Consider the following 288358-nt stretch of genomic DNA (forward strand, 5'->3'; position numbering starts at 1 on the left):
CGCCGTTGAGTCTTTTTCCTAACTGTCTGCAGAGGTTCCGTAATCCCCTTATCCTCTTCAAGACTGGTTGCATCCTCTTTATTCCGAGTTGCACAGCTCCGGTCTATGAACTCCTCCCCTTTCTTAATTTGGGTCAGGGTAATAATCCTCTCTTCTAAGACCCTAATTCTTTGCTCCAAAAATCTTACCAGCTTACACTTGGGGCAGATGTAGTCCATCTTGTCTTCAGGGAGGAAGGCAATCATATCACACTCACTGCAGATGATGGGATGGGTGTCCTGGAGGTCCATTGAAACTTGTAGGCAGTGCAACTACTAGGGAAATATAATCTACTGAGTCTAATTGCTAGGCCAAGAACCCCAGGCTAAGAGCCACAGGCCAAGCTAGTGTCTCTGGCAAGGAGCAGCCCTTTTTAATCCTACCAGTAATCACCCAGCAATTACCTCACTCAGCACGACAATAGCCTCACCTGGTCAGCAGCAGCAGCAGCAGCAGCAGCAGCAGCAGCACTCCCCAGCAGCTTTCTCCACGTGCTCTCAGTTGTCTGAGCTCTCCTAGTTCTATTAGATTTGTCAGCCATGTTTGATGTGGTTGATCATGAACTGTTAGCTCACTGCCTTGCTGGGATTGGGATACGGTGCACAGCGTTAAGCTGGATACGCTCCTTTCACCTTAACCAGACCCAGAGGGTAGCAGTGGGAGCAGTAAGTTCTCGCACTCCTACAGACTCACTTGCGGAGTCCCTCAGGGTGCAGTCCTCTCCCCAACGTTATTCAACATCTTTATGCGCCCTCAGGCCCAGCTGGTACGTGATTTTGGGCTGAGTTGTCATCAGTTTGCAGATGACACCCAGCTCTATCTCCTCATGGAGATAGAACAGAGAACAAAACCTGTTTAACGGGCTCCTCCCTGGAACCATTTGCCGTATGTTTGAAAGCAGTGATTGAATGGCTTGAGCAGAGCCGCCAGAAACTCAACCCCTCCAAGACGGAGGTCCTGTGGCTGGGAGGTAGGGGGAGGCGTATCAGGAAGCGCAACTACTATTCCTGGCAGGAACGCAACTCACAACCGCGCCCCAGGTCAAGAATTTAGGTGTGACCATTGATGCCATTGATGCCCCCTAACTATGGAGGCCCAGGTCAAGAAGGCATTTTACCATCTTCACCAAGCTCGGCTGCTAACACCCTACCTGTCTCCTGAACACCTGGCCACGGTGATCCATGCGACGGTCACCTCCAGAATAGATTTCTATAACTTGCTCTATGTGGGCCTGCCCTTGTCCGTGACCTGGAGATTCCAGCTTGAACAGAATGCAGCTGCTGGGGTCCTCATTAGAACACCATGGAGGATCCATATCCACCCTGTCCTGAAGCAGCTGCACTGGTTGCCAGTTGTTGTCCGGATCTGGTTTAAGGTTCTGTTTTTAACTTTTAAGGCCTTACGTTTGTTGGGACCCGCATACCTATCACCCTATGCACAAAGAATAGCAAAGTTGTTTAAATACATTTATTTGGAATCACAAAAAGCCTAGGGTGGCATTTAAAACCCTCCAAGATTATAAGAACATAGAGGGCATGGGAGTTCCCAATATAAAGTTGTAGTATCATATGTCTGTATTAGCTTGGATCATAGACTGGATTACAAATCCTAACAGAAGATAATTGATATTTAAGAAGTATGGAGAAGAAGGCTTACATAATCTCTTATGACCTGCAGTCAAAAGCAAGATGAACCTTCTATGAAGGAGCTTAATAAAAAATATGGTTAAGATAGTAAAGGACAGACTGAGCCTGTGCTTATCAATATTGTCTATTTAAATAAATTGCCGCAGGGGTAGTTTATTAAAATATCAAGATTTAATTCTCAGTAATGGCCAGCTTAAAAGCTGGGATCAGCTAAAACAAGAAGGAAAAAGTATCGATTGCTTCAGTTATATGCAAATAACCACAAGGCTGATATCTGAGCTGAAAAATATGGAGAGACTGCCTGGACACATGACTGAATTTGAAACTATAATTATACAGGAGAAGCCTTACATAACAAGGTCAAATTTGTAAGCTTTTGTTAAAATTAGAAAGTGAAAATAAGCAAGTTAAAAATTGTATGATTAAGTGGATGCAGAACTTTGATCACAATATCTTACATGATAAATGGAAACAGTTGTGGGGTAAAAACATAAGGCTTACAAAATGTCAGTTGCTAAGAGGAAATTGGTATAAAATGTTTCATACATGGTATGTAACCCCTAAAGGAATTAGCAGGATGACTAGTCAGTAAGATGGGAAGTATTGAAAATGTTATGACACTATTGGTTCCTTCTATCATATGTGATCTTTGAATGATCAAGTTAAAACATTTTGGATAAAAATGCATAGCTTGATGAGAAAAAATGTTAAAAATTAAGTTTCCTTTATATTCTAGATATATGTTAAGCTTTTCCTCTGATAACCTACCGCTTAACTGCTAGAAGATTTTTCTTCCAAGCTATGACCATGGTAAGACTTTTAATAGCACAGAAACAGAAACACCAAGACCTACCTGAAATAAATATATGGTTGGATAAGATGGGAGAACTTGCTACAATGGCTAAACTGACAACCCTGGTAAGCCAAAGACACCTGGTAGAATTCTATGATTGCTGGAACTATTATTTAAAGTATTTGAATTAGCTGTTCTGATGATTAATAATTCAGATAATTGCCAGGGAGAAGGATATTCTGTTTTATGTAACCAATCTTCTCTTTCTAACTCTGTTTTTTTATATTTCAATAAAACAAAAATATTACCAAAAGAAAGGGGGTGCTTGAGTCAGGCCTATCCTAGACCTCTGGGGAGTCAACAAACATTTGAACATTCCTTTAAATGGTTGATATTTATAGAAGATATCTCCCTCCCCCCATTGTCAAAGAATGCTGGTTTGCTATTCTAGACTTAAAAAACATGGCAGGTTGCATCAGTATGCAGTGATGCTATTTGCTTTGGCCACTGCCCCAAGATTCATCACAAAATTTTTTCAGTGATTGTAGCTTACTTAAACTTTAAGAGTTATTCAACCTAACTTAGACAACTGGTTGCTCATTGGGGGATCAAAGTCACAACTCATACCACATATAGCCTTGACAATAAACACCTTAGAATGGTTGTGGGCTGTCATGAATTTCCATAAGTCTATTGTAGTCCCCAATCGAGATGTAGAATTCATGGGAACGAGACTAAATTCTGTGTCACACAGAGCATAACTCCCAATGGGTATAACTAGGTCAATAAAAAATGGTTGTTGATACTTTCTCACACAAGATTCCAAACTGCTGTGATTTGCCTGTTGGAGGTGGTAAAAGGGGAAAATTCTTATCACAGCATTCACATGTTAAGTTTTTTCCTTAAGAATACTTCCTTGTTTAACCGTTCCTAGGGTCATTGTTTCACTATGACCATTTATGCACTGGGAACTTAAATGCCCCAGCTCCTGTGCAGGAGCACAAATCAGGGGCGGACAACACTCACCAGGCCAAATGCTCCCCCATGTGGGTGGAGGAAGAGGTGGGACAACCTGCCATGACTTAAACTCCAGCCTGCAGCTCGGCATGAAACCTCCAGTGCATAAACGGTCTATATGAAACTTGAATGTTGTCCTTTGGGCTTTATTTAGGTTTTTCTTTGAACCAATAGCCATGTGTCTTCTCTAAGAGTTAACTTCTTTGAAATCATCTTTTTAGTTGGCATCACATCAACTAGGAAGATAAAGTGCACTGTATTTTTCATAACAACAAAGTAGTGTTGCATACAGATCCATTCTTTATTTCTTAGACAAGCATCCTCAGAAGATGGAGTGGTATTGTCTGGATGCTAAGAGGGCTTTGAGTTTTTACTTAGATAGGTCTAAGTCATCTGAAAGACTGACTCCACATTCGATTTCTTTCTGGTAGCCTTCATGAAGATAAAGAGTATTCACATCAGCGTTTCCCAACCAGGGTTATGTGTAACCCCAGAGTTATGTCAGCACCCCAAAGGAATTATGTGGGTTGGGAGGGATTTTAATACACGCACACATATTAAAGTACCTGAGATGGTTTTCACCTCATTTTGGCAGGACAGCTTGCCCCCTCCCAAAATGGCTAATCATGGCCTTGGAGGGAGTGGGAAGGGGAAGGCCCCTAACCATACAAACCTTTGCTGGCTGAGGCTCCTGTATCATGATTGACCTGTTCATGGCAGCTGGAATCCAGCACGGTGAGTCTTCTTAGGGTTGTTTTGGGGTTTTTTGTCTGGGTGGTTGGAGGGGAGAAGAGGACCTACCCTGGCCTCAGGCTCAGCACACTGGATCAGGCCATCAGGCCCCTTCAGGGGTTGGCAGTGGGTGAGAATGGGACCTAACTCCTACCCATCACTGTGGCCTTGCATTCCATTCCCAACAGCAGGCTGAGCAGGCTCCCATTCTCCAGCCGGATTAGTCCTCTTGGGGTTGGATGGGTTATTTTGGTTATGTTTTTTTAAACTCTGGTTGGATGGGTAAGTTGTCCAGAGACAGGGTGGCATGTCTCTTCCAGGAGTGTAGCAGGGAGACATGGTTAGCTGACATTACTTCAGGGTTACCTCAAAGCCTGCAAACATATTGGGGGGTTACTCCACAGTCAAAAGTTTGAAAAAGGCTGTTCTATATCCACCATGAGTGGGTGGGACAGAAGTTGTATATGGTTAGCATATTAGTCCATAAGTATTGCCCCTCCTAGGTGTACTACTATGCTATCATCTAGAGCAGCGATCCTCAACCCCTGGTACTGGGCTGCAAAAGCCTCGGCATTGGGCGGCCGGCGGCCGTGCCTGCCTCTCACCCCCCCGTGCAGCTATAAGCTTTCCGGGCCGCGAACGAAGCGGTTGCCAAAGCGGCCGCTTCGCTTGTGGCCCGGCGAGCTTCTCGCTGCGGGGGGGAAGGCAGGCGTGGCTACCGGCATGCCGGCGGGCACAGGCTTGGAGCTGCTGTGCATGTGCGTTTGCATGGAGCAGCCGCACACGTTTGCGTCCCGGCAGCGCAAACATGCATGCGCAGCGGCGCACAAATGCACATGTGTAGAGCTGCCGCACGTGCGTGTTTGCGCCCCGCTGGGGGTGCAAACACACACATGTGGCAGCTCTGCGCATGCGCTTTTGCGTGGTGCTTCCGCACATGCGCGGAGCCCGGGCCACCCTCTCCCTTCACCCCGGGTCCCCAGCCTTTAAAAAGTTGGGGGCCGCTGATCTAGAGGAATGGCAATCTCTTCAGCCTACACATACCTCCTTTTCAAGATATCTTATTTAAGTCAGCCTCTTGAAGGTCCGTTCACTTCTTCACCAGGCACTATAGAATAGATAGATTAGCCTTGGCTGAAGCAACCATTGGAGGGGAGGGTCCTACTGCATGCGATCTGAGACTAAAAGCTGAGGTCTTCCCCCTCCCTTGGGCACACTGCTTGTCTATGTCCTGGAAGACAGTCCTACTCCAGACCTTTGGAGAATGGAAGATTTATCTCATTTACTATGAATTTTCCTTCTTGGTGGTGGGGCAGTCTTCTCATACCCAAGGGATTCTCTCCCCGCTCCCTTGGAACATGACTCTTAGAATCAGTTCAGTATTATTTTTTCCATTCCTTTATTTTCCTAGTGAAGTTCTTTCTGAGAGAGTGTGCTGATTTATGTTCAGTCATTTGGTTTTAGGTGATTGTTCTTCCTCCTGTCAACCATTAGTTGAATTACTTTTAATATTCCTTCTAATATTTATTCCACCTTGAAACCCTGAAAAACATTACTCCTAACAGGAGATGATTATTTTGATTATTTTCCATTGTCCCGAAACAACTTGAGTGCTCTTTGCATTTTTAATTTCCCTGCAGGAATATTTATCTGGTTGTTCTTTTCAAGTCGTACCCCTTCCTTCTTTCATTTGTTATAGTTCCTTCTGATACACAGTTATCACACCATTTCTTCGAAATATGATAATTTAATCTACTTTCGTTTAATTGCTTATGCCTTCCTTATCTAATAGGGTCCTTGCCTTCCTTTCTTCCCAAATATACTTATCCTATCCCAGCACTCTTAACTGGAAGTGTCCAGGCAGCTTTATTACAAGCTGCCTTGCTACTTCAACAATTGAGTTCTCAGATTTTGCTGGACAGATGCTCTTTTCTGTCTTATGCTCCTGTGAAGATGGAAGCAGCCCCCACCTCCAGTCTCCATGCACGTGTTCTTCCCAAACAATGTCCAGTGCTGCGTGGCAAGCTGCTTTTGGACCTTTGCCATGTGGATCAGTTGTTCAAAGAAACAAAATCCCTCTGCAAGTCCTTTGTAGGAGCCTGAATGGACATCTCTCTATCCATCTTTATTTATTTTATTAACAGCCAACTTGAGTGCTCTTTGCAAACTGCCTCACAGCAGTTTACAACCCTTTCCAGCTGCTGGACCAGCTGCATGAGTCCTGCATAGCCTTCTGCATGCCCAACCACCTGGTGCTCACCACTGCTATCAGGGTGGATCTGTGTGTCCAGCCAGCTGGAATCACTGCTGCTAGCAGGGTGATTCTCAGAGCAGTAGTGCAGGATTGCTCTGTTGCTGTTCCATCTGCGGCTGGCTCAGGTCCATCCAGGGCTTGCCATTGCGATCGATGCTCTGCTGCCTGGGCCACTCCTAGAGAAGTCTACAGCCGTGTTGTATTTCTTGCCCAGCCCCCCCCCCCCCAATCCTGTTGAAGACACTGGCTGAGAGGCACTCCCAGGGACATCTTCCACATGGAGGATTTGCCCAGCCATTATGCCGTGCTGTTTTTTGCTGATAGCTGTCCTGATTTTTTTCCACAACTGCATGGGGAGTCTTTGACCTGCCTCACCCCCCTGTCTTGCCCCAGATTTTTGTACCATATGAGGTAGCCAATGGACAAGATTTCCCACCATTTTTCTTTTAAACTTGTCAAACATTGTCACATGATGTAAACTCCCAATCACCTTCCAATCATCTTTTCACATTTGAGTGCCCTCCTCCTAGCCTGAAATTTTAATTTTTAAAATAATTTACCACAATTGTGTTATAACCTAAACCCATAACAACAAAAAGGGGATTTTAAAAAGTGGGCTGCTTTGCATTCTGGCGGGAGCAGATGATGTTGAATCATTGCGGGAGGGTCTTGGCACAGCAAGGTCAAAGTCGGAGCTGCCCAGACAATGTGATACATTCCACATGATTTTTGATAGTATGTCCACAGAAATCACACTTCTTTGCATCATAAGGAAAAAATCTCATTAGTAGGAATACACGTTATATTTCAATCTTTGTGTAAATTCTCATGCCTCTCAATCATGTAACTTCTTGTGTAATTTCCATCTGCATTTGCTGAAAGATATAGTTCACAATTCACAGCAAGCACAGTATAAAATAAGAGTAGACCTGATCTGGGTAAACCAAGCTAGCACAATTTCATTAAATCTTAAAAGCTAAGCAGGGTTTGCCCTAGTTAGTACTTGGATGGGAGGCCACCAATGAAGTCCAGGGTTGCTCTGCAGAGGTAGGCCATGACAAACCACCTCTGAACATTTCTTGCCTTGGAAACCTTATGGGGTCATCATAAGTCAGAATGGAGTTGAAAAGAAAAAAAGTCTAAGATAGAGAGTGAGAGGTGTTGCATATGGAACTTTCTTGTTCCTTACCCTCATTAACAGGCTTTTGATCTGGGAACAGCAACACTGGAGAGAAATCTTTAGGTCACCCTGGAATATATGAACAAATTCATGGTAAGCAACATATGAATGTGAATGGATAGTTAGAATTGCCACAGTTTGTTTCAGATGCTTCTTTGTTCTGCTTCAGGACACACACTAGATGAAAACAGTTTAATATCTGGACTACATTGGATAAGATTTCTGCACTCTTTCAGAGATAAGTCAATAATAATAAAGGAAGTAATTGTAAAATATGTTTCCCCATCTTACTTTCTCTCTTCAAAAACACTTCAACACTATCAAACATTCTAAAATTACTTTTTATTACTCTAAAATATTTACTGCTACAGTGCTTTTTCAATATTTATAGAAGACAGTCTTTCATCATCACGATTTTTATGAAGCACTGTTGTCCATTGAAACCACATTTGTATCCCCCAAACTAAATCTGAGCACTGTAAATATGTTCTTTGACTTTAAAATGAAAATTTAGTCATTTCTAAATTCAGTCACTACAACAAGGATGGGATTCACAAATGTCTGTGCACCTTGAAACTACGGCTGGTCCAATAAAAGATTTCATTTGACCAGATTTTGTTCCATGACATTATTACTTGAGCTGACTTTTACAGACCCTATTATGGTGTTTCCATGGTTAATAAAAAGAAAGAGAAAATACAGGTGTGTGCATATACCTAGAAGGATCTCATCATTCCTTGCTAAAACTGCCAGCAAAATGAGCCAAACTGTCAAAAGCTCTTTCCTTTGAACAAAGAAAAGTTACAAGTTGAAGCCCTAGCAGTGACCTCCACAGAGGAAGTATGTTTTTTGCTTGTGTATTAATGTGATTCAACTCATTAAAATCTACACATTGGCTTCTCATCAAAGCAGCTATCTGCAAAAAACCCACTTGCTAGCTTCCCTTGAACTGAAGATTAATGCAAAAAAGCAATGCCTAAGATTTTACAGAATACGCAGCACATTTTGGAATTCACACCTCCTAGATTTTTTTTTATCGTAGCGTCTTTGTATTGTGTGTCCCACATCCAGCAAGTGAAACAGAAAGAAATTGTCCGTCCCTGTTCAGTGAAAGTTAGAGCTGCAGGCTCTAATAATTCAGTGGTGTGATTAGGGTATTCAGGTGTTCACAGCAAACAAAAAAGTTAAAGACACTAGTTGCTATATCATAATTTCAGATAAATGACAAATTGCTAGAAATGGTGAAACTGTAAGGTCTCTTACTGTTATATATATATATATATCCATCCATAGCTATATGGTATTTAAATCTGCAGTTGAGAAAAATCTCGCCCACCTGCAGCAATAAAATAAGGGAATAAAATGTCCAGGTCTATTGCTCAAGATTATGCCTGCAATATTAAATATTGTTAGGATTAATTTTTGTGATTCGTGGGCTAGTCCTTTATTCATTTTTATAAAAAATCCTCCATCCTTTCCTGCTTAGGGACTTGCTGGCTACAACAGTTAGGAAGGGAACCAAGGAGGAGATGGGTGAAGACACAGGATGGAAGTCACATTTTCAATCTCTGATTGACGATTTGGCAGTTCAGCTGACTTGTATGGACTAATATATACTTAACATTTGAATGTATGGGAACACAAATAAAATAGGTTACTTAGTGGGGATGAAGAACAGGTGATGAATCTTTGTTTTCACATATCTTATATGGCAGAGCCAAAGAAATTACAAAGCACAAGTTCTCCCCCCATGTGAGAAAAATGTTTATCCTTTGCAAACAACATGTTGTTTATATATAACAGGAGTCCCCAACCTTTTGGAGTCAATGGGCAACTTTGGAATTTTGGCACAGTGTGTAGCATGTATTTTGGCCAGCTTGGTGTAGTGCTTAAGAGCGGCAGCTTCTAATCTGGGAAGCCAGGTTTGATTCCCCATTCCCTCACATGCATCCAGCTGGGTGACCTTGAGCTTGTCACAGCACTGATAGAGCTGTTCATGACTAAGCAGTAATACCAGGGCTCTCTCAACCTCATAGGGTATCTGTTGTGAGGAGAGGAAGGGAAGATCATTGTAAGCCACTTTGAGACTTCTGGTAGAGAAAAGCAGCATATAAAAACCAACTTTTCTTCTAGGTGCAGCCACAAAAATGGCTGCCACCTAATGGTTGCTGCAGGAGTCAGTGTTGGCTACAAAGTAGATCCTGAAGCTTACCTTCAATTACACAGTGAAGATCCTTGTGCTGTGATGACATCTTAAAATTTCTGTGCAGCCAATCAAATCTCCAGTGGTAGATCAGAAGTCTTACTACGCAAAAACCCCACCTGATCCTCCAGTAGTAAATCAGAAGTCTTATTGGGCAAAAACACCACCTGGTCCTGCCTACTTTCTAAACATACTTATTGGTCACCAGGAAAGGTGTTGGTGGGTGCCATTATGTTAACAGGCACCATGTTGGGAACCCCTGGTGCAGAAGATCAATATATGCACAAGAACCCATAGAAAGGAGAACAGTAATGGAGTACTCCAGTCCATTCCTTTCATGCCTGTAAAATAGTTACCAAATTGTTTTAATAAAGAATTTAAGTGGTACACAAGAAGCATTGACAAACATTTCTCTTGAACCTATGAACTAATTTGTTCTGGTCTGAAAACAACACAATAACTTATGACATATCTGCAATTTCTGAATTTTTGTATAGGAATTGTAAAAAACAGTATCAGTTTCAAAACACAGCTACAAATAGGGAGAAAGGATTAAATCTGTGATGATGTTCTCTGGTGTTAGACCTGCAGAAATTAACAGCAGCTGTTCAAAACCCATGAGAGAACTGCCTGGTCAATGGTGATTCTTGGAAAAGGAAAGTAAAACAATTCCAAGTAAGAGGTGAATAACTGACTTTTCTCAGCTCTGTCACATTTAGGGTTCAATTAGATCCCTGGGTAATAAAGTCCAAGAAGTGTGTTCCTGTGGCGCTTGCATCATTGGAGGGGCAAATAATCCTGCAGATCTGAATGAAATCTCTGTGTTGTGTGTGTTCTGTTTGGTGAAGTTTGTTAAAATCCAGTGAACGATTGTCAGAGCAAAACCACATCTGAATCCCTAATGTACAATCAGAGTATTGAAAACATGTTATTAAAATTTCCTTAAAATTAAGGTTTTGTCATTTCTAATTTCAGTCACTATAATTCATGTTTTAAAAGTAGTAATAAGATGCTGTTTTCAAGTAAAAATTTCAGTAAGCGTAATTAAATGTACACTTCTTGTAGTGCTGGTATTTGTTTGTAGAGGGCGCCAGCCAACTTTCCAGATCTTCCATGCACTTTAGACAGAGTACTGAACCTGGAGATGTTTCAACTCGGCAAGACTTCAATCCCACAAGTAGTTTTTTTGAATGGAAAGATAAAACAGAGAAGCAATTACTAATGTTTAAATATTTTAACACTTAAGGAACTACTAGTGTCAATAATAATATAGAGATTTACTGCTGTGAATATGTTGGTTCCTAACTAGAGCTGTATTCTGGTAACTGTGGAAGATGAGATTCATAATGTGTTAAAAATTGAGATGACAGTTAATGAAATTCTGGACTTGCTAAATCAACAGTAAACTTCCCTAAATTGCAGTTATTCTACCTGGGACTGTACACAAATGTATTATAAGCTTTGAGAATACTATAGAGTAAAGGTTTTTTCTAGCAGGAATCTGATCTAAGCAACATTAAAATAGAAACTGCCAGCAATGATTTTTGATGGATTGCAACCTGTGTATACTGACTGCTTTTTTTCTTATAGGTTTCACGAGTTACTCTTCTGTTGGAGAAAGCAAATTATTTATGAAACAAACACATATGTAGATTGGAATTCTGGTTGGATCTTGACTCACAAATTAGCCAGTTGCATGAAGAAGCACATGTCTGCATCTAAAATTGCATTTATGTTGGCATTCAATGCTTCTCTGCAAGCAATTTACAACCTATTTACTATAACGTGATCATCTAAGTCAGTAGAATTCCACCAGTGTTGGTAGTCAGAAAAGACTCCATCTTCTCACTATATATAAATCAGTTAGTTCTGCAGGTTTCTAATCAGTGTACATACAACAATAATGAAAAACGCTACTCAATGTTGATCAGCTTTGAAAATCCATTGTTAATTAACAGCATTCCATTCTTATCTAGTTTTCAACATTTCAATTGAAATAAATGACATAAAATACATTGTTAAACTCCTTCATCAGTCATTGTAGAAAAATAGAAGTGTGTGGGACATTTTTAGTACAAAATTTCGGTGAAGCTTCCCCACAGAAAGCACTGGAAGCTTCGGGTTTTTAAGCATATGTTACAAAAATGAGATTCCATAAACTTTACATAGGATGCTTCATAACTAATAACTAAGACAATTCAAGAGGCATCTTAATCTTTGTGCTCTACTCACAAAGTTATAGCTTATACATGCACGTGTCAAGGTGACACGGTTTACTTTTCTGTGCCAAAGGGCAAAAAAAGTTTTACAGGTTCTTCAAATCCTGTATTCACCTGACAAGCTTTTAAACATTTGAAAGAGTTTGAAATCTAGCCATGATGGATTATCAAAAGACGACCCCCCAACACACGAGCAACGAACTGATTGCCTCAAAGAAGGCAATTCTTTTTTTCTTTTGTTGTTTGCTTTCTCCTGCATTCTTGTTTAGCAGAGTAGGCTGACACAGCCTTGTTGGAATTCCCCATCATTCTTATTTTACTTTTCTAACCTGTTCTTCTTCCCCACTCTTTTATAAGGCTGCTTCTGATATATTTTAGTGCACTACTATGATATTTGAGATATCTCCCACAGCCAACAACTCTATGATTGCTGTGAAGGTGGGGAGGAAATAGCTTCCAACCCAAAAGCATTTCTCCTCAGCCATCATGTCAAGAAGTATTTAAGACAAACAACATATAATTCTCCTTACACTCTCAACTCTTCACCACAATGTGGTCTGAGACTATAGCTTTCTCAATCCCTACTAGGTCTAGCATGGAAGTCTTAGATGTACACCAACCTTCAGGGCTACAGTCTGCACATAACAAAGTGCAACAATTGTTGACATGATCACAGACAAGCTGTATTAGCATGTTACATATTCCAATACTGTGACATCATACAGGGGGCATCCTATTAATCATTGACATTATCTATTGGTATTAATTTGTTTCAATAGTAGAAATGAATTTAAGTACCAGTTCTATATCGTCTTGATAAAATGTGTGAACCAGGGTGGGTTATGCATTCACAATTTTTAATCATCAGATCACTGACGCTCTTAAATCTCCTCTTTTTAAAATGCATGTTTTGTCATTTTTTGCCTACCATAGTAGATCAAAGTTATGGACTTTGCACTTGAGAGAGCTTTCCTCAAATGGGAGAGTACTTCATCCATTGTTCTTGGAGCTCATTGGTAGGCTATGGTCAACAGCCATGTCACTTGACAAACACATGCTGCTGGCAGAGCCTCATGGGGAGTCATGGTTTTCCGTTCAGCCATTGGTGTAAAACAGCTCAGGGGAGGAGACAGAAAGCACAGTTTATATACGCCAGAAACAGCGTCCCTGGAAGCAGCTTACAGGAAAGAATCGTAGCATGACAAGTTTACAATACTGCGAGGAAACAACGCAGAAAATGCCATGAAAGGTGAGTCTAATGCATAATCAAAAATACTCTGATGGCTTTTCTGTGGCAAAACCACCGCCACATGCAGAATCAAAAAATGAAACATCTTTTTTGCAGACTTTGAGAGTTTTTCTGTGGTGCATAACCGACCCTGGTATGCAAAGACACAGACAGATACAGTATTTGGAGAAGTGCCAAAGTAGCAAACACCACATGGAAGTCCTTGCTCTGTAAAAGTGATCATGAAATATTTCCCAAAATTTAGGAAATATGGGTTTTAGCTCTTTTCTATCTGGATCAATTGAGCAACATCTCAGTTTAGAAATGAGCATAGCATCTAGGAGCTGCAAGCTAAAGATATACAATTTTAATTCCATTAAGAATTAAATAACTGGAAACTATTCAGCGACAAAAAAAAATCAGCACACTGATGTGAAATTCACATGAAAGATCTATCACAGTGCAAAACTTTTACCTGCCTGCTAAATTTCTCCTGAGTTAGTTAATTTAGAGCATTGTTTTATATATTTGCATATAAAAATAATTTAAATTGTTTCAATGAATCTTTTATTTCTGTGCTGGGCAGACAACAACACACAATTAAGGCTGTCATTCTATGTTTACATTTGAGGGAAACATCTTGCTTAGCTGGAATGGGCTTTTGCACTAAGACTTATGGCAACAGATTTTTATTTATTCACTTGGCTTTGTTCTGCCAACCTCACACTGTCTGAATAGTAATTCATTCTAGACATGGATTGTTAGCAGATTCATTAGGTCTAGTTCATGATTAATGCTTTCAATTTGGGCAGGACTACCTTTATTCTACTGGAAGCTAAAATAACACAGTGTTGGCCTCCCTTGAGGGCTCTTGGGTATCCTTAACAAAAGTCACCTAGTTTGTTCCTAATATTCATTACTTCAGAAAATAAGTTAGAAAATTGGTGAATACAAAATTTCTCTACCAGTATATTTCAATGATCCCAGCTTCTGTGTTAATATGGCAAGTTAGTGCAATGCACTATTACAGCATCAACAGACATAATCAATAGGCGATGTTTCATTATAGCACTATGCAGAAGTAATTAAGCAACACAGAATGATGTTAGATGGCTCAACAAAAGCGTGCAGCAGTAGCAATGTGTGAATGATGTTTAAATTATTATTATTATTAATAATATAATATATGGCATATTACAGAAGAGATCTTCCTTACCCGATACATAAAAAGAATAGTTCTCTTTTAATACACTTACAAAATGACATTTGAAGCAGTCCTCTGCACATGTTAAAGGAAAATGTAATGACAGGTGTATGTGATATATGTCTTATAGGTATGATCCCCTAAAGCATTGCTGTCTGGCCCTGATTAGATGTATGGCACTGGGAAAACAGTTTCATTGCTAATTGCTACAGTTTTGCACATATTTTATGAGATAATTTCATAGGGCCATGAAAATTGATTGAAAGAAATACAGTGGGTGCTACTCTGATACTATCAGTACATTATACATGTTGCATACTAGTTTGCGATGGGAATGCTAGATTGGTTCTTGACAGTTTTTCTTATCAGTAAACAACAGTTTGTGTTTGTCCATTAAATTAATATATAAACTGAGATTGTCTTTATAAAGAATCAGTTATTTTATTCAGGGCCATTCACTGCTCTTTGGTAACTTGATGGAGGGACTGGAAATTTGTAATGGTAACATCAGGCAAATGTACATGATCACTGAAGATACCATGGGATAAAAAGAAACATCATAAAGATGTATGAATATTTTCTGAAGTGCCTCAAAGGCTGGTCCGAGCAATAAAGGTGCAATTCGTAGCATGTATACGGCTTAACATTCTTTACAGAGCAAACTTCCTTGGATAAATGACACATTTCCCCAGTAAATGGTTCAGCCTCAAATATATACACTGGTGGCAGAATGAATAGGAAGCTGTACAGATATTGCCCACTGGCAGTTACCATTGGGTAAATGTGACATTGGAAAGCACTTAAGGCACTACTCATTTTAAGTAAAGATGGCAGAATGAGACAAGTTATGCTCACTGACATCACAGAAGCAACATGTGTGCAAGGATGACATGCTGGTATCTCCTGAGAGATGCCGACCTATAGATTACTGGAGGGTGCAGATCTTTGGGGGAATACGTATGAAGTACCTATTATAATTAATTCCATTGAAGAACTTCAGCTTAAATTCAATTTTTCCCTCTCAACTAGAACATCAGTTGACCTATGTATAACATTCAAAGAATCTCATGGCTTATATTGGTTATAGATATCAAACTACACAGTTTTCTAAAACAAACAATGGTTTTGAAAACCAAAATTGTTTCCCAAGGTATTGCACTTAAAGAATAATAGCCCATCACAAACGTCTTTTATGGACAATGCCATACAAGACTAGAATCTTTCACAAGTTCTAACTTTACTGTCCAGATAACCATGCATGGTTTTACCATACCATAATACAAAGGACAGGATCATTTTGTAAACAGTTTCACAGTTTATCAGGAATCATGTTTCAATTGCTCTGTCCTTTCTCCCCAGGCTTATGGCTTTTTAGAGTCAGCGAAATCATCGCTTAAAAAAAAAGTGAGGTACTCTAAATAGCTGCGAGCCTGGTACCATGAGAAGAATGGCATGCATTAATCGGTCAGGATGCCAAACAAACTCTAATAAATTTCTGGTATGAGAATAGAAATGCCTTCTCAAAGGTAGGTTTTCTTTTTTGCATCCCATTTCCTAGAATTATATGACTAAACCTACATTAGTTACACACATATGTACATTATTTAGAAGTCCTTTACTACAGTACCTTTGTACATGCTGGATTCATTACTAAACTGAAAGAGAAATTATATAAGGCATATGTACAACATCACACTGAATTGCAGATCTTCCTGCTTGCCTTGAGTTTTAAAGCTGCAATGCCCATTTACTGCAGGCATCTCATTCAGTTTATGAAACTGTTTTCAAATATATAAAAAACAAGTTAAAGCTCAGGACATGAGTGAACAATACTTACAGTTGTTCCATTGTTTTTTGGCCCAGGTTAATAAGTGTTTGTCCTATACTTTGAAAAACAAAAAGCCAAACAAACCTACAACCTACATATGAGAATACTGATGTCTCCAGTTAAAAAATAGGACAGTTATAAGAGATTACATTGAAAAATAAGGGATATTGCAGCTTTAATCCAAATCCAAATCTTTGCTTATCTTATGGGCAGGAAATTTCACACCTTAAATGTTTCTCCTCTTTTAAAGAGAGATTTATGGATCTCTTACTGATCATAGGTTTTAAACTTTGGATTCATTCTCTAAGTTGGCTACATCTCCATTCCTTTCTGTTTGTTCTTCAGGATTCTTGGCCTCCTCTTCAGTATCTGTTTCAGCATGCTGGTCTAACTGGCTGGACACAGACCAAGTTAGTGGTAATTCTGCTCTACTGGCCATCTCTGCCAGTTCTTTGGCACTATAGGATGGTGTGTTGGTTTCATATGTTTCATGAAAGTTATTGTAATCAACTTCATAAAATCCATCCTCTAGTGTGAGAACAGGGGTAAACCGATAACCCCACAGGATCTCACTTGTAACGTAAGAACTTCGAGCTTGGCATGTCATTCCTGTGAAGAAAGAAAGAAAATTAGAAGCATTGAAAGCGCCTAATGATGTTTCATATCATTACTGATTATAAATAGGTATGGTTGACAGGCACACTGTCCTAAACAAGTAAAAATATTGCTATATCAAACACCTTTCACTGTGCAAATATTAACACTCAGTATGCAATTTAGCAGGCCAACTGGGTTTTATCCTTCCCTTTTTGTGTTTTAACGATATCTCAGAACTCTACTAACTGCATTTTATTCCTCAGTGCATTTCAATTGGAACATTTGAGGACAATTTGTTAACATTTTGATTTATTACAGTATTAGTGTCATTAATTAATTTGGACAATAACCCAATACTTCTGAAATGACAAATGTATTTATTTTTGTATTTATATATTGTTTAGACTTATTGCCCACCACTCCCAAATTAGCTTGTGGTGGGTTACAACTGTCCATATTAAAAGCCCCATTAAAACAATTCTGGATATCCATCTATGTACAATAAACAGTCTGCAACCCCCCCCCCCCCAAAAAAAAATCTAGTACAGGAGTGGGAGGAGGGAGAGTAGATAACATAGTGAATGCTTACTCTCTTAACACTGGGGGCCCCACCAGATCTTCCTCACTATGCCACCATCAACCATAGACCTGGGAGAAGAGCTCCATTTTGCAGGTACTGCGGAACGTCAAAAGCTTCTGCAAGGTCCCCAGCTCATCTGGGAGCTCATTCCACAAGGTAGGGGCTAGGACCAAGAAGGCCCTGGTCCTGGTTGAGGCCAGGCGTGCCTCCCTGGGGCCGGGAATGACCAAAAGATTAGCGCCCACAGAGCATAAAGCTCTGCAGGGGGCATAGGGCAAAAGGTGATCCCTCAGATATGTAGGACCCAGACAGCGGAGGGCCTTAAAGGTCAAAACCAGAACCTTGAACCAGATCCAGGCAGCAACTGGCAACCAATGTTGCTGCCTCAGCACAGGCTGGACATGGGCTCTCCAAGATGTCCCTGTGAGGACTCTAGCAGCTGTATTCTGCACCAGCTGCAATTTCCAGATCAAGGCCAAGGGAAGGCCTGCATACAGCGAATTATAGAAATCTATTCTGGAGGTGACTGTCGCATGTATCACTGTGGCCAAGTGTTCAGATGATAGGTAGGGCGCTAGTAGCCATGCCTGGTGAAGATGGGAAAATGCCTTCTTGACCTGCAGCTGTAAAGTCAGTGAGGTGTCAATGGTCACTCCCAAGTTCCTGGCTATGGGCGCAGTCGTAAGTTGCGTCCCAACGAGGGTGGGTAAGAGTGCTTCCTGACCCAACCTGCTGCTACTCAGCAACAGGACCTCCGTCTTGGAAAGGCTGAGTTTCAGGCAACTTTGCTCTATCCATCCAGCAACAGCTTCCAAACATCTGGTGAATGGTTCTGGGGGGAGTCCAGATGGCTGTCTATGAGGAGATAGAGCTAGGTGTCATCAGCATATTGATGATAACCCAACTCAAAGCTCTGCCAGAGGGCATAAAAACCGCCCTGAGCCTTCGGGGAGGGCGGTATATAAATCTAAATAAATAAATAAAAATAAATAAATAAGGGCACATGAAGATGTTAAAAAGCATGGAGGAGAGAACTGCACCCTGCGGGACTCCACAAGGGAGTCAATAAGAGCGCAACAACTCATCCCCCACCACAACCCTCTGTGTCCAGTTATGGGGGGAAAAAGTGTATCCAGTCAAGGGCTGTGCCCTGTATCCCCATCCTGGTGAGGCAGTTGACCAGCAGTTCATGGTCGACCATATCGAAAGCACCTGACAGATTTAATAGAACAAGCAAGGCCAACCTGCCCCGATCCAGCTGATGACAGAGATCAAGGAGACCAATACCATCTCCACCCCGTGGCCAGGATGGAAGCCAGACTGGTATGGGTCGAGCGCCAAAGTTTCCTCCAGGAATACCAGGAGCTGGTCCACTGTGGCCCTTTCAACCACCTTACCCAGGAACAACAAATGTGACACTGGGTGGTAGCTGGCCAGGTCCCGCGAGTCCAGAGATCGTTTCTTAATGAGAGGGCATACCACTGCCTCCTTTAGCAGTTCAGGGAACTCCCCAGTAACCATGGGGAGATTGACGATATCCCTGAGCTGACCTATCCGCTGGCCACCACCTTTGAGGTGCCAAGATAGGCAGGGATCAAGGAAGCAAGTGGTAGTCCTAACCGATCCCAGCAACTTGTCCACTTCAGGTAAAGAGAGCCGTCTGAAGCCATCTAACAGTACCTCCAAAGGTGGCCAACAGGTGGCCTCCAGTTCATTTACTATCACCCGTTCATTTACTGTATCAATGCTGCCATTCCAATTTTACTTTACATTGCAGGCACACATGGACACATGAAGCTGCTTTATACTGAGTCAGACCACTGATCTACTTTAATTGGCAGCAGCTCTCCTGGGTCTCAAGCAGGAGTCTTTCACATGGCCTACTATCTGATCCTCTTAACAGGATGTGCTGGGATTGAACCCAGGACCTTCTGCCTAACATTGTCAATCAGATGCTCTACGACATGGTCACTTCTTAGAAAAGATTCTACCCAGTTTACCTTACTAGAAAAGGTTCTGTCAAGTTTTCAAAATCCAGATTAGCATTCCAGTACCTAATGAAGGTCAGTTTTGTGCTAATGAGATCAAACATTTATTTCCCAGTCTATAGTGCACGTTCTCAGTGACTATTGACAATCACCCTGGAAGTAATCCATTTGAATGTATAGTGAATTAGATTAGATGGTACCTTTCATTAGACTGTAGTCATTAGACTGTTGGACTAGAATTTGGGATACTCAGGTTAAAATCTCTAGTCTTCCATGGAAGCTTGCTTGAGCCATTTACACACACAAACAGCCTAACCTACTGTAATGGACAGGCTAGGTTGTGCCTTTCCCTATGAGTGACCAATGGGAACTGAGAGAATGTTAAAGGAGAGAACTGAAAAACAGCAGTTTAACAGTTGGAAGTGAGGGAGCTGGGGCGGGTAAAAAGGTATGCTTGACAGATTGAAGCTTGGGGAACAGCAGCTGAAAACAATGGGAGGAAATGTCCATTTGTAACAAAAGATCCCAAATACTGGGACAGGGAAAGAGTCCAAAAGTTCAAGGGAAAAGAAACATTGTAACCTCTACCTTACTTTCCTCACTGTTAGGCTCCAACTATAAATAAAAATTAACCACTTGCTCGTTTAACTCTGAGGGCTGTGTGTCTCAGAGAAAGAAACACACACAAACACACGTGCATACACCAGTAAAGATCTCAGTTGTGTGTGTGTGAGGGGGCTGAGCACTGTGTAAGTGGAGCAGGGCACCACACCTACTTCAGAGGGTTGTTGTGAGGATACGATGAAGAAAGAACAATGTTCTCCTCAAGATCAGCTGCTTGGCGGGGTATTGAAATGCTTTCCCCACAGACCCAAGTCAGCCATGACCTGGCTTAAGTGCTGCTTCCCAAAGCAGGTGGGGGAGCTGGTGCGAGGTGCTACATTCTTCTGCATGCTGATGTCACACAGAAAAGATGTTATCATGCTAGAGGATACTGTGTCTTACACCTGGTCCCCACAGCCACTGCTTTAAGAGATGAGTCATTGCCAATACAGCTTTCCTTTTATAGAGAGAGAATTATTGTTTCTTTTTTGAAAGCTGCTTTAACAGCATTTTTCCAGGACTGTGGGACATAAGTGGAAATATTCCCTGGTGCATCAATTTCCATATTATAGACATACACATGGGAATCTACAAGTACATCACTTTCCCCTGTATTTCTCCTCACTCATTATTTCCTCTATTCTTCCTCCTGTACCTTTTCCACAAGGGGAATTCTGCCCAGGCTGGCACTTGTCTGGCTGCGGGGCTAATCCCCATTCCAGATAACACCAGCATCAGCCCAGGCCTGGGCTGGGTTACTGGCTACCAATGAGGGCTTCCATTTTTAAAGCTAAAAGCAATTCTTATAATTTTGAGGGTTTTAAAATAGTTCATGTTTCTACAAACCTGGGGCAGTTTTCAGGTTTGTAGAAAGATCTGTCTTGTCTGTTCAGAGTTCCAGTCACCGAATTTAAGTATCCTCAGATCTGCCTGAATTTGCTGTTAGAATATACAAGTGAGGACCAGTCAGGACTTATGGAAGATATATCTAATTTCCCCAGCCTTTTCTATTTCCTCTTTCTCTTCCCATCTCCCAAAATCTCTCCCCTTCACCTGCTTCCTTCTCTGCTTCCCAACTAACTGTAACATATACATATTTTCCCCTTTGTCTTCAGCTTTCCTCTCCTCTCAGGAGACTACACAGGAAAACTATGGCCCAGTTGTATGGTGTGTCTACTAGGCCAGGCCTACTTCCATGGTAGGGAACTCAAGGACTTGTGGGTAGCCTCCTCCCTTCCCTGTACCATTTCCTCTCCCCTCTCCTTGTTTCATTCTCTCCTCCTCTGCCATTCATCGCCTACCTTTTATTAGCCTTTCATTTTCAGCTGTATTTCTTATTCGATTTAGTTTAATTATCCTCCACCTTCCTCCACAGTGAGACCAAAGCAAAACTGTCTTGCCTGTATATTCTCATAGGGCAGAATTAATGCTGGTTGGGAAGGCTGAAGTCTTGGAGGACATACTACTGGGCTCAGTATTATTGCTGAAGAAGGAAGAGTGCAGCTATAAAAGTAGAAGAAGTGAAAGAAGGCTTGGACCTCCATCTGAATGGGGGGAGGAAGAAAAATGCTAGTAAGGATGAGTTTAGTTCACCATCTGTCTATTTATTTAATGTTGTAAGGGGTGTTTTGTGGGGTTTTACTGTATTTTTACCATTTTTATCTTATGTAAACCACCGCAAGACCACTGGAAGAACAGCGGTATAAAAATCAAAATATAAATAAATAAAATAAATAAAAGGGCTAATTTTCAGTTTTGTCAAGCCTGGAAAATGAGCCTCTAGCTTGAGCTGGCTGAAGTAACATCACTTCAGCTGCTATAATGCATTCTGCGTGGGCCTGCCTTTGAAATATATTTGTAGACTCCCATTGATATGGAATGCATCAGCTTGGTTATTATCAGGACCTAAATGGAACATGCATATTACCCCTATACTACAGTCACTCCATTGGCTGCCCATCAGCTACCAGGTTCATTTCAAGGTACTGGCTATCACATACAAAGCCCTACATGGTCTTGGGCCCTCGTATTTACATGTCCTTGGACCTTCATATATGCAAGAATGCCCCATCCCCTATGCTTCACCACAATTTAACTCCTCTGAGCAGGGCCTTTTGTAGGTGCTAACCTGCAAATGGGCAAAAGCCACAGACACCTGCACATATGCATTCTCTGTTGTGATCCCACCTTTGGAGTGGCCTGCCTGAGAAAGTCAGGAAGACTTCTGTACCACTGTGATTCCACAAATGACATCAAATAGAACTGTTCAGGATGATATTTCTAAAAAGATAATAGGGCTATATTTATTTTATTTTATATTTACATTTTATTTCACTTTTCCACCTGATCAAAGCCCGTAAGGCAGTGAACATCAAAACATTTGAACAATTAAAAACAACAAAATCTATAAATTGGAAGTTTCAAAAATGTACTTATAAAAGGAAAGGAACTGTGGACTATACTATTATGTATAGAACATATTGTTTGCTATATGTTTTATTTTGCTTTCACTGCATTATTTTCTGCTGATATAATACAATTTTTCTCCATTGTATCTGTATTCTGAATCATGCCTAATATATACTATGCTTGTTCCAGACCACTGTAATTCTAATTCTAGTACCTTGGCTATTGGCTATCTTCATCCTATTGATTGCAATGTGTAATCTCAGTGAGAAACATGGACTATATATGTAGGAAATGAATTATTAATGACCTTCTCAAATTAGTTTTGAGAAGTGGAAAGCTGGCAGTATGTAGTGGGTGGAAAGAATTCTAGGTTGTGTTGTGTTTGTCATATTAGTTAGGGTGTGTGACAGGACTTCAGAATGCCCCCCCCAAATCTGTTTTGGTTTGTTTCTTGTAAAACATATAATTTTCTCAAGTGCAATCTAAGCGTAACTATTGTGTGTATGTTTAAAATCATATTTATGATGATAGCTACCTTAAAGTTTTAGACATTCTTGGCCAAAATGGAGCAGATCACAACCCAATGGCAAACACTGTTCTTAATAACAACACAAGCAATTACTCCATTTCTTTTTCTGGTGTTTTTATTACAGTTGCCAAAGCACAGTTAATTTGGGGTGTGTTGATATAAAGTTGGCATATTTGACACGAGGCTGAACTTGTCTATTTTTCATTATCCTGACATTATCTTGCCCCTGCTATCTAAAAATAATAGAAAGTTTTAATCAATTCATTGGTGTGATTAATTGATTAAAACATACTTTGATTAAAAATTCCTCACTGTGATTTTAAACAAGGCATTTCATACACTATTTATTTATTTATTTATTTATTTATTCGTATTTTTATACCGCCCTCCCCGAAGGCTCAGAGTGGTTTACATATAACTGAAACGATACATGAAACCATACATATAATAACATATTATTAACTGGTATAACCGGGTAACAGTATAACATTATAACATATAATGAGGAGAAATTGCCAGTTATTTTTATAGAAAGATCCCAATCTCTTAAATTTTGAATATTAGTGAAATTTCTATTGTTGGTATCTTTTCTTCTTAACAGAATAATTATGAATATTCCACGAAAACATGTCCACACAGTTAATAACTAGTGGGTACTCATATGTAGGTTAGTGGCAGAGGTTTTCGCTTATGTATCTGATTATGCCTCATATTGGTGTTTGATCTGAGCTCATGGATTGTATGCAGCAATTCAGGATCCCTTATTAGATAATTAGACACAAAAGATTATGAGGTTATTGATTTCCACTTAAGTTTGGCCAAAATAGTTCAAAATTCTTTGAACTTTATCACAAAGATCACTTTAGTCTCTTCTACTGTTTAATGAAACGGGTGGATTATCATAAAATGAAAATTATCTTTGTCATATGAAGGGAGAAGAAGAGAATTTAACTGTCAGCAGTGAGTAGACAATTAGCAGACTTCAGAGAGACAGTGGGACAGTTAAGACATTATTGCAGGAGAATAAGTGGGAAATGATGGATAGATCAAACTCTAATACACTTATGGTGAAACTGAACAACAAATTAGAATGAGATGCTTATGTGCAATGAGCTGAGATGAACCATCAACAGAGTTATGAACATGACTTTTTGGGGGAATACAGTTTTCTGTACTTTTGCTTGTAAAGATAAACATTCAATATAGTGTACTTCCAAGAAGATTGTAAGCTATCACAATTCCACAGGGCCTGCAAGATAAAAAGTTCCACAGGGCCTCTTCCACCAGGCATTCAGTTGAGGCCAGGCTAGGAAGATCAAGTCACTCCCTATACAGGCCCTATGTGCCGGGCATCTGGGCAGGAGTTACCCCCCTAGGGTGGTGTTGTGTGGTAGCTGTTGGGCATGGATAGGTTTGTGTGGGGGGAGGATATAGATTGGATTTTGCTGCCAATATCTGTATCTTGTATTTTATGTGGGTTTTTATGATTTTACTATAAACCGCCGTGAGCCAGCAGGGTCCAGCTCTCTTGCCTAAAATTTATTAGCAACTGTTGTAAATTATTGCTTTTATAATAGCATCTCAGGTACATGGACTTAGAGAGAGTTTTGAAACAAAGCATAGCTTATTCCCCTTCCTCCTTTCCTCCCTCCAGAGTTATTGCCTGGAATGTAGCTTGATTTAAGATGTCAATGTGGTATCTCCCTGTGGCTGGTTCCCGAGCTTTGCAAGGTTGCACACTATCTTTGTTAATTGCTTATGGGGAGTACCTGTGACCCTGAAATGGGAGGAGGGTGATTGTGTGAGCAGGTAATGTAACAATCTGGATTTTTCTATTAGAGTTCTGGAATTGGTCTCAGGAGACTACCTGACCTTCTTGAGCTGTAGGGTTACATTTGGGCCTGGATAAGTGAATTTAGAGGCTAGTTGGAATTTCATTTGCCTCACATCTTTGTACAAGATAGCTGTACAAAGAAGTTTTAAACTGAGGCTTGCTTTTTTGCATGTAACTAAGGAGAAGACCATCTGGAAACAGATAGTAAAGATAGCTTTTATTATTTTTCTGGGCTGTATTGTCTTTGATTCTGTGTTGCATGAAACTGAAATATTTCTGACGTGTTCTTCTAAACGTATATAATAAACATTAATTTTACCAAAGCATCTGGTTATTTGCAAACACCACCCCTTGGAACTCGGGAAGCCTGGCCCCATTGACAAGAGCACATAGAGCATGTTACTAGGAAACCACATGTAAAGAAAAGTTATGGTTTCTTTTTGACCAATTTCATAGCAATAAAGTAAGCTGTACAATTTTAAGTTCAAGCTATAGGCACCCCCGGTTATTTTTGTCTAGAAATCAATACCATTCGGGGCTTCGGAAAGATGGCACTGTAGCAGACCATATCTTATGGTCTCTCAGACCTAACTGAGGGGCAGGGGCAGCAACTCCTGTCAGACTTGAGCGAGGTGCGCAAACCTTGCTCGTGGTCGCCCCGGGAGCCGGGAACGGCACCCAGAGGGTCCTACAGATCCGTGGAGAACAATTTCTCCGGATCTCCGCAGTTTGTGTCAGAGGCCCGGACAGTAGCCAGCCGTTAGCCAAAACTGAAAGTGAATCTTTAAGCTTGAGACGACCAGCTGTATGAAACTCTGCATCTCTCCTGCCGACTCTCTCCACCTCTCGACTGACAAAAGGAACGGAACGGAATCATTAGCATAAAGACTGTGAGTTTCTCTGTCTGCTCTATTACTTCAAAGCTAGGCATTAGCCCAACACCCCCTCCCTCCCCCCTCATCTAACCAATTTGCATGGAAATGCTCTTCACAGACGGGAGGGAAATTAGCGAAATTCACTGGGCAGAACAGAGAGAAGGAAAAGCTTAAATCCTTACCGACAGAGAAAGCGGCAGGGATTGTTTACAATTCACGGAGATCGCTTGGTTGATAACTACCAGGCTTCTCAACTCTCGCGAGACGCCTGTTTGGGATTTGCGGTGGATCTACGCAGTGGAGTTAACGAAGATTGCAATGGAGGAAGGACCCATATTAGACGTCTAACCTGCGCCTGTCTGAGTGGATTATAATTTGCCGATTCTGCTTTTTTCTTTTTTTTTCCCTCTCTCCTGGTGGCTTTTTATTTTTTCTTTTTTTTTTGGGGGGGGGGACATTTTCTATATACACTCCTATTGATATTTTTATAGCCCTGGCCCCCCCTCACCTTTTGTAACACTTTTTGGCTTTTGTTCTGAGACAAAGCTCCTGCTTATTTGTGGTTATTATTTCTACAACGGCTCTTCTTTTTTTTAAAAAAAAAAAATTTCAACACCCCTCTACAAGTTATTTTTGGAGCTATAGCTGATTCTGGAAGGACATATCTTTCTATCCCCCCTTATCCCCCCCCCTTTCCTCCTATGCTTTTTTGTTGTTTTGTTCTGTTATCTGCAGGATCTAAAGAGAGAGTCAGCCCCACCAACCAGGTTGGAAGAAATCAACAATCTAGACCTATTATATTGACATAAAAAATTAGTATTGCACAGATAATAGATTAACAGAGAGTGTGAATGTTCAGGTTGTTATTCTGTTAGAGTATTGGTTCAATGATTACTGTAAGGTGATAAAGCAAGCACCTAAAGTTGAAGAAGTAATAGCAACATATATTAATCTATAACTCTGTATTTAAAACTCTAATTACTGTACTGGCATTGTGAAAGCGGTCATAAAGTCAAACTATAGTGTTGGTTTTGAGCAAAACAAAACAAAAAAAATTTTTTTTGATGACAGACAGATTAAGACCTCGCCCAAAGCAAATCAGATCCCCTAAATCAGAAGTCACTATAACCAATTTTTGGAAGAGGAAAAAGGAGATGGCTGAAGCAAGAAAGGAGGCAGAAGCAGAAAAAAAAAAGAAACAGATTGGGGGAACAGAAGCAGAAGAGAAGGAAAGTGATATTGAAAACCTAACCAATGCACAGATGTACCGCCTATTATGTAAGGCTAATTCAGAAATACTAGAAGCAGTTAAAAAGGTTGATAAGGAGGTGCAAGACATTAAGAAAGAACTTTCAGACAGAATTGATGGTCTGGAGAAAGTAGTAGGCAAAAACATAAACCAGCTGGCAACACACCAAGCGAGAATCCAACGCGTGGAAGATAATCAGCAGGAGCGGGAAAAAGTAGCAGATGACAAGTTTGAAGTCCTGGAAGTAGAATCTAAAGCCAGGAACGTGAAATTTAAAGGCGTATCGGAAGAATTTTGGAAAACAGACCTGAGGAAGGAAATTACCGAAAGCCTTGAAGAGTACCTGGAGGAGGAAGAAATCCGGATTGACAAAGTATATAGAGTATACTCAAAGGCTGCCGTACGCAAGAAACAACCAAGAGATATTCTTGTAAGTTTTGATAGCAAAGTAGTAAGAAATAACTTGTTCCAAAAGCATCGGGAGACGCCATTGAAATTGGCAGGCCAAGAAATACAAATCTTTCAAGATCTGCCAGCAGACACACTACGGAAAAGAGCACAATTTCATTTTTTGAGACAGATCCTAATTGCCAAAGAGATAAGATACTTTTGGAGAATCCCATTCGCCCTGGAAGTGATATTACCATCGGGAAGAAAAACTATCCGAACGCTCCAACAGGCTCAAGAGCTTGCTGACAGCTTATCTCAAGGCACTTCAGGGGCAGGATCACCTAGGACCTCCCCAACAAGAGCGGAAACTACGCGTCGATTAGTTCAACTCTGTGACGATAGATCATCCTACCTAACACAAGCAACGGGAACACAAGCCACCCCTTCTCAAGCAGAACAAGGAGCAACCGCCCCAACACGGAAAAATGGAGAAGCTAAAGGTGCTATCCGTAAACGCTAATGGCTTGAATTCACCGGCCAAACGCACCAAATTCTTCAATCAACTGAAAAAATTGAGAGCAGATATCTACTGTATACAGGAAACACATGTGAGGAAAAAAAATCTAAATATATTGTCAACAAGAAAACTAGGAAGAGAATTTGCAGCCTCTGCCACAGTGAAAAAAAGAGGGGTGATTACTTACATTGCAAACCCCAACATTAAGGTTGAGCAGAAAATCCAAGATAATGACGGCCGATTTTTGACACTTGAAATACAACTACCAGATGGTCAGAAATATACATTGACAAACATATATGCTCCCAACAATGCGAAGGATAAGTTTTTTGAAGAATTCTTTCAGAAGCACACAGAAACTATTACTGAACAGTGGATCATAATCGGAGACTTTAATGCGGTAATGAACCCATCGCTGGACAAATCACATAACCGACAGGGAGCACATTTTCCGAAATCGGCCAAACGCAATATCCATCTCAATTCATTAATAGATCTCTGGAGAGAACTCCACCCCAAAAGCAAACAGTATACCTTCTATTCCTCTCGACACTCCTCATATTCCAGAATAGACCAATGCTGGTGCTCAAAATCGTTATTACCAAAAGTGACAAATATGGAAATTCTCCCCAACACCTTTGCAGATCATAACCCAATATGGGCAGAATTTTCCTTCTGCAGAGCTGGTATGCGAAGATGGAGAATGAATGAATACATCCTAGAAGACAAAGAGAATTTGAATCTGTGCGAAGCTGACTTAAAAGAATTTTTCAAACTTAACTGCACAAAAGAGATTCCATTATCCACGGTCTGGGATACGAGTAAAGCGTATATAAGAGGAAGATTGATAAGCCTGAACACCGCCAAAAGGAAAAAGAAAGAAAAAGAGCTGAACGAAATTGTCTGGTCAATCAGACAATTAGAAATCCAGCACCAAGCCCATCTGTCTAAGAAGACAGCCAAACAAATAACGCTCTTAAGACTAAAAAGAGATGCATTGGAAACCGAAGATATGAGGAAAAAACTGGATTGGATAAAACAAAAGAATTTTGAACATGCTGACAAACCTGGAAGATGGCTGGCATATAAACTAAAAAGAAATCATAACAAAAGTGTTATATCCAGCCTTAAATATGGAGACAACCACTTTCGTACAGATCAGGAAATACAACAATGTCTCTCAAACTTTTTCCAAAAGCTATACCAAACAGACGAAGAAACCATACCTGACAGCATGGAATATCTTGGAGGTACCCCATCCTTAACCTTCACAGATGAGCAACGAAAGATATTAAATCAGAGATTCTCAGCTCAGGAACTGGCCGAAGCGGTAACAGCTATGAAATTAAATAAGGCCCCAGGCCCAGATGGACTCTCCGCAACTTATTATAAGAAATTAAATCACATATTACTACCAGTCCTGACACAGATGGTGAATGAGGTAGTGGACAATTCTGGAAAATCACTCCCCAAATCGTGGCAGCAAGCGTCGATAACACTCATACATAAAGAAGGTATGGACTCACTATCACCAAATGCTTATAGACCAATATCACTACTTAATGTGGACTACAAAATTTTTGCAAAGGCTTTAGCAGAAAGACTGAAGAAATGCCTTAATGAAATCATCCATCCAGACCAAACAGGATTCATGCCCAAAAGGTACATGAAAAACAACGTCAGATTTGTCCTTAATGCAATGGAGGTGGTCCGCACTAAAGGAATTCAAGCGGCTTTTGTGTTTTTGGACGCTGAAAAAGCTTTTGACAAGGTGCAATGGAAGTTCCTACTGGCCACGCTTACCCAACTAAAATGTGGGGACAATTTTTGGAACCTAATCAAGCATGTATACTCAAAACAAGAGGCAAGAATCTTGGTTAATGGAATGTTAACTAAAGACCCTATTCAAATTGGGAAGGGAACTAGACAAGGATGCCCGCTATCCCCCCTACTATTTAACCTGGTATTGGAGTCACTAGCTCGTAAAATTCGAGCAAACGCAAAGCTCTCGGGACTTATGATTGCGGGAGAAGAATTTAAACTTAAAAGCTATGCTGATGATGTTGTTTGTGTATTAACCAATCCAAGCACCACTTTAGAATTGTTGTTTGAAGAGATAAACACCTTTGGGAAACACTCTGGATACAAGATAAATCTCTCTAAAACCAAGATTATGCTATTTGGCATATCAGACTTGAACATAGAGATAGTCAAAAGGGCACTAAGGTGTGAGATCAACCCTAAAAAGGTCAAATATCTAGGAGTACAAATTGGAAATCGCTCTGATACCTTGTTTGCTAACAACTACGGGGAGCTCTGGTCACAAATCCAACAGGACATTAAGAAGTGGAACAGCCTGAACCTTTCGTGGTCAGCAAGAATGGCCACAGTAAAAATGTCAATATTACCAAAATTTAACTTCCTCTTTCAAACTCTGCCAATAGATATTAATGACTCTGTGGTAAATAAATGGCAGTCTGAAATAAATAAGTTCATTTGGAACTATAAGAGGCCAAGAATTGCCTTTAGAATTCTACAAGATGACAAGAAGAGAGGGGGACAGGGCGTTCCAAATCTAAAATTATACCTACATGCGGCAACACTGACAGCAGTGGCAGACTGGATAATTGATCCAATGACAAGAGATTTGGTGTTGGAAAAGGCAGATAGTAAGCAAAGCTTCCATGAAATGCTCTGGCCCTCTTTGAAAACAAAAGGAAAGGAAAAACCCAAGGTCAGCTTTTGGACAAGATCCCTACTAAAGATCTGGAATAAATACAAAATAAGACTTTGCTCCTCATCATATTTACTGAAATCGCCAATAGAGGCGTATTTTTCCAGACAACAGCAAAGAAGAATAACATGCCCAATGTACAAGGACTTGTTAACGAGAACAGGTGAGCTCAAGAGTCTGCAAGAATTAAACAAAGAAGGTTATGAGCTACGATGGATGGAGTATAACCAACTGAAAGCCAGACTAAAAACAGACTTTGAGATTCGAGTGGACAAAAACTCACCTCTTAGTGATTTTGAAAACATGTTATTGCTCAAAAAACCACACCTACAGGGCCAGATCTATAAACTTCTTTTGAAATACGAGACTGAGTCAGAACAAGTAAAGAATTGTATGATTAAATGGATGCAAAACCTGGGCTCCATAATTGGTATGGAGGAATGGGAGCGAGTTTGGACCAAAATTCCTAAACAAACTAACAGCCAAATTTTAAGGGAAAATTGGTATAAGATGTTTTATAGATGGTATATTACTCCAAAGGTCATTGCAAAAATCTCAGATAGGTTTGATAATAAATGTTGGAAATGTCATAAAGCAGTAGGTTCTTTTTATCACATGTGGTGGAATTGTGAAAAAGCAAAAAAGTATTGGGTTAAAATACATATGGTGTTACAGGAAATATTTAAAATGCGATACCCAATGAAGCCTGAATCTATGCTGCTAAGCTTCCACCCAAGTGCTTTACCTACTTCTTCTAGAATCTTCTTCTTCCATGCAACTACGGCGGCACGGTTGGTGTGGGCGAAGCACTGGAAGGCGACTGAGACTCCAACTATTTCTACATGGCTTGATAAATTAGCGGACTTAGCAAAAATGGCAAGACTCACCAACATGGTTAAGAAGAGATCTCCGAAAGAATATGATGAACAGTGGAGTGATTATTTGGACTTTCTTAAGAAAGACAGCAGTAACTGTTAGAGTAGGACCAATATGTAATGGGAACTGACTATATATCTCTTGAGATAATATCAGACTACATCAAGTATGATATACGTGTATTGATGACACTTATCAGCTGGTCGCTTTCTCTGTTTTTTACTTTTCTGTTTTTGTTTTTTGCTTTTCTGTAAATGCTTTTTATAAGAACAAATAACAATAAAAACTGAATTAAAAAAAAAAAAGAAATCAATACCATTCTGCTGAAGGCTTTGAACATTTGTAGACTCTGAAACCATTGATCATGACATGTTGATGTGAGTTCATCACATTTCTAGTAAAGTTGTAAAGGACAACTTTCATCTTCCCGTGAACTTCTCTGGGAGGTCTAAAAGGAGCCCCGTCTGTTTTTCTTCCATACATGACTACTGGAGCATAGTGGCATATAAGGTTAAGGACTAAAGTCACAGAACAATTTTTATACTGTAATCTTGGTGCATGTTCATTGTTGGGCCATAACTGGGGATAGGAATGATGCTAACTTGCGCTGCTGGTGGATATAATCACTAAAAGTGCAGCAGTCTGCAAGTTAATTTTGTGGATGTGGAGTGCTTTTGGATCAACTATTGTATCTTGAAGTTGGTGAGGAGCACTATTGCCAATTCCAATTGGTGAGAAGACATTGCCCCTTTAAACAGATTTCCATAATTTGTCCTTTCATAGACTTCAAGGCCTAAGCTACTGTAATGTGTTGCCTATTGAACTGCCAATGAGCTTTGAGGGCTGCCCAGTGTGGTGGCCTGCATCAAGATAGAGTTGGGTCACTGTGGAACTCTTCTCTCCTGAAATCCATAAAAAGGAAAATCAGGGGATTTTATAAAGGTGAAGGTAAAGGTATCCCCTGTGCAAGCACCGAGTCATGTCTGACCCTTGGGGTGACGCCCTCTAGCGTCTCAATACAGACTCAATTGGCAGACTCAATACAGGGTGGTTTGCCATTCCCTTCCCTAGTCACTACCATTTTACCCCCCAGCTTGAAACTCAACACCAAGAAAACAAAGATCATGGCATCCGGCCCTCTCAATTCCTGGCAAATAGATGGGGAAGAAATGGAGGTAGTGACAGATTTTATTTTCCCGAACTCCAAGATCACTGCAGATGGGGACTGCAGCAAAGAAATTAAAAGACGCTTGCTCCTGCGGAGGAAAGCTATGGCAAATCTAGATAGCATCCTAAAAAGCAGAGACCCTGCCAACAAAAGTGCGTTTAGTCAAGGCTATGGTATTCCCAGTTGCAATGTATGGCTGCGAAAGTTGGACCATAAGGAAGGCCGAGCATCAAAGAATTGAGGCATTTGAACTCTGGTGCTGGAGAAGATTCTTGCGAGTCCCTTGGACTGCAAGGTGAACAAACCGGTCAGTCCTAGAGGAGATCAGCCCTGCCTGCTCCTTAGAAGGCCAGATCCTGAAGATGAAACTCAAATACTTTGGCCACCTCATGAGAAGGAAGGACTCCCTGGAGAAGAGCCTAATGCTGGGAGCGATTGAGGGCAAAAGAAGAAGGGGACGACAGAGAATGAGGTGGCTGGATGGAGTCACTGAAGCAGTCGGTGCAAACTTAAATGGACTCTGGGGAATGGTAGAGGACAGGAAGGCCTGGAGGATCATTGTCCATGGGGTCGCGATGGGTTGGACACGACTTCGCACCTAACAACAACAAAATGCCTATTTAATTAACATCCAAGAATTTTTTATAATGGGAATGCAGACTCTACATATGTATATGTAGCTTTCTGTAGCTATAGATTGTCACACACAGTAGGAACATTTATGTGAGTCTATAAGTAAATGAGAAGCTTGTCCTCAGGAATGTGTGTAGGGACACACAGACACACATGTGGAGAGGGCTTCTTCATGCCTGTGTGCTAATCTGTGCAACACCCACACGTTGTTTCAAGTATGTGGAATTTAACGACTTTAAAATTGTTCATTTTCAGTTATCATGGAAATAGATAAGTTTTCTAAACCAAGAGAGGAGACAGTGTCATTGAAGTTGAGCCAGTTATGTGGGTGTAAGATGATTAATGTGGATGTGATGTAGGAGGAAAAGGAATACTATACTTTAAAAATGGATTGTATTTAACAAATTTAATATTCTCTTCTAGAAAGAGTGTTTTTATTAGAAAGGTATCATCAACAATAAATCTCAAGCTTAATTCATTTTCATGCTATTGTCTGGGAACCTTAGAGAAAATAAAAATGGTAGCCAACAGTTACCAAATCAGGATGAAAACAATGTTGACATTGACACTTGCTCTGCAAAACTGCAAATCTGTGGAGAGACTGTATAGCTGTATAGATATCTCAAAATGTATAGATAAGAGCCACATAGGGGGGAAAATGGCTGTTTCTTCATTATAGATGACAGTGTACTAGCCATCTTCCCTATATGCTATACTGATCAGATTGATAAAAAATCCGAGGATTTTTTTATCACAATTAGTGTTGTTGGGCAAATATTTCTCTATAATTTAAAATGTTGTTTTCTTCAATATATTTTTTATTAAGCTTTACTTTAAAGGATTTTCAGTGTTGACAGAAACCTTGGAGGTATGTATTTTCTAAAATCAGAGCAACTCTGTCTTATATTTGAGGAAATTTCTGTTTTTAAAAATTATTTTGCCAGAATTTTTAGTGGGTGTTTTGGTTCCTTTATATGAAAGATTATTTTTGATTTTTCATAATTTTGGAGATATTCTTAAAAATTAGTTCCAAACATAAAATATTTTTTCCAAACGAGAGAAATAAAAATACAAGATACATATAGTAATTAAAGATGATAAAATTCTGAACCGGATGACTTTCATGTCATCTTTCCTAAAAGCCTTTTCTCTATTGAAATGAGATTGTGTTCCAGCTTTGGGTAATATGCATTTCAGATTTACAGGGATCGGAGTGGTGTAAATGCTAGAACTCAAGAAACTGTATGGGATTAAATTATGTTTTAAATGGAAATACTTTTAATTATTTTTTTTTATTTGGACAAACTTAAATGAGCAGTAGCCAGCAGTCAGGCCTGGGTGATTCATGCAAGTCACGGGGTAACAAATTGTCTTGCAGGTGCTGCTGGTCCCAGTTTCCATGAGTCATCCCTCAAAAGCCATAACAGCCTGGAAAGTCCCTGCTTTTTATTGACAGAAACCAAGTGTGAAGGATAGCAATACTGTTGGATCTGCCTAGCAATGGTCCCTGAGGACATTTATTTCTCAATGCTTCAGGTACTACTTCTGTCATTTTGGACGTTTTAAAAAGCAACCTTGTGTTCCAACTGTGCTGCAGTGACTGGCCATGGGACATCTGCAGCTCTGCTAGTCGCCTCCCTAAGGGGATAAGTATGCAGTGGCCAAATAGGAAAAAAGGTTACCCAAAAGTGTTGCAAGGCTCTGCTGTCACAGCATGGTGATCCCATGGCAGCATTCAATGTTGGTATTGTGATGTGGGAGCAGCATGACAGATAGGGTGGGCAGAACCAATGGGAGACATGAGTTGAGGAGGCCAAGCCAAATGTCTAGGGGCAGGTCTCAGAAACAATGCTCCTCCTCTGTTGCATACCCCCTTTAAAGAGACTAACTCCCATTTCAAGCCATTGCCATCTGTCAGTGGGTGGTGAGGAATCACCTGTCAGTCCCACAACCACCCCATAGTGGTACATGTGGAAGAATGGGCCTGCTGTGGCTTGCAGACCCTATTCTACCATACCCACTCCAAGGTTTTTCTACCACCTGGGCCAATTCTGCACAGGCAGAAAATGATGGGACAGTGTCAGTATGGACTTGGAGCTGATCCCTGTGTCCACATAACATCACCGCCAGGCCACCACCCTCCTGAGCCAGGAGGCCTATACTAAGGGACGCAGATTCTTCCACATTCCCTTTTGGCACTGTGAAGGTCAACAGGGCCTATCCCACAGCAGGCCTGGCTCCTCCCCACCCTGCAGAGACTGGCTGGGGGCAACAAATGCCCTGGACAGCTTTATGGTGCTTCACAGCACCACAGGGCAGGAAGGTGGGATTCCCCCTGCTGCCACCACACGAAATGAAGTCTTTGCTTTCCCTTTGCTCTCTCTCAGTGTCTCCCCCCTACAGGTGCTCATCCAGCAGTACTTGGTGTTCTGTCTATGTCATGTTTGCCACTATGTATGCATACATGCACTTGCTCTGTATGGCAGGGAGCTGTCAGGATTCCTTGTTACATGCTATACCTCTGGACTTCTGGGGTGAACCACTTGTAGGGTAGGAGAGCATGGCTAGAGCAGAGCAGTGTGTTGGGGTCCCATGGGCCTGGCTGCAGCTTTGTGAATGAAAGTGAATTTGAAGTTACCAAGGCTGTCAATGGGTACAACTGCCATTTTTGCAGATGAAACTTTGCGCCTGTGTGGGAGGCATTCTCACTCTGAAAATACTCTGCAAGATGCCTAACTGCCACCATGCTCTCTGGAATGAACTAAATTTCTACCAGTAGCAGGGGTTTTGCCATTGCTCTGCTGGAGTACGGCTGTGGCACTCTTGTTCTGGTTGGACTCAGCAGCAGAGTGACTGGTGACTTGCACCAGCATAAGCAGCCCTTACTCTGGCATAGCTACAAATTATACAATGGCATAGGGGTCAGTTACCTGCTTGTTGACTCCCTCAGGATTGCTCTGTTAATCCCCCAATAAAATTTCTTAGATTTCAGATCTAGGGCTTTCTAAGGCACACAGATCTATCTTGTCTGTCTATGGGCCAGGTTTCTGGATTTAAGTATCCACAAATGGAGCAATGTTGAGAACTAAATATACTGATCAGATTGTTTGGAGATGGCACTTCCCCCTTTTCAGAATCCTTTTGCATCAACTGTTTCTTACTGTAGTATTTAGTTTTAAGATAACCTTGTGTCAATATTGAAATCACTGAAGCATTCTACTGCTATGTATATATTATGCCATTTTCTTCACTTCTCATCAATTCTCAAATATTTTCAATAAAATATCTATTTTTGCAATATTTTGCTATTTCAGTTTTAAAAACATAATTAGGCCATTTTGAAGTCACAGTTCAACACAAGACATGCAATAGAATGAAATATGTATAGGTGATGTTTCTAAGTATGTCCCAGAATTTAGCAGAATCTTAATTATGCAGGCTTGCATCACAAGATGCACAATGGATTATAACACCAACACTGAAAATTTAAGATCAGGCCTGAAATATCAAGCTCTCAAGCCTAAACACTGTTGTAGTTTCACCAGATTATACTTTCTACCATGATGACCATGGCACAAAAGCAGAATAAATCAATACCTGAAAACATATTTAATGTGTATAGAACTACAGAATTCAACTTTTCTTGTTATAGACTTTGGGTTATCTTTAGGAAGGCAGTTTAGGAGCAGGTGTTTCATGTCTGACTCTGATTATGAGGAATAAATGTAATTATATATTAGCTGGGAGTCAAAGGACAATAGTAGATCTGTCATCAGGGCTTTAGTGAAGAACTGGGCCAGTTTTGGAAAACAGTAATCTGATAGCCTAATTTATTATCTAAATAACATTCTATGTGCATAGTTTCCTGCTTTTCAAACACATTTTCCACAGCTGGGGAGCATGTTGTTTATGCAGCCATAAACCCGTCAACAAATACTACTCTTCAGCTGCTCATCTATCAGAACCATAAAATAAATTACAAATTTAGATGAATAACTATAAAGAAGTAAACATATCAATACAGTATCTGTCTAGAATTTCCAGCAGGTTCATGTTCATGCAAACACCTTCTTTAAACAGTGGAAATCCAGTTCAAGATCACTGGATTTGCTGAAAGACAGGTGCAAGGGCCATAAACTCATGACTCACATGGACCCGGTAACTTTATAATGGAGGTGAAAGGATGAATAGACACCACTAAGTAGGTGTAAAGTATGAACTAGGTAGGTATATAACTGAGCTGATGGGTTGTGGAGTCTCCCAAGAGCTAATATGAGGTTGGCATGTGATTTCATATTGACAGAAAGAATAACTGCTAAACAAAAGGTGAAAGAAGCATCTAGATTCTGTTTACAAAACTCTCTCTCTGGTTTCTGATCAACCCCTTGAATATGTAACTACCTAAGGATAAATAATTATGTCAATAAAACCTACATAAGCAGCACACATCGCACTTTGCTAGGTGTATGATTCAAGTTGTATATCTGAATTTAACAAATGAACTTTCAAACAGGAGTATTATGGCAACATATTAAGTAGGGAGCAGTGCTTGGTTATATCTTTCATTGAGTAGAAACTTGGTGGGCTGCCCAACTTGCTAGTTTCTTAGGCCAGGCATCCCCTCTGACACACTTTTTGGCTGTGAGCCTTTATGCAGTGAAATACATTATGTAAAACTGCATTTTTTCAAAGGAAGCAAGTAAACCCCAATTAACTCAGAACTAGGCAGTATGGATATATCTAGCTCTACTTGGAGATAACCGGCAGGGTGGGTGGGTGTTTCCTTGTATGTATAACCAATAGGTTCTATTTGGTATTCCACAGATGCACAGGAATGAGCTGCTGGTCTCTTTACTCTGCTTTGTGTGTATTTTTAAAAATTGGACCACAGGCTATCCAAATTGTAAACCCATTCTTACACGTTTTTCCCAATGTTTATTGTGGCCTTAAGCCTGTAAGAGACCAAACAAGGAACTCTTTTCCTATTGTCATTCTAATTGGTTGCAATGATCAAAACCACCTCTGAATGCTACATTTAACCATTTCTTTTATGTTTTTATTTTTTTCTCGCATTCTGAAAGCAACATGCAGTCACAATATAGCTGTTTTTATGAACTATGCATGTTCTGCCTTGATACGTTTAAAGTATTTTTGGAGGACTTATCCTTTTGTAAACACACCTGAGCTTTGCCATTGCTATATTGTGCTCTGCCTTTATGAATTTTTAATGAAGAGCACTTCTTTTGTATCCAGTGCCTGGTAAGGTTTCTGATCAGGAAAACAGTTTACAGTGGCCCTATTTTGGCATTTCTGTCCATCAACATGTTATGGATTGACCAATTCTAGTTTCAGTTCATGCTTATGAATGTGTGCATTTCTCAGAAACAATCAGCAGGTTGCACTCCTAATCCAAACTAACATGTTTGGTATGGGAATGGAAAGTTAGATCACTTTGTCATCAGGATGTCAAGGAATATCAAGACATATAATCTTTTGTGGGCCTGTAGACAACTTCCTCACTTTATTGCTTTCTGTTATCTTGAGGTTAATTGTATTCATCTAGTCCATATTCCTTGTTTTAAAACAGGACTACCTACTTGTTGGTCCCCTTCTCAAACATCAGCCAACATAATCCAGATGGCAGTGTTCTCCAAGCAAAAAGACAGCATGTGTACTGAAAACAGTTCAATAGCCACATTAGATTGTGTTGTTTCATTGGTCCACCTAGTTGAATAGCTTCCTTTAAAACCAGCAGTGTCTATCCAGAGTGTTTAGTCAGAAACTGTCCCTAGTCTCACTACTTCAGATAATTTGACTGGCAGATGCTGAAGATTACTGAACCTTGGACTATCTTAAACCATGAAATAAATACTTAAATGTGACAATTTCAGAAATTATGGCATTCTATATCAAAACATTAAAACTTATTGAATTAACATGAGCACATGATTAAATAGAACATGTTTAAATTCTAAAATCAATAACATTGTGTATTCCTGTAGAAATATTTTCTGACTTTTGTGATTAAAAAAAAGAGAAAGGAATTGTTTTCCACTGGCAAAACATCAATAATAATTTAGCACAACAGTTTTCAAAAGTATGAGACAGACTTCCCCAGAAAGTGCAGTCACCAATAGATGCTCAATCAGTTTCCGACTCTCTCCTATAAAGTGTACTTACCTGGCAATAGTATCCTGTTGTACTGTGTGTACTTTAGGAAGACATTTCTATAAATCTATATTTTCCACTATCCTATTTTTCACTATCCTCCAAGTCTCTCTGCTCAGATACTTCAAAACAAATTGCAGAGTGCCATTTAAAACATATTCCCTCTCATCTAGGCATGTGCACTTCAGGCCTCCTTCACTGAAAAACTTCCAATGCATGGCTGCTTCAGGGAAAGATTGCCCCAAGGCAGTCCGAAGTGCCAAATCCCATTGCCAAAGGAAACCGAAGTGGGCATTCCAAGGTGCGCTTTGGGGCTCTCCAAGGCACTTCAGATGCGACCATTAATCTTTTAAAGGAAAGAAGGGGACACCCCTCCCTCTCTCCCTCCCTCCCTCTCTCCCTTGAGAGGATGATGACATGCCTGTCAGCCCTCTCCCCTCCCTTGCCCTCTGCATGGCTCACCTGGTGGCCACACTCCACTCCAGCGTGCAGTGCGCCTCAACAATCCGCCCAATGGAGGTCCTGGGCCTGGCAATGCACTTGCAGAATTGCACAAGACCTGTCCATGCCCACCCCCACCGGCCAGGCAAGAACTGCGGCTGCCGCCATGGCCGTCTCCCCCCACTCTCTTCGCCTCAGCTGTGTTGCTCTTTAATGGGTTCCAAAGTGCCACCTTGGAGATCTCTGAGGCTTTGGAGTTCTCCCAGGTGGCCAAAGTGGCTTCCTTCAAAGCTGAGGTGGCCTGAAGTGGCTTCCTCTGATGCCAAGGCAGTCCGGATTTTTAGGTAAGTGCACAACCCTACTCTCATGTCCTTGGTCTGTTTGCATTCCTTCCCAAATCACAATGGATATCCTAAGATTAACCTTCTGCATCTTATGTTTGGAAGTTCTGGATTTGGTGGGAGCTACTGAGACAAAATTTGAGGCCCTTCTGGTTTAGTACTTCATACTTGAACTATATTTGTACTCATTAAATTTTGCTTCTATAATAACAATCTCTTTTTAAAAATAAAACGTTTAGATTATAGAAAAAGTAAAAATGAGAAAATTACCTGTTGCCTCCACCATTCCTTCTAGGATTACTACTATTTCTAATTCCTCTTTAGGCAGCTGGGCTTTAGAAATCTCCCAGAAAGGACTCTGTTGGTTTATTTCATGGCTGATAATCAGTGGTGAAACCAAAAAAAGACGATCATCCCCTGTGTAATAACCTACATTGATATCTGTCTGGTTAAGTGGTATAAATTCCCCCTCCTTTGTCTGTTTAGACTTGATCAACTTGGCTCGTATTGATGCCTCCACAATGTGTGAATTCCTGAGGTCTCCAACTCGGAACATCAGACACAGCTTTCCATCACGCATTGAAATGACAGCATTAGTAGAAAATACCAGAGTTTCTGCCCTCTTCTTGGGCTGGGATATTTTCACAAACATGCAGCCAACCATAAAGGCATTAACAATAGATCCTAAGACAGACTGTACTAGAAGCAGAATAATTCCTTCAGGACACTTGTCTGTGATGACCCGGTAACCATATCCTATGGTGGTTTCTGTCTCTATGGAGAATAAAAAGGCTGAAACAAATCCATTAAGGTTACTGACACATGGGGTCCATTTCAAATCCCCTATATGTTCCATATCTCCTCGGATGTAAGCAATTAGCCACCAGATGAATCCAAAGAACAGCCAGGTCACAGTATAAACCATGACAAAAATCAAAAGGTTGAATCTCCACTTGAGGTCCACCAAAGTAGTGAAGATATCAGTCAGATAACGATAAGTCTCTCTTACGTTTCCATGGTGGACATTGCATTTTCCATCTTTCCTCACATACCTCTGGATTTTTCTCTTGGTATATTCTTTACTTAACTGCTTTGGCAGATCTTCTCTGGCTTGTTTGGGCAACTTTGGTGGATGAATTGTAACAGGGCTCTCCACATCCTGCTCCATTGAGTCTCCCTCCAGCACATGAGCTGATATTAAAGAAAACAATAGCATAAATATGGACATGCTTGCAGAAGATTGATTAAAGCACCACCTTTAATAGCTGCTGTCAACAGCACGGAACAATAAATGTCATTCTCAATCAAGTTCATGCATTAATAACAAACAATTGGATCCAATGAGCTTTTCCACTAGTGATGAACTCCCCTACAACTATCAAAAAGGCTATAATATATCATGGGACCTACACAGACAAAAGCCATCTGGGATGGTAGCTAAACTAAGAAAGGGCATTGAATGAGAAAAATCTGATTGAATTGAACATCAAACTTTTTAGGTCCTTTCATGCATGTAAATTTGCTTATCGATAGAATAAATTCATCTTGGCTACATTAACACTTGCACTATATAGAATATTTTCAAATATATCAATGTTGTCTCGTTTTTCTTTTACAAATGAGTGCTATTACTTATGAGCCTGCTGAATATAACCACTGCATGAATGAGCAAAAAGGGACTGATGACTCTAAGAAAACCAGAGAGAGGATGTCAAAGCCATTTTTGATTCTACTCATTAGAATTTCTAATTAAAAATAGCATTTCATTTTAAATTAACATTCCCTCTGAGCCTTGTAAGTGGAATAAATCTATATACTAAAACTGTATATTAGCAGTAATTAATACGACTTTCAATATAAACTAATGTTTCGATTTGATAGTTAATTAATGTAATGAACACAATGCTTTAGGTTTTGGAACCAGCTTCAATGTTTATCAACATGACAGAGATGGATCTGTATATCCGTAACACAATTTCCAACATGGAGAGATCCCATCCTTTTAAAATTATTGAACTGTAACATCTCATTTGGGCCTATGCATTCATGTGCCATTGACTATCACTGGGTAGATATATAGCTTGGACTTCTCTGCCTATGTGTGACCAAGCAAAACCTCTTTCTCTCTCCTGTTTCTAGTCTTGTGGGCCAATCTTGCAGCAAGTACAAGCAAAGCATTTGTCTCTAATCAGTTCAGATCAGGAGTAATGCCTATCACAGGGTAGGGGGGAGCCTGAGCCTTGGCTGCTAGTCCCCGCCAGCCTGGCCTTGTTTGTCAGTAGTTACAATGAAAGAGATTGCATAGCAAACGTAGCTCCAGAAAACTTGGCTTGTGCATATGCAGAATTAAGAAAGTCCTCCTAAAGCCATTGTGAATGACAGAAATGTAAATTGCGACAATCCTAATTTGCACAGTATCTGCTAACTGCTCTAGTTGGATAAAGCTCCTGACAAGCATGTATCTGCTGAGATTCACTGTCCTCTTTCTGCCACTCCTGGTGCCTGGTGACCTGAAACTTGATAGGGAGGCACAAGAATGGTGGCTCAGTTGGAAAGTTTTCAGGTGTTAAAATACTAAAATGTGTTGCAGTTTAGTTGGTTGTATTAACTAAAGTAGGGACATGATTTTGCCAGCTTTTGATCAGTGATTATTTTAGTACACAGCCTTTATGCTAGTTCCAGAGTTGCAGCGTAATTCTGGATTGTACCTCAGTTACATAATTTCCCTCCATCAGATTTCACTCCAGATAAACATTGATGATTTATCTAGTAAAAACATCTTGAGTTCCTTGACTGTTGAGAAGTTGAGGGGCCAGCAATACAGCATTTACTTTCCTTTGATGAGAAAGCATACTGATGTCAAATGTTGTAATGGTTATTCACTAGTAAATCAGAGCACATGGTGAGCAACCACTAAGCCAGTATCAGATTATTTCAATGGTTGTACACCTTCAGCCTACTCACAGTATTCTTATTCTGCCTGTGCCCAAATTGAACTCTGCAAAAGCTCCTTCTAATCCTCTCTCTCCCCCCCCTCCCTGAAACACTGAAGGGCTTTGCATTCTGAAGGCTAGAGCCATCAAAGATAGTTCAAGCTTTCTTGTTAATTCTCTTCACATCAAGTTTGTCAGGGAAAATCACAGTGATTGGCTCATTCATGATAGCCAGACTCAGAACATCATTCCATCAAATGAAGGATAAATCCTCAGATGACTTTTAGCTAGCCCACAGTTCATTCTGGAAAAGAAGATTGGTGGGGTATCAAAATTAAGAATATACAAGGTAATTCATGCAAAGCAGTTATCTCTTCTGATCAAACTCTTCAACCACTTGCCCTCAATTTCTCATCACCCATAAATGCTTTCCCCTCTTAAAAATGATCAGAATAAGCAGTTTCCATTTAGCCCACTGTAGTCTCCATTCTTTACTCAAATCAGCTCCCCCAGTTTTTAAAGAATGTTCTGGTTGCAGGTACTGAAGCCTGGGCAGGGCCAGAGGCATTCCTGGCAGAGTGGGGAAGCATGGAAGATCCCGTTGGCATGTGGCTGCAAGCTAGCAGCAGCTGAATTCTATCTGGGCTGAGCATGCTCTCTTCTCCTTGCAGATACTTAACCTGGGTAGTACCAAAGGAACAAGCTACAGGGCAAAAACTAAAGGCCCTTTGCTGTTAGTGGTTGGCTGGCTGCCTGCAGCAGGGAGTTCAGTGGACCAGGACTATCTTAGGTATGTTTGTGTTTTCTTATTTTTCTTCTTCTTTGCTTAAACAGTTGGCAATTTGGAATTTTCTGAAAGTCTCTTTGGGTGCCTTTTGAAGAGAAAAGCAAGGTAGAAATGCTTCTCTAAACAAACAAATAATTTCAGCATACCTGTACCCTTTCTTGGTGCTCTCAAACAAAATAAAAAAATTCTTCCACCTGGACATATTTCCCCATTCCCCTAGTGTTTAGCAGAGTTTCTAAGATCCATGAAGTTTTGATGAGGGTATGAATAAGAACAAGAAACCCACTTTTGCCGTTAACTTTAAAAGGCTGTGCGTTCTCTCTCTCTCTCAGCACATTTAGCAACCACAGTCTTTTGCTGATATAACACCTTTCCTTCTTATTCCTCAGCTCTCTGCTACAGGGGAATTAACAACATTCTTAGTTCTGATCTCAGTGCCTCCCAAACCAACATTTCTTCATATTGGATAAATGATCCTCTGTCAGCTCATGTGAATATCTGTCTTTCCTCTTCAAATGATAAAATGGGCCAACCTTTCCAAGGCATTCTTCCAAATGAATCTTTTGCCATCATCAGTTAATCTGAGTTAATATTTCTTCTAGTTAAGGGATTCTAATGAGTTTCAAATACTATGCACATTATTTCTTATTTATCTCAACACAATTTTAGTTATGTTTCACATCCAAAACAATTATCTTTTATAAAGGTTAATTCACAACAAAACTGTACCTTCCTTTCTTGCATTGGACACAGATTATACCTCCAAAGTATAACTTCCTGATGTTTTGCAGTTGGCTTTATCAAGGGAAATGTGAGGTATACCTATAGTTACTTATAGTTAGCATATAATGTAGGTGGCTGGCAAATCACCAGAAGGAGGCTGTTTCAAATTCTGGAGGCCACTACAGAAAAGGCCCTCCCTCATGTCACTGCCATATGCAACTCTTAAACTGTTTCCACATGACAAACTTGGCCTGCCTCGCCACTTATTTCAGATTGGGCCAAGTTTCCGCTTCCTGATGATGTTGGGATTGGTCCATGGCAGTGGGACACCATGGCTTGATGGGACTCGGGCTCTTAGTTGCCCTGTGGCAAGGGAATGTAGAGAAATCCGCATTCCCTATTTTGCCCTGGGCTTCAATGGGGTACATGTCAGGCCTAGGCCATGTATCTGCAGAAAATCCAGGCCATCTTCAGTTGTGGCATTGCTCCTACCCTTTACCCCCCAAGCGTTACTTCGATTATCTACCCTTAAAAAAACAACAACAAAAAGAAGCAAATCAGATCACATAAGGATAGATTCAAATGAGTAGCCGTGTTGGTCTGAAGTAGCACAATAAAATCAGAGTCCAGTAGCACCTTTAATACCAACAACGATTTAATCATTGATTAAATCTTTGTTGGTCTTAAAGGTGCTACTGGATTCAGATCACATTACAACACAATTCCGAGGTAACAAAATAGCAACCACCCATGTTTGGTTTTCATGAGATCTGGGACAGCCTGCATTTGTGTTTGTTTGTGTGTGTGTGTGTGTGTGGGGGGGTGGGGGTGGGGTTGGGGGTGGCATGATAAAACAGCCCATTTTTTAACCATCTTGTGTGTTGTAAAAGTTTTACATTACATGGCAATCCTGGTAATATTTTTTTAAAAGCATTTCAGACTTGGAGGGTGTGGCGCTCAAATGGTGCTGGAAGGTGATTGGGGACTTCTTGCTATGTCACAATGATTGATGATGTAAACAAACAGTGGGAAGTTTCCACTTCCTGTCCACCGGCTACCTCATGCAATAGCAAAAATCCAGGGCAAACTGGTAACAGCAGGCCAAATGCTACCATGTGTGGTTGTGGAAAGATTCGAGATAACTTGCTCTGGACCAAAAACCAGGCACCAGTGCAGCACAACGCCTTCTATATGGTAATGGTCTGTGAGTTGCAGACTGCAAGGAAACTCTCTCCTCTTAGTTCTCAGGAAGATCTGTATGGGAAAAGGCACTCCTTCAAATAACCAGGTCCTGATAACCTCTCTCAGCAGTTTCATATAGATGTTAAAGAGCATAGGAGACAGAACTGACCTCCAGGGAGCTCCACATGAAAGCTACCAGGGGATTGAGTAAAAGTCACCCATAGCTACTTTCTGGAGCTTACCTCGGAGATAGGACAGGAACCACTATAGTCCCAGTCCTCAAAGCCACTCCAGCAAGATACCATAGTTGACCATATCAAAAGCCGCTCAAAGACTGAGGAGAATCAACAGGCTCACATTGCCCCTCTAACAATACAGGTCATCCGTCACAAAGACTGAGGCAGTTTCCAAGTGCAACTTGGGAAAATTGTTGGAGATTTAGGGGGTGGAAACTGAGGAAGTTGGAATTCAAGGAAGGAGCTCAGGAAGTATATGATGACATACAGTTCTCCCTTCAAACTGCCATTTCTGATCCCTATTGTATGGGGATCAGTTACAATGTATTTAATAATAAATACATTTATATTCCACCTTCATCCTTGAACTAAAAGTGGGTTACAAAGAATAAAAGTCCCCATAAAAACCCCATCCTAAAACAGCATTTCCCAAGACGATCCCTTCTATCTCCCGCAGTCCTCTAACAAGGGGTATGCTAGATCTAATAGTGAAGCCTGAGGGGGGGGGGGGGCATTGATCTTATGGACCAGGCCTCAACTATATACCAGGCAGAAGAGCTGTGTTTTACAGGTCCCACAGAACTTTGCCAAATTTATCAGGGCCCTCAGCTCTTCTGGGAGATCATTTCAAGAGGTCGGGCCAAGACTGAAAAGGACCTGGTCCAGGTCAAGGCCAGGCATATCTCTTTGGGGCCAGGGATCACCAACGGATTAGTACCTGCAGAGCAAAATGCCCTGTGGGGGGCATAAGCAGACAAACAGTCCCTCAGATAGGCTGGGCCCAAGCTACAAATGGCATTAAAGTTCAAAACAAAGACCTTGAACTTGATCCGGGCCAGAACTGGTAACCAGTACAGCTGCCTCAGTACTGGCTGGATATGGGTCCTCCAAGATGAATCAGTGAGGACCCTAACTGCTGCAGTCTGCACCAGCTGGAGTTTCCGGGTCAAAGACAAGAGTATGCCAGTGTAGAGTGAGTTACAGAAGTCCAGCCTAGAGGTGACCGTCCCATGGATCGCTGTGGCCAGGCAGTCCAGTGGCAGGGTGCCAGAAGCCTCACTTGGCAAAAGTGGCAAAATGCCATGCATACTACCCCTGTAACCTGTGCCTCCATCGTAAGGGAGGCATCTAGGATCACTCCCAAATTCCTTGCCATGGGTGAGATGTTAAGAGAATTCCAGTCCTAGCCTGGAGGTTAGTATGCCTACTCCATAGAAGCCACCTAGATAACTTATGGGAAGCTCACAAATAGCCAGCCATGGTATAGGGCATTTGTACTTATTGGCATCTAGCAATTGTAATCAAAAACCTTCTGACCCTGAACATGGGAGTTCCAATTTGCCATCTGGGCTACAGTATTCAGTAGCTTTATCACATGGCTGTAGCCATTTCTGTAAATTAATTATGCACTGTATGAAAAAAAACATTTGGTTACCTTGAACCTCTTACCCGTTAGCTTTTTAAGATTATCTCAAGTACTAATACTAGAATCTTCACTTCATTCATGAATCTCAAAGGCACTACTACCCCCAACCCACTCAGTTCTTGTCTGATTTTTTAAAAAAACTCAAATGCTTTTACCTCTACTTGGAAAGTTGAGCTACCCTTTCCTGGGACCTTCTACAGTTTTAATAATATTCTTTCTGAGATAGGACAAATGAAATATCTATCCTACCAGCATCTCATTTGAAAGAGAAGAGAAACAGAGGGTGAATAATGGGTTAATAGATTCTCCCAACCTTTGCTTTTCTGCTTCTTCTTGCCCCCTCCTTAAGTGGCTGGAACATATTATCATTATCTGTAAAGTTTAAAAAGTAGGCAGGAAGAGGAGGGCTTGAAACATGTGCAGCCTCTTAAATATGAGGGGGCTACCTGGCCCCTTCTTCCCCATCCCCTCATCAGTGTAAGGGCTGGCCAGTTGCACCTGGGGCCCTGGCCAACTGCGCCCTCGATGGGCTTCTGGCAGCTGAGCGAGCACTCATTCTCTTTCTGGCCTTGCTCACCATGTCTGCAATGGTGGCCTCAGGTAAGTCCTTATCTGTACAACCTTATCTGCACATTTTAAAAAGTAAGCCTAATCTATGAAATTATTGTACTTTTCAGGAGAACTTTCAAAGTAATCCCATGGTACTTCTCCCTTTCCATCTTCAAATTGGAATATTATATGGTTATCGCTAAATAAGTTTATATGTCATTGTTCATGTTTCGTATTTGATATATTTATAAATGCTAAGCATGACATAAGAGCCTCTTGTGGCGCAGAGTGGTAATGCAGCCAACATGCTGTTTGAAGCTCTGCCCATGAGGCTGGGAGTTCAATTCCAGCAGCCAGCTCAAGGTTGACTCAGCCTTCCATCCTTCCGAGGTCGGTAAAATGAGTACCCAGCTTGCTGGGGGGTAAACGGTAATGACTGGGGAAGGCACTGGCAAACCACCCTGTATTGAGTCTGCCATGAAAACGCTAGAGGGCGTCACCTCAAGGGTCAGATATGACCTGGTGCTTGCACAGGGGATACCTTTACCTTTACCTTTTAAGCATGGCATATAAACTTATTTAGTCACCGAGTAATAGGCTATATTTAGTGACCATTTTCCCCTTCTGCAGGGGCACCAAAATTGCCAACAAGTATCCTAGAAACATCCTTCCCCCCCCCTTCCTCCTCCTCAGCTTTATAAGTCACCTATTGGAGAATAGGAACCCACACTCTGAGAACCATGGCTTTAATGTATCCCCATGCCAGAAAATCTATATCTGATGAAGGTCTGCTGATCATGCAGCTGTGGAAGGTGTGGAGTTTTGGCAGGAGAAAAATAGCAAGACTAAACAGAACTGGAAGCAAACCACAAGAAAGAAAACTCTCTCAATCTAGTCATGGAATGTTTTTTTTTCTAGCAACAATTGGCTTGCGATTCAGCATCAGCATTTGCCTCCAGTTGAGGAAAAAGTCAGCAGCTTTTAATGCATTTCATTCTCAAGTGCATAAGGGAACCTTCATTGGTCTCAGCTGGATATGAAGGGAACAGTGGAAGACCTATCAGCTGTGAAACCAGAGATGAGAAAATTTCAAGCTGACAATGGCATCAAAAGAAAGAATTTATTCCTCCTAGATACTTCAAAGCAAGCTCCTAGGTAGATGGCTTGCTTTCGAAATTCTTCATTGGTGACTCTGTATTTACATTGTTTTTTCTTTGACTTCCAAACAATTGTGTTATTACAATGTAACTTGAGGAACCAGTGGCTGCTGCCTAATTTGTAGGTGGACCAGTTTGAAGGTGGTGGCCACTAGTTTCCTGAGTAATATTGGTGATAATACAATTGTGTACTAGATATTTGTAGACTCATACTATTGGGTTTTTGAACTTGGAATTCAAAGAAAAAACAATGTAAATGCAGAGTCACTGATAAAGAATTTCGAAAGCAAGTAATCTACCTAGGAGCTTGTTTTGAAGAATCTAGGGGAAATAAATTCTTTCTTCTGATGCCATCGTCAATTTGAATTTTTCTCGTCTCTCCGGATATGTGGGGAAAGGAGACATGCACTGCACTTTCTTTGTATCCAGTGTTGGAAGCTGCCTCTGGGGAGTCCATACCGTCCAACAGAACATGTTTAATGCGAATGGTATCTGTTACCTCATCATGCACAGAGACTGCTAATGCATACTGCATATGTATATGAGTTTGCTTCATTTCTATGTACATGGACAAGAGAGTGTGTTGTGAAGGTATAATTTGCCAGTCCACAGATGCCATGAAAATATACTGTTCTTCGCAAGGTTCCAAATACAATGATGATGCCTGAGATGCTGTTTTGTATTTACTTTGGTATTTGGATATAAAGTAATAGAAACTCAGAATGAAAAAAACAACAACTTCCTGCATCAATGTATTGTTGCGGATACATAATATAGTAATGCAACAGCCAGTCTGTATAATTAGAAAAGCTACAGCGCACACACTTCCTTGGATTCTACCATTTTACAATGTAGCTGATAATCTGTCCATACTTACCGCTATTTAAAAATATGACATCTCACACCTGAGTTAGATGTGACATGGTTCTCTTTCACAGTTGGTTTGTCCCTAATATGAAAACAAAAAAAATCTAGTGACAAGTGGATTCTCACCCATTATGTGAAAACACATTCCACATCATGGGTGAAGCCTGCTCCTGCCGCCACTGCCCATCTTCTGTGCCCAACACTGCCCCTGGCCCCTTGTTCCTGACAGGAAGCCAGGAGGAAACTGGGGCCCTCGGCTATGGAGGAGGCTGAGACAGCTGGAAAACAAAGGGGCACAGCGGTGGCTACGCAGGGCTGCCACTGAGCTCTGCTCACGCTGCCACTGCCCAGCACCACTGCCTGGCACCACTCTCATGCAACAAGTGAAGACCCGTCAGCCGTGATACAGTAGAAGAAAAAAGTCTCAAGCTGGTGATGGCGAAGTGATTTAATGTTCAAACCAAATTCACAATATTCAAAACAATTTCAAAACAGATTCCCAGGTATATGTCCGTTTTTGATTTCTTCATCAGTGAATTCTAAATCTCAATATTGTAATAACCAAATCCTCTAATGTTTTTTGATTGTTGAACATAACTAAGTCCCTATAATATCTTGAGTGTGTAATTCAATCCCAAACTGGTCACATAAATTTACATTTGTAGGGGTCTACTAATATTAACTTCAGTACATGTGATTCCTCTATAGCAGTGACCCCTTAGGCAGAGGCCAGGCACAAGGAGAGGATAAATGGGTGAGGCAGTTGGGGGCGGCGGCAGCAGCAGCAGCACAGCGAGCAGGGCTCAGCGCTAGTCCAGGCCAGCTGCCATCTCTGCCGCCCATCTTCTACCCTGCTCGGTCCTCGGCTGTCGCTGCTTCAGCTGCCCATCCTGTGGCTGTCTCCTTTGATACCTATAGTGCACTCCCTCATTCCCCTGCCTGTCTGTCATGGGTGGGGGCAGGACAAACGGACATTACGTCCATTATCATTTCCATTACAGGGAGCATACCAGTAGATGTATTTCCATATCCTTCTGATATAGTCATGAGAGTATAAGTTTTCATCATGGACCATAAGAGGTCAAATTCCTACTTAACTATGAAACATCTTGAGCTATGTTTAGGCCAACTACTATGTCTCAGTCTAGGCTCCCTCACAGAGTTGGGGTTTGGGGGGAGGATAAAGAGGTTAGCCCCCTCATATATGTCATCTTTAGCTTACTAGAGGACAGGTAGGTCCTGTTTGATTAATACTAATAAAAACATAATAAATATACTTAAGCCTAGAAACAGTCCAGGACAACAAGTGGTGCCAAACTCCTGCAAAAAAATTGAAAAGAAATTAAGACAACCCTTATCTTAAAAAAAATAGCCTACTTTCCCAGGAGTGATTTAACCTTTTCCAAACTTGGCGAATAGATAGGCTTTAGAATAATCCTCATTTTATATTGATGCATGATTTTCCCACTTTCTTAGCCTATATGTCTTAAAATTATCCAGCACAACTCAGCAGGAACACAAATAATTCAAAGATCTTGCAGCCTTATGAATTCTAGATGCAAGAGACGAGTTTTCTTTAAAAAAAATCTCTATACTTTGGTTGGGATAAAACAAAATGTAGAAAAAAATGTATGTACTGGATGATTAGTTCCCTGTCCCAAAGTGAGAGGATGTAAATGAAGAATCCTGCGTCTTTTACAGGCAATTACAGACAATAGAAACCATTTCACATATTCAGCTCAAAATGTTTTTATTCCAGTTGTTTCCCTTTGCTTGCCTGAGTACTAAGGAAAAATCTATATCTGTAGAATTAGTCTACAAATTGAGTACTAAGTATGCATCTACAATCCTGAAAAAAGACATTACATTACTCTCTAGGAATGGCCTTTTTGGGGAATGCTGTTCTGGGATTTTGTCAAGATCGCATATTTCTGTAGTATAAAATGTGAGCTATCAGGAAGAAGAAACCAAGTCTAGCCTTCTCTCTGATGTGCTATTTTTCTTCTGTGTTATATTGGAAGAGCCCTCAGCTATACCTCTACTCACAATTAGGGCCAAAGAGAAACAATAGGAGGCAGATCATTTATTATGTTTATATACCGCCCTCCCCGGAGGCTCAGGGCAGTTTACATAGGAACAAAGAACAATACATAAAACATCATGCTTTGCACATGGTGCCATCTGCTCTGGGGACAGTAGTAGTAGTTTATGATCAGGAAAAAATAACTACTTTGGATGTATTCTTAAATGAATCCAGCCATTTGTGGAGTGACTTTAGAGAGCAGGGGTGGATTGGGATGTTACAAATTAAGCAGTGCCACAGAAATCATGCAGCTTAACCCTAGGGGGGGAAGGGCAGCAGTAATGACTCACTCTATGCAGGCCTGCTTCTGGGCTTGACCCGGAAATTACAGCTGGTCCAAAATGCAGCTGTTAGGATCCTTACTGGAACACCTTGGAAGGCCCATATCTAGCCAGTGCTGAGGCAGCTGCATTAAATTACCAGTCCTGTTCCAGATCTGGTTAAAGGTTTGGTTTTGACCTTTAAGGTCATACACGGTCTGGGCCCCGTATATTTGAGGGACCGCCTGTTGCTCTGTGCCCCCCGCAGGGCTTTACACTTTGTGGGTGTGAATCTTTTGATCATTCCTGGCCCCAGGGAAGTGCACCTGGCCCCAACCTGATGGAATGAGCTCCCGGAGGAGCTGCGGGCCCAGCGGGAGCTTCCAGCATTCTGCAGGGCCTGCAAAATGGAGCTATTCTGCCCGTTCTACAGATGAGGCCAGGTAGATCAGGGCCCCTCCTATAGATGTGGCAGTAGCGAATTCTATCTGCGCCCTCTTCCCCCCCCCCAGATGACATTAGAGTATTGTTAGAGGTGTTTCTGCCGAGTCTTATGGTTTTATGTAAAAAATCTGTTTTTATCTGGTTTAAGGGGATTTTACTGGGATTTTAACAGAGGATTGTAACCTGCCACAAGCCTTCGGGGAGTGGCGGGCAATAAATTGAATGAATAAATAAATAATGCCACCAATTGGTAGCTTCTGTGGTGCTGCCTACACTTCTGGGACTTGCTTTGGCTTGCTCTCGGCCACTGAGCACCCTCTAGGGCAGCAGCTCACCTGGAACATCCCTAGTAAATTCTGCCTCTGTCAAGGAAAGTCCTGTTGAAGACACTAACTGAAAATGGAAACCAGTATTTGCATAACTGGATTTTTGTGTAAAATGTGCATACCATTAAATCACTTCTGACCTAAGGCAATCCTATGAGTTAATGACAGCCAAAAAGTCCTGTATTTGCTCAGGTCATCTAAACCAGTGGTCCCCAACATTTTTATCACCGGGGACTGGTCAATGCTTGACAATTTTACTGAGGCCCAGGGGGGGGTAGTCTTTTGCCGAGGGATGTTGCCGCCACCTGAGCCCCTGCTTTACTTGGTTTCCCGCTGGCACCCCTGACTTTCCACTGCCCGCTGGGGGGCACTGCGCAGTGCCACTCCGAGGGGGAGCCCCAGCCATGGCGGCTGCTGGAGAGCACCAAAGGTGAGTCAGCGGCATAGTGGCAGGGCAGCCCCCAAGGCAGCAGCTGATGAGGAGGCCCGGTACCGACTGATCCACGGACCGGTCCCTGGCCCGGTGGTTGGGGACCACTGATCTAAACTGATAACACACACAGACTGAAATGTGTATGTGATTGTAATGTATCTTTTCAATACCTACAATGTGTATCAATGTTGAAATGGAATAATTTATTCTTATATCTAGTTGACTCAGCCTTTCTCTAGTTGTCTCAGGGCAGGTAACATCAAAGCTGAAAAAACAAACTAATAACAAATTACATACATCCAATAAAACATCAATCAGTTGTAATTTCTAAGATACAAAATCGTAAAAATGAAAAAAATAAGAGGAAAAATAGATATACTGTGGCTGTCTACTTTGTCAAACTTTCATTTTATCCAAGCAAAGGTTGGATAAAGGTTGATGCCAAAGAATAGCATTTAAAGAGAATATTGGGCACTAAAACACCAAGCAAATGCAATCTGCCACTGGACTGTCCCTTTACAAAGACCAAAAGTGTGTGTGTGTGTGGGGGGGGGGGAAGGCTATGAAGATGGGAGCAGATGGTACTCTCAGCTAAGTGACATTTGGCACATCTTGGTTACTTCAATATATTTACCCTTGATGTCTGCTGTGTGTGTGCGCGCGTGTGTGTGTGTATCCCTCTTCCAAGTTCTGCAAACAACATCTGGCAAGCCATTAATATAACAGCTGACTGTTATAAATTTCTATTAGCTGTAACTGACTTTAACATTACATGGTTGACCTGATATTGGGCAATCAGACTCTTAATCGTATTCACATGGAATTTTAAAACGAGTTCCTGACATAGTAATACTCCAGGTAAATGAGCAAGCTTCTGCATTTAATCTGCATGATCAGTTGTTATATTATTGCTATGCTTGACTACTTTCCTTTTGAATTCCCTTCTTTTTAATTGCCCTTATTGTTTGTTCATACACCTAGGGTTGCCAGGATCTTCCTGGCAGGGCTCCCATGCCAGACATGGCTAAAAACTCAACAGGACTGTTTATGCACTGGAGGTTTCATGCCAGGCTGCAGGCTGGAGTTTTAGTTGTGGCAGGTTGCCCCACATCTTCCTGCACTCACAGGAAGCATTTGGCCTGGTGCACCTCATCCGCCCCCAATTTGTACTCCTGTACAGGAGCTGGGGCAGAGACGTTCCCAGTGTGTAAACGGTCCAGGTAAAGGTTTTCCTGTCATTGTAACTATAGGCGACTTTCCTTGCTCTAGCCTAGCCATAACCCTGATAATGAGCAAAAATGGGGCTCTGCTGTCTTGTGAAACTGGTGGACTTTGTCTTTGAGATGACCCAGCAAAACAATCATGCAGTTCTTTTAAAATTCAGTCTAAATTTTTAAAAAAACATTCACACTGACTTTTCTGTCTTTAAGCAAAGACAAAGATGCTTTCCAAAAATATTGAGGTCAGTGGCAAATATAATCCATTTTAGTGGGGTTTTGCCTGTATAGTATTTTAATGTACTATTTCTTCAGTTTAGTGGTTCATCTTCTGAGGAGAGAGATCATTCTACTAGAGGTGTGTGTAAGATGGAAGGAGAGAGAAAATCCTATGTGATCTACTTTGGACTCTCCATACCAGAATGAAACTGGAGATTTATCCTGTCCCCTTAAAAACAATTATGTTGCTTTCCCTGGCCAGTTTTTCCACCCACACATTCTTTGATATGCTGTAGGGGGAAAGACTGCTGCATGGAGGATAAGGTTATGTTACTTGATCTTCTGTGGAATAGGCAGAAAACAATTGATCTTATAATTTGTGCAGCGTGCTTACTTACATAGCTTAGAGAAAAGGGATGAGGCCAAAACACACTAATAATTTTATATAATACACATCGGCACACACATGAACCTGCCTGAGACTGAATCAGAAATAAAAAATAAAGCCAGTGAAGTAAAATGTATTTTATTATTAAAATAAAAATTTTGAGAATTTTGACCAAGTAATTATATATATATTTATATATTTATATATATATTTATATATATATTTATATGTTTATATATATCCTCCTTGGCATTATTTTTAATCACTTAGTGACTAGTATAGCCCTTTTATTTTGTCCTTTCTGTTAAATCAGACCATTAGTTCACCAAGATCAGTATCATCTAGCAGTCACTTTCCAGGGTCTCAGAGAGAGCTCTTTAATATCGCCTACTACTTGATCCATTTAACTGGATATGCTGGGGATTGAACATGGGACCTTTTGCATGCCAAGCAGATGCTTTGTCACTGAGTTACAGTCCCTCCCCTATATATATATATATATATATATTTAAGATCTCATACTGCCTGGTCCTTTTAACTGGAGATACTGGGGATTGAACCTAGGACCTTCTGTGTGCAAAACATAGGTTTTTCCACCAGGCCATAGCCCTCCACTTTTAGATGAGGAATATTTTAAACTCAAAATATTTCATTTCTGAACTGTACAAATAACCCCTTAAAGCCTTTCCAAAGGCTTGCCTTTCATTTCATATTGCTGTAACCAATCAACTGCTTCAAAAAATTAGGTCAAATGTAAATAAAAGATGGAAAATGAGATAAAGTAAGAATATTGTATGATCCTTGGGATTCTATTTATATGCAGGATTGTGAGGAAAATTATTCTTTGAGAGACTCATCTTGAAAAGAATTCACTTGATTTTCTTCAAGGTCAACAACAACAATAATTAACTGCCTTGAACAAAGTCAAGTGAAATGTTTTTAAGATCAGCAGTGAAGGTTGACACCTTCCATAGAAAGAGTATACAGATATCTTGTATATAAGCAAGTTAACTGAAATAAGTAGACATACGTATTTAGGATACTCTTTCACTGAAAATTAGTCGTGGTCAATATTATTATTAGGAATGGCGTATTACATAGTCCATTGTCTTAATTAACTAACATATGAAATTGGTTCAGTGGTCTTGGATCTAATCATAGCAACATATATTTTATCTTGTAATTCTGTAAGGCATATCTATTTTACTGCAGATTGGGGTTATTGCTGTCCTGAGTCTGAATGTATTTTTGAACCACATTGCTAACATGGTTAAGATAGCAAATGCTCATGAGACTGAGGCTGTAAAACTTCCAGTCCTCTTGAGCAGCAGTCCCCAAACCCCGGTCCGGGGACCAGTATCGGTCCGTTGATCAGTCGGAACTAGGCTGAAGCTCCTCCTCGTCCTCCTCCCTGGCTGCTGCCTCGGGGGCTGCCCTGCCACTCTGCCGCCGGCTCTCCTTTGGTGCTCTCCAGCGGCTGCCATCTCTGGGGTTCCCCCTTGGCATGGCACTGTGCAGCTGCTGCTGGCAGTGCCCCCCAGTGGGCGGCGGGAAGTCAGGGGCGCCAGTGGGAAAGCAAGCGGAGCAGGGGCTCAGGCGGCAGCAACGTCCCTCGGCAAAAGACTACCCCCCCGGGCCTTAGCAAAATTGTCAAGCGTTGACCGCTCCCTGGTAATAAAAAGATTGGGGACCACTGCTCTTGAGGACAACTAAACCCCTGTCTAGGTTATCTTAAGGATACGCCAGCGTAACATTGTTGAGGTGCTGGAACAATACCACAGTGTACCTATGACACTGATGTAATGACAGAACATGTTATTTCCTGAGGAGGAGACATTGTTGGCATCCTCTCAGCACATGATCCTGCTCTCAGTTGTAGTATGATGATACACCTACAGTAGAGGTGGCATAAGTTTAAATACTCCAGTTCAGCCCAGTAGGACAAAAATATAAATACCCCCAATCTTCTGCTGTTCCTAAAAAACATTTTCCAAGAAACAGTGTGTGATATAAGGCCTCATTTCTGTGGCCTCATGTTGTGTCTGTGTGTATAAGATACCCAAGTGGAAACTTTGCTGACAGGAATTCTATATGAAGAGGACATTGAATATTTTATACTAACAAGTAATAATAAAAAGGAGTATAAGGATTGACCCTCCATAGAAACCTTATAGACATGCCTCCTTAGGATAAAAACATTGCCTACTTCAAGCCCCTCTACTTCAGTCCTCCAAAACCCTCTACTTCAGTCCTCCAACTGGGGACACAAGGACAATGCATGCTACAAAACGAAGAAAGGAAATGGAGGGATTCCATCTCTCAGAGTGTGACTATTGTAAATCCCCCCCCCGGGATATAGCTGCTATAAACTGGCTTAACAACCTCTAGTTCCTCAACTGTTATTATTATATGTGATGATTAGAAGGCCTATAAAGAGTTAATGCCTGGATTGAAAGAGAACTGTCATTATATCATAGTATCCTTTAAATAATCCACATGTTTCTCTTTGTGTGTTTGTAATACTTATCAGCCTTTAGAAGACACGTTGTATTAAAATAGAAAGAAATAATGCAACCCTTATGCTAAAAAAATCTCATATTCATATCTGTCTACTGCTTTGATTCTCTGAAAAGTTCCTCCACATTTTGAAAAAATCAATTTTTATTTCTATGGTTCAGTTTTGCAGTTCACAAGGTAAATCTTGGCATGTGGATTCACTGTTAACCAGCAACGTTAACCAGGATTCACTGTTAACCAACTTTGAAAGATTTTTAAATCCTTGGGGCAGTTAAGTGTAGTGTAATGTTGGCCAAAAGAAATCTCTATATCCAGCCCTTCCATATGATGTTGCCAACATCCAGCATCTGGGCAGTAACCAGCTCACTACATTCTCCATTTTAAAGCGCTAGTTTGGAAAATTGTATAAAGTGGATTCACCAACCTATTAAGCATGAACTACCAGAGAGCAACCAGCAGAGGGATGGAATGGAGGCTCAAACGTCCCGCCCTTGCGCGCACCTCCCTCTCCCATGTTCCTGGGGATGGGAAGTTCTTTTTAAAAATGGCTAACTTCCTGGAGCACCAAATAGGCGGACAAGCGTGCAGGCAATGCCAGAAATAAAATAATTATTTTCCAAAGTTGTAACACAAAGTGTGCCTCTCCAAAGTTTTCTCCCCCCTCCCTAAAATCAAGAACAAGATTAATTTTTAAATGTATCATGGGACTCGTGATCCCATAAGGGGTGGCATTAAAAAATCACTATGCATCTATGATTCTATGCACAGGTGTTTTTTTTAATTAGCAGGCATCATGGGATGTTTAAAACATGGAGAAAGGGGATTGGTTGCTTGGATTGATTGACAGGCGAAAGCATTACACGTGTATGGCACATTGCTGTCTTCCATCATTTCCAGCAGCAGATGTGGAGGGTAAGATACATGAAAAGAAGGCAGACAAAGGTGAAACAGCAAAAAGGTGAGGAGGAGCTGGGAGGCACAATAAAATTTAGCCCTTTGCTGTTCAGCTGGTGTAACACTATTTTTGCTGATGTGTGGAAATTGCCTTGGTATACACACTATTAATTGTAGACAGAGGAGAATAGCTTGCAGGAGGAAATGGGTAATAGCAGAGGTAAATTCAGCCAAACCAAAATCAAGGATTGCCTTTTGGCTTCCTTGGCAGTGTCTTACTCTAAAGACTTGTCTTTAATCTGTATCTAACATTGTTAACACAGCCATATATATAAAATTTTAGGCTTTCAAATCACATGTTTTCAAATCCAAGCTATATGTTTTGACCAGACAGTACAACACTCCCCACGGTGTTCTATTTTGTCAGCATAAGTTGAAAAAGAAAAAGGAAGATATAAAATAAAATTGACACAGAAAAGGGATATATTTAGAAAGGAATCTAGATGCACTTGGGATTTGGTAAAGAACTATTCCTTGATATCCAGTAGAGGCTGATGCTTTTATACTGATACTAGCTTCAAAGCCCGTTCCTATGAACGGGCCTTGAAAGGGTCCCATCCCCTGGCCCCTGGCCAGGCAGCTTAAGGTGGCTTTGGGCCACTCGGATTACAGAACAGCTTGCAGCTGGATCAAGTGGGGTGGGTGGGGGCTGGCCAGCTCGTTAGCAGGCCTGAGACAGAGCTCCTTAGCAGGCAGTCAGAAGGCCGGGAAGTCCAGCCTAGCAGCTCAGGAGGCCCTTGCAGGCCAAGAGGTCCTCGTTAGCAGGCCTAGCCTAGCAGGCCAAGAGGCCCTCGTTAGCAGGCCCAGCCTAGCATGCCAGGAGGCCCTCATTAGCAGGCCCTCCACCAGGATCCTTTGCCCAGGGCCCTCTCCACTTACCTGCTGCTGGCTCCAGGCACTGAGGTGCATGAGAGAGCAAAGAGGTTACAGTCCAGGCACAGAGGGCAGGAACTGCAGGGGCAGGGCCAATGATTGGCCCTATTCCAAATTGGACAGCCGGACATGTTCCACCCACCAGGCTGTTTTACAAATATATAGAGGAACTATGGATAAGGATAAGTGTGACTTTTCTCCAAAGATGCCTGGGAGCTTGCTGATGTGAGATTCATATCCCTGTCTTACAAAGCAGTATTTCTAAGGATTAGATATTTGTTTCTCCTTTACTAGAAGCAGAGCAAAACAGTTATTTTCTAATTTTGTAATTTCTACATTTGTATTTCAATGACAAGTCTTTGGAAAGTTTTGACCAGATCTGTGCACACAGAAGGGTTCCATTTGCCATAGGCTTGAGTTTCAGATCCACCCATGCCTTTTTGTCATTTTGGTGTTTACTATGCACCTGCTAAACTGTTTTTCTCCTTGTAAATTACAAAAATTGTGGCATAGCAAAATGATAGAAAATAAACTAACACATGAATGTGAAAACAGATTAAACTACAAATGAAATAAATTTCTGGGGCACAAAAAAGAACAGCAACATGAAAAAAGTCAAGGTAAAGAGCTATGATTATTGGAAATTAGACTCCTAGAAGCTTAGCTTTTACAAATGACTAAAAAATCACAGAGCTCATTCACAAGTGGATGAGGTAGTTTTTTTAGTTTACTAAAAGCAAACATTGCAGAAATATATATATTTAGCCCTGTTAGGATAATCCCTAAAAGAGCCTCTTGTGGCGCAGAGTGGTAAGGCAGCCGTCTGAAAGCTTTGCCCATGAGGCTGGGAGTTCGATCCCAGCAGCCGGCTCAAGGTTGACTCAGCCTTCCATCCTTCCGAGGTCGGTAAAATGAGTACCCAGCTTGCTTGCTGTGGGGTAAACGGTCATGACTGGGGAAGGCACTAGCAAACCACCCCGTATTGAGTCTGCCATGAAAACGCTAGAGGGCGTCACCCTAAGGGTCAGACATGACCCGGTGCTTGCATAGGGGATACCTTTACCTTTACCTTTAGGATAATCCCACAGGTTCTGGTTTAAAAGCAACAGATGGGATGAAGACCAAACATGATGGCTAAGAACAAGAGGGGTTGTCCTACCATGGGGAAGATTGATTTTTCTGTGTATGTGGAAGACTATCAAGCCCTCCTCACATTTTACAATACTTAAGTAAAATACTTAATGGTGCTCATAGCACATGAAATCAGGGAATTTATTTATGTACTAGGGACAAAGCCCACTGTATCCAAGAATACAATGGGTGCTCGAGTGTGGAGGTGGTAAAAGTAAGTCATGAGTTGTTGATTCTGGAAGGACGTGGATGCATTGGTGTGTTGTTTGGGTTGTGGTTGCATGGCTGTGCATGAGGGTGTGTGATTGCAGAGGGTTGTGACATGGACATGCACTCAGGAGACTTTGTAGGTTTTAGAACAACAGGCACTAGAGCATGGTTGTGGGAAGAGGAAGTGGAGGATTTGTCCAGTCTGTAAGGGCATGGGGTTGAATGTGTGTGTTGTGTGGGAGGTTGTGGTGGTGTGGTGACAAATGAGGGCATGGGTGTGGAGATATGGGTGTCAAGAACCTGTGGTTCGGAATGTTTGTTGAATGTGGGTGAGGACAGACCTTTGGGAATTGTGGCATAGTAGTTACAGGTGAGCTTTCCAGAGCCGATTTTTAGCCCACCACTCCCACAAGGCTAGTGGCGGGTTACAACAGATAAAACCCCTGGATAAAATTCCCCTAAAAATATACAATCCAGAATCTCCTATCCAGTCCTAGATATACTGTCACATAATATATAATATGTAATATGGCAGCATAAAAACAACTAAGACCCCCCCCCCTAAAATAACACATCTGGGGTGGACATGGGAGAAGGATCTCCCATTTGGGTTTTTCCCCATGGTCGCCATTTCAAGTAGTTTGTGCATGTCCCTTTCCTTATTTCTATCCTTCGTCTCTCCTGCTCATTCCCTCCATTCTGAAACCTCTGACTTTTTTTAAAAAAGAGGGGGTGATAGCATTACGATGTTGTTATGATGCTGTTTCTAGGTATACTATAGGAGTTAAGCTCACTTTAAAAGTGGGCGAGGAGCCAGCAGCAGGTTTCCCCCAGCAGCTCTCACTGCGGGAGACTGAGCCAGAGGCAGGCACCCCCCCCCCCAGCTCTCACTGGTCATACAATGTAGGGCTAGAGGTTCTGTGTGCCTGATTGCAATTGTTGTTTGATAACTCTTTTCTGTTGATATTAGTCTCTTTTTGACATTGTTGGAATACCAAGTAGAATACCATAGAATCATAGAATCATAGAGTTGGAAGGGGCCATACAGGCCATCTAGTCCAACCCCCTGCTCAACGCAGGATCAGCCCAAAGCATCCTAAAGCATCCAAGAAAAGTGTGTAACCAACCTTTGCTTGAAGACTGCCAGTGAGGGGGAGCTAATCACCTCCTTAGGCAGCCTATTCCACTGCTGAACTACTCTGACTGTGAAAAACTTTTTCCTGATATCTAGCCTATATCGTTGTACTTGAAGTTTAAACCCATTACTGCGTGTCCTCTCCTCTGCAGCCAACAGAAACAGCATCCTGCCCTCCTCCAAGTGACAACCTTTCAAATACTTAAAGAGGGCTATCATGTCCCCTCTCAACCTCCTTTTCTCCAGGCTGAACATTCCCAAGTCCCTCAACCTATCTTCATAGGGCTTGGTCCCTTGGCCCCAGATCATCCTTGTCGCTCTCCTCTGTACCCTTTCAATTTTATCCACGTCCTTCTTGAAGTGAGGCCTCCAGAACTGCACACAGTACTCCAGGTGTGGTCTGACCCTTTCAATTTTATCCATGTCCTTCTTGAAGTGAGGCCTTCAGAACTGCACACAGTACTCCAAGTGTGGTCTGACCAGTGCCGTATACAATGGGACTATGACATCTTATGATTTTGATGTGATGCCCCTGTTGATACAGCCCAAAATGGCATTCGCCTTTTTTACCGCTGCATCACACTGCCTGCTCATGTTTAGTTTACAATCCACAAGTACCCCAAGGTCTCGTTTACACACAGTGTTACCTAGAAGCGTATCCCCCATCCAGTAGGCATGCTTTTCATTTTTCTGACCCAGATGCAGAACTTTACACTTATCTTTATTAAATTGCATCTTGTTCTCATTTGCCCATTTTCCCATTGTGTTCAGATCATCGCGGCTGCCGAGTCAACAGGTCAGTGGGAAGTGATGGCTTGCGGCCACCCCCAGGGCAGGACCTGGCTTTGGCATGGGGAAAAGAGCAGGGCCCTGCTCCTTTCCCTGTGGCTAAGTGTCATCTCTCGGCCCCTGGACCCTCCAGTCCATGATGGGCCAAGTAGCCAATTAGGAGCCGTGCTGCACGTGGCTCTTGATTGGCCGCTTGGCCCCAGAGTGACAATCGGAGGAGACAGTTGGGAGCTGCTTTTCGGCTCCCAATTTGCTCCTCTGAATTTTTATCATGGACTCGCCCCGCCCCTTTCTCCACCCACTTAGCCCTTGCTGCTTTATTTCTACTACTCCACAGGAGCGGTTTACAGATTATCTAAGATGCAGTGTTGGTTTACTCCCTTTACACAATTCAAAGCACTGTGCCATAGAAAAATAAAGTAAATCTAATTGTCATCATAAAAACAGATAAAATAAAGATGGATTCAAGTGTCATGGGGCAGTTTAAAGGGGAACGGTGATCCAAATAAAGGGCTAGGCGAGGAACTTTAGTTATTCCTCACAAAGATCACAGCAGTAACACTTCCTTAGTACAGCCATACAAGTGTACAGTTCCCAAATGAGTTTGGGAAAGTAGTGTGGAACTGACATGAGGATGAGCTGGTTTGTTGCTGATCATTTGAAATGATGTACCCAAGAATTGAGCAGCATTGTTTGCTTGGCTTTCCAAAAACAATGGCATGAACAAAAACATCTGCTTCTTATGGCAGTTTTACAGATGGCATCAACTGAAAGCAGCAGAAGCCAAGCGTTTTGTCTAGATAATGCCCCAAAGTCCTCAGGGCATGCTTATGCATGTAAAAACCAATAACAACATTATGCCAAATGTCTGAGAGTAGAATACATTAAATAGTTTTTGTACCTGGTTGCAATGCTAGATGAATCTTACCTCTGGTGCTATTTTATCCATAGGATAAAATGCTGGTCAATTGTTCCATGTAGAAAAATTTTCAGTGTCAGCAAATTTAATGTCAGTGTCAGCAAATTTCAGCAAAAATAAAGGTGTCTACTCGAGTCAGAGATGCTGCAAATTGTTTTGAGCCAGCAAATGGTTCTAAGAACAAAACAAGTTTTCTTTCTTGCTTTTCCATTCAGGGATGCTTCACATGGCTTAATGCACAGAACCATTATGAGAACATAAAAACCCTGCTGGATTAGAACAATTACTAGAAGATTGAGAGGTGTACTTTATGCAATCCAGATTTGTTCATCTTTGGTACATTTCTAAATCTGGTCCTTCCTCAAAAGAGCTTCTGGTAGCATGCATTGTCTTTCCCCGCTCCGTTTTATCCACATAACTATTTTGTGAGGTAAGTAATGCTGAGAGAAATGCTTTCCCAGATCCTAGTCCGACACTCTAATCACTGCACCATGGGGGCACCCAAATTAAGTTGTTGGGTAATAGACAAAAGGAAAATACTAAATGAGTAAAAAAGCTGTGGTATTCCTGGGGAAGGAGTCACTCCCATGAGCATAGAGGACTTTAAAATGGGATTCAACAGTCATGTTGAGTAAAGAGAATATCTACATTCAGAGGCAGCATACCTCTGAAACACAGTACTCAGAGGCAACATCAGGGGAAGGCCTTGGCCTCTGTTCTTTGCTTGTGGGAACTACAGGGCAGTTGATTGGCTGCTGTGTTTAACAGGATGTTGGAGCATTCATCTGATCTAGCAGGGCTCTTTTTATGTTTTTATGGCTTGTTAGCTTTAATAAATCCACAAGCCCTAGAAATACATCTTGTATCAGCTCTATGTGGTTTAAGTTTTTAGAGACTCTGTTCAAAAATAAAAATTGCACAATGTCAACCTTCCTATAACTTCCTCAATAAAGCCAGAAGCAAACAATGTACTCAGCTTCTCTGAAATCTCCCTGCCCTCCCCATCATCTAATGGTCCAGCCACTTTCATGGTCACTTTCCAGCTTCTAAAGTACTTATGGTTTGCCTTAATGCTCTGAGCAATATGCTTCTCAATGCTGCATTTTGTTTGCTTAATGTCAACTTACATTTGGTTTGATAGGATTTTTGATCCTTTGTGCTCTCATTTGGACTCTTCCATTTATTTAAAGTATAAGGCTTCTTGCCTTTCCTGGCTTCCTTGCCCTTGTTTGTTCAAAGTATAACACTTGCCATCAGATGATAACTGTTTCAAAGAGCAATCAGATGGATGGAAAATAAGGAGCATAGAAGTTGACATATTTAGGTGTAATGTGCAGCTGTGTATAAAGTAGCAAATATGTGTTCATAGATTCTGTAGTTCTGCTCCAGTTGCTTGCTTGCTTTTGGCTGTTCAGTAAAACACGATCAATAACTTAGGGCATTTTCACACATTAGTAAAAATAGCATCACACCTGTGGAATTACAAGACACGACATTATATCGCGCCCCTCCCCCCTCCTTGGCCCTCCTCACCTTTTTGCTGTCTCAACTTTGTCTGCTTTCTTTTTGAGTGTCTTACCCTCCTCACCTGCTGCTGGAAGAGTGGGTAGAGAGCAACGCATCTTATATGCATTGTGTTTCCGCCAGACAATTAGTTCAGGCAACAAATCCCGTCTTCCATATTCTGATGCAATTTAAAGGTCCTGCAATGGCAGCTAATTTTTTAAAAATCATATTTCTCCATTGTAATGTCTATGCATAAAATCAGAGATGTGTAGTGCTTCTGAATGCCACCCCTTATGAGATCATGAGTAGGCTTGTGTACGAAGGGCCTGAGTCAGCTGCTTTGGCTTTGTCACCCATGGCATGCAATGGTGTCATAGACTACAATGGGAATATTGGCATTCCCACCTTTCCCTGTGCCTGGGGGGGGGGCAGGGTTGAGATACAGCCTCCAAACTTTCAGGGTATCTCTGGGAGACTCTTCCTTGACTCCCCTACAAATTTCAAAATGATTAGTCCAAGGGGTCCAAATCATAGAATCATAGAATCATAGAATCATAGAATCATAGAATCATAGAGTTGGAAGGGGCCATACAGGCCATCTAGTCCAACCCCCTGCTCAACGCAGGATCAGCCCAAAGCATCCTAAAGCATCCAAGAAAAGTGTGTATCCAACCTTTGCTTGAAGACTTCCAGTGAGGGGGCACTCACCACCTCCTTAGGCAGCCTATTCCACTGCTGAACGACTCTGACTGAGAAAAACTTTTTCCTGATATCTAGCCTATATCGTTGTACTTGAAGTTTAAACCCATTACTGCGTGTCCTCTCCTCTGCAGCCAGCAGAAACAGCATCCTGCCCTCCTCCAAGTGACAACCTTTCAAATACTTAAAGAGGGCTATCATGTCCCCTCTCAACCTCCTTTTCTCCAGGCTGAACATTCCCAAGTCCCTCAACCTATCTTCATAGGGCTTGGTCCCTTGGCCCCAGATCATCTTTGTCACTCTCCTCTGTACCCTTTCAATTTTATCGATGTCCTTCTTGAAGTGAGGCCTCCAGAACTGCACACAGTACTCCAGGTGTGGTCTGACCAGTGCCGTATACAATGGGACTATGACATCTTGTGATTTTGATGTGATGCCTCTGTTGATACAGCCCAAAATGGCATTTGCCTTTTTTACCGCTGCATCACACTGCCTGCTCATGTTTAGTTTACAATCCACAAGTACCCCAAGGTCTCGTTCACACACAGTGCTACCTAGAAGCGTATCCCCCATCCAGTAGGCATGCTTTTCATTTTTCTGACCCAGATGCAGAACTTTACACTTATCTTTATTAAATTGCATCTTGTTCTCATTTGCCCATTTTTCCATTGTGTTCAGATCTCGTTGAACTCTGTCTCTATCTTCCGGAGTATTTGCCAGTCCTCCCAATTTGGTGTCATCTGCAAACTTGATGAGTAGTCCCTCCACCCCCTCATCTAGATCATTAATAAATATGTTAAAAAGTACCGGGCCGAGCACCGAACCCTGAGGTACCCCGCTACTCACCTCTCTCCAGTCTGATGAAACACCATTGACAACAACTCTTTGAGTGCGGTTCTCTAACCAATTCCCTATCCACCTAACGATCTGAAAATCCAGATTGCAGTCCTTCAACTTATCCATCAGAACATCATGGGGAACCTTGTCAAAAGCTTTACTAAAATCCAAGTAAATGACATCAACCAAATTTCCCCGATCCAGCAAACCTGTTACTTGGTCAAAAAAGGAAACTAGGTTGGTCTGGCAGGACCTGTTGGAGACAAATCCATGCTGACTTCCTTGGATCACCAAATTGTCCTCCAGATGTTTGCAGATCGCTCCCTTTAATATCTGCTCCATTATCTTCCCCACAACAGAGGTCAGACTCACTGGTCTGTAGTTTCCCGGGTCATCCTTCCTCCCTTTTTTGAAGATTGGAATAACGTTTGCTCTTTTCCAGTCCTCCGGGACATCTCCAGTCCTTAAAGAGGTTCCGAAGATGATGGACAAGGGCTGTGCAAGTTCTCTGGAAAGTTCTTTGAGTACTCTCGGGTGCATTTCATCTGGACCAGGGGATTTGAACTCATCCAGTGCAGCTAAATGCCTCTCGACCACCTCTCTATCCATGTTAACCTGCCACCCAGACACTATCCTTTGGCTACAGCCATCTCTAGATGTGCCTAAACACTTAGACCTGTGGGAAAAAACAGATGTAAAATAGGCACTAAGCCTTTCTGCTTTCTCTGCATCTTTCGTTAGAGTTTGTCCATCCGCACCCAACAGCGGGCCTATTGCCTCCTTTACTTTACGTTTGCTCCTCACGTAACTGAAAAATCTTTTCTTGTTACAATGGGCTTCCCTGGCCAATCTTAGCTCACTCTCAGCTTTGGCCTTTTTTTTGGCCAAATCTAGGGGCTCCCAAAGAGGGTGCCCCCATCCCTCCATTATATCCAAAAGAGAGTTGTGAAGGGGCTGGAATATTCAGCTTGCATTTGACTGGCATGACACTACATTTAAAAAGTGTGGAAATCCCCTTAGATTTAACACACTGTTTTGAACAAGCAGCAATTTGTCCTATTTATTTTTTATTTATTACATGATTTATATACTGCCCCCCCCCCCCCAGTTACCAACTCGGGGCTGTTTCCAACACCTGCATTGTTACAATACAGTTGAATTTGTACAATATAATTCAATATAATATTAAAACATAATAATAATTAAAGCCAGCTAAAAATCAAGCCATCCATTATCCAGTAAAATTTATCTAGTACCATTAGGGTAGCAGTATTTATAGATTTCTATAATTAATTGAACTCATGATACCATAATTTGGGGGAAGGGATAATGTGGAGGGGTCCCATGGTAGTCTTGACGTTTATTGAGCCCAACCAAGTGCCTGTCAAAAGTTCTGTTTTGTAGGCCCTACAGAACTGAGTCAGCTCTTCTGGGAGCTCATTCCACCACATAGGAGCCAGGATTGAAAATGCCCTGGTCCTGGTTGAACCCAGATGTACCTCTCCTGGGCCAGCGATAACCAGCCTGTTGCTGTTGGCAGAAAGTACTGCCCTTTAGTGGGGCCATAGTTAAGCAGTCCCTCCAGTAGGCCCAGACCATGTATGGCCTTGAAGGTAAAGACTGATATCTTGAAATGGATCTAGAATTCAACGGGGAGCCAGTGTAGCTTGGGGTAAGGAGCTTTGCCTGGTGAAGATGGAAAAATGCTAGTTGAGTTCCCTTTGTGACCTCCACCTCCACGGAAAGGGAAATATTGAAGATCATGCAGATTCCTAGCAGATTGTGCAACTGTTAGTTGCATACCATCCAGGCAGGGCAATCACGCTTCCTTGCACAGTCCCCTTCTACCTATCCACAGGACCTCCATATTGGAAGGGTTGAGTTTCAGGTGACTCTGCTTGAGTCAAGCTGTTACTGCTTCTAAACATCTGGCAAATGTTTCTGGGTGGGGATCAGGCAGTTTGAATTTAAACTTTTTTCAAAAGTTTTACTACAATAGCCTAATTTGTATACGTAGACATACTGTGATTTAGATGAGAGACCCCCACAGTTTTTCTTTTGCCTTTTCACAAATCTTAGGAGTAGCCCTCTTAGGGTGAGTTCTATACAGTCATTTTCTAGAGAACTTACTTTCTAAGAAGTCTGTGCTGTTCTTTACATTACTTCTCTGAAGTTTAGTATGCGTTCAGGGTTCTATTTGTGGAATCATAGATTCAGAAACAAAAAAAAAAGCCAATCTAATATGGGATTTGCAAAGAAATAAGGCAGATTGGAAATCTATTGATAAAAATATGTTAAAAGTCGCAATAGAATTTGTAGCCTGGTTGTGTGGGTTAGTCAATGGAAATGCTGCTAACTGAGAAATGAAGGAAATAAAATAATGTAATTGCCATTGTATTTTCTACTTTTGGTGTTTCCTTTCCTGTCATTATTCTCCATAGCTGTTCAGCAGCATGATAATCAAAATATAATTTAATTTATTGTTTCCTTTTTTGTTTTGCTGCCTACATTTTTATAACAGTAATAACAAACAGATGTAGTCAGTGTGTCTAATGACAAAGTTTAGCATGCCTTAGTGATGTATGTTGAGTTGCAAATAGGAGCAATACCTGGTTGGATTATAATTGGGGTCTGGCATCTCTGTGGTAAATTTTTCACCCTCAACATGTAGTGAGTTTTTATGTCAATGGCTGCCATTGATTTGGTTGCATTATGGAACCCTACTGTGTGATGGTGACTTGTACAAAATGATATTGCATGTGTGGAAAACTTACCACATAGGCCCTATTCCTCATAATAAAAACAGTTTTAGATCAGTTCTTATATCTTTATTCTCTCCTGATATTAATGTCCCAATACTATTTCCGTGCTAGGTATACTTTGAAGAATTTTTATTCATATCATGTTTGTCTGAATGGCTGTCACAGCTTCCAAGAATGGATTAGTGAAGTGAGAACAGTAAAAGATATTTGATTCACACAGTTAGACAAAATCTACACTATTGTAATATTTCAAGAGCTGAATTTTCTTTTGTGCAGCCCAGAAAATCCAAGAGAATGATGACAACAGGACAATGGAATAAGCCCCCATTGGAAACTGTGGGCCAAATTACATGATGCATTTTGTTTTAAGACCCCATGCCATCAACACTCCTAGTTATGTTGGCAACATCACAGATTTTGTGGGAAAAATACAATCTTTAAATAAGCTTCCAGAGAATTCTATTTTATCCAGTATTTATTTATTTATTACTGCGATTTGTTTCCTGCCACTCCCCGAAGGCTCGTGGCAGGTTACAGTGTCAGATAAAACTCCCCCCAAAAGTCCCCATTAAAACCTCTGACATAAAACCATAAAATACAACAATATCAAAAGTATACAATAAAAAATGCAGCAAAAACATTGTCCCATCCCTAGCAATCCCCAGCCATACCTCTAGGGGGGAGGAGGAGGGGGAGGAGAGCACAGATGGAACTCACAAGCTGCCACTCATATACGGGTGCCATGATTTTCCTTGCCGCCCAAACTCAACCATAGACCTGGTGGAAGAGTTCTGTTTTGCAGGCCCTGTTGAATGCTGAAAACTCCTGCAGGGCCCGCAACTCCTCCGGGAGCTCATTCCACCAGGTCAGGGCCAGGACCGAAAAGGCTCTGGTCCTGGTCAAGGCTAGGCATGCTTCCCTGGGGCCGGGAATGACCAGCAAATTAGAACCCGCAGAGCGTAAGGAGGGCATAGGGTGACAGGCGGTCCCTCAGATATGCGGGTCCCAGACTGTGTATGGCCTTGAAGGTCAAAACCAAAACCTTGAATCTGGCAACCAGTGCAACTGCCTCAGTATGGGTATGGGCCCTCCATGGTGTTCCTGTGAGGACCCTAGCAGCTGCATTTTGGACCAGCTGCAATTTCCGGATCAAGCCCAAGGGCAGGTCTGTGTAGAGCAAGTTACAGAAATTTATTCTGAAGGTGACCGTCACATGGATCACTGTGGCCAGGTGTTCAGAGGACAGATAGTAGCCGAGCCTGGATGTTGAATCCCTGTATACCAACATCCCACACAAAGATAGATTACAAGCCTTAAGGAATATGATTTCTGACAATACCACAGCTGGCTTTGCCACAAAACTGTGCCATTATGTTCTTATCCCTAACCACTTCAGATTTGGCAACAACTTGTTACTTTAAGTCAGTGGTACAGTCATGGGAACCTGCATGGCCCCACAAAATGCTAACATCCTTATGGCTGACTTGGAGCAATGCTTTCTCAGCTCCCATCCACTCATATATTTTTAGTACCTGCAATACATTGAAGACATTTTTTTATTGTTTGGACACATGGTAAATAAGCCCTGGACACATTTCACCAGGCATTCAATGACTTTTACAGTTTATCCAGTTTATACAAGAAATACATTTTCTGGACACGACTGTAAAAATACACAATGGATGTGCAGATACCACCTTATACAGGAAACCTACTGACCAATAAACATACTTGTATGCCTCTTAAGCATACCAAATGATCCAATGTATACACCTACAGCTACAACCCAAAAGAGCCCCATTTTATCTAGCAGGGAGAGTGCCTCCTCAGCTGTTCTGAGGACTGTCTTTTGCAGTCCTTTTAAATACCTCCTGCTTAAAGAGATTGCAGAAGAAAGCTCCAAAACAGCTGAGTGATGGGAGCAATCTGCTCCTGTCCCTCAGCTGTTGTTCAGGTTTGCTGGGAGTTCTGGAATTTATCTGGGATTTTTTTTGGGGGGGGGATTTTTTGTTCTTCCAAAAATATTCTGGATACATTTAAGATCTAGAAATATACCCCCACAATAGCAATATGGGGCTTTTCAGGTGTATTTTTAGTTTGGATAAACTCAAATGAATGCCCCTAGATGTCACTGATACACAGCTGACCCACTGAAATTCATCATCATCATTATAATCATCATCATCATCAGACATCTCATACAATGCACAGTGCAAATTACTCTGAAGAAAAAGTGAGCCTTCTGTTGACACTGAATCAGAAAGTTGTGGATTGAAAGGACAGAAAATCAGAAGTAAGCAGAATATGCATAAAAGGCCCCACTGGTAAAATGAACCTTCTGGGGTTTATTCTCAAGTGGACTTTTACACAGCACAGGTTGAATAATTCAATGCTGTAACTAAATAGCTACACTTTATGTATTTATCAATCAATTAAATGTCTGGAGACAAATATAACAGCTGCCCTATGAAGTTCTGACACTTGAAAGGACTGTAGTTATTCTTAGTCTCAGAAAACAACCAAATATATGGTATCCTCAGCCAATTAAATTAGCAAAGCACTGGTCTGAGCGGGGAGTATAATGACAAGAGTGAAAAAAGGAAGGAGGTAGAAATTTATTTGAACAAGGCCATTCTAGTAGTACTTTGCATTTCAAAACTGCTAATGTTACATGATATGTGTTCAATTTCCAATAAAAATAGAACCAAGAATTTCAAGAAAACAATGTCCAACAAATGTACAGTGATTCACTTTTCTTTCCAGCTGGACATTCAGACTTAGTTTGGTGCTGCAGCTTGTAATTGTGCTGTGTAAATATTAGACTTGAAATATTAGTGTGAGTTATGCAACCTCAATAGTGCCTTCCTCAAAAGAGCACTAGCATCAGGAAGAGATGGTTATGGAGCAGGGAACCAGCAGGAGAGGGGGCACCTAAAATTTCTCTTGCCTAGTGGTTTAACACTTCAGCTTTGTCTTCCCAAGCAACTATTCTCTCTGTCCGGAGACTGGGTTTGCAACATAGAGGGGGAGATGGGAAAGAAAATACAGTCATGATCACATCACATCTTATGACATACATGAGTTATGTCCAGGGTCTCCTCTTTGTGTGTCCTGCGTAATAGTCACATGTGAGTATTAAGTTCTCACTTCCCATGCCCAATAAACAGCATGGCTGCACATGTATAGGAAGGGTCTTAGCCTTTCCCTTACATTATTTTCCTAACCTGAAATAGTCCTGGGGTGGATGTGCTATTAGGCTTATTTAGCTAACGTGCATATGTGGGCTTCCTCAGACAGGGAAATAGCGCAATACAGGGACTGTTGAAAGAAAGGCACGTGGAGGGGGGGGCTCTTTTATTCCTCATGCTATTTTGACTACAGATGGTTTAAATTTACATGTGGGAACATAGCTGTATCATATCCTATAGTAACAACCACAGTGCTCCAATTCTGTGGGATATTTTAAAGGAGAATGACAAAATTCAGGATATGCCTGTTCATCTGGTGCCCCTCTCTATTGAATTATCAAAATCACAATTAATTCAATAGATTTTGTTAGGTATTAAAGCATACCTCTGTGTTTATAGTCAGATGCATTAAAATCAGGCTGTTTCTGAAAGAAGCAGGGGCTCCTTCTAAAGGACTAAATCAACAGTCTCCCCACAGTAAGCCTGTTGTGGAATGGGGGCACTGAAGTCTCCTCCCCTCAACAAAATGCTTAACTTTTCATTAAAGGGGGAAAATCAATTCTAAATATCAAAACCCAGCAGGCAAGCCATCTTAGACAACAACCTCCATCTCTTTGGCTCTGCTCATTCGCCTGCCTAATTAAACACTCCTGCAGGCTTGGATGTCAGCTGTAAGAATGTATTACTGTGAATATTCTCCGTCATTTGTACAGCCAAAAGGAATTCTGTTTTCACATGGTTTAGACTGAGATTAATTATTTTGATATCTAGATTACTGAGCATTGTCGAAAACGCTTTCCCCTTTCTTTCTCTTGCAACAAAACCAGCTGTTCAAAAACCCCATTGTAATTGGGTTGTCCAAATGACCCGGGAAAATGGGGTATAAAACAAATGTGCCAAAGAGAGCCAATTTGGTGTAGTGGTTAAGAGTGGAAGCCTCTTTGATTCCCCACTCCTCCACATGCAGCCAGCTGGGTGGCCTTGGGCCCGTCACAGTTTTCTCAGAGCACTTTCAGCCTCACCTACCTCACAGGGTGTCTGTTGTGGGGAGAGGAAGGGTAGACAATTGTTATCTGCTTTGAGATTCCTTTGGGTGGTAAAAAGTGGGGTACAAAAAACCCAGCTCTTTTTCTCTTCTAATTGCAAAGTTTATCCTGTCACAATGGATATTGCTTTCTTTAAAAGGGGTTGCCTCTGGAAATTATACATTCTCTCCCTAGTGTACTGTGATCTACTTTCCAGTTTACTACATAACCTGTATTTATTCAGCTACTGTTCTCTGTTGTATGAGCTCTGACATAAATGTCCTGGTGTAATAAATCCTGGGCAAGGGATGCCATGTTGCATTCATGTCTCTAGAGTGGTTAGAGACACTGAGATTCCATGACAAATATTTCTTTGAAAGTAAGCAGCGAAGCAGCGTAACGATTGATGATAGACCGAGGCGACCCACTAGAAATCTCTTAAAATAATTTAGCTGCTCTTTAACAGATATGGAAAGTTATGCATATGGCATGGCCTTACAGGCAAAAGTATCTTTCTTGGATGATCATGAATGCCATGCTCCTGTCTGAGCAGCTCCATATTTCTTATTAGAGTAGCCAAATGTGCCATTAAGGAATACATGGATTTACAGGAATATTTCATTTACTTGATTTAGAATACCTATGTTTCAGGTTTTGCCTTTTGGTACTGTCCATAGAGTTAACTTGTATGCGGAGCACATAATGAGAAAGGCGGGGTTAGATTTGTCACAAATTGGGATTAAGATTGCAGGGAGAAATATCAATAACCTCAGATATGCGGATGATACCACTCTAATGGCAGAAAACGAAGAGGAACTAAAGAGCCTTTTGATGCGGATGAAGGAGGAGAGTGCAAAAGTTGACTTGAAACTCAACATCAAGAAAATGAAGATCATGGCATCCGGCCCTCTCAATTCCTGGCAAATAGATGGGGAAGAAATGGAGGTAGTGACAGATTTTATTTTCCTGGGCTCCAAGATCACTGCAGATGGGGACTGCAGCAAAGAAATTAAAAGACGTTTGCTCCTGGGGAGGAAAGCTATGGCAAATCTAGACAGCATCCTAAAAAGCAGAGACATCACCCTGCCAACGAAAGTCTAGTCAAGGCTACGGTCTTCCCAGTTGCAATGTATGGCTGTGAAAGTTGGACCATAAGGAAGGCTGAGTGTCAAAGAATTGAGGCTTTTGAATCCTGTTGCTGGAGAAGACTGTTGCAAGTTCCTTGGACTGCAAGGTGAACAAACCAGTCAGTCCTAGAGGAGATTAGCCCGGACTACTCTTTAGAAGGCCATATCCTGAAGATGAAACTCAAATACTTTGGCCATCTCATGAGAAGGAAGGACTCTCTGGAGAAGAGCCTAACGCTGGGAGCGATCGAGGGCAAAAGAAGAAGGGGATGACAGAGAATGAGGTGGCTGGATGGAGTCACTGAAGCAGTAGGTGCAAAATTAAATGGACTCCGGTGAATGGTAGAGGACAGGAAGGCCTGGAGTATCATTGTCCATGGGGTCGCAATGGGTCGGACACAACTTTGCACCTAACAACAACAATATGCCTTTAGGAGCCTCTTGTGGTGCAGAGTGGTAAGGCAGCAGACATGCAGTCTGAAAGCTCTGCCCATGAGGCTGGGAGTTCAATCCCAGCAGCCGGCTCAAGGTTGACTCAGCCTTTCATCCTTCCGAGGTCGGTAAAATCAGTACCCAGCTTGCTGGGGGGTAAACGGTAATGACTGGGGAAGGCACTGGAAAACCACCCTGTATTGAGTCTGCCATGAAAACGCTAGAGGGTGTCACCCCAAGGGTCAGACATGACCCAGTGCTTGCAAAGGGGATACCTTTACCTTTACCTTTACCTTTACCTTTAATATGCCTTTGGGCCCATGTCACTACTGTTTCAACAATGGCTTGGTTTGGACCCAGCCATTATGCCAGGGATTCCCATCTCCTTCCAGGCCGTTGATAGTTGGAAGTGAGCAGTTGAGTCCCATAGCACACCAGCATTCTCCTCAGTATACCACCTCAATAAATTGGTTGGAAGGCATGGCTGAAATATAAGAATATATAGGAAGAGGCCTGCTGGATGGGACTTGTGGTCCATCTTGTCTATCATTCTGTCTCACACAGTAGCCAGGGTTTGCTGTCTATGGATAAGACTGGCCCCTCAATCAACAAGGCTAGTAACCAATGATGAATCTGTCTTTAATGAATCTGTTTACTCCTCTGCTTGTGGCTAACACTACTTCCAGAGTGAGTCAGTTCTACAGTTCACCAGGTGACCTTGGGCTACTCTGTCTCAGTTTAACTTACATCACAGGGATGTGAGAATAAAATGGAGTGGGACAGTCATTTCATTTTTCTCCTGCTGCCATTGTGCATGGGAAATGGGTGAGGGGGAGACACAGTGACAACCCTAATGCGGGCACAGGCCTCTAAACATTGGATGAGAAACTACGCACACAAACCAAGTGCTGCATATGTGGTTCCTCTCCCAATCCTGCTGCTGAATTCAGCTAATAGCAGTACTGAAGCACTGGGACAGTGAAGGGATATACATAAATCTGGATGCTGACAGCAACAGCAGCAAAGAGAATAGAGTTGTCTTATGCACTTTTCTGGTCCTTATTTTCCATGAATTTATTAGGGTTGATTTGTAATTGTTCTGCCAAACAGTTTATATTAAGAGAGAAACTGCTGAGAACCACATGCCCTCTCCAACATCAGCTTGATCACTGAGATCACTGTGTTGGTTTCACTGTCATTAAACACTGACAGAGCTTTTTAGTGCTGGCACTTAGATTAAGGATATATATATCCATGATATGCACTGAGCCCTATTCCCTCCTGACCTTTAACAGGATAATTAAAACTGCCCTTTTCTAACAGGATTTTGATGCAATCAAGTTATACTCCATTTTAAGTTGTTCTATCTATGAAGCTCATTCATATTACTGTAGATTTTGCTGATCTTATAAGACATTTTGATTGTTCTGACATCTACTGTGTATTAGCATTATCCGTACTTTGTAATTAGGTACTATTTGTTAGCGTCTTTATTATTTGTTGCCTTGAGACATTACAATGAGGGGTGGTATATAAATTACATGAATTAATAAAAATGAATAAATAAATATTATGGGATCTGTTTCGTGAAGTTTAGGGTACAAATGTATTTTAAATAAATAGACTGCACTTATTTAGCAGCAATGGATTATATCAGTTAGAAAATAAAATTATATTTAAAATGCTTATTTATTTTTATCTGCCATTTTTCTACAGATAATTAACAAATATTAATCACTTAATTTAAGTAGTTAATAATTAATTAGTTATATTAATTATAGGTAACAGTGGTATTTGTTCTTGCATTCTCCTCTCTACTGATGAATGTCATGTTGACAAGTTTCTGTTACTGCTTAGTGTGATATGGAAAGTTCACTGCTTAAGACCTACTGCCCATAATTCAAAATTTCATGGCACCATAATGAGTGGGTTACTGGTTAGGTTCAAAGGTGGGAGTGTTTGGTCAATCAAGCCCTGTCAACTAAATGTGTGGCTTATGAAGAAAAATGCAGTTGTGGTGGCCAGCACCAGAACTGGGTAAGCAATGGCTGTTCCTTGCAAGAGCAAGCTTGCCTGCAGAGCGATGAAGTCATAAAATACTGTGCTTTCTAAATGGAAGGGCAGCACAGAATAACAGCAACAACCTCTAACTGATCGAATTTCCACTATGTTCTTCAAAAGTTGTGCACGGAACGTAATCTGTTCAGGAGAGAGAGCTGGCAGATGGGAAGGCATGAGAAATTGACCTCATTTTCTTAGAAGACTATACTAAATGGGAACATTTTTCCAAAAGGCATATTTTTCTGCTTACAAGATGTGTATTATGACCATTAAAACCTGAAAACATTTATTCCTTTAAAAGTTCATAGCTTTTCATATCATCAGCATTACATTTACAAAGGGAAAGGGAGGTAAGGTACTACTTTAAAAGTTAATGCATCTATGACCATACAAATATTCCTACAAATAATCTAAAATTATCATTGGAAGAGCATTTTTATATGCTTCTACTTGTAAAAAGAGGGAACTCAGAAGTTGAGCTGTGCAATAAAATATTATAAAAACAGTAACTAATTTTTATTCTGTTTTTAAATTGCACACCACAATAAATAATTACTGTTTTTATAATATGTTATTGTACAGCTCAACGTCTGAGTTCCCACTTGTTAAGGTTGGGTTGTGTTCCTTTTCTGGTTTTGGTCCTACTTGTAAAAAGACACAGATATTGATGAACCATGTGTGAAATTGTGCTCAGAGGCACAACTGGAGGCATGATGCCTTGGTGGCATATGATGAATACCATTATTTTCTTACATACCTGGGCTGATAGTATTTCCAATATTGTGCCCAATAGTTATTTCATTTATACCCAGCATTTCAATTCTGTTTTATAAATTACTAGAAATTATGCCCGCTGTAGAAGAAAGACAGCGGGCGCTAGCAGATGGGGAGGGAGACTGTAGGAAAGGAAGGAAGAAGAGGAAAGGAGGTATGGGAGGGAGAAGAAAGGGCAAGGGGTGGTTGAAGGGATGGGTAGAAGGGAGAAAGAAAGGAAGTAAAGGAGAAAGACAGGAAGCAAGTGAGAGGGAGAGACAGAGAGACAGGAAGGAGATGGAGAAATAGAGGAAGGAAGGAAGGCAGGCAGGCAGAGAGGTAGGTGAAAGGAGAGGGGACAGGGTTTGTGTGAAAGGGGGGAATTGTGAGGGGGGGCAATTAGGAGGGGGAGGTTGTGAGGGAAGAGGGGGGTTAGAGAGGAGTTATATGTGGGTGTGTGGGCTGTGGAAAGGAGTGGGAGAGCACAGTGGGTGGGTGGCTGTGTGTGCGTGTCTGTGGGCATGGGGAAGCGGCAGCGGGGCGATGGGGGGCAGCCAGGGGGGTTGTGTGTGTATGTGTCTGTGGGGACAGGAAGTGGCCTGCAGCGTGATGGGGGGCAGCCAGGGGGGTTGTGTGTGCATGCGTATTTGTGGGTGCGGGGAAGCAGCAGCGGCGCAATGGGGGGCAGCCAGGGGGGTTGTGTGTGTGTGTGCATGAAGCAGCGGCAGGGCGATGGGGGGGGCGGCCAGGGGGGTTGTGTGTGTGTGCGTGTCTGTGGTCGCTGGGAAGCAGTGGCAGGCCGATGGGGGGGCGGCCAGGGGGGTTGTGTGTGTCTGTGGTCGCTGGGAAGCAGTGGGGGGCAATGAGGGGGCAACTAGGGAGATTCTGTGTGTGTGTGTGTGCGTGTCTGTGGGCATGGGGAACTGGCAGCGGGACGATGGGGGGGCGGCCAGGGGGGTTGTATGTGTGCATGTCTGTGGGAAGACCCAAGCGGCAGCAGGGCGATGGGGAAGCGGCAGCAGGGCGATGGGGGGCGGCCAGGGGGGTTGTGTGTTTGTGTGTGTGTGCGTGGACGTGTCTGTGGTCACGGGGAAGCGGGGGCAGGGCGATGTGGGGGCAGCCAGGGGGGTTTGGCTGGTGAGGCTGTGTGTGTGTCTGGCTGTGGGGAAGTGGCAGCGGTGCAATAACCATTGGGAAGGGACCCTGGGCAGGAAAGAAGCAGGGACGCAAGGGGAAGCCAGCTGGAGTACTCACCATTGGGGAAGGCTGCTTTTCCTTGTGTGCGGTGAGTCCCCAGCTGGGCAAGGCGAGGCTGGGCCAAGCAGCCAATGGGGAGCCGCGCTATTGGCTGTTTGGTCCTGGAGTGACACTCGTAGGGCCCAATCAGGAGCTGCTTCGCGGCTCCTGATTGGGCCCTCCAAGTTTTTATCCCGGACAGAGCCCGCCCTTTCTCCTCTCCCTTAGGACTTACTGTTTTATTTATTCCGCTCCGCAAGAGCGGTTAAAGATACCTCCTCATACCAACTTTCTTATCTTGTCACTTTTCCTTGTCTCATTCTCTTCTTCTCAGCCATTCACCTTTTATCTGCCTCCCACAGTCAGCTATATTTGTTATTTATTTATTTTATTTTTACCCCACCTTTCTTCATAGTGGGGAACAAAGCAGCTTACACTGATCTCCTCTCCTCATTTTTATCCTCACAGTAGCCCTGTGAGGTAGCTTAGGTTGAAAGTATGTGAGTGGTCCAGAATCATCCAGTGAGCTTTCATGCAAAATGGGAATTCAAACTTGGGTCTTCCAAACCCTTCTCTGAAACTATACTGCATTGGCTTGCATGGGGTAGGAAGAAGGTAGGCCTAGATGAGTCATGCCAGTTGCATGTTATCAAGTCACAAAGAGATTATTAGGCCTAGATTTGCCAGCCTCCAGGTGGGACCCGGAGATCTCACAGAATTACAGTTGAACTCCACATGACAGAGATCTGTCCTCTAGAGAAAATGGCTGCTTTGGAAGGTGGACTCCATTACATTCTATCCAATTGAGACCCTTCCCATCCCTAAACTCTGCTCTCCTCAGACTCAATAGTAAAATTTCCAGGAATTTTCCAAACTGTAGTTGTCAAACCTAGCTAGACCTGGCTCAAATGAGTCCTTGAAAGGCTAAAACAGGTGTGGAAAGGGCCCTGCCACCTCCCCCTGTCATTTACTGACAGAACCAATCTAGTAACCATGGCTGCCTAGCAATGACCACAGAGGGAATCTGTTGCTTAAAACAGGTGCTCATTGGAGAGGGGTTGATAACCACCTCATGTGTCTTTTTCAGATTTGTGAAAAGATCTGTTGTGACTATTCACTGGATTTAAGTATGCGCAGATTTGGCCAACTGCACAATTAGTATATACATCTTTTAATTCTAAAAAGAGAAATAAAAATGTAGAAGAAATATAGGAGGGGGACAGAAAAGAAAAGGGGTTTATATGTATAATTATTCAGAATTTGCTACATAATATATTAAATATACAAGGGAAGGCTCTCCCCAATATATATAAATCTTGATATTTTGAAAATTTGCTTTTTGAAAAGACTATAAGCCCATTCTTCAATCTGTCATACAGTTGTGATGGCTAACTATACATTCTTCCTAAAAACAAAACACTAGTGTTACATACTAACCCCAAGGATAGATTCAAATGAATAGCCATGTTGGTCTGAAGTAGCACAAAAAAATCAGAGACCAGTAGGACCTTTAAGACCAACAAAGACTTATTCAAGGCATGAGCAAGCACTCTTCGTCAGACTAAGAACTGACCATCATAACAGTAGGAATATATAAGCAAATGTTAATCTTGTTACATTAGTAAACTGTGTCATAGCATCCAAACACAGCCATATGATAATTCTCTGCCAAACTAACCCCAAGATATTCTTAGCCCTGTGCTGCCTGTTTCCTGTCAGCACAAAGATCTCTGAGATTATGATGAAATTACTGTATACTAAAATGGGTTAAAACATTTATATTTGAATTGTGTTTTACTTCATATGTAAGGTCCCACTTTTGGAGGGACATCTGGGGGTACCTGGCAAATTGTACTTATGTTGAATTTAAATATATATATATATATATATATATATATATATATATATATATATTACAATATTATTTTTGCATTCTATGCGTTCTATGAAACTTTTTGTTGCTCCATATAGACCAAATTTTTAATCAAGAACCCCCCCCCCCGGTCAATGGTGTCCTGCTTTACCAATGTTAAAATCTGGTCACCTTATTCATATGGACTGGCCTAGATTGCTATAGTGAACATGGTAGCTGAACAGCCCTTTATTTGACAAACTGATATATTTTTTAAAATGTCAAGTACAAAGTTCTGCCAACTGGCAGCTGATCTATGACCAATGCTAAATCAGTATTTAGAGGTGGCTGAAAAGCTAAGGATTTCTTTCATCTGGAAACTGTTCAATAGTTTTTCTTGTGCATTCAGACAAACGATCGGAGCTTTTCCCAAAACAGAAAAAGAGTATAAGGACTACTAGGAAGAATACTGAAGGTGTTATTATCACATAACCCCTTTTCCAGAAGTGCAGCCAGTTCTTGCTCTTGACCGTTTATGCACTGGAGGTTTCATGCCAGGCTGCAGGCTGGAGTTTTAGTCGTGGCAGGTTGCCCCACCTCTTCCTGCACCCACACAGGGGAGCATTTGGCCGGGTGAACCTCATCTGCCCCTGATTGGTGCTCCTGCATGGGAGCTGGGGCAGTGAAGTTCCCAGTGCATAAACGGTCCTTGAGTTACCAGCAGAATTATATATCTAAGGAAATTCTTGCTAGAATTGGCCTGGCTTTTGTGCAATTAAACCTGTCATTATTTCTGGGGAGACAGGAAGCAGCTTGAAGTGTTTTATGGCAGAGCTGCAGGAGAAGGGGAAGCTCGTTTGCCTAGGCCCTAGATCTTGAAAGTGGTAACAGGAGTTAGGTAGCCACTGGATTCTGACTTATCTGAGTAGTTCTTTCAGTGTTTTAAATATGCATAATGCAAAGGTAGTGCTGAATGTAGGGCTTGATTAACAAATGTTTCATTGAAACGCTTATTTAATTGCCTAGCAGTTAAAGCTTATTTGACAGACTCAATTCCTGGTACCTCTAATTAAATAACATCTGGGGGCAGGCATTGGAAAAGATCCCACCTGAGACCCTATGGTCTGACTCAACAGAAGATAGCTTCATTAGATGTTTAGCTTTGGGGAAATTATGGTCCTGACTTCCATCTGAAATTCTGACCCCTTGCTGGGTAACTAAAAGCTGCATAATACCCAAACCTCTCCTCAAAATCCAGGCTGAAGCAGGAAACATGGCATGTAATTGATGGTCATATGTAATACCACATTAATGTGAGACATAATTACTGGCAAACATTATTCTAGTAACAGATAGCTCCTCTTCAAAAGGTACCATATGAAGTTGCCTCCAAGGTAACCAGTGGGTTGACTGTCATTCATTAGGCTGTTTATTGTCCCAGTATATCTTTGAGATCCATTAACTATCACCTTCAAGGATAACCTGAAGCATGTTCCTAATGCTATCACATTTTCCTGGTTTCCCTGCTACCATCCAGATCATTGCATTAGCATTTATATTAATAGTCCCCGCACCCTGTCATGCCACACAGCACAATACATGTGGTTTGTTTTAAATGATGTTAAACAATAATACAAACACCCTAAGCAGTGGGTTCACTTTCCAGTATAATCACTATATTTAATCATAACCTGGCTGGCCCCTGTGTAGATGGTGAAAGTTGTACAAAAGGCCCACGCACAGACAAGGTACAGCTCACTGCACAATGGGTGAATTTCCCAGGTATGCAGAAAAAAATATGATTTTGTAAATTAACCAAAGGAAACAAGCCTCTTTAAAAAGAGCCCAATGTAAACAGAAAATGCTGCAGAAAAGATAAAATATCGAAAGCAGCTGATTGTTAAAGTGGAAACAAGATAACAGGAACAAAAATCAGCAAGCATCAGAGAACCTAAAGAGCCTTGGACATTGTGAGAGTGGTGGGAATTCCAAAATGTTCATCCTCCCATGATAACTTGTTGTGGGACCTGAATTTCACAATCTCTACTGAAAGAATGCAGTAGGTGGTCCTGTATAATGTTTTGTAAGATGCTAGATTATTTGCTGCATCCATCTGGGTTTGATGTTAACTGTGAACCTGCCCACATCCCTGTGACTGACTCCTTTCTTCAGCCCTAACGGTACAGTCACGTTTCTGCCAAATCTTTACAGCAGGTCATCAGAGCATGCCATGTATACCAGCATATGGAATATTTTCATTGCTTCCAAGTATATTTATGCTGCAAAGTAGTGTTTTAAGCATTTTATAAACTCTACTGAAGATTAATTTCCTATTATAAGGAAGATAAATTGAACCTCAAATCCACTGCTTTATTTGGAAAAGTAGCTATTATACACAAGCAGTTTTTCCCCTAGTTGAAACTGAACATGCTTCTATATACTCTCTTTATCTAGCCAATCAATACTTCACTGCCAAAGGACAATTTACATGACAGATTGTAAATGATGATGCTCCCAAGCAGACAAGAACTCTACATTGATTCCAAAGCACGTTAGTTCCATAAAGGTCACTCTTCCTAATAACTTTCCCAGTGCCTGTGATGGGGAAAAACTATTGGGTGGCATTTATTTTTTGCAGTGTAGGAATACTTTTGTATGAAACACAAATGCATACCTATTGGGACTGCGAGGGTAAACGTTTTTCTTTTGGCTTTTGCCTTCAGAATCAATCTGTGAGAACATGCTGATAATATGTCTCCTTTTTCCAACTGCAGGGGCTGAACCTGCTAACTTGATTGACATAGTACAGCATATTGCCTAACAGCTGATACTGGAAACGGAAAGACTGTATGCAGTTTGCTCAATGGTGCATTGCCATGTAGCCTGCTAGTAGCTCAGGACTATATAGAAAGAGCTGGGCTTTCAGTATGTTCGTGTTCTGATCAGGGAAGGTGGGGGTAAAGGTTAGATTGCAATCTTTCCATTATTTCCCACCCAGCTCTGTTATTACAAAATGTTGCTTTCAGTTACTTTATTCTTATGAAACAACTCTCAGTCAAAGAACTGATGACTTCAGAAAAAATCAAGAGTCTATTCAACTGGCAGACCTAGTGATCCCCATTTCTACAAATACAGACAACAGAACTAGTAGATCCCTGTATGAAGAAAACTCAGATTTTATATGAAGAAGTTGCTCACTCTCAGACTTAAAATTTCAAGCTATTTTATGTATGATTTTCCTCCCTTGTTGTGAACATTTGGAATACTGTTTGTCTCTGTCCTTGGGGAAAAAATAAACCATATTTAATGGCCATTTCAAATGTGTACTGAAGCAAAGTATATGTGTGCGTAATCATTGCATGTAGGGATTGACCTCTTGGGTAAAACATTATTTTCCAAATGGAAGCACTACATGCGGAGTAATATTTTGTAATGTTTGAAGCAGCAAGCCAATTTATAAATTATGGGAAATTTACAGGGAACTAATGTGGATAGCCCAGGCTAACCTGATCTCATTGGATCTTAGAAGTTAAACAGGGTTGGCCAGGATCAGTATTGATGGGAGACTGCCCGGCAATGGTAAATCATCCTGAATGCCCCTTGCCTTGAAAACCCCACGGGGTCACCATAAGCCAGCAGTGATTTGATGAGAAAAAAGTCAAAATAATCTACTTTTGCCCTGATGACTAGCTTTTGCCCTGACATGCTAGTTGTCTGTGTGCAGTAAATTTGTTTCAAGGAGCAGCCATTGAAGCTCTTTCTCCGAATTCAAGTCAAGTGTAGAAGTGTTATCCAAAGTTCACAAAGGCAGCCAACAGAGGCAACTGCACAATATTTTCAGTTCTGGCAACTTTCTGCTCCTGTCTAGAATGAAGGAAATGACTCCCCCTCTGGCATAATTCTCCACTTAGGCAGGTAAATTGGAATGCTGGAATCTCTATGCTGCTTACAATAAAGAGACAGAGATTTCTATGCTGTTTGAATGAAAGACAAAGTCTCTCTCCAAGGCACAGTCAAGGCAATTGACTGCCCCTAGTACCTAGAGGACAGGAAGGCCTGGAGGATCATTGTCCATGGGGTCACAGAATCACAGAATCATAGAGTTGGAAGGGGCCATACAGGCTATCTACTCCAACCCCCTGCTCAATGCAGGATCAGCCCAAAGCATCCTAAAGCATCGTGTCGTGATGGGTCGGACACTACTTCGCACCTAACAACAACAACAACAAGTACCTCTAGTAACCTAAGTCATGCAAACAATGGGCATCCATCACGTCCCTTTCTTGTGCCTGATGAGACTTAAACGAGGCCCAGCAATTCTGTCAGCACCCTTGGAGCTTGCTTTGTGCTCAGGTGGTGTGGCAGCTGGGCAGGTCTGAGATGTGACAACAGATTTAAGTCATGCCTGTTGCCTCCTCCCATGGCATGTCTCAGGCTTGCCCTCAATTTCTGGTGCTCTAATCATTTGGGCCACTTGTGTAGCCAAGCAACCTTACCTCTCTAAATTCTCTGGCACATACAGGGAAACTTGTGGGATGGGTAGAGTCTCAGCTTTCACTTTTCTGAGGTTTGGTCACTTGACTGCAAAGAGAGCCACACTCCACAAAGGCTGATGCAATCTTACAAGGGCAAATATGTAACTAAGGGCTAAACATTATGGTGTCCATGGGTCTGACTTCCCAGCATCAATGAACAGATGAATCCAGACATTAAAAATGCTGTGAGGGTCCAGGCCTGATTGGTGTCCAGTGAGGTGGGGCCAGGTTTCTCCCCTGCTCATGTGTGTGTGGAGGGACTGTTGCAACACCTAAAAAAGGATAACACCTAGTGCAGGGATAACAAGACTGCCTGGTCCCACTGTGCTGCAGGCCTAGCCAGGATCAGGCCCTTGAAGAATTTTTTTCCAGAATGGCACTGACATCCATATTTGAGGGTGGGGACAACATTAGTGACTTCTTTCTCTGTCTTGGAAATGCTGTAGTAAAGTTGAAATTGTAAATAGTCAAATAAAGTTGTAAATAATCAAATAAGGTTAGCTTATAATTTTCTAGGTTGAATCCAGACTAAATTGGTAATTTCCCCCTTCCCAGTATAAACTCCTTTTGTGTTGTTCCTTTGGGTCTTCTACCCCGCAGAAGGAGCATTTCATAGAGATGGATGGACTGCATTGGGGGAGGGTCAGGAAAGTTTCCGTCTCCTAATATTAAATTCACCCCTCTGCAACCCATTGCTTCAGTTAGCTTGCAGCCCAGTCTTTGCATGTTTTCTTTGAAGTCAAAGAAAGCAGGACTTTCTCCCAAGTCTGCTTCGGATTACAGTCTTAAAGTGCTCTGACAACTAGCACAGTGCAGTCAGGGAAGGGATTCAAAAGTGACAGGGAAGTAGGCTAATTTCATAGCAATAGTCTACTACCCAAAGGGGTAAAGATGGCAAGTCTGACATACATTTTTATTTCAACATATGAAACACAAAACCAAGGATGCCTCCTTCCCCTTCCCTTCCCAGAAGGAACTACTGGGAGTTTGGTTGCAGTAAAGGTGAGTAATAATGAAGCCACCCTGTTACATCCTACCTACTCCTCAGAATAAGTGAGACACATGGCAGTGTTTTCTGTCATCTGACTGTGTTCTATTTGCTTGGCAGAAACTCAGTGCAAACAGCAGAATGCTGACAGCAAAAAATGTTAGGCTGTTGGTAGTAGGTACTTGGAGCTCAGCCTCTGATTTCCATGGCCAATTTTAGGCATGGCAATCCTTTACCCATTGGAAAGATGTTTTTCTTTGATTTATCAGTCAATTGATGTAATACGAACCAATGGCAGGTTTTAGGCTCCTTGTTCAAGGAGGAGGAAATACTTATAAATAAATGATAGACCCTTTCTTCCTTTCTTTATCCTCCTGAACAGATCTGTGTTATGGTGCTTCTTTAGACTCATAAATGCCAGTCTTTCACTCAGCCTCTCCCCCACCAGACTGCTGTTTAGAGTTTTCTAACATCTCCTGCTATATATAGCTAATTTGTCTGACTGAGAAGGGGGCAAAGAAACCCTTTACTTTCTGTAGGGAATACCAGCAAAGCAGCATACATCTCCATGGAAACCTGTTTCTCACCCATCAGACTCTTGTACTACCTAATACATAATGTGTAAGGTGGGAACTACTGTTAAAAATTAACATGACATGTCATTTTAGAATTTAATGCCCATTTTGCAGCCCTCTTATTTAGCTCAACTATCCTAGATCTTTAGGAAATTAAAAAAAAATCACATTGAAGCTAATACTATCCCTACCCCTCATTAAAATGCATCATTTGACTTTTTGCCTGAAAACACGTCACAAATGGGGGTTTCTATAGTAACACAGGATACGACTTAATTTGAAATTGTAATCTTTACACACAGATGAATGTTTTTATCCATCAAAATTTGTCTTTTGGAGACTAGTTTTTGACCACAGTGCTAAACTTTGCTCTGTTAACAGTGACATGCTGACCTTCTAAAAAAATTGAATGAATAATATAATGTAGACAGTTCTTTTCAAGTACTCCCTCACCCCAGTTTTGTATTTGCACTTCTATCATTTAAAAAGCGACCCCCCCTCCGGTACTTGAAACTTGATTTGTATAATTTCTGCTCATATTATATGCTGTTAGACTAATGCTTTTATTCACATTATGAAATCATTATATTCATATGCCTGTGATTTCAAAGGCACATGTTAAAACAACCTTGCTGAAGCTGCAGTCATATGCCTGTCCAATGCCTGGATGAGAGATCTCATGGGCATCCAATGATTACCAGCTTGGGAACAAAATATTATAATATGACTACTTCCCCCAACCACTACAATTATCTTCAGAGGCACTGCTTTGGCTATCCCTGCCTTCTGAGATTAGGTAGGTCACAACCCAGGAGAAAGCCTTCCTGGGGTCAGTCTGCACCCATAGGATAATGCACGCTCAATGCATTTTAGAAGTAGATTTTTCTGTTCTGCACAGAAACATCCAGCTGCCAAAGCACATTGGAAGTGCATTATCCTATGTGTGCGGAATTGGGCCTGGAACCAAAACTCCAGGGAGATTCTATCCCTTCCTTCTGTCTTCTGTCAGCAGGTGAAGACTTTTTTTTGTCATTCTGTCAATGATTTCTCTTTCCTGACCAATGTTCTAATTGTTTTTATATCTTTGTAGGCTTTTTAACTGATTTTAATAAGTTTAATGAAGTATATTTTTGGGTGGTGTAGTTATAAATTGCTTTAAAATGTGATTTGATTATGTATGTTTTTATTTGTTAGCTGCCTTGGTGGCCCTTGTGAGGGCAGAAAGGTGTGATATAAATTTTGTATATAAAATAAGTAAATAAATAATGGCTGTATCCAGACAGCAAGACAAATGTATCAGTTTTAACTAAATTCCAGTTTAGTTTGATGGCTGAATACAAGCTGCTCAACAAACTGTGGTGTGTTGGTAGGTTCTAAACTGGGCTTCTAAACCATGGTTTGTATTTGACTTCCTAACTGTAATCTGTAATAATTGTATTTTACCTTAGCCTCTTGTTCACAGAGTGGGAAACACAAAGCATCTGAAAAAAAATGTGCAGATCCAGCTGTGTTCAGTTATTGATGCTGTTTTCTAAGGACACCCCATCCCCCCTTCCCTCTGCCATCTGGCCATATCCTGCCTTCCTGCTAGTGATGACTCACCAAGCAGGCATGTGCTTTAGAGACTTCAGTCTTTCTAGAGTGAAAATTTGGAAAGCATCAAAATGGCAACCAAAAAAGAACGGCAATAAAAGACTTATTTTGCTTCAGATGTTAAATGCTCATGAAACGAAGCGGCTGGAAAGAGTAGAGTCCACCACTCATCACTGGCTATTATGTTATTGTACACATTTATATCCTGGATTTTTATGTCCAAAATAGGAAAATCCTTGCAGATTCAGATCCATACTCTGCCATAGAAGCTTACAGAGTGACCTTAGACCAGTCACAAGTTCTCATTCTAACTTATAAGGTTATAGTTGATAAAATGGAGAACATATTGTGTGAGTCACTTTGGATCCCCAATGAGGAGAAAGACAGGGTTTAAATTAAATAAATAAGTAAATGAAGTAAATCATCAATAAATAAGAAATAAGCATTATCAACCTCTTCTGGGAGGAGAGGACTGAGGATCCAAGCTGAACTGATCTGTATGATCTAGGCACAAACAACTGTTTGCACAGAGGATTCTTGAGGTCAACTTAACTTATGACTCATCCATCTACTGGTTCATGCTAGGTGTAGGTTTAAACAGTCAGTTGGTGGCTACATATGCACTGTATGGTCCAGCTCATCTCTATTTTCTTACTTGCATCCTGCTGGCAGCAGATAGGATATGGATCCCTCCATGACTGTTCAACAATTAGGGCCAGGAACAGCAGTGCACATTAGCAGGCAAGCCACTGTTCCCAGATGTACAAGAAGCAATAGCAGAGGGGTAATGAGGGGTATTTGTTAAACACAAATAAATATAGGAGAATCTAAACGACCACAAATAATTATGCTGCCTTTAATTTTTTTTGTACAGTCCAGTGTTCTAGCGAGTCATAAAACAGCCTCAGCAGTCATTTGGTTTTTTCAGGCTCTCTATACTGACCAGAGGCCTACTGCTTTTAAAGAAAATTAATTACTTCACATGATCTAAGTGATTACTACACAAACCCTCCATGATCTATGTGATTACTACACAAACCCTCCACGAAACAACCCATTTCCATTATAAAAGTTTCTAGGTGCAAGGGAACCAGTATCACACAGTTAAGTAACTCAGCTCAAAGGTGATAAATGCTGGGATTAGGGGACTGCCCTTCAAGCTCCTTTCTCCAGGATTGCGGACATAGGGTAGCAATAGGAGATAGTTTATCAAGCCGGACATCAGCTTGCATGTGGAGTCTCTCAGGAAGCAATTCTCTCTTCAATCCTATTCAACATCTTTATGTGCCCTCTTGCTCAGCTAGTGCGGAAGTTTGGCTGGATTGTCACCAATATGCTGATGACACCCAGCTCTTCCTCCTGATGGATGGCTGCATTGATTCTCCCCCAGAAGCATTAGTCAGCTGCCTGGAAGCAGTGATGAGGTGGCTCAAGCAGAGTCATCTGCAGCTCAACACTTCAAAGGCTGGACAGGAAGGTTCCAAGTGGCTGGACAGGAAGGTTCCAAGTGAGGAAGCACACCTACCCAACCTGGACAGAGTGCAGCTATCAGTGGCTTGCTCCACCAGGAATGTGGGCATGATTCTCGATATCTCCCGTTCAATGGAAGCTCAGGTCATGAAAGTAGTGTGGCTGGCATTCTATCACCTTTGCCAAACCAAACTACTAGTGCCTAGCCTCAGGGATCACTGCAATGGTCACCTCTAGACTGGACTTCTGCAACTCTCTCTATGCAGGCCAGCCCTTAACCTTGACCCAGAAACTACAGCTGGTCCAGAATGCAGTGGCCAGGGTCCTCACAGCAACATCATGGAGGGTCCACATTTGGCCCATTCTCCAACATTTGCACTGGCTTCCATTTGAATTCCAGATCAGGCTTAAGGTTCTTATTATCTCTTTTAAGGCCATACATGATCTGGGCCTAAGGGACTGCCTTTCTACCTACACTCTTCAAAGAGCTTTACACTCTGCTACCTCCAACTGCCTGGTGATCCCTGACCCCAAGGAAGCTCACTTGACCTCAAGAAGGGCCAGAGCATTCTCCATCCTGACCCCAACCTGGTGGAACAAGCTCCCAGAGGAGATCAGGACCATGAGGGAACTTGAACAATTCCACAGGGCTTGCAAGCTCTTCTGCCAGGCATTTGGTTGAGGTTTACCTGAACATATCACTTTCCATTGTCTCCCAAGCCTTCCTCCCATGAAAATCACTGCCAATTTGTCCAATACATGAGGCTGTCAGTATGCTGTAGTTAAATTACCATTCTGACCATTGTTCTACTTTTCCACTGTTCCATTATACCAGGGGTAGTCAAAGTATTCGCTGGCAGGGGCTCCTGGGAATTGTAGTCCATGGACATCTGGAGGGCCGCAGTTTGACTACCCCTGCATTATACTGTTCTATTGTCATCACTGTATTGTTACTGTAACAATTGCAGTGCAACAAGAAGTGGCAAATTGGGATTTGGCGATTTCTCTCATTGCAAACCAAAACTGATGAAAACTTCTGCACAGCCACAGGTTGCTGCCAACATCATGTAAAAGCAGCACTAAAACCTAAGTGCAATGAGAGTCTGTCCTCGTGCGGAATTGTTTCCGATTTGTCACTTCTTGTTCTGCTGCAATTCAGGGTGCAAACAGGAGCAAACCTGTCTAGAGGGAGAAATGTCGGACAGTCTTGGTAGCATTTTGCCTGCCCTTGCACCCACCCTCTCCATTTCCAGATCCAATACTTAAAAAAAAAAAGCACAGTCTGCATTGCTGTGGGACCACAAAGCTATGTGCCCTTAGTACAAATAAAAATGTTCTCTTCATTGTGCACTGTAACTTTGGGTTTGGGCAGCTAAAATATATTCCTTCATGTAGCAGAAGAGCTGGGCTCTAGTTGTTGCTTTATAGGACAGGATTATTGCTTGCCATTGACTCTAGAGAGTTTCCAGCTCATTGGATCTCTAGGTAGGAGTTGGCAAGATTATTATATTTTCTGCAATAGTACGCTGTGAGCAGCTGTTCTCTCACATCTCAAATATGGTTATTTCAAAACAGCTCTTTCCTGAAATATTCACCAGGTTTCTATATAATTTGCCATGTCACTTTTATTGGAGTCCAATATTTCAGATGATTTAATAAACTTTGTGTACGTCAGCCTATTCTGTGCTATGTTTAGAAAACTCTTATCAGTGTTGCACCATTTTACTACTTTGATGTGCCTACCTAGAAGATAATCAAACCACTTTTGAATTTATATTCCACCCCTCCTGACTAGTGTCAGCTTGGGGTGGTTCACAGGTAAAACAATAAAAAACCTCATAAATACAACATTAAAACATTCCCCATCCCCCCAACTAAAACTAGCATCAAAACTAAGATCAAAATGACTATAAAAACAAGAGAAAAAGACCCACCCCTATAACATCACTGCTCCGGCCTCAAGTCACTACCGTGGCTTACAATGGTATCTCAATGATTGAGATCTTCATGACATCAGATCTAACACCTAGCATTTAGCATAGGGAGAGACCCCCAGATTGTAACACTGGGCATCCCTCCCCAGCTTCAACCAAACACCTGGTGGAAGAGCTCCATCTTGCAGGCCCTGTGGAACCTTCATAGTTCTGTCAGGGCCCTTAGATCTTCTGGGAGCTCATTCCACCAGGTAGGTCAAGGCCAGGCAGATGTCCTGGGAACCCTGGACAACCAGTAGATTCATACCCACAGAATGAAGAGCCCTGCGGGGAGCATAGGCAGACAAGTGGTACCTCAGATAGGTAGGACCGTAGCCTCATATGGCCTTAAACCTTGAACTTGATCCTGAAACAAACTGGCGACCAGTGCAGTTGTCTCAGCACAGGCTGGATGGGGGCCCTCTAAGATGCTTTAGTGAGGACCCTCGCAGCCTTGTTCTGTACCAGCTGCAATTTCTAGGTCAAGGACAAGAGTAAGCCTGTGTAGAGAGAGTTACAGAAGTCTAACCTGGAAGTGACCCTTCCTACCCAGCCACAGGACCTTTGTTTTGGAACGGTTGAGTTTCAGATGGCTCTGCCTGAGCCACCCAGCCACTGGCAAATGTATCTGGGGGAAGTCCCTCCATCTGTCCAACAGAAGGTAGAGCTGGTTGTCATTTGCATATTGGTGATGACCCAGCCTAAAGCCCTGGACCAGCTGGGCTAAAGGGTGCACATAGATGTTGAAAAGTGTAGGAGAGAAGATAGCCCCTTGTGGGACCCCACCTGGGAGCACCACAGGGGCTGAGAACTCTTCTTCCATTGCAACCCCCTGCAATGAGTTCTGGAGAAAGGTGGTCAGCCATTTAAGCACTGTCTCTCTTACCCCAGTCACAGCAAGGCACTGGGACAGCAGCTCATGGTTGACTATATCAAATGTGGCTGACAGATCTAAAAGAACAAGAATAGCTGACTCACCTTGATCCAGCTGGTGCCGTATTTCATCAATTAGGGTGACCAGTGCAGTCTTCACCCCAAGGCCAGGACAGAAGCCAGACTATGGGTCTAGGGCCAAAGGTTCCTCCAAGAATGCCAGGATCTGGTCCACCATGGCCTGCTCTACTACCTTTCCCAGAAATGCCCTATGAGAGACTGGGCAGTAGTTGATGGTGTCCTGCAGGTCCAGAGATGGTTTCTTCAGGACAGGATGGACAACTGCCTCCTTGAGCCCATCAGGGAACTCCCCTGCTGTAAGGGAAAGGTTCACAATCTCCCTTAAAGGGCCTCCTATCTGTCTAACACCCAACTTGACCAGCCAGGACAGGCAGGGATCTAAGGGGCAAGTGGTTGCTCTCACTGAGCCTAGCAGCATATCCACTTTGGTTCACAAGAGCCATCTGAAGACATCAAACCTCAACCCCTGTGACAGCCACAGGGCGTCCAGTCTGCAAACTGTATCAATTGTGGCCAGAAAGTCCCAGCAGAGTGACAGGACTTTGTCCACAAAAAAGCTGGATAATGCAGCTCAAATTCAGTTCCCCAACATTTTTGTGCCCTTCCTCCAGGGTAGTAAGAAATCTAACCCCTCTAAACTGTTGTGCTGGGTGAGAGCTTGCAGACACAATTTCTGCAGCAAAGAAGTCTCATTTCACCCTTTCACTGCATTCTCATACGCCTTTATAAACGTGCAATGAGATGTCCTTACTACCTCATCACGAGTCTTCCTCCATACCAGCAATAGCCATCTCACTTTCCTCTTCCTCTCCTGAAGTTCCTGGGAATACTATGGAGCCTGTTTGAGGCCAGGGCAGAAAGGGCACTGAGGAGCTATCACGTCAATTGCAGCAGTGAGGCAGGACTTCCAGTCCTTTATCATGACTGCCAATGAGACTCCGGAGGGCATCAGGTCCCACAGAGCATTCAGGAATTTCTCGGGTTCCGTAAGTCTGCAGGGGGAAACCAAAATATGTCCATCACCCAACCGGGATGGGGGTCGTATTCTCAGTCAGGCCTTCAGGGCGTGATGGTCTGATGATGTTATTCACTATCAGATCCACCTCTTCACCTGTGCCAAAAATCAAGTTGAGCATATGGCCAGCCTGATGAGTGGGGCCAGCAACAAACTGTGAGAACTCCAGTGTCGCCATGGCTGACACCAAATCTGGCCCAAGTCCTGGGGATGGCACATCTGCATGGATGTTGAAGTCTAGGGCTGGCTGGGAATCTGAGGTTGCAGTGGGTGATCGGTACACTACCCAGATAGCCATGTTCTTGACCAATTCCCACCCTAGGCTGACACATTCAACCCCCAGAATCGATGGTATGGGGAAAGCTCTGAAGGGAAAGATCTCCTGGACCAGGATTGCCACCCCCCACCATCATGGATCTGGTATTGGTGCAGGACCAAGAACCAGGCAGGGCCAGATCTATCCAGGCGACCATCTTGCCTTCCCACGGCCAAGTCTCAGTAAGTCTACATTCCTAAAAATGCTTAGTATTTTGGGGAATCTGTCTCCCTTTTCATGCATCAAATGGATTTTCATCACTGCTGTGCTATATTTATCAAGGTACTGGTCCCCAGTTTCATTTGTAAAGTGAATGCATATTGACTCCTTCTTACAAACATATGGACACGTGTACAAGTAGATGTATGGGCATTCACTGTAACTTGTGAACAGTGCTAGAATGGATGCATTGCATATTTGAAAACAGAACCTTCAGATTTCTGCCAATTGTACTCAGCAAACAGTTTGAATATCCTTTGAGAGACATTTTACTTTTTAAAGAATTTTAATTTTACCACCCATCCTCATCCTGCCTTATCAGACCAGATGTGCACTGAAGTGAATGAGTGTGACTTTGGGATGAAATAACAGAAACAACTCTTTTTTTGCATCTCTCTGATTAACAGAATTATTTCTTTAGAAAGACTTCTAAAGCAGGGGTGTCACACTTATGGCCTGTGCCTATGATAATTCTGTTCATTGCCATTTGAAGGAAGTTCGGGATTATGTTCCCAGTGTGATACCATGCAGCCCAACAGATTAGTTGGTTTGTGATAATTATTAAGCCAATTTATAGCAATGCTTCCTAATGTACCCAATGAAATAATGTGGCCATGTGATGTCACAAAATCAATTCTGAATGAGGGCATTCTTTTCACTATGAAACAGGGTGGCCAGCTCTGGATTTGGAAATTTCTGGAGATTTGGGGGGAGGGTAGAGTCGGGGAAGGGTGAGCCTTGGGGAGAGGAGGGAGCTCAGCAGGATATAATGCCATTGAGCACTCTTTCCAAAAGAGCCACTTTCACCAGGAGAACTGCTCTATGTATGCAGGAGGCTGCCCAAATCTGAATGGATGTTGTGAAGCATGCTGTCAACACTTTCCCCATACCCATGTCACCTCCCCCCCACCACACTTTTTTGAGGAAGTCACCCTCTGATTTGCAGCTCATCTTGAAACAGCTTGAATTACATGTGGAATTCAGCTTGTTTGTGTTTCAGCTGAACTACCCCCCAAATGCCACAGTTTAGACTGTAGTTCGTAATTTGTTTGCATCAATAGAGCTGTGTTAACTGATTTTACTGGCTTAAGAGGTTTAAGAGCCTGCTCTGTCTGAGAAAGGAACAATAATAAGCTGGCTAAATCCTACCTTTGGGATCTCTTCTGTTTTGTTTATCTTTAAAGTAGAGCCTTGCTGATATGGATGCTGGTTTAACGGCAATAATTACACTGCTGTATCATTGTTCCCCATGATTGCAACTTATCCTTAATTTAATGAATCTATAATTCAAAATAATTTAATTCACTTCTCATCTGGGATTTCTGTCTTAGGTCACACAAAAGGAGATATTCTGGGTCAGATACACTGCATAGAATGAAGATATGCTGTTAAAAATTAAGCTTATTTGATTTCTGTATAAAGTTTTGAGTTCAGTTTCACTTCCATGAAAATTCAGTTTATAACGTGATACATCCAAATAAGAAAGATAAAAAGAGTGCCAAAGATCAAATATTTAAGCTACCAATTCCCTTTACAGTTTAGGAAAATACTGCAGTAGGAGATCTTACTAAGATAATAAAAGAAATTCTATAAATATAATAAATATTCTTAGGGGCTTTACGCACCGGGATCTTTGTTGCAAATTGGTCACTGAATGAAAAATCGCCATTTAAAATAGTGGAATTCGTCGTTATGCATACCTGCCTTTGTAGTGGTATCCAGTTGCGTTTTGTAGCGTTTCCCACAGGCTTCCGTTCTCGGCAGAAATCGCTAGAAAGGAAGCGAGCTCGTCCCGCCCCTGGCCATCAAGCAGCCAATGGGCAGCCGTTAGCATGCTCCCAAACAGCCCCTTTCCCTTTAAGAAAGGTGTTTTTTTTAAAAAAACACACCCATTGTAACAAATCTGTGTAGATTCGTTGCAATGGAGAGACCCATCCAGCTGCCTAATGTGTTTGAGCTGTCGTTTGATCGTATGATCGTTGGCACGCTGCCTCGAGTGAAAAGAAAAAAATCCCGCCTCCCCCCCCTCTCACGGGCCCGATTTTCGGCTGAATGACTGTGTTAAATGTGTGTGCTTAGTGACTGAAGGGGAGGGACTGAAGCCGGGGAAGCCTCTGTTTGAGCTGTCATTTGATCGTGGCCACGCTGCCTCGGAGTGGAAAAAAAAAATCCCCCCCTCCCCTCCCTCTCACGGGCCGATTTTCGGCTGAATGACTGTGTTAAATGTGTGTGCTTAGTGACTGAAGGGGAGGGACTGAAGCCGGGGAAGCCTCTAAACAGAAAGAGGCTCGCTGGTGCGTTTATCCCCACTCGCTCGGAGAAAAAAAAATGGCGATCGCTTCACCGGAAGTTTGGAGGACAGGCTCAGGAGGAGGGACTTTGAAGAAACTGCAACAATGTTAACGCACAGGTCTTTATCGCTAGTGTTACAGATTGTTTGCAAGAGTGTAGCGCTTTCTGGAGGGTGAATCCACTTTTTGGGATTCCCCTGAAAGCGCTACAACGAAGCGCTTTTTGCTGATCGGTTTCAGGAGTGTTGCAGATTGTCTACGACGTCGTGCGTTAAGGCAAATCAATAGCGTTTCCAATTAGCAACCATTGTGCGATTTTGAAGCCGTGCAAAAAGCCCCTTAGTTTGAGACAGACCTCAAAAGAACAGCCACAGACTTTCAGTTTTGGAGCTTCTTCAGTGACCTAAAATTCTGCATTAGCACCCTTTTAGCTGCATGGAATTTCCTCAATTTCACGTAAAAATCGGGCTCCTCATTTCTGGAGGAAAGGTTTCCATCATGGAACTTTTTAAGTTCAGAAAAATGGTGAATTCTCTCCCTTCCCAGGCTGCCATCCCAAATGAGAAAGAACCCAGCCATGTTGTCCTTGATTTGGCAATTTTCTTATCCCCCCCCCTTGCAGAGGGCTTCTCTTTTTACCACTACCACCCCACCACTGAGGGGCTATTAATGTTTTTTTTTAAATTGGCACTATTACACTTTCTACAGATGAACCATTGTAATGATAGGTTTAACAGGTTCTGTGAGTTCTTAGCTTTCATTTAGAAAAGTCTTTAGTCCTTTATCTTGTAGAGATATAAAGGGAAAGATATATCTTCATGATGAAAGGGGACAGAGACATTTATTTATAGCCCAGTGTGTTTGTTGAAAAGAAGTGGAGTTCTTAATGCAGAAGTCTAATGAATATTGAAACTTCACACAGAGATGATGAGCAATCCAACTGAAACTTTTGTGGTTATGGTTAAGGTGTCACTTTGCCTAACAAATTAGAAGTAAGAAAAGCAAGCTAGCTATCTCATACCATTAAACTGTTGCTTTCTTTCATCATGGTAGAGAGCCAGATTGGTGTAATGGTTAAGAGTGGCGGTTAATCTGAGAAGCCGGGTTTGATTCCCCGCTCCCCCACATGCAGCCAGTTGGGTGATTTTAGGCTTGCCACAGCACAGATAGGGCTGTTCTGACTGAGCAGTAACATCAGGGCTCTCTCAGCCTCACCTACCTCACAGGGTGTCTGTTATGGGGAGCGGAAAGTGAAGGGGATTATAAATTGCTTTGAGATTCCTTCTGGTAGAGAAAAGTGACATATAAGAACCAACTCCTCCTCTTCGTCTTATTCAAGGGTCAATGCCATCATTTTTTAAATAATTTTATTATTTATTATTATATGAAGCATTTACAGAAAAGTAAAGAGAAAAAAGCGACCAGCTGATATGGTTTGCCATCCTCTTTTAACATACATATTCAGTTCCCATCACATATTAATCCTAATCTAGATGTTTTTACCATTTTTCATAGCAAAATGATTGTTAATACATATGAGAGTATGATCTGTTATAAGAATATATTCTATTATTATCTTAAGTGATATAAGGTCACTCCCCTTCATAAATTGGCCCTGACCTAAGAGTTACTGCTGCTGTCTTGTTAATACATATGAAGTATAGTTAGTCATCCTCTTTTAGCATACATATTGGCATACATATTCAGTTCCCATCACATATTGATCCTGATCTAGAAGTTATTACCATCTTTCTTAGCAGAGTAATTGTTGATACATATGAGAGTATAATCTATTATAAGAATATATTCTATTATTGTCTTAGATGATATAAAGTCAGTTCCCTTCATATATTGGTCCTGTCCTAAAAGTTACTGCTGCTGTCTTCCCCACAGGAAACCAGGAGAATGCTCCACTGTTCATCACATCCTTCAGGTGGTCGCAGAAAATGAAATTGTGTTTTTTTCCATAGTAGAGTATTTCTGATTGTCCTTCTGTCAGTGCCAAAGAAGTCTCTTGCTTGATTCTTGCTTGCAGTCGCCTTTAAGTAGGCTCTGTATACTTTATCAATCTGGATCTCTTCCTCTGGTCGCACAGAGATATCTCCTGATAGCTTCCTGCGTGCTATCGCCTTTGGATAGACTCTTTTTATTTTGTTGATCCAAATCACTTCCTGCTCTAAATAGACTTCCAGGTTTTCGGTGCTTTCCTTCCTTAAATCTGTTTTCCCAAGTTCTTCCAAGGTGCTTTGGATTTTTACGTCCCTAGCTCTCTCCCCCTCCTGTTGATTAACTTCCAGACATTGAATTCTCGTTTGAAGTATTATTGGCTGAGTTATGTTTTCCTCAGCTATTTTTTCCAGACCGTCGATTCTGTCTAACAGCTCTTTCTTAGTCTTTCGGATTTCCTTTTCCACCTTATTGACTGTTTTCAATATCTTTGAGTTCCCTTCGCATAACAAATGGAAAAGCTGTGCCTTAGTTAATTTTTCCATAGTTCTAGGCAGTCACAAACTATAAACAGAAAGTCTCGTAAGGTCTCGCGGGAGCACGAGCGATCCCAAATTATCAGTTTGTCTATCTCCGTATCAAGTCAGCTTCCCCCACTGAACTCTCTCCAGCAAAACTTTAAAGTCTCTCTTTTCTTGAGCTCTCTCTTTGTTTGGTTAGTGGGTATAATTAGCTGGGAGCCTCTCACTCGACGGAAGAAGGAATTCACTTGTAAATTGGTTGAGGAGGGGGGGGGAAGAGCTTGTGGGGAAAGAAAAAGAAAAGCCAGAAAGCTTTCAATTCTTACTGTTGTAGACTTCAGCTCCTGTCAGTCTGGTAAAAAATGATCTGGGAAGAATGTAGGGTCAGCTGGTCATTTCAGGCTTAGAAAGTTATTTACGACAAGGGCGCCATCATGACCTTAAGCACATGCCGCCGTTGATCCGGAGAGCTCAGTCTCCCTCCCTCTCCACGGATGTGTAGGACTCTCAGGATGCCGTTCCCGGTTCCTGGGGTGACCGGCGAGCAGATTTGCGTATCCGCTCAGGTCTGCCAGGTGCGGTTGCTCCTGACCCTCAGCATGGCTTAAGAGCCGGACAGAAGCCCAGCTGTTATGGCGCCATCTTCAGTTGAGTTCCCAATGCCATCATTTTAATTTATTTTACTAAATTTATACTTCACCTTTCTCAAAAAGTCTGAAGATGTCCTCCCCTTTCTTTTATTCTCACAAGAACCCTATGAGGTAGGTCAAGCTGAGAGTGTGTGACTGGCCCGAGATCACCCAGCAAGCTTCCATGGCAGAAGAGGGATCTGAACCTGGCCCCATACTCTTGTGCAGCACTCTCACTGCCACACCACACTACATTTGGTAATACTTTTGTCAGTATTATTAAATGTCAGTCACTTTCTCGGCCAAACAATAGGCTTTCTAAAGGTCAAAGGATTTGATATATAGTCACTGGTTAATTATTCAGTTTCAGAACCCAGCATTATGTTTATTTATCTTCTTCCCAGTAGAACTGTTAACAGCAATAGCACTAGCAAATTCCCATGTTGTTTTGTATCTCCGCAGAAATATATAGAGGGCCATTCCGCACCCAGAAAATATAGTGAAAGGCTTAACTGTTGCTGATGCCATTTTTTGGTGTTTTACACGACATCGTCAGCATCCAGTGTCCCAGCAGCAAACTGGCAGCTACATCCTCCATTTTAAAGTGCTAGTTGGAGAATCCACAAAAGTGGATTCCCCCAGCCTTGTAGCATGAGTGAGAGTGAGAGGAGACCAGACAGCAAGCCATATGCCAAGGAGATGTGCAGAGCCGAAGTAGTGTGATCTCTGCCTCCAGTGCCCACCCTTGCACCCGCCTCTCTCTTTCTTCTCCTGGGGACAGGGCTTTTTTTTTCTTTTTAAAGCAAACTGCCTAGAGCAATGAGTATACATCAAATCATCTAAAAAGTACAAAAAAAAATCCCCACCAGTTAACACACAAAGCATGCCTCTCTAACCCCCTCACAAATTTGGGATCAAGGTTACTTTTTTAAAGCTTCAGGGCTCATAATTCCAAAACAGTTGGCCGTAAAGTAAGCACTATGCATCTATGATTAGATGCATAGGCATAGCAACAGAGAAGTTTTACTTTAAAAAATTAGCTTGTACCGCGGTCCCTTTAAAACAGGGAGAAAGGTGATTGGCTGCCTGACTTGATTGACAGGCGGAGGAGAGTCATGTGTAAAGCGTGTTACTGTATTCTGCCATTTCAAGCAGGCATGCGGAATGCCAAGAAGCACAAGAAAGCGGCAGAGGAGAGCAAGAGAGCCAGGAGGTGAAGAATGGCCAGAGGCATGTGTTTTTTTTTTTTAGCGTTATGCTATTGCGCTGGCATAACACTATTTTTTTTGATGTGCAGAATGGTCCACAGTATCCATTCATTTAATTATTTTTTCTTAGCCCTCTTTTCTGCTTATTTTTGCCAGTGTGGGTCTAAATTTATTAATAAGGCTTTTGATACAACCCCTCATTTTTTAAAAGGCTGACCTTTCATGCACGATCACTCAGTCCCAGAAATCATAACAGGGAAATGTAGAAAGAGATCATCCGGGAGGGGAACGTTTATCTTGACATAAGTATATCTTCAGTTGTCCTTATCTGTATTTTTTAAAATCAGTAACTTGAATTCTTTCATAGCAACCTCTCAAATTGGGCATTGGAACTGAAATTATAATAGAGGAGAGAACAACACCATAAAATACTTTGGGTTCCCATTAGGGAGACAATCAGGGTGTAAACGAAGAAATTAAAACAACATTAACGTTTTAAGGTGCAGTGATTTCATTCAAATCTGTTCAAAACTAGTATTCTTATGCTGCGTATGGATTTCTTTTGTTACATATATGTAAGTACTCCGTAAATATATATTTCCTGGACTCAAATTTTGTTCTGCTGCTTCAAACTGACATGGCTACCCACCTGAATCTTTCTCCCACACATAGAAGTTTACATACTCCCAGGTACTTGCCTATTCAATAAATTTATTAAGCCAGATCACCTAAGTTTCAGCATTATAGGTCACAAAAGTTGCCCTGTTGGCATTTTTTCATCTTCGCGAATTGAGGATACTAGTGCCCTATCTGGCCCTGCACCACCTAGTCACAGTGATCCATGTGATGGTCACCTCCAGGCTAGAATTCTTTAACTCGCTCTATGCATGCCTGCCCTTGTCCTTAAACTGAAAATTACAACTGATACAGAATGCGATGGCGAGGGTTCTCATGGGAACATTGTGGAAAGCCCGTAAACAGTCAGTTTTACGGCAGCTGCATTGGTTGCCAGTTGTATACCTGATCAAGTTCAAAGTTTTGGTCTTGACCTTTAAGGGCATTCATGGTCTGGGTCCTGCATATCTGAGGCACCAACTACGTCACCATGCCCCTTGCAGGGCACTCTGCTCTATGGGTTTGAAAAGGCTGGTGATCCCTGGCCCACGGGAAGAGTGCCTGGCTTCAACCAGGGCACTTTTGGTCCTGGCCTTTACCTGGTGGAATGAGCTCCCAGAAGAACTGCCCCTGAGGGAACTGTCCCAGCTCCACAGGACCAGCAGGATGGAGCTTTTCCCAAAGAATCTGGTTGAGGCCAAGGCAGGGAAGATCTCCTGGGCCCTTCCTTGGTTTACTCCGCAAAGTGTCAGGCCTACTGGGGTGGGGACTATGGCCTTGGGTTATTGGGGCACTGGGAAGGTTGCTAGATGGTTTTTACTGTATGGTTTTATTGTGATTTTTATTGTTGTACACTGCTGTGAGCCAGCTGGCTGAGAGCAGCAGTAAACAAATACAATTAATAATATAATGGCATCATGCTCTGTAGGGTTGCTATAGGTCCATGATTTGCTAAGATAGTCAAGCCACCTTTGCATGATAGGACAATTAGCCAGCTTGTAATCCAAAATTCATTTACAAAAAAATGAATAAACTTCTGGCCATTGTAGATCCAGAATAGAAAGCAAAATGTGCAGACAATATTCTGCACCATCATTGTTTATTGAAAAACAAACCTGTTCCTGATTTTCATTGCTCTAACTAGCAAATGAGAGAAGTAACATCTGTCTATCATGTTTTATCCCACCTTCTCCTATAAAGAGCTTGTTGTGTTATACATTTTTCCTCCTTTGTCCGTTTTATCATCATAACAATCCTGTGAAATATGCTTGACATGCTTTCTGCACCTTTCACTGACAAGCTTTGCTGTTTGAGGAGAAAATATGAGCACCTTATGGCATAAGGAAAGGGTCCAGGAAATCGATGCTTCCCCTGATCTATTCTTCCTGAGCCTTTTGCAGAAATTGTCAGGAGCAGACACATAGCAAATGGTAGAATACGCAATATGTTTGATAAATATAAAGTCTTAATTGTATGCTTGCAGACCATTCTTTGGAGCATGAGAAATGCATGGCAATGAATGATCCTGAATAGAGTTGCACCCATTGATTTTTATGGCTTAGAAGAGTATAACTCTACTTGGAACAGCACAGTAAATCTTACCAGTCAGCAACATATTTTTTCTATTTCTGTGGTGTACAATGGAGCACATACTGCACCTAATCTTTTGCATCTTTTGTTATTTGCCCAGTGTCTGATGTAGAAAACAACAATAGGCACACCCAAGCCCTAGGATTAGTTTCATTATATTGTATTGTTTTCATACATATAATTGTCAGTTGCAAGGAGAACCAAATGGCATTTGTTGCTAGTATTTCTGTCATGTTTTATAGTCTGCAATAACTATCATAACATTCAGTGTAGTTTAGGCTATGTTGGTCTGCAGTAGAAAAACAAGATCCAGATACTGCAGTATCTTAAAAAGCAAAAAGATTTTGAGGGTATAAACTTTTGAGTCAGTTTTATTTAATAATTTATTATCTGCCTTGTGAAATTCAAGGTGGATTACAACATAAATAAAATAATTATAAGGAAACACAAACAAAACAATATAAATATAGCAATAATGATAAAAGCTCATAAAATCAAAGATGCCAAGAAATATGAAGGGAGATTTGACTTTGAAAAGTTTACATTCTGAAAAACATGTTGCTCTTTAAGGTGCTACAGGACTTGAATCTTGGACACTCAACATTCATTCATTCATTCATTCATTCATTCATTCATTCATTCATTCATTCATTCGCTTGCTTGCTTGCTTATCTAGAAGAAAAGTTGTTTCTTATATGCCACTTTTCTCTACCAGAAGGAGTCTCAAAGTTTACACTCACCTTTCCTTTCATCCCCCCACAACAGGCACCCTGTGAAGTAGGTGAGGCTGCTCAGTCAGAACACCTTTATCAGTGCTGTGGCAATCCCTAAGTCACCCAGCTGGCTGCATGTGGGGAGCGGGGAATCAAACCTGGCTCACCAGATTAGAAGTCAGTGCTCCTAATCACTACACCAAGCTGGCTATCTATCTGTCTGTCCGTCAGTCCCTTTTAAATGCTGCCTCTCCACCTGCTCAGGGTCCCCAAGGTGGCACTCATATAAACATTAAAATGCTTGAACAATTACAAACATTTTAAATTATAAAATATTTCAATAAAAAGCATAAGGAAACAACACCAGAAAGCAGGATTAAAACTTATTGGGGGCATGCAACTCCCCCCTGCCTGCTGATGGAAGACATCATTAGAGGGATACAAATCTCCTTGGGGAGGAAGTTCCAAACATCAGTGGGAGATTCACCTGGTACATCTCACAAATAGGGGTGTGCTGCCCCCCCCCCCGTTTTTTAAAAAGAAAAAGTGACCCTGGGAGTTCACAAAATTTTTAAAGTGAAAACAAATGCCATTTATGTTTCTTCCCCTCTCTGAACTTTCTCCATTAGTGGTTTTTTGGCCTTGCTGCATCAGAGGGAGTGGTGAAACTGTGGCAACCCAACATGACTAGGTCCAGATGCTATTTTCTTCAATTTGCTTATTTTCCTTTTCTGTCCTACCCCTTTCCTCACTCGTACATTTCTTTTGCAGTGTGTCTCTTTGTCATTCTTGTGAATTGCAAACTGCCTCAAGTGCTTTCATGGAACTGCAATACAGTGGCATAATAATAAAAAAAATAACCTCAAATAAATCCATAGTAGAGTGTGCAGCATGATCCTCCTCTTCTCACTTGCTAAGAGAGTAAACCTCTGTGCTTCACACAGCACTGCAGATGATTCCTTAGGCAGTTGCTGCTTTAAAAGAGGGAACAATTCCCCCCCCCTGTTCTTCTGCTGCCTGAAAGACCACTGAAATGGGCCATATCTATATGTCTGTGCAAGTAAATTTTTCATGAGAAATTGATTCTTACAAGGTAGTACTAACCTATCATGTACAGCCATTCAAATAAAAATTTAGGTTACTATACTGATCCATGGGATGTCGCATTATACGGTATAGCATAATTCAGGTTTTTCAACCTTTTGACTAGGAAGGACTCCTGGAAGTATTCTTCTGGCTTTGAGGACACCCCCGGAAGTGATGTCATCTGGCCACACCCCTGGAAGTCATGTGCCACTGGAAGTGACATCACCCAGATACTCCTGCTAGATGTGACATCAACAGACCACTCCCACATCACAGCAAGTGTTGTGACTGTGTGATACAGAGGGCCAGACTGATCTACCATGGCTTCTCTCATGTTCTTTTGGTTAGCTAGCAGCTCATCTGGTGAATATTCCCAGACAGGAGCGGGGTTGGCTTCTGCAAGATTACACTGCAGGAAGATGAGGAGGAAGAAGCTCTAGGCTTCTGGCAAAGGCAGGACACCTTATCCTGCCCAGAGAGGTCTAGCCCCCTTGATCAGGCTTGGGCCACAGCCTCTTGAATCCATCTCAGCCAGCCCAGAGTGCAGGTATTGTTCTGTTCATGAAGCATAGGAGATTAGTTTGTACTCCTTTGCCAGCACCCCCCCGCCCCCTGGCTGGCATCTCTAGCAATGTCTGAATGTCAAATGTAGGTGGGATTGGGGTGGTTCTAATAGATATGTCAATTCTAATGACACAGGAAGAGGTCTGGGAACCTCCCTATGATGGGAAAGTGCCAGTGTGCATTGCATCACTAATAAAATAAATCACTAATAAAGTGCTTGTTAAATAAGTTTCATTTTGTGTGTGCAACATGGTAATCAGCAAACCTTTCCTGAGCAAAACAAGGAAGTATTCATCTCAGCTGTCATAAAGCCCACCATGAAAGCAGCAATTCTCTTCAGAGAAAGTGATATGTGTGATTTGGCCGTGTTTTGGGGAGCTCCCAAGGCAACACCAGGAGGTTGACAATCTTAGGACCTGAGAATATATTTTCTCTAGAGAAAATGTCTACTTTGGAGGGTGGACTCTGTTTCATTGTGCCCCACACAGGGTCGGGGATGCCATTCTCCAGGTGGGACTCCCTACTTTCTTCCTTGCTATTGGGGCATGCAACAGAAGAGGGAGCAGGGGGACGGGCTTTAGCCTATTAAGAGCCAGTCTCCTCTTTTTTCTCCCCCTCCCAGACACCCTCCCCACACACAAGCCAGGGCAGTGAAGTTTCCAGCATGGAAATGGTCAGAGAGGAGAACAATGCAAGCTGCTTTTTGACCCCAAATGAATTAAAACAAGCAAGTAGATTTCCTTGCCCATAAATATCTCCTCCTTAACTGTAGTGAATGGGGAAGCATTTTATTTCTTGACCTTTCTGATGAGATAACAGCAAAAAGCTATTTCTCTCTTTTTCCTAACATCTTTTTAAATAATTGAAAACTGTCAGTGCAGCCTCTGATCTTAAAGTCGTGTTTTCTTTAAGTTAAAACATAGGAAGTTCTACTTTTCATCATAAATCTTCTAGATTCTTTATCGTACTGAAGTTTTCTTCTGAAATCTAAATACATATAATTTCTTCATATTCTCTCTTGGCATCTTATGGCATGTGTACTGATTTGTATGCCTGTGGTTGAGACAGCAGCAACAATTTGTTACTCTTGTCAATACCTACAGTATAATACTCATGTCCTTTATCTCATTAACACAGTTGATTTTAGTGCTGTACCATAGTAGAATCTTTTAAAGAAAAGGACACAGGTTCACCTGTTAAAGTGGCAAAAGATGGGCAAAGTTTCCCAGTCATTACACTATTCATCACAGTAAGCTGTATAAGCATGAAAAAACAAAATAAAAAAACCAACCACCACCGGCCTACCTTCCTAACAGAAGTGTTTTTACTATTTGGGGATGTTAGAGAAATGATTATTGAAGAGAGATGCCCTGTTTTAATTATATTTATTTCCAGCTCTAAAGGCCAAACTAACACTGACTGATCTAATCCTTCCTCCTGTGAACTACAGAGTATTGCAACTGTTTCATTCATTTAGATCTAGTTTATTAAAGCATGTTAGATCATGATTAATTTGGTTGATATACAGTGTCAGCATGAAGCCTGAAATTGGGGGTGGTGGTGGTGGCAGCGGCATTTCACTTCTGCCCTACAATAAATCAATTTCACTGTTAATAATGTGTGTCAGCTAATTTGAACTTCCCAGTTTCAGCTTTCAACCAGCTTTCAACTACTGCTTGCCTTGTTAGATGAAATAGCTCTTTAATTCGAGGCATCACCGTGTCCGGATGATGTTGAGGTTCCTTTAGGAATTACATGGCAGGCTGAACCTTCCTACTTCCAAATATAACCTTTCCCATCCTTGGAAATTGCCCCTAATACATCACCATTGTCAGTATATATAGCTTATAGGAAGTTTGAAGTGTTTCAAGTACGTTGTGTACATTGCCTCATTATAATTCTTGAACTAACCCGGAAAAGAAAGGCCAAGGCTGAGACAGAACAGCTTGCCCAAGGCAATGAGCTGAATTAATGAAAAAAACAAGATTCAGTTTGGCAACTTGCTGATCCATGTCTCAGGCTACTTCTGTAGGAGGCCTGCTTTTACCCTCTTACTCTGGCATGACAAGGTTCCTCAAGGCCAATGTCATCACAAGCAGACAGACTGGAGAGCATTCCTGTAGGTAGTAGAGGAGGATGGGAAGCAGGAGTTGTGTCTCATAAGAGGACTCTTAAAGATCATCAGGGTAGAATGGCATGTTTCATCTACTCTAGGCAAAGGAGGTTGTGTGCGTGGGGAAGACATTTATTTGTTTGCTTGTTAGATTTTTTTAACAGCCCTCCCAGCAAGCCACCTGAGGGTGGTATACAAGATTATGCAAAATACAAAGTTAAAACACATAAAATTAAGTTTTAAAATTAATTTAAATAAATAATACCAGGTTAAAACAGCAGTGATACTTCCACAGAGTGTCTATGGTTGGGTGGGGCCATAAGTAGGTAGGTAGATAGGTGTTAACTTTGGCCCCACCAAAAGCCTGGTGGAAGAGCTCTGTCTTACAGAGGCCCTGTGGAATTGTACTACGGCAGGGCCCTGATGTGCTCCGGAAGCTCATTCCACCAGATAGGGGTCAGGATGCAAAATGTCTTGGCTCTGGTTCAGAAGAGCTGATTCTGCAACGCTCTTCTGGCTGTTTTCTACCAGTTTGTTCTGTGGTGAACTTACTGCTCAAAAGGTATGTCACTGTTCAAATTTGGATGCCAATCTCACAGCTTCATGGGAAAATGAGAGAAATATAATTTGATTAAATCAGAAGGTGGTCATAACAGATATCTTTCCCCCCACCCTAAAGGCATGCATAGCTTAAGAAAATGTGAAACATATCCAGAAGATTTAATTAGCAACTCTAGCAAGCAAGTACTCTCAAACCCTCTTTTGCATACTTTTTTGGTCCTAAGCCTCAAACTTTATTCTGCAGCTTCAGACAAACATGGCTACTCACCTGAATTATGTAATCCCTTTATTTCAGTGTCACCTATCTGGACAATCAACCGATGCCATTAGTGGTCATCATGCTATGCCCCAAACCTTTGTTTCATCCCACTAAAGCAATCATCATGATTTTTCTGTAAAAATTTCCCACCGGGACACATGCACACATACACATGTACACATTCATGCCTTCTTGCCACTTCAGTTCACAATTGTCCTATAAAAATAAGCCTCAATGACCCACTGACTGTTTTGTGTGTTCTTGGCACCTACCACACACACAATTATGGGCTTCTTTTTTATCTTTTACAGAATGGAACATTGGTCATTTCTTTCTAGATCTGCTGCTTCTGAAGACCTCTCCACAATTCCTAAAATCCATCACTCCTCCATTCCTGTCCTTTTAGCTCTTGAACATTTTCTTCATTTTTCTTGTTTATAAAAAGACTCTTTAATTTGAACAAATTACCTGTTTATTAAAGAGTTCTCACAGGGACACTCCCTGTGAATGTTGGTGTTTCAATCCTGGTTGCCCCATCTAGCACAGTCTCCTGTGCTAATTCCCTCCAACTAATTGAAGACTTACCCTTTGGGTAACAAAATATGAGCATTTCTGAATCACAGCTCACTTGCAAATACATGGAGACCCTGCTTAAGGAGGAATACTACAAGCAGACACCATTGGTTCACAATAAATCATTTCAAGATATAATAAATGACCTATAGCCTCATCCTGGATAAAAATGCTTCTCTTTCAGAGGCCTTTCATTGCTTAGTGGCAACCCCTAAGTTAAAACAGCTTATCGCCAACAACCATGAACCACTCAACAGTCACACAAACCCAGGAACCAAACCATGCAACAGACATAGATGCCAATTTTGTCCATATACACTCATATAATACTATTATGGGTCATCAGCTACACCATCTTGGGCTCAACAACTTGCACATCAACCAATTTAGCACATAGCATCATGTGCCAACAATGTCTTTCTATGGATGAATGTTTGGTCTCTGAATGAAGAAAATCAATGAACATAATTAGACATAAGAAAAAATGAAATCCATAAATAAGTGAAAGAACATTTTAACTTCCCTGAACATAAAATCATAGTTCCTGTTCTACTACAAACATCAAAGGGAATATACAACATGAAAATGCTGAATTAGAATCCATCAAGGCATGAAGTACAACGTGTCTTCCTAGCATTACATAGAGCCTTGAGTTTCCTTGCTCACTATGATCTCTAATATCTAGAACTCACTATGTAGAAAATATTGATAGGATGTTTTAGCACGTTTTACCAAACGACAACTACCGTATTTGCGGGCGTATAAGACGACCGGGCATATAAGACGACCCCCCAACATTTCCACTCAAAATATAAAGTTTGTTACATTACATCACAGTACTATGGGCCACTATGTCTATCCCAACTGAAGTGCACCCGGTGTATAGGACGACTCCCCCACTTGGAGGCATGTTTTTCAGGGGGGAAAAGTAGTCTTATACGCCAGCAAATACTGTATATACCACTGTCTGTAAATTTTCATTTATAACCTGCTTATCTGTTCAAACCTTTGACCTCTCTCAGTCTCCATAACTTGTAACTGCTGTTCTGATTTAGACACACAGAGAACTCACAGTTTATGACTGGATTCAAAACTAACGTTTCTACATCATTCTCTCCCCCCCCCCCCATTTACACTTGAAAGGTTAATTATGGAGTTCACTCTCTGCCTGAACTTCGTCCCTCTTTTGTAATCTTCCTTCACTTATGTGAAGAAGATGTAACTTCCCAAAGCTCATAACTCATATAATCTCATAAATGGTGTTAGTCATTATGGTGCCATGGGTATTTTATGGTTTTTTTTAAAATACAAGAGATTAACACAGCCATCCCTTTGCAATCAAACGATAGCAAGACACCACTAGGAGTGAATGCGGAAGAAAAGTTGCTGATGGGAGGATGAAGGAACATCTCTATCCTATGGACACATACATGAAGCTGCCTTATACTGAATCAGATGATCCATCTATCAAGGCCAGTATTGTTTACTTAGACTGGCACCAGCTCTCCAGGGTCTCAGACAGAGATCTTCTCTGCCATTTACTACCTGGTTCTTTCAACGAGAGATACGGAGAGTAAACCTGGGATCTCCAGGATACCAAGTGAGCCATGACCTTTCCTCACGGATTCCCTCTTCAAATGCTTTGCAAAGCAGCAGCAGCTCTTGGCGTTAAGGAATCCCATGTCAGCACCAGAAGTCTACCCTCAACATCCTGTCCAACTTGTAACCAGATGAGCATTCTCAACCATATTCCTGACAAATTGAAACTGTTGAATTCCTTAATTTTCTCAAAGCAAGGCTTTCCTCCCACTATCACAGTTTATTCTTGCCGATCTTTTCTTCTCTCAGTTCAGTATTCCAACATACTTTAAAAACATGCTTACTAAAATAGAATGTATTATTCAAGTAACAATTTCACCAGGGCAAATTAGACATAAAATAATTTTTCTTACCTCCTACTCAGTATTTGACTGTTTATATTTCCAAAGACTACATAAGCCCCATTTACTGCACTGATGGCAATGAAAAGCATGAATACATTAAACAGTAACATTATTTCAATAGTAAAGATTTTTTCTTTTGACTTTGAAATGAGCAATTTAGAACACTGTGGTCTGAATCCACCATACAACTCTATGGATTTCAATGAGATTTATTCCTGTGCTGGCTTTGTGGAGAATTGCAGTCTGTTTCTAGTTATGTAATAGCAGCATAAATATAATTTCCTAATAGTGAAAACAGTTTTTCCAGATCAAGGGATTCACTTAACATCTGGAAGTTGCCAAAAACCAATGGCAGTATTAAAATTTGTGAATTATATTATTCAACTGACTACTTTTCAAGAATTTCAAGGTCTGGATATTAACATATCTATTCCTACTTATGGAAATAAAAAAACTGCCCAATAGCTTGTAACCAGAAGAGAGCCATCTCTGAGCTTCTAGCTCCAGGGATTCTAAAATGGTTTTGAAAATGGCATACAACCCAAACTCTGCTTCCCCTTGACACCCTCTGACATCAGACTCAGCACCCACCAGTGGGGCATGGACACACACTTTAAACAACCTGATCAATGATGACTGTTTATTTATTTCATTGGATTTATAGCCGCTGTGGCATGCAGCATCAAAATTTCAAATACATATAAAAACAACAAAATATTTTACAGACAATCAAAACCTCCCACCCACCCAAAACCCACCCCTCCCTACCCCCAGTTGCCGATATCCCCAAAGAATATGTACCCTAAATGAGGAATAATGGAGAACAGTTTAGGAGGAAGGGCCTATGATGTAGCCTATGATGTTTGGTTGAGGTCAACAAAGGCCTAGCAGAAGAGCTCAATCTTACAGGCCCTGCAGAACTGCATTAGTTCTGCAGGGCCTGCAGCTCTTCTGGGAGCTCAAAAAGGCCCTGGTCCTGGTCAAGGCCAGGCAAACCTCAACTGGACCAGGGATCACCAACATGTTGATATTTGCAGAACGAAGCACTCTGCAAGGGGTTTAGGGAGTAATAGTCCTTCAGATATACTCAGCCCAGACCATAGATGCCCTTAAAGGTCAGAAACAAGACCTTGAACTTGATCTGGAATTCAACTGGCAACTAATGCAGCTGCCTCAGCACAGGCTGAATATGGGCTCTCCATGGTGTTCTAGTGAGAATTCTGGCAGCTGTATTCTGTACCAGCTGCAGTGTCTGAGTCAAGGAAAAGGGAAGGCCTGCACAGAGTTACAGAAGTCCAGTCTGGGGATGACCATCATGTGGATCACTGTGGCCAGGTGTTCTGGGATGAGGAAGGGCACTAGTAGCCTTGCTTGGCGTAGATGGAAAAACACCAGCTGTGCTACTTTCATGACCTCAGCCTCTGTAGACAAGGAAGTATCCAGAATCACACCCAATTTCCTGGCAGTGTGTGAGATATTTAACTGTACACTGTCCAGGCTGGCAATCATGTTTCCTCCTCTGGTCCCTTCCTTCCCAGCCACAGGAACTCTGTCTTGGAAAGGCTGAGTTTCAGCCAACTGTGCTTGAGTAGACGGTAACTGTTTCCATCTTCTGGGATGAGATTGTGCAGTTTGTCCATTAAGAGATAGAGTTGGGTGTCATTAGTGTACTGATGACAATGCAGCTCAAAACTCCAGACCAGCTAGGCCAGAGGACACATGAAGATATTAAATAGTATGGGGGAGAGTATTGCTCCCTGCAGAACACCATGAAGCCGTTGGTGAGGTTGAAATTGGTTCTCCCCCACTGCTACTTTCTCTGTCTGGTGCCAAAGGAAGGAGACCAGCCATTGATGGGCTTTCCCCCTGATCTCAGCTCCAGCAAGGCAGTGGGCCAACAACTTATGATCAACCACTTCAAACACAGCTGACAGATCAAGCAATGTAAGAAGTTCCAAACTGCCCATATCCAGCTGGCACAGAGGTCATCCATCAGTGCAACCAGCACCATCTCCACTCCATGGCCAAGACAGAAGCCAGATTGGAGTGGATCAAGTGTTGAAGTATGTTTTAAGTATGCTAGAAGCTGATCCACTGTGGCCTTTTAAATCACCTTGTCCAGAAATGCTAAATGCGTGACTGGGCTGTAACTGGCCAGGTCACAGGGACCAAAAATGATTTCTGCAGCAAAGGGTAAGCCACTGCTTCCTTAAGACTCCTTTAACATTGCCTTCTTTTACAGAACCGATATGACAGCTGGCCCTTTAATAGCCAGCTGTCTGACAATCAGTTATCTGGCAACCAATATTTTGGAATCTTAATAAAACAAAAAAACAAACAAACAATGGTGTGTAAAGTAATTATTTCAGAATATATATCTAGTGAAGTTCCCATCTGCCCCACCAATCTCATTGGGGAGGAAAGAAACCTTACCTATCCAAACTTAATAAATGAAAGACAAGAAAGGGGAGCAGCTGGCAGATTTTGCAGGCAACCTTCCACCCTTGTTTGTCTCCTGTCAAAGCTTGAAAGAGTGATGGGGAGAATATGTGCAGGGCGAAATGTGGCTGCAATATCATTCTAGCTATGTAATCAGAAGTAATGTCTTTGCATTGCAGGTGGCTCTAGGATTCACCTGAAATGCTATAGTAGAAACTATAGAGTTCCAGACAAACCCTAAAGGGTTCCACAACATAGTGATGTTACTTCTAGTTATGCAGATTAAAGTGATGTTGTGACACTGCGGCACTTTATTAGGGTAAGTTGTGCCCCTCACCAGTCTTCTGGACCATAGTATATAACAGCTATGGTCTGATACATTTGTTTATGTTTAAGTTATCCTTAAACACTTTGCTATAACAAATTAGATTGAGGTCATACAGTGCTGGTGTGTAGGCAAATGCAAGTCATTATATCGTACTCAACAATAGCCTACACACAGATTATGAAAAAGGTTTCATCTTAACGGGAGAAAAGTTTGACTAGGCTCAAGGTTAATTTTGATATTGTACTATAGGGTATCTTCTTTCTACTTTGGATAACACAACAGGGCTTCATATTTGTTTGCAGCTGTAAGTAAATAGTGTAGATGAATAGTTATTGTGGATGACTGAGCCCAATGTAGAAGTCCCTAATGTTTGCTTAAAAAAAGAAAAAAGGAGGGCCAAATTATGTATGTCATGGCCAGATCTATGTGTGCCAATCAGATCTGTTCCAATCTCATAGACAGAGGAGACACAGGGGTTGATTATTATGCTACAGCCTGTTCTCCCAAGAACATTCCTCTGCATCTAAGAAAAGATACCAAAAGTATTATTTGATATTAGAAGTCTCAGGTGTATGACATGTATTTGAGAAGAGGACTGTTGTCCCTTTTATATAACCTTTGATTCCTCTGAAATGGTCTGTGTTCTCTTCTAAACTATATGTTTATGACGGATGGGAACTGCCAGCTTCTGTGCTGACATTTGGAAAGAGACAAGAGATGAAATGGGCACCACCCACTTGCTGACAAGTCTACTGTCAGAGATAGGTCAGTTCTCTCTCCTCACTGAACTAACTCGGCTGCCAGCTGGCCTGTGCATTTAAAGGCAGCTGCCAAGTGGTGACACTGAAGGGTACAGAATATTGTTGGGCTTTTCAGCTAATGGAAAGGTATTTACTGTACTCCATTTTATTTCATATCCTAGGGATGAATATGCTGGTGATATGAAGGAGGGATCCATTGGTGTTCAGTGTCTGCACCAAAGTAAAACAGCTTTGCCAAGTGCATTCAAACACCAAGGATATCTGCTCAATCAGGTATCAGAGATGAACAGCCACATTTCCCTCTTTCTGTATAAGAAGCCTGTTTTCCTGTTTCATCATGCAAAAGTTCATTTGTTTTAAGCAGAGCCTAACAGATCCTTATCATATCATGGAGTTGGAGGGGGCCATTCAGGCCATCTAGTCCAACCCCCTGCTCAATTCAGGATCAGCCTAAAGCATCCTTGATAAGTATCTGCCCAGTCGCTGCTGCTTAAAGACTGCCAGTGAGGGGGAGCTTATCACTTCCTTAGGCAACCTATTCCACTGCTGACCTAATCTGGCTGTGAACCCCCCCCCCCAATATCTAGCCTGTACTGTTCTACATGTAGTTTATATCCATTACTGAGGGTCCTATCCTGTACTGCCAACAGGAACTGTTTCCTGCCCTCCTTCAACCTTTCAAATACTTAAAGAGAGCAATCATGTCCCCTCTCAACCTCCTCTTCTCCAGAATGAACATTTCCAAGTCCATCAGCCTTTGCTCATAGGGCTTAGTCCCCAGATGCTGGATCATCCTCATCACTCGCCTCTGATCCCTCTCAATTTTGTCCACATCCTTTTTCTGAAGTGAGGATCTAGAACTGCACACAGTACTCCAAGTGGGGGTAGAAGAAGAAGAAGAGTTGGTTCTTATATGCCACTTTTCTCTACCCGCAGGAGGCTCAAAGCGGCTTACAGTCGCCTTCCCCTTCCTCTCCCCACAACAGACACCCTGTGAGGTGGGTGAGGCTGAGAGAGCCCTGATATCACTGCTCGGTCAGAACAGTTTTATCAGTGCTGTGGTGAGCCCAAGGTCACCCAGCTGGCTGCATGTGGGGGAGTGCAGAATTGAACCCGGCATGCCAGATTAGAAGTCTGCACTCATAACCACTACACCAAACTGGCCAATGTGGTATAAAGTGGGTCTATGGCATCTCGCGAATTTTATGCAATGCCTCTGTTGATACAGCCCAAGATTGCATTTGCCTTTTTTTACTGCTGCATCACACTGTCTGCTCATATTTAGCTTACAGTCCACAAATACCCCAATATCTTGTTCACACCTACTGCTGCCCAGAAGCATTTCTCCCATCCAGTATGCATGCTTCTAATTTTTGTGATCCAGACTTAGAAATATGCACTTATCCTTATTAAATTGCATCTTGTTCTCATTTGCCCATTTTTCCAGTGTGTTCAGCTCTCATTGAACTCTATCCTTATCTTCTGGAGTGTTTGCTACTCTTCCCAATTTGGTGTCATCTGCAAATTTAATGTGTAATCCCTCTGCCCCCTCATCCAAAACATTGATAAAATTGTTGAAAAGTACTGGGCCCAGTACTGAGGCCTATGGTACCCTGTTGCTCACCTCCCTCAAATCTGATGAAATACCATTGATAGCTATCCTTCCACAGAACTGCCTAGAGCTTCAAAACAGACAACCTTGCTAGGGCACACAGTTGGTGAATAATTTTTTTTACCATGTCAGCATCGGATCATGAAAATGATGCTGATCAGAAAACATGACATGTTTGGGTCAAGGCATTTACCTGTTCTCAGTGCTGGGTATGCATGAAGCACTATTGAACCAGATGTGATGTTGTGGATGCAGATGTGAATCTCTTGGTTCCAATGGATAAATATGTAGCCACATTTGCTTGGAGTGCTTCATATCAAGCTTCATTTGATATGCTGGCTACATCCCCTTCTAATCAATGAAAACAATTGTGTTAGCCTGGAGTAGCAAATAACTTTAAAAGGCCATGTATCATTGGGTTGATCTTAATAAAAAGTATTACATGGATTGTGTTCTTGGATTTTTGCATTTTACTTTTAGAGGAATACAGTTGTAAACAACCTGCCTCCATTAATCAGGACCTGTCTGTTTAGTGTCAAAGAAAAGAAGGGGACATTTGATGGGTCCAAAGAACATGCTTATGATACTGCAGTACCAAACCACATTGATTGCACTCTGGTCACTCCTTCAGCTTCATATATTCAACCATCTAGAGTGTTGAATTGTTTATGCTGAATATGGCCCAACATGAGAAAATAGAATGCTTTGCAAATATTGTTGGGTAAACAGCCTTATGGTTAAAATAAAGCGTGTTTTGAAGGGGACTGATAAAGTAATTGTTTCCTAATGACTACCAAAAGAGGCAATTCAGCTAGCAAATATACAGTTTAAATGGTAGTAAAGTAGTGCTGTGGATGCACCCTGGGTTATAAGTGGAGAATATGAATGTGTTTTATATGTTAGATATTCCTGAAGTTCAATAATGATCAGTGTGTATATAAGACTGTTTTAATGTACCTGTTGTTCCCAGAGAGATCACAGCACTGCTTGGAAAGAAAATAGGAGACAGCAGCCATGTCCTGTATTCATAGTTCAAAGCAGTGTACTTATTTATATAATTGCCATTCTTTACGTTTTGGTAATTTCAAGTAAGGAGTTGAACTAACAATGTCAATTATACACATTCTCTTTCTTCACTACATGCTATTCAATACTTTCAATTCCTGCTATCAAACCAATGGCACAGAAGGTGAATTTGAGGGTGCATTTACCCAGCAAAAGATGGTTTTTGTCCTGTCTATGTCACTGTCACTCTACAAGACAAAATCAATGATGAGGCTGTTTGCCTTTCTGTGGTGTTTGCATGTTATATGAAATCACCATGGAAATACCTGCTTAGGACCTATATTGGCTGAAGTGCCCAACAGGTGAGCAAAGGTGCAGATTTTGTCTTAACCAAGATACAGTTGAAGCTATCTAAGTATCAGTGTAAAGTAACTGCAAAGGGTGTTTGTGTAAAGATTTGCTAAAAAATCACAAGATGTACAATACAGAAGATGAAAAGAACAGAGAATTAAACAAGGAATATAGCAATGTGATTTAAACCATCCATACATCATTATCAGGATCTTATAGCAGATCTGGAGGTTTAGCTTTTAAAGGTAAAGGTATCCCCTGTGCAAGCACCGAGTCATGTCTGACCCTTGGGGTGACGCCCTCTAGCATTTTCATGGCAGACTCAATACGGGGTGGTTTGCCAGTGCCTTCCCCAGTCATTACCGTTTACCCCCCAGCAAGCTGGGTACTCATTTTACTGACCTCGGAAGGATGGAAGGCTGAGTCAACCTTGAGCCGGCTGCTGGGATTGAACTCCCAGCCTCATGGGCAAAGCTTTCAGATGGCTGCTTTACCACTCTGTGCCACAAGAGGCTCTCTTTTAGCTCCCAGATAATGTAAACTTATATATGCATGACCATATCTACTGTTGTTGGAACATAAAACATGTTTCTTCACTTGATAATATCACGTTTTTCTATTCTTCTGCCCCTTGAAGAACCAATATTATGTTATTCTTCAATTTTAATATTAAAATTTTAATGCTAAATGTAATGAGCCATGTTATTGATGTATGTTTATCATGTTTAAACTGCCTTAATCACATTTTGGGAAAGAAGAGGTCTAGAAATATAATACTAATAATACAAGGATATTTTAATAAACATCAGCATTGAACGACTGGAGAAAACAACAACTACAGAATGTAGTAGTATAATACAGGAAGGAAATAATGAAAGGAAATAAGAAATTAATGAAAATCCCATATTATTATACCCGAGTAAGGAACATAAAATGGCTAGGAACAACTATTTTAATTATAACTTCTTATTGTTTTGTTGTCGACTGTAATGATTTTGGAATTTAAGTCTGCTGTTCACCACCCCAAAACGGCCAGTCCTAGAGGGGCAGTATAAAAGTGGCACATGATGCTCCCATTTATAATGTTCAGCCTGACTTGTGCCACAGTCCTCTATGAAGTTAACATGATTCTGAGAACTGCTCCATGGTCAGAAATAGTAAACGTCTGAATACTAGAGCTCGGAGCTAGGAGGAAACATCAGGGAAGGTCACCAGCTTCTGTGCCCTATTTCAGAACCTCCAGAGGCACTGGTTGGCCACTGTGTGAGACAGGCTATAGGACAAGGTGGATTGTCTAATCCAGCAGGGTTGTTCTAACATTCTTATTCTGTTTCTTGCATCAAATCTCTTGTAATGATTAGTATTTTGTATGCTAGCTGTAGCAGTAAATACAATTTTCCAACAGTAACTTTGTCAGTAGTGTGAAGTCTTTCAAAGGAAATGATCTATGATTTTCCAGTCTGTACAGTCATATCTACCTACTGTTAGAAATCTTAATGGAAAATCAAACCTGTACATTAAAATAAAACACATGTGCAGTTATAATCATTGGTAGTTTACTAATCTCAATTCAAGTTTATATATGTCTTTTTGTGGAGAATGCCAGCAAGGGCACCAATTAGTGCTGAACTATTTTTCTTATGTGGATACCTGCTTGTTAGAATCTACCAGTTCATTATGCAAATAGTGAGCTGTCAGACCATAATTTCTTTTAGGTCACTTGGCCAGGTCCTATAAAAGTGGTTTTCTTTTTAATTACTAATCCTTTGTGACAGTGGTCCCCAACCTTTTTATCACTGGGGACTGGTCAACGCTTGACAATTTTACTGAGGCCCAGGGGGTGGTAGTCTTTTGCCCAGGGATGTCGCCGCCTGAGCCCCTGCTCCACTTGCTTTCCCGCCAGCGCCTCTGACTTCCCGCTGCCCACAGGAGGCGCTGCCAGCAGCAGCTGCGCAGTGCCACACCGAGCGGGAGCCCCATCCATGACGGCCGCTGGAGAGCACCAAAGGTGAGCTGGCGGCAGAGTGGCAGGGCAGCCCTTGAGGCAGCAGCCGGGGAGGAGGACGAGGAGGAGCCGCGGCCCGGTACCGACTGATCCACGGACCGGTACTGGTCCCCGGACCGGGGGTTGGGGACCACTGCTTTGTGACACCTAGCACCTTGAAATTATTTTTAGATCTTACCCTGGTAGAGATTCAATAATTATTATGTTTATGGTCAATTTCACATTATTCATCAAGGAACAAATTCTAAAGCTGCTGATTATGCAGAAAGAGAGACAATACCAATAACATGGCCTATCAAAATCTCTTTGGCGTAATAGTAGCACACTCAAATAATGGATTTATTATGTCAAAGCAGCACTTCAGAAAAAGTATAGTATAAGCTTTCTAGCCCATATTACATGTCTGAGGTCATGGCTGGTGCCACGGTTGATATGGCACCATCTTCCCATGGGCTCCTGATGAGCAAAGCATCCCCAGAACCAGCTCTGATGCGCAGCCAAGTCAGCTTATCTGGGCAGCTTTAGGTGGAGCATGAGGGACCCAGAAAACAACCTCTCTCAGAACCAAGTAGGAAATGGAAGGATACCACAGACAAATTGTGACAAATTGCCCTACTTTGTAAAATATATTTGCTTGTTTTATGGGTTGTTTGGCTTTCCTGGATACCAAATGAAAATTATTTTGTTAAAATTCAAAATCTAAGTATAGTAAGAAATGAGCAGGGTACAGACTAAGATTTTACAGAGAGGAGATGACCCTATCAGAGGTACAGAAGAAGAAAAGTTGGTGCTTATATGCCACTTTTCTCTACCAGAAGGAGTCTCAAAGTGGATTACAATTGCCTTTCCTTTCTTCTCCCCACAACAGACACACAGTGAGCTAGGTGAGGCTGCTTGGTCAGAACAGATTTATCAGTGCTGTGGCCAGCCCAAGGTCACCCAGCTGGCTGCATGTGGGGGAGCGGGGAATGAAACCTGTCTTGCCAGATTAGAAGTCTGTGCTCCTAACTCCTACACCAAGCTGGCTCTCAACACCAATCGCATCAGTTGATGTTCAGGAATTATACAGAAGATTTATTTGCTTCCCAACAGGTGATTTAAACTGTTAGAACCGCTTACTCCAAGCATTAGTTGATAGGAAAAGTTCCTTATGAATCATAACATTTGTCATAGTGAAAATATATACTTGCAAAATATTACAGCTTGGGAACAGCTGATGTGAATTTTTCTGTATAGAGCCAAAATGATATATTAGTATATGCTTCATAATAATGCCTATGTTACATGAAAAATCTGGGTACTGTCTCTTCTGCCAGGCATTTGGTTGAGACCATGTGGGAGGCCCAGGGAGGCCCTGGGGAGTGCACCGGTGCTGCGGCGCCTGTGCTTCCCGGGCTGGCAACAACCTTCCCCAACCCTCCCCATCCCCCATGAACCAAGCTGCTACCGTGGACATGGGGAGAATGCTGCTCGCGTCACTGACATGGCACCTGTGCTTCCCGGCCCGCCGGAAAACTCCCCTGGCCCTCCCCCTCCCCCACGAACCCACCCCCTCCCGTGGATGTGCACAGCATGCTGCTCACATCGCTGCTGTGGTGGCTGTGCTGTGCAGGCCGGTGGGAGCCTTCCCGGGCCTCCCCCTCCCCCACAAACCCCGCGCCCGCCCTCCGCCCCCCGCCCCCCCACCGGACACCCACCCAACCACCCATCTCTACCCCGGCCAAATCCCCTGCGGCCCCCCAAAACTTGTCCCTCCTCACCAACCCTTCCCCTCCTTCCCCCATCCATTTACCTTCCTTCCTTCATTTCTCTCTCACCTTTCTGCTTCTTTCTCTCCCCCTCTCGCTTCCTCTCTTCCTGTCTTTCTGCCTTTCTTCCTTTTCCCTTTCCTTCTCCCCATCCACCCACCCACCACTTACGCTCCTTTTTCCCTCCCATCCATCCGTTTCTCTTTTGCCTCTCTCCCATTCTATCTCCCATTGCTTACTCTCCTCTCTCTCACTTTCTCTCTCCCTCCCTCCTTCTCTCCTTCTACCTTTCTCTGTGCCTGCCTGCCTGCCTGCCTTCCTCCCCTCCCTTCGGGGGGCCCTCCCCAACTGGGCACCCTTTCCCACCCACCCACTGCCTGCTAGTGCCCGCTGTATCTCTTATACAGCAGGCTTGATTTCTAGTGTAAGTATAAATAAACAAACAAATAAAATAATTAAGTATGTATTTTAGGTGCCGATTACCAGACTGACTCTGTATCATGGTAAGAGATACAGATTTTACATGTAAAATGTGAATTGTGTGAACAGCTTGGTTTTTTGCTTGTTTGTTAATACCAAATGGATTTAAACTCAGGTGCATCATCTTAGCAGAGTACTGGGGCAGAGTGCTAATAATATATTGAGACAGTAGCTCTCAACAGCTCAGTAGCTCTGAGAGAAAGGCTCCTCCTCTCCTGCTTGCTCTGAGGCCTCCTGGGATGGTCTTTTATAAGACTACTTTTATTAATTCACAACTACTGTTATTAATACACAACAGGATCTTTGAAACAAGCCTGAGCAAGTCTGCTGAAAAGTGTAGCCCCCCCACCTAATAGGATTTTCTTCCAGGTAAGCGTGCAAAGAAAGATCATAGTTGCAGAAGGCTTTGTTGGTTAGAAGGAGGAAATAACTTCCATCTAAAACTAAGGCAGCCCTATCTAGAAAGGGAGATGGATTACAACCTTGTATAGTAGGTGCTTTCTTAAATAATAAGGAATGATGATTAAAACAGAACAGTTATCGGCTTGTATTAGAGACTGATAGAGAAATATCAGTTCCATAATCAATCTGTTTTGGCTCTACTCCAAGCTACTAATCTGGGAAGCATACAAACAGATCCATAGCTTTTCAGTTCCATCTCCCTATGTTTTAATTTATGGGTAACCATAGATGAGTTCATTAAGATTAACAATGAATGATTAAACAAAAGGGAAAGAAATCTTCCCTCTCCATTTCTACATTCAAATATGGGTGTATTCTCTGATAGATGTAGCCTATTTGGGAACAGAATAATTGGATGAGCCTAAGGGAGGAACATGCTATTTATTTAGTGTCAGTTCTGTCATATACATATCATGCCTACTTGACAGGTTATTCCAAACTAGTAAATAAAGCCCATTGTATGTCTAAATACAATGGGCGCTAGGCTTTCCCTGCAGGGAGCCCCTGGCAGGTTGTTTTTCTCTAAAATGAGTTGCACTCCAGAACCAGAAACGCTGATGTTTTTCTGAGGCCTGCAGCATGTGCAGAGTCCCTCAACTGTACCAGCACAGGAACATAAGACACTTGTCAGCGTTTTAAAGCGAAAAGGATGGACATACCTCCTGGGACCAGGGAGTTTGCAAAGGCACGGTCTCGTTGTTTTCCCCCGGGGCGGCGAGATGGTTGAGCCCCCCCCTCCACCAACGGCAGGGATCTTGAGGCTTCTTGCAGCCGTGGGAGCGGGCTAGGCATGGAAAGTTTGAGGGCAGGTCCATCTGTGCTGGCGGCTCCTCAGTCGGCCGCGGCTCCGGCTCCGGCTCCGAGCGTGGGGCTGGCGCCGGCCAGCGCAGGTCATCATTGTTGGCGCAGGTTCAGCGGCGCTGGCGGCTCCATGTGTGATCGCAGGCGCGGCTCCGGCTCCGAGCGTGGGGCGGCCGCCGGCACTCGTTGGTCCACTGGGCAGTGAGCTGGTGAGGACACCTTTGAGTGGCGGGCTGACGCGGCGGGCTCCGTCGCCTCGGCGCCGCGGTCCTCCGACGGGGAGGCTTTTCCGATCGGTCCGCAGCTCCTCATGGCGTGTCCGGCGCAGGCCCCTGCGCCAGGCCGCTGCTCCTTGCGCTGCTGCTGCTTTTCGTGCCGGCGGCCGGGCCTCTCAGCGTGGGCCGGAAATCAGCCGATGACGCGCTGGCTCCTTCCGCTGCTGTGTTTCCTGCCGCTGGGCGGGGATCTGAGGCTGGGGCTCGGCCGATGACCCCGCCAGAGAGGCTTTTCCGCTCTGTCCACGGCTCCTCATGGCAGGGCTGCAGGGCTGTGCGTTGATGTTACAGGAGGCGGCGGGAGGCTGGCGAGCGGCTGGCGATCGGCCGCAGTCCTTGTTCAAGTCCTGTTCTTTCGGCGGAAGCGGGCTGAGACGGCGATAGGCATTTCGCGCCTCTCGCCGAGGAAACATAAAGAGGACCCAGCTGTAAATCCGAGATTTCGCCGGCGGGCTGCGGGGCTCCGTGGCGATGTTAGAGAAGGTGGAGGTAGGTGAGTGCGGCCAGCGGCTTGGCGGTGGGCTGCAGGGCTGTGCGTTCATGTTGCAGGAGGCGGTGGGAGGCTGGCGAGTCCTGTTCTTGTCCTGGTGAGTCCTTGTTCGAGTCCTGGTCTTGCGGCGGCGGAGCCCCCGGCAGCCACGCGGGGCTTCCTCAGGCGGCGGCCTGATGCGGCGCGAGGCGCTTCGCGCCTCGCGCCGCATCAGGCCGGGAGCAACTGCGAGCCGCGCTACGCGCGGCTCACAGTTCCTTGGGCTGGGAATCAGAGGGAACAATCGGCAGGCGCTTCGCGCCTGCCGATTGTTCCCTCTGATTGTCTGTCATGAGGAAGGGTCCAATCCGGACCCTTCCTCATCCCGGACACATCCCGCCTCAGAACGCCTTACTCCTTTATTTAGTCCGTGGCGCCCGCGGCGCCACGGGCGGTGTACAGATGATTGCCTTAACAAATGGTTATGTTAACACCATGACAAAATATTGCTTGGTACCTCTGTAGTCAACAAGGCCTGCAGTGTCAGGAGAAATGACATTTGTTTGGCCCTTTACAGTCCACTATTTGATGTGATGGCTTCAGTTCCTTAAAATCAGAGGCCAGTAGCACCTTTAAGACCAACAAAGATTTATTCAAGGTGTGAGCTTTCGAGTGCAAGCACTCTTCCTCAGACTTGAATAAATCTTTGTTGGTCTTAAAGGTGCTACTGGACTCTGATTTTATTGTGCTACTTCAGACCAACACAGCTACCCATTTGAATCTGGCTTCAGTTCTTGTTTACTGTCATCGCTGACGGCACACAAAACAGCCATGAGTGCTAAAGACAAAGTGAATTGATCTGTACAGCTGGTAACCCTTATAGGCATAAGGACTAATCAATGAGCCTTCTTCCAAAGGTATTCCTATGAGTGAGCACTCACGGTTGGCTTTTTATTTGTTTTGACAGAGGCGTGACATGGGTGGATTTAAAGTTGAACATTCACATTTCTGTTAGTGATTTTCAAGATGTTAGGAATAAAGTGTGGCAAAGACTCACTGCAGCCGCTGGTTGACGCTGCGGAGGGCTGGCTGGAGGCAGACGTGACTGCCCCAGAGGCCCTGGCGTGCTGTGTGCTTGCAGCGCTCCCAGCATAAAAAGGAGAGGCGGGACCACAGTGCCTATAAAGGCGCCACATGTGCGGGTCCCAGCCTCTTCTCCAGAATGCCACAGAGCAGCTTCCCTCTCTCCCACCCTATTTCAACGTTTGAGGTGGATGTTTTCTGTTAATATTTTATCACAGTAGCATGATCACATGGGATGGAGCCTGTTGGCAGGGAGTCCAGTGCTTGATCAGACTCCCTGGGGTCCGAGACCTCCGTAAGAGGTGGCATGTAAACGAGCGTGACTTACCCGGCTGGAAGGCCAGGGGCTTGTTTAGCTAGGTGGCCTGGCTACAGCCAAATGAGGTGGACACCCGTTGGCTCCTCCCCTGCATTGGTCGCTTCCCTTAGGGCAGACTTCAGTAGGCAAGGAGCTCTCCGTTCCCAGCTGGGAATGATGTAAGTCCCCAGGGCGCCTCTGGACTCTGCGGGTTGTGGTGCAGTCTGCTGACTGCTAGGTCAGGCTCCCTCTCCCATGCTGTGCCAACCTTCCCGTGGGGAGGTAATAAAAGCTGTGGCCTTGTTTATCCCAACATTGGTGTGTCATGTCTTATTCCAGCCCAAAATGCCCTCCTGCGAGTCAAGTACCAGGACTGTCTTGATATAATACAGTGGTTAAAAAGAACTAATGGCAAGATGATAATAAATAGGATGGGCATCAATTTCATCCTGCTTTTCCTTTAAGTGTCTCAGAGTGGCATCTGTGATGCTCCCTTCTCCTAATCTGTGAGACAAGGTAGACGGAGAGAGCATACCTGGTCCAAAGTTATCCAGTAAACTCTGTAAAATAGTAGAAATTTGAATCTGGGTTGCTCTAGTTGCAGTTGAATGATCCAGAACTCAAGTTCTCTCAGACTCGGGAAGTTGCAGTGCAATTTTATGCCTGATCTCTGTGAACATCAGTGGGACCCACTAATAAACATGCTTGATTGCCGCATTATTCTGTCAGAGCAAAAGATGCAAAATCTGGTGTTACCTTGAAGACTAGCACATTTTTGTAGATTTTTTTTTGTGAGCCAAAGTTCTTGACTTCCTCATGCACAGAATGTAGTAATATCAGCTTCAATGTGTACCATAGTGTATGCTGCAGCTGGCACTTACTGTCAGAACTAAAATGATTTGCCAGCCTAGCTCTTGTTGATGAGGTATTATTTATAGCTGTATGGAATTTTATAGGCCCTTTAATGAGCAAATTCTTTTTAGTACTTACAACACAACAATCCAAGTCCTCTTTTACACATAGAGGACTGAAATTCTATGACTTACTCAAGGCTACCCAATGAGTTCATTATTCAGCTGGGATTTAAAATTGCCAGTTAGATCCAATACCTAAAATGGGATAGAGCAGTGCCAAAACCAGACTGATATCTACCACCATTAGTTAGTCTATGAACCATAAAGCATAAAGTTAGCCTATGAACCATAAAGGATACTGAGTCTTTCTTTTTTTTCAGTACCCCAGATACTCTTTTAGCTCCTGCTTTAAATGCAGGCAGACACACCTGAGTTCAACCACCTCTTCTGCCTGTTTATGCTTTGCTTTAAAACATCCCAGCTGTATTTAATAGCCTACACCTAGGCACATGTTACCTTCTCCCTAGGCCTTCTCTGGATTTGCACAATCTATGTATGCTTGTTAGTTCCTCGCAAGTAACATTCCAGGTAAACAAGGCCTGATTCTAGTCAGTACAGTGCAATTGAAGAAAAAGGATTCAGTCTTCCCTTTCCTGACCTGAAAGCACTAGAGGCTTCAGCTGTACTGACGGGGTGCAGAGAAGTTTCTCCGTTGTGGCACATATGCCTCTGGGGCATATCAGGTTGAGAAAGTGGCGCAGAAGGAAGGTATAAGCAACCATTCCCCATGTTTCATGGTTCTGATCAGAATTGGACCTCATATGCCTGGTAATTGAATTCCCACTGGGAAATTCATAAGCACATGTCTGACTGATGGTCTTCATGGTGGACCTGGACTGGGTATGAGTACTGTGTGTCATGTAGTTAGGCCCTCTGGACCTGGACTGGATCCCACAGAAGTTATTATTATATCCAGGTATGACTTTAATGCATGTGATCCAACAAGTATGTTGAAAACTAAGCAAGTTTGGGTCTGGTTAGTGATTGGATGGTGAGTGTATGGAAAGCATATCTTACCACCTTGGATTCCATAATGAAAGGCACTCATGGTATAAAAGTAATAAATGATGATATTATGCAGATTCCTAGATATCAAGTTTCAGTAGAGTTTGAGCTGGAAAAGAACTTTGTACACTACTACTGAATGACTGACATTAGGGTGTGCGGAAAAGTGCCTTTTTTCTTTTGAGGTTTGAAATGAGCATTTCTGCCCTCTGGGTGGAAAACAGGCAGTGGTGGGGATCAATCCAATTGGTCTCCAGATATAACCTCAACTCATCTTTATACAAATGCTAATAGATCTAGTAAGAGGTAATAGGTGGGTCATGTGCTTCCCCTTTCTCTAAGCAGAGCACAGAGATATGGAGGTTTTAAATGCTAGAGAGACTCCGGGACGTAGATTCCTGAAGATCTCCAGGAAATACTTCTCTGACCCAGCCTGACCTGGCCAGTGGGGAAAGAATCAGATGTAATCTTTCTTTCTTTCTTTCTTTCTTTCTTTCTTTCTTTCTTTCTTTCTTTCTTTCTTTCTTTCTTTCTTTCTTTCTTTCTTTCTTTCTTTCTTTCTTTCTTTCTTTCTTTCTTTCTTTCTTTCTTTCTTATATTTATATACCGCCCTCCCCGGAAGCTCAGAGCAGTTTCTCCAGCAAGGACTCAGTTGCCACATAGCCTGGCTCAGTAGGGATACTCTCTGAGGCTAAGTTTGGATCCATCAATAATGTTTGTCTGACATGATTTTTCTTATTTAAGCTGAGATTGCAAAGATATTGAGTCAAGAATCCTACAAAAATAAATCTGCTCTTAGATAGGGTGTGAAATGCCATCCAGTTTGTTGCAAGGCTGCAGGGCTTGGTTGCATGGTAGAAGGGGATTAAATAAGTGTGGATGTAATAGAGAAATAATATCCCAAACAAATAAAGCTTTGTCCCACTAAACCTAATGGTGATCTTCAAATTTCCTTTTGCCTCAAGGGGTAAGGTAAAGAGCTAGCAATGATTAAAGGCAGCAACTTTTACCAAGGGCTGAATGCTGATTTTCTGTTGCTTGCAGGTGCAGATACCAGCGCTGAAGATGCCAGTACCTACCTGCAATTATTGTTTGAGTTTTAATACAAAACAGTATATTTTGCCTTACTGTTCTATCAGGAATGATATCCATTGCATTCTTTGAACACTTGTATAAATCCACTTTTGGTAAGAGGGTCAATCAGAACAGGGAAATGAACAAGGTGGAAAAGAACACTATAAGATGAAAGGATTGAAGGGGGGGGGGAATTCTGGAAACATGCTACTGTCACACCAAATAGTGTTAAGACTTCTTGAGTATCAGCTAGTGAAAGAATGAGGCAAAACAAATGTTATCTTTACCAAGGATTTGGATCATTCACTGTCTTTTATTTATGAGAAAAATAAAACACAGAAAAAATAGATGCAGAAATGTGTCTGTTATTGAAACCAGAGAAATCAAATAGAACTCTGAATCAAATTCTCAACATGGCCCCATATATTGATACTTAAATCCAGAGAATGGGGCAATGGACAGAGAATACAGATTTTTCTACAAATCTGCAGTGAAACCTGAAATCCTAAGAAGAAAAACATTTGTGTGTGTGTTTAATCCCCCTAATAATAGAAGCAGAGCATTTCACTTTAAGAAACCAATACCTCCCCAATGGCCCTTACAAGGCAATCACAACAGTATTGCTAGCTTTCAGGCCTTTGTTTTTGTCAATAAAAGGAAAGGGGAGGGAACTTTCCAGGCTGGGCTGTTTAATGGAGGGCTTATTGGGGCCAGAAACAACAGGCACTGCTGGGCAACTTGCTAACACCCAATTTGCATCACTTCATCTAGCACAGCTGCATGCTAAGATTCATTAGTAGCCACCACATGAAATCCAATTTGGTGTAGAAGCTGGAGTTTTAGACTACAATCAGGGATAGGTTTGAATTCCAATTCTGCCATGGAAGATCATTGGATTACCTTGGACCAGTAACACTGTCTAGCTTACCTCACCTCTCAATGATGAAGAAAAAATGGTAAAGAGAATTATGTAAGACTAGCAAGAAAGCCCACTGCAGGATAAATGCAGTGGGTGCTAGTGGGGCAGTGGGGGAGGGAGGTGGCAGGGGTGGGGAGAGGCAGCTCTGCTAAGGAGTAGAGCAGCCTCCCTTCCCCTCTCTCACCTTCTGTGTGCAAGGCGGCGGGGCAAGCTTTGCTGGCCACACCTGGATTGGCCCGTGGAGTGGAACCGGTGTCCAGACATCCGAACAGGGCTCGGACACCTCTCCACCCATAGTGGCTCTTCTCAATTATATAAGAGCCACTGTGTGGTACAGATGTTCAGGGTACCTTGTTTTATATACCTTAAAAACAGAAGTTTAAAAAATAATAAAATTCTAAGCACATATAGGTGCTTTGGCACACAGATTTGAAAATGTACATATTCTCCCCAGTAAAAAGTTGAGGGGGTCCTTATATCAGATGTTCTTAGGAGCCATGATGGGCAGGGGTCTAGTGGGCATGTGGTTGGCTTCACCGCTGTTAGCATCCTGTCCACTTCAGTTAGCATGAGTCATCGAAAGCCACTCGGTGTTTTCTCCAAAGATGGCCAAGGAACCTCTAGTTCATTTTCTGTGTCTAAGGTTGGAGGGAGGTCATGGTGGAATGTTGAGATTTTGTCTACAAGATGACTTGCAAATGCCTCACAGCTGATATCCAATTGGCCACTGTTTTGTTGCCCTTCTACCAGGCCACTGAGAGATCGAACTATCCTAAACAATGGATCTGGGTGTGAGTCCCAATTATGCAAGAAATACGTTTAAAACATTATTAATACTAGTTTAATTAGAACAGTATTTTCTATTAAAATTACTATCTACTGATGAGTTTACATACAGCAGATTAGGTAGAAGAATGCAATGTGACAGAATTCATTGCATTACTTCAGATTATAGAGGGATATTCTACTGTTGTTTTTTTTAGAGCCTCTTGTGGCGCAGAGTGGTAAGGCAGCAGTCATGCAGTCTGAAAGCTCTGCCCATGAGGCTGGGAGTTTGATCCCAGCAGCCGGCTCAGGGTTGACTCAGCCTTCCATCCTTCCGAGGTTGCTGGGGGGTAAATGGTAATGACTGGGGAAGGCACTGGCAAACCACCCCGTATTGAGTCTGCCATGAAAACGCTAGAGGGCGTCACCGCAAGGGTCAGACATGACTCGGTGCTTGTACAAGGGATACCTTTACCGTTTAGTACTTGTGTAGGTCCATTAACATTTTTTGGATTTCATAAGCTCATGGTTTTACCACATTTCTAGGCAGAGCATGCCTTTCTGAATTGGCCTGTTTAGGTTCTCATGTAAATAGTGGCATAAGATCTTGGGCAGCAGGATAGCAACCCTACTGAATGCCAACATTGCTACTTTGTAATGAAGGTCAGTGGGTGGCTCCTACCTTTCTAGAATTTAAAGGAAAGCTTCCCGATCTGTTTTTCTGTTGCACTGAACAAACAAGTTAATCTTGGCTCTCAAACCTATGCATGCAGTGTGCACACATGGCTAGTTATATAACAGTGTAGCAGCACAGCATGTAGAGGAAAGAATGAGGAGGAAGATAACAGCAAATCGAGCAATTTATACCATTTTATGAGGGGAAAAATCAGCTTGGGAATGTGGCTACTAAAATGGAGGAGTCTTTGGTTCACAATTCCCTAAGCTTCACTTAAATTGCTTATGGTGAACTGCTCAGAGAGTATATGAACTACTGTGTTCTTAGTCCACAGATTGGGAACATTGTCCGGTAGCAAACATGGATAGCTCACAGTAGGTGTGGGTGGGCAGTGATGTCATGGCTCTGCCAGCTGCCATTTGCGTGGTTTCTTATCCTGCTGTCACAGTGGGTATTAGGAGTGTTATATGTGGTCCTTGCATATCTGAACTGTTACCTTATGTTATAAAAAATATTGTCATTCCATCACCCACAATCATATCAAAATGGAGATTTTTCAGGTCAATGTCACTGATATTTGTTGTTGAATTTACCCACAAAATAATGTATTTATGGATGACCAGGATCAGTATTTTGAACATACATGCATCAAACATCCTTGTACTGAATGAGACCTGTGCTTCATCAAGGTCAGTATTGTCTGCTCTGATTGGCAGTAGCTCTCCAGAGTCTGAAGTAGAGGTCTGTCACATTACCCAACACTTGATTTGTTTAGTGGGAAATGCCAGAGAGGGACCCCTGGGACTTCTGTATGCAAAGCAGAGGCTCTATCATTGAGCCACAGCCTCTCCCCATAGGGCATCTTCATTGTAATGTTTCCCAAGATGTCCCATAAAAGGTGATTCTGAGCAAGTTCTGTTTTCACTTTATTTTACCTGACGAATCAATTCAACCATTTAACTATCTGAAAATTAGCCCACTAGCATTGTGTTTATCCTAGATAAATAGGTAGAAAGCATTGTTAAATAAATAAACAAGCACATAAAATAAAGGTAGAATTTTTAAACATGTAGAAAAAACAAGGCTTGCAAAAGGAGATCTTCACTAATCATTTTACATATTAAGATTGTCAGCATTTTGTAGAGGTAACCGGGAGGATATTATATGCTTCCAACTAACCTGTTTTCCTGATAATTATACTGGACAATAATAGTTTATTCAAATCTACTATCACATCAGTATAAGTCAGCAATGAGCTGCACTGTACAATAGCAAAATAAGTTGATATCACATGTGACTGATTTCAATTCTCTAGAAAATCACTGTGCAATGATTAATATCATCCATGTCAGAGGAAATGACATGCTTTCATTTATGCAGAAATATTGTTGCCCTATTTGGTAACAACAGTACAATGTCTTCCAAATTTTAATCACCATCGGGATGTCATACAAACTAAAATTGTTAAAAAGGGATTACCCTTCTATAGAAAGTGTGTGTTTAGCATTTGATGTACTAAAGAACACCATAAAGATACAGGAGGGGAGGGGGACATTTTGCTTAGTCTAATATGAACACTGTTGCCACATGAGCTTTTACAAACATAACACATATAGACAGTAAAATGCTGCATGAGGAAAACAATCATGTTTTAAATGACCAACTGGATATCTTCCCTAATAGACTGTTGTTAAAAACTAGAAAGAATACATATTGTATATATAATGCTGGTAAGCCCAAGATTCCCACCACTGTACATCAAACACTGAAGTTTCCCAGAAGTTGAACTCTCCAGGAGACAGCATACTAGGGCAGTGGTCCTCATTATACTTCTTTCCTGGCCTTTCATTCCCTCCCCACATCAAATGAGAAGCACAAGATACTGGATCTTATCTGGCAGGTGCTGCTGCCCTAGGGAAAGGAAATTTGCCTCATGGGTGCCTTTATTGTTGCAGGACGTTTAGCCACGAGCTCTTTCTTTCCAATGAGAGAACTTCCTTCTAGCTTCCACAGGCTCCTAAACCCAGCTGCTCAGACAGAGGAAATGATTGTGTCATGGCTGAAGTCAAGAAGGATGGGTTTCTAAGCCACATGGTCAGGAAGAGTTAGCTTTCAGGCTGACAAGAAGCACTTAATGAATTTCACGAGAAATATTATGATAGTCAGAATCTTCTAAGCTACAATTGGATGTTTGTCAAATTCACAGAAACAACTTGGGGTGTCAGACTGATGCACCTTTAAGAATTACATCAACTGTGTGATTGCATCTTCAGCCAAGTAATGCCTGCTCAGCCTGCTCATTTATACAAATGCTATTTACTGTCTGTTCCAAAGCTATCATAATAATTCTCCAGTAGAATTTTGAACACCACCTTGATTTTGGGGGACATGGTCTAGGGAAGGGGTAGCTTGAGAAGGAAGAAGAGTTGGTTTTTATACCCTGCTTTTTACTACCCAAAGGAGTCTCAAAGTGGCAGCCTTTCCTTCCTCTCCCCACAACAGACAGTCTGTTAGGTCAGTGAGGCTGAGAGAACTCTGACAGAACTCTGACTGGCCCAAGGTCCTCCAGCTGGAAGAGTGGAGAACCAAACCTGGTCCCCAGATTAAACCAATATACCATGACAGCTCTCTTGTGAGGATGTGATATCATTTCTGAATTAGTGATGCTTTAGGCTACCTCCCCTAATTTCTATCATCTTTAACATTCCTAGAGCTTCACTATGAGAGGCCATTTTTCTCCCACTCCTCACTTCCTTGGAGATGGGAAATTGAGCTTGGGTCAGGTAATTCCCCATTACCGATGGATAAATACGAGACCTACTGTTCAGTACTCTTGTTTGCAAAAAGAAAATTACCGTATAAATACTATTATGAAGTTACAGACACACAGAGAAGAGACCATAAAGCAATCTGAATTAAATAACAAATGTTTGGTTGTTACAAAGTGGCAGAGCAAACAGAGGACATGAAAAAAAAGAATGTCAGTTAAAAAAAATCTATATTTTAAAAAATATAGAATTATGGACAGTATTTGTTTATCTCCAGATCAAGAGAAGGTCAGTGATGGTAATCAAGGCATTGCTCCAACTAACGGGCTGGCAGCTACCACCAGCACTCCAGGAATGATATCACTGGCCAGAATCTGCCTGCCTGCAGCAGTTTACAATAAAACCGGCAATAAAACCCCAGTAGTATATAAAAACAGTACCACAGCCCACAGGCCGCACAAAACCCCAATTTCAACCTCCTCCTAACATTATCAGTTTAGAATAGACTAGAATAACCCTCCCCACACAAGCCTTGGAGAGGGCTATTCAGTAGAAATACTAGCATATAGTATCTATGAGAGAAATCTTTGTCTCTTGTGAACCTCTACCTATTCTCGCCCCCCCTCTTCAATCCAGATTTAAGTGCCCTCATTCATCAGTTGGAATAAGTTACCATAGGTCCTCTCTAAATTTCTCAGCACACCTTCAAGCATCACATCTCTAATTAACTGTCTTAGGAGAAGCTGTACTGCAGTGTTCTCATTGTATAAAAACAGGGCTGCACATGATTTCAGATTTTCCACTTGATTTGCCCCTCCCCTGAGATTTCCTAATTTCCAACATATTCAGCCTGGCATGAATGACATCAGAGAGGAATAGCAGTTACTTCCCTCTTGTAACAAATGAATTAAATTAGCTGCATCTCTCGGGTAGTTACATATTTCCCCCTTTCCACTCTGTAGCCCAAACATTTGTGAGCACCTTGGGACAAATGGAAATAACAGCTGTAGAATGACAGGACAACTTCCCGTAACACGATCATGGCTGCCTCTCTGTTGTAAGGGCTTGAAGAGTCCCATAATGTTCTCTTTTTTTCCCCAGAAGAAGGATGTTCTCGAAGACAGCAGCTTTGTGCCCATAAATAGATGTGGTCTAGAGGCCTGAATGCTTGTATGGGTCAGTGGGGTACAGTAGTGTACTGGACTAGGGTAGAGAAGACCCAGGTTCAAAGCTTCTCAGCCAGAAAGCTCTTTGGGTGATCTTTGGAATAATCACTTTTCCTCAGCTTCTTACCTCCCAAGATAAAATGGAGTATCTTGTATACTGTTTATTCTAGCACGGTGCAGCCGGAGTGGGAGTTTGCCTAAATTAAATCTTCACAGAGTTCTCCTTCAGTCAAGTGAAGACACACTGTCTTTTTCTTCACTCAGTGCAATAGCACAAACAGTACCACACTAATTTTGTTATAATATAGCAAAGCTGCCCTATGTTTTACTAAAATAACTGTGAAGGAGGAACTGGGCAAAAGTGATTAATGTGTCATTTAATCACACATGTTCTGAGATTTGCCTAAAACAGCTTAATTTTGATTGCGTCATTAGTTAGGACCTAAAAGGTGATCGGCCCACGCGCTTTCTATACCAACAGAGCAATTGTTATAATTGTAAATTAAGAAGAATATATATCCTTGGGAATTAATAAACGGACTCCGAGAAGAAATTGCCCTGAACCTCAGGGGAGGGTGGTATATAAATGTAATAAATAAAATAAAGTACAAGGATGCTTTCAAACAAGAACCAAAAGGGACATTTGAGTTCCTCTTATTTTATATTACATATATGAATGTTGTTCATGTAGGAGAGAACTTGGATGAAAAATCAAATGTACATCATAACCATTGCAGATTCGTTATGGATATTAGGATTCAATGAAAGGGATGTTTTACTCATTTATTTATTCAGTTCATATCTAGACTAACTTTCTCACTAACACTCAAGGCAGATTACAAAATATAGAAAACAACTCAACAGCACAAGACATTCAGTAACAATGCAATAGAAATAGGATCACAGAAATCAGGAAACAATGCAGACAGAAAACTGTATGCCACATTATGCCACATATATGCCACATTACAAAGATACAAAACTGTGCAGTGAAGCAAGACGATTCAGGCAGTAAACACTGAATCATCATATCATATCATCATCTATATACTATTAGCTCCATTTGGACCCCAACTGCAGATAGCTTAATATGCAGACCAAGGCCACATGAAGGCTAAACAGATTTTTCAGCAAAGTCAGGCCTTTTCGAGGTTTGCAAAACAATCTGATTAAAAAAAATACACACACACACTCTCTCATGCACACGTGCACATGTGCACACGTGCAGGCACACACATACATGTGTGTGTGTTAAATCTCCCAGAAAGTAAAGTAGCATTCTCTGTGGTGGGTCCAGCAGCACCTGTGCATGCCAGGAGCTGCACTGGGTGGCTGTTGTTGAGCTCTAGATCCATGCTGGACATGTGGCACTGACATGGAGAGAAAGGAAGAAGCTACAGCAGACCGGCAGCAGAGGCTGGGAGCGTCACTGAGCAGAGGCTGGGGAACAGGAAGCGGTGGGGCATGCTGCGCCTCCTCCACACACTGCTGGTGGCTCAGAGTGGCACCACTTGTGCACAACAAATATTGGAACTATTCTTCCTGTTGTATATTTCAGCCTAGCCTAACTCACAGAGTTGTTGTGAGGAAAAAAAGGTAGAGAGAGAATGATGCAAGTGGCTTTGATCTCCACTGTGGAGAAAGGTGGGGTATAAACAAAGTAAATAAATCATAAATGGAGCTGAAGATAAGGGGTGGACAAAAAGGTAGGTTGGTGAATGACTGAGAAGGAGAGAATGAGGGAAGAAAGGTACATATATGTGTGGCCAGGAGAAAGGAATGAGGAAGTAATATAGAGAAGGGGATACAGTGGAAAGTGAGGTGCCTTCCAAGTTCTTCAGGGTTTCCTACCTTGCAAGTGGGTCTGGACCAGCAGCCACCAACACACCACTGTGCCATAGTTTTCCTAGGTAGAAGCTGCTTTGGGGAAGGGAAATCTGAAGATAAAGGGGAGGTTGGCTGTTGGGTGCAAAGAAGGGAAGGAAGCAGGAAAACAGGGATAAGCTATGGAGGCTTTAGAGAAGAGGAAGAGGAAATTGGGAGAGGGGAAACTCCTTGCAGGTTCCTGTTTGTACACTGTCTTCTTGTTGCTCATAAACACACTCCTCTGATACGTTCCATTATATTGCAATTCTATTCTCTTTATATAAATGCCCACCCAAACATGCCTATTCTGTACCTTCTTTGGAATGATCAAAGTGTGGGCACCTTTGTGACACATGACACAGAGGCACACTCTGGTCTGACACTGATAATATACTCCACCAAACAATTGGCATTCAGAAGCCAAGAGCTGTGCTGGAGAATGCTCTTCAGATGAGCACAAATTGCAAAAATGGAGTTTGCTTAGGTTTGTGGTTCACAGTTTGGCTATAAACCAAACTGAACTGGGGCCCAGTTGCAAGTGGGCCCAGCAAACCTCGTTTAAAGGACTGTACTTTTCAGAAAGCAGGAGAAGCTGCTGAGCAGAGGAAACACTCTTAACTGCTCAATTCTTTTGTCCCTTTGCAGTTTAAAGGGATGGCACAAGAAAGCTAGGAAACAGTGAGTATCTTGTCTGGGGTTGGGCACCTCTGCAACAGGGGAAACCCCCAGTCCATTACCCAGAAAGCTGGGAGAGACCCGGTGCTTACCAACCCTCCCCCCGTCACCTGAGGATGCCCCATGAATCTCTCGCTGGGAACTCATTCAGGAGGCCAGCAGCAGAAAAGGGGCAGTCAGCTGAGGCAGTCTGCAGAAGAGACAGCCACTGTGAGTGAGGTGGCAGCAGCAGTACAATGGCTGGGCCAACCTCAGGAGCCCAGGGCGGAGGTGGGGGAAGTGGTGACAGCAGGAAAGGAGACTGCTCCAACTTGGGAACCACATAGGTTGTGTGTCTTCCCAAGGCAGTCGCACTGCACAAGTGTGCTCACAGTCACTCAGCTGCTTTTGTGGCTGCTTTTGTGGCTTTCTGCTAGAGCAGAAATCAGGGGGTTAAAGAGATTTGGAGTCTCTTTAAATCCTAAATTTCAGCTCTGGCTAGGACCTGACACAAACCCCATGAACTGTTGCCTTAAACATTTGTGGAAGTCTATGACTGTGGACCTGTCATGGATTTTGGTTCCTAAATCATGAACAGGTAAACATTCATCATAAATTTTGCTTCATGGTTTGGTTTTGCCCCTCCCTAGCCTGGTTTGTACATACAGCAAAATGAGGTGATAGAGAACTAAAGTAGTAGTTTGGACTGCAGGTGCAGGATGCCATTTTTGAATCAGGGAGAACTATTGTGTAACATCGTAGTATTGCTCAAGACTTCACCCTACCATACAGTAACTGCATTCCAAGAATAAATGTTCTGCCAAAAGTGCAACCAGAAGACACTTTCTAATCCCCAATTGGTTTATAAATAATGTATTCATCCAGTCTTTTTAAATACTAAAGCCCCCCATTACTAAACAAATCTCATTTTTGTTTTCAACAGAACTAAATTACCAGATCATCTAGTTATGGCTTTTGTTCTTCTGGAATTACGGTTGGCTTGTACAGAAAGATTTGTAAAGATATGAACTCAGTAAAGTTTATAGAGAGGTTCTGTTATTTTTTCATCTTCAAAAAATAATTTAACATTTACTTCTCATTTTATATACTTAAGATTCACAATGTGAAAATAAATGGTAAAACAAGATACTTTAATCATAACCCCTACCATCTGACCCCCCCCCAAAAAAAACCCTAGCTTCCCGCAGAGAATTTATTTAGCTGAGGCAAAGAATTGTATATAATTTTCATCTTCTTATTTTGCCAGGTCTCAGATGTGGTGCTTTTAAAAGATGTATATGGCTGTAAATCTTTTCTCTTACCTAATTCTAATGCATAAACCTATTTTGTCTCTGGAATACTTAACGAAATCCCCAAGGAAAGAATAGTGCAGCAAGATGCATTTGGCAAGAAGTTTAAATACTGATAGAAGGAAAAACAATTCATATTTTGGCAAGTTAAATAATGAACTCATTGGAAATGCTCTTTAAAATAGCACAGTGAATCCTCCCCTCATCTTGTTTGGGGCTGGGATGACTGTGGCAATTTCTCTCTTCTTCTTGCAACAAAATTTAAATTGTACTTGAATATTTTTGTTCAACTTGTGTGAATATTAACTCCTCAAGTTTGTATATATTTAGAAAAAGGTTTAGTGTTGATACTGATAACAGTTCTGCCATCCATTTTAAAATTCCTACTTGGAGAGAAGGCTGTATAAACCAATATTTAGAGCATCTTTTTTTCAATTAAAAAACTTGTTTTCTCCCTTCCCCCAATACTCAGGAACTTACATTATGAGTGCCTTATTGAAGATATACATGACGTACAGACAGGAGTTGCATGTACCATTTGTAGACCTAGCTGCTGGTTTGTTGTAAAAATAAATATACCAGCAATATGTGCTTTAAAATGGGTCTCGTCTTGTCCTACAGGTTCGTTAATACTGGTTTGTGCATTATATTTGAGTATTGCGGGGAGGAAACTGTCCTGGATCTTCTGGCTATGGGATTATTCTTTTTCCTTACATTTTTGGAGGGAAAGCAGACATTTATTACTTTGGCATATGTCCCTTTAACCCCCAAAGCCGCCTGTTTTGCTTTAGAAAGGGTAACTATTGAGCTGTGCCACTCCATTTCTGCTCCAGATTCTTCCTGGAATATACAAGCTGTACTAATGTAGAAACCTATGCTGTTGAAGGGGATTGAAACATAGATTGGTTCAGATTAATTGTGCAGCATTTCTGCAAAGCTGGCCCTGAAAAATACTGCATGAAAAATAATTATTTAGATAGTAAAATAAATGAATGATATGAATGAAGTGACATTCTGTTTTAGAACTACACTGTTATACATACTAGGGATGCACATAACAAAAGAAGTAATTTTTGGTTTGCATCTACTGCACTTGGAAATTTATTGGTATTTCTGAAAAATGCTAGTATTTTTGAAATCCCATTCCACCCCCCTCCCCCCCGGTCCAATAGAGCTGAAAAGAAAAATACCATTAACATACAAAAAAAGTCAGTGTGATGTGTATTTTATGTTTTTGTTTGTTTGGTTGTTATGGCTTCAGCTTCAACAATAAACTCTTGGCTGCATTTAAAAGCAAACAAATAACAGATTGACCCTGGGGGCTAGCTTGGCTTCTGTAGCATGGTTTCAACTGTGCTGGAGGAGAAGCTGGTCCCCAGATCTATATGTGGTGGGGATGTTTCTCCATACCTCATGCAGACCTGACTGGGAACTCCCAGCTCCCATTGCCCCAGCTCATCCTGGCTCCTCTTGCACCTTAGTTTAAACTAGGAATATGCAAACTACAGGTGTGAAAAGGGATGTTTAAACCAAGCTGCAAAAGCAGCAGCCCCAGCTGAAGTGGTGCAGAGCTCTTAGCTTCTGCCACTCCAGCTGATCTTAAGTATAAGCTGGATATATGCGAATAACAGCTGAAAAATTCTCTATTTGGGCTCAGCTATACTGGTTGGTGATCAGATTCTCTGATCTGTATCCATCTTAATCAATCCCCCCAAAATACCAGTAAGGTATTATTATTATTTTTTTCTTGGTTTATGTCAAATTGCACACCCCTGGCACAGGCCATTGTGCACAATCCGAGGATTTCATCACTTCATTGAACACAACTGTTCTTTGAGGATCATGAGTGGATATATTGTGGTATTGTCATAGTAAAATCAGAATTTCACTTGGTCTTCCAAAGATCTCTTCTTATGTAGAATGGAGGCATGAGAAGGGCAGAAACAGCATGACTTTGGAAACTATCATTCTATTAGTGCTTAAATTGTCACAAAATTTAGCTGTAACCAGAGTTCATAAACAAACAATAAGCAGCCACAGAAAATCAAGAAATTTCCATGCAGTGAAATGATATGAGAATTCTTCTCTATATATCTTCCACCTGCAGGCTGTTCTCTCCTTTGACTTAATCCCTATCATTTCTCCAAATGCAATGAAGAAATATAAATATTTAGACAAAATGATATGTTATCAATGTTTGGTTACATACTCTGCTTTTTTCTGTTTTTCCTTAAGTTTTTCTGCTTTCCTTAAGTTTTGAATTTTGAAACCGATCAGTTTCAAACTTCTAATCTTGAGAAGGCTGTTAAGATATATGAGATACTTAAAACCAGCAGTCTATAAAAACAGATGTCTGATAATAAATCATGCCGTTTTTAATGCTTGGTTCTCTAAAAATCTGCAGTGTATAATCTCTGCTTTCTGCACTGTCCAACACTGTTTACAGATTTTTGTCTTGCTGGATTATGGAAAACACAAAAAGAAAATGTATTTGTGAAATGGGGGGGGGGAGGAAAGAAAAAGGGAACAGCACACAAGTGACTCATACAAAGATATCTTTCCTAAATGAACACTATTATTTTCTTGTTTTCGTTTCTGAGTGCTTTGCATTTCTAACAATAGACAGAAATAATGATAGCAAGAAATAGAACTAGCAATGTCAGTGTGAAACAATAGTTATGTACATGGCTATATATTTTAGGCAGAGCATGCAGAATGCACAACTGGTATATCTGCCTTCTTCCTGCTGACAAGTTTAACATTAATCTCCCACCTCTGGTAATTTCTTGGAGTAGTTGCCAAGCAGCTTTGTTAAATAATATGTACAATATGCACAATATGCTTGAAAACAAACCACTTTGGGCCTTACTCTCAGTTCACATCAGACCACAACCATAATATGTGTCCCACAAGCCGTGCAGATGGCTCCTGGTTTGCCCATACTTGAAATTTAGCATTTAATCTATGTCAACAAGCCCCCTAGTTGTAGACATAATATATCAGACTTCCATGGTTTTTAAGGTAAGATTAGTAAATGAAATGGTTTGTCCCCAAAGGGCCTTTAAAGTTCTTAACTTGGACTGGATTGTGACAATCTTTTCCATTCTGCATAAATAAAAACAGTTCTATAGATGTTTTCTCAATTGGAATGTTACTAGAAAACTTAGATAAAAACTTAATCTTAAAAAAAAAGTGGGCAGGTATGCTAGTGATATCTGGCTTCTAGGATCAAATTTGAAAAGGAAATGGTGAGCATACGTTAAACCTTGTGTATTTCAATCCCTTTTGAAACAATGAAGAGATCATTGTGGCCACCTTCTGTGGGTTATTATGCCTGTAATTGGCAATAAATAAACCTTGGGAATGATTTGAGCTTTTAAACCATCTGCCTAAACAGATTTTATCTTTCAAAACCCACTGTTTCTGCTCCACTGAAATGATTTACTCTAGTGCAAAAGAAATGAGATGGAATGACTAAATAAGCAATTCCTGTTCACCGCATAGGCCTTTTGCAGTTGACTTTTTTTTTTTAATGAAAAACTTTCTCCACAGTATATGCTAGAACATATTTATTCCTGTGGTTTGGCTTGTCAGTCACTGGCTCCGATGTCTGGAATATATGCCTGTGGCAAGCTGTAGGATGTCATAACCATAAGGACCCATTGAAAACATACTGGAAACCTGCCCTGCCCTTGAGGAACTGAGGGGAGGCTCAAATGGCATTTGTATTGCTCAGAGCCTTACCATTTTGTACTTCTAACGTCATCCTATTACTGGCTTCACTGCACAATCTCCATCACGAAATAAAGGCAAAATGCTGTTTGTACAGTTCTCAGTGGCCATGGACTTAAGTCATTTCATCTGCTTGACTGGGGCAGAGCTATTCTTTTCTCGCAGGCTGCAGCACTGTGTATGGCGAACTACATTATTATCTAGGGTCTTGCAAAGTTCAGGTGACAAGACAGTAAGCAAAATAGGAAGGACTGTTTTGCAAACAACTTCTAGGCATGAAATGAATTACTTCTCAACCATTTACCCACATCTGTGTCATAAGCCACTGCTCCACCCACTTCATGTGAACACTCATTTTTAAATTAACATACTGATCACAGAAACTTTGGAAAGTTTCATAAAGTAGCTCAGTTCTGCATGGCTCCACTAGACGAATTCAAGGTTTTGCTACTCTGTCCATGGTGCTGATGTGTAGATTACAAAGACTGTGCTCAGTTCAGTGGAGGATGTCTGTGACTGACTTGATCCTACTTGTGACAAATAATCCATGTCTACCAAATTGCTGATGTCGAATCTTTCATTATTCATCCCTCAGATACTGGGAAAGACCCCCCACCCATATGTTCTGTGGAATTTGAGTTAATATTCTCTGGGTCGCCATGGTGATAGTGAGCTCTGTTCTTTGGAGCAAGACAAATTAGGCATCACCTCATTAGCCTGGAGACTTCTCTAGCTGCCTGCTCTGAAAGCCACGGGACTATTAGAAAGATTCCAAAAGGAAATGGGTGCCTCTGCATGATTGTGTGACATTGCGTCACAGTGCCACACACTTCTAGCTCCTTCAATATTCCCCCTACAAAGCAACCAATTGCTCTGCTCAGGCATAAATTCAAGGGGCCATCCCATGCCAGGGATCAATGGGAATGGCTTCGGTTGCGATCAAGACAGTATCCTCAGTCTTGGCTTCCCCGGGTCAAGCTTTATGTGAGCACTCTCCTCAACAATGTACGTTACCAGAGGAGTCTCTTTTGGTGCATGGCATTGTCCTCTCTAAGTGTTTTAAACATGGAACTCAACATTTTGATCAATTACATAATTAGACCATGATTTGCTTTTCTGTCTCCCTAAAAGAAATAAGCATATTCATTTGGTTTCATGAAAAATTAAAAATGGTCCAAATAGATTCTCCAATTCTATTTTTTGAAATGAAGAGCAACCTTGTAACTTCACAGGCACAGAAATCTAGCACAGAGGCTTTGAAGGAGGATGAGAAAGAAATCACAACTTTTGAGGATGCCTGCTTGATCTGGCATTTACTAGCTAATTACGTTCCCTTCTCAAGCACATCTCATTCTTGGACTAGAAATCACCAATGAAGACTGATTCCCCCATTCCAGTAAACAAAACTCCATCTCCAGAGTTTAACAATCAGAATAATTGATTTCTTGAACAGCAAAATATATCCATCTATTCAAGCAGAGGGAAAAATAAACTGGATATGCAGACTCCCCCCCCCATCCTTATACTCTTCACTTGCTAATAAAAGGGAAATAAAATTAGCCAGGCTTTTTGTTACATAATTCACATCTTTTGTTTTATAAAAACACAACTTTCATGAGATTTACTTGGATGTGTCATGGTAAACAGGGGAGGGGAAGGAGAGGGCTCTGTTGCAGGCAAACACACGGCTATAAGCTGCATTGCCATACCTGTTTGTTGCACCTTTTCACTCAATTGGGAGAGTGAATCCGAAGAGGATTAGGATGGCTGGTCACTCACGTCAGGACAGATCATTAAATCAAAAAGAACAAAAAGAGTGAGGAGGAAGCTTAGCTGTTACATTGACCCCGTGCTTCTGTCTGGAGCTTCCATCCTCCATGCTATTCACTCACCTCTGGATCCAGCTTCGTTTTCCCCACGAGTCACCTAGGTATGCTGTTCAAGTTGCGAGTGGTACCTGCTTTGCTAGGCAGAGTTCAGTGGGATGCAGAAGAAAGTGGGCACAGGAACAACCAAAGATTAGAGCAGAGTAACAACAATGAAGCCCCGGCAAGGTGCAAAGTGAACGACCACTCAGCCAAACGTCATGAAAGCCCGCAGTTTCAGTGAATTCTACTCATTTCCAGGCGAGCGGTCGCCTGCCTCTCCAGTCAAGAGCTATAGCAAAACAAGACTGAAGAGATAAAACTTCACCCAGTGCCACCTAGTGGTGAAAATGTGAAATACAAGACAGGGAAAAGCGAGGTGTGTGTGTGTGTGTGTGTGGGGGGGGGGGTTGAGGGAGACTGTTTGCTTTAGCGCTTAAGAGGCTAAATGGAAACTTTACTGTATGGGCAGCCGGCTTCATTTCCTGTGGTGTTAGAAAGAGATTTTTCTGCAGAGCTGAAGTCAAGCCATTACTCAATCTGGGCAAGAAGGATGGAGCTGAATTTTCTTCCTCTACTCCCTCCTTTTTTTCTTTTTCTTTTCATAAATGACCTCAAAGAGGCAGTGGGAAGAGATGGATCTCTTTGGGGGGTCCCTTCCTGGCTAAATAAAATTGTAACACTTTAGACAAGGCAAGGAAGAGACAAACCATCAACCACAATTCACTTTGGATGTGGGAAAAAAGATCCTGAGAGTTTGTTTTGCCTTTTGCCTGTGGGAAAAAAAATCTGCATTTGTTAAACATAATAGAACAAAACCAAGATTAAAGCATCTGTTAATAAGAAGAACTTGAGGAGACTGTAACAAAGGGTTGCTGAGCCTTCACAGAGTTCGGAAGGAAAGCATCACCTTTCAGTCACAAGGAACTCTTTCATTTCTTCGCCGAGCAACTCTCTGTGAGTCTGCCCAGCATTTGTGTGTGGTGTTTGTGTGCATGCAGTGCATGTTTCAGCTGTTCTGCTTCCTGCATTCTGTATGATAGGAGCCTCCGTGTTCAGTGGCAGTGTATCTTTTAATGACCAGATGCAGGGTGGGGGAAGCAACAGAGAATGGTGACCTTCCTAGAGGCATCTGTCTGGCCACCGATGGAGGAAGAATATGGAACTAGATGGGCTTAATTTAGTAAGACAGTTTTTTGTGATGTGTTGCATGTTTTAGCTATTGCTTGAGAGAAGCCTGGAGCAGACATTGCTGGCTGTGCAGGCTCCGTAGCTGGCTTTCTCTTTCAACTGCAAGGAATCTGGGGGTAGGGAAGGTGTTGTTTTGGGTGAATTCCCACCTTCTTGCTTGTGAGCTGCAGCACATGATCAAGACCACAAGTAGGTTCTGGTCAGAAAGCACATGAGACTCATGCATGGTTATGACAAAGTAATTCTATCCCACCTAGGTGACCCCAGTGGGTCATACCAAGCATTGTCATTGTAATCACTAATTCTCCTGTGAGTGTGCTTTTCGAATTTGCACATGGGGAGTCAGGGGAGAATAGGAACAGCCTGAAGAAACTCTTCTTCTGTCTAGAACTTCTGTACTATGAACCAGGGGCAGAATGGGAAGCCCATGCAGCAGCCCATGCAGCAGCCAAGTTGAGTGGTTCTTGCAGTGTTATTAGCCAGCACTTCAGGGGCTATTCAGCCCTGTCAATGACACCAGCACTGGGCAGAAGCTCACCCTCTGCCTCCAGCCAGCAACACTGGGAGAGGAAGCAGCTATGAATAATCACTGGTGCTCAAGAAGGTTCCAACCTGAGAACCCCTCCAGGGTTTGCTGGGCTTCTGGGGCTTGGCTCTGCTTGCTCCTGGCATCCAATGCCTCTCTGGACTCTTTCCTGGCAAGTTAAATGGCCAGTTTGCCCCTGCATAGATTTAGGTGAAGAAGAAAAAGAGCTGTCTCCCCCCCCCCCCCCACACACTATCAGAAGCCGTCTCAAAGGAGCTTGCATTCACCGACCCTTCCTCTCCCCACAGCTGAGACCCTGTGAGGGAGGTGGGGCTGAGAGGGCTCTGAGAGGACTGTGACTAGCCCAAGGTCAGCCAGCTGACTGCATGTGGAGGAGAAATTGGGAATCAAACGTGGTTCTCCAGATCAGAGGCCACCACTCTTAATGAGCACACCATGATGCCTCTCTGTGCTGTGTACTCTGTGAACACAGACTGAAGGATAATATATATTCACCAGGGAGCATTCACTTACACAGCTCAGTGATGGCAAGTTTGCCATTAATAGCAGATGGGAACATAATGACACTGTTGAGAAGGGTTTCATGCAGACATCCTACAGAAAATACCGAATGCCAACTCCAATAGGAAGGTGAATTGGAGGTATAGTTATCTAGGAGGATAATATGAAGGTTGATCTATAGAAATATGGTCCCTAATGGAAAATATATGATATTGAAAGAATAGTTAAAACTCGTCTTTAAAAATGAATCTCTTTCAGATGTCACTGTCATAAAAAGCCTATTTACGTGACCTGATTGAAGGGGTGCATGCATGCATGCATGCAAAAAAAAATGAAACACCAAATTCCAGTACTTTAATAAGCGAAACAGTAGGGTCTTTCACACATTTTGTGGCACATATTTATATATGAATACAGCTGGTTGTCCTCATTCCGATTTGGTACCTGAGCATCAGTACTCTGGAAAATCAAGGGTCCTGATTATGGGTTCTGATATGCAGACTGTGCATATTCATTCATTCATTCATTCATTCATTCATTCATTCATTCATGCATTCATTCATGCATGCATGCATGCATGCATGCATTCATGCATTCATTGCCCTTTCTTGTGGCTCAGGGTCATTTACACGGGACATAGGAGTAAGTACAGTTGAACAACTTCAACAATACAGTAGTAATAGTAGTCTCAACCACCAGGAACAACAATTTCAACAGCACTTCAATACAACAATTCCAACAATAAATGGTGATAACATGTAGGCCCTAAAGAACTGTGGTAGTTCAGGTAGGGCCCTGATCTCTTCTGGGAGCTCATTCTACCTGGTGGGGGCCAGGACAGAGAAAGCTCTAGCCCTGCTGAAGTGTGACACTTTTTTGAGGCCAGGGATCACCAGCCAGTTGAAAGTGGTGGGGCATAGGGCTCTTTCGGGGGTATAGACAGAGAGGTGGTCTTGATGCCATATGGAAGAACGCAGAACAGGATACTATACCATGGTCTAAAAGTTGGTCATTATAAAATCACTGTTTGGATTACTGTTAATGCTTGGTTATTTAAGTTAGGGCGATATTATGAAGACCCGATTATTTGAATCCATGACCATGTTGAGATCCGGGATGAAAACCTCTGAGGCAGAAACGTTACAGCAGCACCAAAAGGTTTTCTTTGAGAGTATTACAGGAGTTCTTAGTAAGGATGGAAGGCTCTCTCGACTCAATAACAATGGAGGGATCTCTTTACTCAACAAGCAATCCGTGGTATTTGTTTCATGACAGCAGAAATGGAAACTACCGGTAAGATTGCTATTCTAACAAAGTGTCAGTGGAAACACCAGGTGTGTTACACTGGCATTCCAGGAAGCTGGGAAATTAGGAAATCCCAGTAAACAGAAAGATGGGAACAGCTAGGTGCCTGACGGAAAGAAAATATATGTAGTGGTCAGAGCAGCTCTTCATGAATACACATACAGCATATGTGCATATAGTAAACATGGGCACATGCACTGAACATGTGAAAGATGCCATCGTTAGATTTCAGCAGATATTTGACCTCTGCAGGGCATAGTTGAGTGGAGATTCTCTGTTATTTGTTGGCTTTCTCTTTCCCTTTTGAAAACCCAGACTGCCTTACATGGCACTAGTCCTGGAGCTTGGTTTTTATATCCCTTCAGATAAGCAGAGGCGATTTTCTAACAACCTCCTTTGTAGGTGGGAACTAAGACCCGATTTAAATGTGCTTCTGGCAAGGCAAGTCTTCCCCATGCAGCTTTGTGCAGGCGTGGCAACCTGGGCAAAGCAGCTGCATTGTGTACCAGAGATCTGTAGCCTTTGTGCATGTTCGAGTGAGATGGCAAACAAGCCCACATAGCTGCTTCGCTGCATTGCAACACAGTGTCAATGAGAGATGGTACGACTGCCAAGTCCCATGTCCCGTGGCTGAGCGTTTTTTCCCTAGGCAGCCTCTTGCCTAAATCAGCCCTAGCCATCAGGCTCCATTGAAATTAAACAAGTCTTTATATTGACATCTCTGGCAATGTGTTTTCACAAAAAAAGCTTTGCTTTAGCTTATCACTCCCTACTGTAGTGACATTTTTGTTTCATTTCAAAATTGACAGGAAACTTCCACAGCAAACAGTTTTACATATGACTTTATTAAAAAGGGGGACCAGTCTCTGCTATTATGAAATGACAGCATTTGCTTGGAACTTTTCCAGGGCAAGCTGGAGACTGGGAAGGGAAGGGGAACAAAGACAGCAGTGGGTGGAAACGAGTAAAATCAGCTTTGTGATTTGAGTCATGCCCAAGGGAAATCCCCCTTGCCCTTTCTTCTGCATTTCTTTTGCAGCTACTACATTGTTCAGTTTGAGGCTATGAGATTCTGTGCCAAGAGCCCCATGCAGATCCTTGCCTAGAGCAGTTATGTAGCAATCTGTACACCGCCCGTGGCGCCGCGGGCGCCACGGACTAAATAATTCGTTAAGGGGCCTTGAGGTGGGCTTTGTCCGTGATGAGGAAGGGTCCGGATTGACCCTTCCTCACGACAGACAATCGGAGGGACCAATCGGCAGGCGCGAAGCGCCTGCCGATTGGTCCCTCCGATTCCCAGCCCCAGCAACTGCGAGCCGCGCACAGCGCGGCTCGCAGTTGCTCCCGGCCTGACGCGGCGAGAGGCGCAAAGCGCCTCTCACCGCGTCAGGCCGGACCCCAAGGGAGCCGCCGACGCAAACACAAGACTCCAGCCGCCGAGAAGCTGCAGAGAAAAAAAAAACACCCCCAGAGGAGCCTTTCGCAGCTCCAAGCCGGCGCCCACGAGAGCCAGCAGACAAAAACAAACTCCTGTAGGAGCCCTTCGCAGCTCCAAGCCGGCGCCCAGGAGAGCCAGCAGAAAAAAAAACTCCTGTAGGAGCCCTTCGCAGCTCCAAGCCGGCACGCCCACGAGAGCCAGCAGAAAAACATTAACCCTGTAGGAGCCTTTTGCAGCTCCAAGCCGGCGGCCAGGAGAGCCAGCAGAAAAAAAAACTCCTGTAGGAGCCTTTCGCAACTCCAAGCCGGCACGCCCAAGAGAGCCAGCAGAAAAACATTAACCCTGTAGGAGCCTTTCGCAGCTCCAAGCCGGCACGCCCACGAGAGCCAGCAGAAAAAAAAATCCCCTGGAGGAGCCTTTCGCCGCTTCAAGCCGGCGCCCTGGGAGCCCCGGCAGCCGCCCACAGCGCAGCTGCTGGGTGCTCCCTGCCCTCATGGCCCCAGAACACAATGGAGCCGCCGGGAAAGCCGCAGAAGAACAAAAAAATGCAGAGGAGCCGCCGCCCGCCTCCTCTTTCAGGTAGCCTGTCCCTCGCCTGCCGCTCGCTCTGGTCCCCACCTGCTAGCGCCCATTGTCTTCTTCAAACAATGGGCTTTTTTACTAGTATATATATAAATTGCATTCTAGCCTTTATTCATCCAGACATTAATGAAGACATGCAATGATAATAGATCCTCCATTTCCTCAGGATTTCCTAATGGGATGTTTAGATTTTTAGATTTTTGTGATAGTAAGGCAAGTTCTCACCTGTTAACTTAAGGTTTTCGGTGCTGCAAGGCAGTTGTAATACCATTACTATGACTGTGGTGCAACGCTCCCCCGCCCCAGTAATATCTTTCCAAGTCTTTGCTTTTTCCCCCTCCTTAGATAAAAGTCCAAAAATATTTTCACATGTAAATTACATCATAGAATCATAGAGTTGGAAGGTACCTCCTTGTCCAACCCCCTGCACGATGCAGGACACTCACAATCCTATCACTCATCCACTGTAACCTGCCACCCTCTTGACTCTTCACAGAATCAGCCCCTCCATCAGATGGCTATCTAGCCTCTGTTTAAAAATTTCCAAAGATGGAGAACCCACCACCTCCTGAGGAAGCCTGTTCCACTGAGAAACTGCTGTCAGGAACTTCTTCCTGATGTTTAGATGGAATTTCTTTTGAATTAATTTCATCCCGTTGGTTCTAGTCCATCCCTCCAGGGCAAAGGAGAACAATTCTGCTCCATCTTCTATATGGCACCCTTTTAAATACTTGAAGATGGTTATCAGATCAGCTAATGTCTTCTTTCCCACCGAAGTCTAGTAGTCCTTTTCCTTATGCTGCCACATTTTAAATAGCAGTTTTTTGGCTTACATTTTGTATTCAATAATACATTTTCACTGGCAGTATTTAAAGAGATTGTAGTGGGTCATGGTGATCAATGGTTGGCGCCTGCTCTTATTGTATGAAATAAAACGCCAAATTGCTTTGATTTTACTGCTTGACTCATTTCTTCCATGAAAGGCAGCTGTAACAGTTGCAATTTTACTTTGCTGTGCTCTGCTGCTTTATGATATTTGATGATGATCAGATTATGTGACTCTTCCTGTTCTCTCTAATTTATAAGCTTGTTAAACTATATGTGAGGCAGGGGGACATGAGTGTATCAGGTTCTGTAGCTGTGCAACCAGCTAGGCTTTGCAACTCACACCGTGCAACTAGCTGCTCTATAAAAACCCTTCCCCAAAGAAAACAAAAAAGTGGGAAATCCAGAACAGTATACTGAAAATTGTTGTGTTATGGTGTCCCTCCACAAGCTTCATTGGTGTTCAAGCATGATTTCCATAAGTTGGCTTACTGCAATATATAAGAAACTTAAAATGCAGTTTGGTGGACAATTTTGGACCCTTCACCTAAGTCAGAATTACAGTGAAAAATAAAACAAAAACAAACAAACAAACAAACAAACAAAAGGAAACAAAGATGGCTATTGGGAAGAAGATGAAGAATTGCTAATTGAAGGAGTCTCAGAGTGGCTTTCAATTGCCTTCCTTTCCCTGCAACTAACACCCTGTGCTATAGATAGGGCTGTGAGAGCTCAGAGAGAAATGTGACTGGCCCAAGGTCACCCAGCTGGCTGCATGTGGAGGACTGGAAAATCAAACCCCATTCTCCAGATTAGAGGCCAAGCTGGCGCTATACCAAGCAGGCTCTCAAATCAACTGGAGAGTGAAATACTGTCATTTAGTCACAATTTCCTTTGGTTTTTTAAAAGGGAAAGGTTTCTAGATGTCATGGTTGCAGAGATAAACTTGAAAAGGTGAAAGCAGATTTTTGGAATAGTCATACTCAGGACTTTTGTGCTTTGTACAGCTGCTCAATTCCTCATCATAGACAATGGAGCTATTAACAGTTCTAGCACTGGTATAGGCAACTATGTTGTTGTTAGTTGCGAAGTCATGTCTGACCCATCGCGACCCCATGGACAATGATCCTCCAGGCCTTCCTGTCCTCTACCATTAACCGGAGTCCATTTAAGTTTGCACCGTCTGCTTCAGTTACTCCATCCAGCCACCTCATTCTCTGTCGTCCCCTTCTTCTTTTGCCCTCAATCGCTCCCAGCATTAGGCTCTTCTCCAGGGAGTCCTTCCTTCTCATGAGGTGGCCAAAGTATTTGAGTTTCCTCTTCAGGATCTGGCCTTCTAAGGAGCAGTCAGGGCTGATCTCCTCTAGGACTGACCGGTTTGTTCACCTTGCAGTCCAAGGGACTCGCAAGAGTCTTCTCCAGCACCAGAGTTCAAAAGTCCCAATTCTTTGACGCTCAGCCTTCCTTATGGTCCAACTTTCACAGCCATACATTGCAACTGTGAAGACCATAGCCTTGACTAGACACACGTTTGTTGGCAGGGTGATGTCTCTGCTTTTTAGTATGCTGTCTAGATTTTCCATAGCTTTCCTCCCCAGGAGCAAGCGCCTTTTAATTTCTTTGCTGCAGTCCCCATCTGCAGTGATCTTGGAGCCCAGGAAAATAAAATCTGACACTACCTCCATTTCTTCCCCATCTACAAAATAACTATGAAAGGGCTCAAAAGCTGTGGGTGGGAGTTTGGGAGATGGAAAGGCGACACCCTTTTGATTGTAGCTATGATTTTTGTGAAGGGGGAGACTGATTCTCAGGATTAAGTGTTGATTTTATTGTGCTGTTTTGCTCTCACATTGTGTGCCAGGTTAAAGGAACTGCCACTATCTGTAAGTCCCCTCCACTGAATTTAGCAGAACTTACCTGCAAATAAACATACATAGGATTGGTCTGGCAAGCCATTTTAAAAATGTGCTAAATCCACAGGGTATGCATTATTGAAATATCTTGTTTTGCTAACTAACAGGGAGGCTTATAAACAGTCTGAAACGCAGCAATTAGGAACCAGTCAAACGAGGTAATAGGCTATATTTCACCCAGCCATTAATCTTATCACGTAAGCCCTGAAATTTATTTCTTATTCTAGTAACCAAGTATAAGGATATAATAACTGATGTATGGTTTGGGGGAGGGGAAATATATACACACCTCTCGTACACATGAATATATACAGAAATGGAAACATCACATGGGATAAAGTAGTATAAGATGAAAGCTGTGTTTGTGTGTCATTGCATTGTTCAATATGGTGAGAGACCTATGCAGAATTCCTAATGGTTGGCTGCTCACTAAGGGCTGGATATCATGTGGCTTTGGGGCCTGTTTCACAGCACTCTGGAAACCTTTTAACTGGGGTCATGTAAGATGGGTGGATGATATGGTTACATTCCATACCAGTAAATTATCTCTTAAGGAAGTAGTTGCTGCTGCTGTTGTTGTTGTTGTTGCTGATTACAACAACAACAACAATAATTTATAACCCATCCATACCTAGGTGGGTAACAACATATATAAAAACAATAAAATGGTACATAACCATAACCATAACCATAACCATAACCATAACCATAACCATAACCATAACCATAATAATAATAATAATAATAATAATAATAATAATAATAATAATAATAATAATAATAATAATGTTAGCATTAAACATTAATTGAGCCACTTTAATTTTCTAGAGGGGGGAGGCAATGGAGGTATTGACTTTGAAGTGTGATGACAATTTGGCTGGTGTTTTGAGTAGGGAGGCCAGAATTTCGATATTTTTTCTGGCCTCAACCGTAGTGACTCAGCCCAGGATGAGATTAACTTCTGAGATTTGCATACAAGAACAACGGTTTCAAAATGGAAGCTGCTTTTGATTCTACTCCCATGTGCCAACTACAGTGCAATAGAAACCCACACAACACGATTGCTACTAGATACTTCACGTGACATTCTGCAGTGCATTTGGAAATGAAGATATATCACAACAGGAATAGGGAGGGACTGCAAAATAAGCTCATTCAGAAATGAAAATACAGAGCACATCTACTAACTTTAAAACTGTGATTATAAGAAACAGGATAGGATTATCTTAATCTTTACATGCAAGCTGGCAGACAAGATGGGGCTTGTTGGTACACTGCCCCTCATGGGACATTGTTTCAGCCCACCCGATTTTTTTTTAAAAAGTCAGTGAATCTGTAATGTGTGAATTGGCTGGAGGAGGGAAGGGAAGTAGTGGGAGAAGCAGAGGAGCAAAATTCTATTCTGGAGCTGGAAAAGTCAGATCATTTGTTTTCATAGAATGATTGGCTTGAATCTGGATGGTGAAAATGGTGCCAGGATTCCAGGAGGAAACTTTGTCCTGGAGCTCATGCTGATTATCAGCAGTCCGGAGGGTTGGGATATGCTCAGAAGAGTTGTAGCCCTGCCTAGTGAGAAAGGTTAAACTCCACCTTAACAGATACTGACAGAGATCCTAGTTGGCTGCCAGTAGACTTTGCTGCATTAAAATAGTTCCCAGACATGATTTGGATATGGGGGAGAGCAAAATGGAAAGCTTATCAGTATAGTTCAATATGCCCAAATAAAACCCAGTCGGGTTAGCTATCTTAGTAGCTAAGAATCTGTATTTGGCTTAAAAAATGCCAATAGTATTTTTTTCCGGGTTGGATAAACCAAATGTTTATAAACCAAACCTACTAATAAATAACACAATAGTACTAGGGTTACAGAGCCTCTTGTGGTGCAGAGTGGTAAGGCAGCGATATGCTGTCTGGAGCTGTCTGCCCATGAGGTTGGGAGTTCGATCCCAGCAGCCGGCTCAAGGTTGACTCAGCCTTCCATCCTTCCGAGGTCGGTAAAATGAGTACCCAGCTTGCTGGGGGGTAAACGGTAATGACTGGGGAAGGCACTGGCAAACCACCCCGTATTGAGTCTGCCATGAAAACGCTAGAGGGCGTCACCCCAAGGGTCAGACATGACTCGGTGCTTGCACAGGGGATACCTTTACCTTTACCTTTTACTAGGGTTACAGAATTAGAAAACAATGCAAACAAGAAACTGTTGTGACATGCAACAATGGATTGACATACTAATACGGAAAGCAGATGACAATTGTAGAAGACAATGCAGCCAAAGCCAGACAATAAATACAATAATTGTTATAGATGTTTACTACCCATTCCTTTACAAAAGTACCATCCTCCTGAGCTGTTCCATTATACTATGGTTCCAATCCTTTTATAAAAATCCTCTCCTGGAAATTTCTGTGTTGCACACAATGCAAAATGAGAGAAGTGTGATCTTTACAGGCTGGCTGGCTGGCTGTTCCACAAGGTGTGTAGCTGCACTGATGGGAAATGAATATTGTATTGTTCAAATAACTTCAACTCTCACAAATGATTTTGACGATGAAAGACCCGTCTGCAGAGAGCAGGTGGAGCCTCTTCTCAAGGAGGGATCTCTTGTTCCACTGCAGACTGAAGGCATTTTGTAGATCATAAAGTGGAACTACCATCCTCAAGACAATTATCTGATGAGTAAGATTCTAATTCATATATGAAATAAATTAGAAAATGAAATTTTCAAAAATGAGAAGACATTTTTGACATAGGGTTTGATCCTTAGAACTGTGAGGAGAGAGGGTGGGATATTTTCTCCTTTCACTCTCTGCTGCAGCCTTCTATGCCACCCAAAGCCATATCTTAGTATCAGGAACCCTTGGCAACAGAGTGGGGTATGGTACAGGGGGACATTGCTCAAGGATGAAACTCACAGATGTGGCAGATCCTCCCTTGTGAGATCAAAAGTACCAAATCATAAACCTTTTATGCAAAGACTATGGAAAATGTTTTCTAAATATGAGGCCTTCACACTTAGAGTCCTTCGATGGCTTATGGTGCCTTACAAAAGGAGAATACCAAACACAGCAGATATGCTCAAATGAAACAGTTACACAGTAAAATGTAACAAAAGCAATAATTAAGATAAAATGCAGAGAAAATATTGTAACTCAAATAAGGGTAAATTCCAAACTGCCTAAGGCTACTCTTGCCTCCTCAATAATAACACAGTTTTCCAAACCTTCCTTAAATTAAAAGAAGTAGCCTCTTTTTCAATTCTCAGGGAGGCTGTTCCCCATGACCACAGGTACAGCCAATAAGACTGTGTGGCATCATCCTCACAGCAGGCACACATAAAAGGGAATGCATGCTTGTTGCAAGGGTGCTTTTTTTTTTTAGTTGAACACATGTCACCTTTTCTGCTAAGAAGCTCAAAACGCAAAATATTCCTTTATTTATTTATTTATTTTGTCAAGTCACAGCTGACTGATGGTGACTCTTCATGGGGGTTTCAAGGCAACATACGTTCAGAAGGACTCTGCAAATTGACCCTAGTAGTCATTGGTGGTCTTTCATCCCAACACTCACCAGAGCCAGCCCTGTTTAGCTTTGGAGGTCTGACAAACCCAGGCTATCCAGATCTATACCATCCAGAAAGCCAGAGAAGCACTTGTTTGTTTTCATTTTTAAAATAGTCCTGTCCTTCCCTCTCCAGGCTTTGTTTCCTGATCTCCACAGCTTGATTCTGTTTTTCTTAGATGTGATAAAAACCACCATAAAGAGACCTTTCCCTCCCAAAGAACACTTCTTATACTCTTAATGTTAGAAGCAGCTCTTAGTAAGCGTTTCTGGATGTCTGTAATGTGGAATTGGCTAAAGAAGCATTCTAAAGTTCTAAAAATAGGAAAATATTTTTCTTCAATCCTTAAATATTGCTTAATTTAATAATTGCAAAAATAATGTTTCCTTCTTGCAATGTTCCTTTTATTCCTGGAAAGGAAGCACTATTTTCATCTTCCTCAAGCACAGCTATTAAAAATGTAGAAGACTCATCAATGGGATGGTATCTGAACAGGCATACACGATCTAGTGGTCCAGTACAACTGCGTGTCTTCCTTGAAGTCTGTAGCAATCTCCATCACTCAGCAGGGATACGTGGGGGGCTTTGAATTGTACAGCTAGCATGTGAGGGATGGCAGGGAAGCAAAGAGGGAGCCAGCCAGCCAGCCAGCCAGCCAGCCGCCCACACAGTGCTGCAGTATTCGTGCTTTAGTCTGCTGGTGAACGTAATCTCTTTCCAAATCCATTTGTTTCCTTTCAATTCTTTGTGCCTTCCCGTGTGTCTGATTAATTTGTGCTGGTCTGCAAAAAGCAACTGAGCAGCCTGCCCAGGATATAATAAAATAGACTTCCAAAACCATCCTAGTGCTGATTGTTAAATCACTCCAAAGGGGGTTTATATGTGTGCAATTAGTTTAGTTCATTTTCATTTTGGTCTGGAACTTTAGGATTTGCTGCAGTCAATTTGTAAAACTATTCTGTGCAATCTAAAAGCATAAGAAGAGCCCTCTGAATCAGGCCAGTGGTCCATGTAGTCTGTGGCTTACCTAGCCTATTTGGCATTCGTCCATATTTCCCCCTCCCTCCCATCAACTTACAGCCATCCCATTGGGTTCTAAAGGCACAAGACATTTGGAAGTGGTTCGCCATTGTGTTTCTCCATGTTGGCCCTGCTTAGCTTCTGAGATCTGATGAGATCAGGCGAAGATGGGGCTATTGAGGTCAGGGGCCCTCCTCAATGTGACAAAATTATTTCCAGTAGTATTCACGAAATAAAACCACCACAAAAGAATAATGGCCTGAAAAGAAATGCAGGTGGTGAAAATCTTATTTGCATATATAATCATACCAGTTAAAAAGATTAAAGTTCCAACATGTTATTCCATCACGAGAGCTAGCATGGTGTAGTGGTTAAAATTCCAGACTAGGATCTGGGAGATCCCTGTTTGAATCCCCACTCATGCCATGGAAGCTTGCTGGGTGCCCTTGGGCCACTCATATTGTATCATCCTAGCCGTGACCTGGATAGCCTGATCTTGCCTTCATGTTGGCCCTTTTCAGAAGCTGAGCAGGGCCAAGATGGAGGAAGGCAATGGCAAAATGTCTCCAAATGTCTCTTGCCTTGAAAACCCAACAGGGTGAAAGGAAAAATTAGGAGAAAATGTATGGTAAAAGTGTGGAAAAGAGAGAGAGAAATCAAGATAGGGAAAAGTTGTTTTATGTGGCTGCATTATCCTAACAACTACTCTGTAAATTTTGGCTGAACTGGTGCAAGACAAGGCAGAAAGAAAGACTAGACTATTGGAGAAAATGACATGCAAACTAATATTTAGTGTAGCAGCTACCAGCATGCTGGTTTGCTTGTTGTTAAGCAAGTGTCATGCCCCAGAGGGCACTCCAGCACCTGAGGCGGAATTAGACGCCAGCCCCAAACCCAGCTCACTGCTGGCCAGGCTGTCAGAGTCAGGTAGTGAGTCAGTCTTAGAAGATCTAGCTGAGGATTGGGGCCCAACAGACCTGATTGATGAAGAATGTCCTGGGTGTCATCTGCACGGGGCTTTTTACCCACTCCCAGTTCAAATGAATCCCTGCAGTCTACTCTGAATTCGATTTCCACTTTGATTTTGGGCACTTTAAGTTTTCTCTCTGCAACATGCATGATTGATTTGTGGTGACCCTACCTTTCCCCTGCGATATCCTGGAGTGGATAGAAGCCTCGATATTTGAAAGACAACCATGAGTAAATGTGTAGAGGGCTCCTTTTTGTGAATTAATTTACGGTAACCCCTGCTCAGCTCCTGCCTTGCTCTTGCCTAGTTATTGCTCCCTGTTATTGGACTACCTGCCTTGGTTATTACCTTGAACTGCTTTCAGACTCACCCTGGACACAACCCTCTACCTGGACTGCTTCCTCAGGTTAGACCATGGCTTGGCTCTGAACTTTGTAACCGGACTGTGAATTGGTCTTGGCTTTCTAGCTGAGGGTGTAAATACCCGGACTCAGGGTGCTGCCTGCAGGGCTGCACAGCACATTTGCTTCAGTCATGGAACAAGGGAAGCTTAACTGATCCTAGAGGGTTCCCCCCCATGCCCAGACTGCCCTATGCCCCTAGTGGCTGCAGTCAGAACATTGGAGGATGGGTGGGGGTAGGGGGGGGTTCCCCACACAAAGGTGGCATAGCTTGGCAATGCTATCTCACCATCGTGAGAGTAAAAAAATGCCCCGTTTGACTCTGTGATGCTGCAAAGCTAAATGGGGTTTTTCATGTCCCTGCTAGGACACAACAGGTGAGGCCCTGTATGCATGGGCCCAGCTGGCATGGTCGTTGATGGTACCTGTGTTAAGATAGGGAATCCTGAAAAATCAGCATTCCCTTAATGCGGGGCATCAGAGGCACTAAAGTGAGCCAGGGCCAGGAGGGGGCTGGGATAACAAGAATGTCGTGAATCGGTGTGGATTGCCTGGCCTGATTTCTGTCTCCCGTGCATAATCAGTGTATATGCCTAATAAGACTATCTTTGATTATAATATAAAATATTACAATATGGAAGCTTTTACCCACAAGCACAGTAGAGATTTTTGAAAGTATATGAACATCCTAATGGAAATTTTGCCTCGGTTAGCCTGGCAGAGAGTTATTAATAGGATGGGGTAGTGGTTTTATCTGTGCTTTTATTATTGTAAACTGCTCTGAGCCCACTTGCAGGAAGAAGCAATATGAAAATTAATTAATTAAATAAATAAATCAAAGACACCATCTGTGGTGTCACAAACTTACTGCCTGGTAGAGAAGCTCCTGCTTTACTTGGTATATGCTATCTACAACTGTGGTTCTCTCAGGCTCTCTTCTAGCCCACCTGAACACCCTTCTTCAGTGTTGTACTCCATTCTCCATCGCTTCCACCTTCACCCCCACCTGTTTCTTCCCTGCTCTAGCCTTCTTCCCTTTTAACTGCTCCACACCTAGTGGTCTCTTCCCACCTGGCCTTTATAACTGCATCATTCATAGTTGTGGGCTGGAGACTGAAGTGGTGCCTGATTTGTTAGAAATACCATGTCAGAAATAGGAAGAGAGAATAGGTACATAAGGCCATGAGCTGGACCAGTGAGGAGGGCTGAAGTTCTGTAGCTTAATTGATCTCAAAATAGGCAGCAAAATCTTTGCTTGGAAGCTTCTATTCATCTACTATTCCATCATTCCTAACCTGATTGTAAGAATTTTATTAGACACTTAATTCTGAGATATAAGTTGTAGCAAAATTTTGTTTCATCCTTGCTGCCATAGACTTCCATCAACGTTTTTTTTAAAAATTAAGATGTGAGAGATTTAGGTAACAGACAGAATCTCATTATAGTTATTGAACTGTTGTTTTGTTCAATATATGCAATCTAATTTTTTTTCCTTTAATGATAGGTTGAAATGAATGTTAAAATGCAATAGGTGATGATTTACTGTCATATGCCCAATCAATGAAAGCTGAATTATTTTTCTTTCACTAGACATATCAAGTGAATTTTCATGCTGATTCCAATTACCTCAAGCAACACTTTTTAAAAATCAACAGTTCTCATTTCTTTGGGATCTATTTTTGCAATAGATGTATCATATCCTCTTAGAAAGAAAGTTTGAAGTGATATTTTCTTTTGTGACCAGCTAACAGAGACTTGGTACAGATTTTGCACGAATGATATCCATAGTAGCGCGGCAATGATGTCAGACAGACAGTTTGCTGTTACTAAGGTTAATATTAATTAGGCTGCAGAACTGGAACAAGACACCAAGAAGACTATTTTTAGCTCGTTCTTTTTGACTGCCTTTTCTTTAAATGGCGAATGTTTACAAAGAGGCGTCACATGATACATTTTAAAGCAGAACTATTCTTCAAAGCATTCAGCAAACAAATCTGTATCTATGCTGTATATAAACATATCTAAATGAGTTCAGAGAATATGCAACAATAGTATCTTACATCCACTGGTTATAAACATGAGTTTCCAACAGAAGCAGGCTGACAATGTGTGATTCCCTGTTCTGAAACAGAAGATTAGAAAATCTGTTGAAATTGCTAAATGCTCAGCTTGATATTTGAACATTCTGAATTCTCTGAAAGCATGAATCTATACATCATTTCCTCCTGTTAATTACCTTTGGCATTTAAAAGGAGAGTCACTCATGAGTCCTGTTGATTAAATCTGATTGCTCGCAGGGCTATGTTTCTTGTAAATAGAGCACTAGCAATTAAATTACACAATGGTATTAGGCTGTCCCCCCCCCATATTAATCCTTTATTCCCGTTATCATGCGAGTGAAGACTTAAGGTGGTCCCACAGCTCCTCTTGTGTTGAAAAATCTCCTGTATTATTGTCAGAAGGAACAGAGCACAGAACATGTTTACATAAAAACAGAGGCTTTAAAGGCTCAACCAGTGTCAAACATCGTTATGGACTGCTTCAGCACACAATTTGCCCCACTTTCACTTTGAGTTTACAATACGAAATGGTAAAGAGTATTTGCAATTGCTTTCTTCTTGAAATACTGGAAGGAGTTGAAGAATGAAGTCCTGTCATAGCATAACAATATAATCAAGTCACCAGCCCAGACATCAGTCTAAGACATCCAGTTCCTGCTATAAAAGAAAATCAAGGGACACTGTGCAAAATGGAAATCGACTCTGGCTCAGCCCTCTCCATCATCTCCCAAGAGACACTCAAACAATTGTGTCCCAATGGGGACCACTGTCTCCTACCTCTCTAACTTCTCCTCATGGATTTCCAAGGGAAGATGGTCCAGGCCAAGGAGTTCTCTGGCACCCTGAAGCTGGTCATCGTTGATGGCCCACAACAAAAAGGAGAAAATATCCTGACCCAAGTCAACCCCCCCCCTCCCGTAGCAAGGCCATCAAATCTCTAATTTCTCTTAGAATTCTGAAGTTATATATGAGACAGCGCAAAAGAGGAGGTTCCTGCCAACTAGCAAGGACAGCAGCAACAGCAGCACATTGCTGAACGAAAGTAGGTGATGTTCAGAGTCAGGCAGAGAAGGGTTTTTAAGCCACATATTAGGAATTGTTATTTGTTTTGACTATTAAAATGAGAAACTTTCACATGTCTAAAATTCTGATTTTTGTGTAGGGCCGCAGTAAGATGCAGAAAACTGCAGCTATACAGGCTGCCCCCAGCTGTCTCAGTTGATGTTTGTCCCCCACCACTTCCTTTCTGCTGTTCACTAATATCACAAAACAAAATTAAAAACTACACTAAAACCAAAGTGTCACTTTTTTCTGCCATCATTAGGAAAGATTTATATGTTAATGTCTCTCTTTCCGTTCCCCTTTACTTTTTAGTCCCCTCGAAGGAAAACCCCCCATGAAGAAGCTATCAACAGACTACACCAGAAAGACACTGCACTGATTGCATTGAAATATATTAGTTTTGTATCAAGATAACATTTTAAAGGTTTTAAGGCTTTATTGTTATTTATGCTAATTAAGTTATATTTGTGACTGCTGTTGTACACTGTTCTGAGCCAGTCTGGGAGGGCGATATATAAATCAATTCAAAGAATAAATAAATATTTTTTAAAAAAAATCTGCCACATGTTTAGGAGCGTGAGGAGCACATGCTGGTGCTTCCATAGTGATTGGTGGTGGCAAATCAGGAGGTGGAACTTTACTAGTACATAAGTTTACATTTTAAAGGTAAAGGTAAAGGTAATCCCCTGTGCAAGCACCGGGTCATGTCTGACCCTTGGGATGACGCCCTCTAGCGTTTTCTTGGCAGACTCAATACGGGGTGGTTTGCCAGTGCCTTCCCCAGTCATTACCGTTTACCCCCCAGCAAGCTGGGTACTCATTTCACCGACCTCGGAAGGATGGAAGGCTGAGTCAACCTTTAGTTTACATGTTACCTGCTACCAAACAAAGCTTGTGGCAAATGTATGGCTTCTTCCCCACCAGGCTTGCTTCTTTAAATTTTGGGAAATGGGGGGGGGGGGGGAAGCAGCCTTGAAAATGAAGAGCAGTTAATGTTTACTGAAGAGAGATGAGTTCTGTCTTGGCCCCACCAATGGGTCTCCACAATACTCTTTCAACTGCAGGGTTTAAGGCCACAGAAGAAGGAACGAGAGCTAGTGTCAAACACCTGTCTAATAGAGGTGTGAAAAAAAATAATTTGGTATTTTTCAGTCTGTGTCTATTGAACTCACTTCTTCTTCTCCTTCTTCTTCTTTTGGTATTTCTGAAATACCCTGAATTTTTTTGGTCCAACAGACCAGAGAAGAAAAATACTGGATATTAAAAAAAAATAGCTAGCTCAATCCTGGTGCTGGTTGTTCTCTTGCAACCTGATTTAAACCACATTCAGGATCTGCAAGCCACAGGAAGATCACTGGCTGGGTCAGCTTCTCCTGCATCCTGGTTTAAAGAATGCTGCAGAAAAAGCAGAGCCCAGGATGTTCATGCCTTGGGGGAAATAACCCTCCAGGGCACACAAATCCTGTCCGGGATGGCTTCTCCTGCAGCCTGGCTGTATGAGAAGCCAGCCCCAAATTGAATTTGTGGGAACAGTCTGCTATTCCTGGCACAGCAGATCCTTATTCTTGGCCGGTCTTCTGCAGTCCCCTTAAAGTTCATCTGGGAATTGAATGCAAGATTAATATATATATATTTGGGAGTATTTTTGACTGATTTAACTTGATCTAAGCAATTCCAAGTGCTTTGATCATCAACGGCAGTACAGAAGCTCATGTCCTCTCATAAACCGTTTATGTACTGGGAACTTCACTGCCCCACCTCCCATGCAGGAGCACAAATAGGGGGCGGATGAGGTGCACCAGGCCAAATGCTCCCCCGTGTGGGTGCAGGAAGAGGTGGGGCAACCTGCCACAACTAAAACTCCAGCCTGCAGCTGGACATGAAACCTCCAGTGCGTAAACGGTCATATTGTAATGAGGCTGGATCCAGTGGTAATGTTATGTTCCTGATAGATCACATCTTTTCTAACCATCCTCCCTTTTTGTAAAGAAAATGCACCACAGGACAGGGTGCTGCAGCAAAAACAGGGAAATCAGGCAAAATAGCCACTTCTCAATGCTGATGCAGAAGAATGTGAGCTCACTTGATCCCTTTTGATGCTGCACTGTCCCATTCTATGGCACATTTTGTTCCTGAGGCCCTCAGTTACCATACAGCTGGTTCTTTCTGCTGCCTGAGACTCAGGCAGCAGAGGAGTGGAGGATGAATATTGCCTTCCATCTGTACTGTCAGAGTGATTTTGTAGGCCTGTCCTTCAATTTTGCCCAGAGCCCTATAATCACTAAGACTGCACCTGAAGAAAATGGAGAGTGGCAAAGATTCTCCTTTCCACCTCCTCCCTTAAAATATTGTATTCTGTCCTTCCCTGAGCTCAGGGCGGTTCACATAGAACCAAACAGAACAATACATCTAACTCAGTGATATAATGAATGAAAAGTAACAGTAATTATTGATATCAACAATAAACAGAGAAATAACATTCTAGCATAGTAACAATCTAACAGGCCCATGGTTGGTCATATCTGACACATGAGTTCAAGGGAGGTAGCTTCTGAGGCCCAGTAGATGTTGTTTAGTTCCAGTTGACCCCAACCAAATGCCTGGTGGAGGAGCTCTGTTTTGCAGGCCCTGAGGAACTGTTCTAGTTCCGTTAGGGCCCTGATCTCCTCTGGGAGCTTGTTCCACCAGATGGGGCCCAGGACAGAGAAAGCTCTGACCCTGATTGAGGTCAAGTGGCCTTCCTTGGAGCCAGGGATCACTAGCTGGTTGGAGGTGGTAGAGCACAGAGTTCTTTGAGAGGCATAGGCAGAGAAATAGTCCTTCAAGTACACTGGACCTAGACCACGTATTGCCTTGAAAGTAATTACCAAGACATTAAGCCTGATCCAGAATTCAACTGGTAGCCACTGCAGTTGTTGGAAGATGGGCCAGGTGTGGGACCTCCATGGTGTTGCTGTGAGGACCCTGGCCACCACATTTTGGACCAATTGCAGTTTCCAGATGAAAGTTAAGGGTAGGCCTGTGTAAAGTGAGTTGCAGAAGTCTAGCCTAGAGGTGTTTGTCACATGGATCGCTGTGGCTAGATGTTAACGGGGCTAAGTAGAGTGCTAGTAGTTAGGCTTGGAGAAGGTGGTAGAAGGCAAGCTGCACTACCCTTGTGACCTGGGCCTCCATGGAGAGCAAAGCATCCAGGATCATGCCCAGGTTCCTGGCAGATACTGATAATTTCATATAGTCCAGGCTGGGCAGACGTGATTCTTCACTTGGACCCTTTGTGCCCAGCCACAGGATCTCTGTCTTTGAAGGATTGAGCTTCAGATGATTCTGCTTGAGCCACCTCATCACTGCTTCCAGGCAGCTGGCTAATGCTTCTGGGGGAGAGTCAGGGCGGCCATCCATCAGGTGGAAGAGCTGGGTGTCATCTGCATATTGAACCAGTTGGGCAAGAAGGCACATGAAAATGTTGAATAGGATTGGAAAGAGGACTGCTCCTTACAGTACTCTGCTTGTGAGCTGGGGGAGGCGAACAAATCAGAAGCACAAGATTCCTGATAGACAGAAGAGAAACTTTGCTAAGGAACATTAATTTAGAGAGTACTTTCAATTTTCTTTAATACTTTCAAGCATAAACAGGCTTTAAACGATTACCTAACACACATCGGATTCTGCCCCCACCAGCCTGCCATTTCCCAAGAGTCAGAGTAAATGGCACAAGGTCTGCTCATTGCCAGGGACAGGCCTAACAAATCTGTACTCTATTTTTCATCAGACATATACAAGCCTTCAAAAATATCTCAGTTCACTGAGTGGGAGGTACAGCATATTGCAGCCATTTGTAACACTTTAAACCAAGTGAGGCAATTTTGTTAAATGAACGAAATGGCAGTTACATACTCTGTATAGATATTTTCTTTTGGCCCTAAATCTTTTCAGAGTGAACTGGATGCCCCCAAATCTAACTAATGGTGATTAAAATTGAATCACATTGAAATCAAGGGGATTTGATTTAGCATGTAGTATTTGGAGATGCGTATAACACCAGCTGAGAGTCAACAGAGATCTCATTGCTCCCTGGCAGCTGTTTTTATTTCCCCCAGCCTGACTGATCATTTTCCTTGGTTTTGTCTGTGGTGAAGGGAATTGAATAAGATTTCCATCATAGACGGAGAGAGCAGTTTGGTGCTCCATCATTCAATGCAGTATTGATATGTTGTGATAGTGCCTCAGATTTCTGTTTGAATTTGTGATGGAAATAGCCTATTTCACCAAACCATTATAAAACTATATTATAGGCTAGAAATGAAGACTAATCATTATAAACACCAAGTAGTCATCTTGAGAATTGACCCTCCTGTGCTGTAGTGTCTGTTAAAATTAGGAACGTGACATAAAAGTAGAAGGTAATTGCAAGTTTCATGCTTGTAAAACTAACATAAGACAAATTTCTTCAAAACTTGAGATTGACTGAGGGCTTTTCTCTACTGGTATTGAGTTAGAATATAATATTTGTATTAACACTGTTCTGCATTATATCATCTTCTATATATTTATTTCTCAGGGCCACACAGCACTAAACAGATTTTCATTCAAACTTGGGGGACACATGTTTGAAAAAAAAAATCTGATATCTTAAAAAATACATTGGCAGGTTCAAATCCCCTCCCCAATAAAAATGTCTGCATATACACAAGCAAAACAGTTGGTGGCTGTGTGCCTGTCTGCTGCAATAGGGATGGGCATAACCCAGGGAAATGAAATTCATTTCATGGTTTGTGGTGCATCCACAGATGGAACCATAGATTGCCATGAACAAAAACCTATTTGTATGAACTGAACAGGTTTGGGATGTTTGTGATTTGGTAGAATGCCCCCACCCCCTTCCAGTGTGCTAGAGACACCAAACTTGCAACTCCAGCTGACTCTCCTCTATATTTAGTGAGGAATGGATTTACAGGGTTTTAGTTATGTCCCCTCATAGAAGGTGGCCCCATACTCCATTATTTCCAATGAAGGGGGGGGGGGACACACCAAAAAAAGCAAAGTCAGAAGCCCAGCCGAACAGAAAGTCCCTGAGAATCATTTCAGTAGAAACTTAAATTGGGAGGCATTTTTGCCAAACAAGCAGAACAAAGGCAATTTGTCCTGAAACTACTTGAGACCTAATCCCAAACCAGCATGCAATGACATATGAAGGCATGGTAGCTCCAAGCCCTGAGACATATGCAGAGGTGGTGGTTTGAAGCCCTGAGAGGTATGAGGCATGTGCACCCTACTAGGACCATTTAAAACCTGTCCAAGACACCCTGAGCCTCAAGGGAGGGTGATATACAAATATAATAAATACGTAAATACATAAAGTCAGTGGCACAATTAAAATTAAAGGCTGTGAGATAGTAGACATGATGACTCAAAACCCTGAGAAGGAAATAAACATGGTTGGTCAAAGCCCTGAGATGGAAGCTGACACAGTGCCTTGAAAGCCCTGAGAATGAATTTGATGTGATGGCTCAAAACCCCTAAGTCCACCCCTGACACTCAAACCCCAAAGTGTACAAAGATATATGTTGATATGGTGGCTCCAAGCCCGGATAAGGAAGTTGATGTGGTGCTTGAAAGCTCAGAGAAGGAAGTAGAAATGATGGGTGAAAGCATTGAGACAGAAGCAGACATGGTGGCTAGAATGCCATGGGTCCACTCCTGACACCCAGACCTCAAAGTGTGCAATGACATATGTAGATATTTTATTTCCAAGCCCTGATTCCATCCCTGACACCCAAACACAAGCCAGTGTGCAATGATATATGTTCAGCAGTGGAATAGGCTGCCTAAGGAGGTGGTGAGCTCCCCCTCACTGACAGTCTTCAGGCAAAGGTTGGATACCCACTTTTCTTGGATGCTTTAGGATGCTTTGGGCTGATCCTGCATTGAGCAGGGGGTTGGACTAGGTGGCCTGTATGGCCCCTTCCAACTCTATGATTCCATGATTCTGTGATGTTGTGATTCTGTGATATGGTAGCTGGAAGCCCTGAGAAGTAAGTGGACATGAGGGTCAAAGCCCTGACAAGGAAGTAGACATAGCTGGTCAAATCCCACAGCAAGATGTTCATGTAGTGGGTCAAAGTCCTGAGACAGAAGTTTCCATGTTTGGAAATATTTCAGGCTAAATCCCCTTCAGAACTGTATTATTGTCTGGTGACAGCTGAAGGGCTGCATGTTTGAGTCCAAAATGACCAGACCAAAGTTGCATATATATTGTAATGTTCAATCAGATGTAAATCAACCACCCTGCATGGTTATTTTATAGGATTGCCAACCTCCATGTGGGGTCTGGTAATCTTCTGGAATACATGGCCAGGAATCACCCGAGTCTCCATTGTCACCACTGGGACTCTGCACCTGGAAGACCAGGCATGGAGCAGAGGCTGCAGGACTACAAGTCCCAGCATCCCCAGGGCGATGGGAAGCATGCGATTGTGCCATGTAGGGCAGTGAGGGAGGAGGGCAGAATTGGGCACCTTTGTAAAGGCCCTGGTGTGTTGGGCGGCCTCTTTTCTCCCTCACCATTGTGGCTCTCACCCAACCCTCCCTATTGGGATGTGTTGTGTTATGGTTATGCATTAGTACATAACCATAGTATTATGGTTAGTACATACTGGCTTGTATTGCAAAATATTGTCACAGCTTGCGGGTATGGAGCATGGGGCAGATCTGTTTTGGGGGATGGTTGAGCCTGTGCACCAGCCTCCCCATTGGAAGGGAGCCTCCATAAGAGGCTGTGCAGATGCATGGCCAGGTACTTTCCCCCCCCCCAATTGGGAGGAAAGGGGGGCTGGATGGCAGACACTCATTTCTGGGTGGCCAGGGAACCCACCAGATGCTAATGCCCAATGGGTTCCTCACCATAGGCTGCCTCCCAAGGACACAGCAGGCCAAAAGGGGCTAGAGGATCTCAGCAGCCTCGCCAGGGGATCCCTGGGGAAGTGGCCTGCTGCCGGAATCGCTTTCTTGCAGTCGGCTGACGACAAGAGGGAAAGATTCACTGCCATGCGGGTTAGACTCTGTATAACAAGTACAGCTGTGGGCAAGTTATGCCAAAAAGAAAACTGTTTGCCTGTCCTTATTGGGTATGGAAAATTTTCCCTTGCAAGACAACTACAATTGATTTCTAGATAGTAGGGATGCCAAGTAGGGATGCCAACTCTGGGTTGAAAATTTGAGTCTGAAGATAGCAGGGATTAGGAAGGGAAGGGAGTATAATTCCCTAGAGTCCATCCTCCAAAGTGGCCAATTTACCCAGGGGATCCAATCTTCAGACTCAAATTTTCAAGAATTTCTTCACCCAGAGTTGGCATCCCTACTTTTTGGATAAAAATACAACTGTATGCTCAACTCTTATTTCAGTACTATTGGTTATATTAATTGTTAAAAAGCTTCATGCTTTGAAAGTATTCCAGAAATGATGCTGCTAAGTAAGACCTATCTCAGTAAATGAGCTATGATTTGTAAAACGAGGAGTAGGAAAGATTCATACCAGTCCTCAATACATGATGCTTCCACCTAATATTCTTAGGAGGAATTAGGGACCATACTGGAAAGAGACAGATTGCGATGAAGCAAAATGATTGACAAGTTGCGAACTCTGACATTCCATTATTTAAAGCCACATGAAAGCTGCATGGGCCAGAACTAAGGCTCAGGGCAGAGGTCAGGATACACATGAATGCTTGAAGATGCCTTATAAGTGAATCAGACCCTTGGTACATTAAGGTCAGTGCTGACTATACAGACTGGTAGATACTCCAGATGTCAAAACCATGCCTTTTTTGCCTTTTGATATTTTTTATGTCTTTAATACTGGCCTGTTCAATATATCCTAAGTGTGAATGGTCACAGTAGAGAGTTAGTTTTAGGAGAAGGCCTCTGCTCTGCCTGGTTACCATGCCAACATTATTTTCACCGGCTGCTGGAATGTAGTTTTGTCTCTCACGCTATAATCTGGACTCTTCATCCCCCAAAGGGCAAGTGGGGGGGGGGAGTTGGGGGACTGGAGGTTAAAATGGAGTGGAAGTCACTTTCCACCAGTCTTAGCAAAAAGTTGTAGGATCAATAGCATAGATGTTTTACAATAAAGAAACTTTTTATTGAACAGAGTTTTCTTACTGAAAACAATCAGCTGAAGCCACATACCAGGATTTCATGCTGAGGTCTCCTGGATATCAGGCTCCTTCTCGATTCTTGTTTTAGAGAGACCAGGAATTGAACCTTGGACCTTAGGTGTGCCAAGGAGATGCTTTACCACTGAGCCATAGCCCCTTCCCTAATATGAGAAATGTGTGAGAGAATAGCTAAGAAAGAATAGCTTATGCCACATTGTCACAAGGGGGGGACCCCAATGAAGACTAATCTGTAATCATCCTAATGGCAGGATTGGTGGGGTTGGGATAAAGTTTGGAAAATAATTTTATGATTTTAAAAAGTTACAGATGAAGTGAAAATTTTTCAAGGCATGATTCTGGTAGTTCTCCTTAAGGTTCAAAACCACAGCAGTTTTAGTGGGTATGTGAATGTATGTAAATGGGCAAGTGACTCATGGATGTATTTCTGGAGGTACATGAAATATTTGGGGCTGGACTCTGCAGGAAGCACTATCATACTATGTGTTACTCACTGCAACGGCACAAGTTCCATGTCTGCACAACTGCACAAACAAACTCCATGTCACTACAAGCAGCTGACTTTTAACTAATGAAGTTATTTCTAAAACTTAAAGCCTTCATCATATCATTCAATACAAAAGACAGTTTTCAAACCCCAAATATGCTTATTCCAACCAGAAAATCTGAAAGATGACTGTAAACTAGCCTTGCCTTGATTGTGAGCCAAGTGCCAGTTCATTTTTGTGTGATTGTGGTAAGTGATGCATCTAGGACTGCAGAATCTTTGTTGTGCAGGTTGATGGTTCTGTATGCAGTGAGCGGGCACTCAGAAAGGCTGCATCATGGGAACCCTGAACAAGTTCTCTTCAGCCATTGTTTTCAGCTCCTCAATGAAGACTTCCCAGTATCTAATGTTGTATGCATAATACAATAACAACAACAATAATAAATAATAATTACAACGAATAATAATACACCCTTGGCACAGTTTCTTAGCACCAAACCAGTTTTTAAAGAGCTCCACTCAGGTCCCCCCGTTGGACCCAACTCAGGTTCTCTGCAGCCTCACAACTAAGTAAAGAAGAATCCACACAGGCTTGGGATGCCACTGCAGGGGAGGAAAGGCTCCTCCTGCTCCTTCAAACTGCTTTCCCTTGCCAGAGCAGTGCTGGAGGGGGAGGAGGGAATTACTTCCCCATTTTTGCTGTCTCACATGTACAGAATACTTCATGTAGAGCCAAATCTTTGCAAAACCCCCATCTAGGTTGGGCCTTATTTGAGACAGAGTCTCAGCTCTCAATTTCCACTACCCATGATGTGCTGTTTTTCTTTCTTTGGCAGATACTAACCTAGTTTGTTCTTGTTTCCGGGGCAAATTATTCCAATAAGTATGCATCAGTGTCATCTTTAACAAGAAGCTGATTTTTATTTCTAAATTGTACAACGTATACACAGTTAATGTCTTGCTAAGAATAATACCATCATTGCTTCATTTACCTTTGTACATCATAGTTACTGAGTATGCTGCCACCTGCCTCTGATCTGTTACTACATATTAGGTAAGGCAATGGCTATAATGGGTATTATGATGCAATGCAAGAACACCATTGAAATATTAGTCCTACCAGTTCTTGTCTAGATGGTGGCAGCCTTACGGATTAAAGGTCACCTGGTTGTCTTTGTCTTGTACATTTTTGACTTTGCAGACTTACAGCTGCCTCTTACAGTTTATGGCCTTTTGGTCTTACTGTTTACCCTCTTTATGAATTCTGCCATTGATGCATGAAGTTGTCTATAATCCACAACAGTTTCACGAGAAATGTGTATGTTTTTAAGATGTCACAAGAATTTGTTGCTATTCTAACTCTGGAATATGACAGCAAAGTCATTAACTATTTTGTTACAATAGTTCTGAAGAGATATTGACTACAAGTTCCATTGGGATACATAGTAACAAACCTGTATAGATTTTCTATGCAACTATAACTGTTATTATGTATTTGATACCTGAAACTCATATTATAGAAGAACTGAACAGCTATCGTTATGAGCATGTCACATTACAATTTGAATATTTATGGTATCCTCAGAAGTTTTAAATGTTAGAGCCTTCATTCTGAGCTATAATCCTAATACTATGATCTATAAACTATAGTGTAATGAACCTAAACCCCATCTTTAACCGCTCCTGTGGAGCGGATTAAATAATCGGTTAAGGCCACCCGAGGCGGGCCCTGTCCGTGATGAGGAAAGGTGCCGATAGGCCCCTTCCCCCGGACTGACAATTGGAAGGCCCAATCGGCAGGCACAAAGAAGCTCGTGATTGGCCCCTTGCCGCCGGACTCACAAATTGGGAGGAGCTGCGCGCCTCCCAATCTGCCCCCCCAACTCCGAACCATGCGGCCGCCCGCCATTACCTTCCGAGCCCCTGACACAGACGACGGCCCGCGCGCCCAGGAGCACCCGCCGCCGCCCTGGCCGTGAACACGCCTCCTCCGAGACACACGAAACGGCTCATGCGAACCTGCCGCCGCCCCGACAACTACGGCCGAGCCGCTCCTCCCTTACCCCGCGGCCGCCACCTCGCCGCCAACTGCGACGCCACCACAGAAGCCTGCGCACGCCCTGCCTTTGAGGAAGCGCTGTCCCAGCGCCGTCCCTGCTGGCCTGCACACCTGAGACCACCTCCCGCCCGCTCCCCCTCACCAACGGCCACGCAACACCCTCCAGCGGCCCCCGCGCCAATGCCACACACACATGCTGCTCGCGCCACACGCGTCCCCCGCCACGACGATGCTGCCCCGGCCCCCTGTCTCCTCTCCTGGACGCCGTTTCAAGCCTACCGGAGCCCTCCTACACCTCCGGTACATCCTGCGCCTCGCCCTTCGATGCAGGAGCCCGCACATGCCGGGGGAACGACACAGGCCGCCCCATCCCCGGCCTCCAGTGTGCCGCCTCCCCACCCCCAGCTCACACCGCCACCCCGAACTTGATTGCCTCCCTAGCGTCCGCTGCATTTAAACGGCAGCGGGCTTAGTTTCTAGTGTTTATATATATCTATTTGTTTATTTTAACACATAAACCTTAGATTGCAAGTAGCCATGTTGATTTAAAACACAATCTAAAAACAATACTTTTTATTGGAACCAACCAAAAGAACACAAAATGTTTGAGTTTTACAGAACTATTACTCAAGCTGGATGTGAAATGGGTGGCAGGACAAAAGTCCAATAAACAAACAAACAAACAAACAAACAAGTTGGCTGTGATTTGATGGTACTTTCCACTACCACGCTCTGATAGCACATACCAATAAGGTTCTCATTAGATAGGTGTCGCTACTATATTTTAAAAAATCATTTTTAATGTTTTCTACATAGTTACAGGAAAGGTGTCTACAATGAAGCTATTTGAAATCATGCTGTGCATTATATAAATATAGTCCCATTAAGCAGCTGATTATTGGGAAAACTGGTTATTTTGGATGATTCTCAAGCCACTCATGACAAAAAGGTTCTTCAGCCCTTCAAATTTATGACATAAATAGGGCTTGAATCTTCCTATAGAGAAGCTAGAACACTACAGTTTATATCCCAGTTAACTGATTAATAAAGCCCCAAAGAGGCATTTATCGTTTCTAATACAATTTATCCATGATTATTTTCAGGGTAGGGATCAAAATAGAAGATTAAAATTTAATTATAATGTTATAAACTGGCTGGTATCAGATCATAAATCAAAGCAATGAATTGTCACTGCATTAAAATGCCGGCACAAGTCTTGTATGTGAACACTGCTAAATATGCTCATCATGTGCCCTAGCCTAGGGAAGCAGCTGCTTAGGTACTCACCTCCTTGGCTCTGTGGGAGTACTGCCCAACTAGCATATGGCTCAGGAGTGCTAATGCACAGTATTGCTGTGCTGTGTCATTATTTCTGTGGTTTGGTCAGTCAAAACCAGCATTATGTCAGTAGGACAACCGTATGCTGGTCTGCTAACACATTTCAAAGATTGCACCATCCTCTGCACTAGGCAAAGTAAAGCAGGGCATCATAAAAAAGCAATTATAGGGAAAGCCAATGTTTCAGCAATGACATATGATTAAGATTTCACTATTGCTCATGAATACTTCTTGAATTACTATTTGTATAGCACATCAATATTCTATTCTGTCTCATGAGGAAGGAATGTTGGTTTCAATGTCAAAGGTAACATGTGAGAGAGCTCTATACATTAACTCTGTCAGATTCTCTCATGGAATCAGTTAAAGACTTTTTCATCCCAGTTCTTTTTCTTTGCAGTTAGCTGCTCAACTTTGTTCTTTTTCAGCATTTCCCTCTGTTGAAGTTGTTTCTCTGTCTATAACAATTAACTTCCTCCCTACTCTGTCCATTCATTTTGATCATCCTTCTCCTTCGCAGCCGCAATTTACTCCTTCATAAAGTGATTTTTGTTCTTCTACTTGAGCTACTGAAGATTTATGGTACAAGGCCTGAGCCTGCTCTGTTTTTCTCCATTATAAATTTAGGATCATTTTTTCTTTATCTTCTACTAAACTATCTTTTGAAAAACATATTTTAATCTTTACTTCTAATTTTAATCTCTTTTTGGTTATCAATTTTGTGTGTGTGTTATATCCCTCTTCTTCCTAAACACGAGTATTTATGGCCAAATTCTTCATGATTCAGATTATATCAGTTATGAACAGCTGGCTCTGTTGCTGGAGAATTAGTGTGGATAAGGGGAAGGGCAGCACATCAACAACTCACTCCAAAGATTGTCTATCGATGGATGTTCCATATTTACCTGGTTCCCCTCATGGAAGAGTATGGGAACAGCTCTGGTGAAATTACAACTACCGTATAGTTGCAAAAATGTCAGCTTCAGGATTTAAAAACAAATTCATTTGAGCACTCTGGACAGTTTCATAAAATTCAAGTAACTCATGTACAAACAGCAGCCTTGGCTGTCTAGTCTGATGAATGCTGACCACCGTGCACACAAGAACAATGCACAAGCCCAAACTATATTTTGTTTTTCAATGTAAGATTATAATAGTTTCAGAGCAAGAGGATTTCATTTGTAATATCAGCAAGTATTACAAGCAGGAAAAATTCACATTATAATGTCACTATTTTTTCCCTATTTTTTAAATGACAAATCAGCTGTTCTTCATCCCTGAGTCAATTAATTTTCCTTTTTTGCTTTCCCTTCTTTCTAAATCTTCTCCACCTTCTACTTTTTGTTTTTCTCCCTTCCCCCGTGGTTTATATTTCTTTCCTCTTATCTCTATCAAAATCTACCATTTATCTTTGCCTCTATGTATTTTCAGTTTCTGATTTATGTTGAGTTTGTTTCAGATTTTAATGGTAACAATCCTGGCACGAATACCCCAGACTAGGCTGATCTCATCAGATTTCAAAACTTAAGCAAGGTTCTCTTGTCCTAGTATTTGATCCTTCTTAGCATTTGGATGGGAGACCTCTAAGGAATGCCAGAGACATGACATGGAAGTAGGCAGTGGCAAACCACCTCTGAATGTCTCTCACCTTGAAACCCCCAAGAGGTCGCCATAAGTCAGCTGTGAGTAGGCAGCAAAAACAAAACAAAAGTCCCAGAGTTGCACCCTTCTAAATCCATTGCATACATCATGAGAAGACAAGTCCAACTGTAAAAGACAATAATGTCAGGAAAATTCAAAGGCAGTAGGAAATGAATTGTATTGACATCAGGTTATCCACATGATATACTTTTGGATATGAATAATCAGTGACGTTCTGAATTTCATTAGAAGAAGCAGTATTGCATATAATTTTTATATGGCTTTAAAGAAGTATGACAAAACTTTGATGTTCACACATGACAAACTGTAACACATGACAAAATGTAAGTAATAATAGCAGATTTTAAGCAGTTGGGAACTGGCAATTACATTTCCTGAGATATGTATGCTGAAGATAGCTGTGAGCTCTGTGGTGAGAGCTTTATTGTTCTGCTTGACATCATTTGTACAGCTATTTTAACATCTGAAATCTCAGTTCTTTCTGTCTTTTTTGCATGAATACTGAAAGAAGAAAGACATGCCTGCTTTTATGAGCTTTGTGTGTAACTTGGAATTTTAATGCCAGAGTAGCACACAGTGCTACAATATGCTGTATTGGCAGCAGCTGAAATGTGAGTGAACAGTTTAAATTATCACTAACATGCTTCAGTTGGCTTAATAGTATTGTCAAGGTATCATTTGTAGAGCCATTCTGTGGTCTGGCACTCCAAACATTTCAATTCCTTTTCAAGTCTGTGAAACTCAGATAGTCAGCTCAAATAGAACTGAAGAATTATACCCTGATCTGATGTTCAATGAAGTCTATAGCCTTTGTAGTAAAACTTAGTTCATGTTCTTAGACCTTCTTTGCTTTCTTTGTGTTGTTGACACTGTTCATATTATTGGATCTTACAGCAGTGTTCAGCTTGGTAGATCATGAGCTTTTAGCTCACTGCCTCCACTGCCTTAGTGAATGGGGGGGGCATGGGCTGCTGACAGAGTTGTCCCACCATAGTGGGAGCCCTAGCTGCTCTAGGGCAGGGTAGGCCAGGACCATTTGTGTGATGTCAGGTGGGTCAGGTTCTGTTGTGTGTGTAGTGGTCACCATTGGTCCCTGGCCAGTTTTCCTTCATCATGGACTATGATGGGAGGTCAACGGGACCCTTACAAGGGCTGTTTTACACCCCTAATCCCCCTCATATTCTTGCTTTACAAAGGAACTTATGTGTGGCAACACATACATTAAAATTGGAATGATACAGATAAACCAAGATTTGGAAGGCTCAGCAATATTGTTGTGGTTGCCTAGCAACCTCCAAAATGGTGACTGGAAACTCAGTTGGCATCCTTTTTTGAGTTATAGGTGCTCTTTTTCTAGTATTTGGGGATTTTAATCCCCCAGTGTCTTAAAAATATTTCAGATGAAAGCTTGAGAACTCCTTCCTTCTTGAATGTCAGTTAGCAAGCAGAACAATCCATTGTGTGGCATCTCTCTCACAACCACAGCCTTTATCTGCATGTCAGGCCATGGACAGGAAAAGAAAGGGCAGTGTTTGAGTGGTGGAAGCCATCCAGATAAGAACCAAGGGGAGGGCAAGTAGGAAGACTTAAGCTCTCTCTCACATGCATAGATGCCCCACTGTCTCTGGGGTATTTTTCAGGCAAGGATGGCAGGGAAAAGAGGTGCAGGTCATCATAACTATGCATGAATGTCTGAGGACGTTGGAGTTAGTACTTTGGATTGTTGTACTGGAAAACTATTTGCTGAAGTTTATAGCCTTAAAACATCTCTCTATTGAGACACACACACACACACTGAGAGAGAGAGAGAGAGAGAGAGAGAGAGAGAGAAGAAAAATGTGCCAAGCTTAGAAATCAGGAAAGTCTGGAAAACATAATCTTGCAGTATTTAGTATAGGCGTGATAAAGGTTATCCCAGGGTAATTTTGTATATGGTTAATGTTATATGAAAATTCAGGGTAAGTTAGGATTTTCTTATTAAAGTAGTATAAGGCTCTTTCCCATCATTTCTACACTATGAATGATTATAGGCCCAAGCTCATTTATAATGTTTGACTCAGAATATTCTTATGAATTATAGAAAAGACAGAAAATATTTTATAGAACTAGCTGACATAACTAGAGATGTGAAATTATGTTTCCAAATACGGCAGTATGGTTTCATTTATGAGTTGGGGGTAAATTAATTCTGTAAAATTTCTTCTTGAAGTCTGTACATGAATGTGGTATATGACAATAATTTTACAGGTATTATTTATTTATGCAATAAGGTTCTCAGAATTTGCTGTTATTAATATTTTATTATTAATATCCAAGTAATACTCTGATCTTAAAACCTGGTATACGCACTCTTGAACCAGTTTGTCTTGAATGTTTCAATTTTCTTTTTTTACTAAAGAGATCAGGCTGCAGACTGTTTTATAGGTACAGTTAGGCAGTTAAATAATTGATTAGTTATTAAAGTTTCTTACCCACACTGTAAATTAATTGAAAAGCTGATATACAAAAATCTTTGTATAAGATTTGCAAATAAATTTGATGGTTGTATATGCTGTATAGAAGCTTGAAATACTCTCTTACCATGGCTAAATGAACCTTTAAGTTACATACTCTAGAGCGGTGGTCCCCAACCACTGGGCAACGGCCCAATGCCAGGCCGCGAAGGCCCTGGCACTGGGCCGCGGCTCCCTCTCACCGCCCCCCGCCCGCAGTAAGAAACTTACCAGGCCGCAAGCTTGCGGCCCGGCAAGCTTCTTACTGTGGGAGGGGGGGGGAGAGGGAAGCAGGGCCACTCATGTGCATGTGACCGGGCCGCACATGCGCGCATGCGCAATGCGTGGTTGAAAACGCGCATGCGCGGCACTTTTACACATGCACGTTTTCGGTCGCGCATGCACAATGTGCGGCCGGGCAATCACCCTCCTTGCTGCCGCCAGTCCTCAACCTCAAAAAGGTTGGGGACCACTGCTCTAGAGCAGTGGTCCCCAACTTTTTCAGGCTGGGGACCGGCGGCAGCAGGCCGCACATACACCACACGCAGCCGAAAGTGCGCATGCCCAGCACTTTCGCGCATGCGCACATGCGTGAAAGTGCAGCACATGCACGTTTTCGACCACGCATGCGCATTGCACGTGCCTGGCCCTGCTTCCCCCTCCCCCCCTCCCACAGTAAGAAGCTTGCTGGGCCGCAAGCTTGCGGCCTGGGAAGTTCGTACTGCGGGGGGGGGGGACAGGGAGAGGGAGCCGCAGCCTGGTGCCAGGCAATTATGCAAGTGTTCTTTCACAGAAATTAAACCGAAGCTGACCAATGGCGTGAAGATCCATTGTTCATGATTGTATATAATTCCCCCCCTGGGGGGCTTCTCAGTTCAGTTCTGCCTCTTGTCCTGTGGAGCTGCACTGCTACCTGGAGCACCTGGTGAGAGACTGCGCTGCGATGGAGGCACTTCTGGAGTGGCTGGCGACCGAGTGTGGGTGCCTGCAGGAGGAGCAGCAACAGTGGCATTGCCCCCCCCAGCCAAGCTGCTCACCCTGCCGTGACCCCTGCGAAAGGGTTGTTCGACCCCCAAAAGGGTCCTGACCCCCAGGTTGAGAAACACTGAGTAAGACCTTTCCTGTGGTGAACTTATCTGAACTTGTACATGTGTTGCCATGTCTTTAAAATTATTTACCATTTAGACTAGATGCCACTGCTATATAGCTCTTAGAGTGTCATACAGGGATAGTGGGGTGTAAAAGTGTACTGAGCCATACTCATTGAATGACCTGGGAGATACCCTACCTCACAGAGCTGTTCTGAGGATGAAACAGAGGAGGGGAGATCCATCTTCTGTGGTATAATTTATTCCATTACCTAGTAGGTTTTTTCTACAAGATGCATCTAATATATAATATAAAATCACTGATGATCTCCATGATCAGATTATGGAGAATCCAAATGTTGGTCACCTATACTTATCACAGGAAAAAAATATTTATATTTATTTATTTATTACATTTCTATACCACCCTCCTCTGAGGTTTAGGGCGATTTACATGAAATGTAAAGGAACTATACATTTAATTCAAATTTTATATTAAATAGAAACAACAGCAATAGTAATAATAAGAGAATAAGAATTTAACACAATAACAATCAAACAGGCCCATGATTGTTCAAGTCTGGTGCATGGATTCTTGGGAGGACGGCTCAGAGGTCCAGTGGGTGTTTTTGGTTCCGGTTGACCTCAACCAAGTGCCTGGCGGAGGAGCTCCCTTTTGGAGGCCCTGCAGAACTGTTTTAGTTCCGTTAGGGCCCTGATCTCCTCCAGGAGGTTGTTCTACCAACTGGGGGCCTGGTTGAGGTCAAGTGGCCTTCCTTGGGGCCAGGGATCACTAGCCAGTTGGAGGTGGCAGAGTGAAATGTTGAGGTGTGTAGGCAGAATAGCGCTCCCTCAGGTACACTGGGCCCTGACCACATATGGCCTTGAAGGTGATTACCAGAACCTTTAGCCTGATTCAGAATTCGACTGGTAGCCACTGCAGTTGTTGGAAGATGGGCCGGATGCGGGACCTCCATCATGTTGCTGTGAGGACCTTGGCCACTGCATTTTGGACCAACTGTAGTTTCCAGATCAAGGTTAAGGGCAGGCCTGTGTAGAGCAAATTGCAGGTCCAGTGGTGACCATCACATGGATCACTATGGCTAGGTGTTCCGGGGCCAAGTAGGGCGCTAATAGTTTGGCTTGGCAAAGGTGGTAGAATGCCAGCCCTGCTACTCTCGTGACCTGAGCTTCCATTGAGAGGGAAACATCCAGGTATCTGGCAGAGTGAGCCACTGAAAACTGTACACCATCCAGGGTGGGCAGATGCGCTTCCTCTCATGGTCCCTTCCTGCCCACCATAGGACTTCGGTCTTTGAAGGATTGAGCTTCAGATGATTGTTTGAGCAACCTTATCACTGCTTCCAGACAGTTGGCTAATGCTTCTGGGGGAGAGTCAGAGCGGTCATCCATCAGGAGGAAGGGCTGGGTGTCATCTGCATATTGATGACATCCCAGCCCGAACTTTTATACAGTTGGGCAAGAGGACACATGAAGATACTAAATGTGATTGGAGAGAGGACTGCTCCTTGTGGGACTCCACATGTGAGTTTTCAGTGGCTTGTTACTCCCTTTCCGCAACCATCAGAAGCCAAAAAACTGGTAAGACTCGTGTTAAACAGAATATCGCCTGCAAGTCCAGCAGTCCAATATATGGCCTGGATGCCATACACATTTCATTGGGGCAAAAGAGATTCCAATCATACCCAATACAGAAATCATATCAACAACTGCAACCCAAAGGGTTTGACTGACTTCTCCTATTGCAGCTGAGAGGGTTTGAGCCTTTAACTTAGATGACTGAGACCTTTTGGGCTTGGAAATATATCCAACAGAAAAGCTATCTAGTGTACATTTTATAGTTTACATTCAATAAAGATATCAGTTTGTATGGCTGTGGTAACATTGCTGCAGTGCCTTCTTTATGTATTAGATTCAAGCAGGTAGCTGTGTTGGTCTGAAGCAGCAGAACAAATTTTAAGGCTTTTATGGCTTTAAAAACTTTGTCAGTCTTAAAGGTGCTACTGGACTCAAAATTCTTTATGTATTAATATTATATACTCCTTCTTTTATCTCATTTATAACTTTTTGTAGTGGTATCATTAGTACTTCTTCAAAGTATTTATAATACTTTCTGTTTTATCCTTTTTCATATTTTTATTGCCTGAGAAATTTCCTTGATTGTTATTGTTTGTTTTAGAATTTTTCTATGCTCTAGTATAACATTTATTTAAAAGACATTCAAAATTTAAAGTTGTCTTATTCTATTTTATAAAACTAATTTAATCTGGGAAAGTCTTGAAATTAACAAATTATTCTTGCATTTCTTTTTCTACAAGTGTAACTTGATCTCCTTTCTTTATGGCTCCTTCCTTTGATCTCCTTTCCTTATTACTCTTTTTTCTTTCTCCCTTAAACTATACAACAACTGTGTTTAAAGGGAGATGGCATTCACACACTTTGCACCTTTTGTTGCATACTTCCTATTCAACACTGACAGATTCACTAAAGAAATCCTGCAGCTGTTTCTGTTTGGCTCCCACACAATACAGTACTGCAGCAAGCCTAACTATTCTATTGAACTTACATAACCACTAGTGCAGTCTAGGACAATCTGCAGTGTTTTGCCTTTCCTTTTTCTTAAACATTTCAAGGCCAGTAAAATTTCAGCAGGTATTTATAATTCTTTAGGAAAATGTGAGGTGTTCCTGTGTGGACCCATTCCAGTGGACCCATGAATGGTTGTCAGGTGAGGCCAGGCTGCTCCTTGCTCCGCTCATGTGAAAAGTACCTCACATTTGCTATCTGGACAGAGAGGGACTCTCCCAAGTCTGCCAACTGGCAAAAACATTCAGCTACCAGGGACAGGTGATAGAAAACAGGGATTGCCCTGGGAGAAATGAAGCCAATTAGATCTTAAGTGACCTATGAGTGTCAGAAATGTATGAGATGTGAATGAATAGTACAGTGTGCATGTGTAGTTTTAAAAAATCCTTTTGCAAAATATCATGGGTCTGTACTAGTGCATTCTGGTGCATTGCAGAGCTCTAGATATCCAGATCAGTCATAAACCATTTTAACTGGCCATTGAAATAGATTTTATTGGTGCTTTGCATTAGGAATATTTGAAAACCCAACATAAGTAGAGCAAGTTTGCTTGCTCCCTACTTGCCTGTTATGAATGCTTAGCCAATCACTAATGGGCTGCTTGGCTGGGGGTGGGATCATGGCTGTGTGGTAGAAGATCAGCTTGGTATGCAGGCCCCAGTTTCAATCCCTGGCAGCTCCAGTTAAAATGAGCCAGTAGCTGGTGATGTGCAAGACGTTTGCCTCAGAACTTAGAGACCCATACCCAGTCTCAGAAGGCAATCCTGACCTTGATGAACCAGTCGTCTGAATCAGTACATGGCAGCCTCATGTATAAAGTCTGACCCTGTTCATTTGGCTATACCTTGGAACATGCCACACTGAGTCAAACAGTTGATAACACATTCCCATCGTGTGTGTGGGAAGAAATCAGTAGTCTGCTGCCCTCCCCTGCTGCCACGGAAGCTTGGAATGCCTCCTTCCTCTCCTGCTACAACGCAGCAGGCCTCCTGCAGCTGCTTCAGGCTGACGGGCAAGGCAGGGTGAAGTGAAGCTCAGCCCCTGGGCATTCTGGGCATCAAGCAAAATGTGCTTGCCTGCCAACGCTACCCAGTGTGGAGTTCATGCCTACTGAAACAGTGCAGAGAAGATGACTCCTAGTATTGATTCCGGCTTTGCAAAGAAGCGTCTGTAGAGAGTAAAGCTGGACAGGAAGTATTGAACTGTTCAGGAAGTGTTTGATTATTCTCAGCCTTTCTTCCACCCACAGATCCACATGCAGCTTTTGTCAGCTTCCTAGCTTCCCTTTTTGATATTTAATATCCTGTATATTTCTTACTTAATGTACTACATTTGTCTATTTAAAAAAGCTTCATGCTGCTATGGAACATTAAAAAAAAACAATCCTGACATAGTGGGATGATTCTTGCTTTATGCAAACAAAATGCCATTCAAGTGTTTAGCTTTTAGTAGTAACAAATGATTCAATTTCTCTGCTTTGTTTTATTTTGAAAAAAAGATGGCATCATGCTGAACTAGAATAAACTTGCCTGACAGTGGATAAACAGAACATTAAAAAAAAATCTTAATGAGAAATGACGCTTGAGACAGAAGGTGGGTGCGGGAAATCCTTGTATTAAGCAGCTTTGTTGGGCACAAATATAGGTGCCTTTAAGAAAGAATAATATTCCCAGGTGCAAGAGTAAAAGGGATTTTTAAAATAAATTGCCTGATGTACAGAGGCAGAGCTGTCAAGGGAGGGGTCAAACCCCGGCAGCCAACCTGTTCAATCCACCAACTGAGGTGGCAAAAGATGGCAATTGGACACAGGGGGCATCTTGTCTTTGGAATCTCCCCCCCCCCACCCGCCCTCCAAGAGGTATCGATTTTACTCTCCTTTAGGCCCTGGGCCAAAATGTTTTTCTTTACCCAGACTTTTAATTAGTGGTTTCTGAATCTTTTAGTTGTTTTATGGTTAGCTCCTAGCTTAAGCACTGCTTTATCAGCATCAGTTTAGACTTCTATGTTTTATGTGCTTTGACTTGCAGTTAGGCACATGGCTAAAGGATGACGTTCACACTTTTTGGGATTGGCAAAATAGGCTACAGATTTTATTCAGCATTAACAGACCAAATGTTGGCTGGCAAGGGGTCATCTAACCCTTGAGCTGAAAACCCTAGCTGCACCCTGGGGAGCTGATCCCAGTCCCGTGCTGGGCCACCGGTCTCCTTGCATCTGGGTATCCATCAGTGCATTTAACTTGGGTGCTTCAGGAGGCATGTACCCCCCTCAGCCTGCCCAGGTTCATCTATGCCCGTGAGTGTCTGCTCCAGGCCTTCCCAGCCGGGTTGGCCCCCACTCACAACGAATGCCTCTACATGAGGCCCTTCCATAGAGGGAGTCATATGTCTGTTTCTTTGACTTCCCACCCCTGAATAGACTCCATCTCCTTGCCCCAGTGACATCTGTGACAATATTTTAAGATAATGTGAACAATTCCAACATTTTAACAATAAAATCCTTTAAACTTTCAAACAACTCCATGGGTGAGTAAATTGCCTTCTTGGCTGCTGCAGGAGAAGAGGCCACGGGAATGCATGTGGTGCCTTATAAAGGTGCTGCGTGCCCCACTCATCCCTCTCTGATATGGCACATCTGTGCCAAACTGACTTGGCCCGCCCACTATGCTCTGATGAGCGCTTTCCTGTTCCCACCCTGCCGGCTGTCCTGTGGAAAGTCACCGCCATTTTCTTATGCCCTGGCTTGTTTTTATTGTTATGTTTCTACTGACTTTGCTGTCATTGTTTGATTTGGTTCTGCTGTATTTATTTCGGCTTGTTTAGTTCCGCTTTATTGTTGAATAAACACTAAGCCTCAAACATTATAGGGCTGTGGGAGGTGAACTGAGGAAGCAGCACAGAAACCACAGAAACTCCAGAAATGTTAAGCCCAGCTAGCAGTCTGCCAGACTTTTTACAGTGACTACCAATTGGTGATAGTGCAGATGACAAAACACTGGCGTCTGGGTGCTGGTGTTGCTTGGTTGAACCCCCCCCCCCCCAGCAGTGCCTTAAATTTCTTTCATGCCATTAAATGTTATGCATTTACCAATTGCTCAGTCTCCCCATAACCTCCACATTCACACACTGCACACATTTTCTTAAAACAGATTGCATGCGGGCAGGTGCAAACTGATCTAGGGAGCTGCAAATTTGTAAACCTTTTTGTGAAAATAGTTTCATTCGTTTTATCACTTTGAAAGGTACCTTTTCCATTGAACAGCTGTCCCAGGTAACTTATAGTCAATAAACATTCCGGTTGTGTACATGTATCTCAATTCTGAATCAAAAGAGCACAGAAGAGTAAATTTCTTAAGAAAAAGTCTGTAAATTTTCTATGATCTTTGCAACCGTGTGTGTGTGTGTTGGAATGCACAAGATCTGTAGTGTGCATGATTCAAAAGCAGATGAAGAATATCTAAAGGGGCAGCCTTTCTCAACTGTTTTAGCATTGAGAAACCCCTGAAGTGGTACGATTGCACATAATATGGTAGGGAATCATAGCTGTGTACACCCCCACCCCAAACCCCTCCCCTTCCCACCCCTTCAAAGGCCCGTCATTGGCCACTTGAGCAGGGTAGGTCAACATGAAAATATATGGTCATATCACCAATGTGTATCTGGGCCTGATATAGAGCTTTGACATGGACGCAATGGGTGTGGCAATGGGGGCCGGACTAGCAAATTAAGAAGAAGTTGGGGAATTTCTACAGAATTCCTTTTAGGCTGAAGCCAGAAAATGAACTGGAGCCTGAAGAAAACAATCAGATCTGGCCGCCCCAGCTCCAGCCACTGTGGGATCTAAGGGACATTGACCAAGACATTGCATGGGGAGGAAAGGCTGGGCTGGCAGCAACAGGACTGTGGTGCCAATCCCCGATTATGCGCAATGTTGCTGCCACCCACGGCTGCCTCCCAGCCCTGGCCCAAATCAGTGCATCAGATGGCCTGTGGTAAGGGAACACAGATACTTCCATGTTCCCTGTGTTGCTGTGGTTGCCTTCCATGGTCCTCCTGGGCCAGCCTCGTGCATAACGGCCCTGGCTCCTCTCACAACCTACTGTGTCCCAGCAAGGACACCAAACACCCCAGTCAGCTTTGCAGCACTGCAGAGCTGAATGGGGTGTTTTCCCACCCCCACAATGGTGGGATCATGGCATACCGCTCTCCTGCCATTGTGCAGTAGGGCTCCCGTGCCTTTCTGCTGCTGCTGCTGTGCGGCACAATGGGCTCTTCCAGCCTCAGCATTGTGAAAGTGCACACACAATGTCAGGGCAGTCCGTGTGCACAGGGGGATTCCTTCCCCCGTGTGTTCTCGGGAAGTGGCTGATCTCTGTTGTCTGACGATCCCTTGCAATTCCAGGAAGTCTCCAGGCCCCACTTGAAGGCTGGCAACCCTGGTACTTGGAAAAAATTCATAGGGTCTAAGTCACAGTGAAGTACAGCTTTGATTGCTAGGTGTACAGAATGATAAACAAGGAGTAGATGTTATCATGAGTATCTTGTGAGCAGTAAAAGTTTGAAGTTTAAAGTACTCTTATTCTCCAATTATAATCAAATTTTAAACTTTAATACTTGTATCATCTACAACATCTTGTGGCAATGAGTTCCAGAGATCCAGTTCTACACTGGATAGTGATGAACTGCCCTGTACTTGTCTTTAACCTGCTACCTACCAATTTTAATGAAAGCAACAACCATCAACTCACAAGGAAAATGGGTTTTCATTGATATTATAGGCATGAATTAAAACAGGTCTGTACCAATTTATTTTGAAGGCATTTGTTTAAATACATCAGAATGACCTCACATCGGAATCTAATAAGTTTAAAAAACTGATCGGAATCTAGCAAGAATCTAGCAAGGCATCTATGCACTTTCAGGCTGTGATTTTGACTAATTGGTCAGTTGGGAACATAACAAAAATCATGCACAAAAGCCCCATATGCATGGAGATCATTTGTCAGTCAGTCCAAACTCCTCTTCAGGAAGGCAACCAAAGCAAATTGGCAAAGCACTGTTGGGGATTAACAAGACAACCCCCCCCCCTCCAACAACAAAAAATAGTGTTCATCTCTAGATGCACAGGACTGCTGTGAATGATGATTTACTGATTACCTTTGAAGTCTGGCAGGAGTATTCTAGTGAAGGACCTGATAAGCTACAATCTGTTGTAGATTTATAGTGCTCCAGCCTTTGCCCTTGCTGCAGAATTCCCCGTGAACTACAGATATGACAAGAGAGAATGGAAGATTATGCTATCATATTGCTTTATGTTTATATCTGATTGACGGGCTGAGTGACAAAGAGCCCATCACTCCAGCAAGTGGACAGATACAACAAATGTCTTAAGGAGAATGCCACACATAAGGATCAGTATTCCCACCATAATGCTTGAGATACAAGATGTGATACTTGGACCAGATGGCAGGGAAACAGAGGGGAAATGAAGGGATTAATAAAGGAGGAGAATGCATCCACAAAGATTGGCAAGGGATCTCTTAGCAGAATGGTATGACAGTGTGTGATGTATTAGGCAGTGAAACAAAAAAGCTATGATAAGGCTACTGTGGGCTTTCATTTGGCTACCACTTGAACTGACATATGTCTTTGTACTGTCCAGTATATTTTTCCTCTTCTAGTGGAAAAGTACAGCTTTGTAACTGACATGATATAGTCATCTATTTGTGTGGGAAATATGCAGTGGAAATTCTTTTTCAAAAATATGTTTCTGAAACGGGGTTCCCAGATCTTTACCTACTAGGTAACATTGATGTGCTATCTTTTGGGCTTAGCTCTGTGCTCCTGCCTGTCCCAGTCTGCATAAGTATAACGGATTGAGTCTGGACACTTTGAAACCATGTTTATGACAGATCAAGACAATAAATTTGAGAAGGATAATAAATAATCACCACTGTGGGATGGTAGGTGAATTTCCTCCAGGTCAGGCTGTATTCTGGAGATTTTTAGTGGGGAGGGGGGATCACTTGAGCATGAAATTGGGGTCACTGTAGGTGGGCAGATAGTTGTGAGTTCCTGTATTGTGCAAGGGGTTGGATTAGATTACCCTGTGTCAAGCGGAGACAAAACTCACAAACAAACTTCTATAGAAAGAAAGCTTTAATTGGAAGTAGCTCTGAACACTATAACATTAGAAGTCAAGACTGTTCGATATTAGGAGAGCAAGCAGTTATCAATACAATTCTCCCGCCGAAACCCAAGCGTTCCCAAGGGAGGGGGGGACCCCTCACCCAGGTGCCATCCCAGGCTTCCTGCCAAGGTGTTGAAGTTAGCACGGCCTTGGTCAGGCCGGCGCCTCGGGCTAGCATATAAGATGTTTATAGGAACTGGGCAACATTGTTTCACAGCGGGGAGACTATGCAGTGTGAAAATGCAAGGATCAAAGAAGGGGGGAATCAAAGGAAAACTACAGGCATAAGCATTCTGGTTACATGGGAACGTTTCTGTAAAGGCACAGCACTCCAAGATGGAGTCTCTTAGGTTCACTGAAAACTCAAGCATGGCAGAGAACAGGGACTGATACTGACATTCCTCCAGTCCAAAAACAACCTCCCCTCACCCAGCATCCTTGGGCCGTGGGCAAAGCAGGAATTCCCTGTGAAATTCACGCAACAGCTTCGGGGCCCAAATATTCCCAGCCTCCACCCACTTCCGGTCCCCCATGGGAAATTCCTTCCAGTCCACTAGGTACTGCAGCTTCCCTTATGGCAGCGAGAGGCCAGGCTCTTGTTGACCTCGTAGTGCATATCCTTGTCCACAAACACAGGAATAGGGGTGGTCGAAGGCGGGTACCAATCGTCCGGGGGCGGGGCACGTTTCAGCAGGCTGGAATGAAAAACAGGATGTACATTTTGGTAAGTCTTAGGCAAGGAAAGTTCCACAGTCACGGCATTGATCAGGCGTTTCACAGCAAACGGCCCCACAAACTTTGCCCCTAGTTTGTGCGAAGGCTGTTGACACTGAAGGTTCTTAGTAGACAAATAGGCCAGATCCCCCACCACCCAGGCAGGAGCAGCGACCCGTCTTTTGTCTGCTTGTCCTTTGTAAGAGCATTTAGCCTCTTCCAGGCAGGACACGATGGAGGGCCAAGCTTTGGAAATTTCCCCTGCCCACTTCTGGATGTCCGGAGGAGGAAATATCCCAAGTGTCCGGGGAGGAAATATCCCAAGTGGGCACTGCAGTCAAATCGGACCCATAAACAACCTTAAATGGGGACACCCCGGTGGATGTACTTTCATTGTACTGAGCGTCCTTTCCTCTGCAGCCAACGGAAACAGCATCTTGCCCTCTTCATAGGGCTTGGTCCCTTGGTCCCAGATCATCCTCGTCGCTCTCCTCTGTACCCTTTCAATTTTATCTATGTCCTTCTTGATGTGAGGCCTCCAGAACTGCACACAGTACTCCAGGTGTGGTCTGACCAGTGCCGTATACAGTGGGACTATGACATCTTGTGATTTTGATGTGATGCCCCTGTTGATACAGCCCAAAATGGCATTCACCTTTTTTACCGCTGCATCACACTGCCTGCTCATGTTTAGCTTACAATCCACAAGTACCCCAAGGTCTCGTTCACACACAGTGTTACCTAGAAGCTTATCCCCCATCCTGTAGGCATGCTTTTCATTTTTCTGACCCAGATACAGAACTTTACACTTATCTTTATTAAATTGCATCTTGTTCTCATTTGCCCATTTTTCCATTGTGTTCAGATCTTGTTGAACTCTGTCTCTATGTTCCGGAGTATTTGCCAGTCCTCCCAATTTGGTGTCATCTGCAAACTTGTTGAGTAGTCCCTCCACCCCCTCATATAGATCATTAATAAATATGTTAAAAAGTACCAGACCGAGCCCCGAGCCCTGAGGTACCCCACTACTCACCTCCCTCCACTCTGATGAAACACCAATGACAACAACTCTTTGAGTGTGGTTCTCTAACCAATTCCCTATCCACCTAACTATCTGAAAATCCAGATTGCAGTCCTTCAATTTATCCATCAGAACATCATGAGGAACCTTGTCAAAAGCTTTACTAAAATCCAAATAAGCGACATCAACTGAATTTCTAAGATCCAGCAAAACTGTTACTTGGTCAAAGAAGGAAACCAGGTTGGTCTGACAGGACCTTTTGGAGACAAATCTATGCTGAGTTCCCTGGATCACCAAATTGTCCTCCAGATGTTTGCAGATTGCTCCCTTTAATATCTGCTCCATTATCTTTAACAATTAAAAAACACAAATAAACCTCCTGGTTTAGTTTGGTTCATTTATGGCCAAACCACGAATTGAAACACCCTTTCCTGGCTTATACCCATCCCTAGTGAGTACATTCTGTGGCAGGGGAGTTTCTGAGGCATCTTGGTGTTGGCATTGTGAAATGCATGTTAAATGTAAAATGGGCCTCCAGTTCCCATTCAAAAAAATTGTGGGACATCTATATCCTTTGGGCTGATCCTGAGTTGAGCAGGAGGTTGGACTAGATGGCCTGTATGGCCCCTTCCAACTCTATGATTCTATATTTGGGAAACACTGTAGTAGGGCATCGATACTATTTTAAAATAGTCTAAAGGCAAAGAGATTAAGGACACTGAACATAACAGCCTATGTATTGTTCTTGAGGCAAAATGCATATTTTATTTATTTATTTGTTTGTTTGTTTGTTTGGATTTTTTTACCACTCATTCTTTGCAGCTTTGGGTGGTTTACATTGAAACATTATCCAATTTTACATGCAACATATGAACAACTTTCAATCAGCTTTCAAAATATTATAACAGTTCAATACCTCATTATTTCCAATGATCATCTTAAAAATCTATTGGAATATTAGTAATATAAATAACAACAACATTGGGAGGTCAATTATTGCAATCATGGGAGGGTGTCTGGGGGGACCAGCAGGTGTTTTGAGACGGTCAGCCTCAAGCGAATGCCTGGTGCTCCCTTTTGCAGGCCCTGTGGAACTGTGGAAGGTTGGGCAGGGCTCTGATCTCCTCAGGGAACTCATTCCACCAGGTGGGGTCCAGAACCGAGAAGGCTCTGGCTCTTGTTGAGGACCAGTGCTCTTCTCTGGGGCCAGGGATCTGTAGCCAGTTGGAAGTGGCAGAGCGCAAAACTCAGGGAGGTGGTCTCTCAAATACACTGGGCCCAAACTGCATATGGCCTTAAAGGTGATTACCAGAACCTTAAACTTAAGCTGGAATTCAACTGGGAGCCAGCCAAGTTGCTGGAGTACCAGCTGGATGTGGGAGCTCCAAGGTGTTTTCGTGAGGATCCTGGCCACAACATTCTGCACCAGTTGTATATTTTAAAAAGCATATTTTAAAAAGAAAGATGAGTTATTGTAATGTGGCTTATATTACTTACCATACAGAGAGAGAGAGAGAGAGAGAGAGAGAGAGAGTCTGAGCTCAATTGGTTCACATTGAACAGGTGAATGGCCAAGGCAATACTTATAATACCATTAATTTGATTGGTATATATTTCTATTAATCAAGTGTTTAGAACATGCAGAAAGCCATATTTGGACACCGGGATTTTGCCTTGGAAATAAATGCAATACTTTTCTTGTCCTGTTACTAATTCAGACAGAATCTGTTTTTGTATCTTCAAATGCTATTGATTCTTTTAAAATTTTGTTTCAAATGCATAATTTGCTTTCATTCCATTAATGTTTGCATTAATTCATTTTTATTGGCTTTATAGGAGCCATTTTACATTGGTTTAAATTGGCAGAGTGGAATTTAATGCGGAAATGGACAGAAAAGTCGAAGCTTTAAAAATGCAAATCCAAGCAATATTGCTAGTGCAGAAACTGTCAGGGTGTCTTACTGCAGATGGAAGAAAGATTGTGGTTCTCCATTCATCTTTTAAAGATAAACTACAGCTTTGCACAGTCCGAATTCAGATAAAGGCTATATGGAAAGAAATTAGCCCTTATATTTCCACACGGAATTGCTCACAAAAACCAGGCAGTAAGGTAGAATGATAACAAAAATAAAACAGCATTAACTATTGCTGCTAGTTACCTTATTGGTTTTGTTATAATAGTGATAATGGTAAATAGGGCTTTTTGCTTTTCGTTTTTTAAAAATAAAATAGTTAATAAACAGGTGCACATCCCCAGAACCTGTTGTGTGGATATTAGCTGCTATAACAGATCATTATGAAGTAGCAAATGGCTATTAAAGTAATTTCAGTTTTTTTAATGGAACTGCCGTTTGCTTCATCATCTGCTGGTGCTGCTGATACAGATACTTGGTTCTTGCCTCTGGTTCCTGTGCATGTCCATCATTTATTATTGCTACCCCTATCATTATGTTTTCAAAATATGATTACTTAAATTTACTTTAAATTATGCCTTACGAAGGACTTTGGTGTTCAAAACTGCAATGATAGATTTCCTTAGACTTTTGAATTTGTTTCTCATACATTTATATTGCTTTGAGGTTAATATGAGTGCATCTTTTAATTTTGGTCCTAAGTGGAGTGGAGTGATGTGAATACATGAGATTGCTTGGTGAATTATTATTGTATCTGATGCACAATGAAGTAATATTTCTTTTATCTAGAATGCTTTATGTTTTCTTCTAATGCTCATTGGCACAGACAGGTGTTAATGATCACTGCAGAAGAGTTGTTAAACAACTCCTTTTTTCATTTTGTTTTTCTATTAGATGTTGTTTGGGTTGAAGGGATGCCTAATTTATAAACTAATTTGTGTACCAATTTCATTGAGCCAGTGATTTTATTTTGCTTCTTCCAAGAGCCTTTAAACCTTACGAATACTCATTTTCAGGTTGAAAAAAGTCGTCTGCACATTTCCCTTTTATTTTTAGCAGCTTGTATCTTGCCATGTTCTTTATTACATTTAGGTGCAAATATATGGAAGAGGATGATAAAATGTAACATTTCATAGAGTATATGAAACATAATGTCTGAGATAATACAAATCCTAATTTTGAAGGGATCTGTTCCCAGAGCTTCTTGCACAAGCAAAACATTATTATGAGTTTGGCTGCTTGGATCACTGTGGACAAGTCTACCATAGCCATTTTGCCTGAAATATCATTGTTGAAGTGTATTTGAATATTAACTAAACAAGTAAACAGCAATCCTTGTGGGATCCCCCTGCTTACTTCAGTTGTGAGAACTGTCCAATGATTCCTTCTCTTTGCTTCCTGTCATTTAACCAGATTTAATCCCAAAACTGCCAAATTGTACACAGTAGTCTTTGATGAGGTTCTTTGCCAAAAACCCTTGAAAGTACAAGTATATATGTTCTACCAGGTCACCATTGTCTATGTGCTTGTTCACTTTCTTAAAGTACTCCAGAAGGCAGAACTTACTTTGCAGAAACCATGCTGATTTTCCCTCAGTAGATTTTGTTCTTCTGTGTGCCTAATAATTCTATCTTTGATTATAGTTTCTACTAATTTGCCTGTGATAGAAGTTAAACTGACTTATTTCCTGGTTCCCCTCTAGATCCCTTAAAAAAATGGTGCAACATTTGCTGGTACTGATGCTGGATTTAGTGCTAGGTTACATATATGGCTTAGTAAGATCAACTATCTCATGTTAGTTGTTCCTAATGAACTCTTGGGTGCATACCATCACCTGGAAACGTATTGGTTTTAATTTCTCCAATAGGCAAGATCTTCATCTCTCATCACCTCAATTTGACTCAGTTCTTCCAATTGCCATTTTGAAAATAGGGGCTGTGGCATGGGTATGTGCCCCACACTTTCCACAGTGAACACATAAGCAAAACATTCATTGAGCTTCTCTGCCATCGCTGCATTTCCCTTTAGCTATTCTTTTATTCCTTTGTCATCCAAAGGCCTAAGTGCTTCTCTGGCTTATTTCCTCCTCTGAATACATTGTTTAAAGTTTATTGTTTGTCTTGATACTTTTGGCAATCAGCTCCTCAAAATATCTTTTTGCATGCCTAATTATTGACTTTTATTTCTTTGGCTGGAATATGTGGTCCCTCCTGCTACATTCATTGGGGGAAGACTTTCCATTTTTTGAAAGAAACCTCATTAAGTTGTATAACTTAAGTTCGATAACTTCCTTGACCTGCATTATAAACCATGGAGTGATTCTTTTAGACATGGCAATGCCTTTCCTAACCTATGAAATACATTCTGTCTTGGCTTCAATTAGTGTCATTTCCAAACATCCTCTAGGGATCTGATTCTCTTGTTTTTCATTTTCAGCTTCTATTTTTATTATTCCCTCATTTTTTTACAGTTCTCTTTTTGAAATCAAATGTTATATTTCTAGACTTTAGGGGTCACTTTCCATTGACTTGAATGCTGAACTTAAAAGCATTGTGATCACTGTTCTCAGCAGGTGTAACAATCTCTATCTCTCACCATGTTTTGACACCTGCTCAGAACCAAGATCACTACCCTCTGATTGGTTATATGACCAACTATTCCAGTGCATAGCAATTTATGATGACTTCAGTACATATTTACCCAGTCAAAGTGGGGATAGTATAATAACATTATCTGCTTTAATCACTTTTCTTGCTTCCCTCTCTAGCTCAAGATTAGCATCCCGGGTTTGATCAGGTAGGCGATAGTGTACAAACTGGTGGCTCCCTAGCTTCCCCCCCAGAAATTACTTTAAAAGGTTCTCTGCCACTGTTTTGGTATTAATTGTCAGCAGCCTGGTTCCCTTTTGGTTCAGGTTCCTTTTGTACAGGTTTGGCTTGTCTTTGAAAGTTACTAATCACAAAAAGATACTAACCTTATCAAAACAGAAAGGTAAGCAGGAACCAAAAAGAAAAGAAAAGAAATGGGGCCAGAATGTATACCCATACTAGGAAGAAGGCAATCCTTTACTCCAATAAAGACAACCAAACAGTACTAACTTAGGGAGGGGTAATTCCTGTGACAGGGCAGCATGCCCCATGGCTTCCCGTGTATGCACGGAGGACAAAATCCCCCTGTGCACGTAGTCTACCCTGGAGTTGTACACGTGCATGGACAACTCTGGGGCTGGACAGTTACGCCATGTCCTGCATCTGTGGGAAATACATACACATCAACTGCAACTTCAAAGAACACCCCACTAAATGGCAGATATCAGAACTTCTTTCTTACCTTTGAATCCCCTTCCTATCCATTCTATCATGCCAGCTTGCCAAGAGTTTTATTGCTCTATGTAGTCACCTAGATCAAAATAGGTCTCAAGTTTCCCAGATCATTCTCTTTGATCATTTCTGATCCTGGATATCCTGAATCAATCAGCCTTTTGGTCACTACATCAAAAGGGATCATTTGCATCCTTTGCCCAAAGCGCACTTTTTGCCTATGTGACTTTTTACCTGGCTAAGGAAAGGGTTTAAAAAACATTCCTTTGAACTCCCAGGGTGTTCGCTTCCCTCTGGCGATGCCCAGCTTGGATTCTTCATTCGTGTTGCCCTGACTCCCTCCCTCAACACACCCAACTCTTTCATCTGTGCAAGACATGTAATTATATGAACCTTGCTGTCCTTTCCTCCAAAACATAACCATTTCCTATCTCATTTTCTCTGCCACATTTGCAGTATGATTGCTCAGTGTTTGTCTTATGTCTTATCCTGTAAAGAAAACTACAAACCGTACTTCAAACAGTATTTGTTGCCTGCCTTTGATTCCTAAAGGGCTTAATTACCTAGTAAACTGAGCAAAATGGATCCTAGCTGATTATTTCATCTCACATAACCCATTTCCCATTTTTGATCAGAGCATTTTGGATAACACTGGATGGAATGAATTGTTTGGATCTAGTTTTGGGCCAGAATGTGGGACTGAAACAGCCTTGGTCACTTTGGTGGATTTCCCGCTGACTCTCTTCTATCTGCTCTCTAAGTTTGTTAAGGACTGGATTTATAGTGTCTGAGTTATGCACCCCCTGGGAAGGTGCCCCCAAGGAAGTGCTTTTTGGGGAAATGGTCACCTGTAATATTCCCAGAAAGCACTTTCTTGGGGGACACCTTCTTGGCATATCTTATACCCTGTAAATCCAAACCCCAACAAACTTGGAGGACAGGTAGAGGACAATCAGCTGGAGAGCCCTATGACTTTGGTGTCTCAAACATGCTGAGAGGGGCATTCTACTGACTCACAAATAGAACCAGTTTGTGAGGCAACTAAAAGTTTGTGAATGTTCATGCTTCACAAATTGGGCATCGTATGAACAATGAACTGAACAGCATTTTCCTAGTTTGTTCCCTTCCCTTCTCATGTAATGTATTTTATTGCATTGTATGTATGTTTAAACTTTCATTTTATTTACTTCTAATGCTTTTTAAGATTTTTTTTGTCTGCTATTTACCTTGGTTTCCTTGGTCAGGACACAAAGTCAAGGAATAAAGTCTACTGATTAATTAATTAATTACAGGCCTTGGAGGAGCAATCCAGTTTTTTCAGTGGTGTGAAAGTATTAAATCATGACCTATAATGCAGTGGTCCCCAACCTTTCCGAGGCTGGGGACCGGCAGGGCATCGGGCCGCGCCCCCGCGGACCGCGCCCGTGCGGGCCACGCCCGCGGATCGGGCCGCGCCCACGGATCGGGCCACGCCCACGCCGCGCCAGCGGGCCGCGCCCACGCCGCGCCCGCGGATCGGGCCGCACCCGAGCCGCGCCCGCGAGCCGCGCCCGGGCCGCGCCCGCGGATCGGGTCGAGCGGGCGTGGCCCGCACAGGCGCGGCCCGGCCCTGATTCCCTCTCCCCGCCTCCCGCAGTAAGAAGCTTCCCGGGCCGCAAGCTTGCGGCCTGGGAAGTTTTTTACTGCGGGGGCGGGGCGGGGAGAGGGAGCCGCGGCCCGGTGCCATGGCCTTCGCGGCCCGGCGCCGGGCCGCGGCCCGCAGGTTGGGGACCACTGCTATAATGCACCCCGCATGATCACTTTATTTAAAGGAGCACTGGGATGACATGCCCATAGAAGACTATGTGGTAATTTTTTCACCATATATTTGATGAGATTGCTGTTCTTTCACTTGTGTCTCCTCTTCCTTTTTATAGAGCATGCAGTAATAACCATCCCTCCTATGGAAATAGACTAAATGTATCATTAACAAACTAAATCCCAAATTAATTTTCCCTCCATGTCTGTACTACATTTGTTTTTAAGATCAGGTCAGTTTGGGACATGTACAGACTTGGTGTCTAGTGCAACACCATCAGTTCAAGAAAGATAAAATTCCTGATGCACTGTAAATGAAATACTGTAGTGTGAATTGCACCAGTCCCACCTCATCTGCTGAATTCTAGTTCATAATTAATTGCACAGAATTAACAAAACATGCTTCCCTTCCTATGTATAAATACTGGGAAAACTTTTTACCCAAATTTTGATCTGTGAATAGAACTAACTTGCTTTAATTATTTTAGATGAAGATGGCATCCCCCTCCCCCCCCAAAACAAACCCCTCACAAATCCTCAAACCCTATAATCCTAAGAGTGGGAGCAGATCTGCTGCAGGTTTGCTGTCAGATTGATTCCGCACGGGGAACATCACTGCTCTGGCTCCCATGTGGGAGTGCAAATCCAGGGCAGATGAGGTGCACTGGGCCAAATGATCCCCCATGTGGAAGCAGGAGGAGACAGAATCCTGCCCCGGCTCAAACTCCAGCCTGTAGCCCGGCGTGAAGCCTCCGGTGTGGAAATGGTCCAAGTGTACTTTTCTTGATCTGGAGAATTTCACCATGGAAACTTATGAGAATATGTGCTTTGTACTAAGAGTGATAAATTAACTTGATTTAACAGCTATTTGATTAATATACTTAATCATTAATTAATATAATTAATCAACTGAGAGCTGATTTTTGTTAACAGTACAAACGATTTAGCCAGTAGCCTGGACCATTGGAAAGAGATCTTCGGTTTCCCACCAAGCTGACCCATGCAATTAAATCTTCAGAAGATAACCTGATGAATATTTACCCAGAACAGATACTATTTAATATATCCTTTACTTCAAATTTATCTTAACTAATTACTGCACAACTATAATTTGTTCAGGCAAATGGCCTCAGTTATTTGAACATTTCCAGTAGGATAAAAAATAACTGTACAGTCTATCCTTTATTAAAGAATTTTAATGAGCTAATGCAGCTACCAGTTTCTTTAATATATGTACGTATGTATGTTTGTATGTACTTTTTACTTTTGTGACCTCCAGAACAACATTTGGCATGATGAAGCTAGTTCATATCTGAAATTGCTGGAGAGTTTCAAGAACTTTCCAAATGAAGTTGAAAGGAGGCAAGTTCCTTCCTAGGTTTTGGCTGTCTAGTGAGTGCCTGTATGCAGCTCTAATAATAAACCACAGGTTTTTAAGAAGTTGACAGCTGGTAGGATATTATAATGGACAACCCTGTAAACTCTTTCCCAGAAACAAACTGTTCAAATTGCAAATGTATATGCACTGGGTACAGAATCACACTTTCCCACAGCATTAATGTAAATTTGCAACTAAATTTACATTCTGTGTAAGAGATAGTTCAATGGTTCCAGTCCAGAAAATGTTAGGTGTTTTCCAGCCCAGTGGAATGAATTGGAGAAGTCACCCATCTTTTTAATAAATAAAGATTCTAAGTAATCATATATATCATTTTTTAAAACCCCCCACAGTAATCCATTTTATTATGACCAATCAAAATGTCACATAGGAACTATAAAAACTAACACATGGCTCTTCTGCTGCCTGCTTCATATATATTCTGCTAATCTTACTGAGATATTAGATTATTTATTTATTTATTTATTTATTTATTAATTCATTCATATTTATATACCACCCTCCCCGAAGGCTCAGGGCGGTTTACACAAAACTGAAACTATAGAACCATACATACAATAACTATAAAGGTAAAGGTAAAGGTATCCCCTGTGCAAGCACCGAGTCATGTCTGACCCAATAACTATAACATTCATATTATTAACTGATACTTTTATTATTATTATTATTATTATTATTATTATTATTATTATTATTATTATTATTATTATTATTATTATTATTATTATTATTATTATTATTTCTGGCTGCCAATTGTAGGATCTTCTGGCTAAAAAACACACATGGAAACAAACAGTTCTTCTCAGAAATACTTGACAAGGGCTATAGGAGACTGCTTCCAAATCTGCCAAATGAATATTGAGGATAGAAGCAAGCCTAAATGTCAATATTTTTTGTCAATAAAATAGATTTGCTCATCTTGATAACAAAAATCAAGAGCAACAATTGCAAGATATGATTTTATGGCATCACGTACCTTCTTGCTCCACCAGAAGTGTCAGAGGAAGGTGTATCCAGTTGGTGGATGAGGTGAAGGAGGTGGGGACCCTAGGGGGAAGTGAAAATGTCCTCTTAGAGTTCCTTTTGAGATGGGGAGGCAAGGAAGCTTGTAGCCAGATGCGGATGTTGAATGTAGGGCAAAATTTAATAAACTCAGAGACATGATGAGTGTCATACCATGGACGAGAATGCTGGAAGGGAAGGGAGCATGTGAAGGGTGGGCGTTACTCAAACAAGATCTATTGCATGCTGAATCAATGACTATCCCAGAAAGATGAAAACACTGCAGGAGCTCTAAGAAGCCTATTCGGATGAACAGGGAACTTCAAGAGGAACTAAGAAAGAAAAGGGAAATGTTCAGGAAATGGAGGGAAAGAAGAGTACCTACAGGTTACTAGGCACTGTAGATCAATTATCAGAAAGGCCAAAGCTGAGAGTGAGCTAAGATTAGCCAGGGAAGCCCACTGTAACAAGAAAAGATTTTTCAGTTATGTGAGGAGCAAACGTAAAGTAAAGGAGGCAATAGGCCCACTGTTGGGTGTGGATGGACAAACTCTAACGGAAGATGCAGAGAAAGGAGAAAGGCTTAGCGCCTATTTTACATCTGTTTTTTTCCCACAGGTCAAAGGGTTTAGGCACATCTAGAGATGGCAGTAGCCAAGGGATAGTGTCTGGGTGGCAGGTTGACATGGACAGAGAGGTTGTCGAGAGGCATTTAGCTGCACTGGATGAGTTCAAATCCCCTGGGCCTGATGAAATGCACCCAAGAGTGCTCAAAGAACTTTCCGGACAACTTGCAGAACCCTTGTCCATTATCTTCAGGACCTCTTTAAGGACTGGAGATGTCCCAGAGGACTGGAAGAGAGCAAATGTCATTCTGATCTTCAAAAAAGGGAGGAAGGATGACCCAGGAAACTACGGACCAGTGAGTCTGACCTCTGTTGTGGGGAAGATAATGGAGCAGATATTAAAGGGAGCGATCTGCAAACATCGGGAGGACAATTTGGTGATCCAGGGAAGTCAGCATGGATTTGTCTCCAACAGGTCCTGTCAGACCAACCTGGTTTCCTTTTTTGACCAAGTAACAGGTTTGCTGGATCGTGGAAATTCAGTTGATGTCATTTACTTGGATTTTAGTAAAGCTTTTGATAAGGTTCCCTATGATGTTCTGATGGATAAATTGAAGGATGGGGGATACGCTTCTAGGTAACACTGTGTGTGAACGAGACCTTGGGGTACTTGTCAATTGTAAACTAAACATGAGCAGGCAGTGTGATGCAGTGGTAAAAAAGGCAAATGCCATTTTGGGCTCTATCAACAGGGGCATCACATCAAAAGCACAAGATGTCATAGTCCCATTGTATACGGCACTGGTCAGACCACACCTGGAATACTGTGTGCAGTTCTGGAGGCCTCACTTCAAGAAGGACGTAGATAAAATTGAAAGGGTACAGAGGAGAGTGACGAGGATGATCTGGGGCCAAGGGACCAAGCCCTATGAAGATAGGTTGAGGGACTTGGGAATGTTCAGCCTGGAGAAAAGGAGGTTGAGAGGGGACATGATAGCCCTCTTTAAGTATTTGAAAGGTTGTCACTTGGAGGAGGGCAGGATGCTGTTTCTGTTGAGTGCAGAGGAGAGAACACACAGTAATGGGTTTAAACTACAAGTACAACGATATAGGCTAGATATCAGGGGGGTGGTGGAATTCACAGTCAGAGTAGTTCAGCAGTGGAATAGGCTGCCTAAGGTGGTGGTGAGCTCCCCCTCACTGGCAGTCTTCAAGCAAAGGTTGGATACACACTTTTCTTGGATGCTTTAGGATGGTTAGGGCTGATCCTACGTTGACCAGGGGGTTGGACTAGATGGCCTGTATGGCCCCTTCCAACTCTATGATTCTATGATTCTATCCCAGGAACAGCTTTGGCACTGGTGGCCATGATGCCAGGAGGTTCCCCACCCATGAATGCCAGGCATTGTCCAGTGTTCCTTTTATTCTCCTGATTACCTTTGTTGCTAGAGGCTTACTAATTGGCAACACTCCTGATATGTTGGAAGGAGGAAGCCCCCTTCTTCTTATCTTTTGTGCTGCTACCTTCATTCTGATGGGTGAGCCTGTACTCTTAAGGAGATGGAGTATATGCCAGAGCTCTTCCCCTCACCATTCTTCTGCCCCCATCTTCCTTGGGGCCATGTCCTCATGGTTGCTCCCTTGTGAATTCTGTTAGAAATAAATTTGAAGGGTGTCAGGAATCACAGAAAAGGTGTCCAGACTTTCTCCAAACTCACACCATTATTGTTTCCGATAGGCTCCTGGGAGGTTTCTGGTGCATCCCATATGAAAAAAACTGAACGTATCCCTCCCTCATTCAATAGGGTTCTGCAAATCCTTAGGTGTTAGTGGGTGGCCAGACCCCACCCTCCAATGGACCACCTCTGCTCAGTCCTTCCCTCTCTATACTGAATAAAATGTTTTGTTAATTTGGGATATAAAAAAATTCTCAAGTGCCATTTAAATTGTATAAATTAAAAAGGGGCTCCCATTCCTTCTATCAGGTTCCTGTGACATGATGGGACATCCAGAATGCTTCTGGAAAGAAGAAAACAGCCAAGTAAGGGGCCTCAGTCACAAAAGGGAAAATGATGCCTATGAGGGAGAGAACTAGACTGGGACATCATAACTATATTAATTGCTACATATACTAAATTTTATCAGACAACTTTCCCTTGATTCTTTTGGAAATGGCAGGACATTTATTTAGTCTAATTTGTTCTGAAATAGAGACTGAATGAATGAATGAATGCACATTTTAAGGCCTTACATTCAGCAAAAATTGTTTAACTTAAAAGCTAGAATTAAAATATCACTTTAACTGTTCAGTTTCATGATACATGACAGATGTTATCTGATGAACAATACAACTGTTAAGAATGTAAGAAACACAAACAGGACCTGGGAAAAAGACTGTGTGATATGTTTACTTGAATGCTAATGACATTGATTGTGTGGGTTAATGGGTAATTGATAGAGAAGAAAGAACACAGATTTCAGAAAGAAAATGCGGTGTAATTGATGAAAATACAGAAGACTAAGTCACTGTGGTGTACTGTATGTTGAAATTTTGATATGGTGATGAACAAAAGTGTTAGCTGAGGACATATGATAGGAGATGCTTTATGTCTGCTTCTTGGGCCCCAAATCCAGTAAGGCAGATTCTGAATTTGAAAATGTTGAGGAGTTAGAGTGATGACAGTCACTTTCTTAAAATACTTGGGTAGTGGATCCTATTGGCCAGTAGTGGGTCCTGTGGCTCCAGCAATGGGAAGGGTAACATGTAATGCAACAGAAATGAACCACAGCAGTGTTTGTGTCCATGGGGACAACATTGCTCATAGATACCATGGAACTATCTGCTCTCCTTCTGGCATGACTAGTTAATTTATTGTGCACTTAAGTCACAAGTGGTTTAAGGATTCACGGGCCCATAGCACCAGAGACAGTTTAAGGATTCATGGGGCCCCAGCAGAGTACAACTGCAGCAGGAGCAGTCAGACTGGGGGCAGAAAGGCCCACCACAGTGGAAAGGGATGTTACTCTGAGTGTCCTTAAAGAGAGAAAAGGAGGGAGGAGAGAGGCTATGGGGGGAAGGTACCATACGGGCCCCTTGAAAGCATGAGGTCAGTAGCATGTACTACATATGCTCCATGGGTAAACTGGGCCTGAATTCAGTATTCTGGCTAGGTCCCTTGGCTGGACACTCTGCTTCTGCTTTGCTTCTTTTTGTGTTTATGTCAGAGTAAATAATAGTGACAGATTTTATTTTCCTGGGCTCCAAGATCACTGCAGATGGGGACTGCAGCAAAGAAATTAAAAGACGCTTGCTCCTGGGGAGGAAAGCTATGGCAAATCTAGACAGCATCCTAAAAAGCAGAGACATCACCCTGCCAACAAAAGTGCGTTTAGTCAAGGCTATGGTATTCCCAGTTGCAATGTATGGCTGTGAAAGTTGGACCATAAGGAAGGCCGAGCGTCAAAGAATTGAGGCTTTTGAACTCTGGTGCTGGAGAAGACTCTTGCGAGTCCCTTGGACTGCAAGGTGAACAAACCGGTCAGTCGTTGAAGAGATCAGCCCTGACTGCTCCTTAGAAGGCTGAAGATGAAACTCAAATACTTTGGCCACCTCATGAGAAGGAAGGACTCCTTGGACAAGAGCCTAATGCTGGGAGCGATTGAGGGCAAAAGAAGAAGGGGATGACAGAGAATGAGGTGGCTGGATGGAGTCACTGAAGCAGTAGGTGCAAACTTAAATGGACTCCTGGGAATGGTAGAGGACAGGAAGGATCATTGTCCATGGGGTCGCGATGGGTCGGACACGACTTCGCACCTAACAACAACAACAAAATAATAAATTAAGGAAAATCTACTCTTTAATAATCTTGTCCTTTTGCCTTTACCTTTTCTTATCTAATGAACATTTATTATTCTTTTCATGGTATAAGGCAGCCTTTCTAAACTTTTTTACCATTGGGAATTCCTGATACATTCTTCTGGCTTCAAGAAGCTCCAGAAGTGGCTTGATCATGCCGAATATGGTTGGGAAGCAAAGCTGTGTACATGCCCACCCAGGTCCATCATTGGCCATTTTGGGGGGAGGGGAGGGAGATAGAAATATATGGTCATATCTCCTGATAAATGTTTAACAAATTTAAAAATATATACAGAATTAATTAACTCCCACCCATTCAGGAAACCCTTCCAGAGCCATTAAGGATCTCCAGGGTTTCATGAAACCCTTATGGAGAAAGCCTTATATTTGCTTTGAATCAGGGTCTTCTGGAAGGAAACTGAAATGGAAACTTTGTCCAGGGGGCCATAGTGCTTCTTGACAGCCCTGGGCATGTCTTGGAAAACTCTTTCCTCTGTTCACTTGGGTCCCATGTGGACTGAATCCGAAACCTGTGCCAGTTAGTGTTGCTTTGCTAATAATAACACAGCTACCATGGCAAATCTGCAATTTCCTGCAGGCTTTAATATGGACTAATTTAGTATTGCTTTTATGCTAAATCTATGCCATAGCAAAATATGAACACATCCTATTAACCTTGCAGATACTTAGGAGCTCCACAGAGGCCATCATGTTAGTCTGTTATTTTTTCCCTCCTTATTTTCATGATGGAAGTAAGCTATAGCTCACAAAAGCAATGTAACAATTTCATTCTTAAAATGCTGCAAGTCTCCATTTTGTTTGCATTGAGGCAAGAGTCCTTTGTAGGACTCTTGTCAAGCATAGTACTCACTACCTTAAAATGAGAAATCAAATTATTCCCTTGCATCAACACTCTGATCTAATTCCATCAAAAGTATAATTGTCTAATACTTTCAGTTCTGCACGGGGGGGGGGGGGGTGTTAAAAAGAAGTGACTGGGCGTGCCTGTTGAAAGCCACTCAAAAACCACCAGCAGTTTCTTTGCCTGTTAGGACAGTAGATGGCACTGCAGAACAAAGTGGGCTACAGTTCTGTGGAGGCTGCCACTTTCTACTGCTATGGTTTTCCTTTGTCTTAAAAAAATACCCTCACTCTTCCCTTAAAATGTAACCCATATGTTATAATGGTTTGTTACACCTAGAAAATAACATCTGAGACTCCATTAATAAAGTAAGATATGCAATACATCCTGGATCTTTCCCCATAGTCAATAGTCATAAAAAGCCATGCAAGACCAAAGTAGGTCTAAGAACTTCCAGGGTAGACAGATGACTTTTGGGTGGAAGGTCAGATGTTTCTTTCCCTGAAAAATGGAATTAAGGATGGAATTCCAATATCAAGTTTCACAAATGTCAATAGTAGAATGGCTATAGGGATACTAATAGTAAAATTCCTTCTCTTAGACCCTGTAAAATAGAATATGATCTGTATCACAGAAGAAGGAGAAGGAGAAGGAGGAGAAGAGTTGGTTCTTATATGCCACTTTTTTCTACCTAAAGGAGTCCCAAAGCCGCTTACAATCCCCTTCCCTTTCCTCTCCCCACAACAGACCCCCTGTGAGAGCCCTGATAACACATGGGAAGTGGTCCTCAGAGTGAGATGACATCAGACTCTCGGCCCTTACATATTGTAAAAAATCAGCAGTATTAAGAGTTGGCTCCCTGTGCGTGCACAGCCCATATTTGACATGATTTTGTTTTCTAGTGTTTTTTTAATGGTTCAATAAGAAAGCAAAAGGTTATCAAGCCCACTGTCTGTGCTAAAGAGCCATCTGGTTGCCGGGGCAACTATAAGAGCATATGGTTAGCAACTACTAAACAGCATTTGCTGATTCCTGTCTTCTTCCTTTCCCCCAAATTTTCAGTGCCCCAAGTTTATTTGAGGGACACATTTAGTAGCATAACCTTATTCATTTTTAATAAGAGTGGGAGAAGATATTCCGGTTTCTTTTTGTTCCCTAGAGCCTTATGCCATAGCTCTTCATTTCCATGCAGATGTTAATCTGAGAAGTAAATGCCATTTTGCAAATTTCAATATGGCTCATTGGCAATCCTGTAGTATAAAAGAGATCAATTTGCACGCAGTATTATTTTTTCCTAATTTGCATAACAGTATAATAATTATTAAAATTCATTACCCTCGTGTATTTAAAAATGTTATTTATACACATTTCATTTCCAAGTTCTGCTTATTCCCAAATGAGTGCTAACAGATAGTGTTCTTATCTGCTTGGCACATAAAGGATAAATGACTGGGGTGGTCTTAGTGATCCTTGGGTCCCAGTCAGCTGTCCAGGGGGACCTCTAGAATCAGTGTGTCACGAACGCAAGCAGTTGTGGAGCCCTTCCTCAATATCCCAACTCAGTGACTACCAACGCCTGGCATTTCACCAGAAAGTTAGTTTTATTGAAGAGAGGATACACAGACAAGCACTCAGCTAAGGCAACACGTAGAGCAGGAAAATTAACTGCAACACTGCTCTTAGATTGGACCCAGGTTTTACAGGCACATGAATAGACCCTTCTCTCCTCCCCCCCCCCCCGTCAACAGGACAGCCAGAAAACCTTTCCCGAGGGGAAGTGTTTGAACCCAGCTAAATGCTGGAGATGAGCAGGCTGGATCATCTGCTCATGCTCTTAAAACTTCAAAGCGGAGCACCAGATCCCACTGCTCAGAGAGAGCAAAGAATGGGGGCGGTGGGGGGGGGAGGGATGTAGTGATCAGGGTGACAACTCTGAGTGGAGCCCGCCTAGAGAGAGGGAGAAAAGGAGGAGAGAGAAGCAGGAAGCTTAGAGAGGGGATTTGAAAAGGTACCTGGGTGGAATGGAATGAGCACATGACATCATCCCACCACTAAGGGCTCCCCCCACCCGTCATGGTGGTTTGGGACAGAGCTTTGTGGGCCGCACCTCGTAAAATGCCTGCACCAACCCTGGTGCTGACACATCCTCTGCATCTACCCATTCATTAGCAGCATCAGGAAACCCTTTCCAAGAGACAAAGTACTGCAGCCTCCCCGTGTGCTCACCAATGTCCAGAATTGCAGCAAGTTCATAGTGAGTCTCTTCCCCCACCATCACTGGAGGTGCACGTGGGACAGTTGGGTGGCATTTGTCAGGGGGTGGTGTCAGTTTTAGAAGGCTGATGTGGAAAACCGGGTGCAGCTTATGGAAGGAGGGAAGAGGTCCACCTTCTCTGCCAACTTGTTTACCATAGTCAGTATCTTAACCGGCCCCACATAGCGATAGTTCAGCTATTTACAAGGACGCCAGTTCTTCAGGTGCTTAGTAGAGATGAACACAGAGTCCCCTGATTTGAAACCAGGGCAAGGGGAGCATTTCAGGTTGGCCCATTTCTTGTAGTCCTGTTTGGCCCTTTCCAGAGATTCCAGTACCGCACCCCAGGAGTCGCGGATGTGTGAAGCCCACTCCTCCACCCCAGGTGGGATGTCCTCTGCATCTCCAGGGTGGGGCTCCAGAGCTGGAAAAGGGGACAGGGCGTACCCATACACCACCTCGAATGGGGAGCACCCTGTGCTACTATGGGGGACATTATTATATGCAAATTCTGCCATGGGCAGGAGCAATGTCCAGTTATTCTGTTGGTAGTTTATGAAGCATTGCAAGTACTGCTCCAGAATCTGATTGACCCACTCCATTTGGCTGTTAGTCTGCGAGTGGTAGGCTGAACTGAGCCCCAGCCAACCCTCCAGAATCTGGAAGTAAAGTGTACACCCCTATCTGAAAGTAACCTCCTCGGGAAGGCGGGGAGTTTTACGATGTGCTGGTGAGCACCTGTCATACTGCCACTTCCCAACTTGGGCCATCCCAGGTTCAAGTGAAGAATTCATGGGCAGGGAAACACTGTGGCCAACTGCTGATAGAGCAATAAAGTCACTGCTACTTAGGCCTCAAAAGAGGTGGTTGGTGCACAGCAGGATACCTGATGAGGTGAATTGCCATTGAACTGGCTGGCTGCTGGCTGGTTCCCTGAGGACGGTAGGCATGAGGCAGCTGCCATGCTGACAGGCTGCTTACCAACTCCTCACCTTGCCTAGCTGATTCGTGATTCCTGCTGGCAGCTGGGCTGCTGGACTAGAGGATCCGCAGTTTGGCAGCTGACATGACCGCAGCAGTGGTACATTGTGCATCCTCCATCCAATTCAAGGATTAGGGACATCTGCCCTGGCTGCCCTATGGGTAAGACTACTCCTGTAAATGATAGGCATTAATTGTAATTCTGGAGGAGAAAAATTCTGAGATGGAAAATCACTAATGGTTTTAAGATGTGGTCTGAGAGATGGAATGTCTGAAATAGGCAATATTCCTAGTAGTATTGTAATGATTCTTTATTTCTGCTGACAGAATTTAAGATTGCAGACCAGACATATAAGCCTTTGTAAGTAAATAATGAAACTGTAAGCTAATTCTTTGGAATTGCAAGTCATTTATTTAAACTGTAGCATTTAAATAATTCCTATTCTCTCTCCTTTCATTCCTATGTATTTTAAATATAGGATATTAGAATTAAATTCTAAGCACTGCTAGTTTCTTCTTTTCTCCATTGTATCTACTGTATAGTCTCCCTTTTGTCTTGAGATTTATTCAGTTTCTCAAAGAAGGACTAGTTCCTTCATGTATCCCTAAATTAAAACCTGGCTTAATCTATTAATCTCTTTAATGGAGAAAGGAGCAGCTAGATATCTTGCTTCGTCATGAGTGAATGACCAAAGTTAGATATGGCTCTTCATTCAAGGCAACACTTGGATTAAAAAATCCAGATCTTTAAATGCAGAACATATTACTCATATTACTCATATGAGTAATTACTCATATTACTTATAAAGTCTTTGAATTCATAGTAGAAGACTTATAAAACCTACTAGGAACAATGCCACCCTGATAGCCCAGGCTACCCCAGTCACATCAGATCTTGGAAGCTAAACAGGGTTGGCCCAGGCTAGTATTTGGATGGGAGACCTCAAAGGGTCCTTACCAGGGTCATGACTTGTGACATGGAACCAGGCAATGGAAATCACCTCTAGATATCCCTTGCCTTGAAAAGCTTATGGGATACTATAAGTCAACTGTGACTTGGTGGGACTTTCCACTACCAAATACAATAACACATTGCAAAATGCCCATCGTCAGCAATTCAATGGACTACAGACTTTACAGTTTATATTTTTAGATATTTGACTTCCCACTATTTATGTTGAGTATGTTCATTACAAATAGCTGAGGAGAGAAGGAAAGTGAAAGGCAAGGGAGAAAGAGAAAGATACACCCAATTGAATGCAGAGTTCCAGAGAATAGCTAGAAGAGATAAGAATGCCTTCTTAAATGAACAGTGCAAACAAATAGAAGAAAACAATAGAATTGGGAGGACCAGAGATCTCTTCAAGAAAATTGGAGATATGAAGAGAACGTTTCATGCAAAGATGGGTATGATAAAGGACCAAAATGGTGGGGACCTAACAGAAGAAGAAGAGTTTTTTTAAAGGTGGCAAAATTATACAGAACTATACAAGAGCAAACTTAATATCTCTGATAACCATGATGGGGTAGTCACTGACCTGGAGCCAGACATCCTAGAATGTGAAGTCAAATGGGCCTTAGGAAGTCTGAGCAACAATAAAGCTAGTGGAGGTGACAGCATTCCAGTTAAACTATTCAAAATCTTAAAAGATGATGCAGTAAAAGTGCTACACTCAATATGCCAGCAAACCTCGAAAACTCAGTAGTGGCCACAGGATTGGAAAAGGTCAGTTTACATTCAAATCCCAAAGAAGGGCAACACCAAACAATGTTCAAACTACTGCACCATTGCACTCATTTCTCATACTAGCAAAGTTATGCTCAAAATTCTACAAGCTAGGCTCCAGCAATATTTATTTATTTATTTAGATTTCTATACCGCCCCTTTCTTTGCAGCTCTGGGCGATTTACATTGAACATTATATAACTTACATGGAACGATATACAGACTGTAACATCAACAACTTTCAAATAAGGCATCAAAAGATTACAAAACCACATTTATTATAAATAACAGTAACATTGGGAGGTTAATTCTTTCAGTCATGGAGGGGGGCATCTGGGGGGCCAGATAAATCACAAATTGGGATCAAGATTGCAGGGAGAAATATCAACAACCTTAGATATGCAGATGATACCACTCTAATGAGAGAAAGTGAAGGGGAACTAAAGAGCCTCTTGATGCAGGTGAAAAAGCATGCAAAAGTTGGCTTGAAACTCAACATCAAGAAAACTAAGATCTTGCCATCTGGCCCTCTCAATTCCTGGCAAATAGATGGGGAAGAAATGGAGGTAGTGGCAGATTTTATTTTCCTGGGCTCCAGGATCACTGCAGATGGGGACTGCAGCGAAGAAATTAAAAGACGCTTGCTCCTGGGGAGGAAAGCTATGGCAAATCTAGACAGCATCCTAAAAAAGCAGAGACATCATCCAACAAAAGTGCATCTAGTCAAGGCTATGGTCTTCCCAATTGCAATGTATGGCTGTGAAAGTTGGACCATAAGGAAGGGTGAGCGTCAAAGAATTGAGGCTTTTGAACTCTGGTGCTAGAGAAGACTCTTGCGAGTCCCTTGGACTGCAAGGCGAACAAACCAGTCAGTCCTAGAGGAGATCAGCCCTGACTGCTCCTTAGAAGGCTAGATCCTGAAGATGAAACTCAAATACTTTGGCCACCTCATGAGAAGGAAGGACTCCTAGGAGAAGAGCCTAATGCTGGGAGCAGGCAAAAGAAGAAGGGGATGACAATGAGGTGGCTGGATGGAGTCACTCAATCAGTTGGGGCAAACTTAAATGGACTCCGGGGAATGGTAGAGGACAGGAAGGCCTGGAGGATCATTGTCCATGGGGTCGTGATGGGTCAGACATGACTTCGCACCTAACAACAGCAACAATGTTCATTACGCTGCTGGGCTGTGGCACCTGAAGTTGTTGCTTGGGTTCCTTGAGTAGTGAACTGGCCCTGACATTTTGGGTTGATCTATTCACTTTTTACAGGCTTTATTATTTGTGCTCCTGTTCTTAAGATGGAAAACTCTCTGCGTGAAGATATTCCGGTAGGAGCTAAGAATATTCCTATAGGATCTAAACTTGAAAATCCTTTAAGAAGCATGGAGTGATCCTTTGCAAATTTCATCTGTGTCCAGATAAAACCATATGTTAAAGCCCAAGGAAGTGCTGTGGATGTGTGAAACTGAATAGCAAGGTGATTTTCACATCCTTAGCTATCATCTCCTGTGCTTGTTGGTGGGTTGGGCACCAATTGAATCAGAATATCAATATATCATAGATTTGGAAAGGAGGAACTGCGACACTTATTTTCAATAATGTCATGGACATTATCTAGTATGGCATGAACAGATTCTTTGGCTACTTAAGCCGTCACAGAACACGTTTCATTGGGCCTACAACAATAGAGTGTGAATTAAATATCAATAAGTGCTATATCTCGGAGATGTAAGTGATTTCTTGATATCAAGATCCTGCCCTATAAATTAGAAAACACCTTCTCACTTCTTGTACTGATGATCTGGAAAGTCTTAAAACCAAAGCTTGTTCATGATAGTGACAGATAGGAAGAGAATACTGAAGTTTAAATCATTTTCTTTAATTGAGGAGTTTGATTTAAACATTGAGCTGGTATCACCAAATCAAAAATGATGAAAAGTGTGGAAATGCAACTTCTCTCCTCACATTTAACAAGTTTGTTAGCACATTGGATGAAGTTCATTTTTATAAATAGTTAAAGATGCTGCTCATTAGCTTTTAGCATTTAATTTCCCCAAGTGCCTAGAAAGCATTAGCAGATGTACAAGTTGTAAACACAGGCTTGTATCCAGGAGTGCATTAGCAGAAAGAGCACAGGTTTCCCCCTCCCCCCCCATGTTCCCCTCACTGCAGCAAGCAGTTACAACCCCAGGATAGTCCCTGGGATTGCAGGAGCTATGTGTACAAACAATCATGCAGGCTGATAGGCTGCAGTGAGGAGGGGTAAGAGTGCTTACTTCCTCCTCCTTCTACAATCCACTGATGATGGATCACCAGATATTCTGGTGGTAAATTGGTGTGCTGACTACCACAACTGAGAGGGTGTCCCTCCATCCTCCAAAAATCTACACATAGAAAACTAGGCTGGAACCAATTTTCTGTCTTTTTGTTTTTTATTTGTAGGGATTTCTTTTTAGCATGAAGGAGAATTCAGTTATGGAATTCTTCACACTGAACCCTAAAGTAGAATAGCTCAAAGATAAATTGATGCACATGGTGAGTACTAGGCCATTGTGAACATAGTTTACCCCTCTCCATTCACACCCATTCACATAGTCACACACACATTCCTTGACCCACATATGGGATTTTTTCACTTATATAGAAACCAGTGAGTTTGACCTCCATGCCCTTTGGAAAAGGAACAGTGTGATTTTGGGATCAGATCAAGGAAATCAAATAGAGATTAAAGGGCTAGAGATCAGCTGGGAGTTGGGAGGTACTGAGGGAGGGTGAAGCAAGCAAGGCGAGAAAGGACTTTAGAGGATGAGGGTTTTAATGGGGAATTTTAATGTTTTAATGTATGGATTTGTACATGAAATATTGTAAACTGCCGCGAGCCAGTTCTCTGAGGGCGGTGGTCCTACAAATCTAAATAATAATAATTTAAAAATAATAATAATAATAATACTTTTCTACTTTGATTTCTGTGTGTGTGAGTAACGTCTGGCTTGAGCCCATCAGCACAGTTATGGAAGCAGTTCTTTTTCAGATATGACCTAAACTGAGGGGTATAAGGATCCTCCTTCTGTCTCTAATTGCACAGGCATTTTGATCATGTAGTCTAAGAGGAGAGGGTTACTCTGAGATTAGGCTTAGTTTGCTGTAAGGGGTAATCTTGTTTTGTTAATTAATTCAAGTGGGAGTTTCTTTGTACAAGATTTTCCTTAAACTTTGGAAAATGGGTTTACATAGTCCACAGGAAGCAGTAACTCCAGATTATTCTTGATATCAACTCTGTAAGAGCAGAAGATGCTTTGTCAGTAAATTTAACAGGAAACCAAAATTACAGATGTGTCAGTCACCATTTTATTAATAGGTAACAATCTGTCACCCAAATGAATACTTCTTTGTCATAGACTATTGTGAAATTAGTACTGCTGAAGAGTGAGATAGGATATGTCAACTCTATGACACAGCTATCAAGGTTTGTCGCCTTTGGTATGTAATAAATTGTAGTAAAGTGATGGCTTTAATAAGCATGTACTGCAAAGAGTTGTGCTTCACAAAGACAAAATAAAGCAGTTCTTACAAAGATATATTGGAGAATGAGATCTTTTAAAAGATCAAGGAAAAAAGGTTTCTTGCTATTGTGGTTCGTTCTTGCAGGCATGGATGCCTTTCCCCATGTCTTGTTTCCTTTGCAGGTATTTGAAAGGAAAGAAAAGAAAGATTAAGAAAGGAGGTCCTTGGATTTCGTGCATGCTCATTGGTTCAGCCAAGGACCCTGACAGGTGCTTTAATCCCAAAAGCAGGCTTGTAAGAACTGTACAGTTGATATTCAACAAGTAATCCTTCCTTCAAGTGTTGCTTTGATATACTACTTTGGTATACCCCTTACTTCCCCTTCCCTTTTCTCTCTTGCACCTGCCAAAAAGCACAGTTTGATAGCCCCCTTCTTGTCTCCTTTAGCCTAGTGGTTCACCTTTCTCCTCACCTTCCTTTCCCCTACAGAACCATGCGGTAGCTGCATAGCATTGCTATTAGCTTGCTGTTAGGGGAGCGGCTAATATCCAGCACAACCTTCTCCAAGATCAATGTGGAGAGAGAACACTTACTCAAAGCTTCTGCTGACAGAACATACAATTTTGTTAAGAATGATGATTATTCTTGATACTAGCTTGAGGGAAAGAGAGTTCTCAAATCTCCATACCAAGCTGGCACACTGAACAGATACAGACTTCTTCTTTTTTATAAGGGGGGGGCAGGGAGGAATATAACATCTGTAAAATGTATTGAGTCAACATATGCTCACTAATCAAAGCAAGAAAAAAACATTTCAAAGGGCTAGAAAGCCTAGTTTAATCCCTCTCTCCCTGTAATGGTAGTATAAGTCATGTCCACACTCACTCCACCACATCTGTGGGATTTCTCTTTGGAAGGAAGGAAAAAGAATTGAGTTTTGCTCCACCTCAAGGGGAAAAGCCCCAAGAACTACATGGATTGTAGTCAAAATGAACACAATCCCATGCAGGGAGTTTTTGCTTTCCATGCAGAGAGAAATCCCAGTGCGGGATCAACCCAATATATACTGTCATGTTTGTGCTGAAGTGCTGGCATGACTGTTTTACAAATAGAATAAGGTCTACCCAGTTTCAAGCTAAATACTGTGTATGGCTATTAATGCAAAAGCAATTTGTGTTTGAGTTGTAGATTTATTGCTTGAACTATCAAAAAGTGGAACTCATGGTGTTTAACAAGATGGATGTTTTGACTAGAAGCCTTCTTCAGTATGAATGCATACCAGGTTAATCAAAATTCATTCTAGAAATATACATAACATCATATTATTAATACAGAAAGCTATTACAGAATGAAAAACCAGTTCATAAAAACATGTGAATGTTCTCACCATCCTTTTTGTCAAAATGCATCTACATTTAACATTGGCTACAAAAAACCTAATGTTGGAATAATCTGTAAAATAATGATATAAAGTAAAAATTGCTATTCGACCACAGAAATACAAGGGGATTATATAGACAATTTAATATAAAGATTTTAAACCATACCAAATGTGATGTTGAATTAAGTACTCTGAAGGGCTACAGACAATTATCAATTTTTCAATCAATTAATTATCCAATTATAAGTTGAGTGCAGATTGAGAAATTGATAAATTACATTACTATATAAATGTTAGATTTCGGATTCCTAATTGATGGCTGGATTGTTTGTATGTGACAACTTCAAGAAGGGATTGTACTATTACTAGTAGGAGAGGTTGACAGAGGTTAACACAGGGGAGCCCCTGGTCAGAATGCCGAAGACAACATGGCGAGGCAAAACTTCATTTCTCATTATTCACGGCAGAGTCATAGGACAATTGATGACCAGGGAAATGATGGCTTTCCAACTATAATCATGTTACAATTTGAGAAACAAGGAAGATTGAAAATCAGACACTTGAATGTGAATATCAAGAAAAAGAGCCAGCAATTAGAACTAATTATGAGGGGATCCTGAGAGAATTTTTACTTGTGGATCACATGTGCCCAAATATCTGGAAATAAATTATATTAGAAAATGGGATTTGCAATTCAAAAATGTAAAGCAATGCTTACTAAATGTCAGGTGAGCAAAATATTATTACTTTACCTGGTGGAAGAATAGTGAATAGTTTGTGAAATGTCTTTGCCTGAATAAACAGTCACTAAAAACAAAACAAAAATATTATTCTTATAGTAAAACAGAAATATTTTTAAAATACACTGCAGAGCAACAATACTGATGAAAACAAGAGAATGGAAGCCCCAGAGGAGCACAAGGACTTCTGCCTAGTCTTTCACCTCTGCCCTCCAATATACAGCAGAAGAGCTGGTGTTCTACCCTGCTTTTTAGTACCTGAAGGAGTTTCAAAGCAGTTTATGATCACCTTCCCTTTCCCAAAAAGGGCCTGGCCCTGGTTGAGGCCAGGTGGGATTCTTGGGAGCCAGGGACCACCAATAATTTGGAACCTGCATGGTGTAAAGACCTATTGGGGGCATAGGGTGAAAGGTAGTCCCTCAGATATGTGGGTCCCAGTCCATGAAGCTGTAACTGGTAACCAATGCAGCTGCCTCAGCAAAGCCTGGATATGGGCCCTCCAAAATGTTCCTGCGAGAATCCTAGCCACTGCATTTTGCACCAGGTGCAATTTCTGAGTCAGAGACAAGGGTAGGCCTGTGTAGAGCAAGTTACAGAAATCAATTCTGGAAGTGGCTGTCACATTGATCACCATGGCCCGGAGTCTTGAAGACAGGTAGGGTGCTAGTAGCCTTGCTTGGCAAAGGTGGTAAAAAGCCTGGCAGGCTATCCTCATGATCTGCGCCTCCATGGATAGTGAGGTACCCAGAATTACCCCCAGATGTCTGGCCAGAGAAGTGATGTTCAGTTGTGTTCCCGCCGGAGTGGGTAAACGTGCTTCCTGATCCACCCTCTTCCTTTCAAGCCATGGGACCTCTGTTTTGAAGGGGAAGCCAGCTATGGCTTCCAAACATGTGACGAACAGTTCTGGGGGACAGTCTGGGTGGCCATCCAAGAGGAGATAGAGCTGGGTGTCATCCACATATTTATGGCAACCCAGCCCAAAACTTTGAACCAGCTGGGCCAGAGGGCACATAAAGATGTTAAAGTAGGGGAGAGCACCCCCCCCCCGGTGGACCCTCCATGGGTGTCAGTGTGTCTATTCAATGTTTAAACACTGTATGTGACAATGCAGAGTTGTGTAATATTTTGTCTCTGTAACTTAGCTTCTGGAACTATATCTTAATCAGAAGGCCTTGTGAGAAGGATGTAGACTATCTCTTGAAATGCTGCCAATATTGCCAATGTTGATGTACCGGCCTGGCCTATTTCCAAGGCCAGTGGAAGTAACTAGAATTGTTGATACTAAACCATTGGAGTCGGGCGGAGGGTTGGGAGGAACAGATATCGCCTTTTAGGGACCTTTCCGGTGACTTAGCAAAATGGCATAAGGGTGTTCCCAGGAGGATATGCTAAGGGTGGAGACTTTAGGTTATTGGTTTGACCTATAAGGGCATCACCTTCTCCCGCCTCCAATGAGAAGTTATATAATTTTATGTTACTCTATTGTTCTACGCACAGGCTCTTTCAGGACCAACCCACCTGTGTCATTCTGTTCTTCTGCAGTTGAATAAAATCATAAAAGGATTTCTGATCTAGTGATCCTTCTATTTGGATACTGCACATGAGGCAAATGATCCTAAAAGGCCCAGACCAGGCCCTGGGCCATCAACTGGTCCGTAGCTGGCTGGGTCCTGCAGATCCATCAATGGTTTCTTTAGCAAAGGGCGAACCACCACCTCCTCCAACAATTCAGGGAACTCTCCGAGAGACAAGGAGAGGTTGATAACATTCTCTGAGTTGACCTCCTACCCACTGACCACCCACTTTGAGCAGTCAAGATGGACAGGGATCTAGGGTGCAAGTGGTTGCCCTCACCAACCCCAGCAACTTGTCCACTTCAGTTAACGAGAATCATCTGAAGTCATCAAACATCACCTCCAAAGGTGGCCAATGGGCCTCCAGTTCCCTGTCTGTATTTATCATGGCAGGAAGGTCACAAAATACAATCCAACCTGTAATCTAGACCCCCTTAAATTTCAAGCAGTTTGAACAATGGAGGTTGATTTTTCAGACCCCCCAAAGTAGGTCACTCTGAGCAGCCATACCTTTACTGGCTCCTAGCACAGTGGTCAAGTGGCATACCCTATCTGCATTTTCGTACTTCTATGGTGATTGACTGACAATCAACATTTCTTATCTTTCCACTGAAAACACTCATTTGTCATCCTTCCTTGCTGTGGTTTGTTTGTTGCATTTCACAAAGTAAAATGGATTCATATACCTTTCTGTCATTCTGCTCTTATTTCTTATAGGGGATTTTCTGGGGAGCTTGCTGGTTTGCAACCATATGACACCAGAATTGCAACACAGCTGTCTGATCTCTAAAGAAAACTCAGATTGGGCTAAGGGGCTAGATTACATGGACCCCTGAACAAGCTTCTCCCAACCATCTTAACTGGATTTCCCCATTGACTATGGAGGATTTTTTAGGACAGCTGAAGTGGTTGATTTCACCCAAATGATGAAAAGGCAGAAGCGGCTGCACTATGGCAAAATGCAAAAAATAAATAAAAATTTAAAATGGTGCAGAGAAATGGAATATTTGTTAGTTATAGAACCCCTACATGTTTGGTATATAGCTTCATCAGAAAGAATATTTCAGATTCTTTTTAAATTTATTTTATTTATATTTCAATTTCTATACTGCCATTTCCAAATGACATGGCAGTTTACAAAAAATCTTCCCACAATGAATCCCCATAAACAATCATTAAAACTCCAATTACAACAACCCTCTGAGAGAGACACTCCCTCCCTCCCACCCCCGGTTTAACAGTTCTTCTGATACAAAAGTCTCAGGGGGACTATCTCAGGGGGAGCCTGATGATCTCACATGTCTGTGAGGGGCCCAGATCTCCTGTTCTATTCTCATGAATAGAACCTGTTCTATTCTCATGAATGAATGAATGAATGAATGAATGAATGAATGAATGAATGAATGAATGAATGAATATATACACTATATGGGAATGGAATGACAAAGAATATGAAGGATTCCCCCTGATGAAGCTGTATGCAAAATGTGTAATGGCCGTACAACTAATTTGTTTCTTTTCCTTCATTCAGCCAAATGACACCAATTGCAGTGGACTGAGTTCTAGCCATCCTGTAAAGAACACCCAAGTTTCAAGCAAATGGGTCCAAAAGGACAAATTCTACCAGCTCCTGAACAAGGTACCCCAGCTCTCTATCTTCTCTTCCATAGGGCTTTTAAAGAACAAAAGGGCTGCCGAACAAAGGAGGAAGGGGAAAAGAACTGCAACACTATGTAGTGTATCTCCGAAGTTGATTGGTTGGAAGTGTTTTGTATTCTTCTCTTGGATCAAATTGGAAGAGAGAGATGCCATTGCTTGGGAAAACTGTAAAATCAAAGAAAAATATGAGCACATGCTGTAGCTGGCTAGCAGCACCCAAAGATGAAAAACAACACGGATTGTTCCAAGACAGAGGTTGTTTTTGATAATACTTCAGAATCTTGGATTTGTGTTACTGTTTTGGAAAATCATGAAAAAATCATGGCTATCATGAAAGCTCTCCACAGACATGCTAGAGGCCTCTACGTATTTGGTGGATTTCTCAAGTATGCACAAAATTACATAAGCTACTAAATGGGAGAGGAGAATCTCAAAGCCTTCTTCTTGGGCCCTGAATATGCTCCACAACTGCAGGATGAATTTTATTTAAAGAAAAAAGGGAGGATGGGAATCAGCCCAAGACCACACTAAATAGCTGGAGATTTTGGGGGATTGGGGTAGGATTTCTCTGTTGCTTCCCTTCTGAAGATTCATTGCAGGCTCCCAACTAGTAATCAAACCTATTGATCTCAGATCTGAACTTCATCTCCACCTCCTGTCTTTATATAAGCATGCCTTTTCAAAACACCCTTGTGCTCCGTTGTGCTTATGTTAATTATATCCCCTGGTAGACAGGGTTATTATATATTTCATGTGCAATATCTTGTATGCAATCCCACACAAAGGGATTTTAACTGTCAGCCAAATAGTTCTGAATAGCAAGTAGGAAATGATGTAGCTAACAACAATACAAACATTTATCTGGTGAAATTGAAGTTTTGTTGACTATCTGGAGAATAAAATTGTATCTGATAAGAATTAAACAAAATAAAATGCCTTGTTTTTTTTAATTACTTTTTTTGCAAATAAAAACAAACAAACAGAAACAACACCAATATTTTTTATGCCAGTGTGATTTAAATTGTAGAATTATATAGTCAGCCTGTTGCTTTTCTGGCACAAGGAAAGGAAGGAGGCACTGGGAATGAACCAGGAAAACACAGTCCAGTGCATGTTCATGGCATGCGCAGCTTGCAAAACACAGACTGTGCTGCATGAACTAGGTCAGTTTGTGATGAAGAAGAACGACCCTCCAGGGTGCCAGAGACATAAAACTAGCAGGGATCTCCAGCTGACGTGCCTCTACCTGCCCTCCAAGTTTGGTCCGATTGAATTTATATAGTCTGAGTTGTGGAACCCCCAAAGAAAGTATCCCCAGGAAAGTGCTTTCTGGGGAAATGACTGGTGCAGGTTTTGGAGATTCAGGAGTTTATAGAACAGATTCTGTGCAAACCAGAGACTTCAAACTTGCAGCAGGCCTTTGTCTGACTCCCCTCAATGTGATCTCCAATACTGGTGAGGATTGGATTTATAGGTCCAAAGAATGTACCCCATTTCCACTCTTTGAATTGAAGGAAAAAACAGCAAAAAAGCCTCTCATAACAGAATCGAAGTCCTTGAGAATATCTGCATTAGAAACTGAAGGTGAGGGGCAGTTTTACTAGCCCAGCAGAACTAGTGCAATGTGCTGAAAAAAACCAGTGCCACTGGGGAAAATGTCAGGCACAGGTTCCAAATTGTATAGAATGGACCCACTGCCAGCTGCACACACCAAATACCCAGTGAACCTCACTCTGCCACTCTCTCCTCTACAATCTCTCCCACTTGAGGGTGGATTTCAATGGTCCCAGTTATGGATGAAGGAATATGAACCAAAGTGTGAACCTAACTGAACTGAACTCTGAAAGCCCATGATGCTTTGAGCATATTCCCTGCTTGGCATGACAAATAAATAAGACTATGCTATTTTAGCTGATGAGCCTCTTGTGGCGCAGAGTGGTAAGGCAGCCGTCTGAAAGCTTTGCCCATGAGGCTGGGAGTTCAATCCCAGCAGCCGGCTCAAGGTTGACTCAGCCTTCCATCCTTCCGAGGTCGGTAAAATGAGTACCCAGCTTGCTGGGGGGTAAACGGTCATGACTGGGGAAGGCACTGGCAAACCACCCCGTATTGAGTCTGCCATGAAAACGCTAGAGGGCGTCACCCCAAGGGTCAGACATGACTCGGTGCTTGCACAGGGGATACCTTTACCTTTACCTTATTTTAGCTGAGTGAAGGAGAAACAAACAGATGTTTCCCTCGGCTACTTTGAGTTATCAGTGGTTCCACCAGCACCCTCTCCTCCCATAAGTCCTAGTCCTGATGCTTCTCCATCTTCCCCTAGCCTTTTTGACAATGTTTCTGATTGTGGGTGGTGGTGCATCGTGGTGGTGGTCGTGTGAGGCGGCTGCAAGCGTGTCGGAGGCGGCGGCAGCGGTGCGGCGGCTGGCCATAGCGGGGCGCGCTGTGAGGCAGTGGCCGGCCGGGCGGAGTGGCGGCGAGGAAATGACAGCAGCCGGCGGGATGGAGGCCAGTCTGGCAGCAAGGCACCAATTGCGAGCCACGCTATGCGCGGCTCGCAATTGGTCCCTTGCCACCGGACTGACAATCGGAGGGCCCAATCGGCGGCCCGATTGTCAGTCCGGGGGAAGGGGCCTATGGGCACCCTTCCTCATCACAGACAGGGCCCGCCTTGGGGGCCCTTACCGAATTATTTAATCCGCTCCACTAGGAGCGGGTTAAAGATGAGTAGCCATGTTAGTCTGTCTGTAGCAGTAGGAAAGTGTGAAAGTCCAGTAGCACCTTTAAGACTAACAAAATTTGCAGCAAGTATGAAATATAATGAGTCTCTGCTTACTTCTTGCGATACCACTAGATCGTAAGTCCATCTGTCCTATGTATTAGAAAGTGAGGTGATTTCAGATGCCAAATGATATTAGCAGGTGTATAATATTAGCAGGTGTGACTGAATAAGGGGTGATATGCAGAGGGGTAGGAAAAATCAGCATTAGTAATGAAACAGGAGACCTAGGTCTTGATTCAGTCCAGGTGACTGCAAGGCCAAGAGGGTCTGAGCAGATCTCAGGTGAGAGCTCGTGATGGAATCCATGCAAAAGAGCACTCCTCCTCCTTCCCAAGAGGTTTTATCATATCTGTTTCTCTATCTACTGGCCAGAACAAGCTGGGTATCTTCCAGAAATCCCTAGTTTAAAGTCCTCCCAGCCTCTATCCCTGCTTGGAGGAAGAGGAGTACCTGTGTCATACATTGTCTTTTAGCTAGTCAATTAGCATATGAACAAAGGTGAACAACTGGGCTAACTTCCTCTCTTCATTCCTAGTTTCAACCCAGAGGGAGAAAATGGTTAAAATGTTCAATGTGAAATCTCCAAGCCAAAAGGCATTTCTTCACAGTGCTAATCTGGTGCAGATTGCTTGGCAGAAGAACAAGCTGTTTCCCCATGTTCCTCAAATATCACCCTTTCCAAAACAGCTGAGGAAGGCATTGATCCAATTATTGCTTCTTTGTTAGCTCAAGGAGTGATAGAACCTTGCATTAGTCCTGGTAGCACCTCCATTGTGCCTATTAAGAAACCTTGAAAGTTTGATGCACAAAGAAATAAAGTTTGTTGCTTTGTTCCTGACCTGAATCCTATAAACAAATGTATAATTCCCTGCTTCCTAGTAGTGCCTAACTCTGCTAACATCCTTGCTTCTATTCACCCAGATTCTAAGTTTTCCACTATGGTGGATGTCACTAATGCATTTTATTCCATAAAGATTTGTGAGGACTTAAGCTTTCTTTTTGTCTTTACTTCTCAGGGCCAGTGATTTTAGTGGACTCATCTGCCAATGGGGCTCACAGAAAGCCCTTTTATATTCTGTCAGGTTTTGGAAGCTGATCTTGATCTCTTTGTTCCTACCTCTCATTCAGTTTTTATGACATTCTTGTGGCATCCCCCACTGAAGATGCTTCCCATTCAGACTCACTTGCCCTCCCTATTCACCTGGCCCACTAAGGTCACAAGGTTTCCCAGTCTGAACTCCAGTGATTCTCTTAAGAATTTGGGTCATGTGCTTTCCTCTGTAGGTAGAATCATCGCTCCTGAATAGATCCAGGCTATGCTGGATCTACCCATTTCCATGACTAAGCATCAGGTTTGTAGATTTTTAGGGATGTCAGGCAACTACAGTGGATTCCAAGTTATGTTGCTATAACAAAATTTGAGTCCAATGGCACCTTTAAGACCAACACAGCTATCCACTTGAAGCCATGTTGCTGTTGCTAAACTCCTTTCTGATGAAGTTCCAGATCCTTTCCACTGAGATTTTCTGTTTTCCATTCTTTAAAACAGGCTATGGCTTCTCCTCCTGCCTTGGTCATTATATTCTGCCTTTCAGTCTTTTATGTCATGAAACTGATGGGGTGATCAGCAGGGTCTTGTGCCAGCCTTTGTGGCACCACATGCAATCTGCTGCTTATGCTTCATCTTTGTTTATGTGCTATTGCTGCCCTTTTGGTTTCAAAATTTGCTAGCCTTATGTTAATTAATTATGTTAATTATGTTAATTATGTTAATTAAGAGCCTCTTGTGGCGCAGAGTGGTAAGGCAGCCGTCTGAAAGCTTTGCCCATGAGGCTGGGAGTTCAATCCCAGCAGTCGGCTCAAGGTTGACTCAGCCTTCCATCCTTCCGAGGTTGGTAAAATGAGTACCCAGCTTGCTGGGGGGTGAACGATAATGACTGGGGAAGGCACTGGCAAACCACCCCGTATTAAGTCTGACATGAAAACGCTGGAGGGCATCACCCCAAGGGTCAGACATGACTCGGTGCTTACACAGGGGATACCTTTACCTTTAGCCTTATGTTGGGTCACTTTCAAGTGCTACACTCTCACTCTGTTGCTTCTCTACTTTCAAGCACCAGATTCAGCATCTCTCAGTGCTATGACAAACACAGTTTGACAATTCTCTTCTGGAAAATCCAGCCCTTATCATTGATCACTGTAGTAGTCCCAATCTAGCTACGTTCCTTCCCTTACTCCACCCATCATCTTGATTGTCTTTGCTGTCTGAGACTTCTTGTCCCAGTCTGACCTGAAGTGCTGTTTACTGGTGGGCCTTGTTTTCACAGTCCTAAGGGTCTTCTTAGCACCAGGAACGCTGATGTTTCTTTACATGGCACTCTGGAGGCTTATTCCGTACTGTACTTCTATCTGCTTAGCACAAGCTGCTAAACTCATATTGCCTTACTTGTGCTTGCCTCCTGGCTTTAGGCTGCTCTGTTGCTATTTATACTGGCAGGAAATATGTAATTCTCTTGTCCATGCTACGGGAATGATTTGGAAGCAGTGAATTTATAACATCTGCAGACACTTGTATGTCCCCTGTGCTTTTGGTTGCTGCGCTGTTGGAAGCCATTCTGTTGCCTAAAGCCATTTCTGTCACTCATGGCTTGCCACATGTGATTGCAGATGATCTGATCTCACAATGCTTGTGCACACAGAGTGGCACAACAACCTGTGTCTCAGGGTCCTCCAACTCCATTACAGTGCTTGGTTCTGTTTCCCCTTCCCATCCTACTGGACCTTCAAATTGCTGCTCCCAAGGCTATGCCCAGCTTGCTTTCTCTATGTGCTTTCTTTTTTCTCAGTAGCTCAAGAGATAAGCAAGTTAGACTAAGTCACTGGGCCAAACCTCAATCTATGCAAATGTAGATTTCCATGGGAATCTATTCTGGGAACATGTCACAATGCTCCTGGCACAATGTCATGAAAGAATTTTGAACCTATCACACTTTGCCTGAAAACTGCTCAGGTACATGCTATCTCACCAGGTTAGTGCCCCTAATGCAAATCAGAGACAAGCTCCCTGATGGGAAAAATACATTACAGGGAGGCAGTTAAATATGCCCAACTACCCACCTTAACCTGGGAGGACTTGAATGACTAAGGAGCATGTATACTAAGGATTCCTTGTGCTGGGACCTCATGAATGCTGGACCAAGCCATCATTTGCCCTCAAGGGATCCTAGAGTTCATGGCAAATGAAACAGAGTTAAGCCTTATATCATTGACCTGGGGACAACAGAAAATTAGACAGCTGGCTCTCCAAAATCACCTGGCCATTGACATCCTAGCCTCAAAGGGAGGAACTCATGCCATAATTGGCCAAGAATGTTGTGTTTTTATTAATGATTCATATTTGTCAGGATCAGCTCCTGACAATATTCTAACTCATTTGATCAAGGCTAACATATTATGCAAAAGTGACAGGACACCCTAAGGATGGATTTCTGGGTTTTAATCCATTTGGATGGCTAACTCATACTGTTGGATCTCTGGGAGGGCTCAAACCAATATTCATTGCTTTGCTTTCCATTTGCTTGAACTGCTGTCTGTTCCTGGTAGGAAGAAGCTGGTGGGGGAGGGAGATGAGGAGTCACCTTTGCCTACAAGAGCACAACGAAGCAGATGTCCCACTGCTAGTTGTTTTTGGTGAGGTGGTAGTTTAGTGGTGGCAGCAGCCAAGCCAGCATAACCTGGCAGAGGATTCAGCAGAAGTGATGGTGAGGGAGTACTGCACTAAGTCCTTTAAGTCTACTTTGGCTGATCCTCTTGAATTCTGGTCACACAAGGCCATCATCTGGGCCAACCTGTCTTGTGTAGCTATGAATCTCCCCTCCAGCCCTCCCACCAGCATCCAGACCAAGAAGGTGTTCTCCCACCTTGGATACCTTCTAAGCTCCCACCACTCCCGCCTGGTTCTAGTCAGGGTGGATGAGTTGGCCTTCTTGAAGGTCAACTTCCTCCTGCTGGACCTGCCAGAGTAAGAGGCAGGCCTCTCAGTTATGTCCATCCTGTGTGTTCCCTCACCCCATTTCTCCTCTTCTCTGTATGATCTGGCACACAGTCCATGGACTGCACCCTTGGTGCTTGGGTAGGAGTATTGCCACTTCTGCCGTATCGATTTGCCATGCCCAACAGCCAATGCAAACATCTAACTTGTATGAACACATCTACCTCATGAACCAACCAACATCTATTTCATAGCACAACACCTACTTCATGGAACAACATCCACCTCAGCAATTATTCACCTCCACAAACATCTGCCTGTACAAGCAAGTCCATTAGGAAGCCTGCCAAGCTGTTATAGTGTCATTCTGCAGAGCCTCCACTGAAACTCTGGGTACAACATAACTGTCCTTTATAACTGGTCCTTTTGGACTTGGCAGCTTCACATGTGTTCCCAGTTATCCATGGACTAGAAGTATTTGCCGCGATTGTTGGATGCAATGTGGATTCAGATGCAGAGTTGAATAAAACACTCCTGTCATTTAACAGCACAGGATTGCTAAAGGTCAAGCAGCACTGGAAAGATCCCTGCTCCTGCTTTTTACCAACAGAAATCAGTTGACAATTAGATATATTGATGACTGATACATTTCTAACTATTGGAAATCAGACTTGACCTGAGAAAATCTGACAACAGTCGGAGGGCATCAATGACTAAGTACAAAATGGATTTCCCCCTTCATCTATACATCTGAAAAATACAAAGTGTAGGAAGAAAATAAATATCTGAGAATCAAAAGAGGCAGAAGGATTAGTACATTTTTGTGCGTATCCCTGTAAACTGTTAACAGAAAAATACAGTCTTATGGTAGAAATAAAAAAGATTGTTGGCTTTCATTTTTTTTCTCCCTGATAAACCACAGACAAATTTTGTTGTCTGATATAACTTTCAAAGCTCCATTCTACTGTCCTTGCATGTTTATATAAGGCCATACAGAAATGCATTTCTCCCTAAGCTATGTGGGGAAAAGATCTCTCCTGTTACCATTTGCTGCAGTATGCTGCAGCACTTCAGCAAAAACTACATCCTAAAGCCCTTTCTTCCTGCAGTGCATTGCCAATGCCTTCAAACAGGGAGAGTGGCTTGTATACTCCATTGTATCTTTAAGCCATTCTCAGCCTTAATTCTTTCACATTTGGATGCTTAAGAAAATGAGGAAAGAACCATTAATATGCATTAGCTTCTTGCCCACACACAGACCTCTCTCCTAAGTTTGGAATAGTAGATGGAGTCTGTGGAAGGATTATGCACAGTGCAAACCAACCCGCAAGCCTTAAAAACAAACTGCAGGACACCAGGACCCATTGCAGCTCCCTGCAGCTTATGTTTTTCCCCCTATTGTACTGTATACATAAGGAAATAAATGTGTGCACCCCTCATATATTACAGGATACAGACAAGGAAATGCTAAGCCTTTCACCTGCTTATACTTTCTCAATGTTTACTGTGTGAAGCATGCTATGGCTAAGCTAATTCCCCTCCCCCCTTAACTGTGCAATGTCTGATGGGAGAAAAGGAGGACCACTGGAGCTCTTTGAACAGCTGAAGTGATTTGGTCATTTTTATTCTTTTTGGATTTTGTATATTGCCATTGCTTTGTGCATTTAATTACAGATGTTGACGAGTCTCTTGTTTCTTTTGTACCATTTCATAAGTTGATTTGCACCTATTTTACACGGTATATTTCAATGCATTTGATGCAGAAGGAACATGAACAAATTCAGCATGCAGAAAGATCAAAGGATGCTTAAGTATTATCTCATTTCTCACAGAGGAGAAACAAAACTGAAATGGGGATAATCAAATGGCTTTCACAATTATATCTCATTTGTTTGAATGAAAGGATTGTGCAAAGTTGCTGAGTGCTAATGCAGACATCACAGTCTCAGGGGAGAGCAGTAGAGAAGTACAGAGTCAGTAATGTGGTAGATAGGGCGCTCCCTGACCTTTCCTTTGTCCACTTATGATGCTGTCCCTTTGTTATCCACAATGCTACTCTCAGGAGTTCCTTCTAGTCACCACTTCACTTCTCTCTCTCTTGTCCTCTATCTACCATAAGGACTGGACATGCCCTCTGCTCCTGTGCTGCTGCTATACTTTAAATAAATAAATAATTTTTTTGTACCCAGGTGATGAAATTAACACCATGGTCTGTGGTTAGTAATTGTCTCAGTGATCATTAACTGGGGGAAGCAAAGAAACCTCATGGTGGGGGAGGGATGAAAAATGCATTTTGCTCACATGGCTCTAAAAGGAGTTTCAAGAGTTCATAGTTTCTTTCTCTGGTCATGAATGATTCTTTCCTGTTTGGTGACTCTACAGTTTCTGACACATGTTGCCTCTAAACCAGTCTTAAGGTTCTCCCCACACAGTGGAAGCAATGGAGACCATGGGCCTGCAAGGAAACAATACTCATGAGAAAGTGCAGGCTGGTGGCCTGTGGGGGTTCCTGTCACCAAACCAGAACACTGCCCAGGTACAAGTTGTTCTCTGCAGGACTGGGTTCCAGTCAAGTCCCTGCTGGATGGCTCCCAGGAACAAGTGTAGGTATCTGCTTATGCTTCCTTAGATCAGGGTTCCCCAACCTTTTTGAGCCTGCAGGCACCACTGGAATTTTAGCACAGCAAGATGGTTGCAGCCACAAAATGGTTGTTGCAGGAGGTGGAGCAAACTACAACACAGCTGTCATGGCTTACCTTCAGCCAAACAGTGACGTTCCTTGTTCTGTGATGGCAGTACCACCAAGGCAACATTTTAAAATTTCTGTACTGCCAGCCAAATCTCCAATGGTGAATCAGGACCCTTGTGGGGCAAAAGCCTGACCTGGTTCTGGTCACTTTCAAAAACACTTGACAGGCACCAGTAAAGGTTTCCAAGGTGCTCATGGATATCATGTTGGGGAACTCCAACATATACAAAGTAGAAAGCCTGTTTATTAGTTAAACCAATTTGTAAGGAGCGGCATGCCGCTCTCCCACCAAGGTGGGGATGGGGGGACTCCCTGGCCAGCTCTGCAGCTCTGTGGAGCTGACAGGGCTATGCGGTGTCCCTGCTAATTATGCATGGCACTGGCCTGACCTAGCCCTACTGGTGCCTGCAGCATCCCAGGGAATGCGGAAGATTCTTACTATGGGCCTTCTGAGGCACTATGCCAGGCTAGGGCTGGGATGGTGGCAGTGTCATGCACAATCGGGGCTGCTCTAATGCTGCCACCCCAGATTACCTACCCTGTGCATAAACGGTCCATATGAATCATCATTTAGTCCTGGTATGATGATCAGCCACATGGAACTCTCTTCACACAACCCTTCTGTCAACCAATTGTTCACAGTTCATTTCTTCCCATTAAAGCAATAGTAAGTCTTATGCAACCAAACAATGTAGTAGTTAAGAAAATGAAGTATAAAATTTAACCTACTATATAAACGATAATCTGTGCCTGTAGTGACAAAACAATTTGTGTACTCTTAAGAGTCAAGCTGAAGAAGGAATGATAGTTGAGGCACCTGCAAACATCCATTCTTCTACTCAGCTATGAAACTAGCAGGAAATATGAGCTTGGCTAAATCCTGAAAGTCTATTGATTCACTGATTTTTATCCAGCATCCTCTCTGTAGTCATGTCTAGCCAAACATGAGCTGTAGAATTTACATGACCTCCCTTTTACAAAAATAAGCACTGGATCCCAGAATACGTTCATTCATTCAAAAATACCTCCTGCATCCTACCCCCTTTCAAGGTTGAAAGGCAAATTGTTCTCTAGGCAAACTTGATCTGCAGTGGCGGATTTTGTTTACAACTAAGCATTTAGATGCAGTGAACCCCAGAGTCTATTATCTGATCTGGACCCCTGTAATAAAGATGCTTAGAGCTTCAAGAGAAGATGGGAGTGGGGAGCTCAGCTTCTGTCCACCCTGAATTTATTTTGAAAACTATGGGATAGTGTGGGGATAGAGTGGGATATGATATGAAACTCTACCTTTTGTGCGCATATGCCTAGTGCCATTTTTCAAAACAGTGCTATAGCTCTTCCCATTCTCTGCAAGCCATAAGTAGGTTTGGGCCCATATCCCAATCTCCCAATAGAGGAAACCAAAAGTAATAAAGGAAGGTTCACACTATTCACCAACTGGTTGCCTCTACAGTCAGTGGTTGTGACTACATTAACTCTGTAATACAGGTGCCAGCTACATTGGAGAATAATGCCTTGCCCTGTAAATAGTTGCTTAATTTATGGAAATCAGATGCTGAACCTGTTCATACTGTGGAGATAAATAACATTACCTGGTAAGCAACATCTAATTAAATTACGGGGACATGACATTTTTCTCTAGGCAAATGGCAACTCTGCTTTCAATGTACTTTGTTATTTCCTGCTACTGGAATGCATGTATGCAAGTCAGTCACTCAGTCATAGAATCATAGAGTTGGAAGGATCCTCCAGGGTCATCTAGTCCAACCTCCTGCAAAATGCAGGAAGTTCACAACTACCTGCCCACAGTGAGCCCAATTCCCTGTCCAGATGATGCTCGTCCCTCAAAAAACAGAATCTAGTCAGTCTGGCCTGGAACTAATTCACCTCCTGACCCCAAAGTGGCAATCAGCATTTCCCTGGGCATGCAAGAAAGGGCCACAGTAGCCAAGCTCAGACACAATCCCTCCTGTCCACCCAGTTACAATCTGCCTAAGTTCACAGAATCAGCATTTCTGTCCGATGGCTATCTAGCCTCTGCTCAAAAAGCATCCAAAGAAGGAGAACCCATCACCTCCCAAAGAAATCTGTTCTACTCTGTAATGTGGGCAAAGTACTACTGTGCCTTTCTGGAGGGTAGAAGAAACTTGCCCCCTAACAATAGCCAAGCATGTTTGTATAGCTGTGGAAAGTGTGGGGATAGAGTTTCCTTAACAGATAGGTGAGAAGAACCAACCAACCAACCGGGTGTGTGATTATCAGGGAGAGAAGCTTCAAGAGAGCAAACAGAATGGTTCTCTACCAGTGAAGTCCTCTGGTTAATAGAGTATTCTGTTATTTACTAACCAAGAGGCAGCACAACAGGGACCTTGTGTTTAGTGAGTGGGGAAAATATGGTTTAATGCTCTGAGCATTGTTGTTTCCCCTACAGGCTCTTCTAATGTTGGTTATTCTCGCCACCCCATTCCTAGTTATAAAGACAGACACTTATTAGTTCAGTATAACATTTCAAAACCATTATTTCCTTGTTTTTATCCCCCTTTGCATCTCTGCATTACTGCAGGGTGAAAACATAATAGCTTTATTGGGCTCTCTGGAATGTCCCAAATCAGCAAAGTGAGATGAGGGTAATTTCAGATTAGAGATGTGACTGAATTTTGCAACCCCGTCTGTATTTTCATGTGACTTTCTGTGTTCTCATGCTGATTTTACCGATTAAATTTGTGCATTTTTAACTTCATTTTTGTGTCGATTGCCACCAAATGACATAGAAATGGCATAAAAACAGTGCAAATGGCCCTAAATGAATCAGGAACTATAGCAATGAACTTGGGTAGAATGAACAACAGCATGCAAGAACAAAAGAAGCAATGCTATCAAAGAAACGGGGAAACCCCAAGCTTTGTTTTTAAGGGGCCCCAAGACTCCAGTATTTCTGTTATCCAGTAGTGGTGATCCTGAAGTAAATGGGATTATTTGGAAACAAGTTTGCTCTTTAGAGTAGCGATCCCCAACACGTGGTCCTTTGACTAATTGGAGGTGGGCCCCGAAGGATGCCTTCTCTCCCCAATCTGCAAACATCAGGAGGACAATTTGGTGATCCAGGGAACTCAGCATAGATTTGTCTCCAAAAGGTCTTGTCAAACCAACCTGGTTTCCTTCTTTGACCAAGTAACAGTTTTGCTGGATAGTGGAAATTCAGTTGATGTCATTTATTTGGATTTTAGTAAAGCTTTTGATAAGGTTCCTCATGATGTTCTGATGGATAAATTGAAGGACTGCAATGTGGATTTTCAGATAGTTAGGTGGATAGGGAATTGGTTAGAGAACCGCACTCAAAGAGTTGTTGTCAATGGTGGTTCATCAGAGTGGAGGGAGGTGAGTAGCGGGGTACCTCAGGGCTCGGTGCTCGGTCCGGTACTTTTTAACATATTTATTAATGATATAGATGAGGGGGTGGAGGGACTACACAACAAGTTTGCAGATGACACCAAATTGGGAGGACTGGTAAATACTCCGGAACATAGAGACAGAGTTCAACGAGATCTGAACACAATGGAAAAATGGGCAAATGAGAACAAGATGCAATTTAATAAAGATAAGTGTAAAGTTCTACATCTGGGTCAGAAAAATGAAAAGCATGCCTACTGGATGGGGGATATGCTTCTAGATAACACTGTGTGTGAATGAGACCTTGGGGTACTTGTGGATTGTAAGCTAAACATGAGCAGGCAGTGTGATGCAGTGGTAAAAAAGGCGAATGCCATTTTGGGCTGTATCAACAGGGGCATCACATCAAAATCACAAGATGTCAGTCCCATTGTATAAGGCACTAGTCAGACCACACCTGGAGTACTGTGTGCAGTTCTGGAGGCCTCACTTCAAGAAGGACGTCGATAAAACTGAAAGGGTACAGAGGAGCACTACGAGGATGATCTGGGGCCAAGGGACCAAGCCCTATGAAGGTAAGTTGAGGGACTTGGTAATGTTCAGCCTGGAGAAAAGGAGGTTGAGAGGGGACATGATAGCCCTCTTTAAATATTTGAAAGGTTGTCACTTAGAGCAGGGCAGGATGTTGTTTCCGTTGGTTGCAGAGGAAAGGACGCTCTGTAACGGGTTTAAACTACAAGTACAACGATATAGGCTAGATATCAGGAAAAAATGTCACAGTCAGAGTAGTTCAGCAGTGGAAAAGGCTGCCTAAGGAGGTGGTGAGCTCCCCCTCACTGGCAGTCTTCAAGCAAAGGTTGGATACACACTTTTCTTGGATGCTTTAGGATGCTTTGGGCTGATCCTGTGTTGAGCAGGGGGTTGGACTAGATGGCCTGTATGGCCCCTTCCAACTCTATGATTCTATGATTCTATGATTCAGTGTTCAACTGGATTTTATGGGAAATGTTTATATGACTATTTCATTAATGTATGACCTTCTAAAAATCAGAACCTATAAATAAAATGAGGACAACAATTAATCAGAGTCAAGTATCTCTGCAAGAGATTTAAAGGAACATCTATCATGACTTCAGAATTAAGTCATTAAAGGCACATCTAATCTGGATTTGTAATAGAATCAAAGTCAGGATGTGTACTAGAATAGTACATTAATTAGATTTTTATCTGATTTTAAATACAATTTGCAAACAAATTTGACTGGGAAATTCCTATAAATACATACATAGGCTAGGAATATGGTAGTTCCAAAGTGACAACCGGACATGTTTGTTAAAAGCAATGTTTTTTGATTTTAGAAACTTTAAGGTTGTAAAGAAGCTTTAATATGATAGTATATTTTCCTGAATGACAGCTTGTCCACTGTTATTAACAATGCATAGGTTCTGAGGTATTCGTTGTGTATTCTAGAGCATGTTCCTAGTCCATGTGCAAAACCCAAAAGGGAAACAAATCTCAACCTAACTAGTCAAGTTAGGAACCTAAAGGTTGAGCTAGAAGGAAAATTTAAAATATAAACATTTATTACAATAAAGTGCACGTATTATAAACATCAATAAATCACAATAATATACTGTATATTACATTACTCAATAACTCATGGAACACAGACCAAACATATTTTGATCCAAAGTGATCCTCAGTGATCAAGTTATTTTAAAATGTACTATTACAGTAAAATTTAGGGCTTCCTGGGTGGTTAAGAAAGTCGTTATGGTGAAGCTCCTAATAATCTATGTAATATGTAAAAAATATTCTGGCATGAAACAGGTTCCCCATAGAGGGAAAATCTGAAAATCACTCTTCTAAAGCATCATTTAGTATGATTATATCAGGAACAGTGTATTTTTCAGTCAGCAATATAATTCTTTCTTTGCCCTGTTAAGTCATGGAAGCAATTAAGGAAATTAGCTGTTCTGGAACTTCAGAACTCTAGAAATTCTTTTCTTCTGGAGACTTGATCAGATTCTTGTTTGAGTAAATGTATAGTGCTTATGGTTCAATTGACTGGAAGGAGGGCAATTTAGGCAATAAGAAAATGTACAGTCTAATAACTTTTATGCCTTAAAAACATGGCCACAGCTTTTATTCAGTATTTTGGGAAATGTCAGCATGGCATAAGGTCTGGAAACCTGCAGAAATGATTCCAGCAGACCCCAAGGTATACCTGTCTGTTTCCCCAGCCAGGAACATGGGCTCCCTTTCGGCTGAGATTCCCTACTAGAGAAATGTATCACCTGAGGTACCTCAAGGGGCGTACAGCTCCCTTGGTCCACCTCAGGCCACCTGGCAATGTGAACCCAGCCTTCCCAGCCAGGTCAATCATGCTCATACCCTGCTGTCTCTTACAGAGGCCCCTGAACCTGGGGAGTCCAGTACACAAACAGGATCTCCCCCAAAGCAGGCTCTGCCTTATGCCAACCTGCAAGCTGTGACAATTGTCTACTTTATCCAATACAACCAAACTATAGCAAGTTCACAACCTGTAACAAAAACTGCAAAAAGGGAGAGTGGGTAGGAAGCTGTCCAGCAGCAACACCAGGTAAAAGAGGCTGGAGTAGATGCCTGTGGTGCCTCTTATAGGCTGGGTACCTCCCCACCCCTGTGGCACAACATTCCCTTGCATCATACTTCTTAAATGCATGTGCCTCGTGTGTCTCCTGCCTTGCCCCCCTCTTGCCGCCTGCTCCTCCGCCATGTCAACTCACAGTCCGGATGAGTTAGGGGCCTTTTTTTATTGGCAATGGTCAATAAAATTGACCAATTGACCATTTGGCACCTTGGCAATGGTCCCTTATTGGGTATTAAAAGTGACATGTCATCTTGTTACTATTGGTTTAATTGGCTTTCAGCTAAATTAATATAACATTTTCATTGGTCTTCTAAGTGGGCCTCATGTGGTAAATTATCTATAAGTATTCTCTCTTTTGTTTAAGTCTTTGTCATGCCTTTTTGGGGTCTGATCATTCTGTGTTGGATGCCATATGAGTCAGACCTCATGTGCTTTGGACTTTATGTTCTATGGACTCTTGGTTACTGATTTCAAAATCCTCCTGCTTGTGGTTATTGAGTATTATAGTTAGACTAGATATTAAGCCCGCTGTGGCCAAAATACAGCGGGCTCTAACATGGTGGGTGGGTGGAGGGATGGGGCGAAGGAAGGAGGAAAGGGAGAAAGAGAGACAGAGAGAAAGACAGAAAGAAAGGGAGGAAGATAGAGACAGAAGAAGAGGGAGAGAAACAGGTAGCGAGAAAGAGGTAGATAGGAGAGAGGGAGGGAGGGAGGGAGGGAGGGAGGGAGGAAGGAAGGAAGGAAGGAAGGAAGGAAGGAAGGAAGGAAGGAAGGAAGGAAAGACAAATAGAATGCTGGGAGGAAGGGAAGGGTAAAGGGAATGCTGGGAGGAAGGCAGGAACAGAGTCAGGTAGGTGGCCTGAAAGGGGACTTTGAGGCCTTCTGCCGGGCCCAGGGGCGGGCTTGGCTGGCCCAGGGCCCAGTAGAAGGCTCAGGATGGTGGTAGGGTACAAATAAAGAAGATTAATAATAACAACAATCAAGCCCTACTGAGCTTTATGCCCCAGGTAAAAACATTTTTCTTTTTAATGTTCCTGGCCCGTTTGTTGATTATGTTGATTTTTTGCTCCTCTGCTTTGATTTTACTAGGATTTTCCACTGGATTTAATTGCAGATTTGACTTGTTAATGTTCCTGCCACTGGTCCTTTGTAATACAATTTCTTTGATGTAGAGTTGCTTTAGGCTGGTAACCAACTGGAGACTTACCATGGGAGACTTACCCTCACTGTCAACATGGCAATGACACTCTCAGTTGCAATTCAAAACTCCATGGCTTAACCACTGAGTTTTTGGCAAATGCTAGAATATCACGTGGCACAGTTATGTCAGTTCCAAATCACACCAGAAGTGGTATCATAACATAAACATGACACCAATGACCCCTTAATTTCCCCTCTGACACCTCATTGCTGTAATGTGATGGTTTTCTTTGATGCTACATTCATTGCTGGTTAACAATAGAGTTTTGGGTGAATGTTAGAGTGCCACTTGACATGATGACACCACTTCTGTGCTATGCTGAGATGCTGACATAGCACCATTTTGCCAGAATTTCTCCCCTGATTCCCAGCTGAGGGCCATTGGGTAGACCTTGTGGGGAGCAGGAGGTCTTCTATCAAAGCAGGATGCCTAGTTTTTCTACTGTAGGTGATATTTTCCTTTCATGCTATAGTCATTGTTGGATTCTATTTTTGATGTGGAATATCTACTGGCATGGTCCCCCAAACAGAAGTCTATGGATGTAACATCTGTAGGAAAATTCATATGCTCACTTGGCATCCCTCACAACTTAGATGCAACTATTTCAGCACAACAATTGCAGAAGGTCACCAAAGGTCAGATTTATTACAACTGTTTGGACAAATATGAGTAACTGTACTCTGAGGATGTGGACAAGCTGCTTTGAGCATTATCAGGGCTCAACCCTTGCCCTTGCCCGCTCGTGTCCCAACAGTAGTAAAGGAAAGGATAGTGTGACCTGCCTTGAAGCACGTGCTTGTGATCCCACTCCTAATCTATACCTACATCTGAACAATTGCAGCAGCTGCTGATCAGTGGCAGAAGCCTCTCTTGGATAAAGTGATATTAACCTCTAAGGTTAATAAAGTGATATTAACCTCAAGGGTAATAACCTCATAGGATTAATAACTTTGGTTAACCACCCTGAGATACCACAGTGAGGAGTGGTATATAAGCTGAATAAATAAACAAATAAAAATAAAATAAATAAGTGCCTCAAGCTGGTGCAGTGGAGTTCCATGTGTTGTTTAGTAGCTGTATAAAACTTCTGGGAAAGGCTGACCAAAGGAGATTTGTAATAAAATGTTATCAGGATGCTTTTGACATTCATCGCTATTTCTCCTTTTTCAGTGGACTGAGGTGAAGCTGTAGATGCTTTCAACAAGTATCTAGAGGTACTGATGGGCTCGATTTCAAATGCTGTTACTTAGCTTTAATGCCCTAAATATTCCAGGGCCATTATATTTGAAGGACAACTGTCTTCCATATTAACCTGCCCATCAAATAAGATCTGAGGCAGAGTCCATAATAATGTAGAGTTAGAGTGTTGGACTATCTGGGAGACCCAGCATCAAATCCCCACTCTGTCATGGCAGTTACAAGGTGACCCTGGGCTAGTGTAACATTATCCTACCTCACAGGTTTGGTGTGAGTATAAAATGAAGAAAGGGAGAATGTTGTAAGCCACTCCGTGTTGGGGAAAAAGGTAGGGTACAAATAAAGTAGATTAATAATAACAACAATCAAGCCCTACTGAGCTTTATGCCCCAGGTAAAAACATTTTTCTTTTTAATGTTCCTGGCCCTTTTGTTGATTGTGTTGATTTTTTGCTCCTCTGCTTTGATTTTACTAGGATTTTCCACTGGATTTAATTGCAGATTTGACTTGTTAATGTTCCTGCCACTGGTCCTTTGTAATACAATTTCTTTGATGTAGAGTTGCTTTAGGCTGGTAACCAACTGGAGACTTACCATGGGAGACTTACCCTCACTGTCAACATGGCAATGACACTCTCAGTTGCAATTCAAAACTCCATGGCTTAACCACTGAGTTTTTGGCAAATGCTAGAGTATCACGTGGCACAGTTATGTCAGTTCCAAATCACACCAGAAGTGGTATCATAACATAAACTTGACACCAATGACCCCCTAATTCCCCCCCCCCCTGACACCTCATTGCTGTAATGTGATGGTTTTCTTTGATGCTACATTCATTGCTGGTTAACAATAGAGTTTTGGGTGAGTGTTAGAGTGCCACTTGACATGATGACACCACTTCTGTGCTATGTTGAGATGCTGACATAGCACCAATCACCCTTCCATTTTGCCAGAATTTCTCCCCTGATTCCAAGCTGAGGGCCAGTGGGTAGACCTTGTGGGGAGCAGGAGGTCTTCTATCAAAGCAGGACACCTAGTTTTTCTACTGTAGGTGATATTTTCCTTTGATGCTATAGTCATTGTTGGATTCTATTTTTGATGTGGAATATCTACTGGCGTGGTCTCCCAAACAGAAGTCTATGGATGTAACATCTGTAGTCCCTCCCCCAGGGACCATGCCAGTGGATGGACAGCAGCAGTGGTGCCAGAGCCCTGAGGCGCACTCAATGCTCTGGTGTCACCACTGCTTCCAATCTTCCGAGGCTGCTCCTGCCCTCTGGAGAGCAGAGACAGCCTCGGGAAACTGGCAGGGATGGGGCCAGCACAGCAATGCCCAGTGCTGCGCGTTGATGGCCTGGCCTGGGCTCTGCTATGCCTCTGAGACCAACCCCCACCTTCCAGAGAGTGGGGCCAGCCTTGGGAGATTGGCGGGGATGGGGCCAGCCCAACCAGCAGGTAAGGAGAGGGGTGAGGGGGAGGATGTTCCACATAAGGGGCAAGAATCTTTGTCGGTATATTTATTGATTTCTGTTGTCAGATGAAAAAGGAAAGTTCCACCACTTTCATCTACACAGGACTACCAGTGAAGAAAGATCAACCAGACTCAATTCTATATAAGTTCTAACTGATCTCCTTCCCTGCAACATTCCCTTCAGTCACCTTTGCTAAAGTGTCTTGCCTCTTTTAACAATAGGTGTCTCGTGATTGAAGTAAGCTGCTTTGGGTGAGGATTGCTAAGAATATTAGATATAAATAGAACAAATAATACAACTATATCCATCTTTATTTTATTGTTTTAGTGATTGTGACTGAAAGTTTCTTTGAGGACCTCTGCTGCGAATGTAGGTTACAAACATTTTAAATAAATGAGTAAAATCAGCTGAGATTTTTGTAAGATTAGTTCAATAAAGCTTCCATTTATGTGATTCACTTTCAAGAACAATTAAGAAAGGCAGAGATTAGCAACTGAGGAAGACTGGAAGCTTTTGAAATGCTGCCAATAACATTGTGAACAACAACAACAAAAATGGGCAGCTCATTGTCTTGAGGGCCCATTTTTTTCTGATGTCAGTTGCTTAAATCTGACAATACCCTGTTTATTTTTAGCTGTTTTTTACAGCGTGGAATCCTGTATGTAGCCAGAGGCATAGAATTCAGCAAAAGATATGACAGGCCCTCAAGATTTCAGTCTTGGATGTGTGAAAGAATTCACGTAGAAAAATGACCAAGAAAAACTGGGATGACTACTGGATGGATGTTCTTCTTCATAGTCTGTTCTTTCCAAACTTCCGTCCCTTAATCTACAGGAAAGTCTGAGGAATTTTAAGAAGGCACCCAAACGTATTTTGTAAGATACATTGCTTGTTTTTTGTATTCCAAATGTCTTCAGGCATGTCTTCTTGACATAATTATTTTCATTACCTTAGGCATCATACTATCAATAAGGTTTCATGTACTTCAGTATTTGATCAGGTTGAAATTCTGGGCCATATTCTAGAAAGGTATGTAATTAATAACAATGCTAAACCAACCCACACTAATAGATCATCCGTGGAGCCCAGTTCATTGTATCAGTGTGAGGCAAGAGAGTCATCATATTCTAATATTGGAAATATAGTTGTGAAAACAGTAGAAACATTGGTATCCAGCACTCATGGAGTCTGAAGATGGTTGGTTAATCAAACATGCCAGGTATTCAAGTTTATTGCTTTGTCCCAGTCCAAGCCCCTATCCAGTGCAATCTCAAGCCATCAACCCAACCTCCTTGTGAACGCCATGACAATAGCATCCAACCTGCAGGATCTTTATTGCCCCCTCCCCACGAACCATTCTACACAGCAAGGACACAAATAAGCCAGCTGCCTGGGTGCCCTCTGGCAGGCCTAGCTTCCAATGGCTTGAGGCAGACTGAAAGGGAAAGAGTCACTTGAGGATGATATCAGCCAGTAGCACGAGCTGTTAGAAGCCTAGCAATGTCTGGAGGCATTGACCTGTCTGGCAAAGATCTTGGCTAAAGGGGAGGAGCTGTCCTTCTAGGTGATGCCAATTAACTGAAGATCCTGGATAGAGATAATCAAGTACCAGATAATGAAGCTTCATTTCTGTTTTCATGCTTTCCTTCTAGTTAACAATGTATTGAATCCTGCATTGAATATATCAGCTAGAAATGTCCTTATTTCCAAATCTTGCAGAGCAAGTATCATTCACCTCATACATGATGGTGAATGTCCATGCCATTATATACAGTTATATATACAAAAGCATTTTAAGCAACAGTTAAACACTCTTCCTGACTTCCCTAGAAATAAATGCACAATGAAGTACAATGAAGATTATTGTTGTCCTTCCCTTTCTTTCCTTATATTTGTCATATTTTAGATGGTATTAGGGGGAGAGCTTTGTTTGCCTAGATGTTTCTCCATAAAAATGCACATGTGGATGTGGGAGCTTTTCTAAAACCAATGCTACTTATGTTTCTCTGCTGAGAACTTGGCCAAAAAAGCAAGATTCTTAAGAGCAGATTTCTAAGTATGGGCCCTTACAGGGTTCAGTTCTCTTTCTGTTATTCTTTTATATTTCTTTGATAGCTAAAGATGTACAGTTCTTGTCACTGGTTATTCTCTCTGTTTTCCCTCTGGCCACACTAGTTCAGCATGGTTTCGAAAGTGAGCAAATGCCTGCACTCACAAGGAAGAAGTATTCTGGGGAAGGTGCTGTGTGAATGAATTAAATCTAATATGATTTACTCCAATTTTAGTGCATTTCTGTACATATAAATACAGTAATTTCAAAAAGGCAGCCTTGATGCAGTGAATGGCTTCTGAGAAGTGGCACATATGTTTAGGCACAAAACAAATTTTAAGTCTGATGGCACCTTTAAGACCAACTAAGTTTTATTTGAGGTGTAAGCTTTCGTGTGCATGCACACTTCCTCAGACAATGGGACAAGAATAATAAGAGTACAGATATAAGGAAAGAGTAAATTAGTAGTAAATTAGTAAACAGACATCCAGAAACATGTAGCATGATAATGAATATTCCTTGCTTGAATAACAAAACCAGTCCTTTAGATTCAATTGTGGTTCACAAAAGCATAGGGGGAATAAAAATGTTAAGGTTAGTAATTAATGGCAAATGCTTTCTCAGTTGTGGAAAAAAGCAGAAGTGGAAAGAGACCTGTTGCTAGCCCCATCTGTTTCCACCCAGGTATGAAAGCAGCCCCACAAGTGATAAGTCCTGCTGTGTTTGTTCTCCTGTCAGAAGAACAGAGAGTTGGGTTCTAAATTACATTACATACTTACATCACATTATAGTCTCATTGTCCTAAATGAAATGAAGATGGGATTGTAAGGAATATGGATATAAAAACTGAATGAGGTTAGCATATGTAGTGAGATAAGAAACCAATATCCCTGTTGAGCCCTAGGGATTCCATTGTTTTGAGTGTTGTAATAACTTGCATCTCTGCAATCTCCTTTTCCAGTCTGTTCTTGATGCCATTGGACTGTGTGGATTAATTAAATCTAATATAATTAGATGACTCCTTACCCCAATTTTAGTGCATTTCTGTTACTTCAGACCAACATAGCTACCCACCTGAATCTATTTAAGAACAAAATTTGTCAGATGTTACATGTAACATCTAGCCATTTTCCTGGAGAATGGCTGTGCTAGTCTATATGGAGGATTTGAGTTTTGTTTGAAGTAGATCATAGCCATTAGAAAAAAGAAAACAAAACAACTGCTCAGGTTTTTGAAAATCTAAATCTTAACACAAGAATAAAAATATAGTGTAGAGGGAATATATGCCATAATATAATTTGGTCTTTGGTTCTGGTACTCAATACAAATTAGATTTAACTGCTAGAAAAGCACAAAGTTAAAAGTATTTTTCTGACTCCTTATATACAGTGGTTACAGGGTTCCCAGCCTTGCATTTGGAAGCCATCTGTTCTGCAGCATACCTAACCCATTTGTTTTGCTTATCTCTTATCTAAAATGGATTTTTAAAGTACAGTTATGAGAACATATGATATTTTAAATGTTTAAAGCAATAAAAGTATGAAAAAGAGTTCTGTGTATAAAACAGGAGCTTTCTGCTCTGTGCTATGAAAGGAAATACACTGCATGTACAGAGATCTTCTGCTGCTGCATATGTGAAGTATTTTTTCCCAGCTATAGAAGAGAACAAAGGAGTCCCTGCTCTTTGGAAGCACTGAGCGTTACTCCCAGCCCTGTTACTGGGGTTAAAGAAACCCATGGTAGCTGTTGGAGAGACACAGTCACACCAATTCCACCTCCACTGTGTGGTGCACAAGGCACAATTCTCTCCCCAACTGTTTAACATATTTATGCATCCTGTTGCCCAGCTAGTCCATGAGTTTGGACTTGGGTGACAGGGCACATATTTGATCTGTGCTCTGACAGCTGCACTAGCTCCCAGCTGAATTCTGGATCCAGTTTAAGGTTCTGGTACTTACCCCCAAGGCCATTCATAGTCCAGATCCTATATATCTGAGGGACTGCCTTTCTATCTATACCTCCACCGGAGAGTGCTCTGCTCCTCTAATACCAACCAGCTGGTGGTCCTTGGAACCAAGTAGGTATGGCTGGCTTCAACCACGGTCAGGACATTTTCTGTCCTGGGTTTTATGAAACCCTGATTGAGGAAAACCTGATCTAGGTAATGTCTGACTGATTGTTGTACCATCCAGATCACAGAGTAGCAGAAACACAAAAACACAGTAAAATTGACCCAGCAGATAATTATGATTAAGGGATATGAACAAACATAGCAAAATTTCCAGAATAATAACCAGTATTTTACATAAACAAATTTAGGAAGTGATTATGATAGCAAGTGAGATTTTTAAACTCTCCCATCCATTTACCAAGAACCTTCTCCTTAAATCCTGTGCTTGGTTTTCTTAGATTGCATTGTTTTTCTACAGAATCAAAACATATTTTGTTTATATAGTTTCTAAAAATGTACTATGTTTTTGTATAACCCCAATTCAAAAGTGCTTATGTTAAAAACAGTTCAATTTCATGTGTTACTTTGGATTTAGCTTGAACCAATATGATACACTGGGGAATATAAAATAATTTTTACAAAGTCCCTCTCCAAGCCTGCTTGAAAGCAGATGGTGACATTTTCCCTTATTATTTTCCCAAGTGTTTTGAGGACTTCACTCAAAAAGTCAAACTAATTACAGAGCCTCTGAAGCAGAGATCTTGATAACAAAAAACCTAATCTGAGCTTTATCAAATGGGTCTTTTAACCCAGAATAAATAGACATGTGAATGAGGAGTTTCTCTGATCCTTAATTGTATAATGTTAATCCTATAATTATAACAATACTTTATGGGAAAGGAAGATACTTGTTTATCAAACCAAGACAATTTTCAAGCTGCATTGCAGTTGCATGTTTCACCATAATAGATTAATGTGGAATTGAGTTATCCCAAAGACTCTGTCAGCACTAAACATGTATATACAGAGTTTGACATTTAGCAGGTAACATTTGATTGGTTTTTCACAGCTCATAGGGGAGAAAAAAGATTGTTGTAGTGATGAAATAAGCTAGTCTGAAGAAGAGTTTAGTAAGTAAAATTCAAACAAAATGCAAAACAGATTCCCTTCAGAAAAATTCAGCTTCTAATCAGCAACTGAAGACCAGCTTCAAGGAATAACCTCTCTGCACCTTCCAGACCTCCTTGGGAGTAAATGTGCAGTTTATTGTGCTGTACACCATTTTATGGAATACTAATTATGTTGTTGTTGTTGTTGTTAGGTGCGTGTCCGACCCATCGCGACCCATGGACAATGATCCTCCAGGCCTTCCTGACCTCTACCATTCCCCGAAATCCATTTAAGTTTGCACCTACTGCTTCAGTGACTCCATCCAGCCACCTCATTCTCTGTCGTCCCCTTCTTCTTTTGCCCTCAATCGCTCCTAGCATTAGGCTCTTCTCTAGGGAGTCCTTAAATCTCATGAGGTGGCCAAAGTATTTCACTTTCATCTTCAACTAATTATGTAGCCTTCTATATTCTAAGGCAGGGGTATTCAAACTGTGGCATTTGCTGGCAGGGGCTCATTGGAATTGTAATCCATGGACATCTGGAGGGCTGCAATTTGACTACCCCTGCCTAAGGGGTACCCCTGTCATTTTCCACATGACTACCTCAGGGGGTTGTTGTGAAAAGAATGTCTAAGACACCCATGTATGCTGTCTTGAGCTCTTTGAAAGAAGGGTGGAATTCAAAAATGCACTACATAAATAAATGTATCGTGCACAGCTTAATCCTGTCACAGGAAATCCATATACATAAACGTGAAAATAAATATCTTATTTGTGTTATAAAGATGACATATTGCATCATGTGAGCACCTTGTAAATAGTTGACTACTGAGCTGAATTTGAATTATACATCATATTTTTTATTAGCATGAAGAGATAGCTGAAGTCAAGTCAACCTGTGGAGAGAATGATCATAAGAAAAACTGTGTCATGAAGCTATTCATCAGGTATCCATGCACAGAAGCAAGGCTAATGAAAGTGTCTGACATGTTTCTATTGATAAATTATAGGGCAATTTACTTTTGAGGTATGCAAATATAGCAAAAATCTACTTGAGAAAATTAAACATTTTAAAGAACTAAGATGCCATCTAGTGGAAATAACTCAAGAATATTACTTAAAATCCCTTCATAATTCAGAGATTTACAAAGAAAAGTGATCAATTCAACTCCATATCTGCTTCTAGCCATAGCTAGTTCTGAATCTTCAAAGATACATGGTATTTATGGGTGATTATGGGGGGGATTCCCCTCAGGGAAATGCCTGAAGAAAACTTACTACAAATTAACAGAACATTGAGCTCATGATTATGTTCAGTGCTATCATTTCTTGCAAAGCAGAATAGGCTAACCTTTCTCTTTCAAAGATTGCAGGGAGGGGGTGTTGCAAAAGGACTAGCGACTGGTATGAAAGGGTGGATGACAGCAGAATTAACCTCTTAACAGCCAGAGGTGAATTCTAAGAAGTCAAGCTCTTACAATGGGGGTGTGTCATTAAAAAAAAAAGTAGAGTTCTGTTCCAAATTTTCCATTCCAAATTTGGTTGCAAATTTCTGAAAAGCCACAGGGAACAGGGAGCTGGACTTTTCAAACTGCTGAGCCATGAAGAGCTTCCTGCAGCTTAATTGTTTTTTCATAAAGAGCCACGAACTGCACCAAAATTCATGGAAGTTTGTGGTGGTTCTTCAGTTCAGAAACATCATGAGAGGAGTTGATTGCCTAACAGGAGGGCGGGATCAGCTTGCTGAAAGAAGACGCAACTCCAGAACCTTGGAATAAAAGAGGCCACAGCTTTTATTACAACTCTCATTGGAGCGCTGGCGCAGGCATGAGGAGGAATCCAGCGAATCTGGTCAGCAGACCGGATGTAATTTACCTGGTCCCAGATGGTGCCCTGCAGACAAGCCTAGGCATTGCCCTGGAGCTTGATTCCCCTTGCCATCTGGAACCAAACCTTGGGAAGATGGCTTACAGGGAATCCAATGGGCGTGAGCCTCTGACTGTATCCCCAAACTTCTGGTACCCTGCCCACAAACACACCATCTCTTATGGAGACCCCAACAACAAAGGAAACTGATACACAGACTGGTCTCCCCCAAATGGATTCTCCCATGCCAGATTGCCAGCTGTGACAAAATTAACAGCAAATTCAACCATTATTAACAATAATATAAAAATACAACATGCTTTATAGGGTGAGAGGGAGGGAAGCTTCCTGCAGCACTGCCAGGAGGAAAGAGGCTCCTTTTATAGGCGTCTATGACTCCTCCTCACCCTGCCTGATGGAACAGAGTGATGCTTAGCAAGCATCGTTAATGAGGCTTGCTAGGAGGATGCGCTCAGCCATGAGCCTCCTTTCAGCATGCCCACGCCTCCGCTGTAGCAAAAGGGAGCCTTCGGTGAGTCACGGCTCTGATTAACAAAAGGAATAACTACTGTGATTTCCTGTGCTGATACCCTTTTCTTAAAAGACTCTGGTGATCCTGTACTGGGAGGAATTTCCTTTTTTGGACCCAACTTCTCACACATATAAAGATTAATGGTGAACACGGTAACTGTTCCAGGGTTTTTCCCCCCAAAATTCTTAATGCCTACAGAACTCTTTAAGAGGAGAGCCAGTGTGATGGACTAAAATTGGTGGGTTGGCTGACAGCATGACATCAATTCTGGGAAAAACTGGAAGTGACACAATGCCTTTCTTGGAATTGGCTGAAACTCTATGGTAAAGCCACAAAGGTTTCAGCAAATTCTAGAGAAGACTGATGTCACTGTGGAATTGGAGGCCAAACTATATGTGCTGTTTTCCTGGAGCCGCCCTGCAACTGCAATGTACATCTGCTAAAAATAAAGGGAACCTATTGGAATGTGGCCACAGGGGAAGGAAGGACTCTGTTGGATGAACAGAGAACTTCAAGAGGAACTAAGAAAGAAAAGGAAAATGTTCAGGAAATGGAGGGAAGGATAGAGCTCTAAAGAAGAGTACCTACGGGTTACTAGGCACTGTAGATCAATCATCAGAAAGGCCAAAGCTGAGAGTGTGCTAAGATTGGCCAGGGAAGCCCACTGTAACAAGAAAAGATTTTTCAGTTATGTGAGGAGCAAACGTAAAGTAAAGGAGGCAATAGGTCCACTGTTGGGTGTGGATGGACAAACTCTAACGGATGATGTAGAGAAAGCAGAAAGGCTCAGTGCCTATTTTACATCTGTTTTTTCCCACAGGTCAAAGGGTTTAGGCACATCTAGAGATAGCAGTAGCCAAGAGATAGTGTCTGGGTGGCAGATTGACATGGACAGAGAGGTTGTCGAGAGGCATTTAGCTGCACTGGATGAGTTCAAATTCCCTGGGCTGGATGAAATGCATCCGAGAGTGCTCAAAGAATTTTCCAGAGAACTTGCACAACCCTTGTCCATAATCTTTGGGACCTCTTTAAGGATTGCAAATGTCCTGGAGGACTGGAAGAGAGCAAACGTTATTCCAATCTTCAAAAAAGGGAGGAAGGATGACCCGGGAAACTACAGACCAGGGAGTCTGACCTCTGTTGTGGGGAAGATAATGGAGCAGATATTAAAGGGAGCGATCTGTAAACATCTGGAGGACAATTTGGTGATCCAAGGAAGTCAGCATGGATTTGTCTCTAACAGGTCCTGTCAGACCAACCTGGTTTCCTTTTTTGACCAAGTAACAGGTTTGCTGGATCGGGGAAATTCAGTTGATGTCGCTTACTTTGATTTTAGTAAAGCTTTTGATAAGGTTCCCCATGATGTTCTGATGGATAAATTGAGAGACTGCAATCTGGATTTTCAGATAGTTAAGTGGATAGGGAATTGGTTAGAGAACCGCACTCAAAGAGTTGTTGTCAATGGTGTTTCATCAGACTGGAGGGAGGTGAGTAGTGGGGTACCTCAGGGCTCAGTACGCGGTCCAGTACTTTTTTTTTTATTATATATATTTTATTTTCATAAAGATAGAAATATAGAATAGAGACAATATAAGTTATTAATACAGAGAATAGTAAAATATAGCCTTCATTTGGAAATATAAGACCCCACATTAACTACACAATGGTATAAACTTTTGCACAAAGCTTACAAACCTTTTCACGTTTCCACCACATTTAAGAAGAGAAGCCTACTTTGTTACCACCTTTCCAACATTTGTTTACATAGTTTTTAACAATTTTAACGGTCATTTTTGGTGTCCCATAACACCTATAAAACAATTTATACTTAACACAATCTTAGAGCCATCCACATTTCCACCACATTTAGGAAAAGAGGCCTACTTAGTTGTACAGAAGAAAAATATATAAGTTGTTATATAAGTATAAGTTATATAAGTATAAGTTGTTAATATAAAAAATGGTAAAATAAAGTCTTTGTTGGTTACATTTATACCTCCTCGATTAGGTGCCTCCTTTTAGTTATGCTTTACATTTAGACTAAGAGCCTCTTGTGGCGCAGAGTGGTAAGGCAGCGATATGCTGTCTGGAGCTGTCTGCCCATGAGGTTGGGAGTTCGATCCCAGCAGCCGGCTCAAGGTTGACTCAGCCTTCCATCCTTCCGAGGTCGGTAAAATGAGTACCCAGCTTGCTGGGGGGTAAACGGTAATGACTGGGGAAGGCACTGGCAAACCACCCCGTATTGAGTCTGCCATGAAAACGCTAGAGGGCGTCACCCCAAGGGTCAGACATGACTCGGTGCTTGCACAGGGGATACCTTTACCTTTACCTTTACATTTAGACTGGGAGTCACTGCGGAGATATATTTAATAAGACAGATTCAGCTTGCATAAGAAATCTAAGACCCCACACTAACTACATAATAATAGTATAAACTTACAATGAGCAGTAAAATATAGTCTTCCTCTGTTATACATAAGCCCACTCCATTAGGTGTCTCCTTTTAGTTAAGCTTTAATTTTAGGCTGGAAGGCACTGCGGAGATATCTTTAAATAGGGTCCTATTAAATAAAAGAGTAAGGCCACCTGGGGAGGAGTTAGGGCGGGCCCTGTCCAGGATAAAAACTCAGAGGGCCCAATCAGGAGCCGCAAAGCGGCTCCTGATTGGGCCCTCCGAGTGTCCATCCAGGGCCAAGCAGCCAATGGGGAGGTGCGCAAAGTGCCTTCCTACTGGTCCCTCACCAGGACAGACCAAAATTCCATTCACCCAGCCCAGTCTGGCTGCCAGTCTGCTCCTGACCACCAAAGGGATAGGAGGTCAGCAGGGCTGCCAAGGGGGATGAGAACAGAGGCTTGGACAGGCTGTCGCCCCAAGGCTGTCCTAACTGCCATGTCCAACTGCAAATTGCCTTTTCGCCCCAAGGCTGTCCTAACTGCCATGTCCAACTGCAAATTGCCTCAGAACCCTGATAGAGCTGGCAGGAGGCTGCAGAGTGCTCCCCCTCCCCCCTTCAGGCCTGCTGCGAAGGAGCCTCTGACAGGCCCTGACTGAGGGAAGGAGGCCTTTCCAAGAGCAACGAAGGGGAGACTTCCTTTTGAGGGGGGGGGACTTTCCCCTTCTGCCAAACAGTTGCCTGACAGGCAGGCCACAGAAAAGCCCCTTCTCACTTAAAATACTGTTCTGGCCGGGGGTTAGACACAGCCAAGCCATGTGTCTTTCTTCTTTGCAACTCTCTGCAGATTTGAGGCCACTGTACAGCGTTATTCTGCAGAGGAAGCTGGCTCTTTTGTCTCCTGTTTCATCTGCACAACAACCCTGTGCAGTAGGCCTCAAGTCTTTCAATTCAACAACAACCTGTGTGGGAAGCCTTAAATGTTTCTTCTCTACCACAACCCTGTCCAAAGTAGCCCTTTCTGCCTGGGGAGCTGATCTTTATACTCTGCAGGAGCTCTGCAGGCCACACCTGTAGGTTGGCTACCCCTGGGTTGGAAATATTCCTGGAGGTTTGGAGGTGGGACTTCAAAATCGTACAATGCCTCAGAGTCCAGCCTTCAAATGAGCCATTTTTGCCTGCAGTTGGTAGGGAGTGGTGCAGGAGTGTCCCTCCTGGCCTATGGGCTATGGCCAGCCCTTACCAGCAACTGTCTGTATTCTGGGGCACCGACAGGCAGACCAGCATCAGTCCTGTGAGTCTGGAAAGTGCAGGGAGATCTAAATAAATATTTACAGCCTGAAACTAAATAGAGAACAAGTAAATGTCTGGAGACACATAGTAACTGAAATAGTAACTGGCAAATAACCTTGGCCTGGCAAACAAAAAAACAGTATTAAAAACCTTACTAAGGTCAAGACTGCTGTGCACAGACAGTCTTCCTCTTAGGGTTGCCAGCTTCCCTGTGAGGCTCGCTACCCCAACTCCCTCATGGGGAGTCTGCTATGGAGAGAGAAGGGGAAGACGATTGGAAAATGCTTTGAGACACCTGAGCCCTGCTGGGTCACTGCGGCCCATCTCCCAGTTCTCACTGCGGCCCATTCCCATTCCCAGTTCCCTACATACCTCACAGGTTGACTATTGTGGAGAGACAAATGGAAAAGGTGTTTGTAAACCGCTTTGAGACTCCTTTGGGTAGTAAGCAATAGGGTACAAAAATCCGTTCTTTTAAGGAGCAACCATGAAAGAAGCATGTGGGCACATAACATTTTACCAACAGTGAAAAAATGGAGAAGAAGGAACAGGGTGGACACCTGTGTACTGTGACTACCCTATGTGTATTAGGGCAGAGGGGCATTTCGGTGAATGTGGCCTAATTCACACAAGAAGGGAAATGACGCAGAACTGGGGGGAATTGGTTGCCATGTAATCTTCCCCTAAGAAGAGTCTCCAGTCTGATTTTCCCTTCACATATCTGAGGACATGGCTCTGGAAAGCTCATTGTAACCACTATGCCAAAATTCCCAAAGGTCAGTCCTCTCCCACAATCAACGAACATTCAACACCACAGGTTCTTGACACCCATATCTCCACACCCATGGCCTCATTTGCCACCATGCCACCACAACCTCCCACACAACACACATGACAACCCCATGCCCTTACAGACTGGACAACTCCTCCCCTTCCTCTTCCCACTGCCAAGCTCTAGCGCCCGTTGTATTCTTGGAGACAACGGGCTTTGCCCCTAGTATTTAATAATACAGATTCAGCTCACTTAGAAGATCTTAGACCCCACATTAACTTCTTACCCTAGTAAAAAAGAAGAGAAAGAAGGGAAAAAGTCCAACTTTTTCGTGACATTGCCTTGAAAATGTACAAGAGAATAACGAGAGGATTTCAGTCATTGCTTCTCCTTTCCCTTAATACAGATTCAGCTTACATAGGAAATCTGAGACCCCATGTTGACTACACAATGGTATAGACTTTTGCCCCAAACTTATAAGCTTTTTCACATTTCCGCCATATATAGGAAAAGAAGCCTACTTCGTTACCACATTTCGAACGTTTGTTAACATAATTTTTAGTAATTTTTACAGTCCCTTTTAGTGTCATATACATCTATAAAACATTTCATACTTGACACATTCTAAGAGCCATCCTGACAGGTATATTTTCAGATTTGAATTAAATGCTTAACATTAAACATTTTTTGCAGAACAGTATGAGCTTTGGCCCTATGGCAATACACTAATAAAGAAGAAATAAAGGAGAAGAAACCCCGTTTTATATTTCCAGCACTTATGATTATATTGCCTATGTACCTACAGAAGAAAAGAAAAAAAATTCAACCACTGCTTCTCCTTTCCCTTCCCTGGTCTTCTTAAGGGGGTCTCATATTGAGGCTTGCTGCATCTTGTTGTTCCCGTAGACTTGTGTTCTGTCCAGTTGGCCTTTGGCGTAGAAAAGGTCCAGTACTTTTTAACATATTTATTAATGATCTAGATGAGGGGGTGGAGGGGCTACTCATCAAGTTTTCAGGTGACACCAAATTGGGATGACTGGCAAATACTCCAGAAGATAGAGACAGAGTTCAACGAGATCTGAACACAATAGAAGAATGGCCAAATGAGAACACGATGCAATTTAATAAAGATAAGTGTAAAGTTCTGCATCTGAGTCAGAAAAATGAAAAGCATACCTACTGGATGGGGGATACACTTCTAGGTAACACTATGTGTGAATGAGACCTCGGGGTACTTGTGGATTGTAAACTAAACATGAGCAAGCAGTGTGATGCAGCGGTAAAAAAGGCAAATGTTATTTTGGGCTGTATCAACAGGGGCATCACATCAAAATCACAAATTGTCATAGTCCCATTGTATACGGCTCTGGTCAGACCACACCTGGAGTACTTTGTGCAGTTCTGGAGGCCTCACTTCAAGAAGGACGTAGATAAAATTGAAAGGGTACAGAGGAGAGAAACGAGGATGATCTGGGGCCAAGGGACCAAGCCCTATGAAGATAAGTTGAGGGACTTGGGAATGTTCAGCCTGGAGAAAAGGAGGTTGAGAGGGGACATGATAGCCCTCTTTAAGTATTTGAAAGAGCCTCTTGTGGCGCAGAGTGGTAATGCAGCAGTCATGCAGTCTGAAAGCTCTGCCCATGCGGCTGGGAGTTCAATCCCAGCAGCCGGCTCAGGGTTGACTCAGCCTTCCATCCTTCCGAGGTCGGTAAAATGAGTACCCAGCTTGCTGGGGGGTAAATGGTAATGAATGGGGAAGGCACTGCCAAACCACCCTGTATTGAGTCTGCCATGAAAACGCTGGAGGGCATCACTCCAAGGGTGCACAGGGGATACTTTTACCTTTACCTTTACTAAGTATTTGAAAGGTTGTCATTTGGAGGAGGGCAGGATGTTGTTCCCGTTGGCTGCAGAGGAAAGGACACGCAGTTATAGGTTTAAACTACAAATACAATGATATAGGCTAGATATCAGGGGGGGAAATTTCAGTCAGAGTAGTTCAGCAGTGGAATAGGTTGCCTAAGGAGGTGGTGAGCTCCCCCTCACTGGCAGTCTTCAAGCAAAGGTTGGATACACACTTTTCTTGGATGCTTTATGATGCTTAGGGCTAATCCTGCATTGAGCAGGGGGTTGGACTAGATGGCCTGTATGGCCCCTTCCAACTCTATGATTCTATGATTCTATGATTCTATGATTCTCTGATTCTATGACTCCTGCCACCCTTCTCCATCAGCCATTTTGCCATGCCAAACCATTGCTGGGAGAAGTTATTCTCCATTTTTGTTGCTCCACATGAAATATTATGGGCATGTACAGCAGATTAATAACATGCTTTTACAAGCATAGTACAATAACTGCACTTTGTTAAGTACATTACCTTTTGCAAAGGTTTGAAACATTGGCAACATCTGTTCCCTTTACATTTTTCAGGGGAGGAAACATGACTCAGTGGACAGTCATCTGCTTGGCTCACTGAAGATCCTGGTCTCAATCCCAGGCATCTCCAGTTAAAATGGTCAGGTAGTGTCAGGATTGTAGAATCTCTGTCATAAATTAGCCTGAGTTCCTCCATGTCAGTTATATTACTAGATGGGGCCCGGCGCCTGCTAGTCCCGGCCTTGTAGTTTGTAAGCAATAAAATAGAATAGTGATGTTATGTTAACCTTATCTTGTTATGGGCGGAAAGGGTTGTTTGTCACCTCTTTCAAGGATGGGAGTTTGGAATCCTGTTTTGCTTTCACATATGTCTTTTCTCACTCACCTCCCCCCCTTGGGAACTGTCAAGTTTTGGGCGGGAGAAATGTATTGATAAGCTGAGGCAAATCTGGCTTCTAGTCAGATTTGACTTTTCAGTCCATTGCGTGTAGTGCTAATCAATAAAACTATTTTTCTTTTGAATAAGTTTTGTTGTGAGTTTCCTGTGCGCTTGACATCAAGTCAAATCTCACAACTCCTTTCACCTGCAAAATGCAGGGCGAGGGACATACTTTTTCTGAACCGGGAGAGGGCCTGGATTGGGACCTCTCCCAGGCCGAAGGTGCTGGTGCGGGGCCGCCCAGCTCGGCCATGATGCGGGCTGTCTCGGGGGCAACCCCGGGGCCCGAGGAATTTTTGGAACGTCACATCACCCAGCGCAGGCGATTGTCAAAATACGACCGCCCTACTGGGGATGAACGGTGGCCGGAGCACCTGGGACTGCCTAGCTACGCGCTGGAGCCTGTGGGTGAGACACAGGACTTGCAGTACAAGCTGGACAGGGTGACTAACTGGCTGCAGGACCTCTCGGGTCGGCTGGATCCGGAGGAGAGACGCCGAACACAACGCCTGCTTAAGGACGTGCTCGGTGGGGGTGCACACGATACCAGTGCGCGGAGAGAGAGCGGTGGGTTTGCACTGCAGGAACACGGCATGGCGGCCGCGCAAGCAACGACGGAGGCGGCTGAGGCGCTAGCCAGAGCCCGGGCTCAGCTAGAAATCGAAGCAGAGGCGGAAGCACGCGCAAGAGCGCAGAGGGAGAGAGAAGACGAAGGTGAGGAACGAGAGGACGAAGGCGGCGCCGGCGGCGACGGTGCTGGTGGAGACGGCGCGGACGGAGGCGAGGACGCAGCAGCGGCGGCAGCGGCACGGGCAGCGGCGGACGTCGCGGGAGCCGAGGCGGCGGCAGCAGCGGCGGCGCGTGAGGCAGCGCGAGCGGCCGCGCGGGCGGCAGCAGCGGCGCAGGCAGCGGAACGAGCGAGAGCAGCGGCGGGGAGAGGGCGAGGCATTGGCCGGGGTGCAAGACCCCCGGCCCCGGCCCCAGCACCGGCGGACTGGGGCCCAGGGCGCCTACCTGCCCACCTCCGTGGAGTGGAAATGCGGAACACCTATAAGTTCAAGGCAAAGTTTTCTGGGGACCCCTCCGATTTCCCCACGTTCCTGGTGCACCTCCAAGCCTACATGATGGACATGGGGTTCACTTTCCAAGACGACGCCGAACGGGTGCGTTTCGTGGGGCAAGCCCTGGAGGGCAAAGCCGCCAAATGGTTCGTGGATTTGTACCGTTACCACCCCCAAGCTACCCGCGACTACAACCATTTCATGAGGGCCCTGCGCCAGATGTACGTGGAACCGTTTGAACGGGAGACTGCGGAGAAGAAACTCCGGGCTCACCGGCAAGGAAAATTGTCAGTGGTTGAGTACGCCAGGGAATTTAAGGAGTTGGCTTCCTCTGTGCCGGACTGGACGGAGCCCCAACGTGTGCTGGCGTTTGTGGGGGGCCTCAATCCCACTCTGGCTGACAAGTGCCTCCTCCTGGAAGACCCACTCACTGTCGAAGGGTGGGTCCAGCTGGCCGGAGAAATGGAAAACCGCTTGGAGCGGGCCTCAATGGTGCAAGCACTGGCCGGGAAAACCATGGCGAAGACTTCCACCCCGGTGAAGACCAAGCCCCGAACCAAATTGGAACCGGCGGAGCGCACTCGGCGCATGGAGAAAGGGCTGTGCTTGGGATGTGGCCAAGCCGGGCACTTCCTCGCACACTGCCCAACGAAAGCGGCATCAACCCCGAAAGCTGCGAGCGGCGCCCCATCGAAAGCCCCGCCTGCCAAGAAAACCACCACGAAGAAAAGCGCCAAATCCCTCCTGGTACCAGTGGCTGCCGTACCGGCGGTGGACGACTCGGAGGAGGGAAGCGGGCTGGAGGACGAGGATCAAGCTGAGGAGCAGTCGGGAAACGAGGACGGTCTGCTGTAAAGGCGCCCCGCCAGCAGGCCGCCAACAGGGGCAAACGCGTGGTGAGTGATTCCCCCTTGCTACTCCTACCGGCCAACCTTTCTAACCCCAAGTCGGGGAAGACGGTGGGAATCCGCTGTATCGTGGACTCGGGGTGCACCCAATCCCTAGTGAGCCCGGCACTGGCCGAGACTTTGGGGGTGGGGAAGGTGGCACTGAAGGAACCCTTGCCAATCACCCAGTTAGATGGGAAATGCGCTCCCGGAGGGGAAGCTACGGCAAAAACTCGCCCCATGGACTTGGACATAGAAAAACATTGGGAGCAAATCCAACCTTTGGTGGCCCCTCACTCTGCCTTCCCTTGCGTGTTGGGGTTGGATTGGCTGAGGGAACACGATCCCCTTGTGAAGTGGAAGGAAGGGACTGTGGAATTTACCTCCGCCGCCTGCGAGCAGCACACGAGGCAGCAGGGTCCTACAAGATCCGGGGTGGTGGCTGCTTTGGGAGTAGGGGTGGACGCGCTCCCTCCTGAATATCGGGACTTTGGTGATGTGTTCGCGGAGGTGGAGTGCAACCAGCTCCCCCCCCACCGCAAAACTGACTGTGCCATCGAATTAAAGAAAGGAGAGCCTCTCCCCAAAGCCAAACTTTATTCCATGAGCCCGCGGGAGATGGCAGAGCTTAGAGAATTTCTGGATAAAAACCTAGCAAGGGGTTTTATTAGACCAGCCACATCTTCCTTGGCAGCCCCGGTCCTTTTCGTAAAAAAGAAGGACGGTTCGCTGCGGTTGTGTACCGACTACCGCGGGTTGAACGCGGTCTCCACCTGCAACGCCTACCCGCTTCCCCTGATAAAAGACTTATTGGGCCACTTGGGGAAGGCGCGCGTGTTCACGAAACTGGACTTAAGGGAAGCCTATTACCGAGTTCGAATCAAGAAGGGGCATGAATATTTAACGGCTTTTAATACGCCCCTGGGGCAGTTTGAATACACCGTAATGCCGTTCGGCCTCGCCGGCGCTCCGGGCGTGTTCATGAATATGATAAATGAAATTATGCATGATTTATTGTACCAAGGGGTGTTGGTTTACATTGATGATATTCTTGTGTACTCAGAGAATGTTGAGAGTCATTCTAAGCTGGTCCGCGAAGTGCTCCGCCGCTTGCGGAAGCACCACTTGTTTGCTAAACTGTCAAAATGTGAGTTCCACCGCGATGCAGTGGAGTTTTTGGGGTTCCGGGTCTCCCAGGCGGGGATCGAGATGGACCCTGGCAAAGTGCGTGATTTGCTGGTGTGGGAACCTCCCCGCACTAGGAGGCAATTACAAAGTTTCCTAGGATTCGCCAATTTTTACAGGACCTTCATTCCCAACTTTGCCAAGGTTGCGCTGCCCCTCACTGACTTGTTAAAAACCAAAGGGGGGAAGACAGCTAGCCGACCTGGGGCGCCTCTCCCTTGGACTCCCTCCTGTCAGGAGGCATTTGACAAACTAAAACTGTTATTTACGTCTGAACCTGTGTTGGCTCATGCCGACCCCTCTAAGCAATTTACAGTACAAGTAGATTCTTCGGACGTAGCAATGGGGGCCGTGATCCTCCAAGAGGGGGGGGACGGGAAATTGCACCCCCTGGCCTATTTATCAAAGAAATTTTCAGCTGCGGAAAGAAATTGGGCAATTTGGGAAAAAGAGGCGGCTGCAGTGAAATTGGCCCTTTCCACTTGGCGGCATTGGCTGGAGGGGTCAGCGATCCCATTTGTAGTCTGGACAGATCATAAAAACCTTCAGGCACTCAAGCAGCCCCGCTCGCTTTCGGCCAAGCAAATGAGATGGGCGGAGTTTTTTGCTCGTTTCAACTTCTCCCTAAAGCATCTTCCTGGCAAACTGAATTTTTTGGCGGATGCACTATCGCGCCTGCCTCAGTACAATAGCAAACGAGACCCATTGGTAGATACCGTCTTTACCCCCGCCCAACTGGGGATGGCCGCTGTGACGCGCAGCCACACAAAGACTGATACGCCCATCCCAGGGGGCTGGGTCCAAAAGGAGTTGTCAACTGACCCAGAGTTTTGCTCCCTCCGCCCTGATCTGTCTGAGAAGGGGGGGCTCTTTTTCAAAGGCCAAAGACTCTTTGTGCCTGCCGTGGCCCGGGGAAAAGTTTTGAAACTTTGCCACGATGCAAAAACCGCTGGACATTTTGGTTTTGTGAAAACTCTGCACCTGGTCAGGAGACAGTACTGGTGGCCATCCTTACGTAAAGATGTGGAGAAATATGTGCAGGGGTGCCCCATTTGTATTGCCTCGAAACCAATTGGGGGCAAGAAGAAGGGACTTTTGCAACCACAGCCCACCCCCTCACGTCCATGGACTGATGTGACTATGGACTTTATTACAGACCTTCCCCCCAGCCAAGGGAACACTGTTATATGGGTAGTAGTGGATGCTTTCTCCAAACAGGCTCATTTCATCCCCTGTACGGGCGTGCCCTCAGCACCAAAACTGGCCTCTCTATTTATTAAACACGTGGTACGTCTGCACGGGATCCCGACACGTGTTTTGACGGATCGGGGCCCCCAGTTCGTTTCCAAGTTCTGGAGGGAGCTTCTTAAACTATTAGGTGTGGAGCAAGCCCTCACCTCAGGCTATCACCCGGAGTCAAATGGCCAGACCGAAAGAGTAAACCAAATCCTGGAACAGTATTTACGCTGTTTCATCAATCACCAGCAGGATGACTGGGTTTCCTTGCTGCCACTTGCTGAGTTCGCCTATAACAATGGAGTCCACTCCTCAACTGGGGTATCGCCTTTCAAGGTGGTGTACGGAACTGATTTAATGTCAGCCCCCACCTGGGGACTTAGCTCCACGGAGGTTCCTGACATAAACAAATGGGCAGCATCCATCAGTATGGGCTGGCCAGTGATCGTTGCTAGCCTCAAAGAAGCCAAACATGCCTATAAGGCTCAAGCTGATAAAAAGAGGGTACCTGCACCTGATTGGAAAGTGGGTGACCTAGCCTACCTGTCTACTAAGAACTTAAGGTGTCAGCAGAAGTCCAAGAAACTTGGCCCAAAGTATGTGGGGCCATTTAAAGTGGTGAAACTGATAAATAATGTGACTGTGGAGCTAGCTTTGCCAAAAACTTATAGGAATGTGCATCCGGTTTTTCATTCCAGCCTGCTGCGAAGAGCTCCAGCCCCGGACGAGTGGCACCCTCCTCCATCTATGCCTGTTCCAATTTACATCGATAAGGACACCCACTATGAAGTCAACCAAATCTTAGACTCTCGATTGCATAAGGGTCGCCTTCAATATTTGGTCGATTGGAAGGATTTCCCCTCTGGGGATAAAGAGTGGGTTGAGGCTGGGAATGTGAAGGCACCCCGCCTTCTCCGGGCTTTCCATCGAGCATTCCCTGATTGTCCTCGCCCGGTTGATGCCGGCTAGGTGGGGGAGTGAAGTTAGTTTTAATGCGGAGGGATGTCAGGATTGTAGAATCTCTGTCATAAATTAGCCTGAGTTCCTCCATGTCAGTTATATTACTAGATGGGGCCCGGCGCCTGCTAGTCCCGGCCTTGTAGTTTGTAAGCAATAAAATAGAATAGTGATGTTATGTTAACCTTATCTTGTTATGGGCGGAAAGGGTTGTTTGTCACCTCTTTCAAGGATGGGAGTTTGGAATCCTGTTTTGCTTTCACATATGTCTTTTCTCACTCACCTCCCCCCCTTGGGAACTGTCAAGTTTTGGGCGGGAGAAATGTATTGATAAGCTGAGGCAAATCTGGCTTCTAGTCAGATTTGACTTTTCAGTCCATTGCGTGTAGTGCTAATCAATAAAACTATTTTTCTTTTGAATAAGTTTTGTTGTGAGTTTCCTGTGCGCTTGACAGGTAGCACATGATGTGAAAAGTCTCTGCCTGAGACCATGGAGAACTGCTGCTAGTCTAAGTGGATGATACCTTGGTGGACCAATGGTCTGATTCAGTATAGGGAACAAATGAATATGTTCATGAACGTTCTTTGATTGTGGATAAATTAACAAGCACTCTTTGGGCTCGATCTGTCAGCCATTTACAAATCCACCTTAGATAATCCTGAAATTGTTAATATACTGATTATAATGGAGTATGGCTTTATGATGAGTATTTCAAAGGGAGTTACTAATGAGGGAAATAATGAACTCTACACTGAAATGTCAAAACAAAGCTGATGAACTCATAGTTCATCCTTTTGTGTTCATTGGATCAAGGACAAAAATCTCTTTTTGACTTTCCACCTTGGAACAAGTCTATAAAGTAATTTCTTTAATCCTTCTGTTGTTCTATTCCCCATTTACAAAATGTGATTATTAAATTTCTCCAAGCAAATCCGTATGTTCTGTTTTGTTGATAAACTAGTTTAGACCTCAGTAGAGTAAGATTTTCACCTCCCTTGTTCTCTAGTTTATATAATCTAAAGGGCAACAGGGCATTAACCTTGTTTAAATCCTCTAGGTGCAACCGCAATATCAGAAATAATAATTAATAACCAGCATTGTAGTTTAGATTAAAATGAAATGTACTGGCTGTCCTTGAGAAAATAAGTGGATGATTTTAACCCTTTTCACCGCTTTGCATCCTAGCAAAAGAGGCATATTTGCTTGGAAATCTTCTGAGAGACAAAGGCTTCGAAACTGTAGGCATTTGACTGGAACTGGTTTACAGGATTACAGCCTGCAGCAGCTCAATATTAAGCATCATAGAGATCTTGGACCCATTTTTGGTTACTGAATGCTATGCAACTCCATTATTTCTCCCAAGGAAAAACCCAAGCAAACCAAAAACTCCAATTTGTAAAATATATAAGAGCCTCTTGTGGCGCAGAGTGGTAAGGCAGCCATCTGAAAGCTCTGCCCATGAGGCTGGGAGTTCAATCCTAGCAGCCGGCTCAAGGTTGACTCAGCCTTCCATCCTTCCGAGGTCGGTAAAATGAGTACCCAGCTTGCTGGGGGTAAACGGTAATGACTGGGGAAGGCACTGGCAAACCACCCCGTATTGAGTCTGCCATGAAAACGCTAGAGGATGTCACCCCAAGGGTCAGACATGACTTGCTTCCTTTCTAGCAATTCTACTGAATGCTATGCAACTCCATTATTTCTTCCAGGGAAAAACCCAAGCAAACCAAAAACTCCAATTTGTAAAATATATAGAAGAAGAAGAAGAGTTGGTTCTTATATGCCGCTTTCCCCTACCCGAAGGAGGCTCCAAGTGGCTTACAGTCGCCTTCCCATTCCTCTCCCCACAACAGACACCCTGTGGGGTGGGTGAGGCTGAGAGAGCCCTGATATCACTGCTTGGTCAGAATAGCTTTATAAGTGCCGTGGCGAGCCCAAGGTCACCCAGCTGGTTGCATGTGGGGGAGCGCAGAATCAAACCTTGTTCAAACCTAGTTAGTACCATGGAAGTTTATTATTATTTTATTAATCCTATAGTTTTAATTAAAACACTATGTCGTGGTACTATATCCCACTGCATGTCTCCAAGATATCTATTGGTGCTATAAATATTTCCTGGTCCTGCATGATTATTTCCTGGTCTTGTATCAATGGTGATATTTCTAGTGAGAACATAGTATGGTTCTGAACAGCGATATGACCTTTACAACAAGCGAAATGTGTTATTTTCCAATCCTTTTTTAAAGTTTCTGAGCTGCAGGATGTGTTGATTATCATTGATAGGCTTCTGGGCAAGGTAACACGGGTCATATTACTACACCATTCAAAACAATCTAGTCCTATCCAAGTCTGTTTTGAATAATTGATACAGATTTATGGTTTGAAAAAAGTTGAGTTCTCAATCCTATCGGTAACTGTTTAGCTTTCTCTTTGAACAATATAATCATGAAACTGTGGTGAGTTATATGAGGGAAAGCAGCAATAAAAAAATTAAAATTTAACTTTCTCCAGAGTTTCTGCAAGAAGTTACTGAAACCACTCCTAAATGTCAAGAAACTCATCATCGTGGTTAAACTGTAAACATGAAAAGTCAGTTATTTTGAAATATCAATACAATTTCAGCACCATTTAACAGATATTTAACACCAGAACACTCTGGACCTGTTGCGCTGTTGCACTGTTGCACTGTTGCATTGTTGTATTGTTGTATTGTTGTATTGTTATACCGTTGCAGCCACTGTTATTAATATTATTGTATGGTTATGTTTCATGTATGTTTCATGTATGGTTCATATGTTATATGTAAACCGCCCTGAGCCTCCGGGAAAGTCGGTATATAAATATAATAAATAAATAAACAAACAAACAAATAAATACGGGTAAGTACTATGATTTAAGATTACAACTATAGATTTGGGAGAATTATGGACTTGGGAGAATTATGGGAAAGATTTTCCTTAACAAACCAATCTATTTTTAAAGATTATCTATTATCCAAGTTTAGTATTATATGTAGGGAAGCAAAGGATATTGGAGTGGTAGTCTGAATTCTGATACACTGTGTTTCAAATACTTCTGATCGAGCAGTAATATCAGGGCTCTCTCAACCTTGCAGGAGAGAGGAAATGGAAGGCAATTGTAAGCCACTTTGAGACTCCTTCTGGTAGAGAAAAGCGGTATATGAGAACCAACTCTTTTTCTTCTTCTAAATCAGCTGACAGCATAGACAGGATACGGTGGACAACTTAAAACTTAGACTCTTCTTTAGACAAAACAAAAATGTACATACTCCAGGCCATTCCGCACAAGGACCAATGTTGCCAATTGCTTTCACAAAGCGGAAACACTATTTTAAATAGTGGAATCTCGGCGTTCTGCATACCTTCATTTGTAGTGGAATCCAGTAGTGTTTCATTCGTTCCCCACAGGTTTCCTGTCCCGCAGGAATCACTAGAAAGGAAGCGATTTTTTTCTGTGCTTGTTCCCGCCCCTGGCCGTCAATTAAACAGAACAGCCAATGGGTGGTTGTTATCATGCTCCTGAAAAGCCCCTTTCCCTTTAAGCACAGGTTAAAAAAAAAAACATGTTGCAATGAATATGTGTTGATTCGTTGCAAAGGAAAAACCCATCTAGCTGGCATGTGAGCTGGAGATTCATCGTTACTACGCTCTCCCAAGTGGGGAAAAAATCCCCCCCCTGCACAGGTGCGATTTTGGGCTGAAATTAAAGGGAACTGGCGAACAGGGGGCTGTGTTGTGCTTAGGGGAGCTTTAAAGCACTTCTGTGGAGGGACTGTAGCCTCGCTGGGTGAATGAAGCCTTGCTGGTTTGTTGCTTTCCCGACTCCGAGGAAAAAAAATGGCGATTGCTTCGCCGGAAGTTCGGAGGAGAGAGCCAGGGAGAGGTACTTTGTTACAGCCGCTACACTGAGAACGCACATGTCTTTTTCGCAAGTGTTGCAGGTTGTTGGCAAGAGTGTAGCGATTTTCTGAGGGTGAATCCACTTGTCCCGATTTCCCAAAAATCGCTACAACGAAATGATTTTGGCGCTAGTGTTGCAGGAGTGTTGCAGATTGCTCACGACGTCATGCGGAACGCAGTTTTAGTGGCGAAAACAAAATGTAAGGCTAGTGCTATATTAAAGTCGTGTGGAATGGCCCTCAGATTAGAGCATGAGCCTGGGATGAATAGGAGGTGATGCAGGAAAGAGAGTAGGACTGGATGTAGCACCTGATTTTCTAACCTTGGCTGAATCTGCACTTACTTTGTTTATTCCATTATGGATCCTGCTGAATCCAGATTGATTTGAACTCGGGTCTTCCTCTATCCCCCTCCCCCCGAAACAGAAAGTATTCTGCACATTATTAGGGAAGCTCAGAAGGACTGTTTATGCACTGAGAACTGCACTGCCCCAGCTCCCGTGCAGGAGCACGAATCAGGGGCGGATGAGGTGCACCAGGCCAAATGCTCCCCAATGTGGGTGCAGAAAGAGGTGGGGCATCCTGCCACGACTAAAACTCCAGCCTGCAGCCTGGCATGAAACCTCCAGTGCATAAACGGTCAAGTTTATTTTCTTGAATGGGGGGGGGGGCTTCTGGAACTTCTGCTGAGAGAAGTTAGGGCTTCCCCTTTAAAGCAAGCTTCCAGCCTGGCAACAAGGAAGCCTTTAAAGTGAAGTCTGGCCAATCAGGGCTTTACTACAATGGAGGCTCAGTAGCAAGTTCGGAATCAGCAGAGATCTGCATACTTTCTCATGCCGATTTTTCAAATATTGAGGGTTATATCCACTCTAGGATATTACGGGGAAAAGCTAGGGTCACTCCAAATCAATCATGTTGTTGCCAAGGGAAGATTTAAATAGGACAAAATCAAAATGGAAATCACATTTAGTGGAGACGGCAGGGACTGAATCAATCTGGGATTGGAATAAAAGCTCCGTGCAGGTTCAGCCTTTTTTTCTCTACAAAAGAAGTGAGTGGACATTACCAGGAGGCTACTATTTAATTCTGTTTCTGTTATAAATCACCCCCCTTTTCCTTTGCAATTCTCCTGTACTGCATATTTTGTAAAGTTAGTTACACTCTTCTCAGGGTTCTTCAATATGAGTCTATCATGGGAGCATCAAGAGATAGCATGATGTGATCAAAAGCATTGTTTCCATAAACTGCACTACTCAAGATAAGAACATTCTGTGATATTCATTCATACTCCACAGTCTTCTTTCAACATGGAACTTATGAATAAACAAACTTTATGAAAATCAGTGAAACAGCATGCTAGATCCACAGTGGGATGGGACATCCTTTCCTTTGGACAAGTAGATTGCTCTTTCTCAGGTTTCCTCAGTTACATAAAGCTGTAGAAAAAAGGCTGGGAGGCCTGTGAATGAAGATCGCTGGCATCATTACTTTGGTGGCATTTTATTGTAAACAGAAAAGGGCAATTTTATTAAGTACTATAGTGATTTTATTCCATTCATGAAGTGGTTGACTGCAGGTGCCTTGCATGTTTTATGTATTCTGAATACAGTGGGAACTCAAGTATACCATATAGTATATCTGCATACAAAAAACCCAAACAAACTCATTATCTTCTCAGTAATGTAGTATGATATTGTGGTTGAAGCATCATGCTGGGAACAGGGAGACCAAGTTCAAATCCCTGCTCAGCCATAACATTCACTGTGTGATGTTGGGCCAGCCACTATCTATCAGTTTATCCTACCTTTAAAGACTGTTGTGAGGATCAGGTGAGATACAGAGAAATTGTGCAATTTGGTTGAAAAGTAGGAAAAAGTGGGTAAGTAGGTAGACAGATAATAGTCTATTACATTATATACACAATGTCCAGCCTGTAATATCAAGTGATAACCTGCATGTGGGAAATGGGCAGGCTGCCACTGTGGATCAAACACCACAGGAAGAGATTTCATATCACCTGACAGTCTGATCTGTCTTGCAAGAATCAGCCTTTTGATTTCAATAGCTTTAGTCATGCCTAATATTACATAGGAACAGCTTGTAAAATAACCTCTAAAATAGACTGCTAAGGAAATTATAAATTAAAACAATCATATAATTTAAATGTCCAGGTAAGCTTACAGCACTGGCAATTAATAAATCAAAACAAAAACTCTGCCAGGTTGAAATTTGAAAAGTGTCAATGTATTGAAGGGGTTGACTTTGCATGTTTTGATTGCAGTATACAACCATGGGGCTCTGGAGCAGGTTATTTCCCTAGGAATAAATAGACTGAATTGCTTTTTCTTGTAAAGGACCATGTATGTCCTATGAGGTGTCGGCAGTGTTTGGGAGATGTTTATAAATGAGATTGTGATTCCCCTCCCCCGAATGTTAAGAAATAATATCTTTATTGTTTTCTCTCAAGATGCTATTTTATTTATTCATTTGCCATAGTATACCATTCTCACTGAAATTACAGGAGGATTCCATTAAAGCAATGCAATTGGAACAATATACACCAAACAATAGGTAATAAAAAACACAAAAATACAATAAAGTGTTTAACAAATAATGCGGTAAAAACTAGATTACAAGAAAAAACTAGAAAAAAAATCTAAATTGAGTCCAATAGCACCTTTAAGACCAACAAAGATTTATTCAAGACGTCAGCTTTCATGTGCATGCACACAAAACCTGTGTAATATATGCAATAGGATTACAAAACTGAAGAACAATGCAACAAGAACATTGTAATGAATATAATGAGCAATGTGCAATGAAAACTGTCTAAAATTTCACGGACAATAATAACAACCTTGTTCCTTTTGCAAACATGCTGTCCTGAACAATTCCATTTTACACAATCTGCAGAACAAAAGAAGTGTGAGAGCTTTCCACACCCAAACAAAGCCTGCTAGTTATAAAAAGGCCTTAGAACATTCTCAGGGCTCTTCTAATCCAAAACAATAAAATATAAGCCTTCCCCACTTCCACATAGAGCTGAGCTAGCAGTTGTAAAAGTGAGAATTCAAGTAGCATCAGAATGAGCAGCTGACCACAAGGCAGTCCTCTTACATCAGCAGGCTAATGCCACAGTTCCCTCCAGTGAGCCAACCTGGATCCCAGTCCCCCCCTCCAGGCCTGAGCCTCATAGGAGGTAGCTGGTTATGGAAACCCAATGGGTGGCACCCTCTATTGGGCTCCCCCACCACTTAGAACTGTGGGACAGTCGTCAAGGCCCCTCCTCCATGACTGCAGCTGCCCAACTCCACCTCCACACAGCATCTTATGGAGGCCCCCTCAAATTCATTGTCCAGGCTTGGCCTACCCCACGAGCAGATCTGCCCCATGCTCAAAACAATATAAGCAACCTTCTTTAAATTCCTTAAATCAACTCTAAACAAACATGAAACAAGGAAGGGAACGGTGGGAGGAAAAAAGGCTGTGTGCCATTGGGCAGGCCCTTATAATGGTGCCTGGCCTGGCCCCCTTCCCCGCTGTTCCCCTCTGCAGTGTCCTCGCACCTCCTGCTGTCCCCCAGAGGATGCCAGGACTGGGAGTCCATGGACTCCCTAGCCAGGTCCCCTGCCACAGCAAGTGCACCCTTGGGGTGCATACTAGTTGCACTTATCTATGGGTCACAATATAAACTTTGAGGAGGAAGATCCTTAGAATTAGAAATCACAATGAGCCTAAAGCCAGGATTGTGTCTATATCTTTAAAAGTTGTATACAGGATTCTGACAACAATAACTTTTAATTCAAGTAGGGAAAAGGCTGAATCTATGAAATTCCCTTTTCTACACAAAGGTGCAGGAGAGCTGCCATCTTTTACATCTGGCTAAATGGAGGAGCTGATGAGGATTCTTTGACTCATGTCTATGTTTGAATATGCAAAATCCCAAGTGTGCATGATTCAAAAGTATATGAAGAACATCACACAGGGGGCATTGGGTGAGATATATAATTAGCATATTTAGATAAGAACTTTCTAGTATTTTTCAAATAATCTGCTCCTGATTGGCTTAGTTGAAGACTTCTTGCTCCTTTGAGCATACTTTCTCCCTATTAGCTTTCAGATGAAGAACAGTTAGTAAGTTAGATGTTCTTCCTCCTCTGTTTATAGTTTGACTTGCAGGAGGGCACCTTGGACTCAAGGAAGACATGTACACATTTCTGTTGGCTGAAACAAGGCCACAGCTTTATTACTCCACAGGAGTGTTGGCGCAGCATGGGAGGGGGAGCCTGACTTGTAGTCGGCTGACCACAAGAACCTGGACCCCAGCAGTGCCCTGGGGCCCACCCAGTTCCCCTGCCAGGAATGTGGGTCCTCTTGCCACTGAATTCCCACCATAAGGAAATGTCCACCTGGGCTGCCAAGAGGAAGCACAGACGTCCCTTGACCCCACCCCAGGCCACCTGTAAGTCCTGGGGTGCCTAGGAGAGGCATCCACTTCCTTTGATCCCACACTGGGCTACCTGGCACCAGGCCCCACTCATAGACCTGCCACTTCATAAGGAGGACCCAAACCTCAGGAGTTCGATGCACAGACCAAACTCCCCCCAAAGAGGCTCCATCCCACGCCAAAACAGCCCACTGTGACAAAATGCAGTTCAAAGATATTTGACAATGGCCATTCAGACATAAACAATATTAGCCAACATAACAGGTTGGGTGGGAGGGAAGCTAGCACAGGAGTCTGGACCCCTCACTTGTGGTGCCTTTTAAGTTGCACCAGGCCCATGCTTCCTTTTTAATGCTGCAGGCATGCCACATCATCACTGTGCCCTCCCTACATGCTGCCAGGGCTCATCCCTTGGCATGTCTTCCTGCCACTCGATCCTCCGAAGCATCATACAGTGGCTGTGGGTAAGTCTTCACTGCTTTTTCTCTTCACAATAAAACTACTGCACTCCTTTGCATATTTAAGCTCTGCTAACAGACTTGGCCTTGCTGTTTATGTGCTGTGCTATTTTCATACTGCAAGAGGAAAAATTTTTATAGCAGTGTTTCCATCCTCCACATCCCCTGCTGCAAGCATGCTACTGTTATATATGTGGGCAGCCTATGCCATAAGGCATTATGCAAATGAAGGCTTGTAAGCTTCATAATCACAACCAATTGGTAACTGAATATTTACTCTAAGAATAGACCAATGAACTGCACCTGTTACGGACCAATCAGGTTATTTGTTGGACAATCAAAAATGTATATGTTTGTGTTGTGTCTATGTTTCCTGTTTGGTGTTTGGAGTTGGTGTTGGATCGAATAAGGAGCAGTTTCCAAGGAGAACTGGAAGCTTCAGACACTATAGCATCACACAGAAAGCTCCCTCCTCAAACCATGTCCTCCCTGGGTATCACAACCAAATCTCTAGGAATTTCTCAAGCCCAGATTCTTCAAGCTGGCAACCCTAAGTGACAGCTATTATATATTTCTACAATTTTTGCAGTTGCTTTGTTGCAGTTTGCAGGATTAGTGGAACTGAGACTCTTCAGGTCCAGAATGTGTGCTCAATTTTGCTGCAAGTCAGGTGAAGTCAGGCAGAACTAGGTCCTAGCTGAGAAGACAAGTATTTGTCTTCTTTATACTTTATTAATTTGTCTGGATCTTGTAAATAATTCTTTCTATTGATATTTTAGAGATAAGCATATGTCTATTATGCTGTTTCCACAACACGGTAGTATTTAGTCTGCAAAAAAAATGTTTGTGTTGGGAAAATTGTCATTGGAATCCACCTTTAAGAATTAATTTAATTGAGAACTGGACTGTATGAAAATCAAACCAAACTCTTCAGTACTGCCAAAAGCATATGATACCATCCACAGATATATTGTCATATGTAGTACTTGTAAAACACTCCATGTAGTGTTTTGAACTATGTAGATAGGGTTTGACTGGGGTAATGACGGTAATGACTGGGGAAGGCACTGGCAAACCGCCCCGTATTGAGTCTGCCATGAAAATGCTGGAGGGCGTCACCCCAAGGGTCAGACATGACCCGGTGCTTGCATAGGGGATACCTTTACCTTTACCTTTAGATAGGGTTTATACTGATGCTGAAAAATCACCATCAATCACACCTTCCCAGAATGATATGAGTAAAACAGAAGCATCAGCAATCATGGCATGTGACACTTCAAATTATGGAATGGCATGAATTGAAAAATGAAACCAAATTAATCACAAATTTTGCTCTGTGAATTGTAAACAAAAGTTTGTGATGGATCTACCTTTACAAACTTCCATAAATTTTTAAAGCAGTTTGTGATGGTTTATAGATGGAGTGGAAACAGGCTTTTAAAGAAATGCAGGGTCCCTTTAATCCCTTGTTTACTGTTCCCCAAGAAAGCCACAAAAACAGCTGAGAAAGGCTGTCTTGTATAGTTCCTTTAAAGTTTAAAGTGCACAAAACAGCCCCAAACAGCTGAGCAGCATGGAGCAAGCTGTAGTCTCTTTAAATAGGGTTTGCAGGGTCACAAGATGGTTCAGTTTGCAAATCGGCCTACTAGTTTAGATCAGTTTGTGGTTTAGTTCATGATTCAGCCATGAATAAGGTGACCAGATTTTAACATTGGTAAAGTGGGACACCATTGACTGGGGGGGTTCTTGATTAAAAATTTGGTCTATATGGAGCAACAAACATTTTCATAGAATGCATAGAATGCAAAAATAGTATTGTAATATATATTTTTAAATTTCAACATAAGTACAATTTGCCAAGTACCCCCAGATGTCCCTCTAAAACTGGGACAATCTGGTCACCTTAACCATGAATCACAAACTGAAACACACTTTTCCAATTCATACCCATCTCTGCTTCATGTACATTTGACTTTTTTTTCTAACACAGTTGTTTCTGCCTAGGAAATTCATAACTTAGAAGTGGATATAAGCCAAAATAGGAACCAGAAAGCTCTAAATAGTATCTGAAGATTGAAGTTTATGCAACCAGTCTGTGAATAAGATATATGACTTGTCCATGAGGAGTTTTATCTTTGTTAATTAGCACATATTAGGCAATAATTAACTTGATATTTATTAAGCACTGTACTCTGTAATCTCAGGAGAAATACTTCATAGGAATTAAAAGCAGATTTTCTGAATTAAATTTGATTTATCTGAAAGCAGGATTAAACTTGGAAAAAATACCCTTAATTAGTTGTCAGATGGGTAGTTGTTTGGTCTGAATCAGCAGAACAATGTTTGAGTTCAAATCACTTCTTGAAGGACTGGAGTTGTTCCAGAAGACTGAAGGAACATGAATATTATTCCAATCTCCAAAAAAAGGAAGGGGAGATGATATGGGAAACTACAGCCCAATGAGTCTGACCTCAGTTGCGGGAAATGTAATGGAGCAGATTTTAAAGGGGGTGTCCTGCAAACATCTGAAGGACAATTTGTTGATCCAGGGAAATCAGAACAGAATTGTCTCCAACAGGTCCTGCCAGACCAATATGATTTCCTTCTTTGACTAAGTGATGAGCTTACTAGTTTGTGGAAACTCAGTTAATGTTGTTTACCAGGATTTTAGCAAAGCTTTTGAAAAGGTTCTCCATGATGTTCTGATGGGTAAACTGGAGGACTGCAGATTGGATTTTTGAGTGGTTAGGTAGAATGGGAACTGGTTAGTAAATGGCACCCAAGAGTAGTTGTCAATGGTATTTCATCAGATAGGTGAGCAGTGGGCTGCCACAGGGCTCAGTACTGGGTCAAGCACTTTTCAATATTTTTATCGATAATCTGAATGAGGAGGTGGAGAGCCTGTTCATTAAATTTGCAGACACCAAATTGGGAGGCATAGTGAACACCCCAGAAGATAGAGAGAGAGTTCAATGAGATCTGAACATGCTGAAAAAGTGGGCAAATTTGTTTTATTTTATTCCATTTATATACCACCCTCCTTTGTGGCTCAGGATGATTTACAGTGAAATGAGAACAAGATGCAATTCAGTAAAGGGAAATGCAGAGTTCTACATCTGGGTCACAAAAATGAGAAGCATGCATATTGGATGGAAAACACACTTCTGAGTCGCAGTGTGTGTGAATGGGATATTGTGGTATTGGAGGTCAGACTCACTAAACATCAGATATGTTATACAGTGGTAAAGAAGGTGACTGAAGAAAGAGCCAGTTTGGTGTAGTGGTTAGGAGTGCCGACTTCTAATCTGGCATGCCGGGTTCGATTCTGCACTCCCCCACATGCAGCCAGCTGGGTGACCTTGGGCTCGCCACGGCACTGATAAAACTGCTCTGACCGGGCAGCGATATCAGGGCTCTCTCAGTCTCACCCACCCCACAGGGTGTCTGTTGTGGGGAGAGGAATGGGAAGGCGACTGTAAGCCGCTTTGAGCCTCCTTCGGGTAGGGAAAAGCGGCATATAAGAACCAACTCTTCTTCTTCTTCTTCTGTGCATTGGGCTGTATCAACAGAAACATTACATAAAAATTGCAAGATGTCATAGTCCATTGTAAACCACATTGGTCAGACCACACTCGGAGTACTGTGTATAGTTCTGGAAACCTTACTTCAAAAAGGATGTGGACAAAATTGAGAGGGTAAGAGGAGAGTGACGAGGGAAGGCTGAGGCAGTTGGGATTGTTCAGCCTGGAGAAGAGGTTGAGAAGGGATGTGATTGCTCTCTTTAAATATTTGAAAGGTTGCCATGTACAGAAACCCAGGTTGGCAGCAGAGGATAGGACCTGCAGTAATGGGTTTAAACTACATGTAAAATAGTATCAGCTAGATATTAGGAACCATTTTTTCATAGCAGTTCAGCAGTGGAAACAGCTGTCTAAGAAGGTAATAAGCTCCCCCTTACTAGCAGTCTTCAAGCAGCAGCTGGACAGATACTTATGGATGCTTTAGACTGATGTTGCATTGAGCAGGGGTTTGGATGGGATGGCCTGTATGGCCCCTTGCAACTCTATGGTTCTGTGAGTCCAGCAGTACCTTTAAGATGAACAAAGTTTAATTTATGTGCAGGCACACAACAGAAATCACCAACCATTACATATAGATAGACTGTGATGAGGAAGGGCCAATTAGAGTCAAGATACATAATTAACTGGGCAGTAAATATCGCTCCAGGGGTGTTTCTGCACATCTGTAAAAATAGCGTTACACCAGCCAAATGGCGTAACACTAAATATAATCATGCCTCCCAGCCCCTCCTCACCTTTTCCTGTCTCGCTCTTCTCTGCCCCCTTTTCACCCTCCACATGACTGCTTGAAATGGTGGAAGAGACCAATGCATTTAACACGTGTCTCTCTTCTGTCTGTCAGTCAAGCCAGGCAACCAATCCCCTTTCTCAAGGTTTTAAAGGGTCTGCAATGCCCGCTATTTTTTAATAATTAAATTCTTCTCCACCGAAATACCTATGCATCTAATTATATATGCATAGTGCTTTTAAAATTTCCACCCCTTTTATGCCTGTGCATTGCTCCAGGCAGTTCGTTAAAAAAAAAGAAAAAACATCCCTGGGAGAAGGCAGAGGGAGGCAGGTACGAGGGAAGGACATTGGAGGTAGAGATAGCGCTTCTTCGCCTCCATACCTTTCTTTGGCTGGTGGGCTGCTGGTTGCTCTCCATTACATAGCGCTACATAGGCTGCTGAATCCACTTTTTGGGATTCCACAACTAGTGTTATAAAATGGAGGATGTAGCTGGCCACTTACTGCCCAGATGCTAGATATTGGTGACGTCATATGGAGGGGCTGGAATATAACAACAATGAATAAGCATTTCACTATTTTTAATGGGTATGGAAATCCCCTAAGACTGGATGAAGGTGAATGGTAAAACCTTTAACTTGGTCTGAACAACTGTAATAAAGTTTGATTGATTGGTAAAACCTGTAAATAGCAAATTAACATGCAGCAAACTTTAATTGATACTGAAATGCTTTCTTGAAGCACAATTCCATTTCACTATTTTTGTGTTTTCATTTTAAATAAAAGCATATTCCATTTAGGGTTAGAAAACTGTGTTATAAAAATATGAAAAACATGTTCTGTCATTTTACACATTGTTTTTTTTATAATAATTTTATTGTTTATTATTATATAAAGCATTTACAGAGAAGTTGTAAAGAAAAAGCGACCAGTTGATATGGTTTGCCATCTCTTTTAACATAGATATTTAGTTCCCATCACATATTATTCCTAGTCTAGAAATTTTTACCATTTTTCTTAGCCAAGTGATTGTTAATACATATGAGAGTATGATCTGTTATAGGAATACATTCTGTTATTATCTTAAATGATATTAGGTCAGTCTCCTTCATAAATTGGCCCTGACCCAAGAATTACTACTGTCGTCTTGTTAATGCCTATAAAATATGGTTTGTCATCCTCTTTTGGCATACATATTAACATACATATTCAATTCCCATCGCATATTAATCCTGATCTAGGAGTTATTACCATCTTTCTTAACAAAGTAGTTGTTGATACATAGGAGGGTATAATCTATTATAAGGATATATTCTATTATTGTCTTAAATGATATAAAGTCAGTTCCCTTCATATATTGGACCTGTCCTAAAGGTTACTACTGCTATTTTTCTCACAGGAAGCCAGGAGAATACTCCATTGTTCAGCTCATCTTTCAGGTGGTCGCAGAAAATGAAATTGTGTTTTTTTCCATAGTAGAGTGTTTCTGATTGTCCTTCTGTCAGGGCCAAAGAAATCTCTTACTTGATTCTTGCTTGTAATCGCCTTTGAGGGGGCTCTGAATCCTTTGTCAATCTGGATCTCTTCCTCTGGTCGCACAGAAATATCTCCTGATAGCTTCCTAGTTGCTGTCGCTTTTGAATAGACTCTTTTTATTTTGCTGATCCAAGTCATTTCCTGCTCTGAATAGACTTCCAGGTTTTTGGTACTTTCCTTCCGTGAATCTGTTTTCCCAGGTTCTTTAAAGATACTTTGGGTTTTTACATCTCTGGCACTCTCTCCCTCCAGTTGATTAACTTCCAGACATTGAAGTTTCACTTGATTTACTGTTAGCTGAGCTACGTCATCAGCTGGTCTCTCCGGACCTTGGGCTCCATCCAAAAGCTCCCCCTTAGTCCCACGAATTTCCTTTTCCAGCTTATTGACTGCTTTCAGTATCTCTGAGTTTCCTTTGCATAACAAATGGAAAAGCTGTGCCTTAGTTAATTCTTCCATAGTTCTAGGCAGTCACAAACTATAAACAGAAAGTCTTGTGAGGTCTCGCGGGAGCACGAGCGATCCCAAATTATCAGTTTGTCGATCTCCGTATCAAGTCAAATTCCCCCACTGAACTTTCACCCATAAATCTTCAAAGCACTCTCTTTGTTTGGTTAATGGGTATAATTAGCTGGGAGTCTCTCACTCAGCGAAAGAAGGAATTCGCTTGTGAATTGGTTGAGGGGGGGGGGGAGGGAAGAGCTTGTGGGAGAAGAGAGAGAAAAGCCAGAAAGCTTTCAATTCTTACTGTTGCAGATTCCAGCTTCTATCAGCTTCTGCTCCTGTCGATCTGGTAAATGATGATCTGGGAAGAATGTAAGGTCGGCTGGTCGTTTCAAGCTTGTAAAGTTGTTTGCGACAAAGACGCCATCGTGACCTTGAGCACAAGCCGCTATTAATCCAGGGAGGTCTTCCTATCTCCCCACGGATCTGTAGGACCCTCAGGATGCCGTTCCCGGTTCCTGGGGCGACCGGTGAGCAGATTTGCGTATCTGTTCAGGTCAGCCAGGTGCAGAAGCCCCTGACCCTCGGCATGGCTTAAGAGCTGAACAGAAGTCCAGCTTTCTTTATGGCGCCATCTTCAGTTCTGTCATTTTACACATTGTTGTTGTATTATATTGTGACTAGGGGCAAAGTCCGTTGTATCCAAGAATACAACAGGCGCTAGAGCCTGGCAGTGGGAAGGGGAGGGGGAGTAGTTGTCCAGTCTGTAAGGGCATAGGGTTGAATGTGTGTGTTGTGTGGGAGGTTGTGGTGGCGTGGTGGCAAATGAGAGCATGGGTGTGGAGATATGGGTGTCAAGAGCCTGTGGTTTGGAATGTTCATTGAGCATGGGAGAGGACTGACCTTTGGGAATTTTGGCATAGTGGTTACAGATGAGCTTTCCAGAGCCATGTCTTCAGATATGTGAAGGGAAAATCAGACTGGAGATTCTTCTTAGGGGAAGATAACATGGCAACCAATTCCCCCCAGTTCTGCGTCATTTCCCTTCTTGTGTGAATTAGGCCACAGACACCGAAATGCCTCTCTGCCCTAATACACATGGGGTAGTCACAGTACACAGGTGACCACCCTGTTCCTTCTTTTCCATTTTTTCACTGTTGATAAAATGTTGATAAAATAAAAAGCCCACATGCTTCTTTCATGGTTGTTCCTTAGAAGAAGAACAGATTTTTGTACCCTGTTGTTTACTACCCAAAGGAGTCTCAAACCGGTTTACAAACACCTTTTCGTTTAGTCTCCCCACCATAGTCAACCTGTGAGTTATGTGGGGCTGTGAGAGGTCTGAGAGAACTGGGAATGGGCCGCAGTCACCCAGCAGGCTTCAGGTGTCTCAAAGCATTTTCCAATCGTCTTCCCTTCCTCTCCCCATAGCAGACTCCTGATGAGTCTGTGGTACCCAAGAGTGTTCACACTCATTTACTCTTTTCCTGTCAGTTTTACTTCGAATCATAGAGTTGGAAGGTACCTCCACGGTCATCTATTCCAACCCCCTGCAGAATGCAGGAAATTCACAACTTCCTGTCCACCACAGTGACACCAATTCCATGCCCAGATGATGCCCTTCCCCCCCCAAAAGAATCCCTGGCCAGTCTGGCCTGGAAGAAATTCACTTTCTGATCCCAAAGTGGTGATCGACATTTCCCTGGGAATCCAAGAAAGGGCCACAAGAGCCAAGCACTGACACAGTCCCTTCTGCCCACCCATTTACAATCTGCCTAATTTCAGAAAATCTGCATTTCTGTCCGATGGCTAACTAGCCTCTACTTTAAAACTTCCCAAGGACATCAGTTCCACTGAGGAACCACTCTAATTGTCAGGAATTTCTTCCAGATGTTTAGTTGGAAATTCTTTTGGATTAATTTCAACCCATTGGTGCTGGTCCAAAGGGGGGAGGCGAAGGAGGAGGCAGCATTTATACATTTTTAAACAAACAAACAAAAAAATTCAGGTATGGCAATCAAGGCCAAGAAGGGAGTTAACCAAATTTCTTTTCCCCTGCAGGTGCCTTTCATATCATCCTTCAGGGCTCCAGCAGGGAGAGGAAGGGAGGCATGTTCTCTTCTCCCACTGGAAAATTTAGTCTGTCTCCATCCTAATGTATTTATTCTTCTCTGTGACAGGAAATATTGACAAGGTGTTTGTAAACAGCCTGCAGCAATATATGGTGACCTGCAAGAAACTTATCAGTAGGGAATCCCCCCCCTTCAGTTTTGACATGCATATGAGTATTCTTTTGACTACAAACATATGTAAAATTGAATCGAACATGAAAAGAAATATGGCAACTTATTGAAATTTAAGGAGGGATTTGCTGACTGCTTATGAAAACACTTGAAATAGATTCCAGTATGCCTGGGGTAATAAAAAGGAGCAGAGGTCTCTACAGTCAAGTCTTTCAATGACTGAAACCACACTGAGGATTAATAGATAATTGAAACGAACCCTAATTAGGGTTGCCACCCTCCTGGTAAGATCTAGAGATGCCCCAGAATGACTGCCGATCTCTAGACAAAAGAGATCAGTTCCCCTGGAGAAAATGTCAGATTCAAAGAGTTGACTCTATGGCAGTGGTCTTCAACCCCCGGTCCGGGGACCGGGACCTGTCGGTGCATCAGTCGGTACCGGGCCGTGGCTCCTCTTTGTCCTCCTCCCCAGCTGCTGCCTTGGGGCTGCCCTGCTACTCTGCCACCAGCTCACATTTGGTGCTCTCCAGCGGCCGCCATGGCTGGGGCTCCCCCGCAGTATGGCACTGCGCAGCTACTGCTGGCAGCGCCCCCCAGCGGGCGGCAGGAAGTCTGGGGTTCCAGTGAAAAAGCAAGTGGAGCAGGGGCTCAGGTGGTAGCGGAAATGTCCTACTGCCCCCCCCCCGCCAGGCCTCAGTAAAATTGTCAAGTGTTGACTGGTCCCCGGTGATAAAAAGGTTGGAGACCACTGCTCTATGGCATTAAGTCCTTTTGAGGTCCCTCCCCTCTCAAACTTTGCCCAACTCTGGCTCCACCTCCAAATCTCCAGGTATTTCCCAACCCAAAGTTGGCAACCTCAACCCTAGTATAGTGAGTTGTTCTTTAAAAAAAATGTCATTGAATATAGCTTGCAGGTGTGTCTTGTGTTATGTACTGTCAAGCCACTTTTGACTTATGCCAATCTTATGAGTTAATAACCTCCAGTATACCCTATTATTAACAGCTTTGCTCAGGCCTTGCAAATGGAAGTTCATGTGTGGGTTATCACAAGTTTAAAATTAAAACACATTAAAATTTTTGTACATGGATTGATAGCACATCAGACTGAAGACATTAAGTTGCTTAGTGAAGTTTTTCCCTATGTGTAGAGCTATTACATCAGTGGTCCCCAACCTTTTTATCACCGGGGACCAGTGAATGCTTGACAATTTTACTGATGCCCGGTGTGTGGGGGGGGGGTAGTCTTTTGCTGAGGGACGTCACCGCCACCGCCTGAGCCCCTGCTCCACTTGCTTTCCCGCTGGCGCCTCTGACTTCCCGTTGCCCGCTGGGGGGGCGCTGCCAGCAGTAGCTGTGCAGTGCCGCGCCAAGGGGGAGCCCCAGCCATGGCAGCCACTGGAGAGCACCAAAGGTGAGCCAGCGGCAGAGTGGCAGAGCAGCCCCTGAGGCAGCAGCCAGGGAGGACAAGGAGGAGCCGCAGCCCAGTACCGACTGATCCATGGACCGGCACCGGTCCCCGGACCGGGGGTTGGGGACCACTGTGTTACATTTTATTTACTTCATTTATACCCCAATTTCCCCTCTCCCACTGGGGACCGCAAACAGCTTACTTTGTTCTCCTCCTGTTTAAAAGCTGCTTAGCTAACCCTGTGAGGAAGAGGAAGAGCTGAGAGTGAGTGACTGCTCTACACTACACCACCACACTTGTCTTTTGAAGTGGCACAACCACAAGTTTAGTGGATATTTGAAATGGTTGAAAAAAGACCAGCTTATAGCTCAAAGTATTGTTGTAAAATACCAAAATACAAAAGTTCAAATTAAAAGTATCACCACATACACAAAAAATTACGGTGAAGATGGGTAGTTTTATAGCTCTCAACCAGCTATGATTTGCACCACAAATAGCTGCCTTGAGTTTGCGGGGAAACGGTGAGGTACAAATATTTAAAATTAAAATTGATAAAAAATAATTAGGAATACAGAAATGGCAGAAATTGACAAAACCATTATGTATGACAACAGTTCTATGACTACTACCACTGACTATAATATTACAAAATGTGAAAAGTAAAGTTTATGTCATCCAATATTCTGTTTCCAGCAGTGACCAACCAGATGTTTTTCAGGCATGGAATAAACAAGATGACCTTCCCCTGCTGTTTGTCCCTAGCATCTGGCAGGCAGATGCATACTACATCTTTGCATGGAGATTTCATTTAACTGTAATTGACTGTTATAACTTTATAATCTCTAGCATTAGTAGTAGGTAAGACTGTCCTTTTTGAGAACTTTTACTACATTCTGATAGAATATAAGCAGATATCCTGAGTGCCCAATTACTATTGAAAGGGTCCTTGCCTAAAAACAGATCAATTTGATTTGGAACCACTTTGTTTCAATAGATGGATAAGGAGTTCTCAGGGTATAAGATGAAGAAAACCCAGTTAATTACTTTAGGACAGCGGTAGTCAACTTGTGGTCCTCCAGATGTCCATGGACTCCATGGACAAACGCTGGCATGGGCTCATGGGAATTGTAGTCCATGGACATCTGGAGGACCACAGGTTGACTATCTCTGCTTTAGGAGATTACAAAAGTATTTTAAAGCAATACACAAGTAAGTGGTCACCACAGGGAAGATCAGTGTGCAACCTGGCCCATAGCTAGAAACCTCATGTAAGATGTACTTTCAAATCCTTTGGGAGGAAAGTATTCAGCAAAAACAAGATGATATTTCTCCAGCATTACAATACAACATCTTGCCTTCCGTCTTTGCTGCAGTTTGAGATAAGTAACTGATCTCAGAAACAATATTTGTAGTAATATCTGAACACAGCAAGGTCCTTGAAAGGTGAACTGATAGTTAATTAAAAACAGTCCTTCAAATGCAACTTCACCTTCTCCCCTCCCTCTTCAACGGAAATGAATCTTGGTAGCAAAAGGTAAGATACTCATGTTCAGAATTAAAACACACAGACAATAGTATCCTAACAGACTGTAATAGGTTGAACCTGATAAATATAGTTCATTATTTTTGGCATTCATGACGATAATGACAAAAAATATTATTTACCAGATGTTTTGCGGGAACTCTTTTAGAATCACCACAGTCTATTAGGTAAACTTGAATTTTGTGATAATGCAGATGCATACAGAAGCTATTAGAATTTTCTACAATCAGCTTCCTGCTAACCAAAATACTGTTTGGACACATAATTAAAAATTCTGGCTTAACTAATAAGATGCCTTATTCTGTTTGATTGCATCATTTTATGCTATGGCTATCAGCAAGCAAGATGGGCTATAAATGAAGTAAGTAAGTAAACAAGTAAATAAATAATCACAGGAAGTTATCTCCAAAGCCCCGGTGTGCAATTTTCACTCATTACAGAGAAGCTTGTATTGAGTTCAAAGTAATATGGCAATATCCAGAAACATAGTCAGACATCTTCTGTTTTGTTTTATTTTTTTTTACAAAATTTATACCCTGCCTTCCTGTTCTCAAAAGGGCCACAAAGGCAGCTAACAATTTAAAACATACTGGATAAAATCACATTTTAAAACATTAACCCCTCCACACCAAACTAAAAATAAAGTTAAAATACATGAAAAACAAAACAAAAACTAATAAGAACAATTAAAACATTGGTCAGGAAGGCAGGATCACTGAAGGAATACCTTCAGTGATCCTTCACTTGCTGGCAAAAGATGGTAACAGAAGGGGACCGAGTCATCCTCATTGGAAGTAAGTTTCAGAGCTATGGTGCTATGACCAAGAAAGCCCTCTCTTTCAAACTGCCATCAGCCTAATCTCAAGGGGGGGGGGCACTCAAAGGAAGGTCTCAGAAGATAGCCATAGTTGTTGGTTGGGTTCATAAGGAGTAGGTGGTCTTTTAGATATTTTGCTCCCAAAGTATATAGGGCTTTGAAAGTCAACTTTAGGACCTTGAATTGTGCTCCCAAACAAATTGCAAACCAGTGTAGATTAATCAAGATTAGAGTTGATATGGTCCTTATGACCCACTCCAGTCAACATACTGGCTACAGCATTTTGTACCAAATGAAGTTTGTGAATGCTTTTTAAGAACAAGCCTGCCCAATCTCCAGATGACCTCACCCAACTGTTTCATGTAGATGTTAAAAAGCATATGAGATGCTAAAGGCCAAAGGAGAAAGGTCTGAGCAGCTGTTCTCCAGCACCATCAGAAACCTATCTCCCCAGTAGAATCCGAACCACCACAGAACAGTGCCTCCTGATCCCAACCCAGAAAGGTGGTCCAGAAGGAAACCATGATCAATGATATTAAAAATTGCCAAGAGATCCAGGAGAATCAACAGAGTCGCTTTCCCTCTGTCCATCACTTCATAAAAGCCAACCACCAGGGTGACCAAGGCTGTTTCAATGCCATAACCAGAGTTTGGAAAGGATTTAAACAATTTGCCTCATCCAGGAAAACTTGGGTCTTTGTTTTGTGGAAGAGATGTCTGAGGAATAAAAGTGTATATACTAAGAAACATGTTGTCAAGTACCATGGGCATAAACAAAATCAGGGAGAAAGGCAACCTCAATGCAAAGCCAAGCCAAATAAAGTAAAGAGGGTACCTCTTTTCTTTGTTTTGCTAGGTAGCATGGGCACCACTCACATGGACACCATAGTCTAAAACCCCATAGAAATTATCGATTAAAATGTTGATCTGTTTTGAACTGTCTTTCCAAGATCACAGATATCATTTAGCAAATATTGTTTCATTATACGATATGACATCATAGGAAGAGGTAGATCTACAACATTTAAAAATGATGCCTATGTGCTAAAGAACATATGGTGAAAGAAGTCAGATCATTTTCATGGTTGAAGAATTTATCTCATGATTCAGAATTACTACAAAAAGCCTTAAATATCGTAAAATGTAAAGTAATTGAGGCAAGAGTATTTCTTACTATTCCTCTTGGATGGTATACTGAACAGATGCAAATATTTTTCTGTGGTTCAAATAATATGCAGATCATTGTAACAACTCATTCATCAACAATGGAGTGATGCAGATTTTGGCCACTCTTCTCCAAACAACTCTGCAACTTCTTTCTACCATTACCGTTACCTTGCTGTCAATAGCTACAAGATCTCGCCTGGTTCTCACAAATAGCTTGCCAAACTCTCTGGAGCTTTCCTTTGCTTTATTTGTATGATATTAACTTTAAATTACTTTTGTTATGATTTCAGCCCTCAATATTATTTTTAAATTATGTTCAGACTCCTCAGTAAGGTAACATATATTTGAATCACCAATCATTGGTGAATCATCCAGCATTAAAAGATTCTCTGTCAGACTTACTATTTTGCTATAACCATTGACCACAAATTGTTTTGTTCCTGTGTCTAATTTAAATCAGTTGTGGAGATTAGTTTATTGATTGATCATTAACTTCCTCTTCTGCTAGGGTTATTAACTTTGCATTGAGAAATTCCTGGAGATTTGGGGTGGAGCCTGGGGAGGGGAGGGACCTCAGCAGGATATAATGCCATAGAAACCATCTTCCATAGCAGCCCTCTAGGGAAATTGACTTCAGTAATCTGAATATCAGTTGTCATTCTGGGAGATGTTCAAGCCCCACCTGGAGGTTGGCAACCTGTTTTCTGCCTATTCTTTCTCTTGCTCCTTCTGACAGTAGAATTCTACAGCATACCATATTTTATTTTAATGAGCTTGTGCTGCCCTGCTGGGACACACCTGGGCCCATTATGCACGGCTGCCGAAACGGCAATTTCGGGTCACATGGAAAACGCGGAGGGGGAAGAAGCGAAGCAAACCGCTTATGCACAGGGACGGGACACAATGGCGGCAAAACCCAGAGTAACCGATTATGCACGTGGCGACCCTGGCGCCGCTTCTGGTTGCGCCCCGATCACCAGGAAGCTGCGCTTTCTTCCATGTTTCGCTAACATGGCTTTTTCGGCGGCATGCACTGAATCTGCGGCCGATTGCAGCCGGCACCATGCGTTATCGGTGATATCGCTGCCATTTCACCCCGAATGTGTGCTATTCCCCCTGTGCATAATGGGCCCCAGAGAAAGAGAGCAAGAGAATCCAAGTAGCTACACTCTCAGACAAGGAGCCATTACCAAAATACTGTCTATTAGTTTAGTCAGAGTCCAGTCCACATCGTTTAATCAGACAAGCCAACAGATTCCAAAGAGGAGAGCCAAAGAAGAGTCGGGGCAGTCTGTGTGATAACTGTTCAAGCAGTCTGTAAGGAAGGCTGGTGGGAGGGGCTCAAGGAAGGAGATGTAGAGGGAGAGTTCAGTTCAAATTACCAAAATCCATAGCTGAGGTTTGAAAAGCTGAGCCATAGCCATAGTCCAGAGGTCCAGAAAGCTGAGCCATAGTCAAGAAGCCAAAAACAGGGATTTAGACTGGGTCATCAACAGGCAAAGCTTCGCTGATACAGGAATCCGAGCAGGAACAGATGTCTAGAGTGACGGGCAGGCTCAACACATGACTGCACCCACAGAGAAGCTAGTGTTCCACCTCTCCTTAAGTACAACACCAAACTGGCACCTAACCAGCTGTGACCTTCACCTTGTCTGTCGAAGTACCTTCACCTGGCCCCCAGGTGCTTTGACAGCACACTGCAAACTGGGCACTCCAATGGTGTTCTGTAAGATTGATCTAATGGCACTGCCTTCTGAGGTCCAGTGAGCCCTCTGGGCTGGTCTGGGAGACAGGAACCATTGGGGTTGACACTGGCAAGATGGGTGGGGTATCAGCCTGGCTAGACCCAGGCTGATCTTCCTGAGCAGAATCCAGATCCTGCTGATCATACCCCAGATGTTCGTTGCCTGGCCCCACCTCCCCCTCTGCCTCATCTGACAGCAGTGGTGGCAGATGCGGTGGTGCAGGTTCAGGTGCAGGCAAGACATTCAACAGTGGTAGTGGTGACAGGTGCAGTGCAGGTGCAGGCACGACAGAGCTTTTCATTTTTCTTTTATTCTACTATGGCCTTTGTAAAAATTATATAAGTACTTCAGTACTTTTACATCTCTGTGATGGTTGGCCAAGATAGTTTATCCTACATTATGGGTTGATTCATATTTGCAGATTAACATTAATCATTATTTTTTGGACCTTGACACAGGATGTGCAATGAACAGTCCATAGACCGGCCTTTCTCAACCTTTTTACACTTGAGAAAGCTCTGAAACATTCTTCAGGCTTTGAGAAACCCCAGAAGTGGTGTGACCATGCAGAACATGGTTGGAAACATAATTTTGTACCTGCGCACCCGGGGCTCCTCCCCTTCCCACTCCCCCAGGCACATTATTGGCCATTTTGGGAGGAAGGGTGGGTCAACATGACCATATATAGTCATATCACCCACTAAATGTTTAAGAAATTTTTAAAATATATTAAAAATCAATTAACTCCCACCTAGCCAGGAAACCCTTCTAGGGCTATCAAAAACCCCAGGGTTTCATGAAACCCTGGTTGAGAACGCCTGCTATAGACGAAAATTATTTACCTCTCAAACTCACAATTTAAAGCTTTTTAATTTCTTTTGCATTATTTCCTTCAGTCTTTTCCTTCAAACATCAACTTGAAAGGGAAACAAGAAAATGAGACCAAAATAATATAATTATTTAAATGTGTGTTTAAAATGGAATATTATACTTTAATTATTCTCACTGAGTTCAAGGAAGAAGTTTATATGATTTCAGCATGGAAGACTTTAGGTGCTGATGGATTTCCCCCTACTATGTCCTCTACAATTGAAGGCTCTTTCTTCTGTTGGAATGAATGGAAGTCCCTGGCTTTTGTGAGAGACATTTAATTCCTATCACCAGGCCAGCAGGCATTTTGCCTGTGTTTAATAATGATTAGGAAGATTGATTAATTCAATAGAAAAATAATTTGAATTTAGCTACCTTCTTTAGACCTCTGTTTTCCTCATCAATAGCAAGACAAGATGGCTGACATTCTGCCCTTCTCTATATGACTTAAATATCCTGTAGTTCTTAATATTACAATTTCCATTTACTTTATGGACCTTTAAATCTGGGTGTTGCCTATTCTTATATTAGGCTTCTATGGAGGATATATAAGAAGTATACAGGAGTGGAAAACAGGTTTAGCAATAATCTGAACCAGAACCTTAAGTCCCTGGACGGATTTTAATCAAACATTGTTTGTACCTTTAATATTTACATAGGAAACATGAAAAACCTTAACTCAAGAGGTCAGTGTTTTCCAGTATTTGGGGACAAGTGGAAATAGTGGGTTACAGTGGAAACCATTTAGCAATCAATTATTGGATGTGCCTAGTACCAAAAACGAATGATAATTTTGCCTCATCTTTTTCTTTCCTTCTACTTACATTTTAATCACATTTAGCAGGCAGAGAAGATGAAACTTTTGTTCCATAATTTATTTCTTTAAATATATGAAAAGAAGGCAAGATTAAGCCAAATTATTGCTTTATTTCCTCATAAGAGTTCACAGTGTTTACACAAATCTTCCCTTGTAGGTTCCTCTCCTGGATATCATAGATTTTCAGACTGGTGGAGGGGCCTTAAGTAAGGCTGTCAAAGGTGAAGAGTCCCCACCTCCAGGTCCCATTTCTTGTCATTGCTCAGAACAGCAGTAGCATTATCCTTTTTTTAAAGAACCCATCACATTCGTAGTGTGATGTTAATTCTTCCAGCTTTTTAAAAAAAAAATTAATTACTACCCACCCATTTTGGAAACCCTCCCAGGGTTTCATGAAATCCTGGTTGAGAAATCCTGCTCTTGATAGTAGGTGCCAGTATCAGTTGCACCCATTCAAGTGCTGGGAACTGTGATGCCTGCCTCTCTACATGCTGGTCTAGCCAGAGAACCTTCATCTTGGCTGGATTCAACTTCATTCTACTCTGCACAAGCCAATCTGCCATGGTCTTCAGAGACCTGGCCAGATTTTCTGGGGGGTGTTGACAGATGGTTATCTATTAACAGAAAAAGCTGGGTGTCATCCACATACTGGCAACATCCCAGCCTGAAATTCCAGATCAGCTGGGTGAGGGAGTGCTTATAGATGTTGAGCAACATCAGTGAAAGAATAGCTTCCTGTGGGATCCTGCAATTCAGGGTCCTATGCTGGGACATACTCTCCTTGACTGCTACCCTTGTGGCCTGTGCCCCCATAGAGAGAGAAGTATCTAGGAACACACCCAGATTTCTGGCCACTGACAGCTGCACCCCATCTAGGTTTGGTAGTCACACTTCATCATTTGGATCCTTCATGCCCAGCAATAAAACCTTTATCTTTGAAGATATAAACTTCAGATGATTCTGCTTGAGCCATCCCATCACAGCTTCCAGTAATCTGGCTAAACATTCTGGGAATTAATCTGGGCAGCTATCTATCAGGAGGAAGAGCCGAGTTTCATCAGCATGTTGATGGCACCCAAGCCTGAACCTCTGCACCACTTGGGTGAGAGGGTGCATAAAAATGTTGAATAAGACTGGAGAGAGGACTGCTCTTTGTGGATCTCCACAAGTAAGTTCACAGCAGTTTGATTGCATCTCTTCAGTTGCTTCATCGTGATTCGTCCAACAGACTCTCTCTAGCCGTCTCAGCTCCTATTTCCATTTGCACAGCTCCGGTATAGACCAAAGAGTTAGGTTTGTATGGGAGATGAGATGGCACTGGGGAGCAATCTCATCAATGTTTTCAGAGGGTTGGGTATGGCAGTCCTCCTCCAGCTCATCAACTGAGCTGTCAGGGGGTTTGGATCATGCAGAGCATTCTGGAATCCAACTGGATCCATAAGTCTCTTTGGGTAGATGTAAACCAGCTCTCTGCCTACACAGAGAGGGAGCGGTATGTCAATCCAAGCCTTCATGATGTGGCAGTCCAACCATGGCACTCTGGTTGATTGGACCAGGCTGCCATTTATCCCTATCCTAAAGATCAGACTCAGAGTGTGGCCTGCTTGATGTGTGGGGCCAACGATAAATTTCTTAATTGTGAAATAAGCTCCCTTCCTGTTTGTACAGATTGAAAACTGGACTAACAGTACCTCTTTGGTGATATTACTTGTATTGGCTTAAATATGTATACTAACATAATCATCTAAACGTGATTCACTCATAGACCAAGGAATATACATTTAATGTTGGACACTGAAGAAACAGAGTAGTGACAATACTTTTCATAGTGATTTTTCCAAAATTGCAAAATGCAGATTTTTGCCTATGGACAGTCTATGAAATTGTTTTAGAGTTTGAATAATTAACTGAGAGGGCCCATAAGATTTTTGGCAAAATTTAAAAACCTGGCTGCCTGCAAATAGGATGTCAATTTCTGGCAACCTATGCCACTGTTTACTAACATCAGCTTCTGGCAACCCATGCCACTACAATGTCAGAAGTTCATCATGTGGAAAAATCTTGGTACTTTCAGGATTCCTTATTGGAATGCTCAGTCCCTGTTCCCTGTTCCATAATTGCCCTGTGAGTCAGTTTTACCCTGTTTTCCATTCCACATTCCTTCCATGGATTCATTCTCGAACTTGCCATGGCTTTCAGTTCCTTTTGTTCATTTGTAGATTTTTTTGACATCCATGATAACAATGTACACTAATTTTTGTATTTATGAAAGAAACAATGCCATGAATATTACTTGTTGCACTAGTTAATCTCTGTAAACTGGAAGGTAACAAAATATGAATAAAAGGATCTATATGTGGCATGCATAGTTATTTATATAAAGTCTGGACATCAAAATAAGGAGAACAGTGGATGCTACTCTGCAATTAAGACCAGGTAATTCAGGACTCAAAAATCTGAGGAGAAATTTGATTGGATGAGAATTTTGTAAACCCCATTAATAATATATTCTATGTGACACCAATATAAATACTATAGACCACAGTAGACTGGTACTTATGCAGTCCCTGTGGAAATGAGGGAGAGCTGAGTACAAACATAATATTCTTACATATGTGCTCTTTTGTGGCTTCTATTAATATCAAAGGATCTCATGGAGGATATATTCCTGATGGATCATATGTTTAAATTATAGAATCACTCTAGACTGAAAATATGTGAAAATGTTCTCTCTTGTTCTGTCCTCAGTTGACTATAACTATCAAGATCAAAGACCATTTTATTGGCCTGTAGAAACCTTTTCCTGATAGCAGTGTATTGTCTATTCTGTTAATCCCAAGCAAAGCTATTTTGGGATATCTATGAATTGCTAGCATGAGGGCTTAATCTATGTAATTACCTTAAATGTGTGGAATTTAGAAAAGTTAACTTTTAGATTCAAATAACTACAGTCAAAATTTTATTATCATCTAGTAATATAGTACATATAACAGTAGTTAGAGTAATGGGTTTATTAAAGTTAGCAATGAAGTAGAAAAAGAAGAATGAAAAGTAAACAAAGGATCTAGTGCAGAAAACAAGCCAGGATCCCATGCAGTCTTTCATCAGGACTTGACATAATTTTCAGTAGTAAGTATAGGTCTTGGTCTTGACCTTTAAGGCTAAACGCAGTCTGGGTCCTACTTATCTGCGGGACCACATCTCCTTATGCTCCCCGCAGGGCACTTTGCTCTGTGGTTATGAATCTGTTGAGGATCCCAGGCCCCTAGGAAGCATGTCTGGCCCTGGCCCTGGCCCTGGCCCTGGCCCCTACCTGGTGGAATGAACTTCCAGAATTTCAAAATGATCATTGTTTTGATTCCTGGATATGAAATGTCTTGTCTGCCACCTGTCAAATACTAATTACAATTTCATGTTAGTTACAGACCTGCTATTCTTCAGAAAGCCATGAAAACCAAGGAAAAGAAGAAGCAGATGATCAAAATATAGATGAAGATAACGGAGGAAACTGCAACTGATACCGGAAGGTGCCCATAATCATACCAAGATTTCTACATTGTTTTGCTGGTTTGTCCTGTCTATCCGTTTTTACAGCACTTCATCATGAACCAAAACTGTCAGTGACATGCAGAATTTGAATCTCAAAAATAATAGTAGTCAAGAGGATCTAAAATGTGTTGAACATTCAATCTAATCTTTGCTGTTTCACCTGCAACTGCCTATTTCACCTGCCCTCGTTAGCAGGGCCAGCCTAGCAGGCCAGGAGGCCCTTGTTAGCAGGCCCTGCTTAGTAGGTCAAAAGGCCCTCATTAGCAGGCCCTAAACCCGGACTCTGTGCCCAAGGCCCTCTCCCCTTACCTGCTGCTGGTTTCAGGCACTGAAGTGCGTCTGAGAGCAAAGAGGCTAGAGCCAGGGACAGAGGGCGGGAGCTGCAGGGCAGGGCCAACCAGGGTGCAGCCCGCTTTGCGGGCTGCACCCTGGTTAGCCCTATGCCAACTTGGACAGCCGGACACATTCCAGCCCCCCCCCCCTCCCAGGCTGTTTCACAAATATATAGAGGAACCATGGATAAGGACTAGCAAGAAAGCCCATTGCAAGCAGGAATGCAATGGGTGCTAGGGCCCAGGGGACACCGGCAGGTGCAGATCTTTCTCTGTGTGTGTGTCTCTCTCTCACTGCGTGTCTTGGTATGCCTCGCAGCAGTAGGCATAGTAGGTAATTAGGGCTAGTTTGTAGGAGGGAAGGATGGCTGGCGTGCAGTTTGGGGCAGCTCTATCTGTCTGTTTCTCTCTCTTCCTCAGTCACAGCAGGGATGGCTGTCTCTGTATCTCTGTGAGCAGCTTGGGGAAGCTCTCCCTCTGTCTCTCTCTGCCTCCCTCACAGCAGGAGCGATAGGAGGGAATGAGGGCTCATGTTGGGTCTGGCAGTGCTCTTTGTGTCTCTCTCTTTCTCAGGCGTGTCTTAGAGGAACGTAGCTAGCGTGCAGGGAGGAGCAGGACCAATCACGGTGCAGCTAGTGCTATTCCAACTCAGACAGATGGACACGCTCCACCCCCAAGGCTTTTTCACAAATATATAGAGGAACCATGGATAAGGATATGATACAAACTGTGTATATAAATACTGTATGCATTGTATATAACCCACCCCCGAATAGCATGGCAACACAATACAAATGAACTTTCAGAAATCTACCAATGAATACTGAAAAACAGAAGCTGTTGACAAGAAATATATACATTAAAAAATTAAACAAAGTATTCATTTGTCCCTAGTATCTTT

The 288358-nt window shown here is 42.6% G+C and overlaps 1 protein-coding gene and 1 long non-coding RNA gene across 7 annotated transcripts; one reads left to right on the forward strand and one right to left on the reverse strand.

The window, feature by feature from the left end:
* Nucleotides 1-9832: 9832 nt before the first annotated feature.
* KCNJ6 (potassium inwardly rectifying channel subfamily J member 6) lies at nucleotides 9833-144882 on the reverse strand. Of its 4 annotated transcripts, none has more exons than XM_077342687.1 (4): nucleotides 144621-144882; nucleotides 40546-41466; nucleotides 16615-16952; nucleotides 9833-11027 (listed from the first exon to the last, which is right to left on the reverse strand). In XM_077342687.1, exons 2-3 carry the CDS (start codon nucleotides 41441-41443, stop codon nucleotides 16627-16629), a joined length of 1224 nt encoding a protein of 407 aa, XP_077198802.1. In that variant the 5' UTR covers nucleotides 41444-41466; nucleotides 144621-144882; the 3' UTR covers nucleotides 9833-11027; nucleotides 16615-16626. The 4 variants fall into 4 exon arrangements, 3 of the variants coding, with proteins under 3 accessions (XP_077198802.1, XP_077198800.1, XP_077198801.1); XR_013231941.1 differs by having other exon boundaries at nucleotides 9835-11027; nucleotides 16353-16952; XM_077342685.1 differs by having other exon boundaries at nucleotides 9837-16952.
* Nucleotides 18225-39266, forward strand: LOC143839933 (uncharacterized). Of its 3 annotated transcripts, none has more exons than XR_013231942.1 (3): nucleotides 18225-19956; nucleotides 34704-34861; nucleotides 38913-39266. It is a non-coding gene; the product is annotated as an uncharacterized LOC143839933 (long non-coding RNA). The 3 variants fall into 3 exon arrangements; XR_013231943.1 differs by lacking the exon at nucleotides 18225-19956 and adding an exon at nucleotides 19968-20973; XR_013231944.1 differs by lacking the exon at nucleotides 18225-19956 and adding an exon at nucleotides 20988-21683.
* Nucleotides 144883-288358: the final 143476 nt, after the last annotated feature.

Source organism: Paroedura picta, chromosome 6, assembly GCF_049243985.1.
Source record: "Paroedura picta isolate Pp20150507F chromosome 6, Ppicta_v3.0, whole genome shotgun sequence".
NCBI lineage: Eukaryota > Metazoa > Chordata > Lepidosauria > Squamata > Gekkonidae > Paroedura > Paroedura picta.

Coding starts and splice junctions, on each gene's coding strand:
- KCNJ6 (XM_077342687.1), bottom strand. CDS start 41,443: ATGGAGCAGGATGTGGAGAGCCCTGTTACAATTCATCCACCAAAGTTG. Junction 16,953..40,545: donor AGGAATGGTGGAGGCAACAG/GTAATTTTCTCA, acceptor CTTTCTTCACAG/GAATGACATGCCAAGCTCGA.